General features: G+C 35.5%; 5 protein-coding genes and 2 long non-coding RNA genes across 25 annotated transcripts; 4 read left to right on the top strand and 3 right to left on the bottom strand.

Annotated features, from left to right (window-relative positions):
* Nucleotides 1-7127: 7127 nt before the first annotated feature.
* Nucleotides 7128-19190, bottom strand: LOC138715731 (uncharacterized). Of its 2 annotated transcripts, none has more exons than XR_011336558.1 (4): nucleotides 18966-19190; nucleotides 17424-17682; nucleotides 14414-14544; nucleotides 7128-11853 (listed from the first exon to the last, which is right to left on the bottom strand). It is a non-coding gene; the product is annotated as an uncharacterized lncRNA (long non-coding RNA). The 2 variants fall into 2 exon arrangements; XR_011336559.1 differs by having other exon boundaries at nucleotides 17433-17682.
* Nucleotides 19182-37578, top strand: LOC138715713 (zinc finger protein 436-like). Of its 2 annotated transcripts, none has more exons than XM_069848772.1 (5): nucleotides 19182-19479; nucleotides 21198-21353; nucleotides 24305-24412; nucleotides 26488-26570; nucleotides 31529-37578. In XM_069848772.1, the coding sequence occupies exons 2-5, from the start codon at nucleotides 21273-21275 to the stop codon at nucleotides 32265-32267; spliced, it is 1011 nt and encodes a 336-aa protein (XP_069704873.1). In that variant the 5' UTR covers nucleotides 19182-19479; nucleotides 21198-21272; the 3' UTR covers nucleotides 32268-37578. The 2 variants fall into 2 exon arrangements, with proteins under 2 accessions (XP_069704873.1, XP_069704882.1); XM_069848781.1 differs by having other exon boundaries at nucleotides 19249-19342.
* Nucleotides 37579-41975: 4397 nt separating this feature from the next.
* On the top strand, nucleotides 41976-89669 carry LOC138715657 (uncharacterized). Of its 7 annotated transcripts, none has more exons than XM_069848730.1 (11): nucleotides 53925-56798; nucleotides 56991-57140; nucleotides 57420-57615; nucleotides 60893-61104; nucleotides 62366-62642; nucleotides 66942-67064; nucleotides 71540-71656; nucleotides 74615-74716; nucleotides 85300-85424; nucleotides 87512-87592; nucleotides 89258-89669. In XM_069848730.1, the coding sequence occupies exons 1-10, from the start codon at nucleotides 56704-56706 to the stop codon at nucleotides 87531-87533; spliced, it is 1419 nt and encodes a 472-aa protein (XP_069704831.1). In that variant the 5' UTR covers nucleotides 53925-56703; the 3' UTR covers nucleotides 87534-87592; nucleotides 89258-89669. The 7 variants fall into 7 exon arrangements, with proteins under 7 accessions (XP_069704855.1, XP_069704848.1, XP_069704845.1 ...); XM_069848761.1 differs by having other exon boundaries at nucleotides 56991-57144; XM_069848747.1 differs by lacking the exons at nucleotides 53925-56798; nucleotides 56991-57140; nucleotides 57420-57615 and adding exons at nucleotides 43351-43518; nucleotides 43595-44013.
* A 4930-nt stretch (nucleotides 89670-94599) lies between these two features.
* Nucleotides 94600-225623, top strand: LOC138715593 (uncharacterized). Of its 10 annotated transcripts, XM_069848684.1 has the most exons (12): nucleotides 101811-101821; nucleotides 102256-102349; nucleotides 102469-102664; nucleotides 108132-108300; nucleotides 108630-108742; nucleotides 110648-110853; nucleotides 110973-111249; nucleotides 113654-113785; nucleotides 116508-116624; nucleotides 122046-122147; nucleotides 126912-126991; nucleotides 155933-156331. In XM_069848684.1, exons 2-12 carry the CDS (start codon nucleotides 102279-102281, stop codon nucleotides 156231-156233), a joined length of 1764 nt encoding a protein of 587 aa, XP_069704785.1. In that variant the 5' UTR covers nucleotides 101811-101821; nucleotides 102256-102278; the 3' UTR covers nucleotides 156234-156331. The 10 variants fall into 10 exon arrangements, 8 of the variants coding, with proteins under 8 accessions (XP_069704803.1, XP_069704785.1, XP_069704779.1 ...); XM_069848678.1 differs by lacking the exon at nucleotides 101811-101821 and having other exon boundaries at nucleotides 101954-102349; nucleotides 155933-156330; XR_011336515.1 differs by lacking the exons at nucleotides 101811-101821; nucleotides 102256-102349; nucleotides 102469-102664; nucleotides 155933-156331 and adding exons at nucleotides 106041-107485; nucleotides 218706-218869; nucleotides 225503-225623.
* On the bottom strand, nucleotides 175140-193563 carry LOC138715585 (hemolymph lipopolysaccharide-binding protein-like). The gene is made up of 5 exons (XM_069848664.1): nucleotides 193500-193563; nucleotides 190417-190585; nucleotides 188712-188823; nucleotides 185117-185377; nucleotides 175140-177734 (listed from the first exon to the last, which is right to left on the bottom strand). Exons 2-5 carry the CDS (start codon nucleotides 190567-190569, stop codon nucleotides 177577-177579), a joined length of 684 nt encoding a protein of 227 aa, XP_069704765.1. The 5' UTR covers nucleotides 190570-190585; nucleotides 193500-193563; the 3' UTR covers nucleotides 175140-177576.
* LOC138715579 (hemolymph lipopolysaccharide-binding protein-like) lies at nucleotides 198766-211864 on the bottom strand. Its single transcript, XM_069848655.1, has 5 exons — nucleotides 211813-211864; nucleotides 209288-209456; nucleotides 207145-207268; nucleotides 204526-204786; nucleotides 198766-202437 (listed from the first exon to the last, which is right to left on the bottom strand). Exons 2-5 carry the CDS (start codon nucleotides 209438-209440, stop codon nucleotides 202280-202282), a joined length of 696 nt encoding a protein of 231 aa, XP_069704756.1. The 5' UTR covers nucleotides 209441-209456; nucleotides 211813-211864; the 3' UTR covers nucleotides 198766-202279.
* Nucleotides 225624-252071: 26448 nt separating the features above from the next.
* Nucleotides 252072-264059, top strand: LOC138715577 (uncharacterized). 2 transcript variants are annotated; one of them, XR_011336492.1, is made up of 3 exons: nucleotides 252072-252155; nucleotides 257883-257979; nucleotides 259228-264059. It is a non-coding gene; the product is annotated as an uncharacterized lncRNA (long non-coding RNA). The 2 variants fall into 2 exon arrangements; XR_011336481.1 differs by lacking the exon at nucleotides 252072-252155 and having other exon boundaries at nucleotides 256696-257979.
* Nucleotides 264060-288358: the final 24299 nt, after the last annotated feature.

Raw genomic sequence — 288358 nt, 5'->3', positions numbered from 1 at the left:
TGCACAAATAAACACACAAAAGTCATTATTAGTACCATTAGGTAATTGGTCTGTTACACAAACTGTAAATTATATCCCTATAAAAAGAGAAGCTACGATTTTAGGACTAATAGTATGTGCATCTTTTAAAGATATGGTTGACATCAATTGGTCCATTACGTCTGCAAGAACTCGAGCGTCCATATTTCAGCATATACATAGAACCCTCAATCTCTTTGAAAGAATATAGCATATAAACGTATTTTGCCTGTCCAAACTGTGGTATTTAGCACAGATTTTGCAGCTTCCAACAAAATACTCCACAGTGCTAGACCAAGCAATCAGCTTCTATGTCTGGAAAGGATATTTTTACAAACTGCCAAAAACGCAATTACATCTTCCAAAAACGAAAGGAGGTTTACAGCTGACTGCAATTAAAGAAAAAAGTCAGGCTCTTTTGACACAGAATATTCTTCGTGCGAAACACGATGAAAGCGATCCCATGGACAACAAATTCTGGCAAAACCACATTCCACTATTATGCAGTAAAACAACCATCTTACCACATTCGCTGAAAATGATTTGGTAAGCAATAGCGTCATATTTCCCAACAATAGTCACGAATGACAAGAATCAAAACACGAAGACTATCTACATTCACCTCATGAAGAAAACCGTGCAAACTCCACATATCATGGAAAAGTTGCCAAACCAAAGATGGGGGAATATATGGCGCAATATACATATGGCGAACATCCCGACTGCATGGAAGACCACAATATATTGCTATCTCAACCAGATTATACCAACTGAAGAAAAGAGACATCGACATAATTTAACAGACTCTCCTGCATGCAAAAAGTGTGGGTGATTAGACACACTGAAACATCGTGTCACAAATTGTGGTGCTGCAAAAACCATATGGGAAGGAGCAACAGCTTTACTAATAAAAATTAGGCCAGATTCGCAACTACATGATTGTTTCCAAACATTACTGGTATTAGACCCACCAAGAAAACAAAACAAATTTGCAACTGTTTGGTTTGCTTCAGGATTCCTGCACTACCAGCTGACAAAGCCCCCTACACAAAATGGAAGAATTCTTACATATGTTGAAAGAAGAGGCTGCCAGACTGGAAACAAAAAACAATAAGTCATCCCAGATCCTAAAAGAACTCAAACTATTACAATTGAATAGATAATAAGTGGAAAGGAAATTCATTTGTATAATTAGCAAATATGTCCTACAATTAGAGTGCTTTGGTTGTATTAACTCTTAATTTTCTATACAGCATAACATTTTTAACAACTGTGACAGGAGACTGGTTTAATGGACTGTGCACTACTAAAAAAAAAAAAAAAAAAAAAAAAAAAAAAAAAAAAAAAAAAAAAAGTAAAAATTGTTGTATATAACTTGTACTGAATAAGAATTGGTTATTTTCTTTCCATGCCACCTGTGTCTGTGTCCAGAACAACACTAATCCCATAGCAGTCTACTGTTATCTCTCTCTCTTTCTAAAGAGGCAACCTATACAGTAATAGTTCACACAACCGAACGTCAAAAGCTATGATGTTCGAGAACTACTCATTACAATATGTTTTGCAATAAATGCACTGGGGAATAGCATTCTATCATTACATGTGTTTCCTAAAATGTATGTTAAAGACTACATCAGTAATGAATCACTTCCAAGCAATAAAGTGGTTTGTTCATCCTAGTGGCTGGATGACAGGTAACAGTTTTGAACATATTTTCTTCAATTTTAAGAAATACATCACATATTTTCCAAAAAAGAAAGTGTTACTAAGTTTAGACAATGATGATAGTCATGAGATATCAAAAGGTCTAGATTATTGCAAGGAGAACAGAATTGTCCTCCTTACACTTCCACCACATACAAGCCACAAAATGCAGCTTCTAGACAGAACAGTTTTGGGCCCTTAAAATTCTGCTACAACACAGCAGCAGATGAATGGATGTCATGTGACACCAAAAGGTCTAGATTATTGCAAGGAGAACAGAATTTTCCTCCTTAAACTTCCACCACATACAAGCCATAAAATGCAGCTTCTAGACAGAACAGTTTTGGGCCCTTAAAATTCTGCTACAACACAGCAGCAGATGAATGGATGTCATGTGACACCAAAAGGTCTAGATTATTGCAACGAGAACAGAATTTTCCTCCTTACACTTCCACCACATACAAGCCATAAAATGCAGCTTCCAGACAGAACAGTTTTGGACCCTTAAAATTCTGCTACAACATAGCAGCAGATGAATGGATGTCATGTGACACCAAAAGGTCTAGATTGTTGCAAGGATAACAGAACTGTCCTCCTTACACTCCCTCCACACAGAAGCCACAAGCTACAACCACTGGACAGAACAGTTTTTGGATCCTTAAAATTCTACTACATCACAGCAGCAGATGAATGGAAGAGCACTGGAAAAAGAAGTAGTGCTGGATTGGCTTGTGAGGAATGGAGTACAAGGAGATGCCACTTTGATTAAGGGAGGCGTGCTTGACATTATTAAAGACATCAAACCCAAGACTCCCACATATTACATGAATGAACTGACAAAGCAACACGGACACCAAGTTAAACGACTTCCCCCATATCACAGCCACTACAGTGCTAGAGGGTTAAGGGACATGTTGCTATCAATAATAAAACTTTTTCATTATGGGAGGTGGAGAAGCTTATTGTAAAGAAAGTAGAGAAAGTGAGTGCTGAAGACTGGACAACAGCAGTGGCACATGTAGGGAAAAAAATAAGGAAGGCTTCAGAGAATGAAGGAGTACTGGATAATGAATCAAAAGCATTATTATTAGAATCCAATGTGCCATGGCACCACCAATGAAAGAAACAAAAAATAATATCCTAAAAAGCAGTTATAACAGTTTATTTCTACTTATTTTATTTGTTTTTCATCTGAACGAGCACGCACACAGATTGGGATGCACTAGGTGTGGCACCATCTGCATCCATATAACACTGTACGAAAGGCTACTGATTCTAGTTTATATAAGTTTCTGGTTTAATTATATAAATCCTACTTAATTGTAATCTAATACTAATATGTATACTAATGTGTTTATTTTCGTTTTTAATGTGTACATTTTTTTTATTGAATTATCGGCTTCTGTTTTTATGTGATTCGTATTTGATTCTAACAACATTAATATGTATTCCACTATGTTTATTTTTATTTTATGAGGTAAATTTTATGTAACTACCTCTTTTGATCTCATTATGTACCTAAATTGTATCAGTATGTAATTATTTAATTCCGATCCAGTTTTATGTTCAACTGTGTAAGCAAGTTTTAATCCTGGTTGAGTGTAAGAGAAGGCCTTACGGCCTTAACTCTGCCAGGTTAAATAAAGCCATTATTATTATTATTGTTATTATTATTATTATTATTATTATTATTATTATATGATGGCAGACACTGAGCTGATTTCAATTTGACTCAGTAGTCAACATTCTGCTCACTAAAGTGCAGTAATGCAGAAATTTCGTTAGATGGCAGGGTTGTTGGAGACTTTAGGCAGGGAACCATCATCTCAAGCACAGACTTGTACGAAAACACAAGTTAAAGTTCCGCATCAAATCTCAATGCAATGTTACCAATTCAAAACTAATGCACACAACTAGGATTTTAATGTGCAAATTATTATCCATTTAACTATATCGAAATGGAGTGTTAGAGGATCTAAAGAAAGTGGGAATTAAAGGATGGTGGTTGGTTGCCAGGGACAGAGATGCATGGAAGAGAGTTCTAAGGGAGGCCGAGGCTCAAATTGGGCTGTAGCGTCGATGATGATGAACTATATCGAAAGCAGAGTGTCAGTCATGTTTTTTTTTTTTTTTTTTTTTTGTAGAAAGACAAATATTTTTTCATATTATGTAACACTATTTGTTAGTTTTGTGTGATATTTGTTTTATTTTGCGGCAACTGTTACTAGTATTGATGCTTTTGTTAACGATACATGAGATCTGTGTAGGACATGAACATGTGCTATACAGACTGCTGCCTTGGACTGATTGGTTTGTTTAAGTAAAGCACGTGTTCATTTATTATCTGTACCATTGTTCATCTCGTGTATTTTCACCACCAGTAACTTTATTAGTTCTAAAAGTTATTTGTATTAATCGATTTAATCATACTGTGAAAGTTTTGCATTATCTGTATTTGTAAATTTAGTTATTAGTTTCAGAAATATTATTGTAACTGTTATCGATTTTCTGGAATATGACATTAAAATTTGGTCTCATTACTGAACAGGATGTCTCTAAATAAAGTACAATAACAACAGGTTGCTGCCTGTGATGGTTAATTATTATAGTGATGATGGTGAGTTTGGTGTGGAAAAGGTGGAGAGACGAATAAAATAAGTGAATTGCTGCAAACTCCATTTAGCAGTAGGACACTCGGAGAAAAAATTACAACAAACAATTTGGGCAGACCGCTTCCAAATCTGAATCTTCATCAAGAAACAAAAAGTCGATGCTGCAAATTCAATCCTGAGATTTATCACAAGAACACATGAATTTGCGGCTGCGAAGAGAAAAATGCTTTCTTTTGCTTTTCATGTATTGTTCAGCAGAGATGTAAGTTAGTGTAAGACCAGAATTACTCATATAGGGCACATATAGTCTAAAATGAAAGTGCATGAATCATTTAAGCGTCACATCAAAAATGTTTTAAGCCTTTCATTTTTGGGGAAAATTAATATTTGGAATAAGATGGATACGCACTATAGACAAACAATAATCAACCATAATAAACAAGTGGATAAGAATAGATACATTCTAAATTTAATTATAAATCGTAATCAGTCTTGTGCACTGGAGATGGCACTCAGGGGACATGATGAGACAGAAACATCCGAAAATAAAGGAGTATTTCACGAATTAATTCAGTTCAGCGCTGAATTGGATAAAGATCTGAAAGTTCATCTCTCACAATCTTCAGTGTTTAAAAGCATTTCCAAGATCATATAAAACGAACTTCTCTAATGTGTGTTGCAGGTACATCTTGAAGTTCGCAAAGAAATAAAAAGTGCCAACTATGTAGCTGTAATAGCCGATGAACCACCGACGTTTCTTGTGAATTGGTTATTGTCTTGCAATATGTTATCAATGGGAAGCCAGTGGAAAGATTTTGGAACTTTATTATCAAAATGCAAATGCTACTGCAGACTGCATTTTAAAAGAACTCGAGCCCTTAGTTGGTGACAATCCAGGAAAACTTATTGTTCAGAGTTATGATGGGGCAAATGTTATGAGCGGAGCTGCTTTCGGGCTTGGGTTGGATCTCCCTTTGGTCTCATTGAATGGTTTCTTCCGAGGTTTTCCCCAGCCGTGGAACTGAAGCAGGATGGTCTATGGCGAGTCCTCGGCATCACTTCATTTCACCCCTTTCATTTGATTACCTGATTGGGTTTTTCCGAGGTTTTCCCCAACCAAAAGGCAAATGCCGGGTAATCTTTTGGCGAATCCTCGGACCTCACCTCATCATTGTAGAAAATTACTAAATTGTAAAACTGTAAAACTTGTAAAATATTGTAAATATTGTAATTGTAATATTGTAAAATTTTGACTTGTTCCACATCTTAAAGCTTCATTGCTCATGTAAGATCTATGGAATATAATGAATGAATGAATGAAATGAATGAGGGTTAAATGGTGTACAAAAGTTGATCAAAGACAAGTACCAGAATGCAAATTACATCCATTGCTATGTGAACCAACTAAATCTCATTATATCCACAGCTGCCTCTGTTAATAGTAAGATTCCATCTTTTCTGCACATCTCTCAGGAATTTGTTCCTTTTTTTGGAATTCACCACAAAGATAAAAAATAATGCAAGAAATCACAGTGAAAAGTCTACCCCGAGTATCACTCACCAGATAGAATTACCATTCACAGGTAGTCAAAGATGTTTTTGAGAACAAAGAAGATCTTATTAAAGTGACGCAAACTATTGAAAATAATGAAAACATAAAGTCGTCATCTACTATTGAAAAAGCAGGTTCCTACAAACAAAGACTTCAAGATAAAGATTTTGTTTTCTGGCTGACATTTTTCGATAAGATAATGCCTCGTGTAGACATAATTTTTAATCAATCACAAAAGAAAATTGCTGAACCAATTAAAGTAAAACAAGACATTCAGAATTTTTAAATCATAGTTCAGGGAATCAGAGATGACACTGGTGCAATTCTCAATGAGTGTGACAAAGCAATGCCTGCTAAGAGATTGCGAACTGATGATGACTACAGAAAAAGAGATGCCTTGGAAGTATGTGATGCCACCCTTTCTGAGATAAAAATCTGATGCGTCTGTATGCAAAAGTCAACTGGCCGTCCATCAGTAATGGCCATGTGCACCATTCTCGATCATCTAGCCCGTTTATCAGCAATCACGGAAACATGGTTAATTCTTGACAATGATCAAGTTACAGATGCGGTGCACCGATATTTTCCCTCGATCAACTCAGTACTGTCAGCTGACGGTACGCTCGCTTGAGAAGAATCATCTGAGCGCTAGGTTACCGCGTATAAAACAGCGAAAGAACGCACTCTGTCAATTATTGCTTCGTTTTTGTTTGTCGGATTGTTTCAAACATCCTCGCAGTTTTCAAATAAGTTTCAATAACCATGGAAGAAAAAAAGAAAAGAGTACCGAACTTCTCACAGTTCGAAACGGGAATTCTTTTACAAATCGTCAGCAATTCTGCATCCATATTAGAGAATAAAAGTACTGACGGAAGTTCTCTAAGAGAAAAGCAGCTACCTGGTTGGATTTAGCACACTATATAGTTTGCACAGCTTGGGGAAAAGTTGGGATTTCTGCCTTTCGAGCAACAGAAATATTTCCGCTAAATCCAGATGCAATTCCAGACTATTTCTTCAAGATTTCGGACTCAGCCAGCAAGACAAAGACAATCTCAAGATTTCAACTCGGGAAAATTGTTGGCACAGCTCGGGGAAAAGTTGCAGCTGTGGAAAATGGGATTTCTGCCTTTTGAGCAACAGGAATATTTCCGCTAAATCCAGATGCAATTCCTGACTATTTCTTCAAGATTTCGGACTCAGACAGCAAGACAAAGACAATCTCAAGATTTCAACTCGGGGAAAATTGTTGGCACAGCTCGGGGAAAAGTTGCAGCTGTGGAAAATGGGATTTCTGCCTTTTGAGCAACAGGAATATTTCCGCTAAATCCAGATGCAATTCCTGACTATTTCTTCAAGATTTCGGACTCAGCCAGCAAGACAAAGACAATCTCAAGATTTCAAGTCTGGAAAATTGTTGGCACAGCTTGGGGAAAAGTTGCATCTGTGGAAAATGGGATTTCTGCCTTTCGAGCAACAGGAATATTTCCACTATATCCAGATGCAATTCCTGACTATTTCTTCAAGATTTCGGACTCAGCCAGCAAGACAAAGACAATCTCAAGATTTCAACTCGGGAAAATTGTTGGCACAGCTTGGGGAAAAGTTGCATCTGTGGAAAATGGGATTTCTGCCTTTCGAGCAACAGGAATATTTCTGCTAAATCCAGATGCAATTCCCGACTATTTCTTCAAGATTTCGGACTCAGACAGCAAGACAAAGACAATCTCAAGATTTCAACTCGGGAAAATTGTTGGCATAGGTTGGGGAAAAGTTGCATCTGTGGAAAATGGGATTTCTGCCTTTCGAGCAACAGGAATATTTCCGCTAAATCCAGATGCAATTCCTGACTATTTCTTCAAGATTTCGGACTCAGACAGCAAGACAAAGACAACCTCAAGATTTCAACTCGGGAAAATTGTTGGCACAGCTCGGGGAAAAGTTGCATCTGTGGAAAATGGGATTTCTACCTTTCAAGCACCAGGAATATTTCTGCTAAATCCAGATGCAATTTCTGACTATTTCTTCAAGATTTCGGACTCAGACAGCAAGACAAAGACAATCTCAAGATTTCAACTCGGGAAAACTGTTGATACAGCTTGGAGAAAAGTTGCATCTGTGGAAAATGGGATTTCTGCCTTTCGAGCAACAGGAATATTTCCACTAAATCCAGATGCAATTCCTGACTATTTCTTCAAGATTTCGGACTCAGACAGCAAGACAAAGACAATCTCAAGATTTCAACTCGGGAAAATTGTTGGCATAGGTTGGGGAAAAGTTGCATCTGTGGAAAATGGGATTTCTGCCTTTCGAGCAACAGCAATATTTCTGCTAAATCCAGATGCAATTCCTGACTATTTCTTCAAGATTTCGGACTCAGACAGCAAGACAAAGACAATGTCAAGATTTCAACTCGGGAAAATTGTTGGCACAGCTCGGGGAAAAGTTGCATCTGTGGAAAATGGGATTTCTACCTTTCGAGCAACAGGAATATTTCTGCTAAATCCAGATGCAATTCCTGACTATTTCTTCAAGATTTCGGACTCAGACAGCAAGACAAAGACAATCTCAAGATTTCAACTCGGGAAAATTGTTGATACAGCTTGGAGAAAAGTTGCATTTGTGGAAAATGGGATTTCTGCCTTTCGAGCAACAGGAATATTTCCACTAAATCCAGATGCAATTCCTGACTATTTCTTCAAGATTTCGGACTCAGCCAGCAAGACAAAGACAATCTCAAGATTTCAACTCGGGAAAATTGTTGGCACAGGTTGGGGAAAAGTTGCATCTGTGGAAAATGGGATTTCTGCCTTTCGAGCAACAGGAATATTTCCGCTAAATCCAGATGCAATTCCTGACTATTTCTTCAAGATTTCGGACTCAACTGAGCCCCAGCCCAAATCTTCAACCAAGATACACCTCAAGCAGAGACTCCTGACCCAGATGAACCACGAATTTTGGATTCTCCTGGATGTTCCACTGCTCAGGATACAATGAGTACACCCAAAATCTCCAAAAATGAAACTCCATCAAAAGTTCTGAAGAAACTCAGTCCAATACCTCGCATAACATTGAAGAGAGTACCGAGGAAACAACTTGCTACAGTGTTGACATCAGATGAATTCATCGCCGAAAAGAAAAGAAAAAGCAGCAGCAAAGTACAAAAAGGCAAGAAATCATCTACCACTGATTTTCCAAAGCTGAAAAAGAAAACTATGGCAGCTACGTCAAGAAATGGGCCTACAACTTATTCCACATCTTCAACGATCGACAAGGAAGTTGATTCAACAACTGTGTGGAATGTTGGGAGAATTACTTTACTACAAATAGGAAAGATGATTGGGTGAGATGGATAATGTTCAAAATGGTTGCATGAGAAGTGCACTGACTGGTAGGAGTGAAATCAGAAACTTCAACATGAATAAACAGAAATAAACATGTACCGTTTTCAAACCATTTTTTAAATAATTTCTGAATGTTTAGTCACAATTTATGATTGCATTTGTTTGTGTTTTTTTATTTCATTGACAATAAGGGTTTATTAAACACTGTTGAATCACAAATCTTGAATATACCTATGTAATACAGTATATCTCCTAAATCAAATGTGTGGTGTAGCATTTCTCCCTGAATTGTGGCATGTATTCCTCTAGTAGTGTGGCATCTCTCCCTCGTATATGTGGGAGAGATGCCACAGACAATGTTTTAAAATAATTGTATTTTCATGTACCTTTAATGTTTCATTTTGTTTAATTTTATTACTGTTGGTACGTTCAAGGGGTAAGGTATAAGTTATGATCGACAGATTATGGAAATCTCTTGGAATGTGAGAATAATTGGCTTGCAATGAAAAGTGTATCATCTATCCTGGACTTACCCTAAGGAAGGGACTATTAAAGTGCTATGTGTGTGGAGTGTGGCATTGTATGGGTGCAGAAACATGGACATAACGACGAAGTGAAAAGAAATGATTGGAAGCATTTGAAATGTGGATATGAAGAAGAATGGAGCGTGTGAAATGGACAGACAGAATAAGAAATGAAGTTCTGCTAGAAAGAAGGATCAAATCCAAGAACAAGTACTTAAGTCAGTTCTACAGTTACCACGAAATGAGTAACATCTTAAGTCTCAAAGCCTATTAAAAGAACGAAATGTAGAACATCAGGGTGAAGTGTTTTCAGAAGGAAGGAATTGGTTTAAATTTTTTATCCCTAAGTGCTTAAGAATGTATATACTGTAGTATAGCTGTATATTACACAACACGAGTTTCAAAATATTTCATACAGTAATTCAAAGCAAAAATAAGGATGTATTTAAAAGAAGTCTTTAATGGCAATAGAAAATTTGTTATTCAGATTTCAGACTTCTGAGTAAACCTGGTCGCAACCCACTGTAGGCACTGCAGTGAATATGAAACTTTACCACATGTGTTGGGAGTTGCCCACAGGGAGAAGTACTCAGAATAAAATGTCACAACACCATACGTTCTATGATCACAGATGCACTTCGATCCAAAAATCTAGACGTTCACGAGGAAGTTCATTGTATTGCTGATGGTGGGAGCAATCGTAGGATCGATATCATAGCTATAAATAGGGACAAACAGACAGCTGAAATAATTGATCCCACAATCAGATTTGAAATCTCAGCCACTCAACCATCTGAAGTGAACGAAGAGAAAAAGAAAATCTAGGAGCCCACGATTCAGTACCTATCGGCGAAATACAACATAGAAAAAATCACAGTTACCGGTCTCTTCTTCAGAGTGAGAGGCACCATTCCGAAAGCCTTTGTAAAGTGGAGGGAAAAATACAAGCTGACAAGAGATCTTCAAGATCCCATTGTCACCACCATAATAAAATTTTCTGTAGCGATATTTCATCAGCATCTTTATGGTGTACATTCAATTTAAATTACATTGGTTTTATTTTTTTTTTCTTATGTCTTAATCAATTTTGTCTGAAACCTGTTTCCATAATTTTTCATTTTAAATTTTATTGTGAGCTATTCTGTGTCGCAAGGCAAACCCAAAATATTGGGTCAGACCAATAAATTAAAAATTAATATATTACCATCTATGTCAATTGTTGAAATATTGATAAAAAGGATTCAAACAGTTAAAGAACAACAAAAGTTAAATAACTGAATATTAAACAATGGCAGTCAAAATGACCAAAACTCTAAGCTGTATCAGCATTGTGCAAGCATTATGTGGACAATAATTTACTTTCTGATGTAATTACATTCCAACTCTATATATGTTGAAAATGAAAATGAAAAGTCGACAAATGTGCTTTTATTTTTACCGTTTTTTTAATTTTAATTGTGTGCACAAAGCTGACAGAATATGAAAAATCTAGTCTAGTCTGCAATTGAGGGGCGTTTTCACAAAACTCGTTATCTACATTCTTTTCGATTTTGAGGTTTTAGCATATCCTTATGTTTTTGGGTCAGGAGAATCCAATGATGCTATCAGAATTAAGCTAAAGTTGGTAAGTATATCAGTAAATTGATCTTGAAATAAAAGAGATTTTTCAAAACTCGGTATCTACAGTTGTGTATTTTAGAAAAGAGTTGTCTTGAAAAAAAGAAGATTTTGTAGATAATGAGTTTTGTGAAAACGCCCCTCAATTGTATGAGTACAATCAGATGCATTTATATCTACAGTTACAGGATGTTGTACAACTAAATTTATGTATGTCTAATTTTCACTGTAATAAAAATGATTACTATTCGCCTAAATTGAGTCACAAAAATATACATTTCTAACTCACGACCATTGAGTATCTTCATGATGTTTTGACTCCATGCACAAACATCTTCGAGACTGCAGCCAGAAGAATGCCCACAGCAACAGTTCCGATTGTTGTGTGGGTGACTGCGTAGTTGTAGCACGTGATCTGGAGTGGGGACTGCAGGACATACTGCATCAAAGGTAGATGGTGTTCACTTGGCTTGATGCACTGGACACTAAAAACAAATGCAACAATGAGAATGCTTCAGATCTACAGCAAGACATTAGGTGTCTAGTATAAAAACCGGCCAAATCACTGAAGGCAATTTTTTCAGTATCAAGCAAAAACCTCCAGAGACAAACCGTTGATAATTAAAAAAGTTGTTTCTTCATTGTTACATAGTTAACTGTTGTACATTTAATAATAAAAAACAATTGACTATAGAAGATGGCATTTTAATATTACACATGAATGTTTGATCGTATTTATTTCTATTTTTTTTTTTTTTTTAATTAATTTAACGTCCATTTGTACAATTTTAATATAGCCTATGTTTTTCTCCTGGTTATGAAGGTTAAATGTGCAAACTTTGGCACATATCGGTCAAAGCGTGTATATTTGTATAGAGAACATACATACCCACATTCACTTTTATATATTAAGATTTCAGTATAATTGTATGGCAACTTTGTTTGAGACAGCATAAATAAAATACTATGGATATATTATTTATGTAGTAAAACTCCCTTTATGGCGGGTTAAAATAAAATAACGTATCTAAAATAGTGTAAATAATCAAAATAATAAAAAAAAATAAAAGGAGTTGAGCTCAGGTTCGAACTTGGGTCCCCATACATCAAAGTCATTCACCTTACCACAACGCTACAGAGAGCTTGAATTTAAGTACTATGAATGTTTCACATTTGCTGTCTATTATGTTTGATTTTGAATTTATAAAAACTAAACAAATATGTGTTTTATGTCATTTCGTATTGTATATTATTGCCCACGACACATTCAATCAAGAAATCGTCCTTCATTTACGTAATGTTAATTTAATGTTATTTTATTTAATATTTCAATAACAATATGGCCGCTTTTACAACAGAAGAAGATGTGATTGAATAATGTCAATAAAAGACAGTTGACTGTAGAATAGGAGGCCATTTTAATATCATACATGCCTTATTTCTTTCTAATTTTTATTGTTTTCAATAATTTAACGTCCATCTGTCCAATTTTAATATGGCCTATGTTCTTCTCCGGGTTATGAAGGTTAAATGTGCAAACTTTGGCAAATATCGGTCAAAGCATGTAGATTTGTAATGAGTACATACATTCATACATACATACATAGCCACATTGACTTTTATATATAAGATATGAATATAAAAACGGTATGTCTCATATCTGTCCTAGAATGCGGTAAGGGGTTAAAATAAGTCTGTATATGTGTAAAAGCAAGTAAACAAAAACTGTACAGTATATCCGAAATAAATTATTATGAAAAGTATCAGAATTTTGCTGGAACTTCAGAAAAAAAAAGTTAAGTGTGAAAAACACATAATTATGAAACACACCAAAACGTTTTGCTACACATTTAAAATGCTATAGGGATTTTAAGAATTACGTAGTAGAAATAAATAAAGAAATTAATAATAATAATAATAATAATAATAATAATAATAATAATAATTGATACAGTTCCGTTGATGTAAAAATGTGGGTTAAAATCTAGGGTTGCCATAATTCTAGAAATAAAAATATAGACATTTTTGTTTTCCCAAAAAATGTAAATATTATATGAATTAAAGAGGAGTATCTACCACATTGTACCAATATAGTATCTTTAAAACCAAACTGTACAAAGCAGTGGCTATTACCATCCATTACTTCGGTGTAAGTGCCAACCCTTGAAGTAAATAATTATTATTAATCTCCATTCTGAGTTCAAACCAGAAAATACGGACATTTTGTCACTTTTTCACTTGTACAATATGGACTTACTTACTTACAAATGGCATTTAAGGAACCTGCAGGTTCATTGCTGCCCTCACATAAGCCCGCCATCGGTCCCTATTCTGAGTAAGATTAATCCAGTCTCTATCATCATATCCCACCTCCCTCAAATCCATTTTAATATTATCCTCCCATCTACGTCTCAGTCTCTCCAAAGGTCTTTTTCCCTCCAGCCTCCCAACTAACACTCTATATGTATTTCTGGAATCGCCCATACATGCTACATGCCCTGTCCACCTTATTGTATGGATTCGTAACAAGCTGTTTTTTTATGGTGGTGGGCTGTTAGCCCTTCACCCAACCCCCAAGCTGGAGGACCACCCCTTATCGGCTGTCCATGACTGCTTATTCAAATATTCACAGCTACCCTCCATATCTGGAGGCCGTCTCCTCTATCCGGAACCTGAGGACGCGCCATGCTGTGGTGATAGGGACCCACAAAACATGGTGTACAATATGGGCACAAGTCTTAAAATACAAACAGTCCGTACAAAATATGGACTTATGGCAACCCCAGTTAAAACACTTTTATGATATTAAACCACAATATTATGTCTACAAAATATAATCTCAACACAGAACTTTACAACATGACAAGGAAACAACAATAACAATAATAATAATAATAATAATAATAATAATAATAATAATAATAATAATGAATGACTAATACAGCTCCAATGATGTAACAACGTATGTTAAAACACATATTTATAAATATTTTAAAGAAATTAAAACACAATATTAGGCTTACAAAATAAATAACCTGAACATACAGTATGACGGCAAGAAAGGAGGTTGTGTCAATGACTAATGCAGTTCGATGATATCACGGCATGCGATGAACAGTCTGGTCCGTAACGTCCCGTCTCCTCTTCAGACCCCGTAGCCAACTGATGAGAGCTCCCTATAGTAACAAAATGGTAAGAATAAGTCGTAAGTCTTAATTTTACAAGAATAATGAATATCTTCTGGGCAACAATGAGATGCCAGATCATATCAGAAGCATTAATCTCCAAGTATGTAAACTCTATTATGAATATCAAGATAGTTTTCAAGAAAAGTAAGATAAATTTTCAGGTAGAAAGTAGTGATTACCAATTAACAAACTGAATCCATCAGCCACTGGGATCTCAATCCATACACTTTCACTAATGAATTCAAGGCCATGTCTGTATATTACTTTAGATACCTGATTGTTGACAATTATTAAGACACTGCCACCAAGAAATTTTATTATATAGTTAAATTTATGATCGACGCAAAATGTAGTCCAGTAGAACCTCGATTATCATTCTCCCGATTCACTGTCTTCCTTGCTTAACCATCAGGCCAGATGGTCCCCAAGGTTCCCCAATTTTTTATCATTTTTACAGCATTTTTATTGGGAAGTGGCATTAGTTTAGCTACACAGCAAGAGATGGCGGTTCAGCGGGTCCCTCTCCATGCTACACCTCCGAAGCACACCCCACTGTGCACCTGACTCCACGCGTTCAACCACTACCACCAACCTGCTCTGGCTGTAACTGTCAGTACAGTCTTGACCGCCAAATAACTTTTTCAAAAAAACAACAAAAATAATTTTAAATACGTGTTTTTTGTAGTACATACTGTATTGTAGATTATATTGTAGTAGATTTATAAAACACACAGAAAATTTGAAGAAAAAAAAAAAAAGTTATTTTTTGTGAAAAATTTCCCCTTTCTCGCTTAACTGTCTATTCGATTATCCGTCAAGGCTCCGGTCCCGTGACTGATGATTAATCGAAGTTCTACTGTAACCTACATAAATTTGGGAACATTATTATTATTATTATTATTATCATCATCATCAACGTCAATCATTATTATTATTATTCAATGTATATAAGTATTAGAATAAGGCAATATCTTTGCTAATATATTTCCTAATCTTTCTACACATATTGGTAATACGTTTGTAAGAATCATCTCCTTTCCATAAAATATAATAGTATTAATAATTCTTGTAAAGTAATCATTGCAATCTATGTTCTTCATTTTGTTATCTCAATTATTTAATATTAATTTGTACCGTAGTTGTTCATTTTATTGTATTAATTGTATCACTGTGCTGGACTTTTATTGGCCAATGGCTGTTGTCCAGCACATAAATATCAATAAAAAATAAATAAATAAATTATTATTATCATTATTATTATTATTATTATTTAATTCTTATTATTAATATTATTGTTGTTATAATTGTTACTATTATTATTATTATTTAATTCTTATTATTAATATTATTGTTGTTATAATTGTTACTATTATTATTATTATTATTATTATTATTATTATTATTATTAATATTACTGTTGTTATAATTGTTACTATTATTATTATTATTATTATTATTATTATTAGTATTATTATTATTACTGTTACTGGCCCCAGGTTGTTGTACAGCACAATAAATATTAGTAAATAAATAAATTATTATTATTAGGACCATGGAGCCATGTTTTGAGATAGGAAGGTAGTAGTATAATTATTATTAACATTAAAAAAATCGTCCCTTTTCGTATTTAAACCTATATTATTTTCATTATAGATTTTTAAGTATTTATTTGACTTATATATTCGGTAACAATAAGAGGAGTCATTTGACCCACCAGCTTCACTTGCAGTAGATGCGAAGTGTTGCTCAGGTTTTAGTTTTCCATAAAAAGGTGCAATGACACACGAGACACCTAACTGTTCAATTTATTAATGAAAGACCTTTTCATTCTGCCAAAATGTGAAATGAAGAGTATGACTAAAATTTTGTTTTTAATTTTCTAACTACATCAGTTACTAAATTAGCTGTTTCTTTAGAGATTCCTCTATATTATTAAAATTAACCATAGGACTGAAACATGAAACAAATAATGATTTCATTCTCAGTTTTTTTAAAACTGACTTAAGGGGACACTCAACTTAAAAATTGGAGAAAAAGTGTCATAGAAATGAAAAATTAAATTTCTACACTAATTTACGTGGCAGAACTAAATCAATAAGCAGAATTCTTCCCCTATTCATTTAGAAGTCACAGTCAAATGCACAAAGCCAAAAAATAAAAAATGATAATTAAAAGTGATATTTCAATTAATGATTGATTAAAAATTGAAATATTTTTTATTTTGAAAAGTATTGGATCTAATGAGCTGAGATTTTGCATGCTACTTTCCATGTGTATATTAAACTTTTTCTCCAAATTTGAAAAAGATTGGTCAAATAGGAAAAAAGTTCCAAAATATAGTTGAGTGTCCCCTTAAGGACAGTGGGTAGTCACAAGGCTGCTGTGAGTGCTTATAAATTACAATATTTTAAACCTTTATAATTTAATACTGCTAAAGATAAATAATTAATTAAACTTTTCCACAATATAATATGTGGATGTCAATCTCAGTAGCTTAAGTTACTTATTTCTGTACATTACAACTTGACATCTTCATTATCAACAGGTTGATGAGTTATGACCTTATCTGCTTGTGATGTGTCACTGTAAAATGTTCGTAGTAGATGTTGACTTGTCAGTGTTACCAGTATTCGATTTTGCTGACTTAATCAACAAATGGACATTTAACTACGGACGTGACTTAATTTAGGTCGAAATTTTTTATGAGAGATAATTACCCTTTTTTTTTAATTTCGGCCGTTTGTATTTTTAGGGCCGTATTTTCACTTTTTAATTCGTTCATTTCCTTCTACATTACTTTCACATATTCTGAAATATCAACTACAATGTCTAAGATGATCCAAGATCGTAACACTGTTCAATCTCACCGTTTCTACCTGAACAGATACAGAATCCATCGATGGTAGACTTAGCAGATGGAATGCACTCGGAGTATTACCTTCTGGTCCAAATCTTGTAATTCACTGTAGTGGTTGTATTCTGGTCTGAAGCCTGCTGTCTGCTTCTTACAGGAGTGTCATCCCCTTGTGTGGTTTAGGTGCATCTCCTGCACATTCACATGGAGTTTCCACCTTCTATGCATAGATCATATTCTGCTTCCCCATAGTGATGCAGGCAAGATGAAACCTAAAGCCACAAGATCTCACACATTTATAAATAAAATTATGATGATGATGATAATAATAATAATAATAATAATAATAATATGTCATTAAAAAAATGACATGCATCTGTACAGCCATTCCACATTTATGGATGTGACAGTTCTACTCACTTTTTAAATTCAAAGTGTAGATTTTAGTATTAAATATCATTAAGAATTGCAAATAACTCGATAATAATTACTTACTTACTTATGGCTTTTAAGGAACCTGGAGGTTCATTGCCGCCCTCACATAAGCCCGCCACCGGTCCCTATCCTCAGCAGTCTCTATCATCATATCCCACCTCCCTCAAACCCATTTTAATATTATCCTCCCATCTACGTCTCGGCCTCCCCGAAGGTCTTATTCCCTCCAGCCTCACAACTAACACTCTATATGCATTTCTGGATTCGTCCATACGTGCTACATGTCCTGCTCATCTCAAATGTCTGGATTTAATGTTCCTATACTTGTTTTTATGAAAGATGGGACATGACAGTTAAGCGGCCGAGCTTGGAACTACAGTCCTATGTTGCCAATACGGACTACCATGCTGCCAGCTGATGGAAGCTAGCAATTGACGTTAAGATGGCTGACGTTAAAACATTCATTGACAATTGACACGAACAATACAAAAATCGACAGAGAATCAAACACGAAACGTATCAATGCTAATATCACAGTCTACTATATACAGTCACGAAGCTTGAGTTTTGAGCGGGCTAGAAACAATAGACTGTGACGGTACTATTTTGCATTGCCTGTAATGAGGCGATATTAGCGATCCTAGTGGTGAGCAACTATCTAATGTTTGCATATTTACTACGTATTGAGCTTCGCGACTGTATATACTAGACTGTGCTAATATTGTGTGCACAATAAATGTCGCCAAGAGAGCTATTAAGCACTTGCCACGTGGGAAAGGTACGTTTGGCAACTCAACTGTTGTTACCATAGCAACAGGCCTCCCACGCTATGTGAAATTCAGTTGTTTTTTCGATCGCAACGCTCCTGTCATGTCCCATCTCTCAAAAAAACAAGTATAATTATGTCAGGTGAAGAATACAATGCCTGCAGTTCTGCGTTATGCAAGGTGTATAAGCGGAGTACCAAGAGACCTACCTCATCACTAGTTTAGCCATTTTTTTCACCACTGACTTTTGTGAAATGCTACTCTTTTAGTGTAGTTTTTCTGGAGAATTGCCCATTCTAGTTTTCACTGAATAATTAATCAAAGCTAATAATGTATGACACACAACCAATTACCACTTACGGTACCTTCCTTCAGTACATGAGCACTTCTATAAATCTTCTTGCCCGACTACTTCCTTTAATGTAGTCTTACTTCTTCTTCGTCTCTTCTTCTCCATTTATATACTTTTTTCTGTAGACTGAGAATACAATTGTTTTATATATAACAATAGATTAGCTTGATTTATAGTATTCTTCTTAAAACTCATGATCGACTTCCATAATATTTACGGCGTTGGCTTCTTTTCTTACCGTGACATCTAGTGCTTGAATTGTGAACTGTGTCCATAACAATGAAGCCATTTTGAAGATGAAGATCTGTTTTCATCAGTCATGATCTATGCGTGTGTGAAGGTGTGAATTTTGTGTGGAGTGCAAGATTTCCCGCAATTGTATGTATATTCTTTATTCCGTCGTATTAAGAATATAATTTATTTTGCGTCATAAAATGAGTTTGTGGGATACTGTTTCCATATATAAATGTTTAATTACATCGACTGATATAAAAATATCGATGCTGCATTGTAAGGTAATGAGGAAATGTTATCGTTATGAATCTTGTGATCTCGCGCTGTTTCACATGTGACTGGCTAAACCCGGCGAGTTGTTCCCCAGCCCCTTTTCATGAGTGGATAATTCTTGGTAAATGGATAGCCTGGTATACATTTGTATACTTGTCCTTGAGCCTATTCATTATTTCTTTACAATTGCGTTACCACTTTAAGGTACAAAGGTTACGTACTTGGCTTCTAGTCGAGTCTTAAGTACCGTAAACAAAAAAAAAAAAATTGAGAAAACTTCAGTTTATACAGTTACCTCACTGTTAACAATTTATCTCTAAAAAGAACAGATTTGTATGTGTTTGTTGAATGCGAATCATCACACCTACAAAAAAACACTTTTCATTGGCAATAATTTATTTTGTATGCACAAGGTTGGAATTTTGGAGGAAGAGGGGAAGGAAGGTAACCGTGTTCTGAAGTCTATCCGAAAAATTGAGTGCCGACATCAATTTCGCATCGAAATAAGGTGGAAAGTTGCTGTGAAAGTGGGTGCTGGGAGAGTAGTGGGGACAGGAAGGATCGCTCCATCCACGTGAAAGTGGTAGGCGGCTGGATGGGAACGGCACATAATCCCATTTCCGTGCGTTTTCGTACTGATCACATAGAAGAAGCGAGTTTTTGTAAGGTCGAATCAGTGGCAGGTTAGGTTAGTTTAGTGTAGGCTTTCGGTATGCCTTGCCTAAGAGTGTGCACTTTCTTCCAAGGAATAGGCCTACCAGAAGTCTAAACTAACCTAACCTGTCACTGATTCGACCTTACGAAAGTGAGATGTAAGGTGCTGCTCCTCCCTGCCGCTTATCCCTTCCAACTCGTTCAAGCGATTTACCTTTGTACCTTCTTAACGTAGTAACGCAATAACAAAAAAAATTAGGGTGAATGTTACTTATGTCCCGCCCACTATAGGAGACATAGGCCAGTTTTACAGTAATCCTAAACATTTAGTATAACTTGGGTGAAACAAGCGTTGAACGACTTCCGCCGATTTTGGAATAGACACTGACGCAGCCATGGGACTGAAGCCGGATGGTCTATGGCGAGTCCTTGGCATCAACCCCTTTGATTAGATTACCCCCCTTTGATTTGATTACCTGGTTGGGTTGTTCCGAGGTTTTCTCCAAACCAAAAGGCAAATGCCGGGTAATATTTTGGCGAATCCTCGGACCTCACCTCATCTCACTACATCTCGCCAAAATATCGTAAATAATTGCAAAAAATTGTAAAAATTGTAGAAAATTACTAAATTGTAAAACTATAAAAATTTGTAAAAATTGTAATTGTAATATTGTAAAATTTTGACTTGTTCCACATCTTAAAGCTTCATTGCTCATGTAAGATCTATGTAATAAAATAAATGAATGAATGACGCACTTGAACTGCCAACATAGAAAACAAAAAATCACACTCAATCGCTTTCACCTTCATCTTGACGGGATAATAAAAGCCTAAACTAGCCTAACCTAACTAAGTGCGTCGGTGTCTATTCCAAAATCGGCGGAAGTCGCTCAATGTTCGTTTAATCAATATTCGTTCAGTGGGCGGTGGATAGTCTACATTGATCAAAATTAGAGTCTATGTTTGAAATAATCGAAATTTATTTGTAGCCTTAGTGTAAGGAAAGGTTTTCTTTTTGTTTGTTTGTATATTCAGAAAGCAAAATATGTAATGATGGGCTACTATTTTTCAGAATATCTTCAAGGCTAATTACAAGTTAGTCTGAAACGGCACTCAGGAATACTGACTGCTAATTCCTTCTGGTGATATGGATATTGTTAAAGTGGAACCAGATCTTGTTGGTGAGGATAATGGAATATATTTCCCACCTGTGAAGTCCGAACCTGAGGTAAGTATTATCTTGATGTCATAGTTTGGGAGAATCTGAAAGTCTGCACTGCACTTAAGTACTTTGTGAGATATTGAATGCATAAGCTATAGGGAGTGAGTGATGGGAACTGGCCACTACACCGTTCTTTCAGATTATGGGCTTGTTCATCACCAGTGGTGGGACATTTTCAGTAGTCTATTGTTGGACTTAAAAAATAATTGTTCAAGTGAAGCTTTGAAAGCATCCGGCTTTGCCCAGGTTTTCCTTTAAGTTGTGATGCGAAAGATGTAAACAGTCCATCATGTCTTTCTTCAGTATCCAGGAGATGTTGGTGAGCATATGCGTATGTCTACACATAGGCTACTCACCAGTACGTCTCAATTCACTGACTACTTGTGATTGTTCCAAACCCATGTCAAAAGTTTGTTGGAACGTCCGATTGAAGTACATGTTTCTCGTTCAGAACTGGTTTGGAGTGTGTTGGAATGGCTTTTCTGTACTGTGCATGCTCATAATAGTTGCGGACGGTTATACTGGTGACAGACTATAATCACTAATCGTGATCGGGGTTGTAGTGTGTCACCGTCCCGATCACAATCAGGAGCTTAATCCTGTTTCCAGAACTAGATAATCACGCTGAGGCATGACCCAGTGGACGAAAGTAACATTTTAGTAATCTTTGGTTTCGAATCACCTTGATTTATATTATTTAGGAAGTCGTTATAGCTTCTGCTGTGGAATTTTGTTACCCCTTCCATTGTATTGCATGAAACATGAACGAAAATGAATGGATAGAAAATGACATTTGGCTACTATTAGACAAATTGGAGAAATTTAATGCATATGTGAGAAAATAAAAACAAATATATTAACAAATGCCAGACGAATTATTCGTATATTATGGAGTCAGTAGAAGGCTGCTGAAAAATGTTTCATTTCAATAAATAATGGATTACAAACTGGAACTGATTCCTTTTTCTGATTTTTAATTTCAGTCTCTATTATGACGATATCATTGAGGTTAGGGTTCATTTTAAAAATATGTTTTATTACAAAATAATATAAATCTTAGGCTTAATGATATAATTATATAATTAGGTTATAAAATTTCTTTCCAAAATAATATAAGTAGTAATGGTATAAATTGTATCAGTTTAAATTATAAAACGTGTAAAAAGTTTAAGAAATAAATTCCTGTATCAAGCTGCAAGAAACAACAACAAAGAAAATGGAAAAACAATGAACAAACATCAAAAGTAGGTATGAACTTTAGATGTTGTCCAGGAGGGAAACAAACCGATAAGTATGTACATAGAGAAAATTATTTCCTCTGTGATTCAGCTGTTGACCAGATGGGACCAAGCGTGACCTAGTGTAAGAGAACTATATATGCCTCTTGACCTAGTTTGTCTACCAGGGGCGGCTTTCGAAGGGGGGCTGCGGAGCTGCAGCACCCCCAGATATTTGTGGTTCTTGTCTCGTTTTATGTTGTGAAATAAATTTATTATACATTCTCTATGTAGCGGCTCGAATTTTTTAAAAAATTTCGCTCTCATGGCATGCACGCAATCGTTAGTGAAGTCACTTCCTCCCCTGGCGCTGCCAGAGCGAAATCAGAGACAAGGACTATAGGGTGAAGCCACTTCCTCCCCTGGAGCTGCCAGTCTCGTTTTGGAAGCTTTGCGCGTTAGTTTTACCCCTCCCCCTGCTGCCCCTTGCCATGAATCCAAAGTTTCCAGGTGCTGCAAAATTTGCAGCAGTTTGTAAGTAGCGCGCAGTTTTAAATACATTTTCTTTAACATTGTGAGTATAACAAGTGCGACAATGTTTAATTCTGTACAATATTTGCAGTCTATTCAGTTCAGTACCTTAACAATTCAGGAGAAATGTGAAATTAAGTGCCCATCAGTTGAATCTCATAATGGAAAGAGCCGCTAAACAAAACAGCCTATAAAGCTCGCATATTTTTTGCTAATGTATCCAGTATCCCTGATTTCTTCTCTCGATCTCCACACAGTCTGTATTAAATTAATGCAATGAGAGAAGAGAGACTGACCGCATTAGCTATTATGTTAAACGACATATCGGATTTTAATAAGATGATGATTCAAAAGTTTGTAACCTACAAGACAAGGTGCATGGAACTAATCTTTAAATAAAGTAAGTTGCTTGATTTATTTCTGTATGCAGCCCCCTTTAATTCAATACCCACGAGCCACCACTGGTGTCTACACATTTTCAGTAATCGTGATGACGCTAATTGTGATTAGCGACTGTAGTCTGTCACTAGTATTACTGACTATTGTTGGAACGAATCTAATTTTTGTTGATTATTCTCGTAGTTTTATTGTATTTGCAAATTTTAGAAGTTATAATCTGCTTCACCAAAAAAAAATGTATAACCAGAATATATAAACTCATTTACTTTTGTCATTTATTTGTTGTTTAAGCAAAATGTTTTGTGACTGGGTATTTCCCACATAAAGAAAGATTTTAAAATGTTACTTTTGCTTTTTTTTTTAAGCAGACTACAGAATGATGCCGAATTTGGATTTCAGTATTATACTTTTGATCTTATTTTGGGGAAGGGTTGACAACTTGAAAGATATGTAACTCTTCCTGCCCAATTTTCCCTTTTCAGGGCAATAAAATACATTCAAGGACATGTGAAATGTAGCACATTACATTTGTACATTAAGCACCATGGTTGTCTAGTGGCTAGAGCCCTGGACTTATATTCCTGTGGATCCAGGTTCGATCCCTGGCGTACCTCCAATTTATAACTTGTGTTGGGCAAACTCATTGTCACTAATATCAGTATCAATAAAGAGAATTTTCGATAAACTTTATTTTCTGTGGAAGTGACCAGTTTTTAATCTAACCTTTCTACCTTTACTTGCATACAACTGCTAATTTGGTGTGTGAAACAATGTATCTCTGATTTTAAAATTGTCGCAATTATTGTGCAGGAAGAACTGAATTCCACAAAAACTGATCACGCAGTGTCATGGTGTGGTAGCATGAAACATGAAGAGGACACATCTGAGATATCTGCGGCTCAGGACTCTAGTGATGAGGTAAGCTGAGATCATCATCATCATTATTTCAAATAATAGGCCTCTATTGGCCTGTTATGGTCTGCTGCTCTCTTTTCAAGAGATATTTTTCCTCAAGATATATAATTATATTGAGGATCATGTAAGAGTAGTTCCTAAAAGGCTAATTTGGCCGTCTCTTCAGTGTTGCCAACTAATACCAGATATCACTAGATATACAGTAGAACCCCGATTATCCGTCACCCTATTAACCGTTAACCGATTGGCGGATTATCCAATTGTGTTTCTCTCACTTTTTTTTTTTTTTTTTTTTTTTTTTTTTTTTTTTTTTTTTTTTTTTTGCTACAGAAACATATGAATTACTACTGTACGTTATATTAGTGCGTATTTTTTTGTACAGAGTGTTATTACAAGCCTTTACACTTACACAATTTGGTCTCTTGTTCAAATTGCCGCACTCTGCAACTTCTATATAAAATGTATTCCGTAAGTGTCAAAAGAAAATGTGTTGTGCTAAGTATCGAAAAAAAAGTGTAATAATTGAGTGGTTTGGGAAAGAGAAACTGTGCCTCATCTTGCATCAGAATACGAAACTGATTACAGCTGTGCGCGATTTAATAGAAATCAAGGATAAAGTGTATAGAGCAGCCTATGTAAATCTACGACATGAGACCTCTACTATTCCTACCTTTCCGCTGACAGCCATTACAAGAAATTTCTTTGCCCCTTAAAAACACATTATTCATAACCGAACTTAAATTAGTGAACTCCTGACTCTACCTAGTGTGTTAAACACAAAACCACGGAGGAAATTACGAATCACTTAATTTACGAAAATATTTTAAGGTACAGATTAACTGATTTTTTTTATTAACTGTTCAGTCCATCCCCTTCATTACCACGGATAATTGAGGTTCTACTGTATAGTGGAGATCTATGGAGGCAGTCTGTAACTAACGATTCTGTTGACGTGTTGGAGCCAATTCTGTCTATATAATTATTATTGAGGTGTTAATGAATAGATGTTATTTTTAATTCTCTTGTTATCAATTCACTGTCAGTAGACTGTGGACAGTAGTTCTTCGGAAAATGTCATTTCCCCTGAAGTTGTTAGGCATTGTATGTCTTCATTTTGGTTGGTCCAGGCTTCACTGCCATACATGAATGTGGACTTTGCCAAAACTTTATATGCTTTTATTCTTGTACGATTTTGCACTTTAGTTGTTGTAAAAACACTTTGGCCACCAGCGTGACTCTGGTGTGTTTGCATACTGATCCTGGAGTTGCTCTTGGGTATGGGTTTGATTTCCGATTGAGCTCATTATCTGGTTTGATGTTTCCCGAGGTTTCCCTCAACCCTAAGATGAATGCCAGGTAATCACATGGCGAATTTCAGCTGCATTTCACCAAATATCATCTCACCATCACCTGTTCCATCGAAGTTAAATAAACTGTTAGTTGATACATCACTAAATAATCTTCTAGAAATCTTGTAGGGCATTCTGTCGTTGATCATTCTATGCAAACACTATGAGAGTTTATTTTTGGCAGATAAACTAACAACCATTAAGTAATCTCACTAACTTCTAAAGTTATTTAATATCTAATAACTTTTTAGCATTTGTAAAATTGTAGTTTCAGCTGTGCTGCCATGGTGGTTCAGTGACTAGAGCTCTGGACTCATAATCCTGTGGACTCAGGTTCGAGCCCTATCCATACCCCCGGTTTATGACTTGTGTTGGTTCAGGTAATAGGGGTTTTCTCTGAGAGTTCCAGTTCTCCTGTGGCATTCCCACAAATCTCCATTTCATTTCATCACAGGCGTAGCATAGACTAGCCTCTTAATAGCACGTGCTGGGCAACGACTCTGTCTGTAAATTTGTGAACACAGTTGGCTTGGTATGGGGAAAGACGTAGTCAAGTAGCCATCATTAGACAAAAATAACAGTTTCACTTGTTGTTATTTTGTCTCTGTCTTTTTCCTTAATGCATTACAATGATTTATATTATTACTTATGTTTTCATAAAAGTTTATGTAGGTTTATCTTCTTGCTTGCTTAACATAGAATTAATTTTTATCTCCATTTTGCATATAGGAAATACCTTGGGAACACACTGCACTGAAAGTGGAACTTAAGGAAGAAGTAACAGTTGAAGATCACAAACTTCCACAAACAGGGTGAGTTATTTGCTCAACATTTTACTCTTACCAGTAACTTGTATTAAGAGGTTTTCATGTATACTTACTCAGATATGACTTTGTTTTTACTTGCTTTCAATAGTGTATACAGGCTACTTTACATTGAGCAAATCTAAATATGCACTGTTTAATTTAAACTTCATTTTAATCAGATTCCCTTATTTTATTTACTAATCTTACTGCATATCTAGAAAATGAACTTAAGAAATAGTTCATGAGCAATGAATGACGTTGCTACAGATTCCAAACCCAACTAGATCGCTAACTGGCTATCTGGGAAACTTTAAATACATATTACTCACATAATTGCTGTGTGTGCAATCAAAGTGGCTATGGCAAGGATTGCTTCTCTTGAATTTGATAGTATCAGACTCTTCTCGCTGTGGCTTATCAGTAAAAAAAATTCTGTTTAAAACTTTAAGCCCCTGTCGATCGATAAATCTTCAAAACTACCATCAGTATAGCAGCCTTTTTCATGATCAGTCTGTTGTAATTCGTAAATCATTGTAAATGTATATGGTTGTAAGTTAGTAAGTTAAGTATTCTTGTTACAGCCTTATGTACTGTCCACAGAGACATATTTGCACATTTGTCTCGGGCTAATTTCTCATAATTTTGTAGGGCTACACAATATCATATCCTAGATTTGAAGTTTTTTGTTATGTATGTATGTATGTATTCACACTGCAATGGGTATATACCCGGTGGCAGTGGTAACTAATTACACTCAATAATGACAATAATAAACTTATTAATTAAAAATACAATTAATAATAATAATAACAACAACATCAACAACAGGGAATATACTAAATTAAATGAAACGATCACTTAAAATAACATTTGAAATATTCTAATTTGTATCTTAAAACTAAGATCCAACTAAAACCCACGAGTATATGTTCATATCTGCACAAGTACCTTTCAACATTACACTCATTTCGCTGTCAACTCACTCACTGCACTGGAACTACGACACATTTCACTGATTCTATCCTGATTTCACTAACACTTCAAAAACATTTCACTGTTCAAATTCTTTGCATGCCACTACAAACTATAAAGCTTCACTGACAGGAACACGTTTCACTTACACAGCACACTTCACTGACACGACATACTTCTTCACTGATACAACACACTTCACTGACAGAACATAATTATTCACTGATACAACACTTCAATAACAACATATCATTTACACCCTTTAAACACTGTGTATAATTACCGTCTATTAGTAAGGTCCTTAAGGCTATTTTTAAATGCATTTTTGGTTGTTGGTAAAGCCTTTAGTAAGTCTGCAGGTAAAGCATTCCAGTCCCTGATAGTACGATTGAGAAAAGATAAAATAAAATTGTAAGTCTACCACTTTTTTTTTTTTTAGTCAACTGTCCGAAGACAGGTTTTGAACCTTTTAAGTGACACCAAAAGGCATCACTCATGAGTCAACTAAGCCAGGAGATAATGGGATAGGATGGCCATTTCCTTTCCCCCTCCATTGCATACATTGCTATTAACATATTACACTATTCAGACTTCATGATTTATAAGACCTAACCAAAAAATTTATTTTGTTTCATTAGTACAAACTCTGAACACCAAATACCACGTTAAAATGTATCCTGTTTATTTATTAATTATTACTGTATTGTTTATTAATATTATTAGAGTCGATGGCAATTCGGAAGGCAGTAGTCTGCTAGTGTCTGCGTCAAGAGTGACAGATAGAGAGAGCAAGGCAGCATACAACATTGCCACATGGTACTTCACGTCCACGCGCAATACAAATAGCGCAGCAGAGAATTTAAATTATCAAAAGACAATAATGACCTTAGCCATTGATTACTGTAAGCATGACACCAAACAAACTCTTTCCTTCACTAACAATATTCTTGGCATGGTTCTCAATCCCACACCACATGCTTCTGCAGGCGTTTCTTGCGCATTGGCAACGTTGTAGCCAGCATCAAGATGGCCGGCAGTGTTCTGCTCGTCAACGTTTTTGAAATAATTATACACCTTAAACACTATTTTCTGCGCCTGCCTGTGCAGTACTTGACTTTTTACAGTCTCTTCTTCCATTTACTTATCTCATACACACACAGTATATGTTAGTTTTACTTATTCAATGTATTGAAACACTCACACATGAACAAATGAACTCGGGAAGTACTTGTTATAGACTGATTCCAATTGGTTCTACTGTGCAAACTTGTGACGTCACATACCAGAAATGCTATGGCGCATATAGCAGCTGAGCGCCTTCTGAAATGCTGTCTATTCTAATTATGTTCAAATTTCAAATAACACTCGCTAATAACTTTCGTTTGATGAATGTTAACAGCTTCTTCAAAGGCAAAATAATGCTGTCAGCATAACAGAATATAACTGCCAGTTGTGGTATTTGTCGGTACCGAAATTCGAAACAAAGTTGACAATAGAAAATTCAACCTGACAACCAGAAAATCACTATATCCACTAGCATATATAGTAATAGGGGAAAAATGGTTATGTTTCAGACTTAAGGTGCATCTACACGGTTCAATTTTCCATGCGCGTACGCATGCAATTTGGAAAGAATATTGAAAGAATCAAGTTTAAAATGTGCATTCAATTAAGATGCATGAAGATTTTGTGACTACATGGTGCGCCATTTTGAACGTCATCTTCATATATGTATTAATCAATATTAAATATCAATTATAAGTTCCGTTTTCTTGGCCTGAGATATTGCTCCTGCATTCCACTGAAGGATCTTAAGTTGTTCAGAGTAATCCTTAAAAGGACAATTTGTTGGCTTTCTCATTTTCTTTGCCTTATTATAGACCATTTTGCCGCAAAGTGTTGTCCAGAGTGCACCACATGGAGGTAGGTCTATGTCTATGTCAAAAAATACTTGCAACTTTAAAAGAACGTGGCAAAACAGTTGTGTTACAGTGGATCCCAGGACATTGTAATCTACATGGGAATGAACAGGCTGACACATTAGCTAAGAAGGGTGCCAATCTCAAAATAAACCCACGGAAACCTTTGACATTTAACTCAGTAAAACAATATATCAAGCAACTACAAAAAAATAATCACCGACAAGAACTGGACATAAACATTTCGCAACAACATAGGAAATTACTGAAAGATACACCTCCTGAACCCAGAAGACTGGCAGTTGCAAGCTTTCGTCTTAACACTGAATATGACATCCTGGGTAAACACCTCAATCGTCTTGGCATCCTTCCGTCAGCATCCTGCATTTTGTGCCATCAACAGGAAGACATGGATAGACAACATCTTGCGAAATGCCCTGCTCTGAAATCCTCCAAGGAAGTCGACCGCTACTGGGAAGCCAGAGCCCGAATGTTTTTAATTACTTAATCCGTAGTTTTGTTCACCACTCTCGTTTTTCCCTCAGTCAATGATAGTAAATACCATGTACTAGTCATTAGACAAATAAATAAATATTAAATATCAATCTTGCATGCATCGCTTGAATGCTTAAAAGTTGAAAGAAAGTTGAACCATGTAGATGCACCTTTAGGGTATGAAGTAAAAAAAAAACCTGGGTTATACCAACTTGCTAATTGAATACCAGTTGTTGCTAAGCCACAACCTCACTTGTGTCACTGCAGAGAGACTTTGTATGAGCACAGTACTTCTTAGATATTGAGTTCTTAGAGCATGTTGCATCAACATAATCATTACAGTCACTTGCTCGGTTGTGTGACTGGCGTAGAAAGATCATACCATCATGCTCGGGGACAGGGGAGAAACGGAGAGGGACATAGCTATTGTCGGACCATCAGATCTGTGCCCCTTCAGCGCTGTCGTCGTTCTTGAAAAAGTTAACATCTCTACTCACTCCATTCCACTCGCTTTCCTCCCACCACGTTAAACAGCAAGCCACGAACCTTGTGGAATAGGGATGTTGCCAAACTTCCGTGAAACGTTATAATAAATAACTGGTCCTCCATGCTACAATATCATTTCTTTCAGTCAAAATACATCTTGTATTTCTACATTTTTTAAACCTAATTCCCATGTCTCGAATCACCTTCCGCAGTGTTTCTCTCCAAGCTTGGAAAATATTGTCTCTCGCAATCTTCAGTAATTTCTTCAATGTCGGAACTTCATTCTACATGGTATAAAATTCTTGTATCTTTCTTCTTAAAATACATCGGTTCATATCATCTACAAGAATTAAAGGTTCCCTTGGTCTGCTCTTCCCTGGTGATTATAGCTTTTCATCTCCTGCACAGCCTCCTTCTCTCCTGATTTTCTTTGTTAGGCGCTCTGACCTGCCTATATAAGTTACATAAAATGTTGTATTATTAGTATTTGTTAAGTAAGTAATTTTAATCAATTAAAATAAAATAAGCCCCACATATGATCGCAGTTGCTCTTATCGTTGCCCGACTTATAGGAAACAGATATTGACCTGTTTGTTTCTCTTCTTCGCAAAATGCTATTACTTACTTGCTTAATAATATTTCTTTCGTCACTCCGTGCTACAGTGTTCATGTTGAGTTGACAACACTGGACTGCAAGTGCAAATAAACTGTCCCGCAAGAAGGCTCAAAATTTTGAGTAGTGGGGGAGAGAAAGGGAGAGAGCTAGAAAAGAGAGAGATAGGAATGCAGGGAGAGAAATGAATTACCGAGGCTGAGAAGGAATTAGGGTTCAGTTCGCATATCTTACGGGGGCACAGATCCGATGGTCCGACAATATTTCCACAAAGCACTCTTATTTCCCTCTCATTCACCATTTCTCCCCTTTCCCCATGCATGATGGTATGGCTCCTTTATGCCGACCACAGAAACTAGCAACAGACAGTAAACATAATGGTGGTGGTGGTTGCGACATTTTTGTCACATTTCGTGTATGATTATCGTACATAACTATCATTGATGATATTGACAGTACTTTTGTTTTTGTTTATACAGTGTGCAACAAAATGATGTCAACTGTAATAGATTCTCCGAACCAGGAAATGACCAGACATTGGCAGATATCAGGGATGACAGAATCACCAGTCACCAAAATAATCAATCTATATTGCAAAGGGCTCTGATGAAAACATGCGAACTACGATTCAAGTGTGATATATGTGAAAAAAGATTTAGACGTCGAAGGAGTCTCTTAAGACACAATCTTATTCACACAGGAGAAAAACCGTTTAAATGTGATGTTTGTGATAAAAGATTCAACCAGCAAGAAGGTCTTATAAGACATACTCTCATTCATAACGGACAAACTCCGTTTAAGTGTGATATATGTGGGAAAGGGTTTAAATATCGTGGTAATCTAAAGACGCATAGACGTATACACACTGAAGAAAGACCATTTACGTGTGATTATTGTGGAAAAAGTTTTACACATCCGTCAGATCTCGTAAAACACAAACGCACTCATACTGGGGAGCGGCCGTTCAAGTGTGATTTTTGTGAGAGGAGGTTTAGTCAACGAGGAACGATGGTGACGCACACTAGAACGCATACTGGAGAGGCGCCGTTTCAGTGTGATGTATGTAAAAATAGTTATAGTCGTCGTGGTCATTTAATAAGGCATATGAGGACACATACTGGGGAAAAACCGTATCAGTGTAATTATTGTGGTAAACTATTTAGAGAACGGGGGCATTTGTTAAAACATACTCGTATACATACTATTAAAGACAATTAAGTCGTGTGTTTGTGGATGGAAATATAGGGTGTCTGAAAAGTGCTACACAATAGGACATCATATATTACATATTTTATATATGGTTGGATGATGGCTTTTCTTGTTGAATTGCTCACAGAGTTACTGTCAAATGGGCTCCACATTGACCGATTTGAATTCCCTGGACTTTGGTTTCTGGGGATGTTAATTCACAGGTCTACAGCATGGATTTTCGCCTCCAGATATGTGTGGAGCACATATAGAACATATACTGTGATTAGTCCTATAGTGTGGGACTTTTCGGACAGCCTGTAAATCACTATTAATCAACGGTGTTAAGGTAAAAGGTTGTAACCCTCAAAAATTGAAATTTTCACACTATATGTAGCCTATTTGTTTATGGTCATTCTATGTGTATGTAAAAGGATTTAACCTTCAATTATTTTCTGTGTCATATAATTAACAATTCTTAGAATTTGTAACACTCAAATTCCGAAGTCTGATTAATATAATATGTAACTAGTCGGCAATATATGCAGTGCAGGGGTGAAGGAACTGGTCACCCTACCCCATTATCTCCTGACCTAGTTTCCTCATAAGTGGTGCCTTCTTGGTATCACTTGTGAGGTTCAGGCAGTTGATTAAACAGTAAACAACTCGCTCATTATGTTTTTTTTAATCCAATGCCACCAGGTTGTCTTTTCGACATTTCTGGTCTTCTCTCCTGGCCGTGGCTTAGTTGTAACCCACTTCTGAGGTTGGGGCACCTGGAAGGTGGAGTTATGTTACCCCGATGATGTGATAGGATGATTATGATAATGTGGTGCCAGGAGAGGTCTTAAATCTAACTTAACCTAAATTCCAGAACAAAGAAATAATCCCCTTTAAGGAAAAATTCCTGTGCTCTTACCGGGAATCGAACCCGGGACCTCATGAACTATAGCCAGAAGCTCTGACCACTAGACCATGAGGCTGGTCTCACTCAATATGTACAGTGTGGGTTAAAAGTCGCACTATGCCAGTTTACTTTTCATGCAAAACAATCTGTGCATTAAAAATGTGTCTGTGATACTTGTATGACATCTGGTGGATGTATTTCGAGGTGTTATCATGTAGGATTTCAGAGTTGGTTTTGATAAGGAGCTAAGTTGTTGAAGAGGGAGAGAAAAGCTTTCAGCATGGGATGTGTTGAAGATTCGAATGAGTGGATTGAGTCAATGGCAGCTAACTATATCAGATAATTCTGTAGGACCAAAAATTAATCTTTATGTAGTTGTGGTGAGACTTTTTGTCCACACTGCAACTTGGTAAAATGCTGTATCCCTCTCAGTGTTGGGTTGTAGCATTTTACCGAAATTTGATTTTTATTAATAAAGACAGTGAGATTACACTGCAAAGGCATGTGGCTTACTCATAAAAAATAAAATAAAGAATAATACGATTTTTAACTCCTCTGAAATATTCTTAAAATTGAGGGTTACGACCTTTTTACCTTAAGACTATTGACTTTATGTAGCACAGTGGCTGTACTTGTCTGAACAGCTGAGTGTTGGGATTAAATCGTATCATGTAAAGACTTGCAAAAGGCGAGCATGTGTGATTGTTACTGGATGACATCTGTGCGGAATGGAAGATTGTTATGAGACTATCATCTCACAAGATGATGTAACATGTGAAGGGATTCATACTGCAATACGACAAGAGGATAAACCGAGATGAAACTTTGACCTTGCCAAATAGTCTGCTGCATTGTATTTAATTGTGCTCCTTATAATAACATCACAGTCTAGTATATACAGTCGCGAAGCTCAATACATAGTAAATATGCAAACATTAGATAGTTGCTCACCACTAGGATCGCTAATATTGCCTCATTACAGGCAATGCAAAATAGAACCCTCACAGTCTATTGATTCTAGTACCCTCAAAACTCAAGCTTCGTGACTGTATATAGTAGACTGTGATAACATGTAATAAAACTCCGATAATTGAAGACTAGAGGAATATTGTGAGAAATCATACAGGAATATAGAACTACCATATTTGCTGGCATATAAGATGCACCTTTTTTCTTTGAAAATGGGTCTGTGAATACTGAGACAGTCCTTAAATCATTTAAGAAGTATGGCATTAATAATGCACTGGATGGTACAGAGAACAATTTTTTGTATGAATACTCAGATTCTGATTTAGAAGAAGTTTCAAGTGACACTTCATTTAGCTCTGGAGATGAATTTCTGGATTTTGATTAAGAAATTTAAAAGATATTCTCTCCTAGTCAGAATAGGTATTTGATGAAAGTCGACCTATATATTGTTTTATACTTGAAATACTGTAAATTCATTATAATAATCTAGATCATATATGTAACAGATATGTCGGGGTTACAGGCTTTGAGGTTAACAACTTTTGTCAGGTTTACTAAGCTGCCATCTAGTTGTTACATAAGGAGTCACGTCATAATACCCATTTGAATTGCATTAGCGACTGTGCTGCCATCTCGTGTTCATTTACGGCGGATGGGTGGCGATCCTGGTGGTTGTTCTCTTCAAAGTGCTGCTGATTTTAACGTAGCGAGGAGTTATCTGTTACATATATGGTCTAGGATAATATTCGGTGATAAATCCCCCCCCCCCCCTTTTCAAAAAAGGGTGCATCTTGAATGCCAGCAAATACGATAAACCTTGTCTTTGAAATGTAACAGCAAAGACTATAAAAACATCTTAAAAAGGAAAAAGATGTGTGCAGAACTATTGGGAGTAGGTGGGATTTGAAAAAAGGGAATATTTTGTATTGTATATTGTGAAATGAAGAACGTAATTTAGTCAGTTTCAAATAAAAGAAATTGAATGATTAGTTTTGGTACACCCTTGTACACCACTAACGATTCTACTTCACCATCACTGAGTTGAAAAATTTCCAGCTAATGTTCATCATAGCAGGAGCACGGCTGACTTGATGCTCCTTTCGTTTCTCTATACACGGCCTTGACAATAGTATTCTTATTCTGAAATTGGTTAATTTCTCAATTCGACCACGAGGCGCTATCTGCCAAGGATTGGTGTCCACAGAAGAAATGCTCAATATGAATTAAAAGAAATGATTAAAGAATAATAACACTTATAAATAATAAATAAGAAAATATAAGTATTATTATATTTAGTTCTGTTCATTATGTAAAAGTGTGAGTTTGAAAGCAGGGAAGATAACACATAGTTACCTGTTCAGTTTAAATAACATGATGACAGAGGCGTAATTTTGTAGTTCATTTGCTGGGTAGCACCCCTAGGCTAAACTGCGATGTAATTATTTACCATAACTTGTACTAAGTTTTATAATTTCACTCACTGCACTAAAACATTCCAGTTGATATTGCAGATTCAAGAATCATAGTTTCAATGGATTATAAGCCACATTCTTCGAAGGAACAAGCTTTTCAGTTAAAGCTGGTGCATTGTTATCTAGAAGTGTCACAGTAATGATATTAGCAAGTCGTTTTTGGCCGTCTTCATCACAAATTGGGCATTGCAAGAGAGGGCTCAATTTCCGAACACAAATTTTCTAATACATTCTTGTTTGGTATTCTCTTTCGATGATTAAGCAGCTGATCAAAGATAAATTTTGCATGAATATTGCTTTCATCGGCCTCTTTCTTTACAATTTCCAGTTCTTTATGTAACAGATCTCTTTCAATTAGTTGGAGTTTTTCGGTTGTTTTTGTTATCTCATTTTGCTTCTGTTGTAACACCTGATTAAGTCGTGTAATTTTCACACGCAATTTATTTATATTTCTTTTTAGCTCGTCAATGTTGACAGTCTCTATTTGCGTGGCTTTATGATCATTTTCAACTGGCAAGAAGGAAATGTCATTAACTGATGCTGAGCCACTCAAATAGTGAAAAACCAATATTACTAAAAGATTTGTGTTTCTTGGGTGGGGGGAGATCAATTTTAGTAACCTCCGTCATGGTCTTTTAATATCTGTTACTTTATACCTAGGTTAATGAGGGAATATTGTTGACACAGAATTTGGTTTTAATCGTCTAAATTTCCCATTATTAGAATAATCTTCTTCCTTGAAATGTAAAGTACAAACGACTGAAGATGGGAAGTTGCTGTTTGGAATAAAGTCTTGGCGTGAAATCACTTTAAGCCATTTTTCACATCTTTCCCTATCACTCGGAAATTCGTGGAATGATATTGTTCCTCCACTCTTTTTTCTGTTCGAAGTACACAACAATATGTCATTTTGAATCACATCACAATAAACTAACTTATCAGTAGAAAGAAGCACAATATTACTAAGTATAATCGCACAAGAAACCTTCACACATTCCTCAGCAATACTTGGCAGTCAGTGCCATCTGGCGGGAATTTCATATATTCTCGATTACAGCTTTAACACAGGGAACAAGATTAATTGTCAAGGCCGGTAAAGGAGAAGCAAGGCAACCATCAAGTCAGCCGTGGTAGGAGTAACAGTAGATGCAACATCTGAAAGATGAAAAGACTGTAATCTGTCCGCTCTTGGTTTGGGTCCTGATGTCTCCCTCCTCCCCACCTCTGCCTACTTTTTGGCGATTATAATGAATCCTGCTCTGAGGTTGGGACACCCATTAGATCGAATTCTGTTAGCCCAGTATGATAAGATTACAGATGAGTATGGAAGCAGGCAGGATAGGTGAGGATGGTGATAATGATGGCGAAATGAAGCAGCACCGAAAGTTACCCAGCATTTGCTCTTTACTGGGTTGAGGGAAAAGCCTGAAAAAAACCTCAACCAGGATTCGATCCCGGGCCTTCTAGTTTTGCAGTCAAACATGCCGACCACTATTCCAGAGCAGTGGATTGGGTCCTAATGTAAACATTAACACAGTGACTGGACCGCAAGACATTCTCGCAAGAAGAAGTGCAGTTTAAACCCGAAGTCTTTGATACATAGCTCTGAGGACAGTGACAGAGTTAAGTTAGATAGGGGGATAACTAAGTGACAGAAAGCCGAGAATATTTGCATACTGCCATTCATCTGCCTAAGTTGGTAGCTCTGAAAAATTTACGTCATAGTGCAAAAGTTTTTGTAGTAATACCATAGAAATTTGTCTACTTGACAGTATTTTCTATATGAGAATGGACACAGTTTGGTTTGTGGTTTTAGATTTATAGCTTCCACAGTGTTCACATCGTGTTTCTAAAAGTGCTCTTTCATTTTATGTTACCCCAGTGATTACAGTAGTACTACAAAATGGTGTACCATTTACCAAAAAAATTAAGTTTATAAAATAAATATTGAGGGGTTGGTTGCTCATTTATGTATATACAGAAACAAACATAACCTAGTGTCATTAGTAATCTGGAGCCTAGCCTTAAATCTCCTATCACTTCCTAAATACTTATCATTTTACACCTGTGTACAGATAATAGACCTTGATGTAAGTCTCTTCATCTCTCAGGACCAAATATAGTGCCTTTTAGGTTTCTGGAAGAAATGTTATATTTTTAAGCAGAAGTGGAAGTTTTCACCATCCATACTCCATAATTTTTATATTCATTTGGACTCGTTGTTTGTAGTTTGTTTATAAAATTGTTATGAGAAAATTTAGACAAATTTCAAAACCAATGTTTTGCATTTATTTATTTCCTGCAGTACATAAGTAATTGGATTAATCTTGCACAGGATAGGGACCGCTGGCGGGCTTATGTGAGGGCGGCAATGAACCTTCGGGTTCCTTAAAAGCCATTTGTAAGTAAGTAAGTACATAAGTAATTACAGGAGTGTACAAGGCTCTTCGTTTGGAAATTTTTGTATCTTGAGTTGTATATGGCACTACTTGATTTTGGCTTGGATCATGAATTTTCATTTTTTTTTTTTTTTTTTTTTTTTTTTTATTTATCATTTACAAACTTCTTTTTCTTTACTGAGGCCAGAGATGCGACTTTGTTTCGTGGCGGTACCTTAGCAACCATTCTCTTGTTGCAAATTAATTTTGTTATTGTCCTTAGTAACGAGTTTCAATAAAGTTAAAAGCTTATTTTCCTATATTTTACTGAATCACTAAAGTGGTGACCCCGAAAATGGAGAAAATAATACGCGGAATGTTTTAGCTGATTATTATAAATCCATATCTCCCACTATAGTTGAAGAATGTTTCGAAGACATGCTAGAATTGTTTCAAATACCACAAGTAATAATAGAGATAATGCCTGTAACATTCTCGCCTTTTAAATCCAATGCCCAAAACTCGTAGGCTACTGAAATGATTACATTCATAAATAGACACAACATAAGATTACCATCTCCACTCCCTAAAACAGTATTAAAGTTGCAGAAATGTATTATAGTCCCGACATTGTTATTTCTGGCGTGACTCTGCCTCTTTGCTTACGTCTTAGAAAGTGAAGGCTCTATAAAGTCTAGGTAGGTAGTATTGTTCGCCATTTTTGTTCTTACGTTGCCGAGCTACCATACGAGGAATCTATTTGCCACACCGTTAAACATTATCATGTCGTAGCTCCTATGATAATAAATCAAATGCAGTGTAATTCAGCAAATAATTGAGCGGCAAATAACGTCTTTGTGTGCTTTTTGCGAACGCCAACGCCAGCTAAAATGGCGGGCGATTATATTAAGTATTTATGGAGCCTTAAGAAATGAATCAGCGAATCACAAGACGCACACGTTTAAATGTAGCCGACCTGCAACGCGATTGGCTGCCGGAAATTAGAGCGACGGGACTATAGCCCATTTACAAAATGAACAAGCATGTAACAGATGAACAGGCATTAAAATGTGAACATATCGTTCTAAACTGAAAAGAAATGTGCAGTGAAAAAATACCAATATTAAGGAAAATATTTACGAAGTTATGGAATTTATAGAAGTTCTAACATATTATATTTTACATCTTGATTACACAACTTTTAACACTGTATCACTTCGGAATATGTATGATAAGAACTTTGTGTTAAATTTTAACGTACCTTGTTAACATGTTTCGACCTATTTTGGGTCATCTTCAGAACTGGTCGTTGTTGGTCTTGGCGCCTCTTGTTTCCTGTGAGGGTGCATTCGTAGTGTAGAGTCAAAGAGTGTATGTGTTTTGAAATTGAGTTGTGTGTTGAGAATGTAATACCTGCAACAACTTCTACATAGGACAGACAGGCAGCTCATTTCAAACAGGTTACAAAGAACACATCACAGCCATAACAAAATTACAAAACACCTCCACATATGCAGAACACATCACAAATGCCAACCACACCTACAGAGACATCAACACAGACATGGAAATACTGCACATCCAACCAAAAAGCCAGAAACTCAACACACTAGAACAATATGAAATATACAGACACACGAAAACACACCCCAACGATATTCTCAACACACAACTCAATTTCAAAACACATACACTCTTTGACTCTACACTACGAACGCACCCTTACAGGAAACAAGAGGCGCCAAGACCAACAACGACCAGTTCTGAAGATGACCCAAAATAGGTCGGAACATATTAACAAGGTACGTTAAAATTTAACACAAGAAAGTTCTTATCATACGTATTCCGAATATTATATTTAATTCATTTTCCGCTACATATTGCAATGCTGTTTCTTGCCGTGTGTTGTGTTTTAGCAGCTGATTCACCCATTTCTCTGGTTTATTGCGGACGAATGGGAAGTAAATAACTGGGCTATTGTAAGGATAATGAGATAATGATGATTATGATATGTTGTTGTTTTCTAATGCCAGGCGTTTGACAATAAAGTCATTTGACCTCTTGCACTCCAATATTTTTCAAAGATATTATCATGACTAGCCACTGAAGCACAGATGTTAAATGGCAAGTTGTAGCCGATTTAAGTGAACACCATATTTTAATGTTTTGGTGGCTACTTCATTCACACACAACCCCCAGAATGTCTGGAGGACCACACCTGCTGTTGGTCGACGGGTCCATTGGACCTAGCTGGGAGATCTTGTTGATCACCAGCTTTCCCTCCTTAAGCCACTGGAGGACGATTGTAGTGCCATAGCAGGTCAGCACTAGCAACAGAAAAGTAGAAAGAGGAGGAAGGAAAGGGAAATGAACCCCTAGGCCTCGAATGCTCTAATGCCGTCTGGGTCGAAGAAAGTAAGAGTTCAGTCAGAGGACTGGATAGGAAAGGGTAAAGAGGGAATTAGGTATTGGATAGAGGAAAATTATACCAAATTCAGTCATTAACTCAAGCTGACCAGTGCTAATGGATGAGTAGCCCCACCCTTCAGTTCAGCTCGTAAAATTATGCTTACTAACAGCTGCACCACGAGAAGGCAGGGATGGGACATTGGGTATTTGTCCAGGTTGGTTCCTTAAAGCCTTCAATGGGAAGGATTAATGGCTCTTCCCCCTGTATCCGACAGATACCCTTTTGCAGCCGATTATGATATGTGAATTAGGCCTAATGATGGCGAAATGAGTCCGACGTCCAACGTCGGAAGTTATCCAGCAATTCTGCTTCAGTTGGTTGAGGGGGGAAAACCCCAACTAGGTAACTTGCCCCAACCAGGATTTGAACCTGGGATTGCTCGTTTCATGGCTAGACGCGCTAACCGTTACTCCACAGCAGCGGACGTCTGGTCACCTTATCTAATCAGAGTATTGTATCTGTATAGGAATTAAGCTATCCGTATGTGAAGCACAAGCTGGGGCAAGTATAACAATACGGCATGACGCCACATCCTTAGTCATAACATGGCCAACATTGATCAAATTTATATACAAATGCACGTTTAATATAGCAACTTCTTTGTTTTTTAGAACTTTGAACATATTAGGCGATTGTTACAATGACCATGACTAGGCCACGGCACGTCTGTTGTGACGTCACTGCTGTTGGTGTAAGGCCTGTAACTTTACGATGGCCGTGGCTCAGACAGGGCAATGATCTATGGGTGAGGAACATTTCGTTTGCCTCTTCAAAAGTAAATGGCTTTATAGAGGGATTGGGGACAACGGAAAATAGCGTCACTGCGTCAGTTTCTTTCATAGCAGAAGAAATTCCTAGCAACCTCCATCACATCGCTAGGAGGCATGTCTCATGCATTTTCAGTCACACAGACCAAGGAATATTCAGACTTTCTCGCGCTTTAAGTCATTGTTGCCAATTTAGCGTGGCTAGATCTAACCATTTTAACAATTTTCAGTTACAAAATTAATTAAACTTTTGTATTGAAAATTATTTAAATATAATTAGCGACTGTTTAAAGTCCATTAGCGACAGGAATACAATTTTCTCCATTGAAACATTGTAATGTACTACATTCTGCCCTGATCACTATATGGTAGAAGCAGCTGTTGAAAACAGTAAACGTTCTTAAGAAACTAAATGTTAATTTAAATTAAGTCTCAGTACTAGCACCATCCAGTGCAGGGCTTGTGTCTATCCACCCTTTAAAGTAATGAATTCGTCACTGGATGGTGCTGCTATTTGAGCAGCTCAAAGACTGATAGTGTAACGGCAGCTCGGCAAAAAAAAAAAAACAATTTCAGGTATGAAAATTAAATCAGTTTAATTTGTTTAGGAGACTCCCAAATTAAGGAAGCTAAATTAGAACAAAAGATGTCACTCTGATCAGCTATCCTGTTTCTAGAATTCCGTCCTCATACGGTCATGCGCAGATACGTAAATTTTAGACGACGCATGACGTCACTGTAGAAACAAAACATTGGCAAAGCGAATTAAATGCAATCTATAAGTAGTTCTCTAGTTGTGATTCTGATTACGTGTGCCCTAAATGTGATAAATCTGCAGTCATAGTGGAATATTTACAAATAACAAATCAGTTATAATGAACTGAATTATATTTATAGTAGTTACTGTCTGTAAATTTATACTTTCACACGTTTTCTAATCATAGTGTAATATAGGTTATGTTTTTAAGTTAGCACACGCGGTATTAAGTTAATTAGGCTAGTTTATTGTAAATATTTTTGTTTAAAAACATATTACATTATTCACCATGCCCGCTTGCGCAGTGTTCTCGTGTAAAAATTATAATCGTAAGAGTAAAGGTTCAGATTTGATTTACCACTCCTTTCCGAAGGATGACAGTGTTTGTAAGCAATGGATTCATGCTTGCAGAAGGAAGGACAAAATCAACATTAAAAATGCGACCGTGTGTAGTGTTCATTTTCTACCAGAAGATTATGAGAGGGACCTGAAAGCCGAGCTCTTGAACATTAAACCTAAAAAGATACTTAAAATTTCTGTAGTTCCTTCGTTGCATCTGGACATAGATTCAAGACCAAACCAGATGAATATAGAGACGTCATCTTCACGCCAGCCAGAGTCACCACAACTTACGGTAAGTGACAGACAAACAAGGCAGATTAGTCGAGATTCAAGAAAGCGAGGGCTTGAGAGATTAAAGACACTAGGCCTATCACCCAAAAAGAAGAAGTTTGATATTGGTACAATTACAGATAGCACTAGTGACTCAGTAAGACAATTGAAAGCACGGTTTGACAAATTAGAGAAATATAATAAATGCAGACTTAAATAGATTAAAACTTAAAAATAAGTCACTGACATTGGCTTTCAGGGGGAAAAGTAAACATACACAGCAACTTAAGAACAGAATTAATGCAAAGGTAAAAGAGAGTGTTTTTTTTGTTTTGAGAAAAATTTTTACAGAAAATCAGATCAAGAACTTGGTGACAAAAAGAAGCCAAAATGGGCAAGAGAAGATATAAACAGAGCCTTGACACTCCATTCAATTTCGAGGGAATGCTACATAGCCTATATTTAAGAGTGGTACATTTTGCCTCACAAATAAAAGTTAAACAAGAAACGAATTGTCATTTAAAAGAATTGTGTGTGATAACTTTTCACAAATTCTTGGTCCTAGGAGGCCATAATGCTTCTACAGGGTAATCTATGGCGAATCCTCGGCCTCATCTCGCTATCACCAATCTCATGGACGCTAAATAACCTAGTAATTGATACAGCGTCGTTAAATAACCAAATAAAAAATGCTTCTACAGTGACGTCACGAGTTCGTCTGCTAGCGGAAATTGCCCAGTGGCTCTACCTATAGTAACTATCCATATACCGTGGCTAGAATTGGCAACGTTGGAGCGTGTCCGATTCCGAGGTGGAGTTTCAAATTAAGTGTAGGAGTATGATCGGAAGTCGTAATGAGACAATTTAAATTAACATTTAGTTTTTTAAAGAGCGGTTGCCGTTTTTAACATCTGCTTCTGTTTTTAGTGTACTACAGATAAATATAACGGTGAGAATTACTGTAATCGGTTTTTTATTTTACATACCGGTACATAACCTAAAATTTTTTACATATAATTTTAAAGTATAATTATTTCGACTTTAGATGCCTAGACGATGCTGTGTTCCCGGATGCAGGTCTAATTATGATAGTACATTGAAATCATCAGGCAAGTATGTTTCAGCGTTTTCATTCCCTAAAGATGAAAATAGAAGACAAGCATGGATTCATGCAATATCTCGAAAAGATTGGACTCCTTCCCCTTCATCAACTGTGTGCATCAAGCACTTCGACGAAAAAGAGGTGAATCTTCATGACATCTACAGACAACCTGATGGCACACTTACGAAATTACTTCTCAACTGTCCTAGACTTTCGAAAGATGCAGTGCCTAGCAAATTCGAAAACTTAACCCTGAACACAAGGAAACCCAATCAAAGGAACAAGCTTAACCGAGATTGTAGAAGAAAGGCTACAGGAAAACTAAATAAGAAAAAAGAACAGGTATTTAAAATAGATGAACCTAATAAATAATTTTAATAGTTTTTGTTTTGGAAAAGTTTGCAGATTTAAGTCTTGTCAAAATGGCTCTTTAAACGAAATGATGATAATGATTGTGTGTCGCTGTACAAATTAAACTGTGATGTCAATGAAACAGTTGATAGTGGTATAAGTGTAGTAGCGTATGTAGTATTGTGATTTATAAAACTTAACTTTGAAAATATATTTAAAAAACAATGAAAGTGTTGTAAATGATCTGAAGAATGTGCTTCTTATTCAGTAGGCATTGTTGAGTTTAAAATCTAGCAGTAGGCCTATGTTGGTAGAAGACCAGTCTGTATGATACGTGTAGGGTTGCCACCCATCCGGCTTTCGGTGGGACTGTCCCGAAATTTGAAACCCTGACTCGAACTCCGGGTAAGCACACTTCTGTATCGCCTATGCTGATTTTGAGAGTAGCAAAGAACAATATTCTAACTAAGTTATACATGGAAACACAAATTAATATGATTGAGCCTAGTACTTAAGACATTTTCTTAGTGTTCGCGTAGGCTTCCGCGGCTGGTGTACATGATCTGTGGAGAAACTTTGGGGCTTATATCGCATTGACGTGGTGTTGGTGGCTGACGTTTCGACTGCTGTGTTGTGATCATCCTTAGAGCAGTTGGATAAGGAAATAGTATGTGAAGTGTTCGCGTAGGCTTCCGCGGCTGTGTACATGGTGTGTGGATAAGCTTCAGGACTTCTACCGCGTTGTCTTTGTGTTGGTGGCTGACGTTTCGACCACTGTGTTGTGGTCATCTTCAGAGTGGTAGAAGCCTTGAACAATGTAAGAGTAATGGAACGGAGAAAAATTCTCTCCGGCGCCGGGATTTGAACCTGGGTTTTCAGCTCTACGTGCTGATGCTTTATCACTAAGCCACACCGGATACCACCCTGGCGCCGGACAGAATCGTCTCAGATTAAGCTCCAACTCTTGGGTTCCCTCTAGTGGCCGCCCTCTGCACTATGTCATAGATGTCTATGAACGTAGGACCGAAGTCCACACATGTGCTGAGGTGCACTCGTTATGAGTGACTAGTTGGCCGGATCCGACGGAATAAGCGCCGTCTTAAATCACGAAGTGATTTACGCATATCATATATATTATTTTAATGTACCGAAGTACATATGATATTTCCATGCAGATATTCTGCGTCATCATACAATGTAAGAGTAATGGAATGGAGAAAAATTCTCTCCGGCACCGGGATTTGAACCCGGGTTTTCAGCTCTACGTGCTGATGCTTTAGAGCTGAAAACCCGGGTTCAAATCCTGGCGCCGGAGAGAATTTTTCTCCATTCCATTACTCTTACATCATATGATGACGCAGAATATCTGCATGGAAATATCATATGTACTTCGGTACATTAAAATAATATATAGAAGCCTTGAAGCTTATCCACACACCAAATAGTATGTGAACTTGTATAGCCTATATATAGGAGTCTTACAAGCTCACATACTATTTCCATTTCCAACTGATCTGAGGATGATCACAACACAATGGTCGAAACGTCAGCCACCAACACCAAGACAACGCGGTAGAAGCCCCGAAGTTTCTCCACAGACTACATTTTCTTAGTGTTCACGTTTTTTATTAGTTTTTTTTATAGGCTTCATTAATTCATTGTTTTCTGTCCAAGGACAGGTGTTTCGCTGCAAACCCAGCATTCTTCAATCTTCCTTCTTTTCGATCTTCTTTTTCGTCTCCACATACAATCCATATATCTTAATGCTGTCTATCATCTGTTATTTTCTTTTGCTCCGAGCTTTTTTCCCGTTCACCATTCCTTCCAGTGCATCCTTCAGTAGGCAGTTTCTTCCTAGGTAGTGACCCAGGCAATTCCTTCTTCTCTCTCTGATCACTTTCAGCATTATTCTTTCTTCTTCACCCACTCTTTCTAGCACAGTTTCATTTCCTACTTTGTCCATTTCAGACGCTCCATTCTTCATATCCACATTTGATATGCTTCCAATCGTTTCTCTTCACTTTTTTTTTCTGTCACTTACAGTGCCACACTCCACACAAGGCACTTCACTAGTCTCTTCCTAAGTTGTTTTTCCTGAGGTCCGCAGAAGATGCTGCTTTTTCTATTAAAAGCTTCCTTTGCCATTGCTATCTTCTTCTTGACTCCCTGGCAGCAGCTCATGTTACTACACCCTAAGTAGATATTTGAAGATGTCCACTTGTTCCACTGCCTCATTTCGAATTCACACGTTTATCTTCTTTATTTTCCTTCCAGTAACCATGGCCTTCCTCTTGTTTGCATTTATCTTCATGCCATACTGCTCACAGCTGTCATTTAGCTCCAGTAGCATATGCCTTACTATGATTTTCTCTTTTGCTAACAACTCCTCAGGCCTACAATCAGCAAATGTTATGCACTTTATTCTTCTTCCTGCTACTATCACTCATCCCATGATCTGAAAACAGTTCTTCACTAAATCCTCAAAGTAGATGGTGAACAAGAGGGTAGGTGATAAAGGGCTTTTTTAGGCTGAAATGATTAATATTGGCACTTTATTTTAAATTTACTGTCATGTTTAGATGGGAAATATTGAATTTTATATTGACTATTTTCACTTGTCATGTGATATAAAGTAGACTGAATTAACATAAATCCGTTTGTCCCTCGGTTCTTGTGGATGAGGGGATTGTCCAGTCCAACATTTCTCAAAAGGTGGCAACCTTATGTAAGTGGCCAGCAGTTTAATATAATAATTCACAAAATCTTTCTTGTTTGCCCACATACGGTAATTTTGAACATTTGCACCAAGTGTGTAAGTGACACAGAACGATCGAAAACAAAAAGAAGACAATTACAACCAATTAAGTTGTTTTATCCATGAGTTGTATCTAAACTGGTCTTTATTTCATCGTTCTTAGCAACCTAAACAATGACTTTATTCACAGCCCTGAATAAAAAGTTTTTAATTCACTTCCGTGAATTAAAAACTTTTTCTATGACAACCAACACATTAGCAACCATAAAATCCATACATTCATTCGTATATAAACTGGTCTTTATTTCACTGTCCTTAGGAACCTAAACAATGACTTTATTCACAGCAGTAATATTGAATTAAATCTTTATCTCCATGACAACCAACACATTAGCATATAACTTTTTCACAAACAATGCTCATGAAAATTATCACCTTCGGCTTTGCCTCGGGTGTTGAACTTTCTATTCACACATAAAATCTAATTTGACTGTTAAACCTTTACTATAAATTACTATTAAGTTATTACCCAGTTAATTTTCAAAATGTATCAGTCAATTCAGTCCGTAACTTAAGCTTACCGGTATGTGATGTAAATTTCAAATTATTAGGCCCTATTGTCTAGAGAGCCCATTATTATTATTATTATTATTATTATTATTATTATTATTATTATTATATTCCACGATAATTTGATAGGCCTAGTGGTTGGCTTCAGGTAAAAGCCTAGGCCTACTGGTTTTTAAAATAATTTTTTTTAATAAATTAATTCATATTTTAATGCTAACCAAAAAAGAAAGATGAACCAGTTTTGTTTAATGTTTTCACTTTATCTTGTAATGTGTTATAAAAATATACATTAGTTCTATAGCTTGATAAAAATAGCCTATAGTCTACTCCAAATGCATTTATTACCGTAAAATACAGGTTTTGCGTTTATATTTCCTAATTGTGAAAATAAAATGTATAGGTCCTTAATCACCATCATTGAAATCATTCATAAGGATTGTAGTGGTATTTTTTTCCAGAAAAGCTATACCAAAGGAGATATACTTTTCATTTGATTACTGACTTGATATGTATGCCTATATAGTGAAAAACATGGTTTTAGTTTGCAGCAACACTAAAATCGTTTGATACTTACCTGTATATTCTAATGGACTGTTGTAGCCCCCTTTCCACTTCTTACTAATTACCGACAATCTATCGCTGTGAAGTAATGAAACGAGCAGCCCCGGGTTCAAATCCTGGTTGGGTTTTTTTCCAGGGTTTTCCCTCAACCAATTTTTCGGCGTTGGACCTCGGACACATTTCGCCATCATTAATTTCGCCATTGAGGGGTTCACAACCAGAGTGGACCAAGTCCTTCTGGAATAATTTTGAAAAATTGAATCTTAAAGTTCCTGGCTCACGCTTAGCAACCTTCACCTTCCATAGGAAATGCTGCCCTCTGTGGAGTAACAAATGAGTTATGGTCTTTGTTTGTTATGGCAATGAATAAATTTAAGTTTTCTTCATCCGAGATTGTATTAATCCACAAACTGACCACTGGTGGACTTGGTCCACTCCGGTTGTGAGCCCCTCAGATCATCATCATCATCATCATCATCATCATCATCATCATCTCTACAATAGCCTGGGTTAAGCTCACGGTGCAGCATGCTGTACTTGTACAAGAGCACGGCCATTCGGCTACCCAATCATTCACAAGAATAGGAGTGGTAAGCACAATAAACCTCAGGCTGCAGTGTAAGCCTTCGGGTCTCCTCCGTACAAGAGAAAAAAATACCGACATAAAGTGCGAAAGGTCCAGGACAAATTACTACGGAGATGGTCAATTTTCGTAGTATTCCGTCCTAGACGTCTCGAGTGTTGTAGGCGTTGTAGCCTATTTGTAACAAAAAGGGAGATGCTACAACAGTGCATTAGAATATTAAACAATTTTTATGATTGTGCCTTCTTTTGTGTATCTTTTTGTGGAGAATTACCATTTTGGTAACTGCCAAATGAATTTTTAAAAACATATTTCGTAAATGTGTTATGAGTGTCATGTGTTATGTTTTCTACAACCGGACAATCATATTATGCTGGTGTAGCAGCAAACGAGCTAGAAAGAATTTATTTTGAACATGGTTTGTTAATAACAAATACACTGTAGAGATTATATGACACTTTACGATATAGATCACATAGGAGACGAGGTATGGTACGACCATAGACATGAAAGTATAACTGGATGTAGCACTGTCGTAAGCTTTACATTGAGGAAAGTGAGGCCGCGCTTATCGATTAGTTTCGCCTGGTACTGAGGGCTTTGTAGTTTGGGGTGCTCATACGGCTATGCGCAGACACGTAAATTTTAGACAGTTGACGCATGACGTCACCGAGGAAGCTAAACAATTGGCAGTATGAATTAAAAGCAAGCTATAAGTTGTTTTCTAGCAGTGATTCTGGTTACGTGTGCCCTAAATGTGACAAATCTGCACTCATAGTGGAATATTTCCAAATAAAAATGTGTTATAATGAACTGAATTATATTTATAGTAGTTACTGTTGTTAATTCGGGCTTTCACGTGTTTTATAATCGTAGTATATAGGTTATGTATTTAAGTTAGCCCACGTGGTATTAAGTTAATTAGTTTATTGTAAATATTTTGTGCCTAAAAACATATTGCATTATTTACCATGCCCGGTTGCGCAGTGTTTTCGTGTAAAAATTATAATCGTAAGACTAAAGGTTCAGATTTGATTTACCACACCTTTCCCAAGGATGACAATGTTTGTAAGCAATGGATTCATGCTTGCAGAAGGAAAGACAAAATCAACATTAAAAATGCCACCGTGTGTAGTGTTCATTTTCTACCAGAAGATTATGAGAGGGACCTGAAAGCCGAGCTCTTGAACATTAAACCTAAAAAGATGCTTAAAATTTCTGCAGTTCCTTCATTGCATCTGGACATCGATTCAAGACCAAACAAGATGAATATAGAGGCTTCATCTTTACACCAGCCAGAGTCGCCACAAATTACGGTAAGTGACAGACAGACAAGGCAGATTAATCGACATTCAAGAAAGCGAGGGCTTGAGAGATTGAAGACACTATCACCCAAGAAGAAGAAGAAGTTTGATGTTGGTACAATTACAGATAGCACTAGTGACTCAGAAAGACATTTGAAAGCACGGTTAGACAAATTAGAGAAAGATAATAAACAAATGCAGACTGAAATGAATAAGTTAAAACTTAAAAATAAGTCACTGACCTTGGCTCTGAGCAGGAAAAGTAAACATATACAGCAACTTGAGAACAGAATTAATGCAAAGGTAAAAGAGAGAGTTTCCATTGTTTTGAGAAAAATTTTTACAGAAAACCAGATCAAGAACTTGTTGGTGACAAAAAAGAAGCCAAAATGGACAAGAGAAGATATAAGCAGAGCCTTGACACTCCACTCAATATCGAGGAAATGCTACATATATTTAAGGCAAAGTGTAGGAATCCCCTTACCATCACTGTCAACTCTAAGGCGCTGGGTTTCCAATTCCTTTAAGTGCAGGCCTGGCATATTAAGTGATATTTTATTTATGATGCAAACTCAATGCAAGAATTTAACAAAAAATGAACTTTTATGTATCCTGAGTTTTGATGAAATGAATGTGAATGCAAGAGTGTGCTATGACCAAGATGAGGATAAAGTTTATGGGCCCCACAGCCAGCACAAGTCGTAATGGTTCGAGCGCTATGCAGTAATTGGAAGCAGCCAATATTTTTTGATTTCGACGTTACAATGACAGGATCACTGCTAAAAGAAATCATTTTAGAAGTGCGAAAGGTGGGTGTTGTTATTGTGGGAGTTGTAAGTGACATGGGTGGGAAAAACAAGAGAGTCTGGGAGGATTTGGAAGTAGATCACAAGAAAAGTTGTTTTGATAACCCCAGTGATGACACCAAGCGCATCTGGATTTTCCAAGATGTGCCACACATGATAAAATTATTGAGAAACCACTTCATTGACGATGGTTTTACTTTACCCAGTGGGAAGATAATTAACAAAACCATTATCGAGAATATTTTATCTATGGATGGAGGTGAAATAAAAATCTGCCCAAAACTGAAATATAACCATCTAATGGTATCAGGTAGAGACCGACAGCGTGTCCGTCCTGAATGTGAATTATTTTCAAATCACGTTGCAAAAGCCATTAGTTACCTCTTGCCAAATGAACATGAAGCATCAGAATATTTCAAACTTGTTAATGATGTTTTTGATATTTTCAATTCTAGGATTCCGGACAGTGAACAAATTCCCATTGCAAGTGGTTTTGGCATACATTTTAAAGACCAAGAGAATATCCTAAGGACATTTCATACCATGTGTGAAAAAATGAGAGTTGGCAAGAACACTTCACTGCTTCCTTTTCAGAAAGGTTTTATAATGTCCATTAGATCTTTATTAGGTTGTTTTTCTGACCTCAGAAAATTGTATGGGCTAAGCTACATCTTAACTGCTAGACTGAACCAAGACTGCCTTGAAAATCTTTTCTCTCAAATAAGAGCATTGGGACGCACTTACGACCATCCCCTTCCAGTAGAATTTAAAAACCGTTTGAGGCTGCTTATAATGAGTCGCAACATTTCAGACATTTCGTTCAATTCCTCAGCTGTTGAACTAGAAGCAGATACAATTGATTATCTTACTTCTAACCTTTTTGCAGTACTTCTACCAGACATGACAGAGGCATTGGCAATGATAGAAAATGATTCTGAAATTTCAGAAATTACTGTTGAAAACCTTCCTGAAGCAAGAGTCATACAAAATGTTTCTGAATTTTCCAGCGAAGGTCTACGATATTTGGCTGGCTATATTGCTTTTCGCTGTCATGAAGTAGATAGATCATTAGGGGATCCTACAGGCCAATTAATTAGTGTTACACCAGATGCATTGCTGGTACATCAGGGCTGGATTGAAAAACTGTCTCGAGGAGGTCTGCTCAAACCATCAGATGAATGGCTATGCACAGTGAAACAGTTTGAAGTAGTGTTTGTAGGAGTGCATGGTGATAAATTAAACTGCTGCAACGTCATTAAGGGCATGTGTAACATTCTCGCACAGAAGTTTCCACATGTACATCCATTAATAATTAAAATATATACAAGAACAAGGACATTTATCCGCATTCATTCACTGAATACGGCAGCGAAGACTGCAAGAGCAGCGGAACTACAAAGAAAGAAGGCACGTAAATGGCAAGCTTCTGCTAGGCGCTGACAAGAGAGAAGAATTCATTCCAATCTTCAGGGAGGAGGAAAAAGGTATGTGATATAAATACCTACTTAATGATTATTGTGTTTGAAAATATGCAGCCTATTTTCAAACATAATAAAGTGTTCACAACTTCACATATTCATAGTCAATGAATGGCATGAGGTGGCTAGCTTTATTCTCCAACCGACTTCACCTCGTGGAGTCATGGTAATTTTAAATGAGGCTGAAAGGGCTCTAGAGTCAATCTAGGTCCAAAGATGTCAAGCATAATATGTTTGTAACATTTAATATAGTTTATAGCTTTAAGTGAGTTATGTTAATAATCAGCTTAATGTGTATTATAACGAGTATTTGAAAATATAGGACTAATGATATAATAATATATATGGAAAAATTATGTGCCTATATTAATTAAAATACATAGGCCTACTATCAGAAATAATTAGGCCTACCCATGGCTTTATTATTTCTGCATGTTCTAATAATATTTATTAATGTGTTATGTTTTCTGTCATTGTTATTATGTTAGGAAATTATTAGCATTCACTATGTAATTGTTCTATTTAATAACGAGCATTTCTTATGTAGGGTAACTATATTTTCTAATACAAAAATATTATTTCGTACAAACTCTTCTCCAGTTTAGAAGATGAAATTACTTGTAACACATAGGGATAAGACACGCTTAATATAGTTTCCTTTTGTGAGTGGTACATTTTTCCTCACAAATAAAAGTTAAACAAAAAACAAATTGTCGTTTAAAAGAATTTTGTGCGATAACTTGTTACAAATACTTCAGTGCTAGGAGGCCATAATGCATCCCGTGGCTAACGAGCTTCCGAAGTGACGTCACGAGTTCGTCTGCTAGCGGAAATTGCCGAGTGGCTCTACCTTATAGTAAATCCATATAATCCATATACCTTGGTTTGGAGGGTAGCGAATGCGAGTGATTGCATGTTATGTTGCATAGCGCAAATATTTTATAAATATAATGGTTGTAACTTGTGCGACTGTAGGCTGCACAAATCGCCGAGATAAGAAGAAAGAAGATATTCATTTTCACAGGTAAGTTAACTATATACTATTTATTGTCTTCAATAAATAAATTCCTGTTATAGGTTATGTTTTTCGAGCATGTTTAAATTAAAATGTGCAGTTTACAAATTCATTGTCTTAACATTAATGTTTATTGCGATATCAGGGATGGTAACGAATATATTTTGACTTGGGAAAAGTGCAGCCTTAGGGTTCATATTCGTTAAAAATTATTTAATATCATTGTTTAATGTTATCTTTGTGTCTCATTCATTTTAGATTTCCATTCAGCAGACCACACATTCTGCATCAATGGGTAGCTGCAGTTAAAAGAGAAAAGTGGACTCCTACAAAAAACAGTTTTTTGTGTAGTGAACATTTCACAAAAGAAAGTTACGAAGCCCAGTTGTCATTAAGTATCTTAGAAAATTGCTATTGAATCATAGGCTGTTTGTCAAGGTTTTCCATTGTTCTTACTATTTTTTTTTTTTTTAGCCTTCAGTTGTATAATCTAATGCAACAGTCTTGATATTTTGAGTATTGGCTCTCCATGAATGTTAGAGAGTCCCATACTGTTACATAACATTACTGATATCAAGTTTTTTTTATATTACAGAAATTAAGAACTACCCAGGATTCAGTAGGGCTACATTCTAACTCAAACCATGAAAATGATGCCAGCTCATCAGACACTCTAACATTGTCAAGTGTTAGACCACCTACAACTGAACCAGAAAGCCCCAAGAAACAGGTACTGAAAAGAAAAGTGAAGACACTGCAGCAAAAATTGCGACGCAAGAATGTTAGGATTACAACAATGAAGGAACTACTTAAAGAACTAAAGAGTAAGACTGACACTACACCTGAAGTAAATGGTTTGTTACAGAATTATTTTAGTGAATTTCCATTAGAACTATTACAAAATGAACTCAAAAATAAAGATGTAAAAAAGAATGGTGCCAGGTACACTGAAGCTATTAAGAAATTTTCTCTTACGCTTTATTTTTATTCACCTAAGGCTTATAGATATGTTAGAACTATGTTTAAATTGCCTCACCCAAATAGACTGAATAGTTGCTTATCTAAATTTAAATGTGAGCCAGGTTTCATAAGTGAGGCGTTTGAATATCTGAAAGCTGATATTTCAGAAAAACCATGGCTTAAAGACTGCACACTTATAATTGATTCTATGTCACTGAGAAAACAAATTCAATGGGACACTACACACTCACGGTACTCTGGTTATGTTGAATTAGCTGGACTTGTAGACGAGAAAGATGTACTAGCTACAGAAGCATAGGTGTTTATGATAGTTTCGATTAAACATAATTTTAAATGTCCTGTTGTATATTTTTTTACTGACAAAGTAAATTCTAATGTTCAGGCACAGCTTTTGAATATATGCTTAACTAAATTGCATGAAATAGGTATTAAAATATGGTCAATTACTTGTGATGGTTTATATGCCAATATCACCACCCTTACTGCTTTAGGATGCAATTTTTCTGCCCATGACATGAAATGTTACTTTGTACATCCAGACATGGATAAGGTTTGGACTATATTTGACCCTTGTCATGTGGCAAAATTAGGTAGGGGTTGTTTAGCAGAGAAGTCCTGTTTGACGTCAGAAAAAGGTTCAATACAATGGAAATACATTATGAATTTACACGAGATACAAGAGCAGGAAGGATTAAAATTTGCTAATAAACTCTCAGGAACCCATGTAAACTGGAGAAATCAGAAGATGAATGTTAGATTATCTGTGCAAACATTAAGTTCTAGCATTGCTGATGCTATTGATTATTTAAGGATGAGTGGTCATGAGTCTTTTCAGGGTTCTGAAGCAACAGTTGAATTTATAAGATACATGGACAGATTGTTCGACATTTTAAATTCCAGGAACCCTTTCTCTCCTGGTTATAAAAAGCCACTATCATTGAATAATGAAAACTATTGGAAAGAATTATTTCATGAAATAAAACTGTATCTAAAATCATTGATGATTGATGGTATTCCACTATTGTCTCATCCAAGAAAAATGTTTGCATTAGGATATATTGTCTGTATCACTTCTATTGAAAATATTGCCAGTGATATTTTGAAAAGATAAGATGACCCTTTAAAATATTTATTCACATATAAATTTTCTCGGGACCACCTTGAATTACTTTTTTCATGCATCCAGGCAAGAGGTGGGAGGAATAATAATCCTAACACGCTCCAATTCAAGTGGGCTCTGAGAAAATTATTGTTTAGAAATGCTGTTACTGCTAGTGGTAACTGCCTAAATATGGAGCACCCAAACACAGAGTCAGTGCTGGAGTTCAATAGTAATAACAGAATCTTAACTCAAACTTCTACAACATGTGATCTTAGAAGTGAATGTAGTGACGATACAGAGATTATCCAACTTGTTAACAGTTTAGATTCACACACTTTAAGTAGCTTCCAAGAAAATATATTATGTTACATTGCTGGTAGTATACTTAAAAAACTTCTTGAGAAAATTAACTGTGAACACTGTCAGGTAATGTGTGTTAATCAACAAACATTTCAAAGCATTGTAGATCACAATTACACCATGTTGCCTTCCATTTTGCAATTTCACAAATTTGTAACCTGTGTATCGAGGGGTGGACTTATAGATCCGTCAGATGATGTGTTTGTGATTGTACAACACATTGAGAAAGCTTTTCAGATTTACATTATTCAACAGAATATGATCAGTATGCGAAATATTGATAAGCACATTACCTGCTTTGTCATACAAAAACTGCTGAGTTTAAGTAAGCCTCCATTTACTTCCTCCCATCCTCCTACAGAAGAATTGGGATACGAAGATACCCATGAAATGAAAATTATAAAGGCAGTCATTCAAATGTATTTAAACATTCGTTTAAAAACATTTGCTAAAAAGTTCACATTGAAGGTTGCCAAAGGAAATGCCACTTCCATAAGGAGCAAATTAACAAAACAAATATTGTTCCAACATGTGTAACTTTCTGGAATAATACCATTTGAACTACAGTATATCTATACATATTTTGTGTTAGATATGAACAAATAAAATTCATTGTGATATTTTTTCTCCTTATGTTGTCTGTGAATTGATTTAATGCAGGCCTATTGTAAAACCCAAATTCCTTTCAAGAATGAGTCCTTATCTACGTGGATTATAATACCAAATTGTTTGTGAGATCTGTTAAAATAATCATTTCTTGATCTTTAAAGGTTTTGAAGTGTGTCTAAACTGAATGTTTGAAATATTTCAAAGCAGTTTCAAAATAATTAACTGATGAATATGTACCATAGACATGTGTCTATGATATATACGAAGCTGAATATTGCCCCTCGGACCAGACATGACTAGTCGCACGGTTGGCCTCAGTTATTATGTTACAGTGCTCCATCCAGTTCATCTTTATATGTCTATGGGTACGACTTATAAATTGCGAGTGCCCCTAGCGATCAGGCCTTGTGTAATGAAAACGAGTGATGGCTGATGTGTGGCTAATTTCGTTCTTCGGAACCCTTTTTAGTTTGCGTTACTATCATGCTTTTCTTGAAATTTCAATTTATTCGTGGACACAGAATATTAGAAGTTATCAAACAGACAAATACTGAACCATGTCTGGTAAGGTTTGTGCTGTTGTTGGCTGTAGTAACTTCGAACTTGTGAAGCTATCGAAATCTTTTTTCCGCTTTCCTCGAGACAGAGCAGTGTAAGTAAATACTTATATTATAGCATATTAGTATACATATCACAATCACATTAAGGTTTAAGATTTACTTGTGCACCAAGTATTCTTATCTCCTTAGATGAATATATAAATACGTATGTTAATGTAAGTAAACGAAGGTCTACAAGTGAAACTTATAGGTTAGGTTTTTCATATTGTTTCTGTTCGTTTTAGGTGTGATGAATGGGTTATAAAATGTAGGAGAAGTGATTTAGATGATATTTATAAGAAAGAAGGACCTGTCTACTTAAATGAAACATACAGAATTTGTTCAGATCACTTCACAGCCACCGATTTCAGGAATCCTCAACTGTACAGTCAAGGGCAGGTTATGAAGTCACATTGTGCTCGTTTATTTAATTTTCAACTTCATTTGAATAGAGTATAATATACAAATATAATAAATAGTAGACTATACATATTTTAAGATGTTACACAGTTATTATGAAACTTATTGTATTTCAAAACACATTATCCAATTCTTTTAATTAATATTTTGTGTTAATATATCAATTTTATAGTCTAGTGTACGGTATTTGCTTATGCAAAAGGAAATGTATGACTACTATAAATATTTACTTTGTTTCAATAAACTGTTTTTAGGTTAAAACCCAATTCTGTACCAACACAAAATCTTCCCAGCAGCAGTGTGCGAAGCATTTTAAAATCAACAAAAAGAGGATGTCCACGCAAGAGGAAGAGAGAGAAAGAAGTGGAACACAATGGAACATCTCCATTCTCTGGTTCTGTTCAGGAGCAGCCAACAGATTGTCTTCCTGCTGCTAGGTGTCCTAAAAGTGTTAGCAACGAGATTAAAATTAAGTTACTTAACCAAAGGTTGCGAAATGCTCAAAAAACTATCTGCAGAAAAAATGCTCTTATCACTAAATTAAAGGGTGAGATGTGTAGATTAGAAAATAGTGAAATGGAAACAAGGTCAGACTTAATTAAATATAATTAGGAAATTCTAGCACATACTCACAGGATTTTCTTTTGGATAAATTTCAGAACACGGATACCTTCCTTCTTCTCTTACTCCAAAATTCCAATCTTGTGCACACATAATAAATTATTGGCACTGAAAACTGCTTTTTCGTAAGCATTATGATGCACATCGACAAACAGACAAATCTGCTCTTTTTAGTATTTTAAGATAATTGTCATTGAGGTATCCGTATACTGACATTTTCCTTCAGGTCTGTTTGTAGGTGGGTTGAGAATTTATGCATTTCACTTGTTTTGAATGAAAATGTATTGTCTTTGATGAAAGTAAAGGGTGAAAAATTAAGTGTTTCGGAATGTGTGGTCTCCATCGTATTTGATGAAATGTTACTGCAAGACAGTGGCATGCATTCAGGGCAGGCCACCCAGGTTATTTTAATATTATCAATAAATTATATTTAAAGGTAGTATTAGCTTCAGAAGCTAATAATATCCATTTTTTTACATATATTACCAATTTTTCCAAAACTAGTCTAACTCCATGCTGTCTTGCCGGCACCACGACGGACTCTGCTGTACAGCCGGCCAGTTTTCTGTACACCACGTGCCGGCCCTGCAATGAGCGCTCTATCTTGTCTCATTGGCTGGTACATGCGGCTCTTTGTATGCAGCCATTTGGTTTGTTATGTCGGCCTGGTAAGGATTAGTCAGGAGGGCTTTTGGTGGTGATTTTTAATTCCAAGAGTATTGGTACACAAAAATAGAAGTGAATAATGTTTCACGGTTGATGCGGAATGTAACTTGAAGCATAAGTATTGTATAATGACTTATAATAAGAGCATAATAGAGGAAATCCTGAAAAAGTCGTTTGATTGCCGATCTTCCAGTGAAAAAAAAAGCGAAATCGTAACTGTGCGAAGGCCTGCACTACTAGCTCCTGTACCCGAAATTTAAACTTAAGAAAAGGGATGAGATATTTTCGATATTTTAAAATAAATCAGTATGAAAAAATTATTCATGGTAAATACCCTCATGAACTAGCTACAATCTGAAATTAAAACAGTTCCACAAAACATTCTCTGAACTCTAAAAGTTGATATCACTTGTTTGGTCTATACCCAACACATCAGCATTGGTTGAAAGATCATTTCTGTTCTTAAACTAATGAAATCACTTGAATAGTTGGTTCAAGGGTAAAAAAGATTAAACAACCTAGCTTAGATGTCAGTAGAGAAGAAGCTACAAAAAACTTAAAAATTACTGGTTCTAGCTCAGTCAGCTAAGGCGGTTGCCTGCTGTTCTGGAGATGCATTTAGGCACGGGTTCGATTCCAGCTTGGGCTGATTACCTGGTTGGGTTTTTCCGAGGTTTTCCCCAAATGCAAGGCAAATGTCAGGTAATCTATGGGCAATCCTCGGCTTCATCTCGCTATCACCAATTCCATCGACACTAAATAACATCTTAGTTGATACAGCATCGTTAAATAACCAAGTAAAAATAAAACTTAAAAATTCTCCAACATTTTACAGTGACGTTATCAATGAGTTTACAAAGCAAAAGCAAAGAATGGATCAAGTAAAAAGTAAACAAGATAAGATTTTTCTATAATTTTATGTTTTTCTATTAGTTTCGTGCTCGTCTAAATTTGCTGGAGTGATTTAATGACTATAACACATAATGTGCTTCTAAAGCTGGATTATAAAATATAGCCAGGTAGTAGTGACATTAAGTTATCTCTAGAAGGAGAGCCTACCCTAAGGCAGCAGGCACTACACGCCACTGCTGCAAGACAATATCACTTGCAATGCAAAATCGTGGAGTTTGATGGTTTTGCAAATATGGTGGTCATAAAGAGAATGATGTCCTTGAGCATGCCTGTCAGGCTATGATTATTTTAATTAGGGTGTTTAAGGTTAACTTTAAGAAGGTTATTTATTGGATATCATTTTACTAGAAATGGTATGCCAGATGAGTGCATTAAGGATATAGTCTTAGAAGTTGTAAAAAAGGTGACAGAAACAGGATTTATTTCTAAGTTTATTATGTGTAATCAGGGAAGTAATAATCTGAAAATAAGGTCATTGCTGAATATCTCGGAGAAAATCCATTTAAAAAAATTATGGTTTATTTAACAATGCTCGCAACTGCCGAGGTTATATCAGCGTCGCCGGTATGCTGGAATTTTGTCCTGCAGGAGTTCTTTTACATGTTAGTAAACCTACTGACATGAGCCTGTCGCATTAAGCACACTTAAATTTCATCGACCTGGGCGGGGATCGAACATAGAAGGCCAGTACTATACCGACTGCACCACCCAGGGCGACAAAATCCATTTATTGAAATTTATAACAAAAAAGTATATTTCTTCCATGATGCTCCACACTTGAAATCTGTTGGGAATAATTTGAAAAGACATGATTTAATGTGTGAATGTTTAGGTGAGGGGTTTGGACTTTTTCCATTGCTGGTTGTCACAATCAAAAATTAAGACACAACGTTTCGAAGGGTGGTTCTCCCTTCGTCTTCAGGTGGAAGGAAGGAGAGAAAGGAACAAACCTACTGTTGGGATCGTTACGTACAGCTATTCTGTATGACTGATGTGTGAAGATGGAAGGGTTTCTTGGAATCACATTGTAAAATTTTATGAAAAAGACAGTGGCATGAAACCTCCTAGGTTAACTAGGAAATGTATTGATATGCCTCCATGTAGCCCCATGAGAGTATGTAGAAATGTGTTTATTGACAAGCATTCATTGTGTTAATAAAATGTTATTTGAATGAAAAAAATAATAATACAAATATCATCATTAGTTTTCTATTTTCTATCAATTAACATAGAACATTAGTTCAAAATTTGCAGAGATGTGTTTATTGACGAGCATTTATTGAGTTAATTAAAATTTATTTGAATGAAGAAAATAAAAAAATACATTACGTAATACAAATCACTTTTAAGTTTCTTTTTCCTATCAATTAACGTGCAACAGTTCCAAATTTTCCTCCTATTTTGCAAGGCCTGGCCACTAATGGCGCCACTATCAACATGTTTCACAACTTAGCACAGCAGAATATGGAAGTGACTGGTATTGTCCTATAGTGTATTTGTTAAGCTGCTTTGTGTCTTTGCCTTCTAGAAACCTAAAGGTGTTCGGCGTAAACGAGATATCCGTCCTGACCATATATATGCGCTCAGGGATATTGGACTACAGAGAGCAAGTGGTGCCAGACAGCCATATTTGAAACGGGGACGACATTCCACTTCCAAACAATCTATTATGCCTGATTCTTGCTGTGCTAATGGCTGTACAAATCGTCGTGTGAAAGGTGGAAATATTCAGTTCTTCACGTAAGTAAAGCTTATTATTAGGGCTAGGATTTTGATGACCTATAAATCATGAAAAAATGTCCTAAAAACAATGCATTTATGACCTAAAAATATTTAAAAAATGCGCTAAAAATTGTTCGTACATAATTGGCTAAGTAGGTAAAAAGGTTTTGTACTACTTAATATTTAGACTTACTTACTTACAAATGGCATTTAAAGAACCCGAAGGTTCATTGCCGCCCTCACATAAGCCCGCCATCAGTCCCTATCCTATGCAAGATTAATCCAGTCTCTATCATCATATCCCACCTCCCTCAAATCCATTTTAATATTATCCTCCCATCTACGTCTCGGCCTCCCCAAAGGTCTTTTTCCCTCCGGTCTCCCAACTAACACTCTATATGCATATTTAGACTAGTAATTAAATTAAATTCTGGTACCAACATTTAAGTTTATTTAATTTTACATAATTTTTTCTAAGTGGTACACTTTTTACCTGATGTAGTTTCCATGTAGCCCACCACAAGGCCACTCTTATCCGGAATTAGGAGGTATAAAGGGTCTATATTGAAGGGGTGGTTGGATTGTACCACTTTAAAATGGCAATATTTGTGTAGAAAAACGATTAAAATATTATACAAAATAATGGGTATTAGCCACCGGTGTAGCTTGGTTAGTTAAGGCGCTTGCCTGCCAATCTGGCGTTGCACTCAGTCGCAGGTTCGATTCCCGCTTGGGCTGATTATCTGGTTGGGTTTTTTCCGAGGTTTTTCTCAACTGTAACACAAATGTCAGGTAATCTATGGCGAATCCTCGGCCTCATCTCGCCAAATATCATATCACTATCACCAATTCCATCAACGCTAAATAACCTTGTAGTTGATACAGCGTCGTTAAATAACCAAGTAAAAAAAATGGGTATTAATGGACAAAATATGTAGACAAAAATCAAAAGAAATAAACATTATTTTATATTAATAATGGGGATTTATGACCAAAATTAAATGAAAATGCCTAAAAAATATCTGAATAAAACAGAAGATGCTCTTATAGTTGTAAGAGGTAAAAATGCCATAACAAATATGTCTTAAAACACTCAGTTTATCACATAACATATAAACACTAAAGCAGCTATGTTTCTGGCTTACTAGAAAAAAGATGCAATTTCATCAAAATCCTAGCCCTGCTTATTATGTTTATTTTTGTTTAGGCTTAATTGTGCTTCTTCAGTTAATGTTAAAATTGTTTGTTTATTATATTTCTTGTGTTTGTTATATTGCAGTTTTCCTTTTAAAGATCAAGAAAGATTGAAGAAATGGATAGCAGCCGTAAGAAGAAGAAACTTTTTACCTACAAGGCATTCAAGGATTTGTAGTGAACATTTTAGAAAAGAAGACTATTTAGTAAGACCAAATATAAATGTGCCACGACTGAACTCTAGTGCTGTTCCCTCGATTTTCCATGCACATCCAAAGAAAGCGACACGAAAAACTCGAAATCGCAGAAAGAAACTGTGTGACACCACCTCTGAAAATGTTTTCACTACTCCACAAAAGAAGGTAAAATGAGAAAGTCAAACAATATATCGATGGCTAAGAAATGATACTTCGTATCTACAAAAATGGCATTTAGTTTAACTACAGTATTATTTAGATTAACTACACTGTTATTATGTCCACATAATTGGACAGTTAACTAATATTTTGTGCTTGAGTAGAAGATTTTGCAATGCAGAAACTTGCATAAAAAATTTGTCTATTTTGAGAGAATTTAATTTTTAAAACAGTTTTCTGATTTACCCTCAAATTTACAGATACGAGGTATTACTTCTGGCTAAACTAGCGCTGAGATAGTTCCCTTCGTACTCCTCTTATATATCTTTATATACAAATCTGCGACAGATGAGGTTTGATTAGTTTAGGCTTTTGTTATGCCTTGCATATATGATCAACTCCATCTCCACAGAAGACCCCTTATGTTGTTGTTGTTTTCTAATTCCAGCATTTGACAGTAAAGTCATTTGATCTCTTGCACTCCAATATTTTTAAAAAATATTGTCATGGTCAGCCACTGAAGCACAGATTTTGAGATGTTCTGAATCCATTTCTTGATTTGAGTTGCACAATGGGCAGTTAGGGGGACTGATATATTCCAATTCTATGCAGGTGCTTGGCCAAACAGTCATGGCCTGTTGCCAACCTAAATGCAGCTACAGATGGTTTGCCTTATAAATTCAACGATTTTCACTTCCAAAATCACCGAAATTACCTCAACGCTAGTTTCACCTCACTTCTTAGCGATTATTATGGTATTTCTCCAGAAAAGCTACAACAAATAGGGTACAATTTTCTTTTGCTTCATTGGCTTCTGTAGGATGTATTTAGTGATAAACACATGGTTTTACCTTGCAGCCACAAATACGGGTAGGCCTCGTCTGATCTGTATATTCTAATACACTGTTAAAGCCACCTCTTCCCCCACTTATTACAAATGTAACACTCTAGAGAGATCCAGGATACAATAGGGAAAATGGTTATTTTTCTAGTTATTCATGCTGGACCTCTCGCATGTTATGTTGGTAATTACTTATTAATAACAGGCAAAGTGGGAGCTACAGCAGTGCATTAGAACATAATCTACAGGTAAGCATCGGATAAACTAGCGCACAGTTAGTTCTGATGATTTCGGAAATGAAAATTCGTTATTACACTATCTTATTACAGACAATACAGACTGACAATATCACAAAAACAAAAAATCACCAGCCTTTGCCCAGCACTTGAAAATCCTGCACAAATTTGTATATACAAAGCATAACAAAAACCTAAACTAATCAAAAAGGAAAAAGAAAGAAAGAAGATTTTTTTTTTTTTGCATAGATCTAGTGACTAATATGTGCCTATTTTCAAGTACACAGCCTGTCCAGGTTTGGTTTTTATATTCGAGATAGTCGTTTTGAGCTCATTTTCTATTTGAAGTTTGTTTCTCTATTTAGATTTAAAGCAGCTACAGCTGAAAAACCAATTTTACAAAGGTAAGAAGTGGCAAAGGATACGTTTCCAAAGCAACTTTGCTTTAATAAGAGAATAATTACAAGACAGTTCACTCCAGAAATTTGGTAAAGACTTCATAACAAAATTTGATTTTTCTGAGCTACTTGAAGAAAGATCTATCACGTGTTCTTTTTTGCAGTGATAGGCCGGCAGGTGTACTGTCAAATTAATTTATTATCCAATTGCAGTCACACAATTTAATATCATCTTCTCCGAAAAAGTATTTGCGTAAATTAGTGCTTAAGTTTTCTAAATGATTTTCCACTGTCTTCAGCAATACTTTTTTATCATTCTCTTCTGGCAGGTAACTCTGGATAAATTCACATATCATGGGGAAACGTCTCAAAGCAGTTGTGTTTTAATTTATTCCATAACTGTATTTTCTTACACTTAAATATGTTTGTATTATTTCCCTGAAGTTGAAGCTGAAGTAAATTAAGTTTTTCAAATGTGTCTACTAAGTAGAATAGCTTCATTTTAAATAACTATTTGTAGATTTCTTCTGCATGCTAATACCCCCTCCTCGCTCAGAAATATCGCTATTTTTTTTCTCAGTTAGTAGGCGTGCTTAAATGCCTTACTGCGTGACAACCATCTGGATGAAGAATAAAACAATGATTTATGTTCGGGTCCCATGTCTTCACAAAGAGCAATGGAACACCCCAAAATCTGTGCTTCAGTGGCTGGTCATGATAATATCTCTGAAAAATATTGGAGTGCAAGAGGTCAAATGACTTTATTGTCAAACGCCTGGCATTAGAAAACAACAACAAAGAGCAACGAAAATTCTTGATTTTGGAAGTCTGATTTTTATAATAATTAACTACATCAATAATTACAGTCAGAACAATATTCAGTCCAGGACTTAAGTGAGTTCGATGCTAAAGCTTCGTGATGAATCATGCATTATAATAGGATTATCACTGATACTGGGCATTTTTGATGAAGTATTAGCTTCTTCGTTCTCACACTTACTTTTACCTCCAATCAAAAATCTATCCATGTTTACTACACATGTACACTAGCATTGGAATTCTAAGTGACAAACTCACAACACAGTCACAGTGGAACAACAACTAACAAGTCACCTGCAGACGTGCTGTTTTTATAGTCTCATATTTCAGTGCAGAAAGTTCGAGACTCATCAGTATCTGCCGCCAACATTCGGGTAACATGAAATGACATAATATGGCGCGACTGCACTACATCGGTAGCGATAGCCAGTGTTGCGAATCGAGTTTAAATTCCCGCGTATTGGGTTATTCTCATCTATTTTCTATCTCATATTATGGGGGAGGGGGAGTGCAGAATTATCCAGGACAAAAAAAGGGTGCACGAAATAACGAAAATTTGAGAACTGCTGCTGGCATAGCATGGAACTTTCGTAAGGTCACCAAAGTTATGTTAGCATGACTGAGGAGAGGCTATAAACACTTTAAGGCCAAATTGTATAAAACTCCCTGACTAAAGATCAATTTTGATCGAAGATCGAAAAGTAAACCGAGTTCAGACACTTCTTCTATTGTATAAAACTTTTCTGCGATCAAATTAACTTGGTTCAAATGCAATCTAAGTTCACGTGAAATGGATTTGGCAACATCGCATAAACAGGTGAAATACGTGATGCGCGGACCATGTTATACAGGTTTGTTCAGTGTTGCCAATCTAGCGATTTTAACTCTTTTTCAACAACAATTTCTTTTAACTTTTATATTGCTTAAATAGGGATTTAGTGACATTTTTAGCACCCCATACTGACCAAATTTAATCTTTCTTTGTTGATAATGAGAAATCTAGCGACTTTACAACTACTTTTTGGCGACTTTCCGTATTACACTCTGTTGGAAACACTGGGTTTTTTTTTTTTTTTTTTTTTTGTGCAATGTAAATAATGGCGGACAATAAGAAGAAGGTTGACTGTTCTCCAAGTTGTTATCATGTTATGGTGTTTGATACTGCTAAACATAATAAACAATTTTCGGTTAGTAATACAGTTAATTGAACATTTATGAATGTACCTATCATATCCATTAATAATTAATGGTTGTTATAAACATAATATAATTATAGGTTATGTTATTTGATACTGCTGAACACGATAGAGCCTTATAAAATATAAGATTGTTTGTGTATTAAGGCAAGAAATTGAAAGAAATATATATAAATGTACGTAACATATCTATTAATATTAATAATAATGGATATTTTATTTGCACAATCTGTCACTCGTATATTTCAAACAGAAAAGAAATAACTGAACTTGGATCATCTAACTTAATCGGAGAAATTTCTTCAGTCAAATTTGACTTTAGTTTGAGACAAATTAATCTCAGATTAGACTTTATACAACACAAAATTCCAAGTTCAGGTGAAACAAGGATCAATTTAACCTCTGATCTAAGATTAAATGGTTTATACAATCTGGTCTAAGTGGAGTACGAGGAACTAACTTTGTGATAGTTTAGGCTAAATATTAGACGATTTTTTATGTTGAAAGTATTGTGAAGTAAAATATCGTGTTTATTGCTATATACATCTCACAAAAGTCAATAAAATAAATGAAAATTATGCTTTCTTTGGTGTAGCTTTTCTGAAGAATTACCAAGTATATTTATTTATTTATTTATTCACTAGTTTATGAATCCCAGAATGCATTGCAAGTTGCACGCCAGGTGCACAAAACTCTCTTCAGGCCAATATGTAGCTTAAAACTGTTGAATGTTTTTACATCTGTCGCAACCCAAAAATGTTGCGTCATATTGAATACTATGAATATCTTAAATTGTAATATTTTTATATTTTCAGTTGGATTTTGGCCAAATTGAAAGTAGTATAAAAAGAGAGATTAGTGGTGTCTCAGAGTCTTCACAAGAGCATAGACTTGAAGAGAATGAAAACAACTACGAAGAAGATCCCTTGTCATCAAAGGTGAGACTTTTTGCATCTATTATCATGGGAAGACTTTAACAATGAATTACTCTATATGAAATGAAGAACGTTATGTTTAATTTCAGTGTGCCAGTTTAATGATCTTCTGCTAGAAATAAAAATGATGGTTACTATGGCAATATATATATATATATATATATATATATATATATACACATACATACATACAATTTATCCGTGACCATAACGAAAAACATGCCTTTACTAAATACTTTTGCGTTTGTAAAGTAGGCTTTTATTCAACATTACTTTATTCCACTAGTGAGATAAAGACTTTACCTCACAGTTTGAACTTTATCTCACAGTTCATTAGTATTTTCCTAGTACCCGGGTACACACGTATACTTTTCCATTCAACTATTACTCAAGAAGTTAATATATTAGTTACTAGATGTCACTGCCTCTACTTCTTTATTATCATTTCTTAAATATACATACACTCAATCTCCTTCTCTTTTCTCTATCTACTACGTCGTAATTTGTGCATTGCATCCATATCTAATATGTACTTTTTTAAAATTCTACAATAATTTACCTTTCGGGATGTGAGGAGACTTGAACCTGCAAAGTTGGGTTTATAGGATTTTATAACATGCCTTAGTCAACTGAGTTAAACTGACACGATGATTAATTACGTTTTAATATTCCTCTTAAGTTTACAGAAGTAAAATGTGAAATTATTTTAATCACATTAGTCCTGTAAACACTTCTAAACAATCCCAATGCATGTTAAAAATAAAAAACATATATTAAAATTATATAATTAATTATAATTTGTTATTTATCCAACGCCTTTGATACCATTCTTTATTAATCATGGCCTCCTACATCATGACTTACCTAGTACACGTATCGATTGTAAAATCCATGCCATGATATCTGATTATATGAGGACTTATTTTGAACATATTTTCTTTTATAAAACAGAATTTTTTCGTTATGGTTATGGATAAAATTATGTATGGTACTTGTGAGCGTGATCTTTATTGCACTCGTGTAATTTAAGCACTCGGCTGACGCCTCGTGCTTAAATATTTTCACTCGCGCAATGAAGATGCACTTACCTCTCAAGTACCATAAATAACTATTATTTATGTAATTCCATTATTTATTATCTAATCATGTTTTTCTTAAAATGAAAATACTGGTTGCACATTAGTTTTTGAGCTCCACAAATCTGTTGCAGTAATATATATATATATCACTATAAATTTACAAGCAAAATAAAAGCAATGCATCAGATTGATGTGATTGGTAGATAGGGTTTCTTTTGTTATGAAAGAAGTTTGACGCAGCTAAAATAATATGTAACTTTGAATTATAGGTCTGCCTTACCCAGTCCATGAACCAGATTCAAACTAAAATGTTTAAAGTCTTCTCAGGCTACGGTAATTAGAACAAGAAATAATATTTCTATGGACCATTTCTTGGGCCATGATAGCGTTTTTTATTATTATTTTTAATAAATGGCATGTAAATTAAATAATAATTTTTCAGCACAAAAATGAAGAAATGAGAAATATTTGCTCTGTGCTTGCATTAACGATTTATAGGAAACTTGTATTATGCTTCCACGTGGCAAATACATAAGCTGTGCACCAGTAATTTGTTTTTAATTTAATAATGTATCAAGTCCACACCTGTAGAGTAACGGTTAGTGCATCTGACCGTGAAACCAGGTGGCCTGGGTTCGAATCCTGGTTGGGGAAACTTATCTTGTTGAGGTTTTTTCCGGAGTTTTCTCTCAACCCAATATGAGCAAATGCCACCGGCGTGGCTCAGTCGGTTAAGGTGCTTGCCTGCCAATCTGAAGTTGCTCTCGGGAGCAGGTTCGATCCCCGCTTGGGCTGATTACCTGGTTGGGTTTTTTCCGTGGTTTTCTCCAACTGTAAGGTGAATGCGAGGTAATCTATGGCGAATCCTCGGCCTCATCTCGCCAAACATCATTTCACTATCACCAATCTCATCGACATTAAATAACCCTGGACTCATTCACTGCCATTATCATCTTCATCTCATTCAGACGCCAAATAACATGAGATGTTGATACTGCATCGTAAAATAAGCCACTAAAAAATAATGTATAGTGAGAGTCACGTAACAACAGTTCCTAAACAGCAAATATTGCCGTCTTGTCAGTATTGCCAACTGTTACCAGATATCACATGATCCTATGTACTGAATAACTTATCTACTTACCGTACGTGACCTTTATGTTGGAAGGTTATTCTAAATAATTCAATAATTTGTAACATATTTTCGTAAGCAAACTATACAAGAAAGGAATCAACATGTTGGGTACCGGTATTTCAAATTTGTTTGACTAAACAATTGATTTACGAGATCTAACCTAAAAATGTATTTTTTTTGGCCACATGAAATTATTAGTACTAACTCCGAAAACTGAATATCACTATAAAATATATGCTTAAGAATACTTACTCCTAATAATTTTGCTATTCTAGTTATAATTGCTGTTTCCGTGAGCATAATTCCTTCTTCATTATCTTCTTTTGGTTAAATCTCAAAGAACAGAACGTCAGTAGGGGAAGTTATCTCCACTTTCGCAGCACGCTTTACGTTTTCTTGGTGGAGTCACTGCCATGCTTTTTCCTTTTTTTGACATTATTGTAATAAAAATCTAAACATGAAATAAATTGATTAAAATGGGAAATGATATTTGTATCGATTAGCTACCTATCTGCATTACCACACCCAAGTATGTTATATTTCTTTACACTTACCTGTCTATAGTCTTCAATTATAACCATAACGCAACACATAAAAATAACTATTATGTATTAATATTAATACTGATATTAATTAATTAATTAATTAATTTATTTATTTATTATTATATGTTCAAATTCAACTAGCTTCCAGTAACCAGCTCAGAAATCCAGTACAGTTTTAAGTTCGTGGAACTCCAGTACCGACACATTTATCTCAGCTGCCAACATAATAGTTACAAAATCACTATCATATGTAGTATTTGTCAGTATCGAAATTCGAAACAAAGTTGGCAAAAGAAAATTCAACCTGCAAACTAGAAAATCACCACAATCCACTAGCATATGTAGTAATGGGGGAAAAATGGTTAGGTTTCATCCTTAGGGTATGAAGTAAGCTGACCCAGACTATATCAAGAGCAACAGTACATCAGATTCAGTTGTATGTTGATTGGTGCACAATAATGAGTCACAACATGAGTAAGCAATGGCCAATGAGTGCTCATTTTCACAGTATTCGTCCACGCCTGTGGATTAACGGTTAGCACGTCTAGCCGCGAAACCAGGTGGCCCGGGTTCGATTCCCGGTCAGGACAAGTTACCTGGTTGAGGGTTTTCCCTCAACCCAATATGAGCAAATGCTGGGTAACTTACAGTGTTGGACCCTGGACTCATTTCACCAGCATTATCACCTTCATCTCATTCAGACACTAAATAACCAAAGCTGTTGATAAAGCGTCATAAAATAACCTACTAAAATAAAAAAAATGAATTCACAGTATTCAAATTATTGTTATTTTGTTGATGTGTTTGTTTCCCACTTAAGGTCATTGTTACCTGAACTGCACTATTGTAACACGAATAAGATGAATAAACATTATTAATCTCTTCATTCTACCCTTCCCTATCTTTCTTTTGATTCTTTGAAGCTTTGGACGGGCTTGGATAGTAATTTTAAAAATAATTTCAGACTCAATTCAGGTTCAGAGGTGAATAGGTCAAGCTGGACCTGATTTCAAAATTTTGGGCTGTGCAGACTGTTAGTGTGAATGCATCACTCATGTGCAATTCTCTAAAAGTGGTTGCTTGAAACTTGCATTTTATTCTATATCAATTGAAGGGTTCAGAGCCATAGCGGGCCAAGCGCCATTTATTAAAAACGGAGAAAGCAAGGGTTAAAGTTAAGTGAATAAAATAGTTTAATGAATATTGACATATCATTTAGTTTTGATGTATATACTTTATAATACTCGCTATATGTTTCTATTGAATTATGGTAATAACTTCATTTTAACCCTTGTTTTCTACGGTTTTAGTAAATGGCGCTTGGCCCACTATGTCCTTCAATTAATGCTATATAACAAGAACTGAAGCTTTTTTCTTACGTTATGGCAATACAACTTCTTTATCAATTAAAATTAATATGCTCACATTTCTTGTCATTGTCATCTTATTTTTTCAGTGGTTGCTGTGAAAAAAATACTCCACCTTCAACTATTTATTCTGTAACAGACTTCATTGTTAAAGTCAATAAAATATACAAGAGTTCGGCTAAGTGTTTTAGCAACATCTGTATATTTGAATGCATTTGATAAAGCTTGTAATTCGGCATCGAATATTGTAAATTAGAGCGTAAAAGTTACATTAAAATTCTCAACAAAAATAGACAAATTGCAGATGGCATTATTATGAGTGTAAAATCTGACCTAATTGAAAACATTTCAGGACGACGAGAATAAAATAAAGTACGAGACTGAATCATCACAAATTCTTGATCTGGATCTAAATTCTGGGGAAACTATGGAAACGGATTCTATCACAGTGAAGTGTGAGGCACTAGAGGTGAGTTTAGATCACATTTATTTCCAGTTATTTTTATTAACTTACTAGTACTTGGAACATTCTGCTTCCTGTCTGTCGAATTAGCTTGTGGTAGTGTGTCTGCCTCCAGACCAGCCGGCCTGGGTTCGATTCCTGGTGAGGTCAGAAATTTTCTTGTAAAATTTCTACCTTGGGACTAGGAGAGATGGCAGTGCACAACTTCTAATTACTAAATTATGCATCAATATGCCTGGGTTAAATCCCAAATCTCTCTGCAGTGCATATGAAGGGAAGGCATATGTTACTGTTGAAAGTGATTAGTCCGTCGGATGGGGACATTAAGACTGGCGGCCCCCTTGGTGCTATTCGACAGGATTAGCCTACATCATCATCATCATCATCTTCCTAACAAGTATTAGGCCAAGTGGCCTGTTACGGTCTCAAACTAGAATTTTCAGTCCATCTCTTCTTTGGACGGCCTAGAGATCTTTTGCCATATGGATGGTAATGAAACAGTGCTTTTGGAATTCTGCATCGATTCATTCGTTTGAGATGACCCTTCCACTGAAGTTAATATTTGCTGATGAACTGTATAATGGGTTCTATTTGAAGTTCTTGCATTATGTCCTCATTTTTTTTATGATCCCAGCGAATATATCCCGCTGTTGCTCTCATAAACCTCATCTCACTTGCTGTTACTCTACTGACATCTTTATTCTTCACAGTCCACACTTCACTACCATAGCTTAATACTGGCTGTGCTAAGGTTTTATACAAGCCTATTCTTGTGTGTCCTTGTACTAGTGAAGGTTTCATGATTTTATTAATGATCCCCATTGTTTTATTATATTTACATATTTTTTCAGCAATATCTACTTCATCATAAGGTGATAGTGTATAGCCAAGATAAGTGAAGGTATTTACTCTTTCTATTATTTTATTATTCAAACAGATTTTTCTTGGTACAGGGAATTTCCCACAAAATGACATGATTTTCGATTTTCCAATATTAATTTCCATGTTATATTTTTCACTGACCATATTTAAATTTTGTAGTGAATATTGTAAATCATCTTTAGCCTACATGCCAGCACTAAGTTTCCCCTTCTCCCTTCCTCACCTTCATCATCATCCTCACCCATTCCCTACACTACACTACACTACACTTACACGAACACTTAATATACACTCACTCTAGTACATGACATAACTCTTCACAGATACACATCATGCATAATGTGGCCCGCCGAAGTGGTGTGCAATTGAAGACATTATTACAAAAACAGCCCTAGTCACTTTTAATGAAATTGAGTTACGGACACATTTGCTACTATTTCAAATGTTTATAGATTGCAAAAAGTGATATCATTTGTTTAATAAAGAACCATACGTAAGCACTATAATTTTTCAATGTCAAAATCACAAATGCCATAATTTTTTAACGAAAAAAAAAAGAGTCTGTTAAAGAATAGATTGATTACAATAGATCGGACTCCTTTAACAATATATAATTTTTTTATAATAAAATACAAATAAATTGAATAATTAAAGGAAGAAAATTTCATCTAAATAAGAGGACTTGGGGAAGGATGCAAGAATACTTGTAGCATTACCGCGCTGAATGGCGATACCAATGTGCAAAAATGACACATGTCAGGTCCAATAATCAAAAGGATAAACACCAGTTGTACGGAAACAGCTGACATATGTTGTTCTATTTATTTTTATTGTTCTCTTGAAAAATAGCAATTTTGACGAGGGCTGTTTTTGTAATAATGTCTTCAATTTGAAAATGGGTCACAGTCCTGCCATCTATCTGCTGTATGTGGAACCCGAACCACGTAAAGTGAAGTGGGGTAGGCATTGGACACACACACACATTCTGCTTCTTTCTACTATCTTCACTTGTGCCATCACTGCTATGTAAACATTATCGAGATATATATGTTGCATAGAATGGATGTTATGTTATGTTTTATTTAACGACACTCGCAACTGCAGAGGTTATATCGGCGTCGCCGGATGTGCCCCAGAATTTTGGCCCGCAAGAGTTCTTTTACATGCCAGTAAATCTACTGACATGAGCCTGTCGCATTTAAGCACACTTAAATGCCATTGACCTGGCCCGGGATCGAACCCGCAACCTTGGCCATAGAAGGCCAGCGCTATACCAACTCGCCAACCAGGTCGACCATGGAATGGATTTCAGGCTAGAAGCAACATCAGTGTGCAAAGGAGAGAATGTAATTGTTGCCATGTTATAAAAAGGTTCAAGATATTTGCTGTTCATGAAGTTAAAATTGCAGATAGTACAAACAAAATGTCGTGTATAGTAGTGGCAAAAAAAACCGGACCGACCCTTGTAGCTGAATTCAGAGCCTTGTTCACTCCAGAGCACGATAGACTGGTAACTAAGACTTTCGTGGTTCGAATCCTGCCTGGGAAGGAAACTTTTTTTGTTCCTTATTCAAATTTATTTCCAATACTTTTCGATTGCTGGTAAAATTCATGTTCTTGGAATAATAAGTTAATTAAGTAGTAAAATATCGCTGCAATTGAAAAGTATTGGGAATAAATTTGAATAAGAAACAAAAAAAAAGTTTCCTTCCCAGGCAGGATTCGAACCACGAAAGTTTTAGTTACCAGTCTATCGTGTTCTGAGTGAACAAGGCTCTGAAATCAGCTACAAGGGTCGGTCCAGTTTTTTTTTTTTTTTGCCACTATACATAAACAAGCTACACTGAACAAAGTTATTATGTTCTCAACTGTTCATTGGCTGCGTGTTTAATTTAATATATGCAGTATAAAAATAAACAAGACTTGGCAACACAGTCTCGTGAGGTATAGATATGTGACCCATGTTTTTGTTAAGTTAATGGATACAACAACAAAGAGACGACAATGGACATGTTTCCAATGTATTAGAAGTTCCCACAATAAATAATACGTAAAACATTAATATATATAAAACTGTTGCAGGAAGTTGGCGTTATAATCAAAGAAGAAAACGAATCCTTAGATTCTTATCCAAGTGATGATGTACAGATGCCTTTTCCTGTTGTGAAATGTGAAAATGTAGAGGTAGGTAGAAATATTTGTTTCCAACTCTACAGTATAATTATTTCTCTTAACACGAGACTATTCTACACACTCAAGTCTCTCTTTTTGGTATAGAGTTTTGGGTTATGTACCCATCTTTTGAGGCAACTGGGTAGCTCAGTTGTTGACTGATCTGTGGCTAGTGCATTGGCCTTCCATCCAGACGGCCTGGGTTTGGTCCCCAGTCTGGTCTGGGTGGAATTTGCGGTAAACAAAACAGATGTTGCAGGGGGTTTTTCTCAGGGTTCTCCCGTTTCCCTCTTCCGACTCTCAACTTCCTCCCCATTTCATTAATCATCTGCAATAGTAAAAATGAGCTGGGGTAAAGTTTTGGAGGTAGTACAGGTTTCCAATGCTGATCTAGGTTCTAAGGCATACCTGCACAAACAGCGCTCAACGAGCACGCGCACTCCTTCGGAGCGGGAGAGCTGTGTTTACTGCTCGCCGAAATGGAGAGGAAGATACGTCAGAATGACACAGACTTGCTATGGGTAGAGGAGAGGGAAACGACCACTCAGTTATCTAGTGGAGTGCAGTGTGTAGGCCTATTCTCAGTAACTGTTTCACGTTGCTTACCTACTGCTACAGTACAGTATGGAGGAATCTAAAAGACGGAACATAACATTTAAAGATTTACAGCTCGAACTTACTGATCTTCAATGTGACCTAAAGGCTAAAGATCGTTTGAATAATACTGCTAGCCTGGTTGAGTTGTACAAGACTAAACATTAGCAATAATATCCACGACTACACAGGCTGGCTTTGAAAATGATTGCTACGTTTGGCTCAACATTTATATTTGTGAGCAACTGTTCTCTATAATCAACTTTAATAAAGGCAGACATCGAGCATCTGTAACTGATGTTTCATTACGATCAGTAGGCTACTGTTTCTTTAAGCTGCCAACAGCATAAAACCTCGTTTTGATGTACTGATAAATAAAAATATAACAAAATGATATTGTACATTTAAGTAGCTATAGAATTTCTATTATTTCTGTAAAATAATTTTTTTTATTAATTAATAATAGTCCAAGATAGTTTTGCAAACACTGAACGGGAATTCATTTCATAAACACTCGTAATAGTGCTTTCTTTTGTGTATATTTTGTACGAGATCACCCCTTCTTCTAGTCCACCCTTATACAGAGCGCAGCTAATATTGCATTCCGCTCATGAGCTGTGAGCCGACTCGGAGAGCACAAACTTTGTGCAGGCCTGTTCTAAGGGCTTCGGGTTCCAGCTTGTCAGATGAGACCTTACCTATAGGGCCCAGGAAGAATGGTCCGTCTGTCAGTGTCAGATTTACGAATGCCACCTAGGCTGTTTGTCTGACCTACACAATAATCATATGTAGAATGTACAGTGGACTTAAACAGCCTAAATGTAAGGATCAAACCCAGATTCAGTCTACGTGAAATCAGTTGGTGCAGCAGCTGGCTACAGACTGAAAGTTTCCAGGTTCAATCCTGGGTGGTGGCAGGATTTTTCTTGTTGCTAAACTTCCAGATCGATACTGGTGTCCACTCAACCTCTTATCAAATTGAGTACTGGGTCTTTCCTGAGGGTAAAAAGGCAGCCAGTATGTGGTGCCGACCACACCACCTCATTTCAGTGCTGAGGATGTGAAAGCATAGGAGCCTGCTTAGATAAATATTATAATATTTTAAATAATAACATAATTTTACGTGCCTTCATCTTTATTACATGAGCCACAACTAGAAATCAACAATTAGCATTTCTATAGCAACCAGTATACAGGACCTGTAATGTAAAACAAGGTTAGCCATGACATTCATAACCAAACACTATCAGATACCTTACTATAATAATACCGGACAGCTGTATACTAGCAGCATTGACGTGAGTGCGAAATATCGTGGACATGACATCTAGCGGAGCGGCGTGGAATTACATCCACAAATACAAATATTAACATAGCGCGATTCGGACTATTGTTTAAAACGTGACTTACTAATGTGGAATAATATATGAAACACTTAAGAAAAGTTGAATAGTATTTAATGTAAAATTATTATCTTATATCAAAGCTGCGTATTATGAGAATATTGCATACTTCATATTACTTTCCGTAATTAATTGTTACATATTTTTTCTTTGGTTTAGTAAGACAAAATCAATTCTGACATTAAGAATGAATTTACAATAATGCTCTTTATACGCATTGCTGACAACTGCAAAGATAAAATTGATAGTAATCTGATACTTGTAATAATTAGTAAAGCCATGTGGACAACAATAAAACTTAATTTGATAAAACCTTAAAATTTCCAATACATTTTAACTTCTATTCATTTATTAGGTCTAAATAAAAAAGCTAATTTGTATTTTTCTATTAACACAAAGACGAAGGAATTAGGCCTACTAAAGAATGTTGTTGACTCACGTTTTATGATCCCTCGAAAATCGAAACTACGATTTGGAGCAATTTGTAATGCTGTAATTTTGTAGCAATTATAAACAGCACATATACACCCTAACATTTTAACACAGCACTAATTAATAAAACTATTATCTATCCCTTCAGCAATATACATTGCAGTTGATTACAGCTTGTTTCGCATGTATCGCCACACCGGCCGCCTAGGTAGCAGCACCAGCATCGTTCGCACGCAGAACTGTTAGCTGTCTGGTATTATTATAGTAAGGTATTAGACACTACCTCCATGGTCTGTATATGCCTTCATGACGTCTGAAGGGTTACCTTTATGTTTTACCTACTCTGTCATTACTGCCATATACAAGCTCTGTTGCAGTTATGAATTACTGTATATGCGCGAATACTCTACACCAGCGGTTCCCAAACTTTTTCAGCCAAGGAGCCCTTTTTGAAGCAAAAGTTTTTCGTGGAGCCCCAAGAAATGTTTAGTGTTTAGTTCTGTCTGTATATGTTCTATGAAGCGTAATACACACGATATGTATACGAAAGTATATATATATATATATACACACACACACACAAGGAAATAATAGTAAAAAAGAACAGGAGACAATATTATTTAAAAGTACAAAATGATAATTATAAGTAGTACCGGTAGTTAAGGTATGTAAAAAATGTTACAATGTTACATTTACACCCGAATTAATGTGAAGAAAGTACTGTTTCTTGCGACAGAGTTTGTCAATTTCCAGTGTCACAGAAGTCAGTTGAAGACGCATATCGTCTTCTGTATCCAAACGAGCTCGATATTATGTTTTTATAGCCATGTACTTCGAAAAGGCCGTTTACAGAGGTATGTAGCATCAAAAGGCAGTAAGAGCAATTTAGCTTTTGATCTTAATGTCGAAAGATCCTCCCCTAACTGAACCCAAAATTCGGGAAGTGGTTTGCTTTTAAATGATGCCTGACAGTGGCTGTAAGCCATGTCTATAAGGACCTCATATTCTGCCGTAGTGAAGGCTGCTGGTTTTGAATTCACTGACAATGGATCTACAATCCACTCGTATTTCTTTCGAATCGATTCCTGAGTTTCACTTGGAAAGTATGAATTCATATTTTGAAGCAAATTATCATGGTGCTCTTTTGTTATTGCTATGAATGAGTTACTCATTATTATGTTATTTTCTTCTGTAAAGTTTGAAGTCAATGAGAAACATGTCAGATCCTTATTCTAGACTCTTTCCATGTAGAACGTTATTTTTTTTCTTCAGTGCGGCAATTTTGTCATTAGCATTGAATATAGTCTTCTGTTTCCCTTGTATGGATGTGCTGAATTCGTTATTTTTTACGAAATGTGTGCTCAGTAACATAATTTGCACAACAATTCCTGGTCATTCAAATAATCTGCTAGGAAACTCTTTTGGTCATTCAAAACTCAAGACAACGCTTATCAAGTGACAATCATGTATAATAAATAATTAATAACAATGACTTGTGTATACTTCCCATATCTTCATACAGAATTTTGAGTAGCCTACACTGCAAAGGTCGTGCCTTAACGAAGTTGATAATTTAGACGACGATGTCTAGTACATGCCTTAATAACGCTGGTATTTTTTTTTTTTTCATTGCGAGGGTGTGTCGATGTAGTACACAATGACTACTTGTGCAGTTTTTTAAAACTTTCTTGATCCTTGTAACACCGCCAGCAACAGGACCTACCATGGTCTATGCGCCATCTGTGCATCCATTAATGCAATTGTTCCATGGTATCGATGAAGGATGGATAGAACAGAGAAAAATTCTCTCCGGCACCAGGACTCGAACCCGGGTTTTCAGCTCTACATGCTGACACTTTATCCACTAAGCCACACCGGATTCCAGTTCCGATGCAAGATCGAATCCTCTCAATTTAAGTTCTATCTCTCAGTTTTCCCTTTGGTGACCTACCCTCATGCACTGTGTCACAGAATATGTGACAGTGGCACAATGTCCAACGCACTATGTACAGAGGTGCACTCATTACGAGGGGCTAAGTGGCCGGGATCCGACAGGATGAGCACCATCTTGAATGACTAAGAGATTATTTACGCATATCATAATATTATTATGATGTACTTCGGTACATCATAATAATACCATGGTACCGGTATCAAGTTTTCAATGAAGACATCTATCAGGGGAAAAAAAATTCAGAACCGCTTGTAGAGGATGGCAATGGCTTGCAGAACAAAATATCTTCATGAAAAGAATCTCAAAATTCGTACTGCACAAACGTCATTAGCACAGCTAATCCGGCAATGTCCGTGGATTCGTCAAGTTGTAGCAAAAATTGCATTTCTTTGATACAGGAAATTATGATATTTTTAACATTATGTGATAGATCCTGGATCCCATTATGCACAGTATTATTTGATAAGGGCACACTGGAGAACAACTTTGCAATTCTTTCGTCCACCATGCATTTCACTGCCTTCACTAATAGTGGTTTTATACGAATTCCAGCAAAGATGTGAGGTTTACCAGTAAGACCCAGATCATGACTAACCAAATACGACGTTTCCACTGCTTTATAGTTATTTGTCTTTACATGAGATAAAATTTTTGTCTGAACTACATGGAGTTCGTCACATTTTCTTTTGACGTAGTCTGCAGTTTCATTTGTGAAGTCAGGATGAGTTTCGAAATGCTGCCTAAGCTTGGCAGGGAGCATAGAAATATTGGGCAAAACTTTGTTACATATCACACACTGTGGACGACGTCCATCAGCAAACTTAGTGAATCCCATATCCAAATATGAATCACAATAGTTTCGTTTTTTACTTCCTTTTCTGTACCTCTACACTAGGCATCGTAAATTCTGAAGAAGGATCATGTGTAGCATATTCTGAACTCAATCCCAAAGAATTCGCACCATCTTCTTCGAAAGTAAGGTTACAGCTGTTGTTATCCTCCTTTGACTGAGCACTGGTTGATGACTGATGACTAAGGAGCGGATTCCTATGTAATTAAATATTTTTCTTGCGTGTGATAAAACACAATTAACAAAGTTAAAAATTCCGAATGTCAAGTTTCAAGTTTAAAACCCGAATTTTATTTCACATAAAAACACACATTTTCACAAAAAAATATCTAAATACATATTTTCAGGAAAACGATTATAAACACATAAATCTTGGAATTTTTTTACTTAAATAATTTTTTTACAAGAACGTTTAAATATTTTAAAACGAAATCAATTATATCACTCAGAAATACGTTATCTTTTTAAGAATTCTTGGTTGCTTCATGTTTCTATGGGCTGTGTGGTGTACCCGTAATCCATTTTTGTAATAGTATCGCCTCAAGTTCTGAGAACTGCTAGGTAGCATATCAAGTGTTATTGTATGAGAATAAATTAACATGGGCAAGAAGGAGAGATTTTGCAACACATACTTAGGAATGTTTATTGTTGCTGAAGGTGATTTCATTCCTGCTTTGTTTGTGAAACACAACGGATAAGAGCTCCGGTATAAACATTATTTAATTTAAACAAATCTCTCACCTCTCGCTCATGCCTATGAAGTGAGGAAATACATCTTGTTGTGATTCCCCGTTGTCGGACCATACGCATAAGCTGCATAGTGTAGACGTGGTGGCGTCACTATAGGAAGCTTTTCTCCGACATTGTTAGCCAGAAACATGTTTTTACATTAAGACGTGTGTATATTAGCCTCTTAAGTTGCCCAAAATCAAATCGAGTTTAAGATCGCGTCTACAGCAATATGTAGATGAATTTAAAAACGTTTTTACTACCGACGGAAAAGTGTTATTTTACCAACCACGTGGTAAATCAGTAAGTGCAGATCAGAGCTCTCAGGTAACCCAACATTTGTCTGGAAACAAGCACATTGCCGCTGCTTCACATGTGCATTCACAGCAAAACAGTGGATATAAAAAAAATGTGTAAAGTTGCTCAAGTATTGGAGGGTGTGCCTGCAGGTGAAATTGACGGTGCATATGTTTGTGACATTCCTCTCTTTAAATATGCTCGTCTGATGTCCTGTGATGTGGAAAGATCGTTTTCACAGTATACGTCGTTGTTCAGAGATAATGGGCGTGCATTTGTGATAGAGAATTTGGAAATTAACTTTGTTGTTAACTGAAATTCTCGGACAACTACTAGCAACTGATACTCAAGTGTGATTGGTGAGTACCTAGTAACATTTTTTTTCAAGCTAAGTATGGTATTTTGTCATAGTTAAAAAAAATATATATTTTTTTTATTTTAGCAAATATTTTCGTGTTTTTAGCACATAAAAAATAAATATATTTAAATTTTTTAGCACATAAAAATCCGCTCCCTACTGATGACTATAGTAGATCTATTATTGCTGCTTCTATCTAGCAATAAGAAATCAAACTACTTTCTGAGAAAGCACTTTTCACTTGATGGAAGTAGCTTACGTTTTTCGCACTAGAGACTAGATGGAAGCAGAAATTTTTGTCATCCGCGGTCGGAACCCCTGAGACTTACTTGCGGAGCCCCAAGGGCTCTGCGGAGTACACTTTGGGAACCGCTGCTCTACACCATCGAATAATCCACGCACCCTAATTTGAGGAGAGAGAAAAAAAAAGGCTCTAATTTGTGTTCTATTTACGAGAAATTAATCTTACATAATGATGTACCCTAAAACTAAATAAAATATCAATTTCTTTTAAGAAACACGCCATATATGTTGTTGTAGCTGCATCCGGGACTCTGCCTACAATAACAAATTAGGAAACACTATCTTGGATAATTTTGTAGACTAATGGATGAATGATTCTAGTCAATCAGAAAGAGACCATCCTATGTCTCATCTCTTATGCCATGTATACCAGAGACTTAGGACATTTTTGTTCTATTGGTGTTTTGCAAAGGGAAGAGTCTTGTGGGTCATTCGTTGACGATTCAAAAGAATAGTCAAAATCGCAGACAGTGAAGAATCGTTAGAATTGATTCGTAATGTATGATTGAATCATTGAATTGACTTCTGAAATTGAATTGTGTTGCCCAATTCTATGCCACACAGACTGAGGCCGGACAACGCTATGGTATAACGGGATCCAGTGTTTGAGGCGAAGTGGTACGAAGTAGTGTGCAAAAAATACTTCTAACACTGATATGAAAAGTATTTTAACACTAAGGCTGGGTGCACACAGAATCAGACGCGGCGCGACGCGACATTTTGTCTCGTGGTACTTGTCTCCCATTGATTTCTTATGATGTGATGCACACAGAATCAGACGCGGCGTGACGGTCGCGAGCAGACACAAGGAGACATGAAGAGACAACATCGTATGACTGCTAGAAGTTCGTCGCGAGGAGACTGTCTGATAGCTGCAGTGTACTGCGCATACATTAGCAGTGGCTATGATTGCACGCTTTCATTATCTACAAAAAATACTATTGTTGTATAGGGTACATTATTCATAATGGAGCTCGATGCGGATAAATTAGTTGTTTTAGTACAAGAAAGATACATTCTGTACAGTCTTTGAAACAATATCACGAGAATAATGTGGTTTCTGAAAATATGTGAAAAATTGCAAATGAGATGAAAGCACCAGGTGAATAATAATTTATAATAATAACACTGCGTAACAAATGTTAACTTTTTTTTTTGCGCTAGACATGTGATATATGTTTTCTACATAATTTGAGCCTCCTGAATACGAATATGACAATAAAAACAGTTGTTGGTTACGGTTTTTGAGAAATTTTGGAATTTATATCTATTCAAAATATTGTTTTATATAATGACAATAAGGCTAAATATTCACTGTTCAGAAGATTACAGCTTTCTGTTTCTGCATTTTCTTTTACACTGGGCATCAGGTACATCACGACCTAAAGTCCAACAATAGTCTGCTAGCATATTGGTACTCCATTGTCCTTGGTATCTTTTTTCCATAGTTAAAATTTCTTCATGGAAGCGCTTATCATGTTCATCACTGAAATCGCACAATTCTCGGGAAAAAAAGTCAAGATGTGAGTGAAGGAAGTGAATTTTCAAAGGAAATTTTACAACCCCTAGTTTAATACGCCAACAGTAAATTTTTCACTAGTTCTTCATAGTTCTCACTTCTACAGTTATCCAGAAAATTAATTCAACCTCCTTCAATGCAATCCAGATGGCTGTCTCTTTTCCTTCCAGCAAAGATTCGAAGTGATTGTCCATTATTTCTCTAATTTGTGGTCCATTGAGAACTCCCTCTTTTATTTTTGAATCACTAATAGCAGGAAATGTTAAGGAATGCGCGCTGGTCCGAGTCCTCATGGGGGAAGAAATTTTCTCTGAAATTTCGGCCAGAGTATGAGACCGGTGCCCACTTAGCATCGTGAGGAGCTACGATAGGTAACGAAAGCCGGTTGCGAAAGCCAGATATAACGACTGGGGGGATCATCGTGCTAACCACACGATACCTCCATTCTAGTTGGATGATCGTCCACCTCTGTTTTGGCATGTGGACGTGAGGCCAGCAGCCGGCTGGTCGGTCTGGGCTCTTCACGGGGTGTAGCGCCACGGTTTATTAATAGCAGGAAATTTTTCCTGGATATTTTTAAATCCTTCAGTTTTATAATTTATCTCTTTAACAAAATTCTTCATTAACCGTAACTTATTGTGTGAAAGGGGTAAAATTACTTCGCTTTGAGGTACAAGGGGTTTCTTCCTTGGCTCTAGTGATTTTCGTTTTATTTTATAATGCTTATCTCCAGCGTGAGTCCACACCTGTGGAGTAACGGTCAGCACGTCTGTCCGCGAAACCAGGTGGCCTGGGTTCGAATCCCAGTCGGGGCAAGTTACCTGGTTGAGGTTTTTTCCGGGGTTTTCCCTCAACCCAATACGAGCAAATGCTGGATAATTTTCGGTGCTGGACCCGGACTCATTTCACCGGCATTATCACCTTCGTTTCATTCAGACGCTAAATAACCTAGATGTTGATACAGCGTCGTAAAATAACCCACTAAAATAAAAAAAAAAAAATAAAATATCTCGAGCGCGACTGTCCAATTCGTACAGAAAGCAGCAAAATTTTATGTAGCCTAATTGCATTCCAAAAAGCAATGCTACAACCTTCAAATCCCCACATATAAACCATTCGTACTTTGAATATTATCATTAAAGCACACTTTAAAGAAATACACGTCTTACACAGAATATTAACACCACAGAAATATCCTGGTAAACTGAAGCGTTTTCATACAGCGAACCTGTTTCTTCCCCTCCAAATGGAAACGAAAAGGGCAATAAAACAATTTCCGCTTCTAGAAGTGGTTTTGACATGGTGATATATTGCAAAATATAAACTACAGTAATGTAATTAAAGCTCACCGTGAAAAAAATGCACATTTCAAGTAAAATCAGGTAAACTCAAGTGAATTTATACCGCGAACCTGTTTTACTCCCTCAAAATAGACTCGTAGAAGGGCAATAAAATAATTTCCCTTTCTACAAGTGCTTCTAACATGGTGCCCTACTTATACTAATATTGTTTTCACATACTGGGTCTTCACATTTGTAAAACAAAATAGTTACACACGAAATACTGTGATTTTTTTAATAAAATGCATACAAAATTAATTATATTGTGGATCTCGAAAACCCGAAGTGATGGAACATTTTGCTTGTTATTTTTTAATTCAGGGGGTCGAAATTAGTAAGAATTTGTTAGTTAGCGCAAAATGACTGTTGACCAATATAATTTGTAGTAAGCCTAATTCTCTGCTCTATACTATCACTCATTATTGATTTAATATATTATTTTTCTTTATTGTGAGTCGTTAAGTAGTCATAAACATAAAAAATGACTTACATTTTAATTTTAAGACTCTTTCAATCGTATAGATTTTTAGGAGCTTGCGTCCTTAGGAAATAATAAGCAAATACAATAGAATTTTTCATATAGACAGTCCTCTATTATTGACGCCATTTTATAGCCTAGGCCAGTTTTCCAATCCCACAGCCAGCAAATCAGTTGTCGCGAGCAGACAGTTTTAAGCTGTCGCGAGGCGTTGTAAAGCAAAATGTAGCATTGCGCCGCGCCGCATCGCGTCGCGTCTGATTCTGTGTGCACCCGGCCTAACTTGCAACTATGTTAATAATTAACATATGAAATAGAAATATTGTTTCTTTTAATAGGAATACCAGTATGCTGACATTGTGGACATAAATAATATAAAACAGGAATACCCATACGCTGACATTGTGGACATAAGTAATATAAAACAGGAAGCAACGGAAGGACAGGATCTAGTACTGGATGGGTAAGTTTATGATCATTATATGTATAGATCCAGAAATAAAATTTGTGCCACCTGAATTTTCCAGTTATGTCATACTACGCATGCTCATTGCTTACTGGAACTTGGCCAAATTTTGTGGCCCAAATTTTGTTTCAGGGTCTGTACTTATGTATTTGAATAGTTTAAAATTAACGCAGTTTTCAAACTTAACTCTCATTTATTTAATTTATAAATATGTACACATATACTATACAGAGGAAGAAAACTAGTTGTCAGAATCCTTATTTATGTACAAAAACAGTTACTCAAATGTAAAGGGTTTTTCAAAAGTAATGCATAATTACAATTATAATTGAATAAGTGGATTTTAGAAAAAAAAACTCAGACACGTCAAACCTTGTATTTAGAAAGTAATATTTTACCAAAACAAAATATTTTTGTGACTATTCTTATGCGAGTTATGTTGTCAACCCAATCCAGGTTGCCAGGTGACAGTAGAAAACAAAAGATGGAAGAACAAATATATGAGATATATAAACAAATGAATACTCTTTCAAATTTAAGTATCATATAATATATATATTTTTTTTCTTTTATCCAATGGCACAGGTTGTCATTTGACACTTCTGGTCTTCTCTCCTGGCAGTGGCTTAGTTGTAACCCACTTCTGAGGTTGAGGCACCTGGAAGACGGAGTTACATTACTCTGGTGATATGATAGGATGATTATGATTATGTGGTGCCGGGAAAGGTCTTACATCTAAACTTTACCTAAATTCCAGGAAAAAATTCCTGTGCTCTCACCGGGAATCGAACTCGGGATCTCACGAACTATAGCCAGAAACTCTGACCTCTAGGCCATGAGGCTGGTCAGTATCATAATATTATGAGTGTCGTTTGAAATTTCAAAGAGAAGTGGGGGGGGGGGGATGAGGAGCCGAAACCTAAAATGCAATTAACACTGATTTTAAACTTCCCCTTCAATACCTAAATTGATGTGTTTTTTGTTTAAAATTAAATTTAGTTGATATTTAGACTGGGAAGTTTTGAAATGAAAGCCATGTACATGTTAGTAATTAGATATACATACATGATTTACAATGTGCCTATTTTATTTGCTTATAACTAAATAGCGTTTTCATTTTCAGCATTTGTTTTTGCAGTCTGAAAAGAATCTTGAGACTTCATGGCACTCATCATTACCTTTGTTATTACATCGTATAAGTAAAGTGCCATGAAAGTGGTTTTATTTTGAAGGAAATTTCATTTTACAATTCAAACATTTCAGTGTTACTGCCAATTTGGCAATGTTATTTTAATATTGTATATGTGCAATTTTTATAATGCTAGCTTAATATAGTAAACACAAGAGTGGCATATACAGAATTTTCAGTATTCATTTTCTGTTTTTACAATTGATATAGATTATAATTGCTGCATTCATTTGTTAGCAAAATGGTGGAAATAAAGGTTTCTTCGGAATCTATGAAAATATTTCTTACCACCTTTTTGCTTTGTATGCTTCATCTCTCTCAATTTTCTAATTAGTTTATCACTGCATGACAATTAAGAATTTTGTCTTCATTCTTGAATACATTCTTTTAACACATATAATTGTTGATAAGCTATTAAGTTATTTAATTTAAATAAATAATGCCTTCACTGCACTAACATTTTAAATTATGGTGTTTTGTTACCTGATTGATTAGTTTCGATGTTATTTCCATCAAACTAGGATTCAGAAGATGATGTAAATAACATCGAAACTAATTAATCAGATAACCAAACACCGTAATTTAAAATGTTAACACAGTGAAGTCATTATTTATTTTTAAACAACTTAATAGCCCATCATTAAGAATTTTGGCATTTGGAAAATTCTCTACGTATGTTATACGTCGAGCAGAGTTACTAAATAAATAAGAAATGCAAACAGTCACAGTTGAATATAGTAAATGGAGAAACATCCATTACAATCACATGTCACCATGGAATTCTCGTCTGTAACTGCTGCCAGATCGAGCAAGAAATGTAGCTCTCTTCCTTAGGAACTGCGTGACCACAATTTGTCGTATGTTCGTCCTATATTGTCCTTTTTTTCTTTTCCAGGCTTTCATCTTATCCAGCATAGACAGTGAGAGGCGCATATGAGAACTCATAACCAGCTGTGAGGATAAGTGTTGCAGAGTGGTAAGAAAATGAAAAAAAAAAAGTATTGTGTTACAGTTAACATTGAAAAAGTTGAGAAAGGTTATGAAATTAAATATTTGAAATGAAATGTGTTTCATTTTATTGTACAGGGTGTCTACATTCTGGGAAGTCAGTGGTAGTCAGGAAAAAGTGACGAAAGTTAAATTTGGTCATGAAGAATCATGGATATCGTTCTAATTCTTGAAAAGTCGGAGAAATCTCCCCAATGATGAAACTGGGGGGGGGGGGGATGTTATGCTCTAACATGCCACAACCCAGGTTATAGTAGCTTTTTTTTTTTAGATGTGACACATGTGAATTCATAATACGGTCACTTTGTATGAATGTGTTCATACTTCTGCTTCAGTTATGCAGTATTTTAAAATTTGTTTAAGGTTTTAATTGTTAAATTTTGAGAAACCATATCATTATGGCTGACAAGCAAACATTCTGATGGGGGCAGATAAAAAGTTACATTTTTTTTTCTTCCACCAAGTTAATAGTCATAAGAAGTGCTTATACAAATTTTGGCCACTCAACCGCAATTACGAGACCGTCCAGAAAGTGATTTTCCCTGCGGCAGTTTATAGAAAAAAAGCACAATTTCATGAAAAGATTTATTGAAACAGATAAGCAATTGTTGCGCTATTTGTCAACATAAACCCCATTTGTCATACCATGGGATCAATTTTTGTATCCTTATGTCGTAGAAGTCAGCTGCCTGGGATCGGAACCAGCATTTGACAGCTGTTTGCACCTCTCTGTCGATCCCATGGTAATATGACAGATGTCTCAATTACAGTGGAAATATATTGAAAAATAGCTCAACAATTGTGTCTGTTCCAGTAAATTTTTCCAATGAAATTGTGTTTTCTTTCTGTTAACGGCCCCTGACGAACTTACCTTTTTACGACCCTCGTAATTACGGTCAAGTGGCCAAAATTTGTATAAGCACTTCTTTTGACTTTATTAACATGGTGAAAGAAAAGAAATTAACATTTTTATCTGCCCCCTTCAGGATGTTAGCTTGTGAGCTGTGTATATTTACAATTTTATTATTTCTAATCTCTCTAAAATGACTACTCCTAAAATCGGAGTCAAAATGTTTGGGATGACAGTATTCCTTGGAATAATTCTTCCTGGGTTCTCACCCAGGTAAGTTGGATAGTTGCTTCCAAGCTTCCGATGATTGAATCCCTGAAGAAGATGGCAGAGCTAGTCATCAAAAGCTTGGAAGCAACTATCTGATTCACCTGGCTGAGAACCCGAGAAGAATTATTCCATATCCAATGGCGGGAAAGCCGTAAGTCCTACATAATATCCCTAGTTTTATGTTGTGTTTTAACACTTTTCTGAAAAAAGTATGTATGTATATCTTTTTAATGTATATGGGTGAGTCATACGTATATTTGGAAAACGTGTGAGCATGCTCATGAATCAAAAATAAGAACAATTCCTTATATGAAAAACTTACCGCCAAACAATAAGCATGTGCAGAATGAGGCAGCTTACATTCGTCATTCAGGTATCATGTCACTGGTTGGTCAGGGAAACCTAAAAATTATTTTTAATTAAAGTGGACACCCTGTTACAGTTATGTAAGGTGAAATTTAAGTTGGAAAAATGAAATGTTTTAAATTTAACATAGGTAATTTTCCATTACAGGTATCTGAAAGGTGACTGTGAAGGTGAAGAAAATTAAGTGTAAGATATGAGTTTTATTATGTGGGATAAAGTGTGTTTCAACGATTCACATGCTGCTGAGGTTGAAAAAATACGTGTGAGAAAGAAGAATTTAAAGTGTAATGTTTATAGAAAAGGATTTCCAAAGACAATGTGACTTATATCCATTCTCGCACACAGGGGAGAAATCTTTGAACTCTAGCGCTTGTGGCAAACAGTTTTCTTAACATGAGATCTCATTCATGCATATACTCTCTCAGACAAAAACCACTTGAATGTAATACAATAAAACTTGTACAAAGCAGAATTGCAAGGGACTGAAAATTTGTTTTCGAATTGAACAAGTTTCCACATTATAAAAAACTACACAAATCTTAAGTAAATTGTATTAAAAGCCTGTATAATAAAATTATAACTATTACATGCCATTCTTTGTGAGTGATGCTGGTGATAGGTTTTGTTATTTTATTACTGTAATAATGTATAGTTACAGTTCTGCCTCATTGATTTATTCGTTCCTGGTTATCTCGGAGCCTTCCTTTTCACTGGACTGTTTCCTTGCATTAACTCTTACACTATTTTATCATTTTGTTAGAGCATGTTGTAAATTTGCGTTTTCCCACACTTCTCATTATTTCCTGTACCAAGTGTTTATCTTTTTTCTTTACTGCAGTGACTTTTAATTCTTTTATTCAGTGACAGTGTCACATAGGATTTCGCCACAATGTTTTTTTTTTTTACTTGGTTATTTAACGATGCTATATCAAGTACGAGGTTATTTAGCATCGATGGAATAGGTGATTGTGAGATGGTATTTGGCGAGATGAGGCCGAGGATTCGCCATAGATTACCTGACATTTCCCTTACAGTTGGGGAAAAATCTCTGAAAAAACCCAACCAAGTAATCAGCCCAAGCGGGAATCGAACCCACGCCCGAACGCAACTCCGGATCGGTAGGCAAGCGCCTTAACCAACAGAGCTACGTTGGTGGCTCGCCATGATGTCTGGAGGGCATTTACTCTATTGTTAGGACCAGTAATAACTTTTGTCCATGAACTGGAAGCTTTCATCCCCACATTCTCTGTCTGTCTCCCTCTCTCACTCTTTCTCCTTAGCCATGCTTTAATATAGTAGTGCCTTATTTCAGTGATCTTCAAACCAGCTCTATCTGCATAAGCGGGAGGTTCTGCCTTTTTCGCTAGAGTTAGCGCTGTTGTTGCACCAGCAGTTGACAGCAGAAATACTTTTCAGCAGACTTGCCAGCGAATTAGGATTGCTGTTCCACTGTTCGTGGGTGCTCAATTACACTGACCTCTAGCATTTGAAAGTGGAATTATACGCTAAAGAAGTGCATGTACAAGTGTCCAGTCTTTATAATTGCTATTTGCTGGCGTAATTATAATTCCTATTCGCTGGCATAATTATTTTAATAATTTTTTAGCGAAAAAATAAATGATATTTTTGTATTGTAAATTGTTTAAATACTGTATAATATAGCAACTACTTAAGGCCCATAGCACACTACAACGAGAAATATGTAATGCATTTTGCCGAACTATGCAAAATTCTTTCTTATAGCATGAAATAACGCTTGAAATAAGGCATAGCTGACATTGGTCAGTTAGTAATTTTTTGAAAAAATAGCTACCCCACCATCTGTATTTTCCGCTCCCACAGGTAACCTAACCTAATTTTAGCCTATAAAATTTATATTACGTGAATGAAATTGAACAAATTAATAGAAAGTCAGATGTTCAAATTTATGTAACTTTTCTTTCTATCAGTGCATATCAAACCCAAAGACCTTGTGTAGTATTGTATACAGGATGTTTTCGGGCTAGTGTTACAAACTTTCAGGAATTATGGCGAAGGGCACATGTATCAATTTGAGATAAGGAACCCCAGTCCGGAAATGACTAAGTCGAAAGTTATAAGCAAAAATAGTTGTGTTGAAATGAAATTGTAATTTGGCACCACGTGCCCTCCTTCCCTTAACCTTTGGAACAGTCGTGGAAAGATGGTATGGGCCGGATGTCTCTACATGGGTACTAGCCCCGATACAATCTGTGAGCTTGTCTACTGTTCCCATTGGCTCATCCATATTCGAAAATCGGGTCTGCATATTCTGCTATCGTGTACTCCTCCATTTCACTAGGACTGATTGACTGGACACTGCAACTTGTGCACATACACTGCTGTCTACAGACGTGCATATCAGGACCGACCATGTTCATTACACATTACGCTATCTGCATTGCTTTAGTGCAGTTTCCTGTCCCCACCCCTTAGACACCGCAGTGAATGGAATACTGTAAGTAGACAACGTAAACAACGTCAGATGAATACAGTATGTGTAAGATGTACAGATAAATACACATAAATAAGGAGTACAGAGGAATAAAATTATTTCATTTCCACACAACAATTATTGCTTAACTTTCGACTCAGTCATTCCCGGCCCAGGGTTCCTTATCTCAAATTGATACATGTGCCCTTCCTCATCATCCCTGAAAGTTTGCAACACTACCCTGGAAACACCCTGTATACAAGGTCTTTAATCAAATTGTCTTCTGTATGCTGTAATAAAATTCGTGTTTTAATTATCTATACAGAGATGGCTCCACTGTGTAGCAACATATTCCTCGCTGTAGTGTGAAGACATAAGCATTGCTAGCTGCCTCCACACACATTACATAGTTCATAGTTCTTGGTGTAGTGTGTTACGGACCTAAGTCCCTTAGTGACAGGAGTGTGTACTACGTTCTGCCACCGATCATATACAGGATGTTAGGGGTTTAAGTGCACAAATTTTAACAGAGGGTTCTTTGTGTGAAATAGAACCAATATTACTAATGAAATATTTTTCTACAACACATACTTCAAGCAATAATAAATAAATGGTGTGGAAAATTTCATTACCAATGTTTTCATATCTTTTTAAAGTTAAAGGGCCCTATTCATAGACATTCTTAGCGCGGGCTTTCGGTGGATGATCAGCGAACTAACGTTTTTCTTATTCATAAACCAGTGTTAGTGATATATGATATGATATGATATGATATGATATGATATGATATGAATCCTATTTAGCACGCTCGTAGCGCGGGCTAGCAAAAGTCTATGAATAGCACCCCTAAGGTTTACTATGAATGTGGCAATAGATATTAAAAAGATGAACAATTGTTCTTTGTATTTTTTTGCATAAAGTGAACTGTTTATTGACAAATTAATACCACGTACAATATTAATAGTTTAGTTACACGGAACTTACAGGTAATAAAATTTGAGCATTAATTTGTGATCATGAAGATGATGAAAATGTTCACCATTTTCATGAAGACACAAATTCGCTCACTTTAATTTATTTACAGAAGATGTTGAAAATGTTTACCATTTTCTTGAAGAGACAAATTCACTTGCTTCAATTTATTTACAGATGTTGAAAATGTTTACCACTTTCTTGAAGACATAAATTCACTTGCTTTAATTTATTTACAGATGTTCAAAATGTTTACCAAATTATTGATTGGTCATTTATCAGTTCCATTGAAATCAGTCATAAGCATTTTTAGTGATATTTTTCCAGGAAAGGTACACCGAAGGAGGCATAATTTTCTTTTGATTCACTGGTTTCTGGGTCATTCTATGCAAAATTTATGAGTTTGTAAAGGTGATATCTCCAATGTTTTTCATATTATAATATATATGTTTATACTTATAATAAATAGGCTAGCTACTTGCTGCAATATAATATATCATTTACAGTGTGACTGTGAGGATTATCGAAATTATAGGGCTGTGCACTTGTAGCATTTTCCATAAAATGCCTTCATGCGTCACAATTAGCTTTTTGAAAGGAAATAGAATACTGTCATAAGTAAAAATAAGTTTAGTTTAAAGTATCATTATACTAAAATATGATTAGTGTTTTCTGATGGTGTGGAAATCAGCAATAACATATAAAAATATTAATAATAACTTAAAATTGAACGCTTTGGGATATATGATATTTATTCTATATGAAGATGGTTGTATAATTGGCTTACCTGTCAAATTTCATTTCGGAATCTTGAATGTTTTAGTACATATTAATGTTGTGAATACAAGGGAATCTGCGTGTAAGGCAGTGGTTGTCAGCACTCCCTGAAATGGATAGGGTGCATGGAGGGTAAGGAAATATGCTCCGTCGTGCACAAGGGATAGAGAGACAGCATACTCGCCAGCAGCCACGAATGCACTCCAGGGTAGTGTCTTGTCCACGGGTAAGAGACGCTAGCTCGAGGGTGCAGTGTTCTGATGACTGCTGGTGTAAGGGCTAATATCGCTTAAACAGCAGTGACACACTAAGGTCATGCACTGTGAGCTCGCTCGCATCTCCTGTTACAGGGCATTTATATGCAGTTCCATTATAGCTTAAGGGAGTTCAGTTCAATTAGTTTCGTGTGTGTGGGTTAAATTCAGTGTGATTTAATTCCATAAAGTTGCCTAAAACATAACAAACTTGGAAATTATGGTGTTGTAATCCTTTTGGATTGAAAAAGCATTCCATATGAGTTGGTAAGAGGAAAGTGACGAACATGTGTAAAAAAAGTTTTTCATTTAGTATCAGGTGATTCAATTTGTCATAGTTGCTTTAAAGTTGCAAAAATTAATATCCCTGATGACAATGGGGCTGAAACTGAGATTGGACAGTCAAGGAGTGAAGAAGAGGGTGTGCACACAGAGGCAGGGAGGTCGCCGAGCGAGGAGGGATACATTCCGCAAAGTACCAGTATTGAAGATAGCATGAGCAATTTGAAATAAACTTCTAACTCCGTTAGGTGAATCCCCTGTTTCCAAACCTAAACTCTCACGTGTTAAGTCATATGCTCAAAGAAAATCCAGTGCTGTAACATGAGCTATAAGCGAGAAAGTACTGTATTTAATATTTCTACTGGTAGTGACACGAATGATGGTCATTCCATTAAAATTTTGTAACATCGAGTTCTGGATTTTTTTCAATATTCTAGTAAATGAATGTCATAATAATAAATAGTTAAATGGCCTATTATGAACTTCATATCATAAATGGTTGATATTTAATGAAGTATGAAATATTCGGGGAGTTGATATGTAGACGATTGTTAAAAATATTAAAATGACATTCTTCATTGTACCAATGTAAAAACTGTGCCAATACAATGATGGCTAGGCCTATATACACGATGATTCCAAAAGGACTATAGAACTTTGTAAGCTTATAGAAATTTATTTAGAAAACATACGAAGCAAGATCCGTCGATAAGTCAGGTCTTCTTTTTATCCTCTCAGGTCAGGTCGTTGCACTCCGCCATATTTGCGCCATCTATTCGGTCTGTTTACATTGGGTTGTAGAAGGAATGTATGTTAAGCTTCATAAAATAAGTTTTCAAAATGCCTGGATGTGCAGCTCCAAATTGCTCAAGACATTCCAATAAAGGATTCAGATTGTTTGTCTTTCCAAAAGATGTGGAAAGAAGAAGAAAGTGGCTTCAAAATTGCGGAAGAATTGGCTGGAAACCAACGGATTATTCACGACTTTGCGAGGTAAGTCAGTAAATATACAGTGTAATAATTATAAGAATGTGAATTTAAGCGTTTCGGCACTAAGTTTTAAATTAGCATAATTTTATATTAGGCCGAAATAGCAAACGTGGATACAAAAGATAACCTAAGAATTCGGCATAAGCCTGTCTATAGAAATTTAATTATTTATTTAATCTGCCAGAGGCAGAAATTAGGAGTTGAAGGAGGATGTTTTCTAATTAAAGCTAAACTGTCCATTCTAAATTATTTAGATTATAAAATGTGCGGGTATATTATCATTTAAGGATGAGGGTCTAACCTAACCCCATTGTAAAATGAATGGGTTATGCTGTGGACCAATATTATTATTATCACTATTATTTTGTTGCTCTTCATTAAATGTATAAGAAATACAAAAATAATAAATATTGTTACAAAATTTCACATCCTCCAACCACAAAAAGAAGACGCATTTTTTTAATTCTCCAGGAAAGCTACACCAAAGAAGACATTACCTTTGCTTCGCTGACGTGTGTGAGAAGTGTATAGTGATAAACACTAGTTTCAGTTTGTAACTACAAATACTTTCAACATAAACATCGTTTGATACCTGTTTACTGGTATTCCAATGCAGTGTTTTAGCCCCTCCCCTTCCCTTACAAATATAACATTTGAAAGATTCAGGACGCAATACTAGGGAAACCAGATATTTTCGATAAGATGTGCACTGGAGAAATGTTACGAATTCATTATTAGTATACATCAGTTGTTTATTGATTATAGGCAGACTAGCATTTTGTATGTCTGTATAACCGTTATATAATAGGCTTACCAATTATCAGAGTTTGAATATGTGAAATTATGGAATAGTGCATTTTGTATGTCTTTGTAACCATTATGTAAATGTAGAAAATTACATTAAGAAGTTTGGTGTAAGAGGATGGATGAAAGCTGATGACAGGATGGCATATATAAAAGGCGTATCAGAATTGGAATATCTAAAAATATGGGTTACAAGCTTAACACGATATTTATTACCGAAAATTATTTAAGATTTGTGTATAATAACTTTAAGGCTATAGATCTGTGAAATTTCTAATTTTACATTTTTACACCAATTAATCTGAAACTTTTACCACACATTTCTTACAATGAGGACATCCAATACAAAATTTTCACTTTGATAATCCAATTATGCCTAGTTGACTTATAATTAATTTTTGTATTCTTTTTTAAAATACGGAATATAATTGTCACTATTTTCAAAGTTTACATAATTTTTCTTTAAATTTGTATTTAATTTATTCCTGGTATATGTACCGTAAAGTGGGGTGACTTTGAACGCCGAGGTGACTTTGAACAGTAATTTAGCACCTTTCTAAATTAAATGCTGTACCCAATTGCGATAAAACTGTTTAAGTTGTCAATAAACTAGTTCAGTTTTATCGCAATAGGGTACAGCATTTAATTTAGAAAGGCGCTAAATTACTGTTCAAAGTCACCTCGGCGTTCAAAGTCACCCCACTTTACGGTATGTAAAATATGACACATGCTTTTCATATTTTTCTAATTACTTTTGAGAAAAAAATATTTATGCTTTTAGTTGCTAATTTTTCAATTTTTTTAAAACTTATTACATCCTCAATACATAATGATTTCAATACTTTCAATAGCAGAAGAAAGCACATGTGTCAGATTACTTCACATGCTTTTGTGGATTTCTGTGCAAAATTTCACTGAAATTGGAGAAAAACTTCATTCATTAGAGCATTTTGAATGTTACAAAATGTTGTTGTTGGTGTTTTCTAATGCCAGGCGTTTGACAATAAAGTCATTTGACCTCTTGCACTCCAATATTTTTCAAAGATATTATCATGGTCAGCCACTGAAGCACAGATTTTGAGGTGTTCCGAATCCATTTCTTGGTTTGAGTTGCACAATGGGCAGTTAGGGGACTGATATATTCCAATTCTATGCAGGTGTTTGGCCAAACAATCATGGCCTGTTGCCAATCTAAATGCAGCTACAGACAATTTTCCTGGTAAATCGGGAATTAACTGTGGATTATGATGCAGAGAGTTCCATTTTTTCCCTTGAGATTGTGTTATCAAATTTTGTTTGTTGAAGTCTAAGTATGTAGATTTAATAAATCTCTTCACAGAGTAATACGTAGATTTAGTAACAGGTCTGTAAGTAGCAGTGCTGCCCTTCTTTGCTAAAGCATCTGCATTCTCATTTCCCAGGATTCCACAATGGGATGGTATCCATTGGAATACAATTCTTTTATGGAGTGATATTAATTGAGAGAGCATGTTAGTTATTTCTGCTGTTTGAGATGAATGTGTGTGTTTAGAGACTATTGAGAGAATAGCTGCTTTGAAGTCTGACAATATAACTGCATTCTTAAATTTATTGCTGTGGCATAGAAGATTCCTGAGACTTATGTTACAAAATGTTGAAAATGGTAAAATGGAGAAAACGAGTGTCAAAGTACAAGAAGCATATACAGAAAATTCTGTGCCTTAAAACTGTCCAGCCCTATACGTTGGGCCTTCTTCATTTGTTCTTCTGCAACTATTTTGGTCAGTCTGATTGTATTACATGCTGACCTTTGTGCTGCTTTGTTGGAGAACTCGCTGCATTGAATTCGACACTTGTCTCTTGCCTGGTTTAATTTCTTAGCACTGTCACTTATGTCCAGCTGGTCCAGCCCAATCACACCTTCCTTCACTTTTACAGTTACTTCAGACCCCTTATTGAATACACTAACTGCTGAAGTAGCTGCTACGTCAATCAGGGGCGGACGCAGGATTTTTTTTCGGGGAGGGATTTGAGGAGATAGTAAAAATGGAGTAATGAGAAGTAAGTTTATATACTCACAATTTGTTTCCGAGTCACAAACATTTACAAGTTGCCCTGAGTAGCATAGTCGGTATAGCCTTCTGTGCTTGAAGTTGCGGGTTCCACCCCAACCCAGCTCGATGGCATTTAAGTGTGTTTAAATGCGACAGGCCTCATATCAGTCGATTTACTGGCATGTAAAAGAAGTCCTGAGGGAAAAAATTCCGGTACACCGGCGACGCTGATATAACCTCGGCAATTGCGAGCGTTGTTAAATAAACCATAATTTTTTAATTTTAATATTTACAATGACTGTAATACAAAAACAATGACAGAATGACATTTACAGAAGAAGGCGACGAGGCTTCTTAGACATTTCATCCAGTACTTCTACATTTTTATGTATATACATCAAGGCCAGTCCATTTAATCTGTCTGCTCCCATCGTGCTCCTCAAGTGAGTCTTCAAATACTGCAAAGTTGAGAACAATCGTTCTGGTGTTCCTGTAGTTACAGGCAACGTGCAGAAAAGTTTCAGCGCCTTGCGAGTGCAGGGAAAAATAATTTCATTGCACCTGTTCAAAGATGATATAAAATCAGTAGGTATTAGGTGAAGATTTTTCTAATCAAGGAAATTTCTTCTCCACGTCTTCAATTCATTGAAGAAAGACTCTGGTGGTGCATCAACATCATTGGGCCACTGATTTACTACAGCCTCAATAGCAGTTTCTGTCCACACCTGTGGAGTAACGGTCAGCGCGTCTGGCCGTGAAACCAGGTGGCCCGGGTTCGAATCCCGGTCGGGGCAAGTTATCTGGTTGAGGTTTTTTCCGGGGTTTTCCCTTAACCCAATACGAGCAAATGCTGGGTAACTTTCGGTGCTGGACCCCGGACTCATTTCACCGGCATTATCACCTTCATATCATTCAGACGCTAAATAACCTAGATGTTGATACAGCGTCGTAAAATAACCCAATAAAATAAAAAAAAAAAAGCAGTTTCTAAATCTTCATCTGATGGTCGCACTATGTTTTTAGGCAGCAAAGTTTGTATGGACTTAGGATTCTTTTATGATTTAAAAACCTGTCCTTGAGCTGACTAATGAAATACCGTAGTCTAAGAAGAGAAGGAAAATTAAAAGCATAAAATACTCTTCTTGACTCTCTGTCTTGAAGTAAGAACGCTGTGTTTGTCTTCCTGCAGTTCTTGGAATTTAACATTTTAGCAAAGAGAATTTACGTCGAAAACTCTCTAATTCCTATGTACATTCACGAATTAAAATTAATATTATTTTTGTTTCTTGTTTCGTATTTTTCTCAAAATTTCGGGAGGGGATATATCCCCTTAATCCCCTCCCCCCCTTGCATCTGCCCCTGAGACGTCAATCTTTTTCCAGCATCCAAATATCTCTGTAAACCTTTTCCATACAAGTCTATGCAAACATTCATTCACATTCTGGGTTTTTCCAGTGGTACAACTTTCTAACAGTTCATTAGAACCAAGCCTTTGACATGCTGATAATATTTTGACTACCACAGATTCGAAAAGTACAGTCTTCATTGTGGAGCTGTTACGTTTTGGAGGTATCTTGCCTTGAGCAATGGCTTGATTGAAAAAAACACCTTCACATTGTTAATATAGCTTGTATCCTACTAATCAATCCCCTTTAGCCTTAATTTAAATATTACGTTTTCTGGAATTCTATTTAGCTGTTTTCAAGTCATGCTGAAACAAACAAAGATATTTTTCTTTACCTATTTTTCATCTTTATTAACTTGATTCGAGATAGAAACAAAGTATGAGAAGAAAATTTTAAGTGTATAGCAATTGACATTGAAGATGAAGAGGATTTATAACAATGGTAAACTTACATTTCCAATCAAAGGTCTTGGCTATTTAAGCTATTTTGTAAAGTTGATTTGAAATGTACAGACAGGAATATTATATTAGCCTATATTTTAAATTTTATCTCGTCCAGTTTTCAGATTTAATGTTTTCATTGAATCTTTCATATCGCTACACACCACATACGGAACTGACGTCTGATTTGTGTTGCATTACATCATTATGAAAGGAAACTCAAAGAGGGCATAACTTTACGAATATAGCCTACATATATAAAAAAAATAAAATAAAATAAAGAAGCGAGTTTTCGTAAGGTCATTTCATTTCATTTATTATATTCCATAGATCTTACATGAGCAATGAAGCTTTTAAGATGTGGAACAAGTCAAAATTTTACAATATTACAATTATAATTTTTACAATATTTTACAATGTTTACAGTTTTACAATTTTGTAATTTTCCACAATTTTTTACAATATTTTAAAATATTTTGGCGAGATGTAGTAACTTGAAGCCCGAGGATTGCCTTTTGGTTGGGGAAAACCTCGGAAAAAACCCAACCAGGTAATCAGACCAAAGGGTGAAATGAAGTGAGGCCGAGGACTCGCCATAGACCATCCGGCTTTAGTCCCACGGCTGGGGAAAACCTCGGAAGAAACCATTCAATGAGACCAAAGGGGGATCCAACCCAAGCCCGAATGTAGCTCCAGATCAGCAGCGCAGCGAGTCTGCTGACTGAGCTACATCGATGGCTCTACTAAAAATATACAATACATAGCCAATCAGATTATTAAATTTACAAACGCAAGCGATCATTCATCAGCTGAGCTATATGTATAATACAAAACAGGTAATTTAATTCAATTTAAGGCATAAACAATTCAGTCAGTTGTGATATACAGAAATTAATAATACATATCATGCAAACTACTTCAAATTACAAACACAAACAATTCATCAATAGAGCTATACGGATTACTATTCAATTTAAAGCATATACAAAGATCTGGGACAGGCTAGGTTTGGTTTGTTCAGGCTTTTAGTATGCTTTGCATGTACTCTTTTTCGTAGATTAAGTACAGAAATAGATTTACCCTGGACGAAGAAAGGAGTGCTTTCCCGTGTAATACAACATAATGGTTACGTGATGATTTCGTGTGAAAATGCCAGAGAAAATCATTGGTTAGGTATATAAGAAAAGAAGATGTTTGGGTGGGTTTAGAGTGATGTGCTACAATTATGAGGTTATTTTCAATGACTTAAGTACGTTTCTTTCTCCCCCTTTCTTGTGTATAGTGGGATCGAAGATTCATATTTTTAATTACAATCTATTAATATTACTCTGGATATGTTTGAAATATTTATTAAGTCCCCTGTACTTTCAAGTAGTGTACTTCTTAATGTAGAGGAGATTGGTACATTGAGGCACCTGCCTCTACCCGGAGGTTCCTTAAATGACGGGGCAAATCGTGGAAAACCCAGGCAGGTAGTCTGCCCGGAATTTCAACACGGGACCTTTCGAATAAGAGTTTAAAGGTACACTAGAGACTGAGCTACCGCACTGGTTCACAAATTTTATAAGGCCTACCTGGTTCTTTCTTTCATATTATAATGACCTTTACGTTGTAAACAAGTAGGTCTGTATGCTATTAGCAGCACAGTCTACAGTCATGAAGTTTGAGTTTTGAGGGTGCTAGAAACAATAGACTGTGACGGTACTATTTTGCATTGCCTGTAATGAGGCGATATTAGCGATCCTAGTGGTGAGCAACGACCTAATGTTTGCATATTTACTACGTATTAAGCTTCGCGACTGTATATATTAGACTGTGCTATTAGCTTCTCAAAGTTTGGATATTAAAACTGTCCTTTTATTAGTTTCGTGTTATTCCAATTTTGACATTTTTGTGTGCTTTTGATCTATTTTAAGGTAAAAGAGCCTAGATCCTTGAGCTGTAGTAGGAACATTATACGAGACGTAACATTTGAAATACGCGCGAGCTAACATACTTCGCAAGATGCCATCTAATCAGTGTCGCCAACACGTAAATTGTATCGCCGTCAGTCTAACACCTGGATATCCGTCAAAATAAAAAAGATCCACTCAATACATCTATATACAAATAAAAAGCAAATTTTAACACGACTTAGTTACCATTTTGTTGAAAATAATAATTCGTCAACCTTTCACTTGATTACGAGGAAATCTGAAACAGGGAATTCTTCCAAAGACGTTTTATAGTTTAACCTAGACTCACTATGAGCGCTGTTCCTCGACCAAAAATTGAACACTTTCGTGGATCTCCATCTTGAGGGTGAGTGCCATGTGACTACAATATGTTTATATCACGATTGCGCCTAATTTGAAATAACATAGAAAGTTATTCAGTATTATTGAATGTGTTAGGAGTAAGTGCGTTTTAATTTAATCAATAGTGTATGTGTATATAGTTTAAATGAATCGTTCTCTTGTGATATACATGAAACCACAGTGTAGGCCTATTGCTGTGCTGCATACGAGGCCAATACGAATAGTGTTTATATCGGAGCAACGGTTTATATAGTACTTGAACTGCCACCATAGAAAACAAAAAATCACACTCAATCGCTTTCACCTTCATCTTGACAGGATAATAAAAGCCTAAACTAACCTAACCTAAGTGCGTCGGTGTCTATTCCAAAATCGGCGGAATCCGCTCAACGCTCGTTTAACCATGTTCTTTTATCATTTATTTTCATCGTACTCCAGTATAAAATGCCGTAAGTGGAATCATGGTGTATAGCTGTGCTGCATACAACTGTACGAATAAACGTAAGAAGGATTCGGGAATTTCTTTTCACAAGTAAGTTAGTTACATATAATGTATTAGGATATTGTAAAATGACTGAGAACATTAGTACATATTTATTGTGTTAATAGAAGGGAATATTTTATAGGAATAAGCGCAAACTTTCTTTTTAGGTTTCCATTGCAAAATCCTGAGCTTCTCAATAAATGGTTATCTGCTGTTAAACGCGATAAATTTATGCCATCAATTCACCACAGGCTTTGTTCAGTTCATTTCATAGAATCTTGTTTCTGGAAGACTAATGGTAATAAGTTACTGAAAGCTGACGCAGTTCCATCAGTTTTTAATTTTACAGCCCATCTCACAAAGGTAATTATAAAATAAGTTGTAAAAAGCCATAGCGTAGTTAGATTTTTGACCTTTAAAATAATGTTTTTTTATGTTCATTTATTTGTAACTTATATCTGAAGTACGGTACTGAAAGTTACTTATAACATACATCCATGTCTATATTTTGCAAATCATAATTAAAATGCTCATAAGTTAATGTTTTTTAATGTGTTGAAACCCGTATGTCCAAATTCAGAATTCTTACCACTTCTAAAATGTATTTCAGATTGAACAACCACCCCGTAGAGTATTAAAGATATCATTAGAATCAGATAAACATGAAACAAATGAAGAATGTAACAGTGGTAACTATTTTAATATACTGATCAGGTCGTAACAGAACACAGCTATACTCTTAGCCCCAGAAAAAATGTAAATTAATGGAAAAAGAGCTGGAAAGAAAGAAAGAATGAACAAATTGAAAATTTAAGATGTCTAAATTCCACATACAGAAAGAAAACTTGTCGACCTGGTTGGCGAGTTGGTATAGCGCTGGCCTCCTATGCCCAAGGTTGCGGGTTCGATCCCGGGCCAGGTCGATGGCATTTAAGTGTGCTTAAATGCGACAGGCTCATGTCAGTAGATTTACTGGCATGTAAAAGAACTCCTGCGGGACAAAATTCCGGCACATCCGGCGACGCTGATATAACCTCTGCAGTTGCGAGCGTCGTTAAATAAAACATAACTTTTTTGAGAAAACTCACAAACAAGAGGATTCAATTAACCCATTTTGAATCTTGCGTACACTACTTTTAACACTTGAATATAAATAAATAACTGGCGAACTTACTCGTGTTAATTATGTAAGCATGTGCTGCTTGCAGCTGTTTCGGTGTTACTTGACACCATCTTCAGAGCCTTCTGTGTCTCGGCGCCATCTTAACTTCGCTGCCTGTTGTGTGGGTGCGTTCGTGTAATGAGGAGTTGTATCAAATAGTGTGTGTGTTCTGAAATTGATCTGTGTGTTGAGAATTTGATTAGGGTGTGTTTTAGCGTGTATATTTCATATTGTTGTAGTGTGTTGAGTTTTTGGTTTTTGGGTTGTATGTGTAGGATTTCTATGTCTGTATTTATGTCATTGTATGTGTGGTTAGCATTAGTTATGTGTTCGGCATATGTAGATGTATTGTGTCCTCTGCTTATTGCTTTAATGTGTTCTTTGTATCGAGTTTGGAATGATCTGTCTGTCTGCCCAATGTAGAAACTGTCGCAACTATTGCATGTGAGTTTGTATACGCCTGTGTGGTTGTATTTATTTGTTTGTGTATTGAGATGTATTTGTAGTGTGATTTCTATTCTGTATGTATGTTGTATTTCTGTTTTCTGAATGAGGATGCGATCTTATGTTTTTGTTTTAGTATGTTAGTGTGATGTATTTATTGTGTTGTGTTCTGTGTGTTTGTTGAGTTTTTGTTTTGTCTACCTTATGATGTTATCTATTATGTTTGGGTTGTAACCGTTTTCTTGTGCTATGTATTTGATTGTGTTCGCTTCTACATTGTAGTGTTGTTGGCTCATGGGGATGTTGAGTAATCTGTGTACCATTGTCCTGAATGCAGCATGTTTGTGTTGTGTGGGGTGATTAGATGTGTTGTGTATGTGTATGTGTGTGTGTGGTGGTGGTGGTGGTGGTGGTGGTTGGTTTTCTGTGTATTTGTTGTCAACTTTTGTTATGGTGATGTCTAGGAAATTTATGGAGTTATTGTGTTCAAGTTCCAGTGTATATTGGAGTTTTGGGTGTACATCACTGCCTATACTTGTTTTTTTGAAAGACATGACAGTTAAGCGGCCGAACTACGAACTACAGTGCTATGTTGCCAATATGGACTACCACGCTGCCACCTTATGGAAGGTGGCAATTGACGTTAAGATGGCTGACGTTAAAACATTCATTGACAATTGACGCGAAGGTAAGAAAACAATACAAAAATCGACAGAGAATTAAAGACGAAACGTACCAATGCTAACATTGTGTGCACAATAAATGTCGCCAAGAGAGCTATTAAGCACTTGCCATGTGAGAATGGGAAGTTTGGCAACTCAACCGTTGTTACCATAGCAACAGGCCTACCACGCTATATGTCATTCAGTTGTTTTTCCGATCGCAACGCCCCTGTCATGTCCCATCTTTAAAAAAAAAAACAAGTATAATTCGCTAGCTTTTACAAATTTATGAGTAACAGCCAAAGAGTTCGTAATATATAACATTACAAACTCTTTGGTAACAGCTGTTCGACAGAGACATCTAGCGACCTTGCATACGAAGCTGGATGCAGTGCCATCTGATGGCAAAAACTCTTCAAGATTTTACTGACTTTCAGCGTATTCCGAATCTCACCTATCCGGTGGCATCACTGACGTCACGTTGCAACGAAAATAAGGAACAAAATTGCTGGAAGAATCGATGCTGTCATGGCGACTGTGTAAGTGGTTATCTGTGCTACGCTAGCAAAATTTTGCGAAATTTCCGTACTGCCATCTCATTCAAATAAAAGAGATCATAAACAACTTATTTCTTGAACCGGTAGTAATAACGGGTCCGTTGACATGTTCGCTCATAAGCCATGAACATATTGTTTTTACGTTGTGCTCATTACAAACAATACAGCAGAACTAAAGCAGAACACACAGCCATGACACAACAGTGCACGATGTTATTCGTCTGCTAATTCCCGCCCTATACAAGAACCAATCAGATTCACTGATGGCGGCTGATGGAGACTGCCATCACCTCTGCAAGTTGATGGCACCGGTGCGACACTTGTGGAGCATCAATGACGTCATCGGTGGAATTCGGAACACCGTGATGCCATCGGATTGCTCACCGGTGAGATTCGGATTACGCTCATAGCTTTGTAGTACTTAGTTTTGTCACCGCGACCGTTTTCATTTGAATATGGCTGCTTTTACAGGCGCAGAGCGAGCTCGGTGTGTGTTTTTGTTTAAAGAAACCCTAGATCATATGATCTAGGAAGAAATGAAATCTGCGACAGTGGTTCAGCGTAGTTTTCGTACCCAGTATGGCAAGGATCCTCCTACCAAGACAAAATTTATTCCTGGCACCGTACTTTTGTTGAGACTGGCGGTCAACATACAGTTTCCTATGGCCACTTCCAACGGGCTCCTAACAAATATTCACACGTTTATCAATTACCCATGTCAAATCTCCCTGACTATTGAAAGCTGCAAAAGAAGAACCAAATCTATCTTCCAGTATGCGGGCGCAGAATAAGATAGCCAAAATCACATATTACACGAGAGACTTATTCCATGCACATACGTGCGCATTTCAGTGTTCATTCAAATCTTCCGGACGTTCACGTGTGGCTGATGCTGTGGTCGAACAAGTGAGGAAAAGCTTTGATTAAATGTGAAGCACAGGAACGCCATTTCATAATTTCAATTAAGAAACACGCCAAACTAATTATCCATGCACCAAAAAGCGGATGCTTCCTGGACCAAAAATACACAAATTTCAATCTTCTAATACGATTTTTTTAATACTTTCGGTTTATAGTTTATTTTAGCGATTTTGAAAAAGGTAAGAAGTGACGTTCCTGTAATTCACAATGTTAATATGTTATGTTTTATTTAACGACGCTCGCAACTGCAGAGATTATATCAGCGTCGCCGGATGTGCCGGAATTTTGTCCCGCAGGAGTTCTTTTACATGCCAGTAAATCTACTGACATGAGCCTATCGCATTTAAGCACACACACTTAAATGCCATCGACCTGGCCCGGGATCGAACCCGCAACCTAGGGCATAGAAGGCCAGCGCTATACCAACTCGCCAGCCAGGTCGACCTAATTCACAATTACCAAGCTTTATTCGAAGTCGTAGAAAATCAACGCGGCGTGCTTCTCGTGAGACTGGGATTCCACAACTAACCGTTTGGCGCATTTTGAGTGAAAACTTCGCGAGTTTTGCTATTACATGGCATTAAAACTAAATTTATATGTTTTCTAAATAAAATTCTTTCTAAGCTTACAAAGTTGTATAATCCTTTTGGAATCGCCGTGTATTTAAACTTACTCTTGAGTTACGGTTTTTACTTCGGGTATGTATTAAAACTTACAATACACCAAATAAAGAAATGTTAATAGACCTACTTTTAAATCGATTTTTTTATACTATGTTCTATTTTATACTGTGAGATAAACAATTTTTTAATAGATTAAAAAAATTACGATGGCATCTCTAAAACTTTGTTAATATTAAATAAACCAGAATTTTAAATGTTGGCCGTTAAGGTTCAAAGTCGAATGCAGTATATTACGTCACGCGCTCATACCAGACATCCCACACGCGTGCTTAGCGATCGATATGACAAATGCCAGATGTTACGACATCCCCTCAAAGGGCCACTATTATAGCTTTCACGTAGGGATTTGTTTTCTTCTTGTGATAATTTCAGCGCAGCTTTTTCCCTTCAGTTTCGAGGGTGATTATGTTCTGTTCTGTCATTGTAAATTGTTAGTGTTCAATATGCCTAAATTAAAAACGAAAAGTTGGAGTCATCTGTGGTGTTGCAACCCTTTTGGACTTGAAAAACATTCGTCACGAGTCTGTAAAAGAAAAGTGACAAGTAGCATGTGTGAAAAGGTCCCGCATTTAGTGGTAGGTGATGCTATTTGCGAATACTGTCGTCATAAGATTCCACAAAGTGAAATAATTAGTGAAGTAGTTGGGACTGAAAGTGAGGTTGGCAAATCAACAAGCGAAGAAGAATGTTTACAAACAGAGGCGGGAAATTCAACAAGTGAAGAATATGCTCCCGAACGTAGAGAATCTGTAAATGTAAGTAATAACCTAGATCATTATGTGATCTGGGGTAATAATTTAAATTAATAAGCTGCATAGTGTCACTGCATTCTAGACACCTAAATGCGTTCAGATGGTACAGTCAAGTCTGGTCACGAAACCAGAATCCTCTCTGGTGACGGCCATATTGATTCTCAACATCGTTCTGATTGTGTGTAACCAATGTGAGCAGTAAGCAATTGATATTTTAAATAAAAATGAGATATTGTGCGGCACCAAATTGTAAGAATAAATCATCTGATGGGATTAGAGTATTCCGTTTCCCAAGAGATAAGCGGAGAAGAGCACAGTGGGTACAGAATTGCAGGCGGGATAAATGGCAACCTACTGATTGTTCGGTACTGTGTGAGGTTAGTAAAGGGGAAACTTTTAGAACACGGATTGCACCTAAAGTTATTAATATTTATATTATTACTGGAGCTAAAAAATTCGATAGGAAACGTTACTCAATATGACTTATATCAATGGCATCATCGAGGATCGTTGACAGGTTAGGTTTGGATTGTTAAAGTGTTTGATATGCTTTGATATACGTTTTTTGGTAGGCATACAAAACAACTTTCTTTTCTACGATACATTTATGTATGTATAAGAGTTAATTTTTATTGTGGGTCTCCTTCAGCATCATTTTGAAGAATCCCAGTTTGAACAACACAGAGCAGATGGAAGGAAACTACTGAAATGTAATTCCATCCCTACAATTTTCAAAGTGCCAAACCCACCGAAGTCTCCAGAAAGCACCAGAAGATCTCCCAAAGTAAGAAAACTGTTTTTTGGAAGAACCAAGAAAGGTAAAAATATTGAAATATAATTATGTTGTAATTCATATTTATATTTATCAATTTTTGTTTTTCAAGTAATTACAAATAGTATCATACAAACATAAAAATTCTGGTTAATTACAGATTTAGATATGACACATACATTTTTAAAATAAATAATTTTCCTTATAAAAATAAAGCTTTAAAAAGTCATAATCATACCTAACAACAGTATCCCTTTTCAGTATGTACAGTATATTATACCTTGTTTATATTTTCATAATCTTTATTACTCTTATTTATTGTATATTAATGACCATTTCAGTTTTTAGACTAGTGATATTTTCTTATCTTTTCAGAGGAGTCTTCAGGCACACAATTAAACGAAGAGCCTGTCAGTGACAGGCCTCAAATTAGTACTATAGATGAAATAGCAAAGCTGAAATTAGAGGACAGAAAGCTTAAAAATCGGGTACAGTATTTAAATAAAAATGTACAATTTTTTAATTGGTAAAGTACCTTTATCCTTCTGAGTCCTGAGACGTTGTTTTATCTTCAAAGTTCAATATAATTCTACACTTCAAAAAAGTCATTGGCATGAGGAAAAATGGTGAATAAATTTTGCAGGTTACAATTAGGGCACAGATGCAGGTATATTATACTATAGTAAGGGTCTTGCGATCAGCCTCCTGGTCAGAGCTTCTGGTTGTAGTTCATGAGGTCCTGGCTTCGATTCCGGGTTAAAGCACAGGAATTTTTCCTTAAAGAGGATTATTCCTGTGTTCGTCCATGGTCTGGAATTTAGGTTAAGTTTAGATTTAAGACTTCTCCTGGCACCACATAATCATAATCATCCTATCATATCATCAGGGTAATGTAACTCCGCCTTCCAGGCGCCCCAACCTCAGAAGTTAGTTACAACTAAGCCATTGCCAGGAGAGAAGACCAGAAGTGTCGAAAAGACAATCTGATGGCATTGGTTAAAAAAAAAAAAAAGCGAAGGGTCTTGCACATATATCTTATATGATAAACATGTATGATGTTTAGTATAGTATACTATATTCTCAGAACTCAGGAGGTTAGTTTAGAGTTAAATGATGTTGTATGTAAGTAAAAGTGCATTCATGTGCACTTCTGATTCAAGAAAATGATCATCTATGTGATTTACTTCATCAAATACTTAAAACTACTAGGGCATTCGAAAAGTAATGGCAACATAGTTACTGTTTCACACTAAATATATTTAGGTTACATTTGACATTACATACTTCAAATATAGTCTTTTACCATGTCAACAATACATTGCTAAATTATTGGAAGGTGACTGACTCCATCTGCAGCAACATTTCTGGATATTTCTGTCAGTGATCAATCTAAAGCTCTTCGGATGTCAACTCTTGATTAAAAGCAAATGACTTGCTTCCACCCAACTAGCAATAGTTCAGTATGGTAGGACTTCCCTCCTACAGGCTTATTGTAATGCCCAAAAGCACCGAGTTGCATGTTTTTCTCTTCCAACTTGGATTTTTATGAAACACCTTCGTTTGTACCTTTAGGGCTGTACTGTTTACTACAAATCAAAAACAAGTCCACACCTGTGGAGTAACGGACAGCGCGTCTGGCCGCAAAACCAGGTGGCCCGGGTTCGAATCCCGGTCGGGGGAAGTTACCTGGTTGAGGTTTTTTCTGGCGTTTTCCCTCAACCCAGTACGAGCAAATGCTGGGTTACTTTTGATGCTGGACCCCGGACTCATTTCACCGGCATTATCACCGTCATATCATTCAGACGCTAAATAACATAGATTTTGATACAGCGTCGTAAAATAACCCAATAAAATAAAAAAATAATAAAAAACAGTCACTGTATTTACAAAATATGGCTAGGGCTACATCGAGACTTTCAATATTGCAAATTTATTAAACAATTGCTTCTCTGTTATGGAATACAAAATTTCAGTGGTCACCGTTAGGAGCACTGATTTACAGCATTGTTGCCATTACTTATCGAATGTTCTAGTATAAGTTTCTGCTTACATTGTTGCTCATGTTTTATTTCACTCCTTACAACATAAATCCTTAGTAAATCAGAATAGATTTGTTTTGGCAACACTCACTTTTAACTGCATTATAAACAGAACAACATAAATAGCCTACTTGATCGATGATCAGTGACTTAACCAGCAAAAATCTGTTGATCAAATCTGATGGAAAACTGATCTCCGATCAAACACTGATTGTTCTTTCTGCAACAGAAATAGAACTGATGGCCAATAAAACCCTCCTTGATTGCCAATCACATTTTGATTTGCGTTTCTGCAACCGGACCTTAATATGGCGGTTCTGTAAGTAACATTGGTGTCTTGATCTGTTTGTATAGACCTTGGTACAGCGTAAAAGAGATATCCATCGTGATCATATATATACAATTAGGAATATCGGACTACAGACAGCGAATGATGCCGGGAAGCCATATTTGAGACTGCCACGAAGTTCCACTTCCAAACATTCTATTATGCCTGATTCTTGCTGTGCTAATGGCTGTACAAATCGTCGTGTGAAAGGTGGAAATATTCAGTTCTTCAAGTGAGTAAAGCTTATTAAGTTTATTTTTGTTTAGGTTTAATTGTGCTTTTTCAGTTAATGATAAAGTAGTTTGTTTCTGCCTATGCTTGGTTATATTTGTTGTGTTTGTTATATTTCAGTTTTCCTTTTAAAGACGAAGATACATTGAAGAAATGGGTAGCGGCTGTAGGAAGAAGAAACTTTATACCTACAAGGCATTCAAGGATTTGTAGTGAACATTTTAGAAAAGAGGACTATTTAGTAAGGCCAAATACAAATGTGCCACAACTGAACTCTAGTGCTGTTCCCTCGATTTTCCATGCACATCCAAAGAAAGCGACACGAAAAACTCGAAATCGCAGAAAGAAACTGTGTGATGCCACTTCTGAAAATATTTTCATCACTCCACAAAAGAAGGTAAAATCAGAGAGCCAAGCAATATATAGTATTTCTCCAGAAAAACTACACCAAATAGGGCACAATTTTCTTTTGTTTCATTTGCTTCTCTGATACAGGTTTTAGTTTGCAGCCACAAATATGGTACTTTGAGCATAATAATAAAATGGTAATTTTCCTAGTAAAGGCTGGTTCACAATAAACCGGGAACGAGAACCAGAATGAAAACGAGGAGCAGAGGACGTGATTATGAAAATTTTTGATTCGCAATAAACCGAGAACGTAGACAACTATGCATATCGATATGCATGTCAATAACGATATGTAAAGTCGATATTACTCATTCTGATGTTATTTGTGTATAATTGACCAATGGCGTTCTCTCATGAGTACAAGGCAGCCAACATAAACACAGGTTAACCAACTTCGAAATTTCAACTGAAACATTTCATTAGGTACGGTACTATAAATATGCCCATGCATCTTTATTATCACAACCTATTTTAAGTCTACCATAATGTAAAATAATTAAAGAAGGAACATTTGTAATAGAATAAAAATGAACACAACAGTAGTTATTGAATTGAAGCGTGAATATGTAGTGTGTAATACAACCAGTACAGTAATAAAATATGATTTGCTTCCGATCGGTCTTCAAAGATGCAGCTATTGAAAGCCAGGTATTCTCCTTCATTTTCTCATCTTTATATGAGGCGTGCCGCTTATCGTAAACGTGAGGATTTCAAAATTAGAATCTCATCAAATAAAACTTGATCCATGATGCACAACACAGAACAAAATAATGCATAGGTTATGTCACGGTCTTCTTGCTACAAAATATACGACGACAAAATAGCTTTTAGATGGCAATAGAATGAATCTAGTGGGCTGTGATCAGAAATGTGAATGCCAAATTTGAAACTTGGCCAACTCTCCGTTCCCGATCCCGGGCTCCGGCAAGCTTTTCGTTAATTGTGAATGCTCACATTTAAATGTACACATTTTAACAATTTTACCGTTTTCGTTTTCGTTCCGATTCTAGTTTCCGGTTTATTGTGAACCAGCCTTAATTCGTCCTGGATCTCTCGCATGTTGTGTTGGTAATTACTAATTAATAACAGGCAGAGTGGGGTCTACAGTAATGCATTAAATCGTTATCTTATTACAGATCAGTACTGACAACATGACAAAACAAAAGATCACCAGCCTTTGCCCAGCACTTGAAAAATCCTGCAAAAATTCGTATATACAAGACATAGCATGAGTGTACACTAGCGTGAAATTTTGGTAATGGCACCAAAGTTATGTTGGTATGACTGAGGAGAGAGCTATAAACAACACTTGAAGCAGAGTATGAGAAACTAACTCTGGGCTAGTTTAGGCTAAGTATTAAAGGATTTTTTGATGTTGAAAGTACTGTATTCTTGGCTGCAGATTAAAAACACGTGTTTATTACTATACAGGGTGGATGGTAAGAGGTGATTCTACATGTTAAATATAACAAAACTGTTAATCAAGAAAAAAATAATCTCTGTCCAATGTTTGCAGTGCTCGATTGTGGTATTGGCCCGAGAGAAATGGTTGATTGCTATACAAGTAAATAGGTAAAAATATTCTGAACAGTTAATGTCTTAAATCTTTTTTTGCTATGAATTTAAATTGAATAATGGTGTGTTACGAGTACAGCATAGAGGGAGGGGGAAGTAAGAACTACAGGTCCCAAAGAAAATTGTGCCTTCTTTGGTGTAGTTCTTCTGAAGAATTACTTACTGGCTTTGAAGAAACCCGGAGGTTCATTGCTGCCCTCACATAAGCCTGCTATTGGTCCCTATCCTGAGCAAGATTAATCCACTCTCTTCCATCATATCCCACCTCCCTCAAATCCATTTTAATATTATCTTCCCATCTACGTCTCGGCCTCTCCAAAGGTCTTTTTCCTCCGGCCTCCCAACTAACACTCTATATGCATTTCTGGATTCGCCCATACGTGCTACATGTCCTGCCCATCTCAAACGTCTGGATTTTATGTTCCTAATTATGTTGTTAGGTTTCGTAACAAGCTGTTTTTACGGTGATGGGTTGTTAGCCCTTCGCCCAACCCCCAAGCTGGAGGACCACCCCTTATCGTCTGTCCACTACTGCTTATTCAATATATTCGCAGCTACCCTCCATATCTGAAGAATTACCATATAAATATATGTATGCATGTATGCAGCACTGAACCTGTCACTTGGAATTCGTTCATTAGTTTATGAATCCTGGAATGCATTGGAACTCGCACCCCAGGAATTTGTTCACGAAACTCTCTTCAGGCCAATATGTAGCTTAGAACTGTTGAATGTTTTTGCATCTGTGACAACGCAAAAATGTCGCATGATATTGAATATTGTGAAAATCTTAAATTGTGATATTTTTATATTTTCAGTTTGATTTCGGCCAAGTTGAAAGTGGTATAAGAAGTGAGTTTATTGGTATCTCAGAGTTTTTACAAGACCACAGACTAGAAGGGAATGAAAACGAATACAGAAAGGATCCTTTGTCTATTACGTCATCAAGGGTGAGACTGGTTTCTATTTTCTTTACTTTTTGCATCTATTAGGGTAGACTATAACAAGTGACAACATGGGTCAGCAATGACCAATGAGTGCTCATTTTCACAGTATTCAAACTAGATTTACTTGTTATTTTGTTTATGTGCTTGTTTCTCCATCTAAGATTTGTTACTCCAACTGCACTACCGGGTGTTCATTTCAAAATGTGTCATGATGTCACTGTTGATGAGTCAGCGATTTGAAGCGAGTTTCAGCTTTTGTGTCAGAGAAGTTGCCTATTAATTAAGGCGTTCAATCTAAACTTGAGAACGTGTACAGTATACCTTGAACGTCATAGCAACAGATGGTGGTCTGTATGGTCTATATGCTACCATAACCTCTTTCGAACTGTGTTTTTTGCGGCCAAGTCGTACGCAGGGTATTTGTTATCAGTTGCGTATGGCAACATTCCACAATACAAATCAAATGCTCCGTGTCATGTTGACCACCGTCGAAGTTAACGTCAACAAATACGTAAGTTATCGTCTTAACTCTCTCCCCATATCCTGACAGTAAGAAAAAACAAACCTCAGTACATGTTTCGAAACAGTTCACGTTCCTGCCACTACAGGTGTTACCGTATGTATCGGTAAGTACTCTTCTGAATGAACGCCGTACTTGCTAGGCAACTTCTCTGGCAGATATGTAATACACCTCTGCGGAAGTGTAGGAAGATTGAATTCTCTAGGCTCATCGACTAGGCACGTGACGGCATACAGCGAGCCATGACACACTTTGAATTAAACACCCAGTATTGTAACACGAATAAGTTGGATAATTAATCCCTTCATTCTACCCTTCACTATCTTTCTTTTGATTCGAAGCTTTGGACAGGCTAGGATAGTAATTTTAAAAATAATTTCAGACTCAATTCAAGTCCAGGATCAGAGGTGAATAGGTCAAGCTGGACCTGGCTTCAAAATGTTAGCTCGTGCAGACTATTATCGTGCAATTTTGTAAAAGTGGTTGCTTGAAACTTGCATGTTATTCTGTGTCAATGAGTGCTGCATAACTAGAACTGAAGCTTTTTTCTTATCTGAGGGTAATATAACTTCTTTATCAGTTAAAATTAATATGCTCACATTTCAGTCTCGTCATCACCATCATATTCCTTCTTCTTGTTCTTCTTCTTCTGTCCACACCTGTGGAGTAACGGTCAGCGCGTCTGGCCGCGAAAGCAGGTGGCCCGGGTTCGAATCTCGGTCGGGGCAAGTTACCTGGTTGAGGTTTTTACCGGGGTTTTCCCTCAACCCAATACGAGCAAATGCTGGGTAACTTTCGGTGCTGGACCCTGGACTCGTTTCACCAGCATTATCACCTTTCATTCAGATGCTTAATAACCTAGATGTTGATAGAGCATCGTAAAATAACCCAATAAAAAAATCGCCTTCTTCTTTTTTCAGTGATTGTTGTAGGGAAAAAATACTCCACCTTCAACTGTTTATTCTGTAACAAACTTCATTCGCAGAGTTAATGGAATATATAAAAGTTTGACTAAGGCCTAATAGTATAAAAACTCCCTGACTAAAGATCAACTTTGATCGAAGATTGAAAAGTGAACAGAGTTCAGATTCTTCTTCTATTGTATAAAACTTTTCTGCGATCAAATTACCTTGGTTCAAATGCAATCTAAGTTCACGTGAAAAGGATTTGGCAACATCGCATAAACAGGTGAAATATGTGATGTGCCGACCATGTTGTACAAGTTTGTTCAGTGTTGCCAATCTAGCGACTTTAACTCTTTTTCAATAACAATTTCTTTTAACTTTTGTAGTTCTTAAATAGGGGTTTAGCGAACTTTTTAGCACCTCATAGTGACAAAATTTAATCTTTCTTTGTTGATAATGAGAAATCTAGCGACTTTACAACTACTTTTTGGCGACTTTCGTACACACTGTTGGAAACACTAGTTTATTTGTGCAATGTAAATAATGGCGGACAATAAGAAGAAGGTTGACTGTTCTCCAAATTGTTATCATGTTATGGTGTTTGATACTGCTAAACATAATAAAGCTTTATAGAATGACAAATTGAAAATTTATGAATGTACCTATCACAATCATTAATAATTAATGGTTGTTATAAACATAATATAATTATAGGTTATGTTATTTGATACTGCTGTACACGACAGAGCCTTATAAAATATAAGATTGTTTGTGTATTAAGGCAAGAAATTGAAAAAAAAAAATATATATATATATATATATATATATATATATATATATATATATGTGTAAGTGTAACTACCATATGTATTAATGTTAATAACAATGGTTATTCTATTTGCACAGTCTGCCACTCGTATATTTCAAACAGAAAAGAAATAGGCCTAACTGAACTTGGATCATCTAACTTAATCGGAGAAATTTCTTCAGTCAAAGTTGACTTTAGTTTGAGAGAAATTAATCTCAGATTAGACTTTATACAACACAAAATTCCAAGTTCAGCTAGAACAAGGATCAATTTAATCTCTGATCTAAGATTAAATGGTTTATACAATCGGCCCTAAGAGTTTTAGGAACCTCTGTAGAGTTGAATGCATTTCATAATGATAAAGTTTGTAATTCTGCGTCGAATATTGTAAATTATAGCATAAAAGTTACATTAAAATTCTCAACAAAAATACACAAATTGCAGGAGATATTATAATGGGTGTAAAATCTGACGTAATTTAAAATATTTCAGGATGACGAGAATAGAATAAAATATGAGACTGAATCATCACAAATTCTTGGCCTGGAGCTAAATCCTGCGGAAACTATGGAAACGGATTCTATCACAGTGAAGTGTGAAGCACTAGAGGTGAGTTTAGATCACATTTATTTCCAGTTATTTTTATTAACTTACCTGTATGTGGAACACTGTGCTTCCTTCTACTATCTTTACTTGTGCCATCACTGCAGTGTAAACGTTTGTTGAGATATATGTTGCACAGAATGGATTTCAGGGTAGAAGCAACTTCAGTGTGCAAAGGAGAGGATGTATTTGTTGCCATGTTATAAAAAGGTTCAATCTGTTTGCTGTTCATGAAGTTAAGGAGAGAGGTACACCATTGGCCTGCAAAAATTAAGTGAAATTAATTCTTTTTTATATCTCAGTTACTGACATTTGAGATGGGCAGGGCATGTAGCACGTATGGGCGAATCCAGAAATCCATATAGAGTGTTGGTTGGGAGGCTGGAGGGAAAAAGACCTTTAGGGAGGCCGAGACGTAGATGGGAAGATAATATTAAAATGGATTTGAGGGAGGTGGGATATGATGATAGAGAATGGATTAATCTTGCTCAGGATAGGGACCAATGGCGGGCTTATGTGAGGGCGGCAATGAACCTCCGGGTTCCTTAAAAGCCAGTAAGTAAGTATCTCAGCTACTGTAAAAGCTAAATGAACAAAACTTTTCATGCTTAATATACATATATTACTCTTTATAAAACACTATTCAGAATATTAAAATAGCTAGCCTAATAATTACCTGTAAAAATAATATCAAATTTGCATTTTTTTTACGACCGTAAAGCATTTACACAATAAAATTTACAATTAATTAAATATCTGCATGATTCTTTACTAGAATGTTTTAAAGACTTACATCAACAACATAGTCTAGGATCTTTTATTTATTTCTTCAAGAATTTTTTTTTTCTTAATCGTTACCTTCAATATTACGTTTTCTAAAACATTTTATTAAGAAAAGATATTTCCTGAAGGAATAGGTAAAAGATAGCCACCGGCATGGCTCAGTCGGTTAAGCCGCTTGCCTGCCGTTCTGAAGTTCCGCTTGGGCGCAATTTCGATACCCGCTTGGGCTGATTACCTAGTTGGATTTTTCCGAGGTTTTCCCCAACTGTGAGGTGAATGCCAGGTAATCTATGGCGAATCCTCTGCCTCATCTCGCCAAATACCATCTCTCTATTACCAAATTCATTGACGCTAAATAACCTAGTAGTTGATACAGCGTTGTTAAATAACAACTAAAAAAAAAAAGGTAAAAGATCCTAGACTGTGTTGTTGATCTAGGTCTTTAGAAAATATCTGTAAAAGAATCATGCAGATATTTAATTAATTGAAGAGTTGGGTTGAATAACGATCTATGTCACAATCTGCTAACTGTGCAGGAGGAAAAAAAATCGGATGGATAACTTAGACTGTTATTCCATCAATATGTTTTGTACACTCTGCGAAGTATATGTGTGTATGTTATTGAAAGTCTTATCATACATCAGTTTGTAACGTTTTTAACTCACAGAAATGCTACTGGGCAATATAGACAATAAACAGTTTTATACAATGAGAATATGTATGTATTGAATGCCTACCCACTTCACTTTTACGTGATTCGGGTTCCTCATATTGCGAAAGGCTGGACTGTGACCCATTTTCTAGTTGTACACCACTTCGGCGGGCCACACTGTAAATGATATGTATCTGTGGAAAGTTATGTCGTGTACTAGGGTGAGTGCATGAGTAAGTGTAGTGTCTGGAATGAGTGGTGATGAAGATGAGGAAGGGAGAAGGGAAAACCCGGTGCCGGCATCTAGCCTACTCCTGTCTGTAACTCTGTAAATAAATAACTCCACAGAATTGCTACTGGAGAATACAGACAATGAACAGTTTTATACAATCAGAATATAATGAAATATACTAAATCAATAAAAATATTAAATTATGAACAAAATGATTATGACATTTATTTTTAAATGCTATATATTAATATGAATTAACACCATGTAATTCATTAAAGTTGCACTCAATGTTATATTATGAATAGACATACAATATTGATAAAAAAACAACACTATTATTAGAAAATAACTTCTGTATTGAGGTCTAGGGACACCATTAAATTAATGAAAGTTATAATAATAACAAACGAATAAAGAAATTAAATATTTCAGTTGAGAAATTGTTGGGGGATGGAATTTGAACCTCTATCCCGAATATTCAGTATCAGTCCCAACATACAGCTTGTCTATTAAGTATGAATTTTATTAATAATGAAGACAATAACAGTCACAGTTTTTAAATGCTGACTGTAAGAGAGTGATACAATTTAAACAGCACATCTTACAAAAATTTCAACAAATCTGTTCCTGAAACGAAGTACCTTGATAAAGTTCTAAGAAAAACTATAGTGGCAAAACACAACATAGACCAACTAACACTAGGTAAAATGTAAATTAAAATATACACATCAAAAAATGTTTGGAACCAAACAGACTTTAAGAGCCTTTTCATATTCCAGTATTGAGTTTGAATAAGAAAACCCTGTGCTTACTTTACCATCCCATTGTGGAATCCTGGGAAACGAGAATGCGGATGCTTTAGCAAAGAAGGGCAGCACTGCTACTTACAGACCTGTCACTAAATCTATGTATTACTATGTGAAAAGATTTATTAAATCTACATACTTAGACTACAACAAACAAAATTTGATAACACAATCCCAAGGGAAAAAATGGAACTCTCTGCATCAAAATCCGCAGTTAATTCCCGATTTACCACGAAAATCGTCTTTAGCTGCATTTAGATTGGCAACAGGCCATGATTGTTTGGCCAAACACCTGCATAGAATTGGAATATATCAGTCCCCTAACTGCCCATTGCGCAACTCAAACCAAGAAATGGATTCGGAACACCTCAAAATCTGTGCTTCAGTGGCTGGTCATGATAATATCTTTGAAAAATATTGGAGTGCAAGAGTTCAAATGACTTTATTGTCAAACGCCTGGCATTAGAAAACAACAACAACTTTAACCATATATAATACAGTATTAAAAAATTACATTTAACTTCTTTATTGAGGCATAAATAAACAAAAGACAAATATAGTACTGTAAGGAGAATACACTATCAGTTCAATTACATGCAATTGGTAATATGGACATTTAAAAGAAACTGTTTTAGTAATGCATCATGCTTTTTCTGGTTCTGACAAGTGCCTGGATGCGTCTTGGTATGCTCTCAATCAGGTTGTTGAGGCATTGCTGGTCTAGACGATTCCATTCCTGGATCACAGCCTCTCTGACCTCGTGGAGGGTTTGAACAGATGGTTGACGACTGCAAATGGCATTCTTTAGCTGGTCTCAAGCATGTTCTATGGGATTCATGTCCAGTGAGTAAGCAGGCCATTGCATATGGGTTATACCAGCAGCCTGAGTTCGTTCATTTACGAATCTTTCTCGATGTGGCCAGGCACTTTCGTCTTGAAAGATAACATCTTCACCAAAATGTTTTTGTCTTCACTCAGAACTTGATAATCCTTCATGCTTGATGATTCACAACTTGACTGCAGGTGCTTCTTCAAATAATACAGCTGTTTTTCCTTTCTAAGGGAATGCACACCACGTTTTAAATTCACGGTGCTGAAGATGTTGCCTTAATTGTTTCATGGATCCATATCTTTCTGAGGTTTGGTTACAGACACACTATAACCAGATTTTCCGGCAATATATATATATATATATATATATATATATATATATAGATATTTCAGAATTTAACCGAAAAAAATTTAAGGGATTGTAGAGGGGTCCTGCGGGTTCAGACTTGCAGGTAATGGCGTGAAATGTTTTTTGGGCCAGTATGCCACTGATTGAAGTATGATGTTGAAATTAAAAAAAAACTATAAAAGTGGGATTCGACATAATATTTTTGACCTTAGGTCTAATGCGTTATCCAGTATGCCATGTCGGTAGAACTTACTTACTTACTGGCTTTTAAGGAACCCAGAGGTTCATTGCCGCCCTCACATAAGCCCGCCATCGGTCCCTATCCTGAGCAAGATTAATCCAGTCTCTACCATCATATCCCGCCTCCCTCAAATCCATTTTAATATTCTCTTCCCATCTATGTATGTCTCAGCCTCTGCAAAGGTCTTTTTCCCTCCGGCCTCCCAACTAACACTCTTATATGTATTTCTGGATTCGCCCATACGTGCTACATGCCCTGCCATGTCGGTAGTTCTCTTCTAAAATAGGTACAATAACGAAAATGATTGAGGGTGAAACGCAAAGCAGTGCAGTGGCGTACTGTCTCATTATTTGCTAACAATTTTACAAATTCTGTAAAAGCTAAATTTTGAAAACACTGTTGATTAGTTCTTAACAGTTGGGCTTCATCCAATCTCTAATAAGGTCCGAAACCATTCCATATCCATATTTGATTTTAATACTGGATTATGAGTATTAAATGTAAACAACTTTCGTAACTGATAACTCATATATTCTTTGTCAGAGTCACTGGGTTCCCACTCTCAGATTACTTGTCTACAACTTAATAATTGCTCTTAATTTTTTCCAGTAGGAACTAGGAAGATGATTTTTTATAAACTTTGTTTACCATCCCATTCCGTCATGAAATGTCCTGTACAGTGATCATTGTCCTCATTGTTGTTGTTTAGTCAACTGTCCAAAGACAGGTCTGAACCTCACAAGTGATATGTATTATTTTAATGTACCGAAGTACATATGATATTTCCATGCAGATATTCTGCGTCATCATCCGATGTAAGAGTAATGGAACGGAGAAAAATTCTCTCTGGCGCCGGGATTTGAACCCGGGTTTTCAGCTCTGCGTGCTGATGCTTTATCCACTAAGCCACACTGGATACCACCCCAGCGTCGGACAGAATTGTCTCAGAGGGCGGCCACTAGAGGGAATCCAAGAGTTGGAGCTTAATCTGAGACGATTCTGTCCGGCGCCGGGGTGGTATCCGGTGTGGCTTAGTGGATAAAGCATCAGCACGTAGAGCTGAAAACCCAGGTTCAGATCCTGGCGCCGGAGAGAATTTTTCTCCGTTCCATTACTCTTACATCTCACAAGTGATACCAAGAAGGCATCACATATGAGGCAACTAGGTCAGGAGATAATGGGGTAGAATGGCCAGTTCCTTTCCCCCTCCATTGCATACATCGCCAACTAGCTACATATTACACTAGTCAGACTTCAAATGCATACCAACAATTGTTCTTCCTCTGACACATATCGTCAAGTGAGATGTACTGCCTGATAATAGATGTACATTTCAGTCAGAACCTCAATCAGAGGATTCTCTTCATTCCAATTATGAATTTACAGATTCCAAGTAGTTATGCTCAACTGAAACTATTTTCTTCTATTGTAGAAGACAGTGAACCAGAGAGGTTATGAATCATCATATTCAATTATAAGTTTCCATAGTAAATAATATGTAAAATATTAATGTATAAAAAAAACCTGTTGCAGGAAATTGGTGTTATAATCAAAGAAGAAAGCGAGTCTTTAGATTCTTATCCAAATGATGATATTCAGATGCCTTTTCCTGTTGTGAAATGTGAAAATGTAGAGGTAGGTGGAAATGTTTGTTGCCAACTCTACAGTATGAATTCTCTTAACATAAGACTTTTTCTGCACACTCATTTTTCTGTTTCTAGTATAGAATTTTGGGCTATGTACTTATCTTTTCACGCAGCTGGGTACTAAGTTGTTAGCTAGTCTGTGACTACAGTGCTAATGCACTGGCCTCCCATCCAGGCAGTCTGGGTTCGATCCCCAGTCAGGTCTGGGTGGAATTTGTGGTGGACAAAAAGACATTGCAGAGGGTTTTTCTCGGGGTTCTCCTATTTCCCTCTTTCAATTCTCAACTTCCTCTTCAGTTTGTTAATCATCTGCAGTAGTAAAAATAGGCCGGGGCGAAGTCTTGCATGTAATACTAGTTCCCGATGCTGATCTAGGTTCTAAGGGCTTTGGGCTCATGGGACGTTACCTGCAGGGCCATATGCCACCTGGCTATCTGTCCGACTTACACAATCATTGCATATAGGGTGTACAATGGGCTTAAATGGCCCAGATTCTGCCCTTGCGAAATCAATCAGCTGAGTTGGTGTAGCAACTGGCTATGGACTGGAAGTTTTCGGGTTCAGTCCTGGATTTTTCGTGTTGCTAAACTTCCAAAACAGTCCTGGAGTCCACTCAGCTTCCTATCAAATTGAGTATCGGATCTTTCCTGGGAGTAAAAAGTGGCTGCAGCATGGTGCCGACCACAACACCTCATTCTAGTGCTGGGGACATGAAAGCATAGCTCTACCTGTTTAAGTAAATACTGTAATATTTTATCATAATTTTATATAGCTTCATCTTTATTGAGTCACAACTAGAAATCAACAATTAACATTTGTATAGCAACCAGTATACAGGACCTGTAATGTAAAACAAGGTTAGCCATGACATTCATAACCAAACCACAGTCTAGTATATACAGTCGCGAAGCTCAATATGTAGTAAATATGCAAACATTAGATAGTTGCTCACCACTAGGATCGCTAATATCGCCTCATCACAGGCAATGCAAAATAGAACTGTCACAGTGTATTGTTTCTAGCACCCTCAAAACTCAAGCTTTGTGACTGTATATAGTAGACTGTGACCAAACACTACCTCCATGGCTTGTATATGCCTTCGTGACGTTTAAAGGGGTTAACTTTACGTCAGAGTGTTTAGAATAGAAAGTGTGGTAACTCGGCAAGGGTCTAATGGGACTTTTAAACCCCCTAGAGTCGCCACGGCAACTGAGTGAAACATTGGTGTGGCGATTGTTCTAAGATTGCAGTTTTCCTCTTAATACTATGGACAGAGCAGGTAGAACTCGTTCTACTATGGAATTAAAAAGATATTTCTTGTGGTGTTCGGGTGATTTTTATTGTGCCGTTTATGTGAGCGAGTAGTAATAAGCCTAATTGTTTTGTTCTTGATGTAAATCCAATTATAGATACTCTATAATCTGTAAGGAAGAGACTTTCTTTTATCCATCCATAGACTAGACTGTTTTTCAGAAGTGGTGTAGAGCAATTCCACGAACACAGAAAACTGTATGCTTGTTCTTATATCTGTGATATCCATTTTTCTGCGGTTTTGATTGATTTTTTAAAATCATGATTCATTTAACGACGCTCGCAACTGCAAAGGTTATATTAGCTTCGCCGGTGTGTCGGAATTTTGTCCCACAGGAGTTTTTTTTACATGCCATTAAATCTACTGACATGAGCCTGTCGCATTTAAACACACTAAATGCCATCGATCTCGGCCGGGATCGAACCCGCAACCTCGAGCATTGAAAGCCAGCACTGTATCAACTGCGCTACCGAGGGCGACTTTTGATTGTAAGAGCCGATAAATTTATTATTGCCAGTAAAGAGGTAGGACTTCCACGCAAGAACTGGCGACCAAAACCGTATGCCATAACACATATTCTCCCAAACTTGCCTCGATATCTTAAAAAAAGAAAAGAAGAGAAAATATCCAATGAAGAGGACATCAATCCGTTCTCATAACAATGTATCCTTACCAAGTACCATCTGGCTATGACCAATTCCATTGACGCTAAATAATCCAACAGCTGATACAGCATCGTTAAATATCCAAGTAAAAAATAATTGAATGTGACACCCGAAAATCAGAAGAACACCTTAGTTGATCATGCGCTTGTATGCATTTATGTACCATTACTCCACACCTGAATGCCCAAAATTATGTCTAGTTACATTGACCGTAATTCCTTCCAGTGAATGAACTCCAGACCAGCATTTCAGCTGTTTAGTGTGAGTTTTTCAAAATCGGTACATTTTTTAGAGTCATAAACTGTGATGGGTTCGAGGAAAGTGAAAATACAAAAGAATTCAAAGGTGAATGAACGACCTTGCAGATACGTTGAACTCAAAGACTCCCTCGTCTGCCCTGTACAAAGGATTCTAGCATTACACGATTTTAGAAAATATATGACACGTAATTGACAATATAAAGAACACGTTTGCCTAAGAAAGAACCCTTGGATTATTTAGAGTGACAATTCAGAGCACTAGCGAAATATATTTATTCTTGTGGGATAGCAGATTTAAATATATTCAGACAGAAAAAAATTAACCAGGATCCTCTAGAGCGATATTTTGGAATTAGAAAATGATTATCTTGTGATGATTACCATAGACTTTCTACATGTGAAGATTTTTCATTCTATATGCCGGTTAAAAAATGTGCTGTATTGAAGTGCTAATTGTGAACTCCTAATTGAATGCAAGCACCTAGCTTCTACTTCATTAAATATGCATGTTTAATTATTCATTATTTTATTTTTAATAATAGCACTTCAGTCGTAATTAACGTAAAAGTTATTTCGGTAACAAAAGTACAGTATAATTCTACTTTGCATCTAGGCTAGAACTTAATCTGGTTTACAATTTTATTACAGTTGTTTATTACGTTTCCAAATCATAAGAGATTTCTAATCGAGCATATGAGAAAGTAATAGACCTCATGGAAAAGTCGTTAATTTAATATTCTCCAATAAGTAGCATAAACTACTTAATACAGTGCTACCAAATTGTTTTAATTTTTCAAAACACAAAATAACCTAGGTATTTCAAAAGATCAAAACTTACATTAGCATAGATATAATATCGAAGCTTAATTTATGAGTCTAAGTTGCACGTAATATTTTTTGTTCCCCTGAATTACGTATAAACCAGATACAACTGCAACTAATGACTAAATAGTAGATAAAAACTATTGGTGAAGATAAAGTGTCTCCTTTATTATATTACAATCTTTCTTGTGTATAAAAACTATAATTTCATGTCAATGCGTACTTTATAATGCCATAAAAATTTTCAGTTTTGCGATGCTGTACTTTTTTTTTTGCGTATTTCTGGCTGAAGCCGGCACAACGTTCCATTTTTAGGTTAATTATTATATTTACTATTCAGGGTTGTGTTATATAACTCACAATTTGTTAATATAGTAATATTACATTTTTAAAGAAGTAAAATATTGTAACTAAGTACTTTACAATACATTCTTATCTAATGGGTTATTTTTAAAAACCTTTTTCATTCACTTGAATAGGGATCTTGAAACTGGACACTGAAAATAGGGCTAGCGCCACTCGGCTACGATCCACTGAACTAGAGGAAGTAACGTCTTCTACCCGCTCTGGCAGTAGTAAAAAAGTATTGGTGAAAATATAATGTTCCATTTGATATATTATATTATACTTTCTTGTACATCGAAAACTATAATTTTGTGTCAAAATGTACTTACAACAACACAAAAATGTTCAGTTTTGCGAAGCTTTACTTTTTTTTGCGTTCTTCTCTCTGAAGCTGACAGAATGTTCCAGTTTACTGTTGATTATTATACTCTTATTTTCGATTCAGGAGTGAATGATATAACTCAAGAGTAGTTAATGTAGTAGTATTACATTTTTTAAATAAGTAAAATATTGTGATAAACTATAATATACTTTTATCTAGTGGGTATTTTAAAAACATCTGCATTGACTCGAATAGCGCTCCTGAAACTGAGAACAGAAAGCAGAGCGAGTGCCGCTCTGCGACGAACCGCTGGACTAGTGGAAGTATCGTCACTTTCTCTTCTACCTGCTCTGTTTACGTTTTACCTACCCTATCATTACTGCCATACACAAGCTATGTTACAGTTTACATAAAGATTAATTTTTTTGATCCTTCAGAATACGTCTGTTACGGTAACAATATTAGAGGAGAAAAATTCTCTCTGGCACCTGGGATCAAACCCGGGTACTTGGTTCTATGTATCAAGCGCTCTAACCATTGAGCTATGCCAAAGTTCAATCCACAGCACCGGATCGAATGTCTCTCCTCCAGTGTTTTTCTTTTCCCTTTGTGGCCTGACTCCAAGTTCGACATGTAATGTTGATTTTTTTTTTTTTTAAGTCAACATACATGTCGAACTTGGAGTCAGGGAAAAACACTGGAAGAGAGGGATTCGATCCGGTGCTGTGGATTGAACTTTGGCATAGCTCAATGGTTAGAGCGCTTGGTACGTAGAACCAAGTACCTGCACCAGAGTGAATTTTTCTCCTCTAATATTAATATTAATATGTTACTGTTAACTATATTATCTAAAAATTATTTTTTTTAGATAGTAATTTCTGAAAGTAGATCTTTTAACGCTATGCAAGCTTGTTAAAAATTGACCATCATACAGTGTAGTGTTCAAAAAGTATTTCTAACAGTAGTACGAAAAGTATTTTTAATACTAACTTGCAACTCTAATGGAAATATTTGTTTTTTTTTAAAGGCGTACCTGTATGCTGACATTGTGGACATAAGTAATATAAAACAGGAAGCAATGGAAGGACAGGATCAAGTAGTGAATGAGTAAGTTTATGCTCAGTATATGTACAGACCCAGAAACAAAATTTGGGCCAAGTTCGAGTTATGACATACAGTGCATGCTAAGTGCTTACTGGAACTTGGAAAATTCGGGTGGCCCAAATTTTGTTTCAGAGTCTGTACTTATGTATTTGAATAGTTTGAAATTAACGCGGTTTTCAAACTTGACTCTCATTTATTTAATTTGTAAATATATATACAGTACATATAGTACACAGAGGATTATCTTTTGAAGAGGTGGAAAAATTCAAATACCTGGGAGCAACAGTAACACATATAAATGATACTCGGGAGGAAATTAAACACAGAATAAATATGGGAAATGCCTGTTATTATTCGGTTGAGAAGCTTTTATCATCCAGTCTGCTGTCAAAAAATCTGAAAGTTAGAATTTATAAAACAGTTATATTACCGGTTGTCTTGTATGGTTGTGAAACTTGGACTCTAACTTTGAGAGAGGAACATAGGTTAAGGGTGCAAATCAAGCTTTTAGGTATAACTCCCTGTAAAGTTAATTTGAATAATTTCGAGGGAAAAATTGTTTTGGGGCCGGGTATCGAACCCGGGACCTTTGGTTAAACGTATCAATGCTCTCCCAACTGAGCTACCCGGGGACTCTACCCGACACCGATCTAATTTTTCCCTATATTCCACAGACCTCAAAGTGGGCTGGGTAGCTCAGTTGGGAGAGCGTTGGTACGTTTAACCGAAGGTCCTGGGTTCGATACCCGGCCCCGCAACAATTTTTCCCTCCAAATTATTCAAATTTACTTTACAGGGAGTTATACCTGAAAGCTTGATTTGCATAATACACGTCACTGTATGTAACAGAAAACCACAATTTAAGTCACACAGAGTTAGTGTGCACTCAATGTTGGTTGCTTGACGGTTGTCAGCCCACTTTGAGGTCTGTGGATATAGAGGGAAAAATTGGATCGATGTCGGGTAGAGATCCTGGGTAGCTCAGTTGGGAGAGCGTTGGTACGTTTAACCAAAGGTCCCGGGTTCGATACCCGGCCCCGGAACAATTTTTTCCTCGAAATTATTCATGGGTTAAGGGTATTTGAGAATAAGGTGCTTAGGAAAGTATTTGGGGCTAAGAGGGATGAAGTTACAGAAGAATGGAGAAAGTTACACAACACAGAACTGCACGCATTGTATTCTTCACCTGACATAATTAGGAACATTAAATCCAGACGTTTGAGATGGGCAGGGCATGTAGCACGGATGGGCGAATCCAGAAATGCATAGAGAGTGTTAGTTGGAAGGCCGGAGGGAAAAAAAACTTTTGGGGATGCCGAGAAGTAGATGGGTAGATAATATTAAAATGGATTTGAGGGAGGTGGGATATGACGATAGAGACTGGATTAATCTTGCTCAGGATAGGGACGTCCACACCTGTGAAGTAACAGTCAGCGCATCTGGCCGCGAAACTGGGTGGCCCGGGTTCGAATCCCGGTTGGGGCAAGTTACCTGGTTGAGGTTTTTTCCGGGGTTTTCCCTCAACCCAACACGAGCAAATGCTGGGTAACTTTCGGTGCTGGAACCCTGACTCATTTCACCGGCATTATCACCTTCATTTCATTCAGAGGCTAAATAACCTAGATGTTGATACAGCATTGTAAAATAACCCAATAAAATAAAATAGAATAGGGACCAGTGGTGGGCTTATGTGAGGGTGGCTATGAACCTCCGGGTTCCTTAAAAGCCAGTAAGTAAGTACACAGAGGAAGAAAACTAGTTGTCAGAATTCTCATTTATGTATAAAACAGTTACTCAAATATAAAGTGTTTTTCAGAAGTAATGCATAATTACAATTATAATCAAATGAGTGGATTTTGGATAGAAAGCTCAGATGCGTCAAAATTTGTGTTTAGAAAGGAATATTTTACGGAAACAAAATATTTTTGCAACTATTGTTATGTGAGTTATGGCATCAACACATCCAGGTTGCCAGGCGACACTGGAAAACAAAAGATGTAAGAACAAATGCTTTTTCTTGTATTGTCATTTTGATGCTGTTAATGTTAGTGAGGAATCTCATAGAATCTATTGGAGTTGTTTTGATTCCACCAGTAATGAGCCTGAGAGCTTGATTTTGAACACATTATATTTCGTTTATGAAAGGTGAAGCAATTAAAATTTTTCCGCAGTACGTCAGCACTGGCTGTATAAACATTTTGTATGTAGTGTTCAAAGTATTCCTAGAGCATCCCCATTTCTGTCCTGCTAGTCTAGAAACCCAAGTTAGGTAGGCTATCATTGAAAAATTTATTGGAAATGCAACAAACAATTTAGGCTATAAGACAAATTACATTTTATAGAAAATGTAAATGATGATTAATTATGCAAATCGATGACTTCAGTGCAGTGGAGGATATCATGTCCAGGGTGCTGTCAGGAACTTTCAATTTTCTGAAGACTTCTAAGGACTCTCGTGGGATTGTGCCTCTAGCCCCAATCATAATTCCTATAAGTCCCATGTTTTGATATTATATTTGGTCCCCAAAACATTGCAGCATGGCAGATAAATTGCCCGTTTTTCTTTGCAGACTTCTCTAGGTTGTTCCTCGCTGTTCTCAAAACGGACTGTGGGGATCTAGAATGAGTCCACAATTTTTTTTTTTCGATCTATAACAATGATATCTGCTCTTCGAGTTGATCCGTCAGCGGAAAGCCACCCAATTTCCTCATACACCTCATGCTTATCAGCCCGGCGAAGTTCATTGGCAATCATTGAGCGAATTTTATTATGACGGTCAATTCTCAGTAATTCTCCCTTCCAGCAAAAACCCAGTACATGTGCTAAGGTTTCTTGCTCATCGCATCTTCTGCAAGGAGTAATATCAAGGCTTCTGCCTGTAATAACATTGCAGCTCATTTTGATCGCTTCAGTCCATTGGCTGCAGGAGACCCTTTCAAGCTTTTGAATTTTCTCAGTCATAAAATATACCAAATTTCATTGCATAATCGTCGCATTTTTAATGCCGTCTGTTTTTTTCGAGTGAAAATATGTGGTGCGACCATTACGTGAAGAATAAATTAAAATGGTGACGATTTGTCGTGTCAACTTTCAGTGATTAGCTTTCATGTAACAGGGAAGTGTGCAAGCAGGGAGGGCCAAGTTGCGTGATTCGTAATAGAAGATGAAGGAGAGGAACCGTAACGTGAATAACATCTTAATAAAAAAAAAATTACTGTGGTGTTACTGAATTAAAGACACTTTATTGATGTCCACACCTGTGGAGTAACAGTCAGCGCGTCTGGCTGCGAAACCAGGTGGCCCGGGTTCGAATCCCGGTCGGGGCAAGTTACCTGGTTGAGGTTTTTTCCGGGGTTTTCCCTCAACCCAATATGAGCAAATGCTGGGTAACTTTCGGTGCTGGACCCCGGATTCATTTCACTACGTTTCGCTTTTTCAATCTTTTCCTTAAACATGAAAACAAACATACCGCTCGTGTATCGTACATTATTTTGTGCGAAGATCGTTTATTACATATCTGAAAGAGGAATTTCTAATTAGTTGCAATGAAATCTCCATCTTGGTTTCTGTTCAATGACGGCAACTTTGGAAAACAAATATATCTATCTTCAACATTGTTCCTATAAAATGTTTTCTGTGTTTACTATACTGCAGCAGGCCGTGATATACGTCTGTCTTTTTTTTCCCCCAGTCTATGATGAGTCTGGAATCTTGTTGATTTTTTCACGGCTTCCTTAATGTTACTTGCATTACAAATGCAGTAACTTTTGTGGTGTTGTAGAGTTTACTTAATTTTTGCAAATATTTAAAAACAATAATTAACATTGCAATTTAGGTGAAATTGCAGTGGTAAGTTTCCAATTTATAATTATTACTATATTAAACGTCTCTAAAAATAATTTGTTAAAAGCCTAAAGCAGTAAAATGAATATGACGCTTAAGCGGTAAGAATAGGGAAATTGTTATGTGTGTTACGTTGGGAATACTGAATGTGGTATTTCACACTTACCGCGTATTGGTTTTGTGCGGAAAGCAAGCAAATACGCACGATCTCGCACAAAGAGTATTTAAACACTTGTAAACAACCACCACTCTCAACCAACAATTGTATTGAACTGATGGCATTTATGGCTATTGGCTTGGTGCTAACATCTCTCACATCCACTGTATTCACTTTCGTCAGCAGCCACTGCTGTTTCTCGCACATTCAACGTGGAGCATAATGGTACTTTGTGTTGCAGTGGCGGCTTGTTATTTTAAAGTCCTGATCAGTTAGTCTATAAGTAAGGATGCAACATTAAGCGATGGCGACGATTACATGATGAAATACGGTATTTGTTTAATTTTCGTCATTTATGGTAAATGGTGGATGTTTTTTGTCTGAAGTGCAGCTTTAGAATCTGATAATATGACAAAATTTTTGCAGTGGTGTAACGAAAAGAATATGTTTTGGTGAGAAAGTTACTTACAGTATTATTCTTTGCAGCCATTCAACTTTTGCTTGTTGGTTTTTAATTAAAACTGTTTTGTAAAATAAATATTGTAACTTATTTCAACACAACAATGTAATTTTTATTCAAAACAACAATAATTCCTTTCTACAATTTAATTTAAACACTCCCGTCAACAATGGGATTTCCACTCCACACAGCAACACAGTATTCGTTATTGCATTCCACCGACGACAATGACAATTCACTTGGATTATTGCGAACAACAATATACTCCTAATCTCAATTAATGTTCACAAAGCATTATTTACAACACAAAACTGTCAGTTCTCAGTTCACAGTTCGTTTGCCTTGGCTAGTTCTTCTAGCTCAGTCACTCAAGTTCACAGTATCTCGAACCCAAGAGGCAGTCCACTGAACTTCGAACTCAAGTCCCCCCCAACTGCGGCCCACTGCACTCGAACTCGGGACTTCCGGTGACAGTCCACTGGCCAGGACGCTCACACAGCTGCGGACACACTCAAGTCGAATTCCGGTCTCGAAGCTGGCTTCACTGCTACACTGACTGGCTTGCTGTCCAAAAACTAGCAGCTACTGCAACAACAACTGCCTTTCTTCGAAGGCTGCTCGCTTTTTATAAGTTAAGCCATACTTTCCAGAAACTACGATTTCGAGATCATTCTCGTTACAACAATCAGTTCGCCTGGCTTCCAGCTTCCCCCCTTTTCCTCGCACCACACAGCACATGCCCCTGGCAGTAGATGCGTGCGCAACTTCATTTACCGCGCCCAGCCACCGCCGACCTCGCCCTCCTTCTGCCGGTCGCGAGATCGAATCCCGAAGCAACGAGAAGTTTCTAACAGTGTTGCCACAATATAAAAACAAGTTAAAAAGAAAATGAAAGCCAAGAAGTGGAGTGAACTAGACCAACTATGGGGATGGTGGAGGCTGGATGTTCTTTTTTTGGGGGGGGGGGGGAATAAATCATCTAGACCAGAGACCGTCGGCTGTTGCGTATCTGGTTGGCCAGAGAAACCTAAAATTTTGGTCAGAGGAAGTGGGAAAATCAGGGATTTTTTTCTTTTGGAAATTGCAGTGGACACCTGATACAGTTATTTAAGATAACATTTAAATTGAAAAATTGAAATATTTGAAATTCAACATACGTGGTTTTCTATTACAGGTATCTGAAAGATGATGGTGAAGGTGAAGAAAACCAAGTGTAAGATATGAGTTTTATTATGTGGGATAAAGTGTGTTTCAACGATTCACATGCTGCTGAGGTGGAAAAAATACGTGTGAGAAAGAAGAATTTAAAGTGTAATGTTTATAGAAAAGGATTTCCAAAGACAATGTGACTTATATCCATTCTCGCACACAAGGGAGAAATCTTTGAACTCTAGTGATTGTGGCAAACAGTTTTCTTAACATGAGATCTCGTTTTACTGTATATATAACAAAGAAATTTGAAGAGAGCAGTTCTGTGGCAGATAAAAAAAAAGATGCTGTGATAACCAAAGTCCATAGTTAATTATGTAAATGCTGTAATAGTTTTATAAGAAATTCGGGAAATAAAAAATAATTCATATTTTTTTTCTGTTTCTTAATAATGTACATGATATTTTGAGAAGAATTTGTTATGTATTAATAATTTATTATACAACATAATCAAGAGAGCATTAACATCTTCTGCTATCCCTGCTATTTTAGAACCCATTGGGATTAGTTGCACAGATGGAAAGTGCCCTGCTGGATTAACCTTGGTCCCATGGAGCAGAGGAAAATTGCTAATGTGGGATACGACATGCGTGGATACCTTAGCTCCATCACACTTGCCATCATCATCTAAAATTGCAAGCTCTGCAGCAGAATGTGCCGTACCCAATAAACGTCGTAAATACGTACATCTAGTAGACAGTGACATCATCGTCTTTGCTGTTGAAACGATAGGCTCCTGGTGTAAAGAAGCAAAAGATCTGCTTTCCGAAATTGGCAGAAGTTTTGTGACTTACTGGAGACCCTCACTGCACCAATTACCTACGGCAACGAATAGCAATAGCCATCCAACGTGAAAACACAGCCAGCATTTTGGGAACCTTTCCAGACGCCAATTCTCTGGATGAAATTTTCTTTATTTGAATGTCTGAAAGCAAGACAAGGGTGAAGTACGAAGCCCCTAGAATGAAGATAACACTCCACTCACGGCAAGAATCGAACTTTTGCTCACTAGATGGCAGCATATTGCAGTTCACTTAATTAGTGCAAAATTAACATGCTAAGAAATGAAAACGGTCATTGTCTGGTGATAGAGTTAATTAGCTAATATAAAGACAATTATGATGGATTTTTTGTAGTTCCCTGTAGGCCTAAATGGATATTTTTTAACTTCAGATACACTTTTATATAATATATTATGAATATACTAAAATTAATGCTAATAAATATATACATTTATTTTATACGAATTTCCATAATTTTCAAATTATGCACATTAGTGACTGATGTCCTTCAAACAAATAGATTCAAATATCAAAATAACACAGGATATGGCTTGAACAATGCAATTCTTGGCATGAAAATTGTGTGAGGAAAAGAACAATGATTTTAGTTTCTTAACAAGTTCAGAGAAATTAATTAAGCAACTTCATTTGCTTTAAATTATTTAACATTTTACGTTTGTTTCTTTTACAGTTAATTATTTTTTATTTGTGTTGTGTTTAACATTGAGTTTCATAGGGCTGTGGTAGAAATAACACGAAATTGCGTAACATTGTTTATACATTAGAAAAGAGAAAATCGGAGAAATAAGTGAAGGTAGATATTAGAATTAATTTCGTTTAATTATAATTCCTCTGAACCTGTTAATAAAATAAAATAATGTATTTGTTGTCCCTTAACAGTTTTCCTTACAAAATTTTCCTGCGGAACATAGAGGAAGGATAGTATTTACAAAAAATAATTGATTTTCCATGTTGAATACCTATAGATGGAGTTACTTGTCAACAATGTGACGCTGAAACGTGTGTTCAGGTTACTGCCCAGCGACAGTCCTGATGTATTTTTGTATTTGTGACGATTGGTTAATTAATATTAACCCGGCACACTCACATTCATACAAATTTCCAGACTCTAGAAACCCAGGGAATTCTTCTTCTTCAAGAAAAATTCACCTAGCGCCGAGCCCGGGAATCGAACACGGAACCTCCTGATCTGGAAGCCAGCATGCTGACCAACAGACCACGGAGGCAGTCTTTGTATATTATTATAATTGTTATTTCCTCTGCCGTATAGCTTCGACGTTTTCTCAGATGGGTTTGATGTTGAAAACCTATATCAAACTTTATGCTCGACCATGCCGAAATGTAGTAATTATACACCTGGTAGCAGCCCTTTAATGGACCTCATTAAAGTACACCTATTCATTAAAGTTCAGGTTTTCTACCAATCAGAAAGCAATATGAAAGCGCAAGTATCGATTATTCTCGGATATGCAATCGAAAGGCAACTAGCGAAATGTCACAGAGGCTGGAAATCCAACACTCGCAGAAGGTTATGTTCTGTTACTATAATAATTAGCGTTAATTGTAAATAATATTCAAATAAATTCAATTTGTCATCTCGTTTTTCAATGTCTAAATCTATTTCCAGGTTATATCAAGATTAATGTTCATTTTACTCTCTAGATTTCATCAAGGTCAATGACATTTGTTTCTCGGAAAAAAATCAATACTTTCGCGTCTGCGCACATCTCACAATTTACGAGAATGTTGCACAAGGTCACTTCCGCTCCCCAGTCAGATAACAATAATATGAATACTTATGAATAATTTCAAGTTAGAAATATGGTCGAGCATAAAAAGTCGTATGAAACTTGCCTATAATGGTAATTAAGACGCTCGTATGAAAATTATGAAACTCGCTTGCGCTCGTTTCATAAACATACTCGCGTCTTAATTACTACCATTATAGGCTCGTTGCATAATGTACTATTTTGATTAGTATTCAATTCAGTTTCATTCTACTTGAAACCAAGAATTTTACAATCTCGTTTAGGCTGTTGACAGTGGAACCTAATTGCGTGTTTCAACTTTAGTTGCAGTCTCTTTTTGACCATTGGGCTATTACCTCCTGTATGTAAAAGCTGTGAGTAATTAATTAAATTACACTTCAGAATGATCTGTTTTCGTTATTCTTTTTAGAATATATTTCTTGCCTGGTTATGTGGAATGATTATTTTTCTGCATTGTTCTTTCTTTTCTTTTTTTGCTATTTGTTTTAAATCGAACATACAGAGATTCCTGTTGTTTCCGAAACTCTTTCTCGCACTTTCTGAACTTCTGTTACGAATCTTAGGCAGTGGTGGCTCGTGAGATTTTAGTTTAGTTTGCCTAGAATATTTTACATATACCATTATTGTACTCTTATATCACAGTGAAATTTATATTATTAATAAGGGTTTCAAGGAGTTGTTGTTTTCTAATGCCAGACGTTTGACAATAAAGTCATTTGACCTCTTGCACTCCAATATTTTTCAAAGATATTATCATGACCAGCCACTGAAGCACAGATTTTGAGGTGTTCCGAATCCATTTCTTAGTTTGAGTTGCACAATGGGCAGTTAGGGGACTGATATATTCCAATTCTATGCAGGTGTTTGGCCAAATAATCATGGCCTGTTGCCAATCTAAATGCAGCTACAGACGATTTTCGTGGTAAATCGGGAATTAACTGTGGATTATGATGCAGAGAGTTCCATTTTTTCCCTTGGGATTGTGTTATCAAATTTTGTTTGTTGAAGTCTAAGTATGTAGATTTAATAAATCTTTTCACAGAGTAATACGTAGATTTAGTAACAGGTCTGTAAGTAGCAGTGCTGCCCTTCTTTGCTAAAGCATCCGCATTCTCGTTTCCCAGGATTCCACAATGGGATGGTATCCATTGGAATACAATTCTTTTATTGAGTGATATTAATTGAGAGAGCATTTTAGTTATTTCTGCTGTTTGAGATGAAGGTGTGTGTTTAGAGACGATTGATAGAATAGCTGCTTTGGAGTCTGACAATATAACTGCATTTTTAAATTTATTGATGTGGCAGAGAAGATTCCTGAGAAAGGAGTAGTGAAGTGCATTCCATAACCTCTCCTGCTCAAATCCCATCTTCACCTTCCCATGGTGCAACCTGTTTTTAACAAGCGAGACTCTGGGAACAGCGGTATAACTGCCATTTCAGCATGCTGACGTGCATTGCATACATAGCATCCCTAAAGTGGTGAAGAGGTGATATGGTCAGTGTTGTCTGAAAATCCTTTGGCTAGGTCATATGGACCTGCTAACTGACGGCAAATGTGGTCCTCCAAACAGTTTGCGAGTTGCGTATAGGCAGAGCCTTCTTCAGTTACAAGCCGGAGTCATATGTCGGCAACACTGTAATTAACTGTCAAACGGAGGCCTACTATCCAGAACACGTGTTTGTGCTAATGCCCATTTTCAACGTAAATTAATTTTGCAATATAAGTGTGTGTCGATGGAATTATGTTCGTGGTCGTACCAAACGTTAATTGTTGATGTATTATAAACTAAGTGCGTGTTGGCGATAAAAACAAGACAATAAATGAAAATATGGCTGCAGTCTTTGGCAATTTTTACGGTTATTATTAATGACAGTTATTGACAATTCTTCTAAATATTGAATATTGTATAAACTACATTTGTATAGTCTTACTTGTGGTTTGTGGTATATCAGAATTCTAGTCAAATTGTTGGGTCTCGCCTGCTATATCAATAAAGTTACGCCGTTGATTTTCAAGTTCATTGTAAACAGCTGTTTTGTGATCCCATAAATGTTGCAGTTTTGTTGAAGATTCGGAATGCCTGCTATACGTGAGAACTGTCTATATTTGTAGACGCATACACTCACTTTGTTGGTTTTCAAGGTTTGTTCATTAATATTATTCCTTTTGTAATAAATTAGTTATAAACATGTTTCTTTTCACTTCGTATTTACAGGATTTAAAGTTCACTGAGTTTACGCTAACTGCCACATACTTAATAGATAATGATATGTTTTGTTACGTATAATGTTGAAGGCATGTTTCTTCATGTTTTCATAGATCTTTATACTTGGCTTAGCTGTATTTACATCCTCATACCTTATTATAATATGTCAGTTACCTCTGTTTACATTTTTATTTTATTTGCGTATTTTAGATTCTTAGCTTGTTTTCTGTAGTTATATTTATTCAAAAATTATATTTTAAAAAGTTTATAACAAATAATTTAGGATAACAGTATTATTAAAGTGACTGGCCAGGTTCAAACTAAAACTGGCTTCCTGGACATCTGAAATACGGTATTTATAGAAAAGCACGATAGATAATCGCATAAGATAATATTAAAATGTATCCTAGACCTTTCACGTTACAGGTCAAACACCATAAAGTCGCAAAACATTGTCAATTTGCTAGCCACAAATTTGTTAATGAATGGAACTAAAGAACACTGCATAGGAACTTACGTCTTTATTGCATTGTTGATTTTATTATATTCGGTGCAAGGAATATCTTTTTTATTTATTTACCTTTGTACTATAAATAAAAAAACACGTTTTTTATAATTATTTGTAAGTGGCAGTCTTTGTATGTAAGTAGCCTACTTACACCTTATTCTGAAGTATAGCTAATTGATTGCAATAAAACACTATTTTCGAATCCGTAATAATTTACGTCACTACTCTGAATCTTCATCTTACCTTTGTGCATAAAATAATGTTGAAAAAAATACGTTACGTACAACGAAAGCTATGAGCAAGCACAATTACATCAATATCACTTTAGTATGTCCCACCTCCACTCAGAGTTGCCAAACCTACCCATGCTCCGGCTTGTAACTGAAGAAGGCTCTGGTATAGGAGACATAACCACTATAACTAGGCACACCATATTTCCCAGTCATTCCGTCATTTTATTAAAAATCGCAATTTTGTCCCCCCCCTTTTTTTTTTAATTCTGTCGATTTACTTTTTATCTTGGTCAACCAAAAGTTTTACTTTTGCCTGTATTCTAGCCATTAATTTTATTATTTAATACTGCTGGCTTAAATTTAATATATTTTTAAAAATACTCTTAGTGATTACTTTTCATTTTTTGAAGCTTAAAGTGTATCCTTGCAATCTCAAAGAGGTGAAAGTGCAGTTTTAGTGACGATCTCCAGAAAGAATTCAAACATATTAAATTGAACAAGCTATGTAGTGATGGACCAAAAGTGGTCTGCGAACATTGCAATGTCCATTTTTCCGTTGCTCATACTTACTTTTGGCTTTTAAGGAACCTGGAGGTTCATTGTCGCCCTCACATAAGCTCACCATTGGTCCCTATCCTGTGCAAGATTAATCCAGTCTCTACAATCATATCCCAGCTCCCTCAAATTCGTTTTAATATTATCTACGTCTCGGCCTCCCCAAAGGTCTTTTTCCCCTCGGTCTCCCAACTAACACTCTGTATGCATTTCTGGATTCTCCCATACGTGCTACATGCCCTGCCCATCTCAAACGTCTGGATTTAATATTCCTAATTATGTCAGGTGAAGAATACAATGCGTGCAGTTCTGCATTGTGTAACTTTCTCCATTCTCCTGTAACTTCATCTCTCTTAGCCCCAAATATTTTCCTAAGAATCTTATTCTCAAACACCCTTAACCTCTATTCCTCTCTCAAAGTGAGAGTCCAAGTTTCACAGCCATAAAGAACAACCGGTAATATAACTGTTTTAAAAATTCTAACTTTCAGATTTTTTTGACAGCGGACTGGATGATAAAAGCTTCTCAACCGAATAATAACAGGCATTTGCCATATTTATTCTGTGTTTGAGTGTCATTTATATCTGTTACTGTTGCTCCAAGATATTTGAATTTGTGGGAGGTGGGATATGATGGTAGAGACTGGATTAATCTTGCTCAGGATAGGGACCTATGGCGAGCTTATGTGAGGGCGGCAATTAACCTCCGGGTTCCCTAAAAGCCATAAATAAGTAAGTAAGCATATTGGTGCACAATTTAGTAATTAGAAGTTGTGCACCGCCATCTCTCCTAGTCCCGAGGTAGAAATTTTACATGAAAATTTCTGACCCTGCCGGGAATCGAATCCGGGCTGGCTAGGCTGGAGGCAGATGCGCTATCACAGAGCTAACTCGGTGGACCCATGTAAAATATAAGATAAAGAAAAAAATTGAAGGACGTTATTTAGTTGGTAACTGAAATACCAAGAGTGTACAATAAAAATAAATAAAAAAAAACACTTCGCTCATTCGTGTCGATTGAATGTACTGCAACGACTTACTTTAGTATTGCGAAACCAAGTTCTAATGTGGTATTGACTGCGAGAAAGCCTTGTTGCGTGTGAATTACACTCCTCAAGTTTTGTCGCGTAAGCGTAAATAATCGTAAATTTTATAGACTACTTCCGAACGAAATGGGCTAGGCCAGATGTTCCCAAACTTTATCTATTCACGACATTCTTGCTGTTCAGAAATTACTTTTCGGTGTCCCTAAATGAAAAAAAAGTCTCACAAAGCACATATTAGGCCCGTTACACACTTGAAGAGATTTCGCTAGCGAGAAATGTGTTGCGAGAAAGAGACGAAAAGCCTTCATCCATACACTATCACAGATCACACCTCGCTATGATCATCTATGCACTGCCTTCATGCAGAAAGCATTTTTCTGAATATAGTAATCATTCGTTGGGAGAAATATTACAGTTTATGTATTTACGTATATTGTCGTACTTAAATATACAGGGACATCATTTTATTTTTACTTCAATTTTTATTGTACCTGAGTTTTTGAATATACTTCACTCCCACCCCTTCTACTAAGGAAGTTCCAACACCACACAGAACCAAGACCGCAGATAGTAAGCAGTACTGAGTTACTGGGTATAGTACGTTCCAGAAATATGTTCGCGTTTTCCAGTGACGAAAGAGCTTTCAATATTGAATCATATTTCCGCACAGGTACTGTCCGTTTGCCTACGTCTCATCCCGATTTTCCCCACCTGCTTCTGCTCGCCCCTCTGTAAAAGCTGGGCTGTCTTAGCTCTTTTCTGAAAACATTAATTTCTCTTAGGAATTGGACGTTTACGTAATATTATACAGCTGTTTAATTTAACTTAAATAAAAGGGCCTCGTTAAGTAATTAACTGTTACGTGATTTCCTCCCTTTCTACAATCCTGCGGCATAACCACTTGGACGGACAGTAGATAGCATGTCTGAGTAATTTTATATTTTCGGGTCGGGCGGAAGTGAATATTGAATTCACAGTGCGTAGAGAAGGTACAGAATTATTTCAACATGAGTTACTAGTACGAAGGACGAAACTGGTAATTGGAATTAGATGCAGTAGTCTATAGTGCGATAATATGCACAAAACAACTGAAGCCTGTATCGAAATGAACGGCCACCATTTTCAAAATTTTGTTTAAATATTCATATTATGATTATTTTTCAATTTAACTTCTTTCTCTATATTGTACGCTAATGTGCTGTAGACAGTATAATATACACTGCATAATGAATACGTTCGCATGGATAACTCACTTCGTGAGTAAAAACACTTATTCTTAATACAGTACTGTACTTTGATTAAAGAAAAACCTAATGAAAATTATCAAACTCAAAATCGCGATATTTCCTAGTTTACGTAAATGGATGAACTACTTTTCTTCCATCCTATACCTAGTAGAGTGATTTGTGTTTTACGCCAGTATCATCGAACTCCAGTGTTGGAGGGGGGAGCAAGCGGTGTTTCCGGTTCTCTAAAGGTATAGACAGGTTAATATTAAAAATGTTAGTAAAAATAAAATGATGTCCCTGTATAACTTGTAACTATATTGTCGTACTTTATGAATTACGTAAGGACGCTACTATGTTGAATCTGAAAGTTCCCCGTTTTTCTAACAAACGACTTAATGCCCTAGTTCAGAGTCTATTAAATTACGAAATACATGTGCAAGGTCACTCATGTAGTCGCAATGCGAAAGGACAGGGAGCCTTTCAATTTGCAGATTCAGAATTCACGGCGTCTCTCCTGGCGGTCTTCACCTGCCTTGTCATCGAACAACAGACGACAGAGTCTTCTCGACTCCTCCTGCACTGCGAAATGACACAGTTCATTTCAATGTGCAGATCTACACCAGCCATCTCCTCCTCGTCCCGTCCCGTGATCATTTTGATCACATTTCCGTCCCCCTCGCGTATGTGGTATACTTCGCACGAAAACATGACGACCTTCCCTCATCCCCTTCACCAGTTAACTGCAGGCACGAGCAAGGGATAAACCCTTAGCCGAGTTGCCAATTCTTGAGGTCATTGTGATTTGCGAACGTTTTTCAAACTGTGTTCCGTGAAACCGCGATTTTCAGCGAGACTATATTATATTTGTAATATACCTTAATTTATGATTACTAAAACAAAATTGGTATAAAAATGAACAAACTTATTTTAAAAATACTTTATATTTATATTTTCACTAACATGTTTTGCCTAAATAAACAAGAAAATGCAGAATTATATAAGTGTTAAATTCTCATGTTATTGAAGTTCCAGAATTTTATACTTAATTAAAGATGTTGCGCTGGTAAAATTTTCTGAAACTGTAATCATTGAATAGAAATTTATAGTACAAGAGAGTAAAATTAGATTTTGGGTGATAATTTCCACGAGCGCATAAAATCTGTTTACTCTAGTATGCTATACAATATTTTATTCATTACTGGTATGTAAATTTAATTTTAAATTGTAAGTCTTTTCTTTGTAATGTGTTGTTGGAAAAGAAGTTCATATATATTCATTTTGTTATTGCGAATATGTTGGTTGTCATGTAGAGAGAGATTTAAAAACATTTAATTCACTGCTGTAAGTTAGAAAATTTTTAAGCACTGCTGTGAATAACGTCATTATTTAGGTTGCTAAGGACGGTGAAATAAAGACCAGTTTAGATACCAGTCATGGATAAATGTATTCCTTTTACATTATTATTTCATAACACGAAAATCATATTAAAGCACAAAAGAATATATTTGTTTCTCTGCCAGTTTAGTTGCCGATTCGATGCAAATTTTCTGTAGGCCTAAGGAACGTTATAAGATACGAAATATGATTGAATTAATTAAGGGGGCATGGACACTTCTTATACCTTAAAATTCTGTTATGTAATATATAGGCCTAATATAAAATTTACATTTCTACACCAACTATTGAAGTTCATTCAGTTAAAACAACCTGTATTAGTTTTTTTTAGTTATTTAACGACACTGTATCACTTACTAAGTTATTTAATATCGATGGGATTGGTGATAGCAAAATGTATTTGACGAGATAAGGCCGAGGATTCGCTATAGATTACCTGACATTCGCCTTACTGTTGAGAAAAACCTCGGAAAAAACCCAATCAGATAAATCAGACAAAGCGGGAACTGAACCCACGCCCGAGTGTAACTTCGGATCGGCAGTCAACTCAGCCAACTGAGCTACGTCAGTGGCTCTGTATTAGTTCTGAAATTATGACTTTTAATGTAAAGTTCGGCATTGGCTATAATAGCTGTTACGTGGAATACGGCATAAGCTTTTTTTTCTTCTTCGCAAACTATATTCCTTAAAACCCTTTTCCCGGTAATTCCGAAAGTGCTGGATAGAATCGAATAAAATTTTTTCTGCATTCTTAAACATAATGTACAATTCAGGCCAGAATATTTCCGCAAATTTATTTGCTGTTGGCGATATCTCTTTCGAGTACTGTTCACATACTGTTCGACGAAGTAAATCACGCATAAAATCGTCTATCTTACCGAATTCTGTTTTAATTTATTTTCTCTTCAGTTGGTGAACCCTAATTCTTAATTTCTATGTCCCATATATATATATATATATATATATTTTACCAACTCCGCCGGTTGCGTCCGATGTTAAGTGATAAAGATTTGTACTTATCGAACTGCCTCAACTTTCGATTACTCTATGGATATAATTTCTAACGTAAGACATAAATTTAACACTTCGTTTTCTTAGCTACGATCCTCTGCAAATAACATATTCTGTTTTCTTCGACGGTGTTATTTGTTCTTGTCATGATCTTCAGGTGAATCAGGAGACCTAACTGCTCCAACACTCTTTAATCATGGCCAGAATAAATTAGACATATTGAAGCGCACAACGGTATAAAACAACACGTCGACAAATGTCTAAAAAGACACTGAGAACGGGTGAAACCCAACAGGTAGAGGCAATGACTGCTATATTTGGCAATGCTGGGATCTATTGCATTTCTGCCACGCGGCTAGGGGTTGAGTAGAGGATGAGGGTTTATGAGAGATTGCCAATTCCAAGAACAGAGGCCGTCATGTTTTCGAGCCAAGTAACGTCCATTTTCGGTTTTCCCCTTCAAAATTTTCTAGAGCTCCTTCAGTGGAGCAGTGTAACCCGGAGTGAGACTAGTGGCCAACAGGCTTGGAGCTCACATATTTAGTTTCTTGCAGCCCCGAACACCTTACAACGACGCGTTTTGCGTACCTTTTAAATTTGTCCTCCAAATTCACCTCTTTCAATTCAATTCAAGTTGAATCTGAATATTGAGATGATGAGGAAATGGAGTTATAGAACATATTTTGTTAATGAAAAGAAAAAGTAGGCTTAAAATTAAAGCCAGAAATATCTGAAAATCACATTATATCTCACGAAGTTAAGGGCGAGTTTCGGTCACTTATTTCCATTTGGATGATGATACTGTACGTTTAGGCGTTATTTCAGGTTGAATAGACGTTAGTTTTTTTGCTATTCATGATATGATAGAGGATCCTTTGCTATATTCTGATTAAAATTACGTAAACTGTTAAGACATACAGAAACATTATTTCAAATGTTATAATTAATACTATTATATCTTGTCAAAATAAAATATAGCCCTATTTATTTTCGGATCATCTGATATTTTTCCAGCATTTTTTTTTGGCTTCCTAAAATATTTGTCTCTATTCTCCGGAAATAATGACGATATCGAGGAACAGGATGCTGTGTTGTATTCCTTCTTGACTCACTTCGGATACGGTAGGATCAATATGGGAATTGCGAACACAAGCTGATTTTCGAGAAAAAAATACAAGGCTTTAAACCTCTATTTCGCCAACATTCTCGCCGCCATATCTCCGCCGTATGTGTAGTGTGTCTCTATTCTCCGGAAATAATGGTGATATCGAGGAACGGCCTTGGATTATTGTTCTGATTTTGTTGTGGATTGTATTCATTTTAACTAAATTCATTTTCATTAATTATTATGCTAATAATGATTAAAGAGTGATGAATCATGGTAAGTCGTCGTCATCTTCTTCCTAACAAGTATTAGGCCGATGGCCTGTTACGGTCTCAAACTAGAATTTTTAGTCCATCTCTTCTTCGGACGACCTAGAGAGAATCATGGTAAGTCAAATTTCTAACCCGGCATTTGCCTTTGTAATTGAGGAAAACCATGAAAAACCTTAGTCAGATTTTTCGTTCAAAAGATTCGAACCCTGATTCTCTCGGATGGGAATCTAGTGAGTTTCCATAGGGCCATTTCGCTATGTTTTTTTTTACAATATTTACAATTAATCTTTGTTCTGGAATTTTACAAATCTGTTTACAATAGATCTAATTATATTTTACTCCTTACTGGAATTTTGAAAATCTGTTTACAATAGACCTATTAGACTTTTTTTTGGAATTCTACAAGTCTGTTTACAGTTTCTCAGACTTTGAATGGCTGTAGCTTATGAGATGATGATGATGATGATGATGATGATGATGATGTGATTACCAGACCGCAAGTAGTGTATCCATCTGTTGTCTTCTTTGTATTTTTCACACACTTGCTCAGCAAGAACAGTAGTAATAATAATAATAATAATAATAATAATAATAATAATAACAATAACAATAATAATAATAATAATAATTCATTTTCAATGTTTTATTTGAGACACCAAGTTCTACTACAACTCTACATATTTTCAACAATCAAGTTCATGCGTGTATTTGTCAAAATGTTTTTTGTAGATCTTTCTATGACACAAGAAATGAGGCCAAATTCTTTCTTCAGCATTTTCACCATAAACTAGATTTTTACTGAACACATGTTTCATAATCGGAATATCCATTAATGAATTCGTTCAGTTTGTCTTCAGCTGGCGTACCCACATCCATGTTGGCAGATCTCAAAGGCTTTTGAACATCTTCAGTAATTTGAAGGGAATCGACGAGTGGTAGATCCAGAGTCTTCAACTTAGTTGTTGTTGTATGCAAAATACTTTGAGAAGTTTGTCCATTGTGCCATAAGATCTCTTCTCAAAAATTCTATCAGAGACATTGCAACACTTCACAATTCAACACAGAATACAATTTACAAAAGCAACTGTGCATGTACTACAGATTCACTAAAGGCATGTGAGGGAAAGCATGTTAGTGATATCGTCGCTAAAACTATCGGTATTAACAAGGGAACCTTCTATCACAGTGAATTGAAAAGGCGGTAATGCCGTATATTTTTGGAAAGAGGAGGCAAAAGTAAGTCAGCAGGTGAAATTTTTCCGCCTGAGCTCCATAGGGATAAAAGTTATGGGACTCAATGTGCATACTCAAAGGTTAAAATGAAGTTGTTTTCGAAGTCACTGCATTGCAAACGAGATATTGCAGCTGTTGCACATTTGAATTGAAACATTATCGACATCGATCTTCATGCAATGAAGAAATGCTGGGCGAAAATACTTGCGAAAGCATATCCATTATATCTGCCTTCCGCATATTCGCTGTATCAGAAGCATAAGATTTGATGTTATGAGTCAACAAGTTTATTTTTAGGGAACATTTTCTGTAAATCGGCTGACAGAAGATACATTGGGGAGGAGATTTGTCCGTCCATGGAAATGACTGGCGTACGTCGTCGCAGCCTCTGATACTACTGTGGGATAAAATTTCTTCCCTCCTTTGAAACGCAGGGTTCGTCCGGAGTGAATCTCTTTTTTTCAAATCGACTTTGATCAGTGTTGAGGATCTAGCGAAGAGTGAAGCCACGATCGATGAACAGCTGCTTCATCTTCGACACGAAGCTGTCTGATTTCTGCTTCATCTCTGTCTCTTTGCTGCGAAGTTTCTACTCACTTTATGCGCCACAGAACGAGAAACGGTACGATTCCGCTGCTTGAATCTCCATACCCACGAGTCAGAAGTTCTGAAGTTAAGACGGTCGTCAGGATCAATTTGAGCCTTCACTTGTATACCCCAAAGCCTGATAGTTCTGTCATGTATGACAGCGTTCGTTCTTGACATTTCCCTGAAATGTTGCAGAACCATGGCATTATTATCTGCCATTCCAGGTTTCTTCTTCTTCACTTTTGCATCGTAATCGTAAAGCATCTTCCATGTGATGAGAATGAATCGATTTTTTTTTTACAGAGGTGAAGGATTGCCTCTTTCCGCTGACTGTATCGTTCATATAGTTGAGTGATTTCTGCTCGTAATCGTCGTCGACTACGTTTTGATTCTTTTAGGAGAGGGACGTAAGAAGACGTGCTGATTTGCGACGACGTGATGTCTCCGTCTCTTCAGAGTCCTCCGCTTTCTGGCCGTCTTTTTGGCGTCTCGTCATTAGTTCGTCTTCTATGTCACCATAATCTGCCCATCTTCCACATCCAAATCTGGTGTTACATCAATAAGAGCGACGTGTACGTTTCCACGGCCTCCTGTTCGTCTTTTAACTTCATTCTTCAAGTGATGAAACATCCGGATGAATATGACTGACGGTTTAGCGTCACTGGTGCCAGACTCGCGCACCAGCATCTGAACCACAACTTTCGGATCCATCCTGTATATGGCACAAATGAAACATAAGAGTAGCTGTAACACCAGAATTAGTTCGAGAAAGACTTACCTTCCCGTAATAAAAGTAGGTGATCGCATCCTAGCGATAATACGCAGTATTATTTAAAAGGCACAACAGCTGCACCTTTAAGTGCGCACATTGAGTCACTTTCCACAGAATGTCATGTTACATTTACAGTCCCATAACTTTTGTTCCTATGGAGCTCAGGCGGAAAAATTTCACCTGCTTACTTACTTTTGCCTCCTCTTTCCAAAAATATGCGGCATTACCGCCTTTTCAATTCACCATGATAGAAGGTTCCCTTGTAAGTGTGGGAAACATTGTTCTAATACTCGTAAGTTTAGCTTGTATAAAAGAGGAGTTGGAGGTATGGAACTCCAGTGTGTAAATAATACAGTGAGGAGATTATCTGGTCCATGTTATGCTTATGTAGTACAGGAGTTGTCAGGTAGAAGCCCCGCAAACCATTAGTCCTTTGACTTATGTTTTTCAGTAAATACACTCAAATACTGCAAACTCATAAATACAAAACTCTAAGAGACGACATTTATAAAATGCACTATTATGTGATTTAACATTAAATATGCAATAAAACTATAAAAATGAACTTAAAATGCAAGATAAACCTCTAAATATGCTTTATTGAAATTCAAATCTTAAAAAAACATGCATTATGTGTGAATTTATCGCTAAAAGACCAAAATATGCAAATATATATGGCGAAAATATACTTATTTTAACTCACTAAGCCATGAAACGGATATTCTCAAAGTGCGAGAAGTTTAGAAAGCCTATCCTATGTAGAGGGTGATTCAGTAAAAGCGTGCAAAAATTAAACAGGAAATAGGGAATGCTCTACTGAAAATTTTGATATATTGAACTTGTGGTCAGTGAAGCCAACTTAATGAGATACGGACTTAAACATTTGGGGGAGAGTTACTGGTACTTCGTTCATGTAACACGTTTTACCTGAGTTGTTGGAGGATGTACCTTTGGCTATTCGTGAGAGGATGTGGCTTCAGCACGATGGTGCACCGCCTCACTCCAATGTGGATGTCCGCAACCATTTGAATGCTACATTTCCTGGTCGCTGCATTGGAAGGGGAGGTCCTCCTCTATGGCCTGCACGGTCACCCGACCTGAATCCACTCGATTTCGTATGGGTATCTAAAATTACTTGTGAGACCACAGTGGATGCGGACATCGAATTAGTTGCCTGTGATAGGATTCGAAACACATCAGGGATATTTGAAAGACAAAATCTCGTACGCTGATGTCTTGCTTGCATTGAGATTTGTGGCCGTGATTCTAAGCAACTGTTGTGAGGTACAAAATGTTACGTTAAGTCAGGTTTGTCAATGATATGGTATTGTTAGTAATAACTGTAAATAATGTAAAAACTAAATGAAAATAAATACATATAAAATTAGCTGTAAATAATCCGGAAGACAGTAATAGTGATAGTCGTCTCTATTTCAATTAATCAACTTATATTTGCCTTCAACAATTAACTTTCTTTTTTCTTTAATGTATCACATCACATTATTGTACATGTTTATTGTATTCAGGACCCTTGTGGTCACTCAAAATTCTTTGAGCTGATGTCTGTAATTTAGAAATGTATTATTATTATTATAAATCTCCTTTAGAGGAGTCGGTACACCGAATTTTGACAAAAAAATGAAATTTTGGTTTTTATCGTTTTTCTGTAGCTTAATGTAAATGTAAAATGATAATACGATTTTATTTCTTACAGTTGTCAGCTTTTAGCCCTATTTTCAACAAAAAATATTGTAGTAATTCTTAATGCAAAAAATGTTATCAAAGAAAATTTATTTTTGGCAACCGCTCAGTGGAATTTTAAATTTCTTTGGCCGATTCTATACGTAAAATTATGTTACAATATGCCTTATTTTTCCTACATTTGTATCTGTTATCACTTATGAAAAAAGTGCTCCCAAAATTGAAGAATTTAACATTGCAAGATATGAAAACTTTGACACCATTTTTCTGCTGTTCCTTATTTCTGTGACATTGGTACACTTTTCTCAAAAAGTATTGTACCCAGAAGGCTGAAATTAATATACACTAGCAATATGATGGCATTTTACACAATAGGTTAATAAAATAAAATAATTTCTATCTTCAGCAAAAATAGAAAGTAATTTATAGTATAATTCTTAATGCAAAAAATGTTATCAATGAAAAAATTTTTTTGTCAACCTCTCAGTGGAATTTTAAATTTATGTAACCAGTTGTATACATAAATGTATGTTACATATGTCCTATTTTTCCTACATTTGTATCTTTTATAACTTTTGAGAAAAGTACATCCATAATTGAGGAAGTTAACATTATAAGATATGGAAGTACAATCTCTCCTTAACCTTCCTATTATATTCGAAACTTTGTCACACATGTTGTGAATGGGTCAGTTTGACCCAGGATTTGAAAAATGGATATAATAGTAAAACATCTTCTTTTATTTAAGCCTTGGTTCAAAAAAAGCAAATAATACCCTATTTTCCAATGTGTGAACACAAAATAATTACCAATTAGTCTATGCAATTGTTGCAATAGGCCTAAAATGTTTGCATGACCTTGGCAGAGGAACGCTTTGCACCTATTGCATTTTTGATAGTAATTTGGTCTTTCTTCGGTCTACATTTTTTTTGTTGCACTTTCTTCTGAACTCGTTCCTGGAACATTTTCCAAACTTAGTTTTATCTTCTGAGGCAGGCTTCTTGTCATCTTTTTTTTTTTTTCTCGCGTTGCTTGTGTTAATTGTAGGCCTAGTCCAATTCCTTCAGGAAGAATCTTCATCTATACAATCTATTTGGATTGTACTCGCATGAACATACAATACATAAGTATTTATTTCTGCAATATCGAGTACATTATAAAACACATAATCAAATCATCTTTTGGTACTCCTTTTGCAAGAGTATGTACTGACACGTTTATCCGTGGTGTCAATTCCTCCCTTCGTTTTGTTGCAATGTAATATGATTTCAGGCTTTCTGTGTTCTTCTGAAGATAGACTGCAGTCGTGACGCACTGTGGACAGCAAAATCACTGATTTATTCTTCTAAGACACATGCGACACCATAGTTACGTCGGGCTGAAATCCGAAAATGGTTGGACACTCTGGTCTCGTGCAGTTCAGCTGCATATGTTATGGTTTATTTTTTCTCAGAGTTCTGACTAACGTTAGATTCCTCTTGAGAAGTTCCTCTGCCAAAATATAATAATCTGTGGTGCTACAGCCCACGAAGGGCCAAGACCGACCAGCCGGCTGCTGGCCTCACGGCCACATGCCGAAGCAGAGGTGAACGATCATCCAACCAGAATGGAGGTATCGTGTGATTAGCATGATGAGCCCCCCAGCTGTTATAGCTGGTTTGCGTAACCAGATTTCGCTACCTATCGTAGCTCCCCAAGTGCATCACGATGCTGGGTGGGCACCGGTCCCATACATTGGCCGAAATTTCATGAGAAAATTTCTTCCCTCATGAGGACTCGAACCAGCGCGCATTCCGTAACGCGAGTCCTAGGCAGGATGCCTTAGACCACGACGCCACGGCGTGGGACCGGCCAAAATAAAGCCGGTAAAAAAATTGTTCGTGATGATGTTTCGATCAATCTTTTCAATGCTACCAACATTTCTGCCTTGGTTTGTTTCTCGTGGTCCACTTTCTGGCTTTGCTTTGCACACTTCTGCTGCGCAAACATATTATGCTGTTTTTATATCACAATTTTATGCCATACTTGCCTCTGGATTTTGAAAGTGTGTAGGCCTACTGGCGGAAGGGACATTTGTCTTGAAATGGCACCAACTGCTCATATACTGTGACATCTTGGTAGGGTAAGAACATTTTCGATATGTAGAAAAAAAGATATAATAGCAGCCAATTTATCATGACGTCATCTAACTGGTCGGACTGATTTGTTGTCAAACCTGAGAAACCTGCTAGTAGTATGAAAAAATTGAAGTGATACTGTTGCACAGAAAACAGATCTACTATACATACTGTCCCATAGTTCTTGAAGTGATTATCTAGCAGATCTGTACAGCTGTCAAAAAAAAAAAAGTGGCCGCACTCGTGAACAGCGAATATTTTCAAAGTGCACTTCGGGTCGCGGCGATGTTACACGATGCATGTGCTTGTACAAGCAGTTCCGGAACTATGAAAGTGTTCCATATCTACGCCTCGTAGACCAGCGGTAGAGTGCTTGTTTAATGATTCAAAGGTCGTGGGTTCGGGCCTTCTTCAAGTTTTCATTTTATTTTTTAATCTTTCTTTAGCGATGTAAATTATATTCAAATTATCATTTATATCCAGTTATCGTTCTTTATGGATATCACGTTATTTATATTTTGTTATCGTTCTTTAGAGATATGAACAAAATTCAGGTCATCATTTGTATTCTGTTATCGTATTATAACGATATGAATAATAATTATTATTGTATTTCCAATGGGGGTTAGCCGTATTTTACATATGTATGTTAGGGCTATAGTTTTATACACAAAAAAGATAAGCATAAAGAGAAATAGAAAAGAAAATTAAATTAGCTTACGCGATGTAAACAAAACGTAAACAATCCGTAAATTAGGCATTGCGATTGCAAAACAAATATCAGGTATCAATTTGTAACATACAAAAACATTAACAACACACATACGTAACACTTCTATAACACAAATATGCAGCTTTCCGTACCATACATCATAAATTAATACACAATAGTCACACAAACACAATCAAACCATAATTACGACATTGCGACGACATCAAGCATCACATAACTGACTCACATACATAACAAATCAAGCATCCGTTACAACACATACACTTCAACATAGTAACCACACTTTTAAAAGTTACAAATTTGGCTCCAAGAAGAATAAATAGGACACTGTTACTAATTACTATTCTTCTACAATTTCTTAAATACATCTGTAATAAATCTGTGAAATTCCGATATGAATAATATTCACGTTTTTTATATTGTTATCGTTCTTTAGCGATTTAAATAATATTCAAGTTATCATTTATATTCTGTTTTCCTTCATTAGCATTATAAAACAATATTCAAGTTATTTATATTGTTATTGTTCTTTCGCAATATATTAATTAAACAAACCGATATTTATCATTTATATTCTGTTATCGTTCTTTAGTGAGACTGTATAAATAATATTCAAGTTATTTATATTGTAATCGTTCTTTAGCGATATAAATAATATAAATTTAATATTAGGTTTTGAAAAATCCAGTTGCATAATACTGGTATTAGTTTTTCTTTTTGTATTATTACATTATACTATCTTGAACCACAATAAAATGAAAAGGAGTAACGAGGAATTGAACCTGAGACGTTGACATCTAAATTCCGACGTTCGTCCGCTGAGCTACGAGAGCAAAAGTGTGGAAACATTTTTGGAAAAATTGGCCCAATCACACTCTAAGATCTTCTGATGATTCGTAGAAGCTAGTCCAGGATGCTGGGGGCAAAGGCTAATTGAGATTTCCCGGTCTCTGACCGGGTCAAACATCCTGATAGAATTAATTTTTAACCCTTGCCGTGACTTTCGGTGAAGTCCGGAGGGCCCAATTAGTCAAATCGACTCTCCTCATCTCCACGCTTGGGCCCCTTGGAATTTAATAAAATGCGAAAGAGATTGTGGTGTGCGGAAAGCAACGGGATGTTACCGCATTTAGGCCTATCCTTCCTAAGAAAACTGCAAACATGAGCAAAGGAAGCTTTTAATAGAAGAAGAAGGATCTTCTGTGGACCTCTGGAAAAAGAACTAAGGAAGAGACTAGTGAAGTGCTTTGTGTGGAGTGTGGGATTATATGGGGAAAGAACATGGACATTACGACGAAATGAAGAGAAACGAATTGAAGCATTTGAAATGTGGATGTGGAGAAGAACGGTGCGTGTAAAGTGGACAGGCAGAATAAGAAATAAAATTGTGTTTGAAAAAGTGAGTGAAGAAAGAATGATGCTGAAACTGATTAGAAAGAGAAAAAGGAATTGGTTGGGTCTCTGGTTGAAAAGAATAATAGACGACATTAGGATATGTGGATCATATGCGGAGACTAAGAGGAAGGCAGAAAATAGGAAAGATTGGAGATTGCTGGGTTTGCAATGAAAGACCTGCCCATGGACAGAACACTTCAGAATGCCTGGAATATCGTGTCTAAGAACAGTCGCTATTTGCAAAGACTAGTCAATTCCATGCCCACTCGACTGCAAGATGATCGAGATAAGAGGAAGATAGACTAAATATTGAATTGTGGCCTTTTGTTTTGTTTTTTGAACGATTAATTGTTTGAATGTTTTAAGGCCGACGCCAGTAAATTTGTTATGTTTATGCCACGAAAGATATTTTATTGAGAATAAAATCTTTTTTCTTTCCATTTGCAGCCACAATATCATAATGATAATGATAAAGTCATGACATAATATATTAATGAACCTGATGTTAATTACTAAAATAATCATAAAAGAAAAAGGAGCCATTATGTCTAGTTTGTCTCTCTCAAAAACAGAACAAAAAAGGACATAAAACGCACGAGGTTGTAGTCGAACGCAGGACCTCATGAATAAGACGCCTGAATGCTACCATTATGCTATCGAATAACACACAGTATACTTCAATTATAACTGTAGATATCAGGCAACGTGGTCCAACAACATGTAACATCGCCTGTCTCCAAATTGTAGCGAAGATACCCGAAGGGAACATTGATACAGGAGAGCGGCCACTTTTTCTTTTGACAGCTGTACACACCGGCTAATATCAGTGTGAGTGAGTGAGTGAGTGAGAGTTTGTGTGTGTGAGAGAGTGTGAGTGTGTGTGAGTGTGTATCGGAACACAACAACAGTACGTAACTCATAATTAAAATCAAAATCCGTGACTTGGTCTAAATGACCCAAACACAATAAATGTGTCAAAGTAAAAAATATGACGAAGTACTAAACTTTTGTGGCTAAAAGTTTTAGGAAATATTCCTAATGATGTTTTTTAGGATTACTCAAAGTCCTGTCACATTATCGCTGTTTTTGTAGGTTTTGTGTTAATTTTAGAAAATGCAATGGGTCATTTAGACCCATTCACAATAGGAAGGTTAAGCTGGTTTCTTAGACACTAAACCTCATTTCAGTTTGGTTGATAGCTTTCCCCTCTACTCACACTCCCTACCAATAGTGAAGGGGAAGATGCTACTATCTGTCTCACAAACGTTCGACTAATTAACTTTCTATATAGTGACAAATTTTATTTCTGAAAGTGTTTACCGGTACCATATTTTTCGAAAGTCCACACTAAGTGTTTATATTGAATTTTATTGCTGATTATATTAACAGCCACGTTAAAAAAGTTGCTGACAACAGAAGATAAATGTTTTCTCCACCGCTAGTTGCTACTCTACAGCATACACAAAGGGACAATCTACACTGTGTCACTCCCCACTGCCTTCATAATACAAACTGACATTCCTTAATCTAATTAATTATTAATTGAAAATATTGTAAGAACGACACTAAAATATACTCTAACATGTAATTGTCAAACATCTGTGTCACTGTATTTTATATTCACTTATGTACTTTATTTAATATTGTATTTGCTAGTATGTACAGCTTGGGGGGTGCAGGTATAAGAGGTAACAGCTACCAGTGACGGATTCAGGGCAAGTAGAAGGGGAAAGAAATTCCTTCGCATCCTCTCAACTTGTATGAAATGTCGTTTAGGTTCCCTATGTCAAAATGTTTAGTAGAGCATCCCGTATATCCTGTTTAATTTTTTCACGCTTTTACTGCAACACCCCGTAGAACCATGCATTTGCAGGGAAGTTCTGTCGTTAAGGGGATGCGCTACTGAAAAATATCAGTTTTTGAAGGAATTTCATGTTTTTTTTTACTCTAAAAATATTTTATTTACCAGCCATGCAAATATAATATAATATGTGAAATAAATCAAATTCTGATTTTTGAGTTCCAAAAAACAAAATTTTGAACATTACCCTTGCTTCATATGCTAAATTCCAATGCTTCATTACCACAAGCTGTCTTTCAGCTATAATATGCACTATAAAAAACATAGAAAACTCTTGTTTTAGATTCCAAAGAATGGTTTCCAAAAATAAACATGTTATTTTCAAATTTTATTTTTTAAAAAAGTTATTTCTTGACTTAGGTCATTGAAATTTTCCAGATTAATTCATAATCATGATCATTATATGCTGTTAAAATTTCAATACATTATCTCTTAAAATGTGTGTGTGTGTGTGTGTGTGTGTGTGTGTGTGTGTGTGTGTGTGTGTGTGTGTGTGTGTGTATCTAATGCTCTGGATTTAACAATGAAGTCATCATCCTTCTTGCTTCCCAATATTTTGATGGAAGGTCCACAAATGTCCTAAGAGTTTCACAATTAGCCAGGTGCTCCATCTCCATGTCCTCTTCTCTTAAAATGTAGAAATTAGAAAATTCAGTAGCGCATCCCCTTAAATTATTATATTATGAAAGTCGGATGTTCAGTGGAATTTGATGTTAGTAGGCCTATATCTTGTTATTTTAAGACGACTGACCAGGACCTCCATGAAGAATGTGATGAAACTGATCCCGATCCCCATCGATAGAACAATGAACGGTGATTGCAGATGTACCATGGAAAAGGGAACGTATTCATCACTGAAGTCTCCGTTGTTGTTGGAACGTTTCCTCAGGCCTGTGGAACCTGTTACATCTCTCAGAATCTTCTCAGGGATTCCTGCCTCCACAAGCTTCCTTAAAATCATTTTTATCTTGTCTTCAAAATTAAGTCCATATGAGAGTGACATTGTGAGATGGATATTCATTAAACTTTCCTTAAAATTATAGTATTCTGGGACATCCATCTCACGACTACACAGTTCGGTGATGTAGTAACTTAACACTTCGTCCCTCGTTAAGAGCGCAGTTTTGGGTGTATTGAAAGCAAATATCATTGCTTGTGTAACGCCTGGTATCAATATTGCGTTATCCCAAAACCCGAATCGAGTAACGAAAAATTGTAGTGAATCAACATCGCTGAGAACTAAAGTATAGTTCAAAGCTGATATTTCCTCCATGGTGCTGACTTGGTGTTCATATCCAGGATGCACAAAGTAGCTCGTAACAAATGTCTGGAATACAGTGTTGATACAGAAGGTATATATAACCCAAGATAGGAAAACAAATCGAAGAGGAGCTCTGAATGGCATTTGTGACACACCTACCCCCAGGAGAGCTGCCCAACCGCTGAGAAAGCACAGGCTAATATTTCTGTATTCTGAAGACTCTGTTCCAGATCTAGAGTAACTTACACACCGAGCGACTATTGAGTAGAGAATGAGCGAAAAGAAAGCGAAGATCCAAGTGCTGATATTGAAAGCTCGAAACATGCTAGACCAACGCGGTAAGGGATCTGCTACCGGCACAAATATCTTCAAACTCAACATAAAAAATCCTTCTAGACCACCAACATCTGACTCAACTGTCAGTTTGTTCGTTGCATTTCCCTCTACATAGCGCATGCCTATGATCTCTGAAATGTGCTTTGTAATTTTAGCTCCAAATTTTTCCATTATAGAATAGTGATGTTTTGGATTTGACAGATCGAACAATGTAATTTCATGATTATAACTCACGCTACAGTTGCTTACATTGAAAGGCTGTCTTCCGAAATGTAAGTTAGAATTTTCAATGTACCCTGAATGAGTTTGATTTTGGACCCATGTGTCGATCAACACAACATCCTCCAAGTGACCACAAATTCCTGTTGGGGGTTTGAATGGATACCACGTGTAAACGTTTACAACTCCTTTTTCTGCCTTCAAGAGCAAGAGAATATTCTGAACTTGTTTCTCGCTGATAATCTCCATAAGATCTTTAGCAATCGTGATATTTCCAGAGTCTCCGAAAATCACGAAGACGAAATATGAGTTAAGATTTATATATGTATTTTGATCCATGAAAAGTTTATAGTAGACCTGGTTTTCGAAGTATTGTAGATTCGATTTTTTGTATTCCAAGGTATAAATATAATTCCGAAGGCCGTGATGGTAAATTTTTCCAGTCCTTCCTGGGGAAACAATTATTTCCCATCTTTCAGACATGTGGAGTTTTTTAAGTATATCATTTTCTGTACTTATTACTTTTGAGTTCATATATTTTTTTGCCAGTTTATGATTTTTCTTCTTCTTTTGAGTTCTTGTTTTCAATCGCATTGTAAGCGCATCAGTTTCGTTGTTTCCACAGCGCGACATATCAGCCATACTAATCTTCTTAATATATAAGTAATTTATAACGTCACTGTACGGAGAATAGCCGTCGCGTTCATAACATGAATCAAATACTATTCTAGATCCTATAGTGAAAAATCGTTTACTAATTACAGCTACACTATTCGATAGTTCTCTTCCATCTTCCTCAGTTTCTATGGTCCTTCTTACCGCCAAAGACAGTGACATTTGCAGGCACCAGATCTGTCAGAGAAAATGTACATTTTATGAAAATTAAAAATAAGCGTAACACTACATTTTGAAGTTTTGATACTTAATTGTTATACTAGAACCACAGTCTAGTATATACAGTCGCGAAGCTTGGGGTGATTTTTTGCATTTCTCGCGAAAGTTGCTAGCCGCTTGGAGCGCTGTGTGTACTAGGAACAATAGACTGTGTCACCAGCGAATAGAGATAATGGACACTTCGCGTCGGTACCTTTGATGTAGCTGGACTGATTTCAATGACCTTCAAGCCAGCTAAAGCGTGGGATTCTGCTTTCTCCCTAGAGTTGGCGCTGACATCACACCAGCTAGCAGTCGACACAGCGGAAATATAACACGTATAATTAATACATCTAGGTACATTTGTACTCAAATAAAATAAATTTGATCCATAAAATAATAAATCCGTCATTAGCTGTAATGGCTAGACTCTAGAGTTCCCTTATAATGAGAGTTGAGACATTGACCCCAACAACAATTAAAATATGTAATGATTTGATAGCGCTGAAAATGGAAAAACAAAACTCTTACGAGAAGTAAAACCATATACCTATATTATGTTATATACAAATATTAAACGAATTCGATACTTAATTTTATAATGTATTATATTATTTTGTAATATAATTTATTATATCTGAAATATAAAATATTATTATTACAACTGGTTTGTCACTGAGAAATAAGGAAAAGCTGTTAACTTGAATTTATTTGAAGCAAAGCGTTACTGGATTATGCAGTAAGGTAGACGATGTTTGGATCCTGTGTCTCAACTCTATTCTCAATTATTATCTTAGCGTATGCTCGATTACACTAACCTCTAGCGCTTGAAAGTGGAACTATACGCTGGCGCACAGAGAAACAAAACACAGGAAAATTCGCTCAGTGTCCATTCTTTATAATCCCTATTCTCTGGTGTCACCAGGTGTTACTGGCATCGTGATCTAATACAGGCCGTAAGGCAGATCATGTGACTCGCTTAACCCGATCACGAAGGGCGGCGTTTCAACCATATAAATTAATTGGAATGCATAAAGAGTAACATATATTTCTCTAAAATGTAGTGTAATTGCATTAATAAAATTTAAAACAATAATTAGGAGACACTTCAGACATAATTCCTTGCGAGTTAAGGTGTAATATTATTTTTGATGTGAAAATTACGTTGTTCGTATGTGTAATAGACCTACCTGCCTTTATTTCGATTAAATATTGCGAAATTATTGTACATTCATTTATGCACGATTCAATAATTTTCAGTTGCACCGCACGAATATTTAGATATGTTGAAATTATAGGTTATGTTTACTGTCCCAGTTGCCCCTTTCTGTTTAATTTTAGTGGTCTCCAATGCCCTGCCATTCATATGGAAATATTATAGGTTATGTTTACTATATCTTATATTCCTAAATTCGCAATTATACATTATAATTAAGCATAATGTCATGTATGATACTCCGCACATTCAAATTTGTCTGCATTTTATTACTACAACTGAGTATTGAATTATTGTATTTATCTACTACCTAAGAGACGAAGTAACAATCGTACGTACACTAATTTCATAAGAGTGGTATGATAAATTTTCTATCTTTATCAAGGAAGGTAGATGTGCTATATTAAAATCACAATATAAATTCTTTTTTATTAAACCTCAAAATGGCTTCCATTCTAAACTTAAAATGTTGATGCAAAAAGATTATGTTAACATGTAAAATTCTCTTCACATTAAAATAACACAGTTTTGTAATTAGTTCTGCAACATATTATGCAACAAAAAGTAAAGGGAACTTATGGACACATTACACTAAATAAAACTTAGCTATGATACGCAATAAAGTTATAATATAATAATTCACTGAGCTCCATACACTGAAATAGAAAACCCGGACATATATTACGGCCTGGTCTAGATCGAAAAGGCATTGACTGTGCCGTATTTCGCATTGTTGTGAAATGTTCGTTATCGGTTGTAATAACTGTAAATGGCCAAAATACAATAATTTGAGTAATAATATGGGACAAGGAGACGTTTGTTGCACTATAAATTCTAAGAAAAAGAGGTCAGAGTTATCCTTCCGAAAGATCCAGGAAGGTGATTTTATAGAATATAGTATATACTGTACTTTATGAAAATAATACAACCTTATGTATTTCGTATTTCAATAGTGGAAGGAAGGTGTTAATTTTTCAAAAGACCACGATATCAAAAGTGCAATACATTTTATCGTCTGCTAGGGAAAGAGTCTGTGATGGATGAGGCGATAGTAGCGATCCTGGTGGCTAGCAACTATCTATGGATGCATATTTCAACTGTCTATGTTTGCATATTTAGTAAGTATTGAGCTTCGCAACTGTATATACTAAACTGTGGTAGAACCTCTATTATCCGTGGTAATGAAGGGGGTGGACTGAACGGTTAATCGAAAAATCGGATAATCCGTACCTTAAAACATTTCATAATTTTCTCCGTGGTGTTGTGTTTATGGCGCTAGGTAGTGGATCAGTTCACTAATTTTAGTCTGGTTGTCAACAACGGGTTTTTAAGGAGCAAGAAAATTCCTTGTAATGGCTGTCTACAGAAAAATAGGAATAATGGAGGTCTCATTTGTAGATTTACATATTTTATCCTTTTTTTATTAAATAGCGCAGTTATAACTCCAATCTCGTATTCTGACGCGAGATTAGCCACAGTTTCTCTTTCCCAAACCATTCAATTATTTGCACTTTTTTCGATACGTTTTCTCCTGACACCAGTGGAAGTCATTTTATATAGAAGTTATACAGTAGGTCCACCGGTGTGGAGTAACGGTTACCATGCATGACCTGAAACGAGCGGGCCCAGGTTCAAATTCTGGTTGAAGTTCATTCAGGGATTTTCTCTCAACCCATTAAGAGCAAATACTGGGTAACTCTGGACTCATTTCGCTGACATTACCACCATCTCATTTTGACGCTAATAACATTAGAAGTTCATAAAACATCGTAAAATAAACAATTGAAAGAAAATAAAAGCTACACAGTACGGCAATTCAAACAGTAGACCATACTGTGTAACGATAAAGGATTGTAGTATTTAGTAGTATTTATTTATTTAACCTGGTAGAGATAAATAAATAAATACTACTAAATACTACAATTGTAATAATGCTCTCTTGAAAAAATACGTACTAATACAGACCTGGACGTTATTAACCCAGATAAGACTGACGTCCTATATATAGGACACCGGACGTTTCACACAAATATGTTAATAACAATGACTATGACAGACTAAATATAAGAAAAAAAATTGGAGGCAATTTATAACACATAAGGATTATGGTATCATGATTGCCGACTATGAAAATCTTACACAGCAATGTTAAAAAAATAAAACGTTCCGTCCTATACATAGGACGTCAGTTTTATCTGGGTTAACTCGATTGAGTCTTTGTAGATCACCTCTTAACTCTCCACTCCACCTTCCCCGGCTGAGATAATTATGTTTTGGTATGGTACGAGCGGAGAGGAAGTCAGTGACGGATTGTATCAGGCTTTTACGAACTTACGACTCTCGCTGGTCGCCTAAAATCCACCACTGATGCACAGAACCTTACTCTGCGTTTGTTTATAAGGCGGTTTAAGCGAATGGGACATGGGTGGGGGTGTCTTTGTTCCTTTAATTTCCCGTCTTATGCCAGAGCTGTACTAATGTAATGTACAAAACAGTATTTCATGTAAATTATTTCTGAAATAGGGGAGAGTCGGGTAGTATCGGACATCGGGTAATATCGGACAGTGCGTTTCTTTCATCTACTACCACATGGTAGTACCTGAATGACATGGTTACGTTTCTCTATGCGACATCACAGAAACGTAACCATGTCAATCAGATATTGTCATCGTGTGGTAGATGAAAGAAACTCACTGTCCGATATTATCCGATGTCCGATACTACCCGACTCTCGCCTAATAGCGAAACAAAAACAGTCGGATAATCCGCCAATCGGTTAATAGGGTGACGGATAATCGAGGTCCTACTGTACTGGCTTGTTTATACTACATTTCATTCAGGATGCCTATAGAGCGGTTGTAAACAAAAGAAAGTGTAAGTTAAAAGCGCGGTTCACAAGGTTCTATTTCATTCATATTTCTTGAGGATAAAGGAATTATAAAATATGTGACATTATTTATCTCGCATTAGTACAAGCTATATTACAATACGGCATTATAGGATGGGGTAGTGCTTATAGTACCTCCCCATGCCAATAACTCCGCTACAGAAAAGAATAATAAAAATATGCCTTAATAAACCTCTTGATTATCCTTCAGAGCTGCTTTAGTCAGAATTTAAAGTATTTGACTTCCATCAAATTTATAACAATGTATTACTGAATTTCATACATAAAAACCGAAACATATTTTATTTGTATTCACATAAATATAAAACCACAAGATCAGACAACATATGCTTGACAGTTCCTAAATGTTCTACAGGGACATCATTTTATTTTTACTAACATTTTTAATATAAACCTGGCTATACCTTTAGAGAACCGGAAACACAGTTTGCTACTCCCTTCCACGACTGGAGTTCGATGATACTGGCGTAAAACACAAACAGATCACTCTACTAGGTATAGGAGGAAAAAAAAAAGTAGTTCATCCATTTACGTAAACTAGGAAATATCGCGATTTTGAGTTCGATAATTTTCATTAGGTTTTGTTTAATCAAAATACAGTACTGTATTAACAATAAGTGTTTTTACTCACGAATTGAGTTATCCATGCGAACGTATTCATTATGCAGTGTATATTATACTGTCTACAGCACATTAGCGTACAATATAGAGAAAGAAGTTAAAGTGAAAAATAATCATAATACGAATATTTAAATACATTTTTTAAAATGGTGGCCGTTCATTTCGATACAGGCTTCAGTTCTTTTGTGCATATTATCGCACTATGGACTATTGCATCAAATTCCAATTACCAGTTTCGTCCTTCGTACTAGTAACTCATGTTGAAATAATTCTGTACCTACTTTATAAAAGAGCATCTTATGTACTGTAAATTCAATCTTCACTTCTGCCCGACCCGCACAGATAAAAGGTTCGTTCCAACAAGCGATTCATGGATCAGTTCATGTACGGTCCCTGTACCATCTTATGCGCATGCGCTAGTTGAGCATCTGCTATGGGATTGAAACTGGACTGGACGCTGTTGGAACGCTTTCGCGGATCGTTATGTACTAAATCCATACTATGATCATCTTTGCTAAGAACGAGATGCTTATTATTATCGTTTTGCAGTTAATTCTAATGGCAGAAAATAGAATTTCGATCATTTTCTATAAAAAGATGACAAAAAATATGGAAGGCAAGAATTCCGCTAATTCAATGTCGTGTACTGGGGGACTCTCATCTAAAAAAAAGTTATTTTATTTTTTTTAATTATTAATGTATGTACGTTATTTATTATACTTTTAATCAAATCTGCATGTTGAAATTGTAATTAACTATTTCAATACCCAAATAATTTCCATTCCCTTCCTTTTTGGCGAAAATTTAAATTAAATCTGTAGTTTTATTATTCGTCTGTACTGTCACTTTTCATCTAACCTCACTGATGTGAACAGTCGATCATGTCTTTCTTCAGTATCCAGGAGACGCTGGCGAGCTTATGCGCATGCGCGTCTCACATACTCTTCAGTACTTGCCTCAATCCACGGACTACTTCTGACCGTTCCGAACCCGTGTCAAAAGCTTGTTGGAACGCCCGACTACAGTACATGTTTCCGGTTCAGGACTGGTTGGGATTGTGTTGGAACGCTTTTTCTGTACTGCGCATGCTCACGATGGTTACGGACGATTCCTGACTGCTGTTGGAACGATTCTAATTACTCAGATAGCCCAGCTACTAGACTTTACAGAGGGACGAACAGAAGCAGGTGGGGGAAATCGGGATGCGACGTAGGCAAACGGACGACAGTACCTGTGCGAAAATATGATTCAATATTGAAAACTCTTTCGTCACTGGAAAACGCGAACATATTTCTGGAACGTACTATACTCACTAACTCAGTACTGCTTACTATATGCGGTCTTGGTTCTGTGTGGTGATCAGTTGGAACTTCGTTAGTAGAAGGGGTGGGAGTGAAGTACATTAAAAAACTCAGGTACAATAAAAATTGAAGTAAAAATAAAATGATGTCCCTGTACAACTGTGGCATATAATCACAGTAGCAACTTCGTCCAAGGCTTTATAACATGATAATAGATAAATTCCCAAACATACAATTTGCTAATGCTCCTTATTTAAAAAAAATCTATTAAGAATTGCTGTTATCAGAGAAAATTTAAAGTTCAATTATTCTGATGTGTTTTTTCTTCTTCTTTTTTTCTTTTATTACTTTTTACTCTGTTATTTAATAAAATGTCTTAACATTAACTTATGTGGAATGCCCCCTGAGCACGAGTATGTAACTTACTCTTTCTGGGGTGCTAGGGAGTTATTATATAAAAAAAAAATCAATATGCATCTTTGTTCTGGCAATAAAGTATTATTATTATTATTATTATTATTATTATTATTATTATTATTATTATTATTATTATTGTCGGACCATCGGATCTATGCTCCTTCAGCGCTGTCGTCGTTCTTGGAAAATTTAACACCTCTACTCACCCCATTCCACCCGTTTCTCTCCCACTACGTCAAACAGCAGGCCACGAACCTTGCCGAATAGGGATGTTGCCAAACTTCCGTCAAGCACTGTCATGTCTCTTGAATATTGCTTATAATACGGTACTGTAAGGTTAATTATTACTTATTCATAATTTAATTTAAGTAGGTGTAATGACGCTGATTGACTTATGCAAAATGCTATTACCTGCTTAATAATATTTCTTTCACCACTCCGTGCTACAGTATTCATGTTGAGTTGACAACACTGGACTGCAAGTGCAAATAAACTGTCCCGCAAGAAGGCTCAAAATTGTGAGTAGTGGAGGACAGAAAGGGAGAGGGATAGAAAAGAGAGAGATAGGAATGCAGGGGGAGAAATGAATTGCCGAGGCTGAAAAGGAATTAAGGTCCAGTTCGCATATCTTACGGGGGCACAGATCCGATGGTCGGACTATAAAGCGTGTATAACTTAACAAAAAAGAAATACTTCGGCATAAGAAACTAACTTCACAGGTTACCAGATCAGGAGGTTAATTTAGTGCGCTTAACCAATGAAAGGACAGGCAGTCACGTCATGGTCACGTGATTCTGTTCACTTCCGCTCTAAAGACATTCTGGATTTGGTATAATACATATATTTATTTTATGCACAAATACTCACTGTTATGCATAACAGAATCATTCCTGCCTTGCGTATCATAGCTGCAATGCGAACTGATGTTCAATTGTTGTAGCTGAAATGTAATTCATTTAAGAATAAATTAAAAGTGAAATTTATTCCGAATTCATTTAAAGGTAAAGGTGCCTAATTCCGTGATAAAATTTCAATTGACTGCCATGGAGTTGTAGTCTCTACTTTTAAGTTTTTCAAATACGTAACAGATGCCAGGAGATGTCTTCTTTTCAATTCTATTGACTACCCGCCTTTTGAATAGAAGCAGTCGACTGCAGAAGTTTTTGTTCAGTGAAAGGTGGTTGACCAGTAAGTTTTTCTTTCTCTTGTGACCGCTCCTGAAGAAACATTTTATATTTGAGGTAAGAATTAATGTAGCATTATAAAATGATATATTACTGTAGATTATAGTCAGCTGAATCAATGTGTATGATTATTTAAACATTATGAGACAATAACAATGCTACAGGAGCGTTCCCATTTTCGAATTAGTTTTCATATTTCTCCTTCCTGGCTCACTCGACCAGTGATGCCAACGCTAAATTGTGAAAATTAATGTCTATGAAAGAAAATAGTTCGTGAAAATAGTAATAGAATTAAGTTATAGGAAACATTAATTATAATCATAATAAAATAATAGGGCATATATGTAACTTAATTACTGCTGTTGTTAGGAATGTAAATAATGAGAAATAATTGTGTTATGATTCAATTTATTCAAATTAAATTTTGTATTGAATGTAACTTTCAGTTTATTTTGTTTATAATACATTAATAGGTAATATATATTCCTGTCCGCATCTGCGGAGTAACGGTCAGTGCGTCTGGCCGCGAAACCATGTGGCCCGGGTTCGAATCCCGGTCGGGGCAAGTTACCTGGTTGAGGTTTTTTTCCGGGGTTTTCCCTCAACCCAATACGAGCAAATGCTGGGTAACTTTCGGTGCTGGATCCCGGACTCATTTCACCGGCATTATCAACTTCATTTCATTCAGACGCTAAATAACCTAGATGTTGATACAGCGTCGTAAAATAACCCAATAAAAATATGTATTCCTGTAGTTACACAAGTATTTTCTGTGAAATTTGTCACTCAGGCCCTTTTTCTATGTTGTAATTTCTTGCTTAATCCATATTAAAACAATAAACCATGACTTTAATATGTTTTTCTCAATACACGTTTGTTTTCTGAGCAGTTAATGAGGATTATTTTAGTATCACGGAATTTGGATCCCTGTCACGGATTTAGGAGCCACTATATAACAATGAAGAATCATATATTATATACCAAACTTGTGAAACTGTTGACACTGAATGTTGTAAAAACTGTAGCTAAAGGTCCAAATAACGTCAATTAGGTGTTATTTGAAAATTTTTATTAGAATTTCGGCATAAATATAGATTTTATTAAATATGTCACGGAATTAGGCAACTTTATCCTACATTCTATAAATAATTACATTAAGTTCTAGGTGATTTACAGATAAGTAACGTTAGTATTGGAGAAGAATTTTTGTTGGCGTGTTTTGTGACAAGAAATTAATCTAATCTTCGAAGTAAAGACCATTACATTCTCTGGTCTTGAGTCACTTGTTTTGATATTAGATCTATGTAAAAAATAGTAAATATAAATACCTTAAAAACAATATACATTGCGTACTTCCACTCGGCAATGAGTTTTGGAATAATATTCTGGGAAATTCCACAGTTAGTAACAATATATTTCTATTACAAAAAAGACTAATTAGAATAATAGTAGGCGCCAAATCTAGGGAATCGTGTAGGGCTATTTAAAAAAAAAACTACAAATAATGCCCATTGCTTGTAAGTATATTTTTTCATTAATAGTCTTCCTCGTATGTAATCGTGAAAACTTTGTAACTAATTCAGCAGTTCATAGCATAAATACGCGTCAAAAATGACTTTCATACTCCATCGGCTAGTCTATCGTGCTATCAAAAAGGAGTGCGTTATATGGCAGTAAAAATTTTTAATAGCCTCCCTATCGATATAAAAAATGAAACTCAAAACATAAAATTATTTAAGGCCAAATTAAAGAAGTACCTAATTTCTCACGCCTTCTATTCTGTAGGTGAATCCATGACATTCAATAACACTTCATGAAATTGATACTAAAACTTTGTGTTGTACTAGTAGAGTATATTGTAAATCTCGTCTATATATATATATATATATATATTTTTTTTTCATCTATACTGTGACTATAAATTAAGATTTTATAATATTATTAAGTTTTTTGACTTGTTCCATATTCTAGCTGTAAGCATGTATGAATACCATGGAATGTTAATGTTGTTATCTCACGACGATATCAGTTTCTGGTTGTTGATGGTATGAATTCGATGATACTTCAGTGGCTTACAAAGTTTCTAAATTTCTTTGACGCATGAAGTGGGCCATGGATCGAAACAGATGATAATCTTAAGACGCAAGACCAGGGCTATATGCTGGGTATGGTAATAGTTCTATTGCTTCCAATTCCTGGATTTTTTTTCCATAGTTGTTCGAGCTGTATGGCTTCTCGCATTCTCCTGTTGCAAGAGAATTCTATTTCTATTAACTAATGCCGTGTACCTCTCTCTTAGAACGTAATGAACTCTGTCTAGCTGTTGAGAATAAAGACCTGACTGCACGTTCGTTTGGAACAAACTTCCAGTGAATCACATTTTCAAAAATTCCACCAGACACCACATGCGGCCGAACCGATTTTGTTTAACGACGACTTTGGCAGGCTGACAGGAATCGAACTACTGTTTTAACCGCTTCAGACCTGAATTTATATTAAACAAAATTAAAAAAAAAAATACTGGTCACATAATCATTCTGGGGATCCAAGATTCCCTAATGAAGTCTTCACAGAAAATCAAAATTTGAGGACAATTTTGACCCCTGGGGCCCCAAAATTTTAAATTTTATTTTTAATTCCGGTATATAAATGTTTCAAAAATAATATTCTCCATTTCTATCACATTGAATACCGTATTTGCTCGCGTAATTTGCGCACTTTTTAAATAACTTTGGCCACTGAAAAATTGGGGTGCGTAAAATATGCGGATTTTTCAAATAAGAGGTTCTGTTCTGAGTTCTGAGCTGAACGATTGCCGAACTGTTCCACGAAACTTATCACTTTCAATTTATATGACGCGGTATAATTGTTATTTTTCTTTGCCATCTTGAAATACTGTATAAATACAAATGCACATTAGAAGTGTTGAAAGTCAACTGAAATACAAGTATTTACGGTAGGGCTAATTTTCTATACCGGTAACTTGTCTCTACCAAGGACAAGAATTGTTAAAGTAGCGGGACTTTGGGGTTTCTTTCTGAAGCAGGTGCTTCAGTTGCTGGTGAATGACCTACGATGGACTGTAGGGAAGGAAAATCCCTACTACACTGAAAAAAATATGTACGTAATCCATACTACACTGAAAAAAATATGTACGTAAAATGTGTGCGCAAAATACACGGAGCAAAAATAAAGTTCAAAATAATCCCTTAAAAATTAGGGTGCGCAAATTACGCGAGCAAATTTATACGGTATTTAAAAGTATCGAAGACATTCCAAAAAAGAAAAAAAGAAACAATGTACGCTATAATGTGCACCAGGCCTGAAGGGGTTAAGATGTACCGTAAAGTGGGACTACTTGTCCATCGCGGTGCTACTTGGAGACAACGTGACATGTTGAGACATTATACAGGGTGTTTCAGAAATACTTTGACAAACCTTGAGGGCATGTTCCTTACACCAAAACAAGGAAAAATGTTCATATAAACATACGTCCGAAAATTCTTAGTCTTTAGTTAAATGTTAAAAAATGTTATGTTTTATTTAACGAGGCTCGCAACTGCAGAGGTTATATCAGCGTCGCAGGATGTGCCGGAATTTTGTCCCGCAGGAGTTCTTTTACATGCCAGTAAATCTACTGACATGAGCCTGTCGCATTTAAGCACTTAAATGCCATCGACCTGGCCCGGGATCGAACCTGCAACCTTGGGCATAGAAGGCCAGCGCTATACCAACTCGCCAACCAGATCGACTTTTTTAGTTATTAATGAAAGAACTTAATGAAACATCTGTTAGATATTGTCAGCTTGGTAGCTAGTGTTGCAGCTTTAATCAATTCAGAAACTCATAACAATGAAAGTGGAAGCAAGAGGAGAACATTTTGAACATATATATATATATATATATATATATATATATATATATATATATATATATATATATATATATATACTTACTGGCTTTTAAGGGACCCGAAGGTTCATTGCCGCCCTCACATAAGCCCGCCATTGGTCCCTATCCTGAGCAAGATTAATCCAGTCTCTACCATCATATCCCACCTCCCTCAAATCCATTTTAATATTATCTTCCCACCTACGTCTCGGCCTACACAAAGGTCTTTTTTCCTCCGGCCTCCCAACTAACACTCTATATGCATTTCTGAATTCGCCCATACGTGCTACATGCCCTGCCCATCTCAAACGTCTGGATTTTATGTTCCTAATTATGTCAGGTGAAGAATACAATGCGTGCATAGGCCTATATATATATATATATATATATATATATATATATATTTCTCAACATATTCGATCTTGCTGACCCTTCACATTTCAGCAGAAACAATAACTCCAGAAGGTAATACGGTGGGAATGTTAAGATTGGTCCACAATAAACCGAGAACGGAAACAACAATGAGAACAGAAATATTGTTAAAATAAATGTATTTAAATGTGAGCATTCACAATTAACATTCATGTTCCCGTTCTCGGGCTCCAGCAAGCTTCTCGTTGTCGTTTCCGTTCCCGGTTTATTTTGGATCAGCCTTTAGCAATTCCAAAGCATACAACTACTATTGTTCAGCCTCTTGACGTTTGTAGTTTTAGGCCTTGGAAAAATTTCATTCGTAAGTTCTCTGATAGTGTTTTGTTACTTTGCATGAATATTATTCTCGTATTGCGTCAGAGAGATAATGTGTTAAAATTGCAGTTTTTAACGCATAATCAGCTTTCATCTCCTAGATATGTACATATGTTTAAATATAGCTAGTATAAAGCCGGATACCTTGGCAACAAACCTGATAAATTCGTCTGTAGAATTCTGTTTTCACGTTGATATACGGAACTGCTCTAAAGCTGACTGCGAGAAACTTATTTTTCTGAAATGTTCGTGGTGCAAAGTTTCCCTGTGTTTTGAGTAATTTTACAACGATTTCCACTACTGTTGTCAGTACAGTGAGTAATTTCAGGTGTGCTTACGTAGATTTCCTTATAATTTCCTCATATACTATTCTGTAGTCAATTTCATGAATATTATATATCTGGTACGCCATTTTCATTTTGTATTGATTAACATTCCATGGTATGAACATTGCTTCACAGCTAGAATATGGAATAAGTCAAAAAACTTAATACTGCTATAAAGTCTTAATTAATAGTCACAGATTAGTTGAAATATATATACAAGAGATTTACACTATAGTCTACTAGTACAACACAAAGTTTTAGTATCAATTTCATGAAGCGTTATTGAATGTCATGAATTCACCTACAGAATAGAAGGCTTGAGAAATTAGATACTTCTTTAATTTGGCCCTAAATAATCTTATGTTTTGTGTTTAATTTTTTATATCGATAGGGCGACTATTAAAAATTTTTACTGCGAAGTAACGCACTCCTTTTTGATAGCACGATAGACCATGTTGAATCTTTCGTACACTACTTTTAACACTTGAATATAAATAATTGATTAAATGGCGATCTTACTCGTGTTAATTATGTAAGCATGTGCAGCTTACAGCTATTTCGGTGCCTTCTCTGAGAAGGCTCTGAGAATGGTGTGAAGTAGCACCGAAACAGCTGTAAGCCGCACATGCTTACATAATTAACACGAGTAAGATCGCCATTTAATCAATTATTTAGCACGATAGACTTGCCGATGGAGTATGAAAGTAATTTTTTTGACGTGTATTTATGCTATGAACTGTTGAATTAGTTACAAAGTTTTCACGATTACATACGAGGAAGATTATTAATGAAAAGATATACTGACAAGCCATGGACATTATTTGTAGATTTTTTTAAATATTCCTACACGATTCCCTAGATTTGGCACCTCTATTATTCTAATTACTCTTTTTTAAATAGGAATATACTGTTATTATCTGTGGAATTTTCCCAAAATATTATTCCAAAACTCATTACCGAGTGGAAGTATGCAAAGTATATTGTTTTTAAGGTATTGATATTTACTATCTTTTGCATAGATCTAATAGCAACACATGCTGAATTTAATTTTGGGGAAATTTTTTAATATGATTTTTCCAATTTAACATATATCGATTCTTAAGCCAAGAAATTAAATTGGAATGTGTTGGAGTTATTGGCTGTAATTACTAGACTTGTGTCATCTGTAAATAATATGGGATGACCTACATCTTTTATTGGGGGGGGGGTAAGATCATTTATGAACACTAGAAGAAGTAGGGGACCTAAGGAGATTTTGATAGTCTGGTATTCAACTAGATGAGATTTATTGCCTCATATGTCTAGCACATAGCACTGTTTGCATTAGCTATTACAGCTCCGGATTGAAGAATTTGAAAAAAATCATATCTCGAAAACTAAGCTTTTTTTTTTTTAGTAGGTTACTTTACGACGCTTTATCAACAGCTTAGGTTATTTAGCGTCTGAATGAGATGAAGGTGATAATGCGGGTGAAATGAATCCGGGGTCCAGCACCGAAAGTTACCCAGCATTTGCTCATATTGGGTTGAGGGAAAACCCCGGGAAAAACCTCAACCAGGTAACTTGCCCCGACCGGGAATCGAACCCGGGCCACCTGGTTTCGCGGCTGGACTCTCTAACCGTTACTCCACAGGTGTGGACACTAAGCTAAGCTTTCTCCGGATGTAGAAATATATAGGGGGATTTCTTATTTCAAATGGAACATATGGGGGAAAATCGTTTTGAAAATCCATTATTACTTGGTGTTATCCTGATCCTGTCCTTCTAGAAGGACAGTAGGCTAATCTGGCAATCACCAATAAATGTTTTTCTTTCCAAAATAATGTGAATGTTCTTTCTTCTGGCCATATTACCTTCATATGAGCATAAGTACACACACTGGTTTAAAGAAAGGCTTGGATTATTTTTCTATGTATGCATAAAGAATCAAAGTTCATGCAAACACACGAACTTTTTTATTTTGGGAATATCACAGCCATGAAAAAATTAATTCAAATTAAGGTGGCCATATTACCTTCAGGTATCTTTCTATGAAAGCCTTATATAATTCTTCCTTACCTTAACTCAAACACGTGACAGGTATCAAGACGTTTCGTTGAGATAGTCACATCCTGGATTTTTAAATTCTAGCAAGCATCACCTTTACTTTTTAACTTTGCTCTAGAGTATGCCATTAGGAAAGTCCAGGATAACAGAAGGTTTGGAATTGAACGGGTTACATTAGCTTCTTGTCTATGCAGATGACGTGAATATGTGAGGAGAAAACCCACAAACGATTAGGGAAAACACGGGAATTTTACTTGAAGCGAGTAAAGAGATAGGTTTGGAAGTAAATCCCGAAAAGACAAAGTATATGATTATGTCTCGTGACGAGAATATTGTACGAAATGGAAATATAACAATTGGAAATTTATCCTTCGAAGAGGTGGAGAAGTTCAAATATCTTGGAGCAACAGTAACAAATATAAATGATACTCGGGAGGAAATTAAACACAGAATAAATATGGAAAATGCGTGTTATTATTCGGTTGAGAAGCTTTTATCATCCAGTCTGCTGTCTAAAAATCTGAAAGTTAGAATTTATAAAACAGTTATATTACCAGTTATTCTGTATGGTTGTGAAACTTGGACTCTCACTTTGAGAGAGGAACAGAGATTAAGGGTGTTTGAGAATAAGATTCTTAGGAAAATATTTGGGGCTAAGCGGGATGAAGTTACAGGAGAATGGAGAAAGTTACACAACACAGAACTGCACGCATTGTATTCTTCACCTGACATAATTAGGAACATTAAATCCAGACGTTTGAGATGGGCAGGGCATGTAGCACGTATGGGCGAATCCAGAAATGCATATAGAGTGTTATTTGGGAGGCCGGAGGGAAAAAGACCTTTAGGGACGCCGAGACGTAGATGGGAAGATAGTATTAAAATGGATTTGAGGGAGGTGGGATATGATGATAGAGACTGAATTAATCTTGCTCAGGATAGGGACCAATGGCAGGCTTATGTGAGGGCGGCAATGAACCTCCGAGTTCTTTAAAAGCCAGTAAGTCAGTCTGTCAGCAAGCATCAGTGAAGATTTAATGTTTTTGTAAAGACTGAAGGAGAAGTATTCACTACTGTAGTTCCCATTAGCCATTTTTTTTTCTGTTTTGTGTTTATTCAGACATCGTTTCAGCGTCGTTAAAGGCAGGGCTTGTTAATGCACGACTGGAGTGCAAAGTTCTGTTGTAATGGCGCTTCCAGTGTACAACATAGTCTGTGTGTTACAAAGTTCATGCGTGTTTTGTTACCGTTTAAAGTTGCGTATATTCAACAATTCAATAACTTTAAACACAAAGAAAGAACACAGTCACATTTGTGTTACAAAAATTGAAATATATCCCTGCAAGTCCACACCTGTGGAGTAACGGTCAGCGCGTCTGGCCGCGAAACCAGGTGGCCCGGGTTCGAATCCCGGTCGGGGCAAGTTACCTGGTTGAGGTTTTTTCCGGGGTCTTCCCTCAACCCAATACGAGTAAATGCTGGGTAACTTTCGGTGCTGGACCCCGGACTTATTTCACCGACATTATCACCTTCATACCATTCAGACGCTAAATAACCTAGATGTTGATACAGCGTCGTAAAATAACCCAGTAAAAAAAATAAAATATCCGTGCACACTGTCTGTCTCTCAATATTAACAAAACAATCGTCAAGCCTATATCCATTTCTTTGAATAAAATATGACTTCTCCCATGTAAAGATATTTTCATAACTTCAAATATCGGGAATTGTTCATATATTAATCTGTGCCTATATCTTAAAATTCTCATATATTGTGAACAAGTGAAATATTTAGGTATAATAATAATAATAATAATAATAATAATAATAATAATAATAATAATAATAATAATAATAATAATAATCAATCTTCTTAATGTATCCAGCTGTTTGCTGACAACATAAAGTCCACTATAGTCCACTGTAGTCTATTCAGTTGTTGTTTTTCACGAGAAATGAGGGGTATTTTGATCGTTGTTCATTATAGATGCTTGTTGCTACTAGCCAGAGTTGGGGTGTAGTCAATATATACTGCAGGGCTGTGTCTTCTGCAACTGGTACTGATGATTTTAATTTACTTCTTTTGTGGTTTATGGATGGACAGTAGAGAAGAATGTGTTCCAGATCTTCATCATGATTATTACACCACAGACAAGTAGAATTATCAGAAATGTGAAATAGGGTGTAGGTACAACTGAGTGACAATGTGACCTGTTCTGGCTGTTGTTAAAAATGTTTGAACATGTCTGGGCAAGTTTTTGTACATTTCCAGGTCATTTGGTTTCTTTTGTATAGACTGTAAAAAGTTTTCCTTTGTCAGAAGAGAGTCAATTATTGTTGATCCATTTGTTTGTAAAATGAGACTTTACTGAAGCAAAAGCACTGGACAGAGATATCACTTGAAGAGGTCTTGGTTGCAAATATGTTGCCTGTTTTGCAATATTGTCGACTTTCTCGCTTCCAGGTATACCACAATGACTAGGTATCCATTGAAATGTTATTTCCTTTTAGAGTTCTTTTAGTTTAGTTGTTTCTGAATTGGAATAATTCTATTTGCTTATAGGTTTGGTACATATTTAATTATATAATATTAATAATAATAATAATAATAATGATAATAATTCTTTATTTATACTGGCAGATTTAAGGCCATAGGGTCTTCTCTTACACTCTACCAGGTCACAAAGTATACAAGCAGTTAAAATTTAACAAAAAGTTAAAGTACAGAATATTAACATATTACAAAAAAAATAATAATAGCATAATAAAATCGACACTAAACAAAATGAAAATAATACCATAATAGAAAAAAAAGAAAGTAAAATACATTGGAATATAGTAAACGCAACTCATTCGGTACAAATGGTTAATATGGAAAACGTAAGGAAGAATATAACAAAATGGAATGTAATAAAATAATAATGAAAAAGAAAAGGAATACGAAAATTAAATAAAATCCACAGTAAAAAGGCTATGATAATATATTCATCGGTTGATAAAGAGAACAAAAAGGGGAAAGGAAAGAAAGAAATATATAGTCTATATTTTTACAAAACTATCGCAGAGAAAAGGGCTTATAACTGAAAGGAATCTGAATTGAAAAAATGAAATTTTAATTTATTTTTGAAACTAGACAATGTCCGACAGTCTCTGACAAAACATATGTATAGTAGAGGACCTTATCACATACTGTGGCTATATCACCAATGGGTATGAAGGGTGAAGATAGGTTTTAGTCTGAGATGAACTTCCGTGTCCGTACATTCGTATAATATTAACCATCATGAAACAAACTCTCTTTCTGATAGCTCTTTCTCTCTCGCATAACTCACATGCCAGGTCTTGCCTCTTGATCTGTATATTATATTTGCTCTAAATTAAGAAAATTGATATGAACCTCCTAAGTCCTGATAGTATGGTATATTTTTATTTTAGTAGGTTATTTTACGACGCTTTATCAACAGCTTAGGTTATTTAGCGTCTGAATGAGATGAAAGTGATAATGCCGTTGAAATGAGTCCGGGGTCCAGCACCGAAAGTTACCCAGCATTTGCTCATATTGGGTTGAGGGAAAACCCTGGAAAAAACCTCAACCAAGTAACTTGTCCTGACCGGGAATCGAACCCGGGCCACCTGCTTTCGCTGCCAGACGCGCTAACCGTTACTCCACAGGTGTGGACAGTATGGTATACTATACCATACTTCATACATGATTATGATATAAGATGTATGTGCAGAGACCCGAAGTATAGTATAATATACCTGCATTTTTGTGTCCTAACTGTAACCTGCAGAATTTTTTCAGCATATTTCCTCATGTCAATTACTTTCTTTGAAGTGTAGAATTATACTGAACTTTAAAAATAAAACGACAGATGTCTCAGGACTCAGGAGGATAAATTACCTGCTACAATCCCATCTACATAGCCTACAATATAGTGCGGTCTATTTACGTAGCTTTAGCCCAATCGGTTATTCAGTATGGAATAATGGGTTGGGAAGGGATAAGAAAATCTCTTCTTGTCCCCTTGAATCAACTTAATGAGGGAATAATTAAAATTTGTTTAAATAAGAATTAAGATTATCCAACAAATCTCATACATATAGATTTCAAAGTTTTAGACACAATAAAATAATTACGAATACTATACATTATTAGGAGTAGGTAGATCTGAGAATAGAGAATAAAATAGATAAATAGATAAAGCGAAAGGTTTGGAAGTAAATCCAGAAAAGACAAATTATATGATTATGTCTCGTGACCAGAATATTGTACGAAATGGAAATATAATTTATCCTTCGAAGAGGTGGAAAAATTCAAATATATTGGAGCAACAGTAACAAATATAAATGACACTCGGGAGGAAATTAAACGGAGAATAAATATGGTAAATGCCTGTTATTATTCGGTTGAGAAGCTTTTGTCATCTAGTCTGCTGTCAAAAAATGTGAAAGTTAGAATTTATAAAACAGTTATATTACCGGTTGTTCTGTATGGCTGTGAAACTTGGACTCTAACTTTGAGAAAGGAACAAAGGGTAAAGGTGTTTGAGAATAAGGTTCTTAGGAAAGTATTTGGGGCTAAGAGGGATGAAGTTACAGGAGAATGGAGAAAGTTACATAACACAACTGCACGCATTGTATTCTTCACCTGACATAATTAGGAACATTAAATCCAGACGTTTGAGATGGGCAGGGCATGTAGCACGTATGGGCGAACCCGGAAATGCATATAGAATGTTAGTTGGGAGGCTGGAGGAAAAAAGACCTTTGGGGAGACCAAGACGTAGGTGGGAGGATAGTATTAAAATGGATTTGATGGAGGTGGGATATGATGATAGAGAATGGATTAATCTTGCACAGGATAGGGACCAAAGGCGGGCTTATGCGAGGGCGGCAATGAACCGGCGGCTTCCTTAAAAGTAATTTGTAAGTAAGGAAGTAAGTATTATTATTATTATTATTATTATTATTATTATTGTTAACAATACACTCATTAAAATAACATTATTATGCAATATCATAAGAGAATTGTGCACGCTAAAGCTCTCGCTCGCAGTAGAAAGACGCGGGAGAAGTGCAGGCGATGTTGTGCAGTCTGCCGGCATCCGTGTGTAGTGCCACGCAGTGTTCGTTGGCCCCCACATCTGGTTCGCCATTATCCCAGACGCTGAAGCCTGTCGCTGACAGCGGTTGCTCTAGAACACACGAAAATAACTCAGGAGACATACACAGGCAATATATTAGTAAGTCACATTGTCAAACAAGTTTATAATGTTATAGTAGTAGTAGTTTTATTTTGCCTGGCAGAGTTAAGGCCATAAGGCCTTCTCTTCCACTCAACCAGGTTTCATTAATATACAGGAAATATAAAATTAGATTACAAAACAACACAAAAGATGATACCTTAGAAATTACATAAAATATAGTAAAAATTACAAATAGTTAAGATCAGTTACATAATATAAAATTACAAATAGTCAAGTTCGCTTGCATAATATAGGGACAATATAAAATAAAGTAGAAAATTACATATAATCATTATCAGTTACATAACATAGGGGGAACACACACATACACACACATAATTTATAAGACCTAAAATGCTCGAGATAAATTCGACGATTAATTCACTTGAGATATAGTATACAGTTAATATACTAATAGGAGAATACATGTGGGTTACAAGACATAAAATGTTGATTAGCAAAATCGTACTAAATGGCATACAAATACAAATGATTAGGTAATATATTAAGATAATAAAAAAAAGGAAAAGAAAAAAAAAGAGAGAGGAGAAAAAAATAACAACTTGGTCATTTAAGACTATTTAGAAACTTCCGCAAGAGTCTAGTTCTGTTCAATAAAAACATTTCTAAGTAGAGTGTACTTAAAAGATTTCAGACTCCGACTGCTCCTGATTTCCTGTGACAAGGAATTTCAGGAACGGGCTGTGTGTATTGTGAAGGAATCAGAGTAGAGAGATGTTTGTTGGAATGGAATTGATAGAACAAGGTTATGCTGTGAACGTGTATCACGATTGTGGTGGGATGTTATAGGCTGTTTTATGACACGAGTCAATGTGTAGGGAACGTACGAAGTGAGTTTTCCTATTTTGACGGGTGCAATAACTGAATAGCTAAGCGGAAAAACGTTGCAAGTGTCGAATTAAAATTTTACGAGAACAAATAGAAATACTTCATGTAAAAATTTCCCCACAACCTCCTACATTCATTTTTAACCAACAGAGGTCAATAAAATGTAAAATATAGTACTTGCAATGTGTTTATATTGAAACATTGCAAGAGGGAATAAAAATGTCGTTTGCAACGTTTTTCCGCTTAGCTATTTAACTGTATAACATAATAAACATGTTTCATAGTACGTTATGTTATTTTTTGTACGTCATTATAAAACAATACAATTTGCATAGGCCTACTATGATTCATCACCGCCTCAATCACCAATATCATAAACAGTAATCAAAATTTAAAATCAGTCTTACAAGGACACACGGCAATAAAACTAGAAACTCAACAACAGTAAAAATGGCTACTAATATATCTACAGGTCCTAAACACGCGATATGACAACAAATGTTTAAAGCGTGTGTAAATAAACGTAACAAATAAAAACAATTAGCAAAGAAATAACATTAAATTTGTAATGATGGGCAGTTTGATATCATGGTTTATGAAGAAAGGGGTTGCTATGACAACAGTGATGTATTAAATATTATTGCACAGCAAATCGCTTCATAAAATTAACTTTATCGCACAAGTTATGCCGTCATAATAGAAGTCGTGACGTTTCAGTTGCTATGGTAATTATTTTACGGCTCTGGTGCAATAATATGGCATATTATGAACGATTTTCACTAACGATAAAGACTGTTTATACTCGAGAGTCAAATGGTTAAAACGTTATGGAAATTTCAACATCTGTTACTTACTTGAACAATTGCAGTGAGTTACGTCACACTGTTCTGACATCACTTACTTAGCAACGGTTCGGATTCTTGCATTGTTCTGGTGTTTGCTAGAGGGATAGGCAGAGCTGTGTTTTATGGTGATAATGTTCTTGAAGTTGCGAATGTTGTAATTATACAAGCAAATTTTACACTGAAATTATAAACGGTAGGCCTACCTATGGAAATTTGAAATCACCTCGAGATATAGAAGTTCGACTTACTTTTATTTTCAAATAATAGCTATATTGAAGTGAAAACAACCAAAATATATAATAACATTTTCTTCTCTCGTGGAAGATCTTCATTAAAGCTTGTGAACTTTCTTAAAATATTTTTATTTCATTTTTAACAACAACAAAATGTCGTAGCAAAACTCGAAGGCCCAGGTCAAAAGGGGAACAACTGAAACTTAAAAATTTTGAGAAACCTGAATTTTAAATATACAGGGTGTTTCAAAAATACGGGGCATAATTTCAGGTATGTATTTCCCACATGTAGACAATCAAAATAGTTCATTACAACATGTGTCCGGAAATGTTTTATTTCCGAGTTATGGCCTTCACAACATTGAAATTCACCGGAACCATACCTCATGTTTTAGAAGACACTCCACTGATCAATCGTCAACACATTCACTTCTTGCATGATGGCGCTCCTGCACACTTCAGTCATACGGCTCGCCGGTACTTGGATCGAAGGTTTCCTGATCGATGGATAGGTAGAAGTGGCCCAATTGCTTGGCCTCCACGCTCATCTGATCTGAACCCTCTCGATTTCTACTTGTGGGGCCATTTAAAATCATTGGTTTATTCGTGTCCGGTGCCTGATTTGGAATCCCTTCGGAAACGAATTGTGGCATGTTCTGAGGACATACGCAATACTCCTGGAGTTTGGGATCGTGTTCGCAGGTCAATGAGACATCGATGTGAGGTCTGTATTCAAGCAGGAGGTGAACATTTTGAACATCTTCTGTAATGACAACGACCTGCGGAAAGGAAAACGTTCCGGTGAATTTCAATGTTGTGAAGGCCATAAGTCGGAAATGAAGCATTTCCGGACACATGTTGTAATGAACTATTTTGATTGTCTACATGTGGGAAATACATACCTGAAATTATGCCTCGTATTTTTGAAACACCCTGTATATTATTTTACTTTAATGTACCGAAGTACATATATTTTCATGCAGATAGTCACTCATAACGAGTGCACCTCAGCACATGTGTGGATTTCAGTCCTACGTTCATAGACATCTATGACGTAGTGCAGAGGGCGGCCACTAGAGGGAACCCAAGAGTTGGAACTTAAACTGAGACTATTCTGTCCGACACCGGGATGGGTATCCGGTGTGGCTTAGTGGATAAAGCATCAGCACGTAGAGCTGAAAACCCGGGTTCAAATCCCGGTGCCGGAGAGAATTTTTCTCCGTTCCATTACTCTTTCATCTGAATTTTAAAGCTTTATGTCCCGTATTGTCACTGGGGACGAATCGTGGTGTCACCATTTTGAACCGGAGGCCAAATGGGAGAGCCAACAATGGAAACACATGGATTCTCCCCCTACCGAAAAAGTCCAAAGCAGTAAACATAAGTTCCGGTAAAGACTTGTTGGCATACTTCTTCGATTCTAGGAGTCCTCTGCTTGTTGAAATTCTCGAGTATGGGGCCTCAATCAGTGCACAGCGTTATGAAGAAACTTTACAGAAACTGAGCCACGCCTTTAAGTCAAAACGCCCTGGAATTCTATCGAACGGCGTTATCCTTCTTCATGATAATGCCCGCCCACATTGTGCCAACTCCGTGAGGAATACCATTCAGAGATTAGGTTGGTAAACGCTTCAACACACACCCCTACAGCCCAGACCTCTCCCCATTCGATCTTAACATTTTTGGAGAGTTGAAGAAAGACATTCGTGGACTTCGTTTTGTATCGGACGAAGACGTATGTTTAACTGTATAAACAAATGGTTCGGTAGGCAGCCCACAAGCTTTTTCTTGTCTCCCAGTGGGATAAATGTACAGGGACATCATTTTATTTTTACTAACATTTCTAATATTAACCTGGCTATACCTTTGGCTTAAAGGTTGTGAACCGGAAACACCGTTTGCTACCCCCTTCCACGACTGGAGTTCGATGATACTAGCGTAAGATACAAACAAATCACTTTACTAGGTATAGGAGGGATGAAAAGTAGTTCATCCATTTACGTAAAGTAGAAAATATCGCGTACCAGAACAATGGAAGGAGTCCATAATTGTACCTATTTTTAAAAAGGGGGACAAAACCAACTGTGGTAACTTTCGAGGAATATCACTTTTGTTGACGTCGTACAAAATTTTGTCCAATATTCTTTTGAGAAGATTAACTCCGTACGTAGATGAAATTATTGGGGATCATCAGTGCGGTTTTCGGCGTAATAGATCGACTATTGATCAGATTTTTTGTATTCAACAGATAATGGAGAAAAAAATGGGAGTATAAGGGTGCAGTACATCAGTTATTCATAGATTTTAAAAAGGCATATGACTCGGTTAAGAGGGAAGTATTATATGATATTCTTATTGAATTTGGTATTCCCAAGAAACTAGTTCGATTAATTAAAATGTGTCTGAGTGAAACATACAGCAGAGTCCGTATAAGTCAGTTTCTATCTGATGCTTTTCCAATTCATTGCGGGCTAAAGCAGGGAGATGCACTATCACCTTTACTTTTTAACTTCGCTCTAGTATATGCCATTAGGAAAGTTCAGGATAACAGGCAGGGTTTGGAATTGAACGGGTTACATCAGCTTCTTGTCTATGCAGATGACGTGAATATGTTAGGAGAAAATACACAAACGATTAGGGAAAACACGGAAATTTTACTTGAAGCAAGTAAAGCGATCGGTTTGGAAGTAAATCCCGAAAAGACCAAGTATATCATTATGTCTCGTGACCACAATATTGTACGAAATGGAATATAAAAATTGGAGATTTATCCTTCGAAGAGGTGTAAAAATTCAAATATCTTGGAGCAACAGTAACAAATATAAATGACACTCGGGAGGAAATTAAACGCAGAATAAATATGGGAAATGCGTGTTATTATTCGGTTGAGAAGCTCTTATCATCCAGTCTGCTGTCCAAAAATCTGAAAGTTAGAATTTATAAAACAGTTATATTACCGGTTCTTCAGTATGGTTGTGAAACTTGGACTCTCACTCTGAGAGAGGAACATAGGTTAAGGGTGTTTGAGAATAAGGTGCTTAGGAAAATATTTGGGGCTAAGCGGGATGAAGTTACAGGAGAATGGAGAAAGTTACACAACACAGAACTGCACGCATTGTATTCTTCACCTAACATAATTAGGAATTTAAAATCCAGACGTTTGAGATGGGCAGGGCATGTAGCACGTATGGGCGAATCCAGAAATGCATATAGAGTGTTAGTTGGGAGACCGGAGGGAAAAAGACCTTTAGGGAGGCCGAGGCGTAGATGGGAGGATAATATTAAAATGGATTTGAGGGAGGTGGGATATGATGATAGAGACTGGATTAATCTTGCACAGGATAGGGACCGCTGGCGGGCTTATGTGAGGGCGGCAATGAACCTTCGGGGTCCTTAAAAGCCATTTGTAAGTAAGTAAGAAAATATCGCGATTTTGAGTTTGATAATTTTCATTAGGTTTTTCTTTAATCAAAATACAGTACAGTATTAAAAATATGTGTTCTTACTCACGAACTGAGCTGTCCGTTCGGACGTATTAATTATGCAGTGTATATTATACTGTCTACAGCACATTAGGTACAATATAGAGAATGAAGTTAAATTGAAAAGTAATCATAATATGGATATTTAAATACATATTTGAAAATGGTGACCTTTCATTTCGATACAGGTTTCAGTTCTTTTTTGCATATTATCGCACATAGACTATTATACCTAATTCCAATGACCAGTTTCGTCCTTCGTACTAGTAACTCATGTTGAAATAATTCCGTACCTACTCTATAAAAGAGTACCTTAGGTACTGTAAATTAAATCTTCACTTCTGCCCGATCCAAAAAGATAAAATTATTCAGACATGCTATCTACTGTCCATCCAAGTGGTTTTGTCGCAGGGTCGTAGAAAGGGGGGAAATCACATGACAATTAATTAATTAACGAGGCCTTTTTATTTAAGTTATTTTAAACAGTTATATAATATTACGTAGACGTCCAATTCCTAACAGAAATTAATGTTTTCAGAAAAGAGCTAAGACAGCCCAGCCACAAAGGGACGGCCAGAAGTGAGTGGGAGAAACCGGGATGCGACATAGGCAATCGGACGACAGTACCTGTGCGAGAATATGATTCAATATTGAAAGCGAACATATTTCTGGAACGTACTATACCCACTAACTCAGTACTGTTTGTGTTTACTATGACCGTAAGGCGACTTTGACTGTATTCGCTTGGTTTTGTATGGAGTACGGTTGGAAGTTTACTAGTAGAGGGGGTGAGAGTGAAGTACATTAAAAAACTCAGGTACAATAAAAATTGAAGTAAAAATAAAATGATGTCCCTGTATAAACAATGTTGAGACGGTGTCGGGTGGAGTTCCCGGGTAGCTCAGTTGGCAGAACACTGGTACGTTCAATCAGAGGTCCCGGGATCGATACCCGGCCCCGGAACAATTTATCCCTTGAAATTATTTAAATCTGCTTTACAGGAAGCTTTACCTGAAAGACTAGATTTGCATAATATATACGTCACTGTGTACGTTAACAGAAAACCACAATTCCAAGTCACACAGAGATTGTGTGCACTCGATGTGGGTCTCTGGCGTTTCGTCAGCCCACGCGAGTTGTGTGGATATAAAGGGAAAAGTTGAGACGGTGTCGGGTGGAGTTCCCGGGTAGCGCAGTTGGCAGAGCGCTGGTACGTTCAACCAGAGGTCCCGGGATCTATACCCGGCCCCGGAACAATTTTTCCCTTGAAATTATTCAATCTGCTTTACAGGAAGCTTTACCTGAAAGACTAGATTTGCATAATATATACGTCACTGTGTACGTTAACAGAAAACCACAATTCCAAGTCACATAGAGATTGCGTGCACTCGATGTGGGTCTCTGGCGTTTCGTCAGCCCACGCGAGTTGTGTGGATATAAAGGGAAAAGTTGAGACGGTGTCGGGTAGAGTTCCCGGGTAGCTCAGTTGGTAGAGCGCTGGTACGTTCAACCAGAGGTCCCGGGATCGATACCCGGCCTCGGAACAATTTTTCCCTTGAAATTATTCAAATCTGCTTTACAGGAAGCTTTACCTGAAGACTAGATTTGCAAATGTATAAACAGTTTCGGAAATTACTTTTGAAGTAATAAATGTTCTATTATACTTTTGGCATCTGACCCGTTTTCATTTGACTGCCCCTCATACACTTTGTGCTTCGTGTAATGATAAATTGGGAATCAATAATGCAGCTTACATCGGAAGAAAAATAGACAGTCTCCTCCAACACACAGCCCTGGACAATTGCTTGGAGTGGAAGTAAGATTGGATGGTGATTGGGACTTGAAGTCAAGAAATATGAGATGTGATTTGTTTACTTTCAGTACCCTTTGGCCTTATGGGGTAGGCAATTATAATCACTCACCGAATATGGTGACCCATGTGTTAGCATGCTGAAGGTCGCTGATCCCTGTGTAGACGTGGTAGTCCGCCCAGTTGCCATAGAGCTTTGGGAGTCTTGCCCTCAACTCCTGGACTATCTCAACTTCTTTCTTGGAGTTAACGATTCCCAGGTGAGCTCCTTCTGCTTCACATATCAGTTTAGCTTCGTTCCATGTCTTTTTGACGTTATGCAACTTGAAGTATCCCAGCTTGGGCAGCAGAACGTAGCCAGGACGAGGAGGTTCTGAAATGTTGACAAAATCAGCGATCACACAATGTTACTTATAGGACATTATTTGTATGTATTTATTCACACTGCAATGGGTATATACCCGGTGGCAATGGTAACTAATTAATATCCTAAATTAAATGAAGCATTATCACTTAAAATAACATTTAAAATAAATCTAATTTGTATCTTAAATCTAAGTTCGAACTAAAATCCACGAGTATGATATGGTCATATCTGCACAAATACCTTTCCACATTACACTCATTTCGCTGTCAACTCACTCACTGCACTGGAACTACGACACATTTCACTGATTCTATCCTGATTTCACTAACACTTCAAAAACATTTCACTGTTCAAATACTTTGCACTGCCACTATAAACTATAAAGCTTCCCTGACAGGAACACGTTTCACTGACACAACACACTTCACTGACACGACATAATTCTTCACTGATACAACACTTCAATAACAAAATATCATTTACATCCTTTACATACTGTGTATAATTATCGTCTATTAGTAAAGTCCTTAAGCCTATTTTTAAATACGTTTTTGGTTGTTGGTAAAGCCTTTAGTAAGTCTGCAGGTAAAGCATTCCAGTCCCTGATAGTACGATTGAGAAAAGAAAACTTTCCAGTGTCCGTCCTCTGTCTTCTTTCCCTCAGTTTATATGAGTGGTCGTTCCTTGAAGAGTATTTGGTCCCGTCAATAATATCCGGACGGATATTTTGATCCTGTAGAAAAAAATCCTCGATATTTAGTCCTGGACATAATGTCTGGCTAGACATTTTTATAAAAAGTCCAGGATATTTCGTTCCGTCCATACCTGTGGAGTAACGGTCAGCGCGTCTGGCTGCGAAACCAGATGGCCCGGGTCCGAATCCCGGTCGGGGCAAGTTATCTGGTTGAGGTTTTTTCCGGGGTTTTCCCTCAACCCAATACGAGCAAATGCTGGGTAACTTTCGGTGCTGGACCCCGGACTCATTTCACCGGCATTATCACCTTCATATCATTCAGACGCTAAATAACCGAGATGTTGATACAGCGTCGTAAAATAACCCAATAAAATAAAAAAAAATAAATATTTCGTTCCGTCAGTAATATCCGATTTGACATTTTTTAAGTTGTTTATTTAACGACGCTGCATCAACTACGAGGTAATTTAGCGTTGGTGATAGCGAGATGGTATTTGGCGAGATGAGGCCGAGGATTCGCCATAGATTACCTGGCATTCACGTTACGGTTGGGGAAAACCTCGGAAAAACCCAATCAGGTAATCAGCCCAAGCGGGGATCGAACCCACGCCCGAGCGCAACTTCAGACCTGCAGGCAAGCGCCTTAACCAGACTGAGCCACGCCGGTGGCTTCGGACATTTGGCCCTGTAGAAAAAGTTCTGGATATTTGGTCCTAGTCATAATGTTCATGGGATAGAATTATGTAGAATTAATGTGAAAAATTATCTAGTTAGAGTCGTCAACTTCTTTTAGAACATGTTATTCGCTATTGTTGTGGCGTTATCCTCCAGTAAGCTGTCTTCTTGGATAATACTATTTTTGAAGGAGTAAAATCCTTCAGGTACTTGGGATCAATAGTAAACGACGAAAACAATATCGAGGAAGAAATAAACAATAGAATTGTTATGGCAAATAAAGCATACTTTGCAAATCTCAACCTATTCAAAAGCAAATACGCATCTAAACTAGCAAAATTAAGACTATATTTAACAGTAATAAGACCAATTGTAACATATGCAAGTGAAACCTGGACCCTAACTGAATTGTCTAAGCAAAAGCTCCTGGTTTTTGAAAGGAAAATATTACGAAGGATATTTGGCCCAATAATAGATGCAAACGATGAGTGGAGAATTAGAAATAATATAGAGTTAAATATTTTAATACAAAACCAACACATAGTAAACTATATCAAAGCGCAAAGGATGGCATGGTTTGGCCATATCGATCGTATGGACGAAGGAAAAACAGTTAAGAAAATATATAAATGGAGCCCAATCAATAAAACAGCAAAAGGAAGACCAAAAAGTAGATGGAAGGAAAACATAACCAACGATTTGAAAACAATGAATGTAAAGAATTGGCCAAATCTTGTTCATAACAGAAAAGAATGGCGTCAATTAATTGAGAAGGTCAAAACTTCGACGAAGTTGTAGCACCTACTGAAGAAGAAGAAGCTGCCTTCTTGACATTCCCCGTCACGACTGAATATGTCAGACTTTAAAAATTAAACTCCCTGTAGGAACTCATCGGCAACCCTGTGATTGTTGTTAACGCGTTCGCTAGCCACTCACTTCTCAAGAAGTTAACATTCTCAATAAGATATTAGTTGTATCAGAAACATTAACATATGAGCCATTGAGAGCAGAAGTGGTGTAAGTCAAAAATGGGTAATGAGGTTTAAAGTAAACATTCTTTAAAATACAGCGCAAAGTAGCAATTAATATTCAATTTATTTAAACTATTAGTAGTCAGTGGATAGCTCGAAGGACATATTAATTGCTACTTTGCTCTGTATTTTACAGAATTTTTACTTTAAACCACATTACCCAGTTTTGACTTACACCACTTTTGCTCTGAACGGCTCATTTATTATATTATAGTTCACAGACAAAGTACATCCAAGTAATCATTTAAACCCATACAATACACACTGTATATAAAATGGATAATGAGGGTTAAAGTAAACATTCTGTAAAATAAGCGCAAAGTAGCAATTAATGTTCAATTTATTTAAATTATTAGTAGTCAATAGATAGCATGAAGGACATGTTAATTGCTATTTTGCGCTGTATCTTACAGAATGTTTACTTTAAACCTCATTACCCAATTTTGACTTACACCACTTCTGCTCTCAACAGCTCATATATCAAAATTTGTTCGTAATGACCTGGCCTATAGGCTAACTGGTGTGAATTTATGTAACATGTTTTCTTCTATTCTGTATATACGGGGTGGACAACATAAAACTGGCCCGTGGAAAATATATATGAAATATATGAATTTATATGTATAAGACTGACGCGAAAATGACCCCGACAATGCAGAAAACCGTGATTTCTTCTGTGATGTTCATTAACAAAGGTCAGTCTTAAATAGTCTTATAACTATAAATATATATAAATGTAAATATTACAGATTTCCGGGCTAATTTTATTTTGCTCGCCCTGTACGTATAGGCCTAATGATGATGCGAATAATGATTATGATGGTGGTGGTGATGATGATGATGATGATGATGATGATTCAAATGTGAGGCGAAATGGATCATCTTTATTCTGATTTCATTCACTACTGCAGTTCGTTTAAAACAGCGTATTGTTACAAACCTCGTGCCTCAGATGGCCCCACGTCGCTCTCACAGGTGGCATCGTGGTCAATATTGACTTCCCAGGAACGTTTCTTGGTGATTTCTTCTTCCGAACCTTCCTCCAGTTTTACCTGTGTAAAAATTCAACTTCTTCCAAATGACACTTATTTATTAATTAAATAATCCACGCATTTCGAAAGAATTCTGGTAGGCTATCATATCATTCCGCTTGTCATTTATTCTTTCCAACTACTATTCCAAAGATTTGCAAAAATAAAATCATTCTCAGTGTACCAACATAAGAACGTATTTTCTTTAATTTACAAAAGAAAAAAAAAATTATAATAACAAAAAATCATATATCTGTCTTCATTTATATCTTATGCTTAAAACTAGCACATTAAATGTTTTCTATACTATTACTGATATCGACGAACTATTCTCGCTAGGGCACATAAGATCTCACAAATCTATCGTATAGGAAAACATATAAAAATAATATTTTCAGCACAAAGTTTTAGATTTTTATTGAGTCAATACCCGTAAGTGTGGCAGAAATTAAACTAAGTAAATAATAATAATAATAATAATAATAATAATAATAATAATAATAATAATAATAATAATGACGTTTACCGCATGTTTGTAACATTAGTAGTTAAGGATATATCGCTTTTAAACTTCTATCCTTTTTCCTTCAGGTTGTTAAGATCAAAGTTATTATTTGTGGTAATTGGTAAAAAAAAAAAACAAAAAAGTAATCAGAACTAAATAGAACATTAATTAGTTCTGATTAAATTTTTACTTATTTTCTTAACTAAAATAACATAAACACAGAAACGATAGATAACATCTTTATCATATTCTCATCTCAAAACAAATATGGTTTTTATTTGTCGTGTATGGCTTTCCGCTGTCTACGAGGTATATAGGCCTATCTCACTGGCATCCAATCAGAATATTCTATTGGAACGTTCAGCGCTATCGGTGGCCGGACAACAAAACAACGGCCTCACTTTCACCCCTCCTGCTGTATGATACAAGATAAAACAATAACAGAAAGTGGTGGTGTTATTTTGTTTACTGAAATAACAAAAACAATAGAAAGTGATAGCGATGTTCTTATGTTGTTATTTTGTTTACTGCTCGTTTCATTTTTATTGAAGAAAGATGTGGTGCATATTTAGAAAATATGATATTTACCAATGCTAAAAGGTTAAGATAGTTTTGAATAATTCATTAATAAGAAGAAAGATTGAAAAACAGCTGCTGATCCTTATTTAACTCCCATATTGCTGTCCACTTATTTTTAATGCTTTATAAAGATGTTAATAATTAGTCTACGTATTTGGATATACGAAAACATATGCAGCATAGTAAAGATACGCATCTCTCGATTTTTTTAGGCAATCGGCATTAATAACAGTAGGGATGCCAGTCCTATATTCTTGCGCCTTTATCCCTAAGGAAATATCCTGGAATTCATTTATATTAGAGGTAGAGGGTTAGTAGGCCTCATTACGGTATTGTGGCCAGAAGTCAATAGAGAAAATCCATGGCTCCGTCAGGAATCGAACCCGCAAACTTTCCGTTTGCAGCTCAATGCCGCTTTCTACTTTTTACGTACCTTCATTTTTAAATCGGCTAGAAGTGGTTTCATTTCACCACGCCTCATAGTTTGTTATTGTGGTCAATCTGTTAAGTGATACCATTTGTGAACACACCTTGGCTATGAAGTGCCCAGTCTTATTACGCCTGCTGAGGATCGTGATCTTCAGATCTTGAGGAGACGAGCTGCAGTCTGTGGAGTTGGTGGCGAAGGAGGTGCCAGAAAGCAGCAGACTGTAGAACAGCACTAGCCAACGTGATGTTCCCATAGTGACGAGTCTGTAACTGACAGAAGAATAAAGAATAAATAAATAAGGGGAATTTCATAATTATGATTCGAATTCTTACGTAGGGTGATCAGACTAACATATTATTAGGAAATATATACACTACCCAGGGAAACATTTTGAGATCCGAAGGAGTTGTTGATAACCCATAAATTTCTTGCTGACTAAAGGGAACTACATTTGAGAAATCTCCTGGAACGATGTAACATGAATTTTTCCGATAAGACTATAAAAGATTGAAACAAAGATGGTGTGTACTTTATTCTTCTTCTTCGTTTGATTGTTATTATTATTATTATTATTATTATTATTATTATTATTATTATTATTATTATTATAGTCCTACATTTAAATATTTTACAAAAATTTCATTACATCACTTGCATCTAATTACTTTTTATATTTATGTTCTTGAAGACGAGTCCAAAATACAAAACATAAATGAAATCTTTTAGTATAGCCCAAGAACATATGCCTAAATAAGAAGGTGAACATTGTTTTCTGAATTTAAAAAAAAGTCCCTTTAATACTTTTATAATCCCAGAGCTGTTGTATAAATAGATTCAAGTGAATAATTTTATAGGGATTTACGTAAAACAGGTTGGTTGTATAGCTTATTAAATTTATCACTTTATATTTGTATTTATGTAAAGCTTGTCTTTTATTTTTACTTTTGTAACGCTTTCTTAGTCTTAAGTGACTTGCCGTAGAAACTAGAGAGATTTACAATTAACAACTCACAATTAAGACTATTGCTGTATTAGTTTTTATTTATTACAGTAATATCACTCTATAAATAATTTCTTTCTTTCGCCTCACCAAAGGTCTCGTACCCTTAGGTCTTCCAACTAATACTCTATATGCATTTCTACATTCACCCACACGTGCTACATGCCCTGCCCGTCTCTAATGTTCCTAATTATGGTAGGTGAAGAATACAATGCGTGCAGTTTTGCGTTGTCTTTCTCCATTCTCCTGTAACTTCATCCCTCTTAGTCCCAAATATTTTCCTAAGCACTTTATTCTCGAACACTCTTAACCTATGTTCCTCTCTCAAAGTGAGAGTCCAAGTTTCACAACCAAACAGAACAACCGGTAATATAACTATTAATTATTAAGTCTAGCTTCCAGGTTTTTTGACAGCTGAGTCCACACCTGTGGAATAACGGTTAGCCTGTCTGGCCGCGAAACCAGATGGCCCGGGTTCGATTCCCGGTCGGGGCAAGTTACCTGGTTGAGGTTTTTTCCGGGTTTTTCCTCAAACCAATATGAGCAAATGCTGGGTAACTTTCGGTGCTGGACCCCAGACTCATTTCACCGGCATTATCACTTTCACCTCATTCAGACGCTAAATAACCTGAGATGTTGATACAGCGTCGTAAAATAACCTACTCGAGAGCAGACTGGATGGCAAAAGCTTCTTAACTGAATTATAGCAGGCATTTCCCATATTTATTCTGCGTTTAATTTTCCTCGAGTGTCATTTGTATTTGTTACTGTTGCTTCGAAGTACTTGAATTTTTCCACCTTTTCAAACGATAAATTTACAATTTTTATATTTTCATTTCGTACTATGTTCTGGTCACGAGACATAATCATATACTTTGTTTTTTCTGGGTTTACTTCCAAACCTATCTTTGTATTTGTATCAAGTAAAATCCCCGTGTTTTCCTAATCGTTTGTGGATTTTCTCCTAACATATTGTGACAGTGACGTGAGATTCGAACTCACGACCAGCGTCCCGCAAGAAAGCAGATCGCGCGGAGCACGGAGGGACGGCGCGCGACGGAGAGTAGTGGGGAAAGGGGCCTACACGCGAGGGGAGGCTGCGCGCGCAGCTGCTACTTAACGCAGTGAATGGGGAACGGACTTTCCCGACTATTCCAGAAGTGCGTCGTAGTGGAGATATCCAGATAATTCTCTACACACCTGTAGAAATTTCTCGCAACTGTGATTTTGCTATAAAAGAAGAAGCGCCAGCGAACTCGAGCAGTTTTTTTTTTTCAGTTATTCAGTCAGTGAGTAAGCCAGAGTAAGCAAGCCTTGTGTACCGGAGTTCGACTCGAGTGTGCGTCCGCAACTGTATCAGCATCCGAAGGCCTGAGTTCGAGTGCAGTGGACCGCAGTTGGAGGGACCTGAGTTCGAGTGCAGTGGACCGCAGTTGGAGGGACCTGAGTTCGAGTACAGTGAACTGTCTCTGAAGATCTGTGGTTCGAGATACTGTGAGATACTCGAGTGACTGAGCTAGAAGAACTGAGAACTAACAGTTCTGATTTGTAAATAGTACTTTGTAAATATTAGTTAAGATTAACAATATTCACGTCATCCGCATAAACAAGCAGCTGATGTAACCCGTTCAATTCCAAACCCTACCTGTTTTCCTGGATTTTCCTAATGGTAGTCCTATGTCAAAACCATGGAAATCATCTGATATTTCTCGCTATCTGTATCCTTTAGCACATACTGATAGCACATACAACTTTCATTATTTACTTCCATGTTGTTTTACGGTCTAGATATTAATGTAATAACTATGTAAGCAGTTGTATTTAATTAGAATTGGAGTCTGGCTGGGCGGACGAGAAGGCCTACTGGCCTTAGCTCTGCCAGATTAAATAAATGAATTATTATTATTATTATTATTATTATTATTATTATTATTATTATTATTATTATTGTTGTTGTTGTGAAGAAAATCTTGCAATATCTATCAGAGAAATAGCTGTACTCAGACAGACAGACAGACAGAGAGAGAGAGAGAGAGAGAGACCTACTCGTATGATTAACACCATTTCTATGGTAAAACTTATTTCTGCGAGAATCATAATTAATTGTAGCATCGCTATTTACAAGATATAGGCCCTAAATAAAAGGAAGTACCATATCATGCAACTGATAACTTTTCACTTACCTCGGTTCCTGAAGCTTCGCTGTTGATAAAGGCAATCTCCAGGCTCTGACACGGCGAGTGTGGAAGGCCACTTCTTTATATACTTACTGACGTGTCTCTCTTATGGGGATTATCTTCCATAACGTCACGCTTAAAGCAGCTTATTTTTGTTTTCCTTAAAATGCTAATGTGTGGAAGGAAATCAAGAAGAGTTCACACAGCTGCAAGTGTGTTACACATGCCAAAGATATACAGGGTGTTCCGAAACTATTCGTTCAAAATAATACAGGAGGTAGAGAACATCAAAACAAATATATTTTGTAATGGTACATATGGTCCCTGAAGGCAATTTCTGATCCTAGAGACGATTTACACAGAAGGTAGTTTAGCATGCTAATTACATCAGTGGCATTCACAGGAACTGCTCGAATTCGCGACCATTAGCCCGTATGCACGCTGTACATCGTCGGACCATTGATTGTCGTGTCCGCTCGAAGATACCTGTAATATCCGCAATGGCATCAGCAGCGACAGTAATTCTAGCGACGAGGTCTTCTTCTGTTTCCACAAAGGTTTCATACACCAGCTGCTTCATATGCCCCCAGACGAAGAAATCCAGACACGTGAGGTCAGGTGACCTGGGTGGCCAGGCCACGGGGCCACCTCGGTCGATCCATCGATTCCCAAATGTGGCTCTCAGATGATTCCTCACAGCAATGCTGAAATGGGCTGGCGCCCCATCGTGCTGGAAGTACATCCTTTGTCTAACATTCAAAGATACATCCTCCAGCAGTTCCGGCAACACATGTTCCAGGAAGTAGCGATATGTCCGTCCGTTGAGGCGAAATGGAAGAATGTATGGTCCAATCAACCTATCACTAGGCGGTGCTGCTTTCGAATGGATCGATATGTTTCCAAGCAGACCTCAGAGACAACCAACTGTACACAGAGCAGTTTTGAATGTCAGTACTCATTCCCAGTCAGCGACACCGTCACAACAGCTTACGTCAGCATCACTAACATAATTATCCATAACATTCCAAGTTGACTTCAGAGACCATATATTCCATATCGAAATATATTTGTTTTCATGTTCTCTACCTTCTGTATTAATTTGAACGAATAGTTTCGGAACTCCCTGTATAGAACATTCAAGAATAGGCCTAATCTTGCTTGAATTAAGAAGGTGACAATTTTTAGCATACGCCTTGAGTACTGTACCTTTGAACGGTTATCCAGGAACGCTGTGGTTGGTTGCTTTTTTTGCATAATTTTTTGGTACATGGATTGATTTGTTACTTGTTTCATTTGCGCAAAGGTACAAATTGGCAGAAGTTTTTCCCATTCATAGTACGCCAAAGATTCATCCCTTAAAAGGGCTCGCATTGAACACCTTCTATCCTGTGTGATGAAGTATCCTAATTATTTCTTAGAGCCTTATTGTTAAAAAATTTGGATTCTCTTCAGTAATTATAAGCAATAATCTCTGGTAGAACTTTTATAAATAATACATGTTTTCACCATCATTATACTTCCTCGATCACCAGATTAATATATCATCATAGCTTATTTTTTATTGTGTTCTTATTATTGTCATTAATTATTGTATTCCATTTCTGTATTTATCATTATGTTTTCTCTCTTACACTCTTTTTACTGATTTACTTATGTTGTATCCAATCTGTAGAAGTGTAGGCTACTTTAATTTTTCTATTGTGCTACTATTTTATTTTTGTACTCAATTTTGTTATATGTTACTGTTTGTGTTTTTTTTTCACTTTTCTTTAATTTCGCTGCTTGACTGTCTTATATTGATTGTGTATTTGTGGCCTCGTGGAGTGTAAGAGAAGGCCTTATTCTTTAACTCCGCCAGTATAAGCAAATAAATAAATCAATCAATCAATCAATCAATCAATGAATGAATAAATAAGTAAATAAATAAGGGAATAAGTAAATAAATAAATAAATAAATAAGTAAACGAACGAACTAACAAACAAACAATTACATAATCAAATAAATAAATAAATACATAAATACATAAATGAATGAATGAATAAATAAATAAATAAATAATTAAATAAATAAGTAAATAAGGGAATAAGTAAATAAATAAATAAACGAACGAACAAACAAACAAACAAACAATTATATAATCAAATAAATAAATGAGTAAATAAATAAGGGAATAAGTAAATAAATAAATGAATAAATAAATAAACGAACAAACGAAAAAACAAACAAACAGACAAACAAACAAACAAATAAACAAACAAACAATTAAATAATCAAATAAATAAATAATTAAATAAATAAATAAGTAAATAAGGGAATAAGTAAATAAATAAATAAACGAACGAACAAACGAAAAAACGAACGAACAAACAAACAAACAAACAATTACATAATCAAATAAATAAATAAATGAGTAAATAAATAAGAGAATAAGTAAATAAATAAATGAATAAATAAATAAACGAACAAACGAAAAAACAAACAAACAGACAAACAAACAAACAAATAAACAAACAAACAATTAAATAAATAAATAAATAATTAAATAAGTAAATAAGTAAGTAAATAAGGGAATAAGTAAATAAATAAATAAATAAATAAATAAATGAAATCCGTGGAAAATCACAGGCATGATAGCCAAAGAAAAATGCGCTTGTAAAAGATTTTCATCTTGACCCACCTAGAATATTTAATCGATTTGTTATGTGTAATCTAATGTTAATCACCATCCTATTGAAGCTCCACACTTAAAAAATATATGCCTATATATTGTAAACATTTGTAGGAGTAGGGCTATGAGAAATTATTAAGATTTTTAAGTTTAACATAATGTTTTATTTCCTTTAAATTCATACAGAATGTCTGTAAGTTACATAGGAATTAAAGTTATTTTATTGCGGATATATTTCAAACACTAGGTCTAACATCATCATCATCATCATCATCATCATCATCATCATCATGACTCGTTTCGACTTCAGTCATCCAGAAGTCTCTTCAGATTTCTCCTACCCTGTATTCTCTATATGAGAATTAACTGTAGAATTCTATTTCTGTCCATTCTCCGTACATGTTGGATCCACTGAGTTTTGTATTTATTAATCTTTGCCAAAAGAGTTAATTACATTTGTAATCGTGTCATGTGTATCTCCATTTTTATGAAGGAAATATGTTAGATGTTGTTTTAATAAAATATCTCATGTCTGTGATTCTTAATTCAAGCCATTAGATCAAGTCCATTTACGATAAGTTTTTTTAGAAAAATTAATAAAATATCTCATGTCTGTGATTCTTAATTCAAGCCATTAGATCAAGTCCATTTACGATAAGTTATTTTAGAAAAATTAATAAAATATCTCATGTCTGTGATTCTTAGTTGAAGCAATTAGATCAAGTCCATTTACGATAAGTTTTTTAGAAAAAATGCAAAAAAACCTATTACTTTCTTACATAATTATTATCTTTTCATGTAATTTTTTCTGGTTGAATTCGAGAAAAAAAAAACATAGTAGTAGGACTACATTCAATTTTCAAAATCATAACACTTGTGGAAGTATCTAAAAATTAATTTCAGATTTGCAAAAATTGAATGGTTATTTCAAATAGGCCTACTTGTCAGAATTATGATTTTTTTGACAAATTGTCCTAATATGCATACATGTTTATGTAAGTTTCATCTGAATAATAATAATAATAATAATAATAATAATAATAATAATAATAATAATAGTAGGCCTACTTGTAGGTAATTTTTAAATTCGATTTTCTAATGTGTTTCCCTACTCAACTTCCTAGCTCTCTGTATCAATCTCACTATTTGTGCCATTTTATTCACCAGATGTTAGGCGATAAGAAAATAATAATAATAATAATAATAATAATAATAATAATAATAATAATAATAATAGGCCTACTTGTAGGTAATTTTTAAATTCGATTTTCTAATGTGTTTCCCTACTCAACTTCCTAGCTCTCTGTATCAATCTCACTATTTGTGCCATTTTATTCACCAGATGTTAGGCGATAAGAAAATAATAATAATAATAATAATAATAATAATAATAATAATAATAATAATAATAATAATAATAGTAGGCCTACTTGTAGGTAATTTTTAAATTCGATTTTCTAATGTGTTTCCCTACTCAACTTCCTAGCTCTCTGTAACACTCTCACTATTTTTGCCATTTTATTCACCAGATGTTAGGCGATAAGAAAATAATAATAATAATAATAATAATAATAATAATAATAATAATGTTTTTTATTAATAACGTACAGTAGTACATAGCAGGAGACATATCTGCATGTCACGAAACGACATATTCCCTACAAAGCCTTTATGCCAAAGCTCTTCCTTCTCGTTACAGGGACCGAGCTTCGAATCTATATAAAATACACGCGTGTAAACAGCGTACACAATGATTCACGAGCCAATCAGAGGTGGGACTTCGTCCCTGAACAGCGACCAATTTCTGTGTCAAACGGTGCACAGATTCTTTTTGCAAACTTTCCTCTAACAGAAAAATTCGCTGCACTTTATATTAAAATTAATTTTATTCAATTTTGTAACGTAGAATAACTTGTTTATATTCTTATATCATCTTGATGTAGGCCTATATTAATTTTGCTTTTATCTTTCCAAGTACATTTCTGAGAAAAAGCTTTTCGTTAATAAGTTAATTAAAAATTATATAATTAAAAATTTTTTAAAGGAGCTCAATAAATTTATTATTATTACTATTTTTTTTTACTGTCTGACCTTCCAAGGCTTGCCTATGGACACAGAATTACACACAATTTACAACAATGTTTGTACATGAATGAGGACATTATTATTATTATTATTATTATTATTATTATTATTATTATTATTATTATTATTATTAACAATCTTTTTTTTATTTTTTATTTTTTTTTTTGTTTTTTCAATTTAATGAAATGAGCCCCAACCCCGCTCATTTCAGTCTCAGGCAGACCACAATTTTACCGAGTCCTTATTTTATTTAGTTTCTTTATTATCGATTTTTATTTGGCTAAACTATTAATTTACAACTTTATATGATTATTTATTCATTTAATTTATTTATATTTATGAATTTGTTTGTTTAGTTATGTATGTCCTAGTTTGATTAAGTACTTGATTTATCTGTTTATTTATCTGCTTTTACATTATTAATTTAACCATTTACTTATTTATTTATTTGTTGATTAATCATGTGGCACATTTATATATATAAAGATTGTTTTTTTTATAAGATTGTCTTGTTTCCCCCCCCCCCTATCACAAGGATATGAGATATCACAGAATACAGTTAATTAATTAACAACACAAAACAGAAAAATAAGATCACTGAACGATCTATCTTTTCTAAATTACTTACAGTATTGTATTAAAGGAAGAAGATTACATTTCAGAAAGAGAAAACAGTAATAACATGGTCATTAATTAAAATAAACACTTCTTTTATAACAGTGGCGTATACTGGTTAAAGGGTTTGGGCTACCACTGACCCTATTATTACACAAAATAAATTTTAAAATCCCTATAATAAAATTCCTTACATATTTATGTGAATTCCAGACGTCTTGATTGGGACGAAAATACGTTGATGACTTCGTCCTTGAAATTACAGTTGGGCCACTTGCAAAGTTTCTGTAGAATTTACTTTTCAATGGATATTAGTGCCAAACCGGATAAACGTTCTTGTGTATGAGTTGATCTACAGTAGGGTTTTATTCTCTTCAACGCAGAAAATGTTCTTTCTACTGATGCTGACGTAGCTGGTATTGTCACAATTAATGTTGCCAATTTAAGGACTTCAGGAATAACTTGGTTCAGCTGGTTTTCATATATGGCAGATAATATTTCATGGATAGGTTTGTTCGAAAAATCAAAGACTTCTGCTGAATATATTACATTTAATTCATTTTTCAAACGTACTTGATCAAAGTGACTGTTATAGGACTGAAATAATTTGTTTAGTGCCTCATTCGGGAAGTTTTCTCTATAAGCAGAAAATTTTTGAGAATCTAGAAGATGTGTGAACTGAAGCTTTCCATAATCAGAAAATCTGTCGGTAATTTCCATGTGCATACGATCTAGTATGCTGCCTGTATTTCAATTCATCATCTCCTTTTCTTCGCTTTAATGGTGGTTCCATTGTATTGGCTGAAGAATTTTCATTTTCCATATTACTCCATATGGACGGAAACCCACTACGTCTGAACTCGGATATAGTATTTTTTTTTTTTTTTACTTTCATACCTCTTGCAAGTAGTATGCTATGTCTAGACTTTTTGTCTGAAGAATATTGTAGAGCACATCTGTATGTGCGAACACTTTAGCATAGACTTCAAGAAGAAATATATTCTGAAACTGTGTGAAAAAATTCAAATATCCTTGAGCCTGCACATTTACAGCATCATCCCAGTTTTCTTCAGAGTCATTCATTACAAATGATATTTTTAAAGAAAGCAGTCCGTTTTTCTCTGTATTCCTTTATTGTATTTACAAGCCGAGATGTAAAATTCAATCAGTTGGTACTACTTTTGGGAGTTTCTTGTTCATAAATTCCTTGAGTTTTCTGATCTTTTAGGAGATGATGAGAAAAATGCAGCTAAACCCGACAGTGTTTTGAAAAAAAAATGCGGCATTCTGGAATGGATGAAGTAGTTTGTTGCAAAACTAAATTGAGAACATGGCTGTAACAATGGACAAATAGTGCTTGAGGATACTTTTCTTGAACTTTTGTTTTTAAGCCATTAATATTTCCCGCCATAACTGAAGCACCATCGTATGTCTGTGCAATTAACTTATTGCCGACATTGTATTCTGCTATAACACCTTCCACATGCTGAAACAAAGCAGCAGCAGTTTTGTCCGAACTGACATTTGTGAATCCTATAAACCGTTCTTGAAGAACATTGGCAGTACTATCGACGTATCTTAAAACAGTGGACAATTGACTCTGATTAGAGCAGTCACTTGTTTCATCAACAACAATGGCCACAAAAGGTTTTATGTTCTTTATCATAACCGCACTTATAGCAAATATTAAGTCATTCTGAATTGCGGGAGAAGTACCACGAAATACTGTTGAACTCTCAAGATGATTGGCCAGTAAATGGTCAAATTCACTTAAGGAACTTAAATATTCAATATAATTTCCTTATTGTCTGATTCCACACTCTCGTTATGACCCCGAAAAGCCAATTCTTGTTTTCCTAGAAAGCAGACTGCGTTAATAAGATGCAGTAAAATCTCCCGATTTTTTTTTTCACAAGAGCATTGTGTTGGTTGATGTGTAGAGCTTTTTGCTTATCTAGCTGTAAATCAATTCTTGTCTTCCCAAAGTTTGCAAAGTTCATGCTACTACAAATATGAGCTTTTGATTTGTCGTATTCTAGGACTGCCGTTCGAAGGGAGTTCATATTAGAAAACCCCTCTTTTGACCACACATTAGTTTCGCGGCTAAATAACAAACATGGCCAGCAAAATAGTTTAGACAGTTTAGAAGTACCACACAACCAATTGCACTTACCATATGATGTTGAAGTGAAATGGCGTGTGTACTCTCACTGTTTTTCTTTTACGTCCATGGACAAATTTAACTCAGGAGTTGGTCTTTCCATTTTCACAATTTCAACTTTCTCGTTGTTATGTACGACGGTTAAAAGGCACTTTTAATAAACCTTCTATTACACAGTCATTTTCAACACAAACCTCTCCAGAAACTTGTTCTGCCATATTTTTCACAATATCACTTAATTGGGAAATTAAAAACTTAATAATTCACAATTACTATAACTCTTAGACACTCTAACAAATCACAGATTTAAAATAATGCACTGCAAGAATACAATCACATTCAATTGCTAGCGTACTAAGCGTATTGCTGCTTCGCGCCTGCGAAGAAACCGATCACGAGAGCGGCAACTCGCCCTGCCTACACTGCACGATGGAAACAGAAGGGAGCGGGGGGGAGGGCAGTTGTGCGACAGGACAGCGTGCGCGGAACGGTCACGGGCTACCTCACGTAGCAGCGGTTTCTCCAGTGATGCCGCCTTGACAACTTGTTTCTTTTCGAGAGTAGAGAGCGCATATAAATCTAATAATTAATTTAATTTTAATTACTATGGTAAAACTAATAGTACAAAATTATTACATTATGTTATATTATAAACTTTTTCTTCTGTAATTTCCTTGGGCTACCGCCGGTAGCCCCGGTAGTCCGCAAAATACGCCCCTGGTTTATAACATTTATGTAATAGAGAATTGTAAACATAAATAGGTTAGCTGGGCATAGTGTGTTTAAATTATTTTATCTTACTCATGTATAATTCAGTAAATTGCCATAAAGTTTTTTCCCGTGTTTCTTATTATAGGCTTTGTACCTCGAACGTTTTAGAATTTCCATAAATTCTTCCATTTCCATTTCCCTGTTGTAGTCCATTATTAGGAATACTACATTGCTAATGATCCAAATCACAGCATTATGTTTTTGAGATGGTAAATAATGAAAGTCAGGTTGCGTAATCATGCTAGGTTGTATAGATGTATATGGTGTGTTAAGCCATATACTTATTATATGTTGAATTTTGTACCAGATTTCCTTAACTTTGTTACAGTCAGTTAAACGGTGGGTAACAGTATCTATCTGGGCACATATAGAGCATAGCACAGTTTGTGATCTTTAGATTTTATATAATCGGAGGTTCGTTGGATATATATCATGAACAATCCAATCATTATTATGCAAAATTCACAAGCGGAGAAGTGTGCACGCTAAAGCTCTCGCTCGCAGTAGAAAGGCGCGCCAGTAGTGCAGGCGATGTTGTGTAGTCTTCCGACTCCAGTGTGTAGTGCCACGCAGTGTTCGTTGGCCCCCACATCTGGTTCGCCATTATCCCAGACGCTGAAGCCTGTCGCTGACAGCGGTTGCTCTGGAATACACGAAAATAACTCAGGAATATAGGCAATATATTAGTAAGTCATGTTATGAAACAAGTTTACAATGTTATAGGCTATTTTATGGGGCGAGTCATTGTTTAGGGAACGTGTGAAGAGGGATTCCAAATTTTAACGAATGCAATATCTGTAGGCTTACAACATATTTATAAACGTGTTTCTCATGTTTTTGTATTGACAGCAGTATAAAACAAAATAATAATAATAATAATATCATGGCATCAACTGAAGATGATTTACAATATTCAGTACACAATTTAAATAAGGTCAGTGAAAAATATAACATGGAAATTAATATTGAAAAATCGAAAATCATGTCATTTTGTGGGAAATTCCCTGTACCAAGCAAAATCTGTTTGAATAATAAAATAATAGAAAGAGTAAATACCTTCACTTATCTTGGCTATACACTATCACCTTATGATGAAGTACATATTGCTGAAAAAATATGTAAATATAATAAAACAATGGGGATCATTAATAAAATCATGAAACCCTCACTAGTACAAAGACACACAAGAATAGGCTTGTATAAAACCTTAGCACAGCCAGTATTAAGCTATGGTAGTGAAGCGTGGACTGTGAAGAATAAAGATGTCAGTAGAATAACAGCAAGTGAGATGAAGTTTATGAGAGCAACAGCTGGATATACTCGCTGGGATCATAAAAAAATGAGGACATAATGCAAGAACTTCAAATAGAACCCATTATGCAGTTCATCAGCAAATATCAACTTCAGTGGAAGGGTCATCTCGAACGAATGAATCGATGCAGAATTCCAAAAGCACTGCTTCATTACCATCCATATGGCAAAAGATCTCTAGGCCGTCCAAAGAAGAGATGGACTGAAAATTCTAGTTTGAGACCGTAACAGGCCACTTGGCCTAATACTTGTTAGGAAGATGATGATGATGATGATATCACATTTGTAATGATGAGTGGTGTTATATCACGATCTACGAAGAAAGAGGTTGCTATGATAACAATGGTGCATTAAATAATTATAGTACGACAAATCCTTTCATAATGTGAACTTTATGTCACAAGTTTTGCCGCCGTAATAGAAGTCATGACGTTTTAGTAGTCATGGTAATATTTTACGGCACTGGTGCAATAATGTGGCATATTATGAATGATTTTCACTAACGATGACGAATGTTTATAATAGGCCTACTCGAGAGTCAAATGGCTAGAACGTTATGGAAATTTCAACGTTGACGTCACTTGCTTAACAACGGCAGTGAGTTACGTCAAACTCTTCTGACGTCACTTAGCAACGGTTCGGACTCTTGCATTGTTCTAGTCTTTGCTAAAGGGATAGACAGAGCTGTGTTTTCATGGTGAATGTTCTTAAAGTTGGACATATCATATGCAACAAATTTTATACGGGAATTATATGCCACGCCGACGGAAAATTAAAATTATCTCAAAATTGATAACAGAAGTTTGAATTAGACCTTAAGAAATTTGACTGTACTTTCATTTTCTAATACATATTATATTGAAGTGAGAACAACAGAAATGTCTAATAGCATTTTCTTCCCTTGTTGGTTTTTAATTAAAACTTGTGAATTTTCTTAAATATTTTAATTTCATTTTTAATGACAAAACAACAATAACAACAAAAGAAATAGAATAACTCTTCTCGGATTCTCAGCCAGGTGAGTTTGATATTTGTTTCCAAGCTTTGGATGGCTAGCTCTCCATCGAAAGCCTGTCTAAGAACCCGAGAAGAGTTATTCTAACATCAAACTCTGGGAAAGCCTCAAGTTAAAAAAAATGTTTATGGTGCCTCTTGTAAAATGTCGTAGAAAAACTATATTTGAAACATATAGGCCTATGGTAGCAATTTCTACCCAAAATACTCTCTATACTTCGTGTAACGATAAATTGAGAACCAATAATGCAGCTCACATCGGAAGAAAAATAAACCCGAGTGTCTTCTCCAACAGCCCTCTATAATTGTCTGGAGTGAAGAGATTGGGACTTCAAGTCAATAAATATGGGATGTGATTTGTTTAGTTTCAGTACACTGGACTAGGCAACTATGATCGATCACTCACCGAATATAGTGACCCATGTGTTTGCATGCTGAAGGTCGTTGACCCCTGTGTAAATGTGGTCGTCGACCCAGTTGCCAAAGAGTTTTGGGAGTCTGGTCCTCAGCTCCCGGACTATCTCAACTTCCTTCTTGGAGTTCACGATTCCCAGGTGGGCTCCTTCTGCTTCACATATCAGTTTAGCTTCGTTCCATGTCTTTCCGATGTTATGCAGCTTGAAGTATCCCAGCTTGGGGAACAGAACGTAGCCAGGACGAGGAGGTTCTGAAATGTTGACAAAATCAGCGATCACACAATGTTACTTATAGGACATTATTTGGTCTCGTCAATAATATCCGGATGGATATTTGATCCCGTATAAAAAGTCCTGGATATTTGGTCCTGGTCGTAATGTCCAGTTAGACATTTTTGATCCTGTCCAATTGATCCTTTGTAAAATGTCCAGAACTTTTGGTAAAGTCAATAATGTCCGATAGAACATTTGATCCTGTATGAAAAGACCTGGATATTTGATCCTGGTCATAATCTGCAGTTAGACATTTTTGATCCTGTCCAATTGATCCTTTGTAAAATGTCCAGAACTTTTGGTCAAGTCAATAATGTCCGATAGAACATTTGATCCTGTATGAAAAGACCTGGATATTTGATCCTGGTCATAATCTGCAGTTAGACATTTTTGATCCTGTCCTTTGTAAAATGTCCAGAACTTTTGGTAAAGTCAATAATGTCCGATAGAACATTTGATCCTGTATGAATAGACCTGGATATTTCATCCTGATCATAATCTGCATTTAGACATTTTTGGTCCTGTCCAATTGATCCTTTGTAAAATGTCCAGAACTTTTGGTCAAGTCAATAATGTCGATAGAACATTTGATCCTGTATGAAAAGACCTGGATATTTGATCCTGATCATAATCTGCAGTTAGACGTTTTTGATCCTGTCTAATTGGTCCTTTGTAAAATGTCCAGAACTTTTGATCCAGTCAATAATGTCCGATAGAACGTTTGATCCTGTATGAAAAGACCTGGATATTTGATCGTGGTCATAATCTGCATTTAGACATTTTTGGTCCTGTCCAATTGATCCTTTGTAAAATGTCCAGAACTTTTGGTCAAGTCAATAATGTCGATAGAACATTTGATCCTGTATGAAAAGACCTGGATATTTGATCCTGATCATAATCTGCAGTTAGACATTTTTGATCGTGTCTAATTGGTCCTTTGTAAAATGTCCAGAACTTTTGGTCCAGTCAATAATGCCCGATAGAACATTTGATCCTGTATGAAAGGACCTGGATATTTGATCCTGGTCATAATATGCGGTTAGACATTTTTGATCCTGTCCAATTGGTCCTTTGTAAAATGTCCAGGAAATTTGGTCCCGTCAATAATGTCCGATCGGACATTTGCTTCTGTAGAAAAAATCATGGATATTTAGTTCTAGTCACAACATCTGGTTAGACATTTTTGATTTTGTCCAATTGGTCCTTTGTAAAAAGTCCAGGATATTTGGTCCCGTCAATAATATCCAATCGCACATATCTGCAATGCTTGGGAAAAGTGGCATAAGTGAGTTTCCACAAACATTTTTTATTAATTTATTGACAACTTACGGAACATCTGCTCGCTTGGGAAAAGAGACATAAGTATTCCTCCCATTTCAATAATTCATACAGAAAAAAATGAAATTGAGATAAACCAGTGCGAAGACAGTTTTTCCCTTCTGTAAAATTAACATTTTTGATTTGTGCCACTTTTCCGAGCACTACAGACATAGTCTCGTCGAAAATTCCTGGTTATTTGGCCCTGTCCACACTGTGGAGTAACGGCTAGCGCGTCTGGCCGCGAAACCAGGTGGCCCAGGTTCAATTTCCGGTCGGGGCAAGTTACCTGGTTGAGGTTTTTTCCGGGGTTTTCCTTCAACCCAATATGAGCAAATGCTGGGTAACTATCGGTGCTGGACCCCGGACTCATTTCACCGGCATTATCACCTTCATCTCATTCAGACGCTAAATAACCTTAGATGTTGATACAGCGTCGTAAAATAACCTAGTAAAAAAAATTGGCCCTGGTCGTAATGTCCGGTTAGACATTTGATCCTGTCCAAATGGTCCTTTGTAAAATGTTAAGGACATTTGGTCCCATCAATAACGTTCGGACCATTTGGTCCTCATGGAGAAAGATTAAAGAGAGTTGTGACTGAAATTTGAGGAATTTGGACAAAAATCTATTTTTAGTATTTTCCATTATAAAAAAAATTAAATTCTTCTTTCACTATCAGAAAGTGTCCGTCCTTTTAAACACGCCAGTTGACATTAAACTTGTATCAAAATTTGTTCGTAATGATCTGGATTTATAGCTCGTATGAATTTATGTAACATGATTTCTTCTATTTTGTATAGGCTACAGGTAGGCCTACGTATAGCCCCAATGATGATATGAATAATGATTATGATAGTGGTAGTGATGATGATGAAAATTATTATTATTATATTATTATTATTATTATTATTATTATTATTATTATTATTATTCAAATGTGAGGCGAAAAGGATCATCTTTATTCTGATCTCATTCAGTATTGCTGTTCTTTAAAAAAACAGGGCGTATTGTTACCAACCTCGTGGCTCAACCTGTAAATCAGTTGGTCCCACGTCGCTCTCACAGGTGGCATCGTGGTCAATATTGACTTCCCAGGAACGTTTCTCGCTGGTTTCTTCTTCCAAACCTTCCTCCAGTTTCACCTGTGTAAAAATTCAACTACATCCAAATGACACTTATTTATTCATTAAATACTCCACGCATTTCGAAAGAATTCTGGTATTAGATCATTCCGTTTGTCATTCATTTTTTCCAACCACCGTGTCAAAGGTTTGCAAAAATAAAACCATTGCACATGTACCCAAATAAGAATGTATTCTTTAATTTACAAAAAAGAAGACATTTTCGTAATTACAAAAAGTTAGATATCTGTCTTCATTTATACCTTATATAGTATTTAAAACTACCACCTTAAATGTTTTCTATACTATTTCTGATATCGACGAACTATTTTCGCTAGGGCACATAAGATCTCACTAATCTATCCTATAGAAAAAGAATATATAACAAAAAAATAGTATTTTCAGTACAAAATTTTAGATTTTTATTGGGCCAGTACCCGTAAGTGCGGCAGAAATTAAACTAAATAATAATAATAATAATAATAATAATAATAATAATAATCGTCATCAGGATTTCACGTTTAAGCCATTAAGGCTCGTTCCGATCTCATAGCTTTGAATTGAAGTTTTGGATTCATCTCATCCTCGGCATACCGACACCTCTTCTACTTCTTGGGTTATAATCCAAAATAATTTTTGGTATTCGGCCCGCTTCTATTCTCTGAACATGCTCCCTCTAATCGTTCCTATTGTTCTATTTTACCCAATAGATTATAAATATTTAATTCATTCCTGATATTTTCACTTTTCTCTTTATCTAAAAGCGTGCAACCAGTCACATTTCTTAAAAAGATCATTTCGGCTGCCTCTGTGATTTATTTCTCCTTTTTTGTTAGAGAAATATTAATAATAATAATAATAATAATAATAATAATAATAATAATAATAATAATAATAATAATAATAATGACGTTTACCGCATGTTTGTAACATTAGTAGTTAAGGATATATCGCTATTAAACTTCTATGCTTTTTCCTTGAGATTGTTAAGTTTAAAGTTATTATTTGTGTGTTATTTAATGAAGGTAATTGGTAAAAACACAAAAAATCATCACAACAAGTATTAATTAGTTGTTCTGATTAAACTTTCACTTATTTTCTTAATTAAAAATAACATAAACACAGAAACGATTCATAACATCTTCATCAGATTCTCATCTCAAAACAAATATGGTGGTTATTTCGTCGTTCTGTATGGCTTTCCTCTGTCTACGAGGTATATATCCCACTGGTATCCAATCAGAATATTCTATTGAAACGTTTAGCGCTATTGGTGGCCGGACAACACAACAACGACCTTACTTTCACCCCTCCTGCTGTATGATACAAGATAAAACAAATAACAGAAAGTGGTGATGTTATTTTGTTTACTGCAATAACAAAAATAATAGGAAGTATAGCGATGTTCTTATGTTGTTATTTTGTTTACTGCTCATTTTATTTTTGTTGAAGTAAGATCTGGTGTATTAGAAAAGATGGTATATTTACCAATGCTAACAGGTTAAGATAGCTTTGAATAATTCACTTGAAAGAGGAAGGACTGAAAAGCAGCTGCTAATCCTTATTTAACTCCCATATTGCTTTCAACTTATTTTTAATACTTTATAAAGATGTTAATAAAATTGGTCTACGTATTTGGATATGCGAAAACATATGCAGCATAGTAAAGCTACGCATCTGTCGATTTTTTTAGGCAATCGGAATTAATAGCAGTAGGGATGTCAGCCCTAAATTCTTGCTCTTTTATCCCTAAGGAAACATCCTGGAATTCATTTATATTAGACGTAGAGGGTTAGTAGGCCTCATTACGGTATTGCGGCCAGAAGTCAATAGAGAAAATCCATGGCTCCGTCAGGAATCGAACTCGCAAACTTTCCGTTTGCAGCTCAATGCCTTATCCATGACATCACCGCGTTCTCTACTTTTTACGTACCTTAATTCATTTTTAAATCGGCTGGAAGTGGTTTGATTTGGCCACGCCTCATAGTTTGTTATTGTGGTCAATCTGTTAAGCCTAAGTGATACCATTTGTGAACACACCTTGGCTATGAAGTGCCCAGTCTTATTACGCCTGCTGAGGATCGTGATCTTCAGATCTTGAGGAGACGAACTGCAGTCTGTGGAGTTCGTGGCGAAGGAGGTGCCAGAAAGCAGCAGACTGTAGAACAGCACTAGCCAACGTGATGTTCCCATAGTGACGTGTCTGTAACTGACAGAAGAATAAAGAATAAATAAATAAGGGGAATATAATTTTATTACGATTCGAATTCTTACGTAGGTCAGAATAACAGTGATATATATTATTAGGAAATATATGATAGACTTATCCAGAGATACATTTTGAGATTCGATTGAATTGTTGATAGCGCATAAATTTCTTACATTTGAGAAATCTCCTGGAACGATGTAACATGAATTTTTCTGGTAAGATTATAAAAGATTGAAACAAAGATGATATGTACTTTCGTCTTTTTCTTTTAGTAAGGTAGGTGTCCATGATATGGCCATGCTAAGTTTTGAGAATATTTCTAGCTGCCATTTTGAAAAAAATATGTAAACCACTTTTTTCTTACTCGTTCTCAGTCTAATGGACTTTCTTAAAACAATTTCCTTTCCCCATAAAAATAGCTTTAATTGTCTAAAAAGTCCCAAATTCCAAAAGTCTACCTAGTGGCCATATCAGGAACATGTGCACATGATATGGCTACCCTTGTTCCATGTTCTACAAATCGTGATTGTTGTCAGTTTGATAGCGGAGTTGTGCTAAAATTAAATAATTTTGGTGTAAAATGAATAAATATGACACTAATATTGTTTCTTATAATTCAAAAGTGTAGTCAAAACAGGTTTTTCCATAAAACAATTAAGTTGTTTTTCTTAAAATACAAAACTTTTGCATAATCCCAGCTATAAGGCATGTAAATTTGTCAGGTGAAAAAATAAAAGTGAACTGAACTTGATATGGCCGTGGTGCATTTGATATGGCCATATCAGGAGCAGGTAAGCTTTCACGAAAATCGTTTGATTATGAACAACTCGTAAAAGATACGTCATCAACGACAACACCAATCAACAGAACATTAAAAACTGAATGGAGTACGATGGTTTTCATGAAACAAGTATTTGAAAAACATGCATAAAACAAAGGAGACTTACCAGAGAAAAATAAGAAGAAGTCACATGAAAACCGCAAAACAGGCAACTGACGCCATATTGCTCAACCTGACTGGATGTAAAACGATCACGTGACATACCAGGATGTCCTTTCACTGGATCCTGCTGCAATTTAGCGGATTTTTGGTTAACTAACTCACAATAGGGGGGTGGCCATATCAGGAACAGGAGCACCCATCTTATTGTTGTTGTTATTATTATTATTAAATTATTATTATTATTATTATTATTATTATTATTATTATTATTATTATTATTATTATTATTATTATTATTATAGTCCTATATTTAAAATGTTTTACAAAAATTTCATTACATCATTAGCATCTAATTAATTTTTATATTTCATTTTCTTGAATGCGAGTCCAAAATACAAAACATAAATGAAATCATTTAATATATCCTAAGAACATATATATGTTTTCTGAGTTTAAAAAAAGTCCTTTTTAATTTATTTATAATCCCAAATTGAAGTAATTTATTATATTTTACAGATTTGTAGTATAAATAGATTCAAGTAAATAATTCTAGAGGTATTTACGTAAAACAAGTAGGTTTATAGGTCATTTAACACTTTATATTTATATTTATGTAAAACTTGTCTTTTATTTGAACTTTTGTAACGCTTTCTTAGTCTTGAGTGACTTTCCGTAGGAACTAGAGAGATTTACAATTAATAACTCACAATTAAGACTGTTGATGTATTAGTTTCTATAATTAATATCACTCTAGAAATAATTTCTTTCTTTCGCCTCTTCAAAGGTCTCGTCCCCTTAGGTCTTCCAACTAACACTCTATATGCATTTCTAGATTCACCCATACATACTACTTGCCCTGCCCATCTCAAACGTCTGGATTTAAAGTTCCCAATTATGTCAGGTTATACAGGTGAAGAATACAATGCGTGCAGTTCTGCGTTGTATAACTTTCTCCATTTTGCTGTAACTTCAACCATCTTAGCCCCAAATATTTTCCTAAGCACTTTATTCTCGAACACCCTTAACCTTTGTTCCTCTCTCCGAGTTTCACAACCATACAGAACAACCGGTAATATAACTTCCAGGTTTTTCGAGAGCAGACTGGATGAGAAAAGCTTCTCAACCGAATAATAGCATATATTCATTCTGCGTTTAATTTCCTCTCGAGTGTCATTTATATTTTGTTACTGTTGCTCCAAAATACTTCAATTTTTCCACCTTTTCCAATTTTTATATTTCTATTTCGTACTATGTTCTGGTTACGAGACATAATCATATAACTTACTTAATTTTTCTCGGAGTTATTTCCAAATTTGCTTCAAATAAAATTTCCCTGTTTTCCCTAACTGTTTGTGGATTTTCTCCTAACATATTCACGTCATCCGCATAAACATCTTCACATCTTTCACTTACCTCGATTCCTGAAGCTTCGCTGTTGATAAAGGCAATCTTCAGGCTCTGACACAGCGAGTGTGGAAGGCCACTTCTTTATATACTTACTGACGTGTCTGTGTTATGGGGATTATCTTCCATAACGTCACACTTAAAGCAGCTTATTTTTGTTTTCCTTAAAATGCTAATGTGTGGAAGGGAATCAAGAAGAGTTCACACAGCTGCAAATGTGTGACACATGCCATAGGGTCATAGAACATTCAAGAATAAATTTTGCTCGAATTAAGAAGGTGACAATTTTTAGCACACGTCTTGAGTTCTGTACCTTTGAACGGTTATCCAGGAACGCTGTGGTTGGTTACTTTTGTTGCATAATTATTTGGTGGATGGATTGTTTGTTACTTGTTTCATTTGAGAATGGGTGGGTTGGTTGTTTGGTGGTTTGAGTGAATTGATTGATTTGTTGTGTTGCTGGTTTGTTTAGTCATTTGGTAAATTGAGTGATTGATTGATAAATCGATCTATTGATTGATAGGTTATTTACTGGCTGAGTTTTTGGTTGGTGAGTGGAAAATTTTGAGGAGTAAGTTGATTGGTTGTTTGATTAATTAGTTAATTGAGTAGTTGGAAAGCTCATTGATTGGTTAGTTAAAACTCAATAGAGTCGGTCCGGTTTTTTTGGCACTACTGTATATAAATACGATTTCATAATATTGTGATATCGAATATTTGTAGAAACAGGTTCTGTGTTAAAAAAAATATATATGTATGCAGGAGGTCGCACGAAACCCAGCACGAAAAGCAGCTATCTCTTGGCTTGGCCCCCAAACTCCCCAAATCTAACCTCTCCTGACTTCTTTGTGTAGGGTTTTGTTAAAGACATTGTCTATTCACAGAAACCCAGGAACATTGATGATCAGAGAGTAAAAATTACTCAAGCTTTTCAACAAATCACCCCTCTTATGTTACAACGCACATGGGCTGAATTGCATCACCGTTATGAGTTGTGCAGGGTGCGCAATGGGGGTCATGTTGAGCTCTGAGGAATCTCCCATCTTTCAGTGTTGTATGCACAAAGTTTCAACAAATGAAGTTCAGTAGTAAATGTTTTACGGTGTTTTTATTTTATCCATACCCAAACGGATCACCCTATACATTGATAACAAAAATACAAAATAAGACAATGACAGGGAAGTCGAAGCAGTTCCAGAAATGTTACATAATTCATCTGCAATTATTGAACTCCGGTTCTATTTTATAAAACACATTCCACAAATATATATATATATATATATATATATATATATATATATATATATATAATTTGAACTGGTAATGGAAATTACGGGGAAACGGCTGAACGGATTTTAATGAGTGACCCCTCATTTTCATGCGTGGCATCCAATGTTTTTCGGAAAGATAGTAGTTTTCAGTGAAATGTCAATTTTCCTATTTTCCAAAATCCATAGGTTGTCAGTTTTGAGAACTAATTTTATTGAATCACGGCCGACTTGATTGAATTTCAGAACAAAACACACACTACAATAAACAATAAGCTATTACACGAAGGCCATGACCTGCAGGATTGCCGACATATTTAGAGCTCAATTCAATTTGTTATTAAAAACTGATTCTGCAGTGTATAATTTTCTGAGTACAGCTGTGTATTGGATATTCAAATCTACAAAACTTGAGGTGGTTTGATGACATTATTACCATTAGAAATTAAATATTATTATAGTTAATATCATGATGCATCTATTTTTCATTAATTGTACATAATATTGATGCTATATTGATGACATGAAAGTGAAACGTTTTGAGGTTATGTAAGTAAATGTAGAGAATATCTTAATTTAGATCTTCATTTCTATAATTCACTGAGTGGCTGCTATATATAACTACAAAACTTAAGTAAGATAATAATATTGTTATTAAAAATCAAATATTTTTATACTTATTAACCCAGTGGGGTTGGGTCTTTTTCATATACTTAATGGCGGTGTAGTGTAGATATTGATATGTGTCATTGTCTTCAGTATTGGCTCGAGAGAGCGCAAAAATTACAGTTCCTAAGGAAAGATAAAAAGGTATTACTTACTGATAAAATAAGAGGCCTAGAAAATTTTGTAGTCTCCAGATCATTTCAGCAAGATGTCTTAGTAGGATAAAATGATTTTACGCTCTACATTCCAAGTTCTACATGCAGCAGCTATACGAAAATGCTATTGTTCGAAAGCTTAGCAAACCTGAATTTTTTTTTTTAACTTTTGCCTACAATCCACAATGACCTGAAATAGCTACTGCTATCGTCCTGACATTGATACTTGCGTTTTCGCGTTGAAACTCAAAAACTGAAGTTGGATAGGTTCAAGAAAAAGTATTTGGCCTAAAAAATCCATTCAGAGGGAGTATGTTTCATTATTATGGAAGCAAATAACTTTCAGAATGTCTGGTATTCTTCATTGAAAATAAATCTGAACAATTTGAACGTCTAACGAACTTAGTTTGCAGCAGTATTTGCTGCCGAAGCCACTAGTTATGATATATTCGTTATCTCCAAAACTGTCAACGATAAACGACGTCGATTCCGTAACGCCCCATTGTGAGCTCAGCTTGCTGTAGTTCTTCGAACTTTGATGGATTCGTGTTGGGTGCAGATAAAGTAGCCGCCTTCTTGACACGAGATATCTGCTGCTATAATTTACGTACTCTGACAGCTTATTTATATATAAACAGAACCAAAGCCCGGACGTCACAGTACAATTTCTGCAGCTTGGCGAGTTCGAAGTGCATCTTTAACGGTGAGTCATGTTATTCCACTGAGTGTTGATAGCTAATTTCTAATGGAGACACATTCTGCACTGTTAGACAAGAAACACGACATCATTCCCAAACATACAATTTGCTAATGCTCCTTATTTAAAAAATCAATTAAAATTGCTTTTTAAAGAAAAAATTTGAAGTTCAATTGTTGTGATATGTGTGTTTTTCCTTCTTCTTTTTTCTTATTTTATTTTATTTTATTTTTTTTACTTTTTACTCTGTTATCTAATAAAATATCTTAACATTATGTGGAAATGCCCCCTGAGCACAAGTATGTAACTTACTCTTTCTGGGGGTGCTAGAGATTTTTATATAAAAAAGCAATATGTATCTTTGTTCTGGAAATAAAGTAGGCTTATTATTATTATTATTATTATTATTATTATTATTATTATTATTATTAAAGTAAAAATTAAAAAAAAATTATTATAAAAATCGTAATAAGTTTATATTACTTACTTACTTACAAATGGCTTTTAAGGAACCCGAATGTTCATTGCCGCCCTCACATAAGCCCGCCATCGGTTCCTATCCTGTGCAAGATTAATCCAGTCTCTATCATCACACCCCACCTCCCTCAAATCCATTTTAATATTATCCTCCCATCTACGTCTCGGCCTCCCTAAAGGTCTTTTTCCCTCCGGTCTCCCAACTAACACTCTATATGCATTTCTGGATTCGCCCATACGTGCTACATCTCAAACGTCTGGATTTTAAGTTCCTAATTATGTTAGGTGAAGAATACAATGCGTGCAGTTCTGCGTTGTGTAACTTCCTCCAATCTCCTGTAGCTTCATCCCGCTTAGCCCCAAATATTTTCCTAAGCACCTTATTCTCAAACACCCTTAACCTATGTTCCTCTCTCAGAGTGAGAGTCCAAGTTTCACAACCATACAGAACAACCGGTAATATAACTGTAAGTTTATATTACAGGCACATAATCATGACACAAGACGAAATAATATTTCAACATTAGTAGAACCTAAATGTTTCACATCTGCTTGTCTAAAGCATAGCATTAATTTTGGCCCTCGGTTGTATAATTCTTTAGCTAAATTACACCCAGAACTTCTAACGTGTAACCCACTAACATATAAAAGAAAATTAGAAACGTGTTAATGCCTTCAATTTGATTAAATAAATTTATAGCCTATGTGTATGAATTAATCAGCATATATTATATTTGTGTTCTATAATTTCGGAATATGTATTTTTCATAAATTGTCCTACTTGATTCACATACGATATTATTCTTTTGTATGTTAATATTATATTATGTCATTTCATTGTAGTTGTAATTTTACTTTTAGTTCCTATTTACTTTATTTTATATATTCCTCTTATATTAATAATATATCTGAACTGCGACCGAACATGAGCGTTGCTTACATTTTATTAATATTATTGCATCCTCTTTTTTATATTGATGTATTATTTTATTTCTATACTAGCCGTACCCGTGCGCTCCGCTGCACTTGTTAGAAATAAATATAAAGTAAAATAGGGCATTTGATCCGGGGAACATTCGTGTTTGATAGAAGGATAAATCGTTTATTATGTTACTTAATTTAAATTGTATTAAAAAATTAAAATGCGATCATTTTGATCCAGAGACCACTCATTTGGTCATAAAAATTATTTTAGGAAATACAGGAAACGAATGTACAGAATATCAAGTTTTCTGTGCATAAGAAGCTGTTTTAATCTTACCTGTCCTCGATTCACTCAGAAGTTACTGTAATAACATTATAGCATTATGTCCATCTAGAGAAACTACACTTTCCAATGGTGAATTAATAATTAATTATACAAATCGGTTAATTTAGCTTCCGATATTACCTCATACAAACACAGAAACATTCTCTGTAGGCTATGTTTCATAACTTTCGATTGTTGTTGTCCAAGGCCCCATATAGGCGAAGTCATTTGTTTTTATTTCAGTACACCGCCTTAGATGGCGTTGTTATTGTAATTTTGAAACTTATTTATCTCATTAAATATCAGTCCTATCAAAATTTTGCATGGATCGGAAATTATTTTTAAAGAAACTTTTGTTATGTAATATTTTTCATGTAAATTAATAATAAGGGAGATATTTCGATTTATTTAATTCAAGCCCCCTTATAACCCCCCTTTTAAATAACATATTTTGAATGCCATATAGCCTAAATTCTAAGTTACAACGAACTTAATTTATATTCCAATTTTCATATAAATTGGTTCAGTCATTATCGCGTGAAAAGGTAACAAACATCCAGACAGACAGACAGACAGACAGACAAACATGCAAACAAAAATTTCAAAAAAGCGATTTTCGGTTTCAGGGCGGTTAATTATATATGTTAGGACCAATTATTTTTGGAAAATTGAAAATTACCAGAAAATTTTCGGCTACAGGTTTGTTATTAGTAGCCTATATATCTATTGTTGTAATTATATTCTGTAGTCCGATGTATTATTCTGTATTATATGTTCTCTTCTGATGAAAGAGTGATGGAACGGAGAAAAATTCTCTCCGGCGCCGGGATTTGAACCCGGGTTTTCAGCTCTACGTGCTGATGCTTTATCCACTAAGCCACGCCGGATACAATCCCGACGCCGTTTAGAATCGTCTCAGATTAAGCTCCATCTCTCGGGTTCCCTCTGGTGGCCGCCCTCTGCACTACGTCATAGGTGTCTATGAACGCAGGACCGAAGTCCATATATGTGTTGAGGTGCACTCAGATGAGTGACTAATTGGCCGGGATCCGACGGTATGGGCGCCGTCTTAAATCACAAAGTGATTTATTACGCATATCATATATATATATTTTGATGTACCGAAGTACATATGATATTTCCATGCAGATATTCTGCGTCATTACATGATGAAAGAGTGATGGAACGGAGAAAAATTCTCTCCGGCGCCGGGATTTGAACCCGGGTTTTCAGCTCTACGTGCTGATGCTTTATCCACTAAGCCACGCCGGATACAATCCCGACGCCGTTTAGAATCGTCTCAGATTAAGCTCCATCTCTCGGGTTCCCTCTGGTGGCCGCCCTCTGCACTACGTCATATATGATATGCGTAATAAATCACTTTGTGATTTAAGACGGCGCCCATACCGTCGGATCCCGGCCAATTAGTCACTCATCTGAGTGCACCTCAACACATATATGGACTTCGGTCCTGCGTTCATAGACACCTATGACGTAGTGCAGAGGGCGGCCACCAGAGGGAACCCGAGAGATGGAGCTTAATCTGAGACGATTCTAAACGGCGTCGGGATTGTATCCGGCGTGGCTTAGTGGATAAAGCATCAGCACGTAGAGCTGAAAACCCGGGTTCAAATCCCGGCGCCGGAGAGAATTTTTCTCCGTTCCATCACTCTTTCATCATGTAATGACGCAGAATATCTGCATGGAAATATCATATGTACTTCGGTACATCAAAATATATATATATATATATATATATATATATATATATATATATGATATGCGTAATAAATCACTTTGTGATTTAAGACGGCGCCCATACCGTCGGATCCCGGCCAATTAGTCACTCATCTGAGTGCACCTCAACACATATATGGACTTCGGTCCTGCGTTCATAGACACCTATGACGTAGTGTAGAGGCCGGCCGCCAGAGGGAACCCGAGAGATGGAGCTTAATCTGAGACGATTCTAAACGGCGTTGGGATTGTATCCGGCGTGGCTTAGTGGATAAAGCATCAGCACGTAGAGCTGAAAACCCGGGTTCAAATCCCGGCGCCGGAGAGAATTTTTCTCCGTTCCATCACTCTTTCATCATGTATTGACGCAGAATATCTGCATGGAAATATCATATGTACTTCGGTACATCAAAATATATATATGTTCTCTTCTGTATTATACGAGTATAAATACATAAAAATTGCTCTTAATGGGTTGAAGGAAAATCCCGAAAAAACCTCAACCAGATAACTATTCCCAACCAGGATTTGAACCCGTGTCCGCTCGTTTCACGGTCAAGCAGGCTAACCGTTAATCCACAGCGGTAGATGCTAAGTCATCGTCAATGCAGGAATAATTAAACTTGTTTTTCTTTTTTTTGTTGTTGCTCTAGTTCCCATGATGTGGACCTGTGTGCGTTTCTTTGTGTTTACCTGGATAGTCGCGATCTGTACGGCAAACCACACGGAGTATTCTGACTGCAGCGCTCCTGATGACAAGGATGTCACCATCTCAGTCTTCAGCAGCCGTAACAAGACGCGGCAGCTGAAGGCACAGGTAATTCTCCGCCAGCTGTTATGAATAGTCCAGGTGTTCTTACTTTATACTTTAAAGGTGAAACATGCTATTTTTCCCTATTATTATACAGGGCATATCAAAAGTCCGGTAACACTTTCAATATTTTATTACACAAAAACTACTAATGATAGCATTTTCAAACACACGTCAGTTTAAAGTCAAACTCTCAAAGTTCGTTTTACACCTTACAGAGATTCAATGTGTGAACCACGAGTGACTCGGCAGATGTCCAAACGATAATCAATCTCTTCCCATACCCTTTTCAACATATCCTCTGTGACCGTGGCTGCAGCTTCTCGAATTCTGGTTTTTAGTTCCTCTAAATCACGTGACAAAGGCGGTACAAACACACGGTCCTTTTGTTACCCCCATAGAAAAAAATCACATGCAGTCATATCGGGTGACCTTGGTGGCCATGTCATGAAACATCTGTCCCTTTATCCAGCACGTCCTATCCAACGATCAGACATCTCCGTATTCAGGTAAGCACGAACTGCATTGTGGAAATGTGGCGGAGCCCCATCTTGCTGAAAGATGAAATCGTCATCGAGATCTTGTCTAAGTTGAGGCACCAACCATTGCTCCAACATGTCCAGTCACAGTAGCCTCAATGAAGAAGAAAGGTCCGTACAGTTTTCGTTGTGACAACGCGCAGAAAACATTCACCTTTGGTGAATCACGCTCATGTTCAATGATTCTGTGAGGTTTCTGTGTACCCCAAACACGACAGTTGTGCTTGTTAATTTTCCCACTCGTATGGAATGTCGCTTCGTCGCTGAAAATTAAGCGCTGAATAAGTCATCGTCGTCTGCTGCCTGTTGTTGTAGCTAGCACGATCGAGGAACGAAGCACGGCTACATTCACTCATGACGCACGTCGGAGTGGTAGCATCAAAATCGGAATCGCGATCAAGAGTTAATTTTCGGGGGCGGGGTGGGGGGGACAAAAAAAAGCAAAACAAATAAAGTCCATAAACCTTCCACGAACTCTCTTGCCGCCATAACTCCGCCGAATGTGCAGCGGGAAGAAAGTTGATCAGTGTTGCCAACTTCGATCGAAAGAGCCGCTAAAAAAAAAAAGTAAAATATAGCTGCGAAGGAGCTAAATTTTATAATTGAGAATTTTAAAGCTATAATTTAATATGAAAAGCTTTCTATATTAAAATGTTGCCAAAATGACAAAGCGGAGCGAAACATATATATATATATATAATATATATATATATATATATATATATATATAAGTTAAATGTACATAAAAGTTATAATGTGAAATAAGGCATGATCTCATGATCTCATAATTCAATATGACACTGTGTAAAGGAAATACAAGTCAGTAGCTACAGGTCTAATGGAAAATCATTTACCTTTTATGTTCTTATCTTAGCGCTATATTAAAAACTTTGTATCGTTGCAAATATTATAGCAGAGAATATCATTGCCTACTCATTTTATTTAGAACCGCCTTCCTCATCCCCCTTTTCAACAAATCGACGCAACACACAACACAAAACAAGCAAAGCGGTTCTCTAGAGTTCGATTGTTGCGCCAATTGAGGAGCAAAATTTTGTATCCTGGTTTAAAGAGAAAATTTTATTGTCTGGTATCTAAATTTGTAAAATGATAGATTTTACCCCAGATTTTATTGTTGCTAAAAAAACGTCCCTTGGGGCATTTTCAAGAAAAGGGAGCTTAAGAGGAAACCAAAAAGGCTAGATCTAGCCCCAAAAGAGCCAAATTGGCAACACTGAAGCTGATGTGTAGGCCTAGATCATATAAATGAGATCTGGGGTGAAGGGCAGAGAGTTTCGCGAGCTCTAACTGTAGTGCAAGGGACAACTCTGTGCCCCCAAGCATTATGGACGGTAGAGCACGGTATATTTAAAATAAACCGTCAAAATCTACTCTCATACAAAACACTATTTTCCATGTAAGCCCACACTGCTTTGATTCAGTGAAGATATACATAGATCAGGTATGTCAATTGATGCCCACAGGAGCAAGCGCGCGATTTAGAGCCCAGGAGAGCCTGAGCGCTTTACAGCGGAAAGGAAAGAGACAGACGAAAGAGGTAGTATATGCCTCTTGGTCGGGCTATATTCAGGGATGGCCAGCACTGATTCAATAGATAAAGGCAAGAGAACTTATTAAAACTGTATCCATGTTAATTTTTAGATTTGTCTGAGAAGTATAAGTGCATTATAAGAATGTAAGTTTTAATTTTAATGCTCATTTTTCACAAGTTTGTTCTTTTTTATTCAAAAAAATATTTTCTCAACTTTTCGTATACAAAAGTGAAATTTTCAGGTATAGGCCTATTTATTTAGTAGCCTTACAGAATGTTTTCGTAAATCTAATATACCGTATACACGTATTACTGAAGATAGTGTATTGAAAATTTTGAAAATATTCGCATGGAAATTGTTTGTAAGGAAATGAATTAACAAAGCAACTACTGTTACATCATAAGCAAAAGATACGTGCCCATGTGTTGTAGAAATGTCAGCTCTATATCTTGAGCAGATTTCGAGAAAGTAATTTAATATTCTGATGATAGGAAGTTGCTCACAAATATCACCTTAAAAGCATAATGCGATAAGAGTTTTGTTATGGAATATTAGTTACACTTAAAACACATAAAGCACCTAGGTAATTTTGCTTTGTACTGTAATATTGTTTTGATTAGTTTATTGATTATTTTTATAGGGCTAAAGGTATCATCAATATCAATTCCAACTTGTCATGTCATACTCAATCTCTTTTTTTTGGGATATCACTTTCTTTATGAATGATGTGTTTCATCCACTTAATACAGTATAATATTATACTACTATGGAATTTAAGTGAATATTCCTTCTTAACTCTCTATTATGTTATTAAGATTTAAAACACAAGTGCAATATTAAGAAATCAGTGTTAGTACTTTTTTTTACAAACAATATAGATAATATTAAACAGAAAGAAGCCATATAAAAATAACGACATAAAATTTCACGTTCCGTCTGAAGTTTGTGCACCACTGTTTTCTTAATCCAACAGGTTGCTTATTCATATACACAACCCTTCCTCTTTCCATACTTAGCGCTTGCTGCCCGCGAATGACGTCAAGTTCAGAAAAATGCGCTTTCTTTGACATCACTGACATAGACTTACACGCTGAATAAATGTCGAAAGTGTTTAAACAAAATATATTAATTGCAAAATCATTTCTGTAAATTGCTGAAGAATGTAACAATACATATAATATAAATTAAGTCTGATAACAATTTAACAATTCTGTTAAAGGTAAAATTGGAAAAAGGATCATGCGAAAATCTGGGCAAGACCAGTCTCGAAATAAACGTTGAACCAGACTCTGAGTGCCTTCAGTCACAGCGAGGTAAATATATAACACTGACTTATTTTCATTTCATGTATGTAAGCGAAAACTTCAGATTTTCAATCATTTTTAACCGAATAGATAATCATTAAGTTATTTAGTTTATTTATTTTTAAGCGAAAATGAAAAAGACGTCATTTATAGTTAAATCATAGTCTAGTATATATAGTCACGAAGCTCAATATGTAATAAATATGCATCCATAGATAGTTGCTAACCACTAGGATCGCTACTATTGCCTCATTACAGGCAATGCGAAATAGTACCTGCACACTCTATTGTTCCTAGCAACCTTACAACTCAAGCTTCGTGACTGTATATACTAGACTGTGGTTAAAGCCTGATATTCTCTTGTTTTACAAATGATCACAGCCTGCTAATTTCTAAACATGGCTCACTGATTAAGTTATTTCTTCATTATTTTTTACATAGGTTTCTTGTGGCAATGTTAACTCCCTGTGTCATATAGCCAGAGAAGCACACGATATATGAAATATTTCAAATTAAATTATTATAATATTTAACTTATAACGGTTTATTAAACATCGTATTTGATAAAATATTTTATGCCACATGAGAGTAAACTGATTTCATGAGCTAGTGGAAATTACCAGCTTCGGTTTGCATCCCGTGTGCTAAACACTGGATGAAATTAGCTATCTTTATTCACTTCTATAATAATTCGTATTTTTTGGCGTTGATTTAATAGTTCAAGAAATAAAATATTATAAATGAAATTATTATTTGTAACTTGGTGAAAGGACTGAATTGTTGTCAAAGACGTAAAACAATTAACTATAAGGGCCGTATTCATAAACGAGACTTTGGAGGAAGACTTCCCAAAGTCGACATTCGTAGTAAAGTTTAACTTTGTTAAAAGTCCTATTCATAGACAATACTTCTGAGACTTTGACTTTGACTTTGGTAAGTCGAGATTTGATGAACTTATTCTAATGTTGGCAATCAAAATCACTGCCTTCTAAACGAATTAAATTGATAGTTGAAATAGAGTAGGCATTGCAACAATCAAAGCCATCTTTTGAGTCACAAATCAATGAAACAATTGAACATCAGTACAGGTTAAGCAATTGTTAATAGTTCTTACAGCTTTACATAAGAATAATATTATTCGAGGGCTTATTGTGAAACTAACGTAAGTACAAAAATTGACATTTTTAGGTCTTTACACCAATCGATAATAATTTGTTCTTCTACCTGGCCACAAAAAATTGTAACTCAGTCTTGTATATAACACAATTCATAACTACAAAACGTGATGGTATAGTTTATCTGAAATAGTATTGCCTGTTAAGAATTTTGGGAACAACTGGATAATACCCACGGCAGAGCAATGTCGATAGTCGACGTTACTCGCTGGCCACTAGTCACCAGGCCGTACCGAGCCGTGCCAAACAAAACACAATCGAAGTGGTGGTAGTAAATTTCGCGACTATATTCTTAAATAATTCACTCCATTAGTCAAGTGCAAGACTTCTGGCTTCTGTTGCATTCAAACAATTATAAAATACGATAATTTGGCCCAGGGAGCATCCGTTTTTGACGCAAAGATAATTTGTTTGGCTTGTTTCTTAAATAAAATTACGAAATGGCGTTCCTGTGCTTAACATTTAATAAAAAAAGAAATATAGCAAAACTGTTTTGTCTCGAGACTCTCATCTAAGTCACGTAATAGGTCACGTAATCTACTTCAATATATTTGCGCAAATATATCTTGTAGCTAACAGTGGTGCTATCTCTCAGTAATGTTCAGAACGAAGGAGGTAGAGAGAGAAAAGAAACAAATTTCTCCCTCCAACGACGCCACACACCAACGTCGTGTTCTTATGTTGGCAAGATTGTGTATTTACTTAAATTTGGTGCTAAACGTAACGGCACGGTCCAAAGATACCGTGGGAATTCTCCAGTTTAGCGGAATTTTGTTGTGGGTAAACATCTATTGTAGTTACGTTAGTTTCGCATTAAGCCCTAAAATTATTTCATTGTAAAATAATTTTGTTGTGAAGATATGGAAGATAAGATTCCACCAATAACAGATTATGAAAGAGACATTCTCTGTATGTGTGCAGAAATTACTTACAAATTATCTGAAATCAACATGCAGAAAACATTATTATGACGACTGCATTTCCAACTGTATAACCTATCCTCTATAGAATTAAATAGTAAAAATTAATATTAAGCTATTAATACTTACCTATAGAGTAAAATCGCGATGAAATAAATTGTATTATTTATTGGTGGAACAGATAATCCTCTTTGATTATTCATCAATGAAAGTTTAAACATGACGAGGATATTTAATACCGTTTGTTTATCAAATCTGTACCTTGATTCGAATTTATATTCTACAATAATAATCTAAGGAACATGAGCGGCTTTAATAATCTCCTAGATATCTTCAATATTCTCGACAAATTCAACAATTTCCCAAATATCAGTCATTTTCCTGTTGCCCACGAACCAAAGTCGAAGTCTAGATTTTCGGCGACTTCGAAGTAAAGTCACGATTGAAGTTTACTTTCCTCAAAGTGTCGACTGTGAATAGGAAAATGGTGACTTTGTACTTTCCAAAGTCAACTTTGGTCCAAAGTCTCGTCTATGAATACGACCCTAAATTATCATCCTTATAACGATTTTTTTCTTATAAATTAGGTGATGGACGATTAAGATAAATCTAAAGGCCCTATTGACTTGTACTGTAATACTCTACTCCATAAGAACTTTATTCTCAGTTACAAGAAATAAAAGTTGAATAAGTTCTTCCCCACAAAAAAGCTGTCACCCCCTCTGGACAGAGAACACAGAAGTTCAATCCGTAATGAAAATTTCTCATTAGTCAGAACTATGCTTACGTGATTTACAAACAGTACACAATCGTGGAGCGCTGAAGTATACGACAGAATATGAGGAAATGGCGTCGTTGTTATGTTTCCATGGTTACCAAGTATCTTTGCAGTTATGTTTATGTTTTCATCGTGAATGTTATTTATTTTTCCGTAACGTTTACAGTTTTAAGTTAACGCTTACGTTATGTTTAATTTTCATTGTGAATGAGCGTAGGCATGTGATAGATATGTGAGCTATTAACAGTCTGCAGTGTGTTAGTATGAATGACATAAGTGGAGCAATGCACCGTCTCCCTGAAATCTCCAGATGACCTCCACTGTCTCCATACCTATTTAGCACTGTTTTGAAATTGTTTTATTTTTTCAGATCCTCCGAGACCGTTTTACGAGCTTGTCCCTGGATTGGGATATTACAAATTCCACAACCGGGGTATGACCTGGTTCAATGCCAAGTTGGCCTGTGAGTCGGAGGGAGCCCATCTGGCTATCATCAACTCCCGCAAGGAAGTGGATGTCCTGAAGGAACTAAGGGATCGTCTGCCCTTCTTGTACAATGGCGACTGGAGGGATGATACTGTATACATCGGCATTACCGATAAAGAAGTGGAAAATACTTGGGTCACGATTTTTGGTAAGTAGCATGCGAATATCCAGTCACTACAAGACTATCAGCTTGTTCAGGCAGCTGCACATTGAACTGTATTTACATTTTGAAACTACTATAAAATATATATCACATAATATGTATGTTCAGTATGTACAGTCTGATGCGTTTGGACGTGGATAATATTAATTTATTATTTTAAAGCTATTATGGTAATAGGAAAAATTTCTTGCTGGTTATATTATGATTAAGGGCCGTATTCATAAACGATACTTTGGATGAAGACTTTCCAAAGTCGACTTTCGTAGTAAAGTTTAACTTTGTTGAAACCACTATTCATAGACAATACTTCTGAGACTTTGACTTTGACTTCGGTAAGTAGAGATTTGACGATCTTGTTCTAATGTTGGCAATCACAATCACTGCCTTCTAAACGAATTAAATTAATAGATGGTTGAAATAGAGTAGGCATTGCCACAGTCAAAGCCATCTTTTGAGTCACAAATCAATGAAACAATTGAACATCGGTACATGTTAAGCAATTGTTAACCGTTCTTGCAGCTTTACATAAGAATAATATTATTTGAGGGCTTATTGTGAAACTAACGTAAGTACAAAAATTGACATTTTTAGGTCTTTACACCAATCGATAATAATTTGTTCTTCTACCTGGCCACAAAAAATCGTAACTCAGTTCGAACAGTCTTGTATATAACACAATTCATAACTACAAAACATGATGGTATAGTTTATCTGAAATAGTATTGCCTGTTAAGAATTTTGTTGTGAATAAAACATCGATTGTAGTTAGATTAGTTTCACAATAAGCCCTCAAATTATTTCACTGTAAAATAATTTTATTCTGAAGATATAGATGATAACAAAATGCCATCAATGACAGACTATGAAAGAGACATATTATCCTGCTGACAGTTGGCATAGTTATTCCGTGCATATCTGCAGAAACTACTTAAAAATGATCTTAAATCAATATGCAGAAAACAGTATTAAGACGACCGCAAGAATTGTAAATTAACTGCATATCGAACTATATAACCTATCCTCTATAGAATTAAATAGTAAGAATCAATATTAAGCTATCAATCCTTACCTACAGCGTAAACTCGCGATGAAATAAGTTGTATTTATTGGCGGAACAGATAATCCTCTTTGATTATTCATCAATGAAAGTTGAAACATGACGAAGATAAATTTAAGAGGCATGATGGGGCCGATAAGCTAATTACTATAAATGACAATTTATTACATGTGCCGTCTATGCTTATCATAGACGGCACATGTAATAAATTGTCATTTATATGACGAAGATATTTAATACTGTTTGTTTATCAAATCTGTACCTTGATTTGAATTTATAATCTATAATAATACGCTAAGGAACATGAGCAGCTTTAATAATCTCCTAGATGTCTTCAATATTCTCGGAAAATTCAACAATTTCCTAAATATCAGGCATTTTCCTTATGTCCACGAACAAAAGTCGAAGTCAAAGTCTAGATTTTCGGCGACTTCGATGTAAAGTCACGATTCAAGTTTACTTTCCTCAAAGTGTCGACTGTGAATAGGAAAATGGTGACTTTGTACTTTCCAAAGTCAACTTTGGTCCAAAGTCTCGTCTATGAATACGACCCTAAACTACTTTATATAATACTAAAAGTGGCAGTATTTAGGCCTGCTGTAACCTAACTTATGAACTTTATTTCCTTACTGCTTTTTTTTTTTTACATATTAATATTATGCGCATATAAGACTCCTCATACCTTTTTGCATTAAAGAAGAGGAAAAGGGGGATCTAATATGCGAGTAAGTAAGTATATTTTATAAATAGGCACAGCTCTTCAATGAAGAGATTACGGACCAACATTTTTAAGTCTGAGAAATCTCTTCAAAATAGGCGCAGCTAGTATTTCACTTGTTTATTTTGCAGGCGAGCCGCTCAGCAGAACAGGATTCAGCGAGTGGGATGTGGGGTTGCCTAACAAGGGAGTCAAGGGGAACTGCGGGATCTTCAGGCCGAGCACTGCGAAGCTACACGACTGCGACTGCAATGCCGTCATCGGATTCTACTGCGAGCGGGAGTTGTGAGGTCTGCCGTGCGCACAATGGCGGAGTTTTTCTTCTTCTTCTTCTTCATTCCACTAGCACAGCGTTTCTTAAACTTCTCTGAAGTGAGGACCACTTTTTTAAGTCAGAACAGTTCCGCGGACCACCGTACTCTTGTTCCCTTCGAAAGTAAATGTATAATTTTTGTAGCATATTTTAATACCAGTTTACTTATATTTTAAACTAGCCGTACCCGTGCGCTCCGCTGCACCCGTTAGAAATAAATATAAAGTAATTACATAATTAAAATAGAACGTTTGATCCAGGGAACATTCGTGTTTGATAGACGGATAAATCGTTTAATATGTTACTTAATTTAAATTGCATTTAAAATATTAAAATGCGATCATTTTGATCCAGAGACACTCATTTGGTGCAATGACAATTCCTTTAACATGTTTCTTAATTGTTATTACCCATTATTTTTGGAAAAGCGAAAATTAACAGAAAAATTTTGACTACAGATTTATTATTATGTTTATATTATATTATATTATGAAAAAGTGTGTTGATAACGGATGTACTCGAATTAGAAAGTTTTTAATTTGTTGTGGGAGCTCTTGAATCTCAGGAGGAACAGCTTTTACAACAGGGCAACATAATCTGCTTGGCTCATTACCCAATTTTTTTGCATTGCATTTATTGCATATATATTTTATGTATTTCAACACGATTCAATTGAGCATAGTTAAAATTTGAATTATAAAATAATGGATTGCTAAGCTAACGTACTATTACTGCATAATAAATCAATACACTCTCGTTGTTCGTTAATTCTCTGAGATAAAAATGTATATGTTCATAAACATTATTATAAGAAATACAGGAAATGAATATACAGAATAACCTATCAAGTTTTCTGTGCATAAGAAGCTATTTTAATCTTACCTGTCCTCGATTCACTCACAAGTTACTGTAATAACATTATAGCATTATGTCCATCCAGAGAAACTACACTTTCCAATGATGAAATAATAATTAATTATACAAATCGGTTAATTTAGCTTCCGATATTACTTCATACAAACACAGAAACATTGTCTGTACGCTATGTTTCATAGCTTTCGATTGTTGTGTCCAAGGCCCCTTATAGACGAAGTCATTTGTTTTTTATTTCAATACACCGCCTTAGATGGCAGTTATTTTAATTTTAAAACTCATTTATCTCATTAAATATCAGTCCTATCAAACTTTTTCAGACAATAAAACTTATCAGAAATCATTTTTGAAGAAACTTCTGTTATGTAACATATTTCACAAAAATCAATAATAAGCGAGATAATTTCGATTTATTTAATTCAGGCCCCCTTATAACCCCCCTTTTAAATAACGTATTTTGAATGCCATATAGCCTATAATCTAAGTTACAACGAACTTAATTTATATTCCAATTTTCATCGAAATCCGTTCAGCCATTATCGCGTGAAAAGGTAACAAACATACAGACAGACATACAAACAAAAATTTCAAAAAAGCGATTTTCGGTTCAGAGTGGTTAATTATACATGTTAGGACCAATTATTTTTGGAAAATCAAAAATTACCAGAAAAATTTCGGCTACAGATTTATTATTAGTATAGATTAGAATTAATTAATTAAAATTAATTTAATTAAATTAATTTTATATTAGTGTTAGCTAATTAAGTTAATGTTAATGGAAGAAAATTCATTTTCGTTTTTTTAATAATCAAGGCTATTCGAGTTTGGATAATCTTTAACTTGTTAACTAAAAAAAAAAATGTTTGGTACTCACATTAATGAGATGAATGAGCGTGTCGATTCTTGCACAGTTGTTCTAGGCCTATTTTTGAATGACTAGATATTTATTTAATGGCACTAGAATCACTGATATTAACCTCTTCCCTTACTACTGGGTGTTCAATTCAAAGTGTGTCATGACGTCACTGTTGTTGAGTCACCGATTTGAAGCGAGTTTCAGCTTATATGTCAGAGAAGTTGCCTATTATTCAAGGCGTTCTTCAATCTGAACTTGAGAACGTGTACGGTATAACTTGAACGTCGTAGCAACAGATGGCGGTCTGTACGGTCTGTGTGCTACCATAACCTCTTTCGAACTGTGTTTTGCGCCGGCAAGTCGTATGCAGGGTATTTGTTATCATCGGTTGCGTACGGTAACATTCCACAACACAAATCAAATACTCCTTGTCCATGTTGACCGTCGAAGTTAATGTCAACAAATACGTTAGTAATCGTCTTAACCCTCTCCCCATATCCCGATAGTACGTATTTCCAACAGTTCACATTCCTGCCACTACTGGCGTTATCGTACGCATCGGTACGTACTCTTCAGAATGAACGCCGTACTTGCTAGGCAACTTCTCTGCCTCCTAGGTAATACACCTTTGAGGAAGTGTAGGAAGATTGAATTCTCTAGGCTCATCGGCTAACCACATGACGGCATACAGCGAGCCATGACACACTTTGAACTGAACAACCAGTATATATTTTACCAGTTTTGTGGAAAAAAAAGTGTCATATTTTTTTATTTTCGTAAAGAGGTAATTCAATATTGCAGAATCACTGTACATCACTAATTTTGTTACACACCTAAAAAATCACTATGAAATAGACATACGTTCACACCTGAATTATTATCCCGAGTTATCTCGTGTACCTTGATTCCAGCTCTGGTAGTTGTCCCACTTTGATTTTCTCCTGAACTATTTACCAACTTATGTTTTTTTATGGATTAATTTATGAGGTACAATACCAGTGCTGTTATCAAGGTGTTAAATGTTGCTTGTCGTGTGATAGACTCGAAAGCAGGGTATTACGCACAGTGGCACATTGCATTCCGGACAGTAGTATCTGCTCTCCTATATGAGAGCGTTTTGGGAAGAATGGTGTAGCAGTCACTGAATATTTGTACCAGTACATCTGTTCTTCAGGTTTGTGAATAATGTTCTGCAGTATCACTATGCCCAAAAGTACACGTATTTCAGAGTCTGTAGTAGGCCGCCACGAATTATTTTCAGCATTCTGTGAACACTTATTAGCATGCCGAATCGTCTCCTCGAATATAATGTTGATGAGGTCATTATTAAAGAATAATTAAAAAAATAGAGAATTATCGTTATCAGAAACTGTTAAAATTTCAGGGAATGGGGAGGTGCAGAAGAAATGGTGCCAGATGTCTTCTATTCAAACCACTGTCGAAAAGACGCGACATCAACTGATCTGAATTTGTTCGTTGGTCTATAACTTCGTCCTCTGATACCGATGTTTCATTTCCTAATCTTCTACAGGAATATATTCCTGGTCAAAAGTTTCGGAATCACTAACTTGATCCATCTTTACACAAAACAGCACAAAAAACACGAAACACAAACAGAAACCTCCAAAACTAACTAGCATCTACTCACTACTGTGTGTGAATGCTGTATGAGCATAGAATTCCACTCGCAAGGAAGAAGTACAAAAAACACCACCAGATATAACAATGTCACTAACTTCTGTAGCCATCTAGTGAGGAAAAGGTTAATGAAAGAATGGAAAAGTATATATTCGGGATATAATCCTTAGCAGCGAAAATGGGACTCAAATGAGTTAACTCGGGTTAATAAATTTTGACACAAGATAGCAATCCGAGTTAACTCGGGTTAATCAGGGAAGTGGTTAATACCGTCACACACAGCTTCAGAACTATTAGCAGTGCCTAAATGAAGCGTATCATCACGTTCCTTTCTTTGCAAGGATCCGGATCGAAGCCAGTTTTTCATTACGTATAATGGCCACTATTTAACAGAGACATAGACTACTAACTAGCGTGTACCACATAAGAAAGATTTAAAGTCGTAAATACATGAAAAGGTTCGATACTTTGGTCCTCTGTAATGAATTCTGGTGGTCCCTGGCTGGGTTACAAGTGCAGCACCAGAAATGCAGGGAAAAGATGTTGAGAAACACCACGTTCATAGTGCTTTAAATCCCTCTTTTGTTGCTGAGAGTAGCGTGGGAAGTCGATAGACGGATAGGGTAATAATTTCATAAAATGTCCGTACTGGGAGAAAAAGTGAAAGCGATTGCCATGTGTAATTTCCAATCTCTGAGATTTTCAGTTATAATGTAATACGCAATTCGTTTGAATTTTATTTTTTCTTCTGTCTTTTTTGAAGGACCACAAGGGCAGACCTCGAAGACCACAGGTGGTCCGCGTACCATAGTTTGAGAAACGCTGCTCTAGCACATTTCACGACATCATCTTCGTTACAAAAATAAAAAGAGACAGAAGATTTATCGAATCCGTAGCCTGTTGTTGCGTGAAACGTTTATGCTGTTTTTGATTGTTATTGTGAGCATGGTTGAGTTTGTAAGGATGTTTGGGATTTCAAATAAACGCTTCATATTTCTTTTTATTTCTGTCTTTATACGCAGTACCGGATTTAGGCCTAGGCAACCTAGGCAGTTGCCTAGAGCGATATTTTCTCTTTCTCTCTCTCCATCTCTTCCTTTTTCCTTTCCCTTTTTCATTTTTATTTTACAGTGATTTTTTTTTAAACACTCGTTGGTAAATCTTTTTTGAAGTTTGTTCTTGAACACCTTGTGGAAGTCGGATATAGTTTTATTAGCGCATTGTCACGGTCGCGGCGAGAGTAAAAGGAAAGTGTACAACTGTATAATTAATTAATGCCGGTATCACGTTATTACTCTATGAAACTGCTTAAATTTAACTGCTTATAGTACAGACCTTTGTAATGCCTCACTTTGACTATTGTGATGTTTTATATAGCGACCTAAGTGCTGAACTTTCTCAAAAACTTCAACGTATACATAATGTCTGCGTCCGATTTATTTTCAATATCCGCCGACATGATCATATATCGGAATATTTTCTACGACTCTCCTGGCTCCGCTTGCAAGATCGACGTTTAGCACATTCTCTTTGCCTGCTATATCGAATTATACATGATTCCACACCCAACTACCTTACCTGTCGGTGTACTCTCCTATAGTCCCGTCGCTCTAATTTCCGGCAGCCAATCGCATTGCACATCAGCTACATTTAAACGTGTGCGTCTTGTGATTCGCTTATGAAGACGTTATTCATTTGTTAAGGCTCGATAAATACTTAATATAATCGCCCGCCATTTTGGCTCTTTCGTTGGCGTTCGCAGAAAGCACACGAAGACGTTATTTGCCGCTCAATTATTTGCTGAATTACAGTGCGTTTGATTTATTATCATAGGAGCTACGACATGACAATGTTTAACGGTGTGGCAAATAGATTCCTCGTATGGTAGCTCGGGAACGAAAGAACAAAAATGGCGAACGATACTACCTACCTAGACTTTATAGAGCCTTCACTTCCTAAGACGTAAGCAAAGAGGCGGAGTGACGCCGGAAATAACAGCGTCGCGACTATAGCTTCACATCATAATCGTAATACATGTTGACAGCACAATCTGTTGCTATCAATACCACGTCATCAGACATCTCTGTACTCAAGTTCTTTCTCAATAGCCATGGCCCGCTCATGGAATTCGCTGCCGCTGGAAATCAGGGGTAGTCTTAGTCCTCAGTTGTTTAAAATTAGGTTGTTTAGAAATATTTTAAATGCACAGAATTAGTTTTTTTATGTATAATTTTTATTTATTATCATTATTATTATTATTATTATTATTATTGTTATTATTATTATTATTTTACACAGCCAAGGTTCCATTAACACTAATATCTAGGTAATTGTATTGTCTCAATGTAACACGTGCTGTGCCGATCATACTAAATCTACTATTCCTTTAGTTGTGAGATTATATTCACATGTATTAATTATTTTTTTTAAGTTAATACTGTATACTGGAATGTATTTTCCTGTTTGTGATTATGTATTCAGTCTCTTTTTTTTATTATATATATTTTTTTATTATTGTTATTTTAAAGTTAATATACTGATTGTGTATATGTATTCAATCTCTCTTTTTTACATAATTATGTTTATTATTATTTTTAAGTTAATATTTGTATACCGGTATGTATTTTTCTGTATGTGATTTGATCTGGTTGAGTGGAAGAGAAGGCCTGATGGCCTTAACTCTGCCAAGGAATATAAAACTATTATTATTATTATTATTATTATTATTATTATTATTATATAAACACGAATGAATTGTTGAAAATCAAATATTATTTATTATTTATCGCTATGAAATTAAATTAAATTGTGTTTTATTTAACGACGTTCGCAACTACCGAAGTTATATCTGCGCCGCTTATCGCTATGAATAGTAACCACAACTCTCAGTTACATTTCCAATATAATATATCGTCAACAATACTATTGAATCACTTTCTAGCATGTGCACTATATAATTCGATATGAAAGATTTATTCCGTGAAGAGTTCCAGTTTATTTTTCAATTTACTTTATACTTCCTATCGAAATAAGAAATATTCGTAATAATTATACCACCAACAAAACCAATGTTTAAAAATAAACCACAGCCTGCCTTTCACAAATAAATTTTGTTTCAACAATGAATAAATTTGAATATATTTCTTTGCATCGAGTCCGATGTGCTTCGTCAGATCGACTTTGATGACATCATCAATGATTTCTCTGTGAAGAAAGTGCGAAGGAAATCTTTATAATTCGCAAGTAAGATGTAGGGGAGAAGTGGGTACAGTAAGACAGGGAGAACAGTGAGACATTTTTTATTAGATGATAAATTTTGATGTTGAGATGTTGGTAACAGTGGAGTTGTATGTTACATGAGTAAAGTAACAGTATTTTCATACTCGGTTGATTCTAGTTATAAAGGTGAGTGATGAAAAAATAATTCGCAATTTTTGATTCTAGAAGTAAAATTTTGGCTTGTGTTTAATGAAGGTTATATTGGATATACAAATGAGATATAAATATGAATATTTTGTTACCTAATACTATGGTATTTGAGATTATGCTTGGCAAAGTTTCGTCTTTCTTGTTTTAATTTTGAAGTGATGGCGTCATTTTTAAATGAACTATGCGTAAAGGGAACAGTGAGGCATGCCATTGAAGGGTACACTGAGACGTCTCACTGTTCCCATGTACCAATTTATTTTATTGGGTTATTTTACGACGCTGTATCAACATCTAGGTTATTTAGCGTCTGAATGATATGAAGGTGATAATGCCAGGTAACTTGCCCCGACCGGGATTCGAACCCGGGCCACCTGGTTTCGCGGCCAGACGCGCTGACCGTTACTCCACAGGTGTGGACCCCATGTACCAATGATTTGCAAAAACAAACTGTAATAATACTACATTTACCAGTAACTAACATTAAAAATGAACATACTAGTAACCAATTTAGGAACTGTAGCTTAAAATAATGGATACATTACATTTTAATGGTTTCATAAATAAAAAATTATTCACAAAATTTAAGAAAATGTTAAAAAATAATAAAGAATTACATTAAACTTTTATAATTATTAGCTTTGTTGTCACAAAAAATTAATTTCATTTTTTCGCAAAAGTTTGAAATGCCATGGAAAATTCACTTTTCCAAATGTTCCAGATGTTTCAATGGTTTCGAAGTCAGACATCAAAATGATTCTAAATAAGCCTACAGAACATGTCAAGATATAGAGACAACAAGTTTTTGTTTTATTTTGAAATAAATGTAAATCATTTCAATGTCCGTTAATAGACACTGTGGCGTCTCACTGTACCCTCCTGAATGGGAACAGTGAGACATTTGCATTTTTATGACAAACACGTATTGTACATTATGTCCTTTATCTATTAACATTTTTGTTTATGAATTATTATACTCCATGTTTTAACGTCTATTTGTATTGCACTTGATTTTAAAAATACTTGAATTATCACTTGCATACATATGTCTTAATATTTTGTGTCTCACTGTACCCACTACTCCCCTATATATTTTGATTCCAGTAATTTATTGTTTTCTGCATTGTAACATTTCATTTAAAACTAATTTAAACTAAACATGACCTGTATAATAGCTGCTCATAAACTGTTTGTGGGAGTATGGGGGTGGCAAATTTTAGCATTGCCTAGGGGCGGCATTGTACCTAAATCCGACAGAGTATGGCGACTGCCAACTCTCCCTATTTCCCAGGATCTCACGTATTTGCTCCTAATTTTAACAGTCTCCCGGCTCCCGTATCTTTCTTTTCTTCGAGAATATTTCTCCCTTATTTTTGCATAATGTAAAAATTTTCATTCGAAACATTTGATTTTGCCGCGAATGATGATGATTTATATGATGAATTTTGAGATGTACCAAAATGTACAAGCCTTGAACTGAACTCTCCATTACTGGAATGACTGCCAAGAGTGAATTTAATATATGGAAGGATCGGAGTGAAACCAAGTGTTACAATACATTGTTATTACGAACTTGTAGACCTGTTGACGACTTTGATAATCAACATTTTATGTCTTGTAACCCACATGTATTCTCCTATTAGTATATTAACTGTATAATATATCTCAAGTGAATTAATCGTCGTATTTATCTCGGGCATTATAAATTGTGTGTGTGTGAGTGTGTATATTCCCCTTATGTTTTGTAACTGATTTTGATTACGTGTAATTTTCTACTTTATATTATATATTACATAACCGATCTTGACTATTTGTAATTTTATATTATGTAACTGATCTTGACTATTGTAATTTTCTACTATATTTTATGTAATTTCTAAGGTATTTTCTTTTGTGTTGTTTTGTAATCAAATTTTGTATTTCATGTATATTATTGAAACCTGGTTGAGTGGAAGAGAAGGCCTCATGGCCTTAATTCTGCCAGACAAAATAAACCTACTACTACTACTACTACTACTACTACTACTACTACTACTACTACTACTACTACTACTACTACTATTGTTACTAGGTATGATAACTCAAATTTTTTGGGTAGGCTAAGCCTCAAAACCCTCTTAAGAGTTTCGCCACTGCTATTCTGGCCAAATATCCCGCGCCGTAGCGTCGTGGTCTACGGCATCCATGCCTAGGACTCGCGTTACGGAATTCGCGCTGGTTCAGTCCTAATGGGGAAGGAAGTTCCTCAAGAAATTTCGGCCAGTGTTTGGGACCGGTGCCCATCCTACATCGTGATGAATTTGAGGAGGTACCATAGGTAGTAAAATAGCGCCTGGAGGGGATCATCGTGCTAACCACACGATACCTCCGTTTTGGTTGGATGATCGTTCACCTCTGCTGAAGCATGTGGACAACAGCAGGCTGATCAGCCGTGGCCCTTCGTGGGTTGTCACGCCTCGGATTTCGGATTCTGAGCATTCTCCATGGGATTAAGCGACATTCGTCTGGCAGTTTGCGGAACCGTCTGAAAATTCCAACAACACAATCAGCCCAACCGGGATTTACGCCCCAATGTAGAAGCATAAGGTCCACTGGTTACCCATAGAACATACCGGTGCATACAGATGGTATATTTCACTGAAGGAAAATTATGAGAATATGGTAGGAACTTCTGTTAACATTAAGAACGTAATAAAGCGAAGGCCATGTTGCGTTGACAATATTATGTTGCAAGTACTTCTTACAATTTCAGATTTTAAGGGGACACACATGATTTTTAAAACTTCCACAATTTTCATCCAAAATGTGTGAAATTTAAACTACATAAACAGACCAGAATGCTATCTAACTTTTTGAGCTCAGTCTATATAGAAAGTCACAATAAGTTGTTAAACTTCATGAATTTAACATTTTAGCATATTTTAATCTAAGTAAGTGCAATACGAATATGCCCCGAAGAAACTGAATAATAATATTTCATACAAATACAAAATTTAAAGTCGAGAAAACAGCATTAAAAAAAAACGAATAAACATTTCTTTCAACTTATTTAAGCAGTGTATCTTTGGCCACAATTAATTTTATGGCTATATCGTCACCTGAATGCAAGAACTCAATTTTTCTTATTCTGAGATATTGCCTATTTACTTATTTATTCCGCTAAGAGTAAGTACATGTTGGAGCAACGAGAAAAGATACTATAATATTTTTGCTGTAAGAAAAATCCTAATATAAACAATAGCACGTGACTGAAGTGAGGCTTCATTGGCCGCTGTTTGGCGCCATAGATTCTCAGTACGTGTTCCCGCCTACTGTTGTACATTCTGTTTCATGTTAAACATTTCCCGTTACTCGTCAAGTGGGCCTAACCTCACTACTATGCATTCGTTTGCTTAGGAAACATTTATTTTATAATTACTGTAATTAAATTATTTTTAAGCCTTATGTCTTCACAATGGACAGTTGAGGATGCAAAAGCCATACTTCAGTACCACGTGCTTACGTGAACAACTACGAGCTCAAGTGACGCCAGCTTGTTACAAGAAGACTACCTCGGAATCACTGTTGGTATTCATCCGCGTTCATAGTACATAACAAAATATTAAAAGTAGCTTTTCTTTTACATATCGTTTTACATATGAGTAAAGTTAAATGTTTCATTGTATTTAACAACTAGAATTCATTTTTTTTATTTTCAAATAATACAAGATTGTGGTTACCAAATACGAACTATATTTTCCTGCGCCATGTGAGTGTTTCAACTGGGAGCCAATCACGGGTATGGCAGCAACGTGCTTATGTTTACATTAGGATTTTTCTTATAGCGAAAAGAGTATACTGAAGACACTAGCGAAGCATTGATTCCATGAACGAATCAGGTTTTCATGTTGGAGCAACAACAGCGAAAACCAATCAAAGAATGTATACCAGAGAGTGCATTTCTTAACATTTCGACGTTCTCCACAAGAGGGCAGTGTTATAGGCATAGCAACTTTGCCGTCTTTTCTGTCCTTACACAACCTTATAATCTTTCAACATGTACGACTCCGAAAAGGAGGTTTTACTTCAAAGTCCTTTGGTAAACTTGTTTGTGGTGCAGAACTTAAAACAAAGGAGATATTCTGCTCATCCACTGAATTTAAAAAGAAGTAGGCCTATATATGGTGAATTTCACCATTTCTACACGGACTTACGGGAACAGGCAGACAAATTTTTCCAATAAATGAGAATGAGTGTAGAAACTTGCGATTACATTTGTGAGAATACAAACGACTTATTGTCGAAACAGTGGAGGAATTGTCATGTAAGGCCAATACAAACAGAAGAACGTATTATACTATTGTCGGACCATCGGATCTGTGCCCCTTCAGCGCTGTCGTCGTTCTTGGAAACGTTAACGCCTGTACTCACTCCATTCCACCCGCTTTCCTCCCACCAGGTTAAACAGCAGGCCACGAACCTTGCCGAATAGGGATGTTGCCAAACTTCCGTCAAACGGTGTCATAAATAACTGGTCCTCCATGCTGCAATATTATTTCTTTCAATCAAAATACATCTTCTATTTCTACATTTTTAAACCTAAATCCCATGTCTCGAATCACTTTCCGTAGTTTTTCTCTCCAACCTTGGAAATTATTACTTTTCAGTAATTTATTCAATGTTGAAACTTCTTTCTGAACGGCATAAAATTGTATCTTTCTTCTTAAAATACATCGGTTCATATCATCTACAACAATTAAAAGTTCCCTTGGTCTGTTCCTCCCTGGTGATTCTAGCTTTTCATCTCCTGCACAGACTCCCTCTCTCCTGATTTTCTTTATTAGGAGTTCTGACCTGTCTACATAAATTACATAAAATGTTGTATTATTAGTATTAGTTAAGTAAGTAATTTTAATACGTAATCAATTGAAATAAAATAAGCCTCACCTGTGATCGCAGCTGCTCTTTTCGTTGCCTGATTTATAGGAAACAGATATTGACCTGTTTGTTTCTCTTCATCGCAAAATGCTATTACTTGCTTAATAATATTTCTTTCACCACTCCGTGCTACAATATTCATGTTGAGTTGAAAACACTGGACTGCAAGTGCAAATATTGTAAACTGTCCCGCAAGAAGGCCAAAATTGTGAATAGTGGGGGACAGAAAGGGAGAGAGATAGAAAAGAGAGAGATAGGAATGCAGGGAGAGAAATGAATTACCGAGGCTGAGAAGGAATTAGAGTTCAGTTCGCATATCTTACGGGGGCACAGATCCGATGGTCCGACTATAACTGTAAGGTAATATCCTTGCACAATATTTTATTTTCAAGTACGGTACAGTATTTTTTTTAATCAGTCACTCCCACTTTAATTAGATGGCGCTTTAATGCCCTGTAAAAGCTGCATCAACTGGATTCTGAAATTAAGTTTCTCGTCAGGAGAAAGAGACCTCAATGAGGCAACAGACTTTTAAAAAAGTCGAGATCCTCGTTATCTTCCATTTCCACTTTCGCGGCTTTATTTTGGAAATAACGAAGCTTTTCTGTTTCAATATTGATTATCTCCCTTGCAAAATCCTGTGTGCAAATAGACAGCCCCTTGCGACTTGTACCGCTTGTTGTCTGCGCAGACGAGTGTGACGGAGTACTGTCCTCCACCACTCCAGTCTCTTCAAAATCCAAACTGTCGGTTTTAAGACTTTCATCCGCAAGAAAGGCCCCTGTAGGGGCAGGGAAGTTTCCACTGCTTTCCCGTGGTTGAAACTGACATTTCAAAAACAACAAACTCTCATACAGAGGCCAAGCAGTTTGAGGATGTTGTTTCCCGCCATCGTCACCAGACCTATTCTCTGGAATGGAGGCCACCACTTTTCTAAATTTGTCCCGTAGAGACCAGATCAATGGAAGGAGTCCATAATCGTACCTATCTTTAAGAAGGGGGACAAGACTAACTGTAGTAACTTTCGAGGAATATCACTTTTGTTGACGTCGTACAAAATTTTGTCCAATATTCTTTTGAGAAGGTTAACTCCATATGTAGATGAAATTATCGGGGATCATCAGTGTGGTTTTAGGCGTAATAGATCAACTATTGACCAGATATTTTGTATTCGACAGATAATGGAGAAAAAATGGGAGTATAAGGGTACAGTGCATCAGTTATTCATAGATTTCAAAAAGACATATGACTCGGTTAAGAGAGAAGTTTTATATGATATTCTTATTGAATTTGGTATTCCCAAGAAACTAGTTCGATTAATTAAAATGTGTCTCAGTGAAACGTACAGCAGAGTTCGTATAGGTCAGATTCTGTCAGATGCGTTTCCAATTCATTGTGGGCTGAAGCAAGTAGATGCACCATCACCTTTACTTTTTAACTTTGCTCTAGAGTATGCCATTAGGAAAGTCCAGGATAACAGAGAGGGTTTGAAATTGAACGGGTTACATCAGCTGCTTGTCTATGCGGATGACGTGAATATGTTAGGAGAAAATCCACAAACTATTAGGGAAAACACGGAAATTTTACTGGAAGCAAGTAAAGAGATAGGTTTGGAAGTAAATCCCGAAGAGACAAAGTATATGATTATGATTATATTTTATTTTATCCGTCTTAGTATTTATTTTATTATTGTAAATATTTTTGTTTTATCATTATTATTATTATTATTGTTATTATTATTAATGAATTATTTTTTATTACAATCTTTGTACCATTTCTGTCACGTTTATTCTATTATTATTATTATTATTATTATTATTATTATTATTATTATTATTATTATTATTATTATTATTTATATCATCAGCATTACTATTTGAACCCTGTAAAATTTATGTAGACTACTGGACTGTACCCGAGCACGAGCATTATGCTCATTTCGGGTATCTATTCATATGTAGTCAATTCAAATGTAAATTGTAAATAAATTTGAAATTTGAAAATTTGAATTTGAATGTCTCGTGACCAGAATATTGTACGAAATGGAAATATAAAAATTGGAAATTTATCTTTTGAAGAGGTGGAGAAATTCAAATATCTTGGAGCAACAGTAACAAATATAAATGATACTCGGGAAGAAATTAAACGCAGAATAAATAAGGGAAATGCCTGTTAATATTCGGTTGAGAAACTTTTATCATCCAGTCTGCTGTCAAAAAAATCTGAAAGTTAGAATTTATAAAACAGTTATATTACCGGTTGTTCTGTATGGTTGTGAAACTTGGACTCTCACTTTGAGAGAGGAACATAGGTTAAGGGTGTTTGAGAATAAGGTTCTTAGGAATATATTTGGGGCTAAGAGGGATGAAGTGACAGGAGAATGAAGAAAGTTACACAGCACAGAACTGCACGCATTGTATTCTTCACCTGACATAATTAGGAACATTAAATCCAGACGTTTGAGATGGGCAGGGCATGTAGCACGTATGGGCGAATCCAGAAATGCATATAGAGTGTTAGTTGGGAGGCCGGAGGGAAAAAGACCTTTAGGGAGGCCGAGACGTAGATGGGAAGATTGTATTAAAATGGATTTGAGGGAGGTGGGATATGATGATAGAGACTAGATTAATCTTGCTCAGGATTGGGACCAATGGCGGGCTTATGTGAGGGCGGCAATGAACGTCCGGGTTCCTTAAAAGCCAGTAAGTAAGTATGTAAGTAAGAGCCTTGCACCTATTTCTGACAGCTTCACCTAAGAATAAATGAAAAATTTCATTATATTTAATATGCAATAAATTGAGTGTTGTATATGAAATGTAATTAAATTGTATTTATTTTACAGATATTTATCTACTGGGATGTCTTTTAGAAGTTTAGCATTCTCATTTCGAATGGGGACATCAACAGTCTCCAAAATAATCAAAGAAGTGGTAAAGGTCTTATGGTCAACATATTCGAATAAACAGTCCAAAGTGCTCAGGATCAATGTACTATAACTATAAGAATTTTTTCTCAATCGCGCTCCAGGCAATAACAGATGCAAATTACAAGTTTATTAATATTGAAGTTGGGGAATATGGGAAACAAACCGATGGAGGGACATTCAGAGCTTCTTCCATATATTACATGCTTTCCAACAAGACACTTCAGGTTCCAGAAGACAATGTACTCCCAAACACAGATATCATTATGCCGTATGTTCATTCATTCGTTCATTCATTCATTCATTCATTCATTTTATTCCATAGATCTTACATGAGCAATGAAGCTTTAAGATGTGGAACAAGTCAAAATTTTACAATATTACAATTACAATTTTTACAAATTTTTATAGTTTTACAATTTAGTAATTTTCTACAATTTTTACAATTTTGTGCAATTTTTTACAATATTTTGGCGAGATGTAGTGAGATGAGGTGAGGTCCGAGGATTCACCAAAATATTACCCGGCATTTGCCTTTTGGTTGGGGAAAACCTCGGAAAAACCCAACCAGGTAATCAAATCAAAGGGGTTGATGCCAAGGACTCGCCATAGACTCGCCATAGACCATCCGGCTTCAGTCCCACGGCTGTGGAAAACCTCGGAAGAAACCAAAGACCAAAGGGGGATCCAACCCAAGCCCGAACGCAGCTCCGGATCAGCAGCCCAGCGAGTCTGCCGACTGAGCTACATCGATGGCTCTACTAAAAGTATACAATACATAGCCAATCAGATTATTAAATTTACAAACGCAAACGATCATTAATCAATTGAGCTATATTATAATACAAAACAAGTAGGTTAATTAAATTTAAGGCATAAACAATTCAACCAGTTGTGATATACAGAAATTGATAATACATATCATGCAAACTACTTCAAATTACAAACACAAACTATTTATCAATAGAGCTATATAGATTAGTATTCAATTTAAAGCATATACAATTCATCGGCCAAAACTATAGAAATATATACAATACAAAGTAGCATACTTTTATTAAGCTATACAAATTTGTCCAATTAATATCAAGTAGATTAATTCAATTTATAATCGTAAACAATTCATCAGTTGAGCTATACAGACTACTATACAGTTTCATCAATTGAGCTATACAGATACCATTCAATGCTAAACAAAAATATACAATGCATAGTAAACAGATTAAGTCAATATAAAAACATATTTTAGTTGAGCTATATAAAATTGTACATGTCATTTAAGTAGAATAATTCAATTCACAAGCATAAACAATTCATCAATTGTGTAGAAGGTATGAGTATGTAGAAATTTGGTTAATTCTTTTCTGAACCTTTTCTCGTTGTTCTTCAAATCTTTAAGATAATTAGGCAGTGCATTGAAGACTGTTATACATGAATAGCGAACTCCTTTTTTAAAACAGCTTAGACTAACAGAGTGTAGATGAAGATCTGATTTATTATATCTGAACTGCGACCGAGCACGAGTGCTGCTCATTCGGTCTCAAATTTTGTTAATACTACTGTATCTTTTTTTTTATTGTTTGTATTATTTTATTTCTATTTCTCTTGTTTGTTTTGTAATTATATTCTTTATTCTGTATATATAAATTTAAATAAATAAATAAATATTTCGCATGTCTTGTATTAAAATGATGAAGGTCTTGTTGGGGATGAAGCGTATCCTTTATTAAGAAATTTGATGAAACCATACACTAGACAACAACTCGACCCAGAAACTGAATATTTCAATTCCCGCCTTTCAAGAGCACGCAGAACAGTTGAATGTGCATTCGGAATCATATACAGTAAATGGAGGTTATTGGCAAAAGCTATTGAGACCGATGTCAAGTCAGCCGACGACATTGTGAAGGCGATTTGTATTGTACGTAATATTATAATTGACAAGGCGGGGGTGGATTACCATTTAAACGATATTACTATGTTCCCAAGACAACATGTGGAACCTCTTCCTTGTGGTAGACCTAATATCAATGCACAGCATGGATGAGATGCTTTCAAACTGTATGTTTGTCGGCATACTGTCAACAATATTACCATCTGATCCAGGATCTTCTAATTTAGAGTCCTGTGTGATCTCAAGTTAGCGTTGTCAACCCTTCCGTTTTGGCAGTAATTTTGAATAGTCTCCCGGCTCCCGTATTTTTTTCTTTTCGAGCATTGTCCTCCCTTTTTTTTCGTAATGTAGACGCTGTATTTGAAACATTTAATTTTGCCGAGAATCATAATGATTTAGATGATGAATTTTGTTGTTGCAGAGATGCATTAAAATATGCAGGCTTTATAGAAGTTAAATGCTTGGAATTTGGAAAAACTGGTAGTAGTGCTGAGAGAGAGAGAGAGAGAGAGAGAGAGAGAGAGAGAGAGAGAGAAGGATGGTGTTTTCTCACATGAAAAATAAGTGAACAGATGTTTGAAACAGGAGCGAGACACATCTAATCAAGTGAGAATCGCAAATCCCACTCAAGTTCAATTATTCATGCCGATAATTTTTTCAATTTGTAAAAAGAAAAAAAAAAAAGAAAAAAAAAACACTACGCGAGGCAAAAACTGTCTCGAAATACTCTTAATTTAAGCTTAACTAGTGTAGAATAATGTTGTTCCTGTTTTTTCTTAATTGAACTGAATAATTTGTCAATTTTTACATGCATTCTGTAGATTCCTGTCTCCGTATTTTCTCCAAAAAAAGTTGGCAACCCTATCTCAAATATTATGCGATATGTTATCATGCATTCCAAGAGCACTAAATAATAATTTATATTGTTTATATAATCATATAAAGATTGTAAAGCAAATTATATGCTATATTATCTTCAGTAGTAAACCATGTTATGATAAGTCTAAGATTATCTCAATAAAATTGTATTACGTGTAGAATTCATTTCAACTGCCACTTCATCCCACATTTTATCAAGGACAAATCTATTGTGGTGAGATTTATTACGTTGATCCCATAAAGGTTCTCGGATAAATACACAGCTAATAATTTTGTCATTGTCCATCTTGATTATAATGAATTAATAACATTAACATGTGATTACGTACGAAGCAATGAAGTTCGTACGATCGATATACTATCGATTTATATCTGTGATAAGAGCGAAGAAAATGGGTTTGGTACTTTTCGTTTCTTTTATCGTTTATCGTCACTGTTATCGTTCTTCCAACTTGAACCCCTCCATTAAGGTTACATCCTCAATTATCTTTGATACAGCAGCGTTGCTTCTAGTATCGTTTATCGTTGCTCCAATATGCACGTACCCTTAGGGTACGTACACGTTGGAGCGACGATAAACGATAAAAGAAGCAGCGATGCTACATCAGAGAGAATTGAAGCATGCATTGTCATTGAGGTGTGCATATTGGAGTAACGATAAAAGCGAAGATACACGATAAAAGCAACGAAAAAGATAAGTTCCATTTTCTTCGCTCTTGTCGTTCATATGATCTCTGATTAAGATAATATTAATCTCTATAATTACCGGTGGTTATCAATATATCCGAATATTAATCGATTTATTATTATTTTGGCATATTAAATTAATTATTGTAGATATTGGCAAATTGATCAGTTGTGTATTTATTGGTCATATGTTATGTGATCACAAGAACCAATCACAACACAACGAATTTATACTATCTTTGGGATGAGAAACGGGTTCACTTTTGTACGTATTTAACTTATATTAACCTTGAACCTAGCAGCTGATATTTCCTATATATCTTCTCTCATTAAGTGGATGCATAGAATATCTTCTACTGACAAATCAAACTGTTCGCTTCCCGCGTCCTCGTCGCTCCGATATGAACACTTGATTCTTTGATAATACCAAACCGTCGCTAGGTCATTTCTTTTATCGTTTATCGTTGCTCCAACGTGTACGTAGCCTTAGGAATGATTCTCGTTTCTTTTACCTATTTGTTATATTAGAAAATAGATGTCGCTGGTATCGTTCGATCAGTTACCTAGTTCTTGGACTACATTCTGTGCGATTTTTGCTATGCTGTAACAGAGATAACTAAAAAACGCAAATTTCGAGTTACCTAGTTCTTGCATTCAGGTGACGATATCATTTAAAACAGTCTGTAATATATTACAAAAAGAAACAAAAAAAAGTAGATTTTCTTAATTTTGCAGCATTATTTCTTCATAGTGTCTCCTTAAATTAATAGCAGGCCTAATCCTATTTATTTCTAAAACTAATGCTGTACTTATAGGGTGAATAGGTTTGTGCACCCCTGAGTGCGTTCAGGCAATGGGGCTAGTTAATTTCTGTTCTACGTGGAAGGGGTCGAATGTAAAAGACTGGATATTAGAATTGGGTCAACTTCCGACTTATTATTTTATTACGATTATTTGTAAGTTTGTGAGATTTAGAAGGCAGATATATATAAATGTTAAATAGCTGTGTTTGAAATTATTTTCAACAACATATACAAACATTTAAAGCTATTCATACTCTATATTATACGATAAGAATGCTAATTTTCCTGAACAGCTATATCTACGTAATTTCCGTTAGCAATCTCATTGGCTAAATCGAATGGCTTGCCGTTACTACGTGTTACCGAACCCTGGACTCGATTTAGTCCAACGTATTTGTTAGAGGAGAGCGGACGGTCCTGGGTTTGGTAAGGTGGCTGTTGAGTTTCCAACTCATAACCGTGTTTCGTAATTATTCTGGTTTAATTCAGGTGGAGTTAAGCATTATTTCAAAGTAAAATTTAATTTGTAATGAAACAAAAATATAAAGAAATAATGGTTATAACTTTCAATCAAGATAGCGATTTTCTATTGTAGGTTAAATTATATGTATTTTTTCTTGCAGTCTTCCTAATGATGTATTAGTTTAACAGAATGAAAATAGGCCTATTAAAATCTATGCAGTATGGATAAGCTGTCTATTTGAAATATATCTGCCTTCACTTAAAATAATTTTTTATTACAGACGAGAGAACCATTGGACTGTAGACTATTCTGGAAAATCGTGTTATGTCGACATCCAATATTTTACTCGTGAACTCCATTTTTGTTAACCGACATTTTATGCAGCCATGTTGGTTTCCTTGTATTTGGACTTGGAGTAAACCGACGCAAGTTAAATACATTTTAATGTAAAAGAAAATTGTATGTTATAGGCATGTATTCATACTGTTCGGGTAGGATTCTGGTAAATATCTTAGCATCGAACGTTTTTCGTTAATACGACGCATGGAAAGAGGAATCAAGTAAATTAAATTGATTCATGAGATTTGTCTTAAATGTTTCAATGCAATTGGACATTTTATCATGGTTCTTAAATAGTCAAAATGGCCATCATTTTGTATAAATGGCACAAGTGCAATAAAAAGTAGGAAAAATATATGTAGTATGTAGACGCTAATTTGGTGAAGGTATTTTAAATGTCAGCCATTTTATGTTCGTGTGTCGGATAAAATTAACCGTAGTATGTGGAGGTTTAGAGTATTGTAAGAAAACTTGGTGATGGAGAAATTATAACTTACTGCACTTATGCCGTTATGAAAATGTGGCCCAAATTTTTCACTTGAAGATAAGATTATTCATAATATTTTAAATTGATATTCTATATAAAATTAAATGCAAATAAGGAATTAATATTTTTTTGGAAAGTTTTATTTTTTTTTTAATATATGCACACAAATTTCCAAATTTGAAATAAAATTAAAAGTATAGGCGTACATTTCTCGAATTGTTTTTGTCGTCTGTTCCAGGCCAAAACAACTGTCGCATTTAAAGTACGAAATTTGGGGCAAAATTGAAGCTCTTTACTCGGAATTCCTTCGTTAACATGCCACAGAAAATGTTTTTAATTAGGTACCGCAAAATTTACTGCAAGAGCGAATTCGACTGCCTTCGTGTATTTTCTGGATACAAGATTGATACAGCTGAAACAAACATAATTGGTAATTCATGTAGATTTTCTCTATATATATTGAACGAGGAATGGTAGAATCATAGAACAAAATCAGTTAGGATGTGTCATTGAAATAAAAGTACTCTGATATGGTCAACCACGTGTTGTAGAATGATAGAACGTAAAAGACCTTGATGCTTGAATGAAGACTTCAGAAAAAAAAGCTCGGAGGTCAAATTTCTGAGGCATATTTCACTACGGGTCGGCTTCTCCACTTGCAATTAAAAAAGAATAGTGTGGGTGATAAACCCCTATTCTCTGGTCTGGTTTCTTTGGTGCACTTTCGACAGTAGAAATAGGCTATCAAGGGAGTGCTTTTACCTCTAAACACTATTTCAGTTTGGTTGATAGGCTTTCCCCTCTACTCACACTCCCTACCATTAGTGAAGGGGAAGATGTTACTGTTCATCTCACAAACGTCCGACTAATTAACTTCCTACATAGTGACAAATTTTATTTCTGAAAGTGTTTACCGGTACTCTATATTTTGAAAGTCCATACTAAGCGTTTATATAGAATTTTATTGCTGTTTATATTAACTGGCACATTAAAAAGCTTCTGACAACAGAAGATAAATGTTTTCTCCACCGCTAGTTGTTACTCTACAGCATACACAATGGGACAATCTGCACTGTGCTGCCCCCCCCCCCCGACTTCATAATACAAACTGACATTCCTAAATGTAATTAATTATATTATTTGAAAATATTGTAAGAACTACACAAAAATATACTCTAATATGTAATTGTCAAACATCTGTGTCACAGTATTTTAAATTCACTTATATACTTTATTTAATATTTTATTTTCTAGTGTGTACAGGTTGGGGGGTGCAGGTATAAGAGGTAACAGCTACCGGTCTGTTACTGACGGACTCAGGGCAAGTAGAAGGGGAAAGCAATGCCTTCGCATCCTCTCAACTTATATGAAATGTCGTTTACAATAAACTTTTCTAGGATCTTAGTAGTAAGCTTTCCCTTCGTCTCATGAGGTCGAGAAAAATTAACACGATCAGAGTTGTCCTGCGTCGTTCTGTTCTCCAGGATGAACAGTCTGTAGATGTCGAAGCGTACAGAATTGGATAATGTTCCTTGTAAAGAAAGCGGGGTTGTGTCGACATGGTATGTTGTCGCGTGTAGCCTTAGATTTAATTTTGAGAACCTTCAATTCTTATTAAACCATGACTTAACAGAGAAGTTCTGCGCACTTCAATGTGTTCACACGATGGGTTTAAATATATCCCAATCTTCTGAGGAGTTGAGAATTGTGGCGAAAATAATTAGTTGTAATCGGTAGTCATGTCCTCATTAGTCGATGAAATTAAGTAGGCCTGATCACATAAGGAAATGATGGTAAAAATATGTAACCTGTACAAAGACTAAGGCCGCTATCACCCGAACGACGCAGCGTGGCATAGCGGTTACAAAAAACTAGAGAGCTTAGTTAACGGGTGGGTCTTACGCAAACACCGCCTACCTTACTTTCAACTTGTATCCCTTTCTACTCATTTTATGGCTTGTTCCTGTTAACTATGGCATTAGAAACATAATTACGAAATTGTAAATAGGATACGTATTGGGGACGGTAGGATTCAAAACGGCGAAACTGCTTCAAAATTGAAATTATAATCAAACCCATTAGAACATGGAGACATTTAAAAAATAGAATAATAATATTTACCCCCTAATGTTCATTTTTGTTTTATAATTTTAATTTGTACTCACTAGCTAGTTAGTTTAAATAAATAAATGAATAAATAATAAATAAATACATAGATAAATAAATAAATGTTAATATGGCGTCACAACCGTTTTAGTTTTTTAAAAAGAAATGCCGTGGTATGATATAAAATAAACAATCACGTGCATTAAAACTAGCTTTCGAAAATCAAGCCTATGCTACAAAAAAATCGGTGAACCCAAAAATAGATTAAATTGCAGAAAAAAAAATTACCTGAAATAACCAACAGACTGAGCCATTCCCCAAAAAAACTGTAAACCTAAAATAATCTGAGAAAAATACACTAAAGAACTAGAAGTGACGAGCCATTTGCACATGTCGTAAAACTGGATAGAATAAATGTGGCTGGGATAATAGCTGAAAGGTCATCCATCAGACGTAACTGCTTGTTAGACCAAGGAATTTCTGCATGTGTCGTTATTCAGCACCCTGTAAGCTGGTATTGCTGGTCTTACTAGTAATTGAGATTGGGCCCATACTCTGACTAATGGTGTCTAATGTGGAAGTATAGGTTTCTTAAGTTCAACTTCTATATTCACATTTTAATAATAATAATAATAATAATAATAATAATAATAATAATAATAATAATAATAATAATAATAATTCCTGCAGAATTTACAGACGCAGGCGAACAGATAAGTGAGATGAATTATACTGGAATTATTGGAAATGAATTTGGTAATCTAAGACTCAATTCTTACTCTATAATACTCAAAGTATCACATGTTTGTTCGTAGCAAGAACTTCACGTAATTTCCGTGTGCAAGGCACTGACTGAACTACACGGCTTGGCATTGAAATGTGGTGTTGGTGCAGCATACCAGTGAAGCAAAGTGTACAGTAAGGTAAGGACATGAAATAGTCTTTCTTGAACCATGTTCCGTAGGTATATTGGTGAAACTAGCGCTAAGGTAATTCCGGTGAATTCGGAAGTGAAAATCGTTGAATTTATTGGTGTTTTTTGTAGTGGTGCGGTTGATTGTATATGCAAGGCCTAAACTAATCTAACATAACCTGATACAGAGCCATAGATATATGCAAGATGTAGGTATACCTCAGCGCTAGTTTAGCTCGTATATTTAAATGTAAATTTTGCATCTGTTCTAAGAATAAATTACACATTTATAATCTACATTGCAGGAATGTAAGAATTGAGATTTAAAAAATCAGAATCTAACATTTTTTTGGTGAATAAGCTAAGCTACACCATTCGATAGAATGTTTAGTCACCAGATAGTCAAGCAAATGAAAGCACTCTCAGAAACAGGATGTAAGTAATGTTCAAGCTTTTTCGGCAGCTAGTCCAAATTGTCTTTTGTTTCATAGCATAATATCGACTAGCAGATTTCTATAGAAATAGTACAAACCCAGAAATAAAATCTGGGCCATCTAATTTGACCAAGTTCCAGATACAACGCATTGCGCATGAGCAGTAAACACTTGTGAACAGTCTTGAGAAGCTTGTTGTTTACATACAGGAGTGCTACCAAGATTCGGCCCATTTTTTAAATTCTGTATCTGAACAAAACATCCGAGCTTTTTAGTCCATATTTTAGGGCTGTAAACGCACTGAGGGGATTTGTCGCTATATGAATAAGGATTGCAAAATAGTTCACTTCCGCATACAGAAGTTACGAGCCTCTGACATCTGGCGCATGCGTATTTGTTCGTGATCTTTGAGCTATGAGTCGCTGGTGCCTGCCTTTTGTCTAAGTAATCCGTTATCAAACCCCTCTAACCTTATCGAAACCCTCGGCATATTCCTATTGCAGATAATGCTTAAATATTTATATTCCTTTTGTAATACTAATTGATTTTCACTTTTCGTCTTTCAGATGTTGCCACTACTTCCTAAAGAAAGAAGAAGAAGAAGAAGAAGAAGAAGAAGCCTAAAGGAAAGCTTTTCACCTCGCTGATGTAAGTTGTTAGTGATTTATAATGATGTAGCAGTACTTATCATTCAATAATTTTTCTTTCCTCTCTTTATTTCCCTGCTATTCTTTCCTCTAATTATTTCTCTGCTATTCTTTCCTCTCTTTATTTCCCTGCTATTCTTTCCTCTATTTCTCTGCTATTCTTTCCTCTATTTATTTCTCTGCTATTCTTTCCTCTATTTATTTCTCTGCTATTCTTTCCTCTATTTCCCTGCTATTCTTTCCTCTATTTATTTCTCTGCTATTCTTTCCTCTATTTATTTCTCTGCTATTCTTCCCTCTATTTATTTCCCTGCTATTCCTTCCTCTATTTATTTCTCTGCTATTCTTTCCTCTATTTATTTCCCTGCTATTCTTTCCTCTATTTATTTCCCTGCTATTCTTTCCTCTATTTATTTCTCTGCTATTCTTTCCTCTATTTATTTCTCTGCTATTCTTTCCTCTATTTATTTCTCTGCTATTCTTTCCTCTATTTATTTCCCTGCTATTCTTTCCTCTATTTATTTCTCTGCTATTCTTTCCTCTATTTATTTCCCTGCTATTCTTTCCTCTATTTATTTCTCTGCTATTCTTTCCTCTATTTATTTCTCTGCTATTCTTTCCTCTATTTATTTCCCTGCTATTCTTTCCTCTATTTATTTCTCTGCTATTCTTTCCTCTATTTCCCTGCTATTCTTTCCTCTATTTATTTCCCTGCTATTCTTTCCTCTAATTATTTCTCTGCTATTCTTTCCTCTATTTATTTCTCTGCTATTCTTTCCTCTATTTATTTCCCTGCTATTCTTTCCTCTATTTATTTCCCTGCTATTCTTTCCTCTATTTATTTCCCTGCTATTCTTTCCTCTATTTATTTCCCTGCTATTCTTTCCTCTATTTATTTCTCTGCTATTCTTTCCTCTATTTATTTGTCTGCTATTCTTTCCTCTATTTATTTCCCTGCTATTCTTTCCTCTATTTATTTCCCTGCTATTCTTTCCTCTATTTATTTGTCTGCTATTCTTTCCTCTATTTCTCTGCTATTCTTTCCTCTATTTATTTCCCTGCTATTCTTTCCTCTATTTATTTCGCTGCTATTCTTTCCTCTATTTATTTCGCTGCTATTCTTTCCTCTATTTATTTCCCTGCTATTCTTTCCTCTATTTATTTCCCTGCTATTCTTTCCTCTATTTATTTCGCTGCTATTCTTTCCTCTATTTATTTCGCTGCTATTCTTTCCTCTATTTATTTCCCTGCTATTCTTTCCTCTATTTATTTCCCTGCTATTCTTTCCTCTATTTATTTCCCTGCTATTCTTTCCTCTATTTATTTCCCTGCTATTCTTTCCTCTATTTATTTCCCTGCTATTCTTTCCTCTATTTATTTCTCTGCTATTCTTTCCTCTATTTATTTCTCTGCTATTCTTTCCTCTATTTATTTGTCTGCTATTCTTTCCTCTATTTATTTCCCTGCTATACTTTCCTCTATTTCCCTGCTATACTTTCCTCTATTTCCCTGCTATTCTTTCCTCTATTTATTTCTCTGCTATTCTTTCCTCTATTTATTTCTCTGCTATTCTTTCCTCTATTTATTTCCCTGCTATTCTTTCCTCTATTTATTTCCCTGCTATTCTTTCCTCTATTTATTTCCCTGCTATTCTTTCCTCTATTTATTTCCCTGCTATTCTTTCCTCTATTTATTTCCCTGCTATTCTTTCCTCTATTTATTTCTCTGCTATTCTTTCCTCTATTTATTTCTCTGCTATTCTTTCCTCTATTTATTTCCCTGCTATTCTTTCCTCTATTTATTTCTCTGCTATTCTTTCCTCTTTATTTCCCTGCTATTCTTTCCTCTATTTATTTGTCTGCTATTCTTTCCTCTATTTATTTGTCTGCTATTCTTTCCTCTATTTATTTCCCTGCTATTCTTTCCTCTATTTATTTCCCTGCTATTCTTTCCTCTATTTATTTCTCTGCTATTCTTTCCTCTATTTATTTCTCTGCTATTCTTTCCTCTATTTATTTCCCTGCTATTCTTTCCTCTATTTATTTCCCTGCTATTCTTTCCTCTATTTATTTCGCTGCTATTCTTTCCTCTACTTATTTCGCTGCTATTCTTTCCTCTATTTATTTCCCTGCTATTCTTTCCTCTATTTATTTCCCTGCTATTCTTTCCTCTATTTATTTCCCTGCTATTCTTTCCTCTATTTATTTGTCTGCTATTCTTTCCTCTATTTATTTGTCTGCTATTCTTTCCTCTATTTATTTCGCTGCTATTCTTTCCTCTATTTATTTGTCTGCTATTCTTTCCTCTATTTATTTGTCTGCTATTCTTTCCTCTATTTATTTCGCTGCTATTCTTTCCTCTATTTATTTCGCTGCTATTCTTTCCTCTATTTATTTCCCTGCTATTCTTTCCTCTATTTATTTCCCTGCTATTCTTTCCTCTATTTATTTCCCTGCTATTCTTTCCTCTATTTATTTCCCTGCTATTCTTTCCTCTATTTATTTGTCTGCTATTCTTTCCTCTATTTATTTGTCTGCTATTCTTTCCTCTATTTATTTCGCTGCTATTCTTTCCTCTATTTATTTGTCTGCTATTCTTTCCTCTATTTATTTGTCTGCTATTCTTTCCTCTATTTATTTCGCTGCTATTCTTTCCTCTATTTATTTCGCTGCTATTCTTTCCTCTATTTATTTCCCTGCTATTCTTTCCTCTATTTATTTCCCTGCTATTCTTTCCTCTATTTATTTCCCTGCTATTCTTTCCTCTATTTATTTCCCTGCTATTCTTTCCTCTATTTATTTCTCTGCTATTCTTTCCTCTATTTATTTCCCTGCTAATCTTTTCCCTATTTATTTACGTACTTATCTATTTCTCTTCGCTCGTACTCCTTAATTGCCTTTCTTATTGCCTTTTTCCATAAATTTACATCTATGATACTCCTACAGTTAAGTACCCCTGATGCTACTCCCAACCACAACATTGATTCACATGAATGATCTAATTCACTCAATCACACTTCTAATTTATCTCTCTTTCACTTCTCATTTGTTCAGATATTATTCCACTTTATTTCCCTTTAATTAATTGTTTCTACGATATTGGACAAGACATCAGAGACGTCGGGGTTATACGTCACTGACGACGTGACTATACGCCACTGCTCTCTGGACTAGACCTGACTGACTTTGGTTACGTTTGCCGCTGACCTCGAAGACGTGCTGCTCTGGCTACAGGTACAGACATAGCCGCTGTCTGCTGACATCTGTTACATTACGAGTGTTCTTGACATTTAAAAATGAAATTTACGTGTAAACGTACCCTCTGGGTTACGGTCAAAGACGGCGATAGAGTTGCAACACAATACTTCCTACACAAACTGAACGCTGCACATAGTCACTTGTATATCACATTTTACGTGTATAATGGGTGAAAAGTAAAAGAACTTACAAATAAAAAACAGAAGAAAACGAAAGAAAAATTCCTGGGATGTTCCTATGAAAATGTAGGCACAGAACCCCAGGAACTGGGGAGGGGGAAGCCGTGTTTGTGCCCCGATGCCGGGATTTAATTATCTGTAATAACCTACTGCAATCCAAAACTTACCCTTTTAACGGCGTTAGTCACTTGGGTGGACGGTCGCGTCCACTTCTGTTCTACTGCTCTAGAATATTTTTCGTTATCTTAAAGTTTGCTTTGATTAACTGTCACTCTTGGCTAAGTTTTTAATGCATAAACATTTCATTTATAGCAAACAACGAGAACCAAATCTATAATTAAAATATTAATGGTTAATTATTCGTATTTTTAAATAAACTTTTGAAAATCAGTTGGCCACCTTTCTTTGTCAGTATGACTCGAGGAAAATACGGAAGAGGTTTATTATTTCATTGTGGGTATAGGGAGAACTTGATGACAAATATATGATTTCGGTAAATTTTTAGATAACTAAATAAAAATAAATTGGTCAACACCTTACATTTGTCAATGGCAAAAGTGCAGTAGAGTAGTCTGTGCATGACAACTTTTCTGGCCAGTTTTGTGAACAGCGTTTTAATGTTGGTCCATGTCTGTGCGGTGTGTCAGTGTTGTAGTTATGGTTGAGCTGTGTTGTTAAAATATTGGTGATGGAAGTTATTTTAGAAATAGATTTAAAAAAATCAGCTGAATTGTAAATGTGATCCATATGTAAATCGTAATTAATGTTTGTGGTGGTGGTGGTGGTGGTGGTGGTGGTGGTGGTGGTGGTGGTGGTGGTGGTGGTGGTGGTGGTGGTGGTGGTGGTGGTGGAGAAGAATACTTACCATACTCCACTTTCCCATTGTGAAATGTGACTTTTAAATTTTAAGTAAATAATATATATATATATATATTATTTACTTAAATTCTGTTAAATTTTTGGTTTATGGAAACTTGTGTTTACACTTACATTCTGCAGGAAAGGATACCTACAAATAAATAACATTTGAGTGAAATTCTAAAATACTACAAATGCAATAAAAATGTGTCTTACGTTGAAATTCGAGATTACCCCTAATCAGACGGGAACTTGCATTATACAACACGTTAATAGAAAGGGTGGAAACTGTAACGCATATTAAACAACACTAATATTTATGTTTGTGGTCGAAATAGGTGAAATGTTTTAATTTCAAAATTTTATATGTTTCGGTAACTTCTACACAAATTTGCTGGTCTTCATGTTAATTGTCAGGTGTTACTTCACCCTCACTGGGTGGAGATACTTACAAATGGCTTTTAAGAAACCCGGAGGTTCATTGCCGCCCTCACATAAGCCCGCCATCGGTCCCTGTCCTGAGCAAGATTAATCCAGTCCCTACCATCATATCCCAACTCTCTCATATCCATATTAATATTATCCTCCCATCTACGTCTCGGCCTCCCCAAAGGTCTTATTCCCTCCGGCCTCGCAACTAACACTCTATATGCATTTCTGGATTCGCTCATACGTGCTACATGCCCTGCCCATATCAAACGTCTGGATTTAATGTTCCTAATTATGTCAGGTGAAGAATACAATGCGTGCAGTTCTGTGTTTTGTAACTTTCTCCATTCTCCTGTAACTTCATCCCTCTTAGCCTCAAGTATTTTCCTAAGAACCTCATTCTCAAACATCCTTAATCTCTGTTTCTCAAAGTGAGAGTCCAAGTTTCACAACCATACAGAAGAACCGGTAATATAACTGTTTTATAAATTCCAACTTTCAGATTTTTTGACAGCAGACTAGAAGACAAAAATTTCTCAATCGAATAATTGCAGGCATTTCCCATATTTATTCTGTGTTTAATTTCCTTCCGAGTGTCATTTATATTTGTTACCGTTGCTCCAAGATATTTTAATTTGGGTCGAGATACTGCTACAAAAATTAGACGTGAAGAGAGTTGTATATGCTGTACATATAGAGGAAATTAATGAATTTGATAAATAGAAAATTTTAATTTGGATCTACATATACTTATTAAGGAGATCGTGTTCACCTGTGTACTAAGTTCTGTTATTAAATTTCACTAAACCTAATAATTTCTTTAGGAAAACTTGACAAATATGCTCTGGAAGGCAACGTAAATAATAGCCATTGTAACTTGAAGAATTAGTGAAAATAAAACTTATGAGGGTTATTTTTATTTGTATTTATTTGTATAGTATATAGTTTTAATTAAATCTTGGTATGTTCTTGGTATGAATTGTGATAAATTATTTTTTTGCCGAGGATTGTTGCCGAGAGATTTTTGAAACTAGAAGAAGGGAATCAGCGCCATAGGACCAAAGTGCGGCGAACATCATCCCTAATCTCGTAGTGGTAATCGGTAAGTTCAGTGAATAAGTCACATAATTTCTTAAATCGATTAGCAGTTTGTGAGAAAAACGATGTAAACAATATAAAAATTTAATATTTGAAGAAATAATAGTATGATTTAGGTATTAACATAAATTTGCTCTTTATCGGGATACACTATAATAATAATTACGCTATCAAATGAAATAACCCAAATAATATATGAAAGTTTGATAGGCCTACTTGTTTTACAAGATTGCATTGTATCTATTATGTGGTTAACAAAAATTTATTGCAGAACAGTTAGATGAACCCGATTCAAGTTTCAATAGTTCTATAGAAACCGATAATATTGGTAATCTTAGTTGACGTGTATTTAACCAAAATTATTCTTGCATAGAAATCGAAGTTTAAATTTCTTGCCCGGCTTTGAATTCGTAAAATCAGAACTGTGAGACAAATTACACAAATAAAAATAGATTTGAAGGTTGCAGTTTAACAGAAAGCAATAGCTTTCTTATACTCTAAAAACAGAGAATCATGATCCCTTCAGTTTTGGGCTACAAATTTTAGGAAATATTTCAAAGTGCGAAATAAATCTATTCTCTCAGTGCTAAAAACTCGATTTGCATTGTGTGGAAATGTCACTCTTATGAATAAAGGTCTGTATTCATAGTCTAATTCTTCTAAATAAGTACTATAATTACACACCTTTTTATGTAACTTCCGTTCAGATGTTTAAAGGCGTGCGATAAACAGTGTAAGCAATCTGCAGCTTGAAATTATTCAACCGATTTATTATTAATTTCAATTACGAAAAGAGTTCAATTAAATTTTATTTGAATTCTTCATTCATGTCAGCTACATACATTGCATAAATCTTTGAATATAACTTACATTATAATGTGTAACCCAGCCTATAAGAGAGTTAATCAGAGTGAATACACCTTGAACAACTACAAAATGCAGGCGTGAGAGTATTGATGCTATATATTCGTTCACTCTGAATGGATATTTCTGAATTACCTTTATTCTCACTACAAAACTTCTGAGAATCAGGTACTGTGAACATAAACTCAACTTTCTGTCGTTAATTGAAAAATTTAATTTCGTTATATATACGAAATTTACACTTAAATAGCAACACACAAAATATGGATGCATAGCAGATATCTTGTTTTAATCTTTTGGCATTGCCTTAAACTGTTTCTTCACTCTGTTTATATTTTGTTGATGTATTGAATTATTCTAAAATGTTTTCTTTGTTATCTCAATCTAGGCGAGATGTATGACTGAGCAGATAATACGGTCCCTTAACAAGAGGATCTTCAGGAAGATATCTGGAGCCGCACTAAGTTAAGTATCAGATGAGAGATTTTATACTTTTCATTGTGGTTGGATAGACGAAAGTTCAATTTCCAGCAGCGTTGACGTATATTAAAAGTTTCGGTCTAGACAGTTCTATTGTCAGGGTCGTGTTGCAAGAGAAATGGTATCCGTTTTTGTTCTGCTCGATATATCTGGCTAGCCAAACAATTGGTGCAAATAAAACGGCAACTCTTCACGCCTTGGGAGGGACAATCTTAGTAGTTCAGGAACACAGAAAGTTGTAAGTGTAAAATGCTGTTAGCGAACATTTTTTTGGAGAGCCAAATGAATTCTTAAATTATAATAATTATAAAAATCAAAGATTTTATTTAACAGGTTCCTGAGTAGTACAGATACCTTTTAAGAACTGTAGCGTTTGGCAGCTTTGTGTAGTTCACTCTACATAAACAAGAAACTTTGTGACTAAAATAAGATGGTGAAACACGACTTCTAGGATAATTTATGTATGTCTAAAGTGTCCTAAAATAACGTTTAATTGAAATTATTTTACACCCGAAAATAACTTTCGTCTACTCAACCTAACAAAATTTAATTTTTGTACTGTACATATTGTACATAGCCTATAAAACGCTTTATAATTATTAATTATTAACATATTCAATTTATATATCCATTTCGCGAATTTAGTATCCTGCTTTTCATAAACTGCGAGCAATGAATTTTCCATTGTTCTCCTGGGTAATGTGATCCGTGTCTAATCCTTGTAAAATTTTTAAATGTTTCCAAATTATTTGATTTAAAATTCTATATAATTCTAATACGTAACTTACATTGATAAACTACAGTACATGCGATCAAAGCAATAATGAAAATGAGAAAAATTTCATCGTCTATTTCGTCATTGTCATTTTATGTAACACTGCATTCGTCCTAAACAGCATTAGATCCAGATGTCCATATGAAGATTTGGAAGTGTTGAGTTAACTGTATTGTCACGATTTTCTACATTTTATCGTACACTAATGTATGAGTGTTTATTTTTTAGGAATCTTGTAACCTAATATACCAATCAAAATTTTCCACAATTTTATTTCTGAATCCAGATAGCAACATGCATACTTCGATATTTCATTGAAGTCTTTAAATGTATAACAATGGTAACAATGGTAACGTATGAGTAAGCGATAATACATAAATTTTATTTATTTAGTTGGACTGCATTTGTTTTAGTGCTTGCTTATTTTGTGATGTTAATTTTAAAATGAGTTTGTATTCTCCTATGTGAAATGAATTTGATTAATTTTCTCGAAATTTCGACACTGCAAAGATATTTTCTCTCATGTGTGTTAGAGTAAGAATTGTATGAAGTGTTGTATATGTGATGTGCATGTTATTTAAAGAAATTCTAGATTTAATAGTATTCTCCGTCTGAATTGATAACTAGAGTTGTCTCACTGAGTGTTTTAAGTGTTTACTACGATCGATAGTTTTCATTATTTTACCATTTCAGCAGTTTTTCAATTTTAGAAAATAAAAATTTGTACTGTACTAATAATTTTATTCTGTAAACGTAAGAAGCAACATTCCTATACTCTGAAACTGATGTGCTGTATGATTAAACTTTCAGGATTCTGTGACATATTTACATTTTCTCGTTGATTCTATGACAGTTTTATTTGGTACAGCCTATTTTTAATATTTGCCTTACACTGTGTTAGTGCGAATTTATATAATTATACAAGTATACTAAATTTAGTATAACAATTTATTAATCTGTAGGCATAATTTTTATTATGATTATACTGACAATAATAGTTCCAATATGTCTTTACCGTCGTGTGAGAAAAAAAGCAATTTTTTTATATGTAAATTTATACGTTAAGCTTTTCGTATTCTCTATAAAATTTCCGATTTTGTGAATATTTTAAATTTGAAGGGTTCTGAAGAAGTGTTCATTATTTTTTTTAACTCGGTAAGTTGCTTCATTCAATCAATGCTGTTTTGTTTCTTATGGTGGAAATGAATGACTAATTTAAACAAATTTCATTTGAGCATGCTTCTGCTAGTGTTCATTAACTTGTGGGAACATGCATCTCATATGTCCAAGTAGAAATTATTTAGTGCATGTTTGTATCTTTTCAGAAGTACAAAATTCAAAATTGCGGTAATGCAAATATTCAGTTTTCGACTAAATTTATGACTGTTCTTAAAAGCATCATGTACCATGTGCATTGTCAACTTTTCTCTTGCGAAATTCATACTAAGGTATCTGTGAACTTGCAACTACTCGGATAAGACTGTCCGTAATGCCAGTTTCTAATATAAAAATTTCGTTTGAAGTAGTTTAGAAAAATAAAAACGTAATTCGACTCAAAAACTACTGAATTAAAATTTGAATTCGAAAGTTATTCACATGTCAAAATTTTGTAAGTCATGTATTACTTAGAATGCTCCTGCCAACTTTTGTCTCGAAATTTAGATTGTGATTTCCCAAGAATTGCTTCACGTCGGTATTGAATTTATTTAATTTTCTCTTCTGTGAAACTTGTGCCGTTCTTAAAAAATCGTAGAAATGCGAAGTGTGTAGTGAAGTGAAACAGTGAACGTGTGATGCGAAATGGGGGAAGTGAAATAGTGGATAAAAGGCGAAAATAAATCAAGACAACTGAAGAAAGAACTGATAAAACTGAAGAATGAATTGAGAAAACTGAAGAAAATTGAGAAATCTGAAGAAAGAATTAAGAAAATTGAAGGATAATTAATGAAACAAAAGATATTGAAGAAAGTAATGGTAAAATGATACAAAACTCTATGAAGATAAAAGAAAATGAAATTAAATTAGCAAATGATCGTAATCTGAGGCGCGAAGAGGGGCACAAGGATTCTTTTTAAACAACCAATCGCGGAAATTTGTGGATAGTTCTCTGGGAAGTCACATTCACAGTGTGGAACTGAACTAAGTTCCAAAGTTCTTTTGTATTTATTTAGCTCATAGTTTCGTTGCCGGAACATAGGTACCCCTAGCGGAGGTTTCAGTACCTCCAAGATCGAAGTTTCTTTACACAAAATTCCAATTCAAATCATGGAGGGTGCGATAAAAAATTCAGGCTTTTCCACATGAACTTAATTTAAATGCTGGAACTCACTGATGTTTGAAAACTTCTCGGACGAAACAGTTTCACAGAAAGACTTGAGAAACATGTTCCCAATTAAAATACTAAAATTTAACAAATGATTTAGTTTAGAATTACTTACAAAATTTCAGTGTAAAAAATTATATTTATTTTTTACAGAAAATTTATTGAATGCAGAAGAGACAATGGCCAAGCTCCACTTTTCCTGGCGTTTCATTGGGGCTCTTCGAATACTTAAAATATAATTCATTGTCTTTTTCGTACATTTTTAGGATTAAGTTAGTGACATTGGTATTAATCTACAGGACTGGAAGCCAGTGGTCGATTTTTACAGAATAGCAAAATGTTTTTAGTCCTTAAAAATTGCTCTATCAACATTACGTCTGTAAGATTTCATAAAAATTTTCCTCCGTGATTTTTATACTTTCTGTGTATTTTTTCCTTAATTTAATTGAATTTATATCTAATTGTTATTAATATTATTTACTTATGGCTTTTAAGGAACCCGGAGGTTCTCATCTCTACTTGGTTAATTTTAAATCCGTTTTATAATCTTGACGAATTTTTTGATTGTACAATCTCTTTGCAATAGTTCCATTTTAACTGACCTTTGTATATGCATACTGTTTTTAGACATGTAATTTGAACTATTACCGCCCTCACATTACCCCGCCATCGTTCCATATCCTGTGCAAGATTAATCCAGTCTCTATTATTCTATCCCACCTTCGTCAAATCCATTTTAATATTCTCCCATCTACGTTTCAGCCTCCCCAAAGGTTTTATTAATATTACTATTTATTTTTTGTATGTGATATTAATTTACTATAACATTGGCTTACTCTTAACTTCTGGATTATTATGTAGTTATCTTACTACGTGACTGTTTTCAGGGTAGAGTACGAACTAATATGTTACTTCTAATAAAAGTTTCTTCCTTTATTTTGGAAGTTATTAGCTGACGAATGTTGATGAAATTTTCTCATTGAAATACCAAATTTATTTCTACCGCAACATTTTTTTCTATTACTTATATATGGTGCTAAGAAATCTTTACCATATAAAATATATCTCAATTTGCTTTCACTACTAGCATGACCGTTACTAGGCAACCTAGCCCGTTAACTTCCTCAATCTGAATCTGAAATCGACGCACGTTTTTATATTATTTGTGTATAAACTTGTTTAAAAGTGATAAATTAAAAATTTATAACACTTATGCAATTCCTCTACCAGTAATTTTTTTCATTGTTAGTGATAACCCTCGATACTAAACGGGTCTCAGTTACGTTTGATTTCTGTAAGAGACTGTTCTCGTATATTTAATAGAAATGAACTACACGTCCTTATTCTGATTTATAATTTAATTTGTTACAGATACGATGCCTCGTGGTGGATGCGTATTTCGCAATTGTATGCAAGTGGTTGTGAATCGCTCATCGCTTCTGTGTGAAGATTAAAATGGAAATTTAATTGCATAGAATATGAATTGAATGAATGCAGACAGTTTTGAATTACGTATTTACGTATGAATATAATGGACAAGTCTGCTAGTTTTTCTCAATATTTATTTCTTTTACCTGAAGGCGTGAATGGTCGTGTATTAGCCTGAGAATAGTGTGAATAAAGGAACGTTCTTGGTACTTCAGTAATATGTTATGAATGATTTATGCAGAAATAATAGTAGAATAAGATCATAGTGATCTTGAACTTAATCTTTGTTCACCACCAATTTCACTTACACGCGCTTGATTTGAATCTAGTCTGCCTGGAGATAAAATACAGTACTTGTAACACACAGTTAATCAGAACACATGAAAAATTTCAGTTCATAGCACAAAGTGTGTTTCTAAAACTTTTAAATACATCGCACATAATACATTTACAAAAATTTTACAGAACTTTGGAAGATGAAATGGAACACAATAACTGAAATCATTGAAGACATTACGGAAAATCAAATTCGTAATCTTCCAAAACACATTTTCTTAGAAGCGAAACTTGGACGTTTTCGACAATGTCTATTTCCTATCCATGTATTTGATTAATGGCAGAAATCTTACCTTAACTATCTTGTTACTAATACTAAAAAATGGGAGTTTTAAATATCGATGGTGTTGAACGGCAACCTGGTATATAAAAAAAAATACGAACGAAAGGTTTCACTCCTGATCACATATCAGATTGTCCATTTCCACATTATAAAATGGCAACATATAAAAGAGAACAACCACTAGGATTTCCATTGTCGAAAATGAATTGTTTGGCAACGACCGCTAGATGGAAGTACTGCTGCAAGCTATTAATGACATTTCATCAGGGTTATAACGTGACTTATTTTACAGTCGCTAGATGGCAGCGTAGTGAAATCGATTAAAGTTGTCTTGAAAGTGCATTAGGCTGATCAATCTGATACATGTGATCAGGGATTTCACTTTAGTCCTATCAAGTAAATTTTCCGAATCCTCTTGAAACAAATCTTACATCAAGGTATGAGTACAAACTTCACAAGAAGAGTTTTAAATATTCTCTTGTCGAACATTTATTGGTTTTCGAGATATTAAAATGGTTTTTCGCTCTCCTGTAAAATTGAATTTTTTTCTGGCAAACGAGGTTGCTGTTAAGTAGCATAGCTATACAATAGTGTATTACGATACAAAGTTGGGAAATACGTTTTACAAAATCGAGCAAACGTTTGTAATGCACTTCACAAACGTGTATTGTACAACATTTTTTGCACGATCATATTTTTAAAATTGCAGATACAATATACTTGCACTGAACATTTAGAGCATTATTATTCCGAAGCCTTCGCAAAACTGCACTGTAATGGTAACTAAGTAACAAGTGCACTGTAATGGATCTATTTCAGTATAGTCTTATGTTATGGAGAATGGTTTCCCTGGCAACAAGTTTCTGTGTGAGAATTCTAACTTTCAAGGCCTAACAACAATAGCTGTAAATATAACAAAAACACGGTGGTTTAAAAAATTACATTGTATTAAAGAGCATCTGAATTCTACATTGTGAGCTAAAACTTGAGTGGGTGAATGGAATAAGGGCCAATCCCATTCTCTGTTCAAAATGACAGATTTCAACAAAACGTGTGAAATTGTTGCAGTTAACCTAGGACTCTGTATATTTTCAAATAGGGAGATCGATATACAATATTGTAATACCATGCTAAGAAAGAATATATGATTTATGTTTATAAATATAAATCCGTATATAATATTAAAGTTTTCAAAATTTACTGCAATTGGGATGGTTTTTACTCCAGTCACTCAATTCTATAATGAAAGGAAATGATGAAAGTTAAGCAGTGAAAGAGAAAGGTCGTATCTTTCAATTAGAATAGCGCTGTCATGTAGAAAGGACGTCAACCAATACATTCGTGATAATATTTTACAGCTCTTTTGCAAGAAGAAACAAATCAAGAAGCATAATTATTTTTGGAAAGAGAAAATGGTAACTGAAGTATGTTTGTTAATCGTATCCCACCTACCTGATCTTCACTAAGAAGCACTTCTAGCTAAATAACAACCAAGGTGTAAAAAGTAAATTAAAGTTTGATTAAATGGAAAGCAAACATTCCTGTCAATCATGTACTGTTCATAATGATACTCAAATTGATTGGTACAGTGTCAGAGATGCCTAATCCGTAAATTTTGAAGCCTCTGACATCTGCACAGAATTACTGTAAATTAATATCGTTTCTCTGTACCAAAATATATGTAGGTACCTACTAGGTCAATATTAGATGAGAAAAATCATTTGAGACCACATAATTAAAAAAAAGACGTTCGAGTTTAGACTTCAATATCTCTTTTCAGTGTACTTGTTGCTTAGCAACTCTGGCACTATACCACTCTTTTGTTTTCCGTACATTATTCTTTTATACAGAGTGGAAGTAATATAAAACTGTGCAGATTTGAGCAGCTTAATTCATGGATGGAGACAACAAAAAAATTATACATTTAGTCCGAAAAGAATAACTCAACAAGCAAAACAGTCTTTACTCTTTTACTTAAGTACCGGTACTCTCCATATGGTTCTGATTTCTACTCTTTATTATTAGAGAATGATTTCTCTGCAAATTAAATAGAAAATCAACACACGAACGTTATTCCCTGCCATTTGGAAGTCTGACAATTCTACTGCAGTGACTAAGGCTGCTATTCAGACCTGAGTTGGTGTGTGAATTCGTGAGCCAGCGATGCGCTGTTGCCAAATTACGCAGAGTTTAAGCCTATGTAATTAACCATGCACTTAGTTCAAAAGCTGTAAGAGTTTTTTTTTATTTATTTTAATGTATTCTATTACACCCTTAAATCTGTAGTTACGTTACTTCCACTCTGTAAATGAATGTAAGTTGGTTCATACAATGAATTAACTTTTAAATGTTGTGATTTTTAGTTTATTAAAAAATTTAATATAAAATTTTAATACTCTAATTTCAACTGCTGTTAAATTAATACATTATTTAAATTGTTCAGGTATCTATAATGCATAACGGGTGGAAGATCTTCAGTGACGGTAACGCGACAGAGAAAATCTTCGAGATAAAATGAACAGAATTTTGTTGGCCATTTTGCGTTATATTTTTATTTATTAGGAAATATACTCTGTTTTTTGTTAATTTTAACATGACGGTAAACTATTAGCCCATGCTAATTCATGCAAGCACTTCTTCTCTTCTCCGGAGAGGGGGAAAGATGCAGGTAAACAAACAGTCAGTTGCGCGCTTTACTCTGCAAAATGCTATTCGAACTACGTTATGCCTTAGGTTGAAGCACGCGTCTACATTTCGTGTCTAGTACAGCTGTTAGCTTCATTGCTAAGACAGATGAGCATTGGATAACATTTCGGTAACAGCATTGCCAAACAGCCATTAGTGATTTATTAATAATTAAACTTTTAAAATACTTTAAAATACTCTGAAATCATATACGTAAAAAATTACCTACGCAAAATGTATTAGTTGAACTAGATAACATTAATGTAAGGACGTTTATTGAATATGTATTTCTAAATTTTTAAAAGCTAGTCTAAAAAATTACGACCTAAAACAATTGAGGAGCGTTTTTGCAAAAGTCGATAGATGCAGAATTTTTCGAAAGTGAGTTCCATATGGATATCGTATATTTTCTTCCTCCGGAATCGATCTATGAAATCAGATTTACCAAAACTTGATTCATACCGTATGTAGAGACTACCAAACCTTCCAGGTTTTTTTCAAAACTCGATAGATCCTGTCACTTAGTGTAATTTCTGTAAAATCTTGATTTCTGCATCTATCGACTTTTGCAAAAACTCTCCTCAATTATTTCTGGGAATTCTAATAGCAAAGGAACAAAATGTAAGAGGAATTCTGCCTCGACCATTATGCAAGGGATTTCCCCCTTAAAAGGAGTGTTACTGAACACCTTTCACCCTGGATATTTCCAAATTTTAGAGTAACTTGTTACGATGTGAAGCTCAACTTTCACTAATTTCTTCTTTCCTATTTGAAAAACCCGCAGTTTTTTAAATAGCAAAATATCGTATGTTGACTTTATGAAACAACGTTCAAAGACGAAAGAACTATCCTTTTTAGCTGTAGGCACTTAAATGATATATAAATTTAAGAAAACTATGAAACTAGATATACTCCAATCACTGAATAAACAATTACAGTAAGAAATTTGCAGCGAGATTTCCAGATTTAGTGTATTTTTTCTTATCTGCCAAATTTTTATTTTCTAAGTTCAATCATTCTTTCAAATGACTCGAATCTGCAAAAGATATATGCAAGTATTCATTTAATTCATGCAATAATGTTCAAAGAATAAAGGTGTTTGTAAATACAAATCTTGTTGCAAGCTGATGTGAAAATATCTTAATTCTATAGCACGTCCATACACTAAATCAATTTTCATATAAAATATTTTGAGTTTTATACCCTCGTTCAATATTCGAGTTATCTCGATTCAAAACAAGTGAATTTGGAGTAAGCCTAGGCACTGGCTGCATGCACAACAGTAATTCACGTGTCTACCACTTGTACTGAATATTTGGCTTACAAATACTCTGGATTTGGAACGTAATTTGTATCTAATATCAATCAAATTTTGTTAATATTATTTTTATCCTCTTTTTATATATTAATTGTATTATTTTATTTCTATTTCTATTGTAATTATATTTTGTAGTCTGGTGTATTATTCTGTATTATTATTGTATTGTTATTATTTGTACTTGACCATGTTATAGCATCTTCCGATGCATTTGAAATTTGAAAAAAAAAAAAAAAAATTAAATTTGTAAACCTGAAAGTTATTGAGCTTATAAATTCGTAATATATTATAACGAGTGCAAGAGTGTATTAGGAGATTTAAAATTTCGAATTGGTAAAATACAGGATTAATTTTTTATTTTATCTTGGTGTCAAAAGTGAACACTTGCACAAACTTCAATTTACGTACCAAATGAAGAAATATAAACCTCTGCAAATAAGTACTTTGCTTTCACAGTGGGGAGGAAAGTCACAGGTGTTTGTTATATTTCAATATGATTCACTTAATCTAAGATGCATATCTAAAATGTAATGCAGCATTTAGCTTGTATTTTTCTGTTGGTATAGTGGGAACACTGTTGGCAGCTAACATCACGTGATTTGTGGTGGAAAAAACAATTTGCTCAAAGTGCTTAATCCTGTAAACTCATGACATTACTAAACTGCTTTCTTGTTTTTGTTTTGGTTTGTACGACTTACTCATAGGTACCTTGAATACAAATCTTAGGGAACCGTATATGTGTAAGAGCGAAATGCAATTTTCTAACTTGTCAAAATATAATGCAAATCTAGTAAAAAAAAATATGTAATAGAATACAAACTATAATAACACTGTAATGCAATACAAGCTATAATAAAGACTACGAAAGTACCTAATGAAGAATTCATTTCCATTTTTATAGATAACAAAATAAAACACTCGAATTCATGGCTAAGGAGTCTGTGTTCGTAATTCGTATCCCTTAAGGATAAGAAGCAATGCCCAAAGAAACTAAACAAAAGTTCAAGAATGTGAACCCCTTACTACAGTAAAACGGACTGTAGCCGAGCACCAAACTAATGAATTGAAGAATTTACTGAATCGAGCGTCAGCCTGCGTTTCGTCGCTTGCTGAATAATTATTTTATCACACTGGAGCAGTACAAGTTATATTTGCTCCGTCCTTCATACAGAGCCAAGAGTTCGAGCGTTGTGTAGCAGGTTCCATTTTCAGCTCCCTGTATATTTCAACTGACAAAATCCGTTAGAGAGTTGGGTACAGAAGACAACCTATAATCTTTGCACATGTGTGCTTTTTCTTACTATTATATTTCAAAAAACCTTTTTAATTTACTATTAGGACTTAATTAAAATTGGCCTAATTTGAACTGTTTCTCTTCCTCTGTGTACGATAAACTTTTTAATAACTGTATTAGATTTTCAAGTATCATAGCGAATATAAAGATATTCAGATAAAACTTTTAATAACTGTGTTAGATCTTCAAGTATAGCAAATGTAAAGATATTCAGGGAAACCTTTTAATAACTGCACTAGATTTCAAGTGTCATAGCAAATGTAAATAAGTGTACTAGATTTTCCACTATCATAGAAATGTAAAGATATTCAGGGAAACCTTTTAATAACTGCACTAGATTTGAAGTATCGTAGCAAATGTAAAGACATTAAGATAAACTCTTTAAAATCTACTAGATAAACTTCTTAAAATATATTAGATTTTCAAGTGTCATAGCAAATGTAAATAACTGTACTAGATTTTCCACTATCATAGCAAATGTAAAGATATTTAGGTAAACCTTATAATAAATGTACTAGGTTTTCAAGTATCATAGCAAATGTAGAGATATTCACATAATTCTTTTAATAATTGTACTAGATTTTCCAGTATCGTAGCAAATGTAAAGATATTTAGGTAAACCTTCTAATAACTGTACCAGACTTTCAAGTATTGTAGCAAATGTGAAAATATTCAGATGAATCTTTTAATAACTGTACTAGACTTTCAAGTATCATAGCAAATGTAAAGATATTCAGAGGAATCTTTTAATAACTGTACTACACTTTCAAGTATCATAGCAAATGTAAAGATATTCAGAGGAATCTTTTAATAACTGTACTAGACTATCAAGTATCATAGCAAATGTAAAGATATTCAGATGAATCTTTTAATAACTGTACTAGACTTTCAAGTACCATAACAAATGTAAAGATATTCAGATGAATCTTTTAATAACTGTACTAGACTTTCAAGTATCATAGCAAATGTAAAGATATTCAGATGAATCTTTTAATAACTGTGCTAGACTTTCAAGTACCATAACAAATGTAAAGATATTCAGATGAATCTTTTAATAACTGTACTAGACTTTCAAGTATCATAGCAAATGTAAAGATATTCAGGTGAATCTTTTAATAACTGTACTAGACTTTCAAGTATCGTAGCAAATGTAAAGATATTCAGATAAATCTTTTAATAACTGTACTAGACTTTCAAGTACCATAACAAATGTAAAGATATTCAGATGAATCTTTTAATAACTGTACTAGACTTTCAAGTATCATAGCAAATGTAAAGATATTCAGATGAATATTTTAATAACTGTGCTAGACTTTCAAGTACCATAACAAATGTAAAGATATTCAGATGAATCTTTTAATAACTGTGCTAGACTTTCAAGTACCATAACAAATGTAAAGATATTCAGATGAATCTTTTAATAACTGTACTAGACTTTCAAGTATCATAGCAAATGTAAAGATATTCAGGTGAATCTTTTAATAACTGTACTAGACTTTCAAGTATCGTAGCAAATGTAAAGATATTCAGATAAATCTTTTAAGAACTGTACTAGACTTTCAAGTATCGTAGCAAATGTAAAGATATTCAGATAAATCTTTTAATAACTGTACTAGACTTTCAAGTATCGTAGCAAATGTAAAGATATTCAGATAAATCTTTTAAGAACTGTACTAGACTTTCAAGTATCGTAGCAAATGTAAAGATATTCAGATAAATCTTTTAATAACTGTACTAGACTTTCAAGTATCGTAGCAAATGTAAAGATATTCAGATAAATCTTTCATGTACACACTAGATAGATACCTACTATTTGAGGCAATGGCAAAGGAATGGCTTTGAAGTGGTCTGAACCAACAAACAGTTGCAGCAGCTCAACTGTGTAATAAATCCTGTTATATCCCTTGACTCTACAGGTTGAAGTCGGGTCTGGCTGTCAAGGTAGTCCTTTGCGTTGTAATTGTAAGATGAAATGTAATTGTAACTGTGTATACAGTCATTGTTAGGCGTAGACATGAAGTATGACACATGGACCAACAATGTGGTGCGAATTCTCTCTCAAAATTATTCCCAAACTTCTTGATTTTGGATATAAATGTAAAGTGTTAAGTCGACGTTGAACCCAAAACAATATATTTCCTCGTTTAAGACTATGTCTGAGGTAGTTTTGAAATGGACAGCTTGGATAATATTTTGTAATACTGATGGAGTCGAGTTAAATTTTTAAATATACTCGTATATATTTCTCTTTTCCAAAAGCGAGTACTAGAATTTTTGTCTTTCGGCTAAATATTTTAGTCTAAGAGGTGGCCGAAGATGGTGTTTTTGCCGCCGCAGGCCTTGGTGTTCGTGCAGCATAGGGATCGTTGTGATAATTTAACACTCAGATGAATACATTAATCAGTGTCTTCATATATATAGGTATACTCGATAGTAATGTGTACTGAGTTTGCAGTAAGCAAAATATAATATTAATACCTAATTAAACAATATTGTGTGCGATAGTGTCTGACATGTAATAGGAAGTCATTCCGTAAGAATAGCTCCTAAAAGTTGAGGCAATTATACTTCCAGACCACACTGCAAGAAGGAAGGCGGGTGACGTGTACTATAGCACAGAATATTCTGTGCTGCTACTCGAGTTAAAGGGCTTCAAATATACACAGCGAATCCTAATGTCTAGTGCATTAGAACTACCGACCATTATAATATTAGAAACTGTAGGCTCCAGAATGAACATGAATCTCGTCCGAGTGCAATGTGATGCATATCTTCCAGGCGCACAAGTAGCTCGACGACTTCATCTCTTCAAGGAATCAAGGAGGCGATTTCTGAAATCAGGGGTCTCTCCTCATGAGGGCCAGAGAGGACGCTGCCAAGGAGTGCTCAGACTACAGCGGCGCAAAGCATATCAACAAGAAGAGCCATATAAAAAGAACAATTTCGCAACTGTTATCAACTGAAAATTTCAACACGTAATATTCCCAAAATGCTCAATTTTATTACGGGAATTGTACTCCCCAATACATCATTATAATAATATGCATCATTATAAAATTTAGTTCTCTGAAAACAATGCAGAACCAAATTGTAAGTGTATACAGAATGCCACAAACGTCAATTTCCCCTACAGATTTCAATGTGTCAGCTGTTATTTTCAATGTATTTTATATAACGACGTCCAACAGATTTGCAAGTAAGTGATATGTAAAATTTATCATCATTAATACTGTAAAATGAAGGTTCACGAATGGTAAATCTCCTATTAATGTGATAGCAATATTGAGAGGAAACTAATTTTGGGGACATTCTTTATATAATTTAATAGGCGAAGTTGTTAGTGTTCCGTAACATTGTGACCTACTGAACATAATGCGATAAGTGTGGCTTAATGTAATGTATTGTTCTGAAGTGGAAACAGAGAATACTGACTGCCAATCTGTGAGGTTTCTTGGGTTTTTCAGTTGTTTCGTTCTGCCCATTAATATGCAACTTCGAGTGATATCTCGCTCTTGTGATGATATGTTTTAATTTTTACTTATATAGTTAATAATAATTTCAGGTAACCTACACGATATATTACTGTCAGAGATACAGGCCAAAATAACACGGTGCGGAACGAAATTGATTAGAATACATGATATTAATTTGCATAAATTTGAAATATTTGCGATTGTCTACCTAAATTTCGCAGTGAATATACCAAGGTAGTATAATAAAATATATTATTATTATTATTATTATAATTATTATTATTATTATTATTATTATTATTATTATTATTATTATTATTATTATTATTATTGTTATTGTCTCGTCCCTTATCGCCTCGACAATAGAGCTCACGCATTTGTTGTCCTGTCATCTGGTATCCTCAGGAGTAGGATCTTTTCTGGTCCATAAGTATGACCACTTATTTGTCTTCTTGTCCAGGAGCTTCTACCCCGTTGTTTATCAAGGGAGAAATCTCAATAACGACGCATGTAGTGTAATTTTCCCACATCATCTACTTCAAAGTCCGTTGTTCCTCAATCTGTATGCTTTAGAAACGATTACTTATGCTTTTTTTTTTTGTTTTTCTAGACACATTTACATAATATCAGTTTACAGCTGATAAATCCCGTGCACACTTTCAATTTTCTCACATATTCACCAAAGCTATACTTTACGAAATCCTCCCTATTACCTGGAAAAAGTATTCCTTTGTGGTTTCTTAAAGAGTTCAATTAAAAATATACGTGAAACATTATAATCGTATATTAAAACATCAGAACTGTTCGTCTATGAATCGTATAGTTTCGATGTGACCTAAACAAAAACAGCATTTTACAGAATAAAAAACACAAAATTTCAAATAATAGAGTATAATATTACTTAATCGAAATTACAATAAATTTATTAAAAGAACACACAAATATCGCATAATTTTAGAGAGTAAGAACTTTAATTTTATATTTTAGCACAACAGTATGATTTAAATTTATGTATATTATTATATTAATTGCGTATGTGAAGTGGACATGTTTCGAACCTGGAACATTGCACATGGAACTTTGAAAGACAAGTGATTTAGCTACTTAAACTACGACAATACATCGCTTAGCTGCTTCTTAATTCCTACATGGGGCGTGCTGGTGAGTTTGTACCTAAACGTTATCATACATATAGACGCAATTTATGCTCTGATTTTGTGATTAACTTTTATTCGCGTTATTCGTAACTGTTACGCGAGCTCTGTGGTAAAGTGTTCGGTATAAAACACGTAGCTTTTGTATTTTAAGAGTTCGAATCCTACCTAAACCACGGAACTATATTTTATATTTTATTTATAAGTAACTACGGAAAAACGCGCAAAAAAAAAAAAAAAAAAAAAAACAAATTCCAGTCGTATATTCGCAACGAATTCTATAGCTCAGGGATAAAATAAATGGCACGAATTTCATAAAGAAAGCCATTAATATGAACAATAGTTTTTTTAACATTTTATTACATTTCCAACAACGAATATATTTGATACGATATATTTTATTAACAGAACATCATGTAATTTCATTAATATTATTATATTAATTACATACATAGAACACACACGTTTCGAACCTCCAATACTGTACCTAGAACACTGAAAGGGAAAGTATTTAACCACTTAAGCTACGACAGCACATCGGTTCACTGCTTCTTCATTCCTATATGAGGCACGCTGGTAAGTTTCTACCTAAACGTTATTGTACATATAGACGCTATTATTAGCTCATTTTGTGATTAACTTTTATTTGGTTACTTTTCAGCTGTTGTGTCAGCTCCGTGGTAAAGGCTCGGGCTTAAAATGTAGTGTTTTCGTACTTTAAAGGTTCGAATCCCAACTAAGCCATAAAATTTTTTTTTTCCTCTATATTTGTAATAAATAACTACAAAAACAAAAGACGCGAAAAAAGCAAATTTTTGGTTCTATATTCGGAATTAGAGCTAAAATAAATAATACTTGAGGCATAAAGACAGTTATATTAGTTCTAAATTTTTCACAGATGTATTTCACAATTTTACATACTTGCAATGAGAATTGTTATGTTTTATATTAAGAACATCACATAACTTCATTTATATTGTCATATTAATTACATACACAGATTAGACATGTTTCGAACCTGGAACACTTCACCTAGAACACTGACAGACAAACCATTTAACTACTTAAGCTATGACAGCACATCGGCCAACTGCATTTTCACTGCTACATCAGGCGTGCTGCTATGTTTCTATAACATGTGTAATTCAAAACCAATCGCCTCACAGGATAAGAGCAAAATTTAGACCCTCGACCAGAATCGCTTGCCTTAGCCGAGAACGCTAAGGCATGGCTTGTTGAGTTTGTTGTGAATTTCATCGGTTTGAAACCTGGTATGGAATAAAAAAAACAGAGTATTTTTATTACTTATAGACCTACTAAATAATTGAAAAATCAAACGCCTCGCAGGATAAGAGCAAAATTTAGACCCTCGAACAGCATCGCCTTCCTTAGCCACGAACGCTAAAGCATGGCTTCTTCAGTTCATTCTGAATTTCATCGGTTCGAAACCTGGTATGGAATAAAAAAAAACTGATTTTTTTATTACTTATAGATCTATTAAATAATCGAAAAATCAAACGCCTCACAGGATAAGAGAAAAATTTAGACCCCTCAACCAGCATCGCCTTCCTTAGTCAAAAACACTAAAGCATGGCTTGTTCAGTTTATTCTGAATTTCATCGGTTTGAAACCTAGTATGGAATAAAAAAATGCATTATTTTTATTACTTATAAATCTATTAAATAATCGAAAAATCAAACGCCTCACAGGATAAGAGAAAATTTAGACCCTCGACCAGCATCGCTTTTCTTAGCCAAGAACACTAAAGCATTGTTTGTTCAGTTCATTTTGAATTTCATTGGTTCGAAACCTGATATGGAATAAAAAAAAACATATTATTTTTATTACCTATAGACCTACTAAATAATTGAAAAATCAAACGCCTCACAGGATAAGAGCAAAATTTAGACCCTCGACCAGCATCGCCTTTCTTAGCCAAAAACGCTATAGCATGGCTTGTTCAGTTCATTCTGAACTTCATCGGTTCGAAACCTGGTATGGAATAAAAAAAACACATTATTTTTATTACTTATAGAGCTATTAAATAATTGAAAAATCAAACGCCTCACAGGATAAGAGCAAAATTTAGACCCTCGACTAGCATCGCCTTCCTTAGCCAAGAACGCTAAGGCATGGCTTGTTCATTTCATTCTGAATTTCATCGGTTCGAAACCTCGTATGGAATTAAAAAAAAACATTTTTTTTGTATTACTTACAGATCTACTAAATATTTGAAAAAGCAATCGCTTTACAGGATAAGAGCAAAATTTAGACCCTCAACGAACATCACCTTCCTTAGCCAAGAACGCTAAAGCTTGGTTTGTTCAGTTCATTCTGAATTTCATCGGTTCGAAACCTCGTATAAAATAAAAAAAAAAAGAATTTTTTTTTTTTACTTATAGATTTATTAAATAATTGAAAGAGCAATCGCCTCACAGGATAAGAACAAAATTTAGACCCTCGACCAGCATCGCCTTCCTTAGCCGAGAACGCTAAGGCATGGTTTGTTAAGAACGTTCTCATTGCTTCTAGCTTCTACTTTCACGTTTCGTGGGGTCGAAACCTAGTAGAGCTATGTTAGTTATATTATTACATTTCTAATTATGCAAAAATCACACCTCAGTGTCAAGAATCACACCCCTGCCGGCCGAAGGCCGGCAGGGGTGTGATTCTTGACACTGAGGTGTGATTTTTGCATAACACACCCAACTGCTAGGGTGTATATATATATATGTATATGTATGTATATATATAAGACACCTCATTAGTAGGGTGTGTTACTATTACGTTTTAATAATGCAAAAATCACACCCCAGTGTCAAGAATCACACCCCTGCCGGCCTTCGGCCGGCAGGGGTGTGATTCTTGACACTGGGGTGTGATTTTTGCATAATTGAAACGTAATAATATAACTAACATAGCTCTACTAGGTTTCGAACCCATGAAACGTGGAAGTAGAAGCAATGAAAACGTTCTTAACAAACCATGCCTTAGCGTTCTCGGCTAAGGAAGGCGATGCTGGTCGAGGGTCTAAATTTTGCTCTTATCCTGTGAGGCGATTGCTTTTTCAATTATATGATAAAACTGTAAGTAATAAAAAAAATTGTTTTTTTTAGTTCCACACCAGGTTTCGAACCGATGAAATTCAGAATGAACTGAACAAGCCATGTCTTAGTGCTCTTAGCTAAGAAAAGCGATGCTGGTCGAGGGTCTAAATTTTGCTCTTATCCTGTGAGGCGATTGCTTTTTCAATTATTTAATAAAACTGTAAGTAATAAAAAAAAATGTTTTTTTAGTTTCACACCAGGTTTCGAACCGATGAAATTCAGAATGAACTGAACAAGCCATGTCTTAGCGCTCTCGGCTAAGGAAGGCGATATTGGTCGAGGGTCTAAATTTTGCTCTTATCCTGTGAGGCGTTTCATTTTTCAATTATTTAGTAGGTCTATAAGTAATAAAAATAATATGTTTTTTTTTTATTCCATAGCAGGTTTCGAACCGATGAAATTCAGAATGAACTGAACAAGCCATGTCTTAGCGCTCTCGGCTAAGGAAGGCGATGCTGGTCGAGGGTCTAAATTTTGCTCTTATCCTGTGAGGCGATTGCTTTTCAATTATTTAATAAATCTATAAGTAATAAAAATTTTTTTTTTTTTTTTTTTTTTTTAATTCCACACCAGGTTTCGAACTTATGACATTCAGAATAAACTGAACAAGCTATGCCTTAATGCACTCGGCTAAAGAAGGCGATGTTGCTCGAGGGTATAAATTTTGCTCTTATCCTGTGAGGCGATTGATTTTTCAATTATTCATTAGATATATAAGTAATAAAAAAAATTGCCTTTTTAATCCGATACCAGGTTTCGAACCGATGAAATTGAAAATGAACTGAACAAGCTGTGCCTTAGCGGTCTTGGCTAAAGCAAGCAATGCTGGTCGAGGGTCTAAATTTTGCTCTTATCCTGTGAGGCGATTGATTTTTCAACTATACATGTTATAGAAAGATAGCAGCACGCCTGATGTAGCAGTGAAAATGCATTTGGCCGATGTGCTGTCGTAGCTTAAGTGGTTAAATGTCTTGTCTTTCAGTGTTCTAGGTGAAATGTTTCAGGTTCGATACGTCTATAATTCCTATATATAATTAATATAATAATATAAATGTATTTATGTGATGTTCTTAACATAAAATATAATCATTGTTGTTGTAGATATGTAAAATTGTGAAAAACTTCGAATTAATATAACAATCTTTATGCATCAAGTATTATTTATTTTAGCCCTGATTTGCGAATATACAACCAAAAATTTGCTTCTTTCGCGCTTTTTTTGGTAGTTACTTTTTATTAATATAGGGGGAAAAAAATTGCTTTTATGGTTTAGGTGAGATTCGAACCTTTAAACTAGGAAAACATTATATTCCATTCCCGAGACTTTACTACGGAGTTAACGTAACAGTTGATAAGTAACGAAATAAATGTTAATCACAAAATGAGCGAATAATGGCGTCTATATGTACAATAACGTTTAGGTAGAAACTTACCAGCGTGCCTCATATAGCAATGAAGAAGGAGTGGACCGATGTGCTGTCGTAGCTTAAGTGGTTAAATGTCTGCTCTTTCAGTGTTCTAGGTACCAGGTTCCAGACCTATGTATTCCATACATGTAATTAATATAATAATAAAATATATAATTAAAGTTGTTACTATATAAAATTATGCGATATTTTGTGTTGTTTTTAATAAATTTACTGTAATTACGATTACGTAATATTATACTGTATTATTTGAAATGTTGTGTTTTTTATTGTTTAAAATGCGGTTTTTGTTTTGGTCTACGCTGTACAGGTGCCGCGTTTCTTCGTACATCGAAACTATACGATTCACAGACGAACAGTTCTGCTGTTTTAATATACGATTATGATGTTTCACGTATATTTTTAATTGAACTGTTCAAGAAACCACAAAGGAATACTTTTTCCAGGTAATAGGGAGGATTTCGTAAAGTATAGCTTTGGTGAATATGTGAGAAAATTGAAAGTGTGCACGGGATTTATCAGCTGTAAACTGATATATGATAAATATGTAAATGTGTCGAAAAAAAAACTAAAAAATTGCATAAGGAATCGTTTCTAAAGCATACTGATTGAGGAATAACGGACGTTGAAGTAGATGATGTGGAAAAATTACGTACGACGTTATTGAGTTTTTGTCCCTTGATAAACAACGAGTTAGAAGCTTCTGGACAAGAAGACAAATAAGTGGTCATACTTCTGGACCAGAGAAGATCCTAGTCCTGAGGATACCAGATGACAGGACAACAAATGCGTGAGCTCTATCGTCGGGGCGATAAGGGACGGGATGCAAAAAATGTAACATTAGCAGTAATATAATATTTTATTATGTTATTATTATAGTAATATCTTTGCTATTAGTTGTAGCTCATAGGTAGGTAGACAATCGCAAATATTTCAGATTTTTGCAAATTAATATAACGCCTTGGGATCAATTTCGTTCCGCACCGTGCTATTCTGACCTGTATCTCTGATAGTATTACGTAATACAGGTTACCTCAAATAATTATTGACTATGCAAGCTAAAGTTAAGAAATTATAACACACAAAGTGAGATATGATTCGAAATTTTTCATTAGTGTCCGTATACCAAACTTAAAACAAAGAAATATAGGTAGACAGCGATACACCACAGATTGGCATACAATAGTCTCTCTTTTCACTTTAGAGAAATACATTACATTAAGCCACTTATTCCAATATGTTCAGTAGGTCACAATGTTACGGAACACTAAAAACTTTGCCTGTTAAATTATATACAGAATGTCCCCAAAATAAGTTTCCTCTCAATATTGCTATCACATTAATAGGGGATTTACCATTCGTGAACATTCATTTTACACTATTAATGATGATAAATTTTACCTATCACGTACTTGTAAATCTGTTGTATGTTGTTATATAATTATATTAAAAAATGACGGCTGACACATTGAACATCTGTAGGGAAAATGTACTTTTGTGACAGTCTGTATAGTTACAATTTTGTTTTGCATTGTTTTCAGAGAACTAAATTTTATAATGATACACATTATTATACTGATGTATTGGCGAGTACAATCCCCGGTAATAAGCGTGAGCATTTTGGGAATATTACGTGTTGAAATTTTCAGTTGATAACAGTTGCGAAATTGTTCTTTTTATATTGCTCTTCTTATTGATGTGCTTTGCGCCGCTGTAGTCTGAGCACTCCTTGGCAGCGTCCTTTCTGGCCCTCACAAGGAGAAACCCCTGATTTCAGAAATCGCCTCCTTGATTCCTTGAAGAGATGAAGTCGTCGAGCTACTTGTGCGCCTGGAAGATATGCATCACATTGCACTCGGACGAGATTCATGTTCATTCTGGAGCCTACAGTTTCTAATATTATAATGTTCGGTAGTTCTAATGCACTAGACATTAGGATTCGCTATGTAACAAATTGCTGCGAAGTGTATAGGTAAGCTGTTGATATAATGGCAGGTTTTCTTGTGTAGGATGACAGTAGTGTGCGATCAGACAGTAAGAGAATGAAGTGTCTACCATGAGACTACGCTGTAAACACTGACTAGCCTCCGGTACAGGAAAGGTGATGTGTGGCTAAGAGGAAGTGAGCCCAAAAACACAAATACATAGTTTGAAATGTGGCTACACTGAAGATGCTCCACTGCACGGCTTTGAAAATGTCACACTCTGTAAATATGATATCCCAGGTTTGTTTGTGTAAAGAAATAATTTGTGAACACTGGTTTTCCATAACAAAAGCTTTATTAACCACAACCACAAACAACTATACAACATTAACAAGAAGAAAACACAAAATATATTAGAATAGAAGACGACTTTGAACAGGGCAGGGTGCCCAAAATGTGGAGCGGTTTAAGTCAAGTAGCAGCGCAGGATATTCTGTGCTATGGTGACGTCACCCGCCTTCGTTCTTGCAGTGTGTCTACTAGAAAGAGCTGTTCTTAGGACGCCACTTCTTAATCTATGTACAAATATATCCGATACAATATTATTTAATTATGTTTCAATGTTATATTTTCTTTCGGAGACAATTCCTACACATGTTATATGACAAGAGACTGATTTATACAGGTTGGAAGTGAAATAATCCTGCAGATTCAGAGGGAGAAAATATGTTTTGCGCTTTACTTCAATTTGATTCGTTATATTTATTGAAAGATTGAATAATAAACGTATATTACGTTTTGTGATAAAATGCACGGTTAATTAGAAAATTGAGTTGAGAGTTTCTGCAATCTGGCAACATCGTCGCTAACACACTGTAATACAGATGTAAGAGATCAACTAACTCAGGCCTGTCTACCTTAGTGAACTGCAATCTCCCTTTCTAGTTACAGTGTTGCAATGGTGAGTGGCTTGAAACTAGTGACTTTGAAATTAAATTTACAATAAAACCGTCCACGCTATTGAAATACGCCAGAGGATAAATGATTCATTACATTTTTCATCGATACAGACAAAAATCACGATCATACTTGCAATAGTAACCAAATAAGAGAAACATTTGGGAAAAACATTTTTTTCTGAGGAAACTGTGGACTTTCCACCAATATGGTATTACTGGTTTTGTTACATACAAGATCTATTCACTCTGAATTCTGCTAGGTTATTTCACTTGCACCCTGTACATTCATTTCAGTGTTAAATTGTATAATCGCCTCTACCAAGCCTACGGCGACAAAAACACTTCCATCTTCGGCCACCCCTAGATTAGGACACTTGGTTGAAAGACACAAATTCTAGTACTCATTTTTGGAAAAGATATATATATATATATATATATATATATATATATATATAAGTATTCTGCTCAACTCCATCAGTAATACAAAATTTTATCGGTACGATTTCCAAACTATTTTAAACATGGTCTTACTGGAGAAAATGTGTTTTGGGTTTAAGTTTAACTTGAGTCGTTTTATTTGTAACCGAAATCCACAAGCTTGAAAATAATTTTGAGAGAGAATTCACACCGTGTTGTTTCATGTGCCACATTTTGTCAACAATGAAATACACAGTAAATTTACATTTCATTTTACATTCACAATAAAGAATGCCACCTTGATTGCCAGTGGGGTCAAGAAATATAACAGGAATTTGAACCAGAGTCGAACTGCTGCAACTAATGTTTGTTGTTGCAGATCACTTGCCATTGCTTCTAGTGCATTGTGTGTAGCCTACATCAAAGGAAAACACAGTACTCGAGCAACTTGTCAATTTAGAGTTGAATATCTTTACATTTCTGTGGCATTACCAATATTGTAATATGGCCTACAGTAACTAACAGTTGGGCACGAGAAGCACAGTTCCAGTGAGAGAAATTTTAGGAGTTTTGTTATGTCGGAAAAACATGAACTGTAAAAATTTGTTCAAACGTGATCCTAATTGAATAGTCTGCGCGCTTCCCAAGCAAGACGTCCAAGGTTTGAATCCTGGCGTGGATAAATTTATCTTCAATCCGCGGGACTGGGTGTTTGTCTTGTAATTGTCCTGTGCTGCCTCTGCGGTGGTCCGATCCCATGACTTGCAATGTGAGATGTCTAATATACGATCAAAAAATGTCCCCCCCCCCCAAGGTTAAACATAGAAAGAAAGATGATCCCAATTGTAAGTTAGTATATTTCGGAATGTACAGGGAGTTAAAAATGGAATGGTACTTGTTACAGAACGCTTCATCACAGAGTAAATGTAACTTGTACTGCTCCAGCAGGATGAGAAACAATAAGTCCGCAATGAGCAAGTTCTTGCAAGATTCAGCTCTATTCTTGAATTTGTCTATGTTGGTTTGCTGGTGAGGTACTGTCAGGATATTTTGATAAGAAATATTTGAACTGTTAAATTTAAGTTTCTGAGGTTATGACTTCTTACAGGCTGCTAACTCACGTAAGGAATATTGATTGAAAGAAACACCGATTCATTTGTCTATAAAATATTGAAATGAATTCTTTATTAGAAACTTTCGTGTGTTTTATTATAGTTTGTATTGGTTTATACGTTCATTAGTTACAAAGCATAATTATGCCACAATATTTGCATTACATTTTGACGAAGTAGAAAGCTCTATTTCGTGTTTGTACAGTCAGATTTCTATTCAACTTATAATTTCTAGAGAAAAACACGAAAGCAGTTCAACAACGTCACGAGTTTACAGAACAAAGCACTTCGAGGAACTCTACTCAGTCTTCACCACAAATCACGTGGTTTCGCTGCCAACAGTGTTACCACCAAACCAACAGAATATAACTAAATTCTGCATTACATTTTAACATATGTCTAGTTCTAATGATGGCTGACATAAGCTGAAACTAGTCAACTAGGTACATAAAACGTAGTTCATTTTAACACATCAAAGTGGTTATACAGGATGTCTCTAACCTTTATGGTCAAAGTTATACAAATGGTAGAGGACTTTGAGACCTGGGGTGTCTGTTGTACAATGAGGCAGGCAGGTATGAATCTGTTGCCCAGGTGATCGTGAATATGAAGTGGGCAGTGTTACAACCACATTCTCTTGCAAACCGCAAGATATTTAATGTTCATTTCCAAAACAACATACACTTCATAGCAACAACTTAGAGTTTGGAGCAGTTGTTGAAAGTGGCACCACTCATTTCAATACATGCATTACAATGGCACATGAAATTTGGTAAGCAGTAACAGATATCACCATGGAAGCGCCAGAGAGTTGTATGAAAATTAAAGCAGCTTAAAGAAACGTCCCTCACATACACTTTCAAGATCTCGTGGCATCCGAAGTATCCATTTTCGACCACTGGTTCCTGATGTCAAAATACTCAATTTAGAGTCCTGTATCATCTGTATAATTTTGACCCTAAAGTTTAGAGACACCCTGTATGAACGATATCCCTAAGCAAGATATGCATTTCAAATCGAGTAAATCCTATTGAAATGTACAAAAATACCAGAAGAGTTCCTCGCCACTCTGAAAGCAATTTCTCGTTAAGTATGTATTTATTGTGGATTACATTTCTTTACTTCATAAATAAATTGACGCTAATTTTTAACATGGATGTAAAATAAAATAATTATTCGTTTAATATACTACGAATTTGTAACCTAGATATATTTTACTATTTTTGTAGCTATATTATGTCCGATGTAGGCCTATTTGAGATGTTAAAGAATTTACTTTGTAATAGGAATAAATTTTTCAAAATCTCTGATTAATACTGTGTTATAACAATTGTGTTGTATCTTCAGGCAAACCAGGTTTAAGATCAATAGAGTGTAAGAGGAATTTGTGGTGAATAAAGATGAAGTTCCAGACCTCTCTTGCTTTATTGTACCATTATTTCTGCTTACATCGTATCAAGAATTTTCCAAGTTCTCACACTCTATTCTCAGGCAGATATGTGATTCTCATGTGACTTGAGGTGAAAGGAATATAAACTAGTGAGAGAAATGAACACAGTCTTCACCACTATATTCACAGTTATATATTTTAAAGCTGTCTGTATACATTCATTTCATGTTGTATGGATTTACTTTTTAGTTTTAATCTGTACGTAGAAGCGATGAGAGATTCACAACCATTTGCATCCTACTGCATCCATCACGAACCGTAGTATCTGTAACACAAATTAAATCATGAATCAGAAAAAAGACGAGCAGTTCAGTTCTGTTAAATCTATGAGGACAGTCTCTTACAGAAATCAAACATAATTGCGATCCGTTTAGTAACGAAAAAAATTACATCTACAGGAATAGAATTATGGAAGTGCTATAAATGTTTAATTTATCACTTTGAAACAAGTGCATACACAATATAATAAAAAACGTACGTAGATTTCAGGTTGAGGAAGTGAACGGGCTAGGTTGCCTAGCAACAGTTATGCTAATAGTAAATACAAATTAAGATTTAATATTTGCAAGATTTCTAGGAACATACTTTGATAATACAAAATGTTGAGGTAGAAATGAACGTGGCATTTCAGTGAAAAAACTTCAACATTCGTCAACTAATAACATTCCAAGATTAAATAAGAAATTTTTGTTAGGAATAACTTGATATTAACTCGTACTCCATCCTGAAAACAATTACGTAATGAGATAATTATATATTAAAACTAATAAGAAAAAATAATCCAGACATTAAGAGTGACCTAATATTATAGCAAATTAATAACATTTACATAAATTAAATTATATACCGTAATGTTAATAATAATTTAATATCAACACACAAGCATACAATTAAATAAAGCCAAAAATATACAGACAATATAAAAATCACAGAAGGAAACCTTTAGGAAATATTGAGAATTGCATTCTGTAGGAATCCATCACTGTAGATTAATACCAATCTAACTTAATACTAAAAATGTAAGAAAAGGACAATTATATTTTAAGTATTCGTCAGTAATTCTAAATCAAAGCATTTGTTAAATTTTAGTATTTTAATTGGGAACATGATTCTCAGTACTTTCTGCGAAACTATATTTTTTCCGATAAGTTTTTTATTTCCAGCATTTAAATTACGTTTTTATGAAAAAAGCCTGAATTTTTCATCAATATCCTCCACGATTGGAATTGGAATTTTGTTTGTGTAAAGGAACTTCGATCTTGGAGGTACTGAAACCTCCGCTAGAGGTACCTATGTTCCAGCAACGAAACCTACGAGTTAAATACATACAAAAGAACTTTGGAACTTAGTTCAGTTCCACACTGTGAATGTGACTTCCCAGAGAACTGTCCACAAATTTCCGCGATTAGTTGTTTAAAAAGAATCCTTGTACACCTCTTCGCGCCTAAGATTACGCTGCTTTGTTAATTTCATTTTATTTTCTTCCATCTTCACAGATTTTTATATCCTTTCTTTACGATTAGTTTCTTCGATATCTTCTGTTTCATCGACTATTCTTCAGTTTTATCAATTCTTTCTTCAGTTTTCTCAATTTTTATTCAGTTTTCTCAATTCTTTCTTCATTCTTCACTTCATTTATTTTAGTTTCTTTTCGCCTTTTATTCACTTTCACTTCCCCCATTTCGCATCACATCCTATTCACTGTTTCACTTCACTACACACTTCGCATTCCTACGATTTTTTAAGAAGGGTACAAGTTTCACAGAAGAGAGAATTAAATAGATAATGTAACATTATCTTTAACAGCAAGATTGACATCGATCAATTCTTGGGAAATCACAATCAAAATTTCGATACTAACTTTGGCATGAGCATTCTAAATATTATATCATAACGTATAAAATTTTTTTCGAATGAAAATTTTAATTCAGTAGTTTTTAAGTTGCATGAATTACATTTTACCTTTTCTAAAAGATTTCAAACGAATTTAAGATATGACAATACACATTTATCCGAATATTAATAATTCACAGAGAGAATCTGAATGCATTTCCTAAGAGAAAAGTTGTCAATACGTAAGGTACATGACGCTTCTAAGATCTGTGTCACAATTTAGTCGACGGCTAAATATTATTTGCATTACGGCAACATTTGTGTACTGAAAGTACGTAAACATTTTCTATTTTTCCGTGAACATGAGATTCATGTTCCCACTACTTAATGAAGGCTAACAGAAGCATGCAACACTCGAATGAAATTTGTTTTAATTATTCACGTGGGCCAGCTAGAAAAGAAGTATCGATTATAAGAAGCGACTTGTTCTATTCATTAACATATCTCCAGAATCCTGCAAATTTAATACATTAAGAAATTTGAAATGCTACAAAGAATACGAAAATCTTAACTAATGTGCTTACAAGTCACAAATTATGCATTTTTTTCTCGGAAGAACATACAAACATTGCAATTATATTTCAATTTAAGATCATAACGAACACTTTCCGATTATTAGGCCTATATTAAAATATATTTTATTTAAGAAGAAGACTGAAGTGGTATGGACACATGGTGTGAATGGGAGAAGAAAGAAAACCAAAGCAAGTAATGGAGACAATGACGGAAGGGAGAAGAGAAAGGGAAAACCAACGATGATGTAAATGGAGAATATTGAGATGGCAAGGTAAGGAGGGAAAGGAATTGGGGAACTGAGAAGAATAGTGAGGGATAGAGAAGAATGGAAGAGATGGATGGAGGCAGACCCAACGCTGTAAGGCAAAAGGGAAAGAAGAAGAATATATTTGCTACTTGGATTCAGAAGAAGAAAGTATAGTATATTATATTAAATTTAATATATTATAACAATTCACAGTTAATGCAGCACATAGAAAATATGAATAAGAGGTTGTACCCGAGGAAACTGGCGAAGAAACTAAAAGAGAAAATGTAGAATTTAACGTGTCACAGGATCCTAAAAATTCAATTATAGACCATGTATTTCAGAATATAGGAATGATATTTTCACGTTTACATAATGAACAGTGATTTATTATGAACTTATTTTCTGCGATTAAAAACTGAAAATTCAAAATAATTAAAAATAACTATCATATCGAAACACAAACATAGTGAGAATTAATTCAGTTGTCAGTACGGACAAATTATGAATAATACTACTACATAAATCTAGAACTTAATTAAATAACACACATCACACATATAGAATAATACAAATTCTTACTCTAATACATATGGAAGAAATTATTATTTTTGTGTCGAAATTACTAGAAAATTAATCATATTCACGTCACATAATAAAATACAAACTCATTAATTTTAGAATTAACTTCAGAATATGAGAAAAAACAAACAAATGAAGTCCAGCTAGATAAAAAATATTACGAATTATCTCTTTTTCATACATGCAAATGTTACCATTGTTGTAAATTTAAAGCGTTAGAATGAGCTGAAAAAAAGTTATTTTCAAATATAAAATAATTTCAAGTAAACGTTATTTCAAAACACTTTTGCTTCACTAGAATTATCTTAGGAAGTCTTATTGTATTCATGAAGTCT

This window comes from Periplaneta americana, chromosome 2 (genome assembly GCF_040183065.1).
Source record: "Periplaneta americana isolate PAMFEO1 chromosome 2, P.americana_PAMFEO1_priV1, whole genome shotgun sequence".
Classification (NCBI taxonomy): Eukaryota; Metazoa; Arthropoda; class Insecta; order Blattodea; family Blattidae; genus Periplaneta; species Periplaneta americana.
Note: the sequence above shows the minus strand (reverse complement) of the source record. Positions and strands in the feature narration are given on the sequence as shown.

Bases quoted from the DNA above. Each gene is read 5' to 3' on its own strand.
- LOC138715585 (XM_069848664.1), bottom strand. From the start codon at position 190,569: ATGGGAACATCACGTTGGCTAGTGCTGTTCTACAGTCTGCTGCTTTCT. The intron at 188,824-190,416 runs GTGTGTTCACAA...ATTTTTACACAG, and splicing joins CTGGGCACTTCATAGCCAAG to GTAAAACTGGAGGAAGGTTC. The intron at 185,378-188,711 runs GTTTGTAACAAT...TCAACATTTCAG, and splicing joins GGGGCCATCTGAGGCACGAG to AACCTCCTCGTCCTGGCTAC.
- LOC138715713 (XM_069848772.1), top strand. From the start codon at position 21,273: ATGGATATTGTTAAAGTGGAACCAGATCTTGTTGGTGAGGATAATGGA. The intron at 24,413-26,487 runs GTAAGCTGAGAT...TTTTGCATATAG, and splicing joins CTCAGGACTCTAGTGATGAG to GAAATACCTTGGGAACACAC. The intron at 26,571-31,528 runs GTGAGTTATTTG...TTGTTTATACAG, and splicing joins CACAAACTTCCACAAACAGG to TGTGCAACAAAATGATGTCA.
- LOC138715657 (XM_069848730.1), top strand. From the start codon at position 56,704: ATGTCTGGTAAGGTTTGTGCTGTTGTTGGCTGTAGTAACTTCGAACTT. The intron at 56,799-56,990 runs GTAAGTAAATAC...TGTTCGTTTTAG, and splicing joins TTTCCTCGAGACAGAGCAGT to GTGTGATGAATGGGTTATAA. The intron at 57,141-57,419 runs GCAGGTTATGAA...AACTGTTTTTAG, and splicing joins CCTCAACTGTACAGTCAAGG to GTTAAAACCCAATTCTGTAC.
- LOC138715579 (XM_069848655.1), bottom strand. From the start codon at position 209,440: ATGGGAACATCACGTTGGCTAGTGCTGTTCTACAGTCTGCTGCTTTCT. The intron at 207,269-209,287 runs GTGTGTTCACAA...ATTTTTACACAG, and splicing joins CTGGGCACTTCATAGCCAAG to GTGAAACTGGAGGAAGGTTT. The intron at 204,787-207,144 runs GTTGGTAACAAT...TCAACATTTCAG, and splicing joins TTTACAGGTTGAGCCACGAG to AACCTCCTCGTCCTGGCTAC.
- LOC138715593 (XM_069848671.1), top strand. From the start codon at position 107,012: ATGACAAATGCCAGATGTTACGACATCCCCTCAAAGGGCCACTATTAT. The intron at 111,250-113,653 runs GTAAAATCAGAG...TTATATTTTCAG, and splicing joins TCATCACTCCACAAAAGAAG to TTTGATTTCGGCCAAGTTGA. The intron at 122,148-126,911 runs GTAGGTGGAAAT...TTTTTTTTAAAG, and splicing joins TGAAATGTGAAAATGTAGAG to GCGTACCTGTATGCTGACAT.